This window comes from Xenopus tropicalis, chromosome 7 (genome assembly GCF_000004195.4).
Source record: "Xenopus tropicalis strain Nigerian chromosome 7, UCB_Xtro_10.0, whole genome shotgun sequence".
NCBI classification, from domain to species: domain Eukaryota; kingdom Metazoa; phylum Chordata; class Amphibia; order Anura; family Pipidae; genus Xenopus; species Xenopus tropicalis.
In genome coordinates, this window is record NC_030683.2 from 108,467,775 (window position 1) to 108,756,132 (window position 288,358).

The following is a 288,358-nucleotide window of genomic DNA, read 5'->3' on the forward strand; positions in this document are numbered from 1 at the left end:
TGATGGTTTTGCAGTATGAGCTCTGCAATATTCCGGGAATTGGCAGGGGCTGAAGCCATTATGTGCTAGATACAGGAGCCCTCGTGTAATCTCATTAGGTGTCTGCAGCTTAATATCAGCAGCCTGCTCACTCTCCCCAACGGCTACGCAGCAGATAAAAGGGTCACTATGGCCCAGAGGACACTCTGTAATCCGGTGCCATTTTATAGTGCTGGGTTCTTATCACTTCCCATTGGCAGCAATGTGGGGGCATCAGGAGGCAATTTTGAAAATACTTCATGTAAATCATGTTTTGTCATGTTTGTCAAGGAAAGCACACATTGGAATAAAATTTCACATAGTTAAAGAAAATGTAATTCTAAGAAATATTCATTAAGAGATGTCAGTGCCATTTGTAAAAGTAATTGAAGCAATTGCTCCAAAAATCAGAACTACCAGTACAGAGAATAGATAGGGACAGATACGGTGTTCAATACCAGATATAATTACTTTATCTTTAAAACTACATAAAACATGTTATGAATAAACATTGGACAGTTGATTGGAATTACAGTTTCTTTCCTTAGATATAACTTTGGGGTTTACACCATTTGTAATATTTTTTAATGGATTCTGCCTTCCGTCACTAGGTGGCGCATGCAGTCCTTGGGAAATGGCTTTATGCAAAGGCTTCAGGCCTAAATCAGCCTTCTTATCATTATCTCACCTTCTTATATAAACCTTGGAGAAGCCATAGGCTGCTTAAGGTCAGATACAGAGAGAGCTTGTGAATGTGGATTATAGAGGCCAAGGCAATTCCCCAGGCCTATGCTGTACTGTATGTTACTTTCTGGTGATCCCAGGTACCCCAACTGTACTTATGGGAATGGATAAAATGGATGTTTTCGTGTAATAAAAATCACAAAATCGTTTAGGTCCTCTGCTAGGGTTTTGACCCGAGCAGCCTGGTTTTCAGTAGGGCTGTCCGGGTTAAAACTACCTGCCCGGTTTTCCCAATTTGGCAAACTGGGAAGGATTCTCTAAGACTGACGTGGTGATTGGCCAGTCACTGATTGCAGCGTCATAGCCACACTCGTATGATGGTACAGCCTACCCCCGTAACATCACACCCCACCCCCATTATGACACACCCAGCCTCCCTGTCCGGGGTCCCTGGGCAGGAGAGTTGGCAACCCTATCCTCTGCTTAGGCACAGGTATTGGGCAGGCCCCATCCACATAACTGTTACAAGGCCTGAATTGTACACAATAAACACAGTTTGGTTCAAGTAAAAGTCTGTTTAATATTATAACCAGGATTGGTCCACCCCCATTTATACTGATTACTGTCCTCTAAACTGATGTTAAATCTACATTGCAGATGCAGAGATAAAAACACAGTACCCCCAGGCTTTGGCTTGTATATAGCCTATAAATATCTAGAGATATGACCTGCCCTACATCCACTGAGCTCAGTGTTTCTTAACCATGATACCCCAGAGGTGCTTATTACACACCACAGCATGATTTTGTTATTATTTTTTATTTGCACAGTAGAGTTTCCTTTGCTTTTATTCCTGTCACTATGCAAATTAATCCTGGATTCAGCATCTTGCACCAGTTTAACCAATAGATTTCAACTAGCTGGAACTCACCCACAGTTCATATGGTGCATGTAACATTTCCCCACTGGCAAATGACAGCAGCTGGCAGAGACATGCTTGATACCCCAGTGTGCAGCCTGACATACAGGTGAAGGGAAACCTTCTGGCAGCACTCCTGACAGCCAGTTTTAGGCAGTCGGCAGTTTTTATTCATCTGAATGACAGGCAGCACAGAGGGGAATTGAGCGTCTCTCCCCCGACTTTAATATACCATTGTATGAACATTACGCATGCTATAGGCCTAAAGCCTGACAATTACTGCTGCGCTGTGGAAGGAACGGGAATAAACTCTTTCATTATATTCCCTATCCAAACATAAAAGAAACTGTAACTTTTTATTTGTCCAACCCCCCTGTTTTACCTATCACTGCATATGCAGGAGAACTAAAGCTTAACAAAGAAGTAGGCTAGAAATGCTGCACATTATGTTTTGTGCTTCAGTACCAGCCCCAGGCAACCCCAGCCCTTTAGCAGGGAAGGTCTGTGCCCCCAAAGATACCCCCAGTAGCCCCCATCTTCTTTTCTGTTAATTCTCTACACATGCTCTGTGCTGCTGTCACTTACCTGAGCTTAGGGACCCACTCACACTATACTGTGTATATAGAATATACATATATAACAGTATAAGGCTGATTCATTCAGATTCACATTACATGGCAGCTCTGAAACCAGTGCAATTAGCATCACAACATAACCAGCCCTGTAGCATCAGCTTTTATGACAGACAAACCTAATTTTCCACTTTATAATTTGTTATGAACCCTAAGTTTAGCTTCTCAACAGCTCCCCAGAGATCTGGGCATGTGCAGTGCCACCGACAGTCCAGTGTATAAAATACTGCATTTATAGCCATATTTTGTGCTGGGGTTTAGTTCTCCTTTAAGACACATATACAAACTATAGTTGTTACAATTTAATCACTTTGATCACTGCATATAATGGCATGTGGCGCCCTATTGGAAAGTGTGCAGCCCTTGCAAGCACTCTGATTTGATTTGTTATGCTTTAATAATAAAATGGCATTTATTTACATTTTCATACATCAGCACGAGGAACACAGCAGCAGCATTATCATAAATATACAAGAAATCAAACCTTCTCATTGTTCCTGTTTAGGAAGTTCAGGCTTTTTTTGTGGACCTAAAAATTATGGTGCTTACCGAAAAAGGGGGTGTGGTTTAGGATTTAATGGGGGTGTGGTTGGGTGAATCAGAGGCCTACATTGTCCAGCACTGTTGGGAGGTATAAGAAATAAATACTCCACTTTCTGTCATTATTTCCATTTATTCAGATCAATGTTATCTTAGTGCAATGAAATTGAATGAATGTATTTATTGCTACTATCCTCGGCCTTGCGACTAAACCCATCAGTAGGTACGTGCCAGCATGTGTTTACTGGTTATTCTTGGCTATAATAAGGTGCACAGGCTTTTGGGGGGGGGGGGGGTTGTGCTGTTGGCTCCACTAGGAACAATGGCCCTGTGTTTAATGGAAATGCAGTTCCCGGTGTGTAAGAGAGAGGGCAGTGCTGTGCAACCCAATCACACACACACACAGCAGCACCATATAATAACTTGCCGGCAAGGAGGTCAAGCATTAAATTAAGGCAGGAGAGGGGGGGACCACGAGCAGGCAGCATTCATAAAGTGGTTGTGGTTGAGTGGCGTTGTCTGACAGTGACCAGTGATTCATTTACACCCCCTGATCTACAAAAACATCTGGACATAGGGAAACAATGTGGCAGCGCCCACTCATCTCTGTCTCTATATATACAGATATACAGAGTGGCATTGTTTGTACACACAATGAACCATGTTATCATGCTGTACCCTTTTAATGAAACAGTACATCACCTCCCACCAATATGCATTAATTACAGTTGCATTTGGTGAACAGTGAGCTATATCCTCATAATGGGATGCAATATGGCAACTCCCCCACACATGTATAATTACATATATACAGAGAAGGTAAGCTGAGTGTGCAAAAATCTGCATCCTCATACTGTACGGCATAAATTCAAACATGCAAAGAAGAAAGGTTCGGTGCCCACAGGGAGCTATAGCCACTGTACTGACTAAGGAAAATGGCAGCTCTCACTATTATAAATACATAGAAATACTGGGAGAAAGAAGGTGAATTATCAGTAGATAATTCAATACTGCCTGTTATAATAAATAACGGAGGTTCATGAACACAAATCATATATTGAGTGCACTGGAGTTATTTTGTTTTTTTATGTTTCCATTGTAGGGTTGCTATGAACTCCCACCATTAGCAGAGACGTCTCCCAGGGAGCTGTATATAAATAGCTACTGGATGATATTCAAGCCTCCAATACATTTGTCCCCATACTCCTATGGGCTCAGAAATCATTAGTGCAATAAAACATGAACATGTTGGATAGTGGCTAATGGTTGTGTTACATAATACTTACATTGTAATTCACATTAGTCATGCACATAACAGCCCATTATGTGATTTCTCTATGTTGTGCTACCCCATCACCCACCCGCCCCAGCCCACACATTGTTCCTCTATGGGAATGTTCCTCTATCTGCATAGATCATTCTAGTAGTGTGACAGTAGAATCATTCTGCAATGTGTTAGTATCCCTTCCGTCCCAGTCCAGGCATGTAAGAGCAAGCATTACGAGAGTATAGACTACAAATAAATAATAGGATCTGCTGTTATTTGGTAGGATTTGTGAAATACGTTTTACATAGAGTTTCTCAAAAAGTTCATTGAAGCTTCTTGACGTTTTTTTCTACAGGTCTGAAGAACCTTTAAAGAAAAAAAAAGGTTGGCGCATTCTCTTATGTTACGCCAAATTCATGAAATATGAGAGGTTGCTGGTTCTTTTGTTACTCTTTTTTCCTGGTCCTTTGATTTTTAGTGAGCTTTCTTCCTTTATATTAAATGAAATTCTCCAGAAATTCTGTTGGGAATACAAGACCAAACAATGGATATATTATACATTTGTAACCCAATCATAGCTCTTTTTCTAAATGGTTTAGAAATGGTATCCCAAAATATTTCTCTAACACAGTGATTGTCAATCTTTTCTACTTCAAGCGTCACTTGAATGTCCAGCCTATTCTTTTGTCGCCCGCGGCTATTATTTTGTTGCACGGCTATTCTTTTGGCGCCCAAGGCTATTATGTTGACGCCCGCGGCTATCATTTTGTCACGCGGCTATGCTTTTGACGCCCGCGACTATTCTTTTTTGACGCCGGCAACAATTTTTGGACGTGCGGCGAATTTTTCCGCTGTGAATTTTTTCATGCGTTTCGCAAAACAATCCGCTAATGGCGAAATGCGGAAATTCGCCGCAACTCCATGACTGGCGAAACATTTCGCCCATCACTAGTCATTTATCCATAGTTTGTGGAATATCTATGACAACTTCCATAGTCAACTAATTTTAATGGTTTGGATGTTTGGCAGAATCTTTTGTGAAATACAGGTATGGAATCTATTATCCAGAACCCCATTAGCCAGAAGCTCTGAATAGACTGCATTTTTAATCAAATAATTCAAATATTTTTAATGAATTTCCTTTTTCTTTGTAATAATAAAACAATACATTGTACTTAATTCCAAATAAGATATAATTACCCCTTATTGGGGGCAGAACAGCCCTATTGGGTTTATTTAATGGTTAAATGATTCCCTTTTCTCTGTAATAATAAAACAGTACCTGTACTTGATCCCAACTAAGATATAATTACCCCTTATTGGGGGCAGAACAGCCCTATTGGGTTTATTTAATGGTTAAATTATTCCCTTTTCTCTATAATAATAAAACAGTACCTTGTACTTAATTCCAACTAAGATATAATTAATCCTTATTGGAGGCAAAAGAATCCTATTGAGCTTACTTAATGTTTAAATTATTTTTTTAGCAGACTTAGGGGCAGATTTATCAAAATGTGAGTTTAGAGCTTAATAGATAAAACTCACGCATATTTATCAGTGGGTGAAAAATAGAACTCACCATTTAATACAGACACTTCTAAAAATCCCATAGGAATGAATAGAACGTGGGTGAGTTTTATGTATTAAACTCTAAACTCACATTTTGATAAATCTGCCCCTTAAGGTATGGAGATCCAAGTTACAGAAAGACCCCTGTCTGGAAAACCCCAGGTCCGAGCATTCTGAATAACAGATCATATACCTGTGTTTGGTATTCTGCCGAATCTGGAAAAAGTGGACATGGGTCATTTTTTTCTGCTGGAATATATTTACTTCAGCAAAGAAAACCCATGTGTCATTAGCTTTCTCATTTAATATAGGACATTTGTAACTAATACATATTTTATTTGTTGGTGCCTGATCAACAGATAAAGACTTTTATATAAGAAAAATTTAACCAGAGGTATCAAGGGACCCACACCTGAGAGACACTGCGAGATAGGGTGGTACCAAATCTGTCATTATTGGATTTGACCGTATACTGAATTTTCCAATTTCGATTTGGGTGAATAACAAGCCAAATCTAAAACTAATTTGCACTATTCAGATTTGACAAACATGTTTAAAAACTTGTCAGCTGTGAACAAAAAAGTTCATTGAGTTCTACAGAGTGTTAAAGTACACCTTAAGCAAGTCAGTTGGGTTTGTCTACCAATGGCCTTACCTTAGCATTATTCTCCTGTAGTTTACTGTCAGAGGACGGTAAGGGTATAAAATAAGAGTGCCCCCATAAGCAGACTAATAGACGATAACCCAAGAGGAGCAATGCCTAAAAAGAATAAGATTAAACAACAATAATTTTAAATGAGAATACTGTATGCCACATAATGCAATGTAGTCTGCATCTCAATGGTCATAGGATTACAGTGTTACGTTGATGACATTATTATGAACAGTTAGTAAGATTTAACTGCTATACATTGACTTTCTGTCAATAAATTTGATTTATCTTTGACTTCCTACACCTAATCCTCAAACACTTTTCATTCTCACTGGTCTCCTCACCTTAGCTTCGCTCACATGGATCCTTCATAGTTCTCTGAACGCAGTGCCAACAACTTTATTTTTATTATTGTTGGAACAAAGGACAAATTTCCTGCTACATTCAGGCAGTTCAATATTGCTGGAGACGCCCTCGCCTTGTTTTGCTGTCCCATAGATCTTTGCCACAACCACTGTGTACCACACATATACAGATATACAACTAACAAAATAACCAAAATACTAAAACCAACCAATGAAAACTACTCAAGCATACAAAGCCAATTATCTGTCAAATTAAAAAAAAATAAATGCTGAAATAATGATAGATACAAATTTCAATAGTGTTTTGAGCCTACAACTGGAATGCTTGTGTACCATTCTATGCCATATACATGCTGTAGATGATTTCACCAACAGGACTTCACCAACAGAATGGTATCGCAGTTGAGTATAGAGTATATGCTAGTATGTATTATTTTCTTTATTAGCCTCAATAAATTTGTATATTTAGTAATTTCCAATATAGATTCATGTACCTTATATTACTTATATTAGTCTACAACAGGAAGAAGTTTTACTATATTAAGGGAGATCAAGGTGATCCATCAATATCTGCAACTTTAAACTCTTCATCTTGGCACAATAGCAGAGTATAAGTTAATATGATTTGCATTTATGGGCTACAACATGCACCTACAACAAACTAGAATAGTGTTCTGTTTAATACTATTAAACAATACATTTAAATTGCACAATTGAGTTCTTTAAATCAAGGGTAACAATCAGGCTATAGATTATAGAAGCACAATACCAATGTTCATACATTGTGATTACAAATAAAATATTATCTTTGTTTCTATATACCATACCTACCTGTCGGGGTAATAGAAAGAGATGGAACATGTTGGCTGGGAGTAGTAGCATGTTCTAGAAAACAGGTATCACTACAGACATTAGCAGAATTTTTGATATTGAAACCTATGGATTAGTGTATTTTTAATTTTAAAATCAGCAGATAATTACCCAGCTTTTCCCTGGGGTTAGTTAGTGGGGAAAATGGGAAGGTAGGAAGAAGAAATGGAAAAGGCTCAGGGTGTATGTAGAAGAAACTAGAAGCAATATATGGAATATGCCTTTATAGCAAAGCCAAAGGAAGGAAACATGGGAGGTGGGAGGTAAACCAGGAGATTTTGGTAAAGAAGGATGCAGAAAAGGAGATGAAAATACAAGAGGGGTATGGAAAGGGTAAATGCAAATTGAAGGGTTGCAGAAAAAAAGTTGGAAAATGAGAATAGTAGTAAGGCAATAAAGGCAGAGAAAGTGATGTGTTAGATCCAGATGTGACTGCATCACCTACTAACCCTTCAGCTTCCCCCCTTGAACTGTGTAAAGAGTATGGAACAGCAAAGCACAGATGGAGCACCTATCATATACAGCCACACTGTTCTCCAGCTGAAATGAATAGTCTGCATCAGGTACATTCATATATATTATTTGAAGCAAATAGAGGGGAAAAAGTATAACTAAACACAAAGAGACACAAAGATGATTTGGAGATAAATAAGGGTAGAAGGTAAGAGGGTGTGACAAAAATATACCAAGAAAAGTAGGGAGGTGGCAGGCTGGACACATACAGCACATGGAGACAAATAGACATACATAATGGATGTTAAAACAGACACAATCACTATCAGGCATCTAGTACACATGCAAAAATAAAGTGTTATATGGAACACAAGGGTCCCTAAGGGTAATGATACACAGGCATTTTGAATCCCACAGTCCTTTCTGGGAGGGCTACCACTATCTAGATACCCTTTCCCACCAGCAGCTTCTTCCTATTGAATTAAGTGGAGATGGTTATTCTATGGCACAATGAATTTCATTGAAGTGGGTATCACTCCGGAACTGGAGGTTATTTCCCTACTTATCAGTGTGCCATAGTCTAGCCTTTCCCTACTCACCAGAAAAGAAAGTGGCTGCAGGCAGGAAAGGTGGATTATGATCCCTGCAGCTCTGCCCAAGAGGAGTGGGACAACAAAAACCATATGTGTGCCATTGGCCTTAGATTCTCCAAAAACTGTTTTTAGAACTCAAGAGTCCATATACAGAAATGATTTACGCACGACAGTTCGATCGTTAACGTCGCTGTACAGATTAGAAACAGCAATCAATTTGGCTTGCTAAGTTTAAGCCTACAACATCGAAGATCAGTCAAAAATAATCTTATCATCAAGTTTTTTTAAAAAAATGTTTTTGCATTGTTCTTATTGAGAATGTGGAAGATATAAATTGATAAGCCGTCATTTGTCTCCATTCTAAAGGGAAAATAATTATATTTAAATCAGTGGCATGCAAATCTTTGGCAAAACGTAAGTAGCAAACCACAATTGTTTAGAGTATAGAGACACTAGTCTTTATACTCACCTGCCACCTTGAAGATAAATCGCTACAACTCAAACTTATCGTTATACGTGAACATGCAAAGACTCTACATAATCTTTGTATTCTGAATACAATGATGAAAATCAGGGAATCATGCTTTTTTTTCTCTTATGTTTTACCTACCTGGTGGGGGATTGGTAAAAGATGTAAGGTTTTGATTGGGAGTAGTTGGTTTTTCTAGAAAACATGTATCACTAGAAATATTAGTAGATTTTCTGGTAGTTGAGAAGAAAAGACCCATACAGTGAGACCCATATACCAAGCTCCATATAACAAGAAGAGACAGTTGGGCATTAAAGGAAAATAATAGGATCTAAGCAGTTATCTTAACACCACAGACTTTGGAAACGCCACAGTATGGTCATTCTAAAAGTGTAAGAAGCATTTGAAAAGACATTGAGAAACAAGCATGGAAATGAAAGTACAATTCAAAGAAGAGATGGGCATTATAGCGGCGGGGGGGGGGGGGGGAGCATGTGGCAGGACTGAAGAAGAAGAAAAAGAATTGGTGCATCAAAAGGGAGTTTTTGGTGCACAAGCATTAACTCTACTCTACTGAGTATTTCTGTGTACATCAAAATACTTGTGTGGCTTATAATCTATATATAGAACTATTAAACAATGGACAGTCTAGATGATATTGGCAGTATATCCAAAAGGAAAATTCTAACACTCATTATGGAGAAATCTATAAACGAACATGTAATGGTTGTCATCAAAGGTGTAAGGGTTATACTGGATATAGGTGCAAGGGTTATACTGGATATAGGTGTAAGGGTTATACTGGATATAGGTGCAAAGGTTATACTGGATATAGGTGCAAAGGTTATACTGGATATAGGTGCAAGGGTCCAAAAAAATCTATGTAAACTATAAAAGATTGCACTTGTCAATAGTCTGCTCACGTGCAAAGTCCAAAAGGGCAAAAGTAGTCTTCTGGATTAGCACCCAACACAGTGTATGCTATTAAGTGCATTGAACCGTACACTGTACAGAATAATAATACACGTATATTGCTTTATACGGCAATTCATTTTTCCTTTATGACGGGAATATTAGTTTAGTTCACATTATATGATACACATTTAATGGATTGTTAGGGTTTTTTCTATTGTGCACAATCACTCTGTTATTGAAATCCGCTTCCCATGAGAATTTGGCCATCTGTTTGTTGTATAAAAGAGCACAGTTGGATTGATAATACTGTAAATTATATATATTTACACATTCTTACACCTTTTATATTAACATGTTATTATTATTTGCCCCAAAACTGATTTGATTTTAAACCTGGGGAAACCCTATAAATACATAATGGTGTGGATTAAGGTCGACTGATAATCACTTTTACTTATCCATGAATCTGCTAGGTTCCTGTAACAACTGTTTGCTAATATTTTATTCCCAGACTGAACCCTATTGTAAATACTCGCTATCTTTTAGCTCCTTAATATAAATAGACAGCTCGCTAGAAGAATATAATATTCAGTAATATTTTCAAGAAGTCTAGCAGCTAAAGGCGAGGACAGCACGAAAAAAAAAAAAAACGGAAACTACACTTCACTTTTTGTTTCCTCTTAGCATGCTAAGAAATAAAAATATAATTATGTCTCTCTTGGTTTCCCTATCTTCTCTAAAGGTGTTACTGACTGGCACTATCAGACTGGTATAAGCCTCCACTGCAGTTTCAGACTAGTGTACATCTCCATTGTTTACTGGCAATCTGGCCACAGCTTTCATTATTCCCCCCACAGCCTTTAATGTGCCAGAAGCCCCTTATAATAAACCAGCAGGGGACAGGGGACCCTACTGGTCATATGACATCACTGGCGATCTGGTCAGCCATACATTTTCAGCGATGGAATTATACAGGCAGCAGGAATAGCCACTAATACCCTCAAGCTATTTTTCTGTACTATACACAATATTACTATGCAGTGGTCTGTTCGCTGGAGTCCAGCATTCTCTGCTAACCATTATTTACTAGGTTCTATTGGAGTAAATCACTGACAGGCAGTATTAGGTGTTTCCAAACAATGTTATTTAAGGCTGGAGGGATGCTGTCTCAGTGCACCACAAGACCACTTAATTGTGTCAATATCACTTTAACAATGGCGAAGATGTCAACATTGACATGGAAATGATCCATATCATCTTACATGATCACTTACCGCTCATGGTTACTGATACTGATGCTTGCAGTGGGCTGTCTGCTTGTATCTGCACTGTGTAGACACCCTCAAATTTCTTCACAAAGTCTTTGATCAGAAGTGAGCCATTTGGCAGTCCTTCGGCTTGGGGGAAGTACATATGTCCTTTGGTCTGTGGTGGTTGAAGAGATGGGATATAGTTTAAGATTTGATTTGAAGCACTTGGGTTCGATCCATTGTACCAGCTGAAGCTTCTTATTATCCCAGAGACTCCTTTAACTTTGAGAGTAACATCTGAATTGGGAGTTGGAAGTTTAGGGATCACTTCAATGGTGATAGCTCTTGTGGTGTCCATCAGCAAGCTGAGGAGAGCTGAAAGAAACAAGTCAGCGTTGATACAGAATATACACTTAGAATGAAATAAAGCAACGGTATATTATAAGCAGTTTGAGAACATTGTGATTTTGTCGTTTACTCATAAACAAAATAAAGAATTTGATCTGGTGCTGAATTGTTCTAATCAGATAAAACCTGTAGAAAAGAACATTCATGGCTCATATTAATACTCATCTAATGAATAAAAAATATAAACATTGCCCACTGCCTACTATGGGATACAATAGTGCAAACTAGTCTGGGTCCCGGGAGTCCATGAAGGCAATGGACAATGATGAATACAGATTTTAATGGGGCAATATTCTCCCTTGTTATATGTGAGTGTAAAGGATAGGCCATTTACTGAACATATTTTGCCTATTAGTATTAGTAGTTGTATATATAGTTTATGTATGTGAGTGTATAGATTGGTAGGTGTGGGTTATGTGAGCTGGGTTTATTTGGAAGGGTTGAACTTGATGGACTCTGGTCTTTTTTCAACCCTATGTAACTAGTTACCCTATGTAACTATGTAACTTTTGTTTTAATCATCAATTTTTTTGCTATTTCTTCATCTTAACAGGGCAAACGAGAATTGAAGCCACTTTATGTTTGGTTTTTGTAATATAGATAAGTAGATTACTTGTATACAACCCACTCCCCTTGCCCTTTGTTGTGACTGCTTTGTAAGCAAGAGACTATAATGCAGAGGGATTATCTGGGCATTTTTTTAAATGTTCTGGAATGTGAAGGTGTCTCTGTCATTAATCCCTCTGGGATTAACACCTGTAATATGTATGTAAGGTTAGCATCCTTCTGAAACCATGTTACAGCTGTGATCCTTCTTGGGTATTGTCATAATACTCCCCTGTATATATTCCAAGTAATCTCACTGGCACTTGTGCATAGGGCTGACACTTGTCCACTTTGAAACCTAACAGTTCATTTTTTCATGGGCTGTTTGACTTTCTCTTCAGGTTTTAGCAATGGGAAAGCCGAACAAAAAAATTTCCTGTTTTGCCCTCAATGTCATCCGCCCCTTGTTCAGCTTTTGCTGAGGTCAAAGGTGGCAATACTACTTGTGCACGTATGCTTAGAGCAGAGATGTCCTACAAGGGGTTTATTTTGGGTATACAAACAGTGTATTGGAAGTTACATTGGAACAGTGTCTGACAAAAACTGCATATGAATTAACCCCATGGCTGTAAATTTGATCCAGTACAGTAATGATCTGCAACCAATCAGCAAAGAGCCTTGATCAGCCTATTGCACGTACAACAATAACACATTTATATTTAGCTCCCATTGTTAGTGAATGAGCTCCCTGTTAGCCACATGGTCTGTTAAGGCCAATGCTACTATGCCCGTATACACCCAATTAAAAATGAAGGAAGAAACAGCTAATTAAGCAGCAATGTATTGATAGTCTTAACATATAATTGGAGGCTTTACAAATAATTGTATGGTGCAACCCACTTAGAAATGTTAGATTCAGTAAGATTAGTATAATATTAGAAAAGGAAACATTTTCAGGTCCTTAATAGAGTAGGAGTTCAAGTATATCCCTGGGTTCTGAGGGAGTCTTAAGCAGCTTTGGCAGCAAATCATTTTAAAAGATGTTGCTGAGGGACTATAACATTGCTAATATACCCCTGCCATGTTATACAGACAGTTGCATATCACATATAATCTACAGAGCATGTCCTCCTCTATAAACAATGCAACAAACAAGAGCCTCCAGCATGATTACAGTCACTGCTGTCATTTTCCTGATACGGCTGAGCCTGTTGAGGCACTGGCGCCCAGCTATAGCGTATAGTAATATCACATGACATTAGATTCATTATACAATATGTTTAGAAGACACACATCACATGGTTTTTCCCTTTTCTCACCTGTGATAACAACCCCCCTAAGGAGGCAGTTGCCTGGTATCGAGGCCATCTTGGATTAATGACTTTTGTCAAACAGAGACCTGGGGGAAAACATAACTTTGTTAGCGCGTGAGCAGAGTTATTCTCCACTGATTTATGTACAATCACATGCAAATAAAACATAGGGGCTGTACTGCACAAGTGCAGTTGGCAACAGAACTAATCAGCGACTGGATAATAACCTGATTGAGTCTATTGGCACCTGTATTTGTGCATCTTGGAACCTACAGCATGTTATTAAATCAGCCCACAATAGTAATATAAAGGCAATGCCTAAATGCTTTACAGCAGTGATTCCCAACCATTGGCTCGTGAACAACATGTTACTCACCACCCCTTTGATGTCGCTCCCAGTGGCTTCCAATTAGGTGCCTACTTTTATATTTCTGGCTTGGAGACAAGTTTTGGAAACACAGAGACACAATTTTACCCCAAGCAGAGCCTCCTGCAGGCCACTTGGGACTACCCAATAGCCAATCACAGCCCTTCATTGCCATCACCAAACAAACTTTTTCATGCTTGTGTGGCTCCCCAACACCAATACATCTGAGTATGGCTCACGAGTAAAGGTGCCCATACACGTAAAGATCCGCTCGCTTGGCGAGGTCGCCAAGAGAACGGATCTTCTCCCGATCTACGGGTGGGCGAAATCGGGGAATATGTAGGCTAATTTGATCGTTTGGCCCTGGGGCCAAACAATTGAATTATGATGGTGGCAATGGGGCAGTCAGTTCAGACTAAATCTTTTAACCTGCCCGATCGATATCTGGCCAATTTCAGGCCAGATCTCGGTCGGACATGCCCCTCGTTTCTGCCCCTACACGGGCCGATAAGCTGCCAAATCGGGCAAGGGGCCGTTATCGGCAGCTACAATCAGCCCGTGTATGGCCATCTTAAGGAAGGTTGGGGACCCCTGCTTTACAGTATGTGACACTAATGGAAGACCAGAACTACAGATAAAGAGCATTTTTTTCTGTTTAAAGGGGTTTTTCACATTTAGGTTACCTTTTTGTATGATGTAGAGAGTAATATTCTGGGACAATTGGTCTTCCATTTTTATTATTTGTAGTTTTTTGTTTTTTTTAAATATTTCAGTTTTTGTTCAGCATCTTTCCAGTTTGGAGTTTTAGCAGCTATCTGGTTGCTAGGGTCCAAATTGCCTTAGCAACCAAGGAATAGCGCATTCTGTAAAATACTAAACGTTAACTTAAACGTGAACCACCCCTTTAATACTTCTATGTAAATCTGTTTAATAAATAAGTCCAAGAACCACTGGTGCCCATCATTATTGTGAGTTACAGTTGCACAACTCCCTGGCCTCGAACATACACGAGGGTTCACACCTGGGAGAAATAGTCTCATACTGGGCAAAGTGGTGTATGTTATGGTAGCACAGGTACTAATTTACCATAAGCGTACACTATAAAAAAAAATAATGAAGACCAATTGAAAAGTTGCTTAGCATTGGCTATTCTATAACATACTAAAAGTTAACTTAAAGGTGAACCACCCCTATAACATAAGTAAAGGAGATTTCAGCAAAGCTTCCCTTTTATTTAAGGAATGAAAGCAATTCTGAATTGGAATTCTTTCAAACAAGAAATGTGCATATGTCCTATACTCAGCCTTCAATTAAACCAGGGGAATCAAGGCCATTCTCTAGGCTACGCCTCACAATGAACAGAATGAAATATTATACAATCCAGCCTGCTTTAAAACATTGATTTCTTTGTAGGTTGTGAACAAAACATTGCATATTTGTCATGCGTTCCACTTGGTTTCTAATGCAGCAACACTTGCTCGAGTGTCAAAATAGATATTTAGGCGGGTGTAGGTTTATACATCAGACATACCCAGCAGAGCTTACAATCTAGTGAGAGCTTAGTCTCTCATTGCAGAACATTCACCTTGCCAGTCTTATGAATCCTTTACGTAGTGATACTATATAAAGGCTGCACATCAGGAAACCCTCAGGGATCTGCAGAACGTTGTTCTATTTCAATAATCCCTCTAAAAACAAACTGCTGACTTTGCAGCCCAGAGCAGCGCCCAAAATTGATTTATTTGGAACACATTCTCCTACAGAAGCAGCACTGTGTGACCTCTCCTTCCGCTCTTTCACTCGGTCGATATAAGTAATGATAAATGCTGGTACTTACTGTTCCTGTACCGAGTAGAAATAGATGCTATTATTCCTTTGCTTTGCCCTAGTAGTTACTGTACTGGTACCAGTCCGGAGTTTACAGACAAAGAGGAAAAAGCATAAGTAACCAGTATAAAAATGCTTTTCTCTTGCTTAATATCTGCTGAACCTGTACTGGCAACACCTCCATCTGAGATCACTTGTACATCACTTGTTCCTTATGGTGCAATAGCAATAAAGAGCCACTTACTGGGAAGGAATGTTAAGTGACTAAGCAATCAAATAAACTTCATATAATCTTATCGCACAAGAGGGCTATAACACATTCACACACATTTATCTTGAGGTTCCTGATACTTTATAATGACCAAAAGACCCAAACATTCTGTTTTTTAAAATTCTTGTGAATACATGGGGAGCAGTGAATTGTGGGGGGCTGCCAGGGATTAACATGGTACCCAACGTGAGGGTATATGGAAGTAGTTGGTGTTGGTATACTGTAGACTCTACCTGCATCCTACATTGGTGGAATTTGGTGATGGTCCGCTGAATAAGGATTGACTATTAAAGTCTGAAGACAGCAGCAACCTTAAGTGGGCAGCATGAATAAAATAATTTTATTATGATTGTTATATATCCAAGGAATAGATAGAAGAAGAGATATATATGTGGAGCTAGAAGTGTTGGTGGAAAATATTTGGACCACAACTTTCCTAAAATCTAGGGGGCGCCATCTTCCCCAATGCCATAGCGCTGCACAAACTATTGAAAAATTTACCCTCATCCCTACAATCTTCTGCTTTTTCATAACTGGTAATAACCATCACTGCAATTGGCATCCTTTTGGTTAGCAAATATAGTTTTCCACAGCTTAAAGCTGGTCTGGACTGGGATTTCAAATACACAGGGCCCCCCACCAGCCCACTAAATAGTGACTGTCTATGGCATCTTACAGCAGCCCCTCTGGCATTTGCCAGAATCTACAGATCCAGACCTGGCATAGAGATGGCTGTAGACCACATATTTTATAAATTAATTAAATGCAGCAGGTTCCATTAAATAATATACAGCAAATAAATGATCAGATCAGGAATATACAGTATCCACAAGTATATTAATGTACAGTATATATTATTATTTCTGTTTATAGAGTCTACAATATCCATTTTCTGAGAATATGTAGGGCAGATGCAAGTAGTAGGTCTCTGCTTTCCTTTATCGGCATTTAGATTGACAGTAAGAGAGAGGCAGGCTATATTAAATCACATTTTCATGCCAGCATAGATTATAGTAAATGCACCTTTTCTAACAGTCAATAGTGCTCCCCAACGCTTGGCATAGAAGGGGGTAAATATTATTCTCTGGAAAATGTTGTCTGCCTGCGAGTTCTACAAAAGGACATGATTATTACCTTATAATGTGGAGTGGAGTCTTATAAACTGATAAAGATGCCAGTGGGTGTATATGTATATGTGTGTGTGTGAGATACACTGCATTAGGAAGTGCATGAAGCTTATCACCTCCCTTTTATCTGAGATCTTCCTAAGAAATGACATTCATAAAAGGGAAACGCCTAGCAGAGAACAGTAAAATGATAAACACAGTATAAATCAAGTGAGTTGTTCCACAGAGGCACTCCCATGTGTAAATGATGTAATGTATTTTTAGGGTAATAACTATTCCTGCTGTCCTTGCCTTCCGGTGGAATATATTGAGATATTGAATGGCTATATAATAGCTTGTTCTTGCAAAAACAACCTTTTACACTTGCAGCAGTTTAATGTAAAGTTGGTAAGTGCCGTCTCCCACACAATTACAACCTAAGTGGGGCTTTTCCAAAAGCTAAGACTATGCCCCTCCACCAAATATTTGTTATTTGTATGGTATGGCTACCAGGCATGTGGCATCTCCCCAACTACATTATGAAGATAATTCATATATAATTTTATACCATATAATGTAAAAGTATGTTACTTTTAGATAATTAGTAATGAAATGTTCTCCAAATGTTCTCAAAACCATTTGTGTCAGGCAGAGGGAAATACAAAGCCAGTATTCACACAAGTCCGTGTATAACAACTCTCATATGACTCGGGCATGACTGACTAGCTCCCAGCCAAGAGCCAGAGACGATGCTATTGCACTTGTGTAAGCATAGTAGGTAAGTGCTGGCAAAGAAAGATGGCTCATGTAGTAGTGGCTTAACGATGTTTCTCTTGTCCAGTGATATATAGCAGCCAATGAGCAGGCAGGTTTTACTGGTCCAGAGGAATTATTTTTTAAAATTAGGCATCTGATTGGTCGGTATCAGTTACTGTACTGGGGCAAATGTTTCCCTTGTTACTATTAATGGTTCTTTGCTTCTGTCTTTATGTATTCAATAAACATGATGGACAAATAATAAATAAATAAATAGCCATTTGCAATGGGTCCTAAACACACAAATAAGAGGTTTTTAGCAGGTAAATGGCTAAAATAATGCACCATATACAGTATGTTTTATTATTAATGAGCCTTTGAAGGTTGACCTTACTCTGTGCTGCAGTGAATGTGAATGTATTGCTCATTATATATGTTTACCCTTGTGAAGCTCTTTCTAATATATATATAAATATTTCCATCTGTTACATTTTAAATGCCCTCTTTATTCTCCATATTTCATTCCTTGCACTGATTCAAGCCACACTAGTTGGGCTAGTAGCCTCTTGCATTTGTTTCCTAGGAGACTAAATTAAGAATGTAATAATTTAAAAATCAACCATTTCTGTTCCATATTATTAGTATCATCCCTATATATCATCTGGTTAGCAGGTTATCATAGTTGAACCCACACTCACATATTGAGGTCAGTTGCCTTGAGCCTATTTCTATTTTTTCCCTGCCTTTCTAATTTTATAGCATCTCCTTGGCGCTACCATAGAGGTTAATTTCTATATCAACATCATGGAGATCATGCACCATCACATTTACATACTATACTGTTACATTGTCAAACCTCCCTTTAAAATGGGATACCTCTATATACAAGTATAGGATCCCTTATCCGGAAACCCGTTATCCAGAAAGCTCCGAATTACGGAAAGCCTGTCTCCCATACACTCCATTTTAATCAAATAATTCAGAATTTTAAAACTGATTTCCTTTTTCTCTGTAGAAATAAAACAGAACCTTGTAATTGATTCCAACTAAGATATAATTAATCCTTATTGGATGCAAAACAATCCTATTGGGTTTAATTAATGTTTTATTGATTTTTTAGTAGACTTAAGGTATGGAGATCCAAATTAAGGAAACACTCCTTATCCGGAATACCCTTGGTCCCAAGCATTCTGGATAATGGGTCCTATACATGTACTATAATTGCATATATTTCAATAAAAACTGAGGGTCTGTAACATAATTTCAGACCTACTTACCCTGAAACCTACATAGATGAAATTTGTTCTTCTGTTTTGAATGATCTCATCTCTATCTTGCAAAATGTTTATTTTTAGTAAATGTGCATATCTAGACACAGAAAGCATAACCATAAGAACAAACAGCTAGTTTCATGTATAATTGTGTAATACTATACTGTACGTATGATGCAATACTAATGTTGCCACACCTTACTTACCCAGTCAGGCAGGTACGGCCAGGAAATCACATCAATGACTTCATTTTTCCCTATTGCCCTAGATGCAGCACCCTAGGAAGTTGCCTACTCTGCCTACTCCTCATTCTGGCTCTGTCATGAATTGACCTACTCTTATAGAATGGGACTTGTATGTATGAATTTACCATGTATGGTGGACACTACGTTTAGTTGGAGGGAAACAAATATGTTCACAAGAGTAGTTAGAAGGATTAGGGGATTTTTTTGGATAACAAACTGTGTAACTTTAAGAAGCATTAGCCAGTGGTTACTTTTGGGCTCCAGTCATTAAAAAGGATATTAATAAGCTGGAGAGAGTGCAGAGACTGCAACTAAACTGGTAAAGGGGATGGAAGGGTTAAACTATGAGGTTAGACTGTCGAGGTTGGGGTTGTTTTCTCTGGAAAAGAGGCGCTTGCGAGGGGACATGATTACTCTGTACAAGTACATTAGAGGGGATTATAGGCAGATAGGGGGGGTTCTTTTTTCCCATAAAAACAATCAGCGCACCAGAGGCCCCCCCTTTAGATTAGAGGAATGGAGCTTCCATTTGAAGCAGCGTAGGGGGTTCCTCACGGTGAGGGCAGTGAGGTTGGGGAATGCCCTTCCTAGTGATGTTGTGATGGCAGATTCTGTTAATGCCTTTAAGAGGGGCCTGGATGAGTTCTTGAACAAACATATTATTCAAGTCTATAGTTATCTTAATTAGTTAGTATAGATATGTATGTATAATTATATATAGTGATGAGCAAATTTTTTCGCCAGGCAAGGATTTGCAGCGAATTTCCACATTTTGCCATTGGCGAATTGTTTTGCGAAACTTCTGTGAAAAATTGCAGCGGATAAGTTCGCAGAATTTTTTTTTTGTCGCAGTTCAAATTGGGTGCGTACGACGTCAAATTGGGCACGGTCACAGCAAAAAAGGGCGCGGTCGCGTAAAAAAAACCCGCGGGTGGTAAAAAAATAGACGTTGGCAACTCAAAATAGACGCGGGCGACAAAAAAAAATCGTGCGACAAATGCGTTTCGCAAATTTTTCACTGTTTCGAAAATTTTCTTGCCGTATCGCAAATTTTATGGCGAAGCAAAAAAGGGCAGATTCGCTCATCACTAATTATATATATGTGAGTGATTATATATATGTAAGTATGTGTATATATTTGCATTTGGGTTCATTATGAGGGGTTGAACTTGATGGACTTTTGTACATTTTCAACTAAAATTTAGTAAAAAAAAAAAAAAATGTAACTATGAATAGTAAACTTTCTAGAATGAAATTGTCCAAAAACTACTAGTTTATAACTGCTCCGATCTTGCAGCGCTGGTGTCACAAACACACAGCAAGGGGACGTGTTTTTTTCGCTTCAGGTTATTTGTTTGAGATCAGAAGTGTCTGCACCCAATTTACCCTCTGCTGAAACCTTCACTAAAGCAAAGAGAATTTTGATTACATTCTCAATCAGCTGCTTCTTTGTTTGTTTGCAACTGAACAGTCTGAGATACCCGTTTATCTGTGTTGTTGATATAAATGATACCTACTCAGTGTTGGTTGCAGTGGCAGGATTAGTACAATCCTTGATATAAAAGGCAACAGGAATGCTGCTACTTCCAGTCATTACTTCTGTAGGGAAAATGAAAGCAAATTACATCTGTCAATTCTTTGCCATTGTCTCTGCTCCCTTGCTCTCGCCCACACTTTACATATAACCCTTAGGCACCCCTAGGGTAAGAACCCACAACCCGTACACTTGCCATATGCATTAGTTTGGTGGATATCCAGCGATATCCGCCAACTTACACAAGACTTGCCATTTCTTGGTGGATATTGGCTGAGTGCGCCAGCACCTGGGTGGATTCAATGCTTTCAGATGTAGGCACAATGAGAAGATTTTTTAAGTGTAAGGGTGGATTGTCAGCAAGACCCTGAGCCCTCACCAAGGAAATAGGGTTATATGCTTTTGAACTATAACACTATGAACACTTTAGTACTGTATAAAATGACTAGGCCCCAATGATTCTTAAGCAAATAGAGAAATACCTTTGAACTATTCAATAAATCTTCTGAGTACAGAAAGAGCTGGACCAAAATAGAGGATAAGTGGTATACACAGTATACAGTGGCTCTATCATGTAGCTAGAACATGTGAAGGCACAGTCTCAGGCAAGGAATGCCCTCCAGCCGAAGCCACTTGGGGATAACACCAGAGATGTTGATATTTGGCGCATGGAGCCAAAGTAGAAAGTGGGCTTGTCCTAATGTCACAATAGGCCACGCCTCCACATCATATCACAGATTGCTCACTGTACATGTGCACATTCTTTTTTCTCAAGTTGACTACTGCGTATCAGACTCAGAGGAGAGAAAACCAAGGGCATGGCCAGGGGACTGGCCTGTAATGCCGAAAGTGCGGGAGCTTGATCCCATTTCCAACTGTGGTCCCTACACTCAGTTGGGTCTCACCTTGAAGAACTAATTCCACACTACTCTCAGTGGAGTCCAATACTTCTCTTTCTAAGGTGGCCTGTCTAACTTACAACTCCTATCAGTGTGCAAGACAGTAGCTTTACATTCTTTGCCATAAAACTAGAGTTAGTGTTTCTGCTCAGTTTTTCTTTCAGCGCCAGCACCTGCAATAGGCAAACCATTCTCCTTTTACTGGGATGCTTGGACAGGCCAATAGCACTGAGTGCTGACTGAAATAGAAGCCCATTTGATGAATTCCTGTAATCTAATAAATTACTGCAAGATGACCAAGACCTAATGGGTGAGATGTAAGCAAAATAACCCTGGTAATTGTATGGTGTTCTGAAGCTTTTGCTTTGATTTTGGACCAGCAGTGGACCAGAAGCAAGTAGAATGGCTTTATATGGATTTGGATTGCTGTATATAATAAAGATGGATGAACTGGTTGCTGTTCAAGTGTAAATAAATGATCTGAATGATGCATGGTTTTATTTAGACATAAATATTGTTTAAAAAAAATAATTTAAAAAATAATCAGAAGATCAATGAAGTGTCTGCTCCAGAGTACATGGGAATATTACCCAGCTTGGCATGAAAAGGGTTAAAGCAGGCTCAAACTGGCAATCTGGATACAATGACAAATGTGGGAGGAGTTGCTGTAAGATGCCATAGACCTGTGCTTAAACCTGTAAGATCTGTTCTACACTAATATAAAGTAAAACAAGGATTTCTCTGTAGGTAGGAAAGGAACTCTATATCAACCTACATTAGCTAACTGGTTAATGGCAATCACATTGCACATTGCCTGACAGATACATCACTGTCTCCTTGGTGAAGTGCAAGACGGCCTACTCTATTGACGTCACACTTAAATATTCATCACTGTTACTTGGAGCTAGTTAGGAAAAGGCTTTAATGCTCCTACACTTCAGTGATCCAGATGATGGAGAAAATAAACTATTCAAAATCTTTGGGAAGGGTTAAATTGCATCTTCTTGGCTCCAGAACAGCAATCAGATCCGCCTTGTAGTAACAGTTATAGCAGTGATCCCCAACCAGTGCCTCAGGAGCACTATGTTGCTCACCACCCCCTCTGCTGTTGCCTCCAGTGGCCTCAAAGTAGGTGCCCATTTGTAAAATTCTGACTTGGAGGCAAGTTTTGGAAGCATAGAGACACCATTTTACTCCAAGCAGAGCCTCCTCCAGGCCCAGAGTCTACATGGGGCTACCAAATAGCCAATCACAGCCTTCCAAGGGAGCTTTTTTACACTTCTGCAGCTCGCCAACACTTTTTATCTGCACGTGGCTCACAAGTAACTTTTCAAGGAAATACCTATTGTATTAGCCAATAAAACCACTTGAGGGAGAACATTCTACAACTTCACAATTCTTACTGTAACAAAAATTCTTTGTGTTCCTTCAGATTTAAACCTTATTTCATCTAAAACTAAACAAACTTCATGTGTCTTCTGGAAAGATTTGCTAATGAAAAGGGAACAAAGATAAATAGTGACCATATCCTTCCAAGTGTCCTCTTTTTCTATTATTAACCCATTTTACTGGAGTGTACTGTATATCTATCTAGCTGCAAGATGCAAAGAAATAAGAAAAGAGAATAAGAGAAATAAGCCTAAAAATAATAAACAAGTATAATCTTCAAAAAAGTTACTAACGAATTTTAAAAGAGTAATACATATGGCTTAGCTCCCAAGAGAATGGGATTTTTCAAATGGTTATACACAGAGTAGTTCTAGGATAGTTATGTTTAGCTGGAATATTTCTAGTATAGTAGCGCCTCGAGAAGTCCCTTGTGAATGTCAAGTGATTCACTGCTTGGTCTCAAGTGCTTTTAATACTAGATGTTTATTCCTCACAGCCAGCACCGGCACAATCCTTTAGTTACACAAGCGCTCATTCCATGTGGAAAATGCAGAAGAAAGTCATAAAATGTAAATCACTTATTTTCCTTGGGGTTATTTAATGCCTCATTGTGTGTGTGTATTTATTATATGTTTGATGGCGGCTGCTTGTTGTATTTATATGTGGAACTGTCAGATAGTGGCTGTGTAAACTCCATACAGAAATATGAAGGTGACTTCAGTAACACCACAATGGCTATTCCAATTTATTTTTTTATTTCCAGTTATTTCTATAGCACTTTAAAGAGATTATTCATCATTGACATCTGTCCCTGCCCCTAGAGGAGCTTACACATTCACACACACTATGGTCAGTTTAGTCAGAGGACAATTAACCTGCCTGTATGTGTTTTTTTTGGAAGGTGGAAGGAAATTGGAGTACCTGGAGGAAACTCACACAGAAACAGGGAGACCATACAAACTCCTTGCAGACAGCGCCCCATTGCTGCAAGGCAGAAGTACTACTCACCGAGCCACCATGTTGCCCCCAGTAAGTTTCTTAGCTTTCCAAACTCAAATCCCATGAAGCAATCTCCTTTTGCCTGCAGAAATGTGCTTAATACAGGGAACATATCTATATCAAGGTGTTTCAGATCTTCAGGTCCTTCTCCTTGTAGGCCTGAAACATTGTGCATCACATATATCTAATAAACTCACAAAACTGAGCTGGAGAAGTTCTCTTGGTGGGCTGGGAGGGGTAGACCTGAGCACTGAAATTTGAGAAAATCAGTGGAATATTCTGTTTGAAGCTCTATATTGGGGACTGAATAAGCTGGCATATGATTATGGTATCTCTCTATATAGTATTTAGGGAAACCTAAGGAGATGCCAAAGCTAGGGAGTCCTTAGTCCTACCAAGGTGTTAGATGCAATAATATATGTCCCATGACTAAGCCATTGTTTCCTTATGGTTTCTTGTTAGAGAACACAATAGGGAGGATATAAAAGATAGTAATCAAGGTTGTAGCCATCAGGCCTAAAGGTGGCCATACACATTACAATAATGATCTTTCCTGCAACCATTGGGGGTGTAAAGCAAATAGTTCTTCCAGGATAGTGCTAAACAACTTATCACATGTAGCGGGCTGATTATTTTTCATATAGCATGGTCGTGGGCCAGATTTGGTTAAAATAATGATGTCATGCAGTGTCATATAAGTCTATGGTGCCTTACTGGAGACCATAAAAATTCTTTGAAGGGCCACATCTGGCCTACCAGCCTTCAGCTAGACAGCCCTTGGAAAACTTATTGTTGCCGGTGGAAAGGCATTTCAGGGCATTTCAGAGTGGTTAGACTAACTTGCTCCATCGGACATTAGCCTTTAGCAAAACCGTTGTGTATAAAATGAGCCCTAAAGCTGGAAGGGAAATACTTCTAGGCAAGGGCACTGAGATTACTGATTAGATAAACAGTTACTGAAATAACGTTTCTTGCCTTTCTGTAAAGATAAGGACATTGAGTAAATAACTGACTTTAGACATTATAGCAAAGAAACTATAATGGCTAGGGAGATAGGGGCTAAAAGAGCCCAAGAGCCCTTTTCAAATTCCAGACAGGCACCAAGAGCCTTCTTGAAACAGAAGATATTCATGTCTCACCCATAGCACTGCCTTAAAACCAATAATGAAAGGCTTTGACCTTCACTTATGTCATTATTGGCAGAGACAGGCAAATGACTCCTTGTCCATATGGCCAACTATGCCTCCAGAACCACTGGTTTAATAGCACAAATACAGCCCAATAGTTTAGAGCAATATATCCAAACTTGCAGACAGCCTGTTTTGATCATCTTAGATCTCATCATCTCATCAGTACAAGATACTGGAACATTCTGAGGGGGTGGGACTTGAAAAACAGCAAAGCGAAAGAACCATATTGGTTAGGGAGTGAGAGAGGCTAAAAAGGAGCTTTGTAACAGTAATACTAGAATGGTGCTAGGTTATGGCTGCCAGCACTTGCCTTCTTTTTTTTTTTTATTATTGGAAGTGAAAACTGTACATAATCATTGCAATACACTGCTGGTTCTGACTAATTGTACCACTGAAACAGTTTTGCCATTTATTCTATCAGCAGTAGGACATGTGATGTTTGAAGACCCCCATGCCCAGAATACTGCAAGGAGCAGCAGAAAGTAGGCAATGGCAGGTACAACGGTTTACACTTTCTGTGTATCTAACTAGATCAGCTAAAGATGAGATTCCTATGGGAAAACTCTTATCGACTGGTGCAAATATATCCAAATATAGCAGCCTCACTCTGTGCTGTGATAGGATAATTGGCAGAATCAATGTGCAGAAAGAAACAATCCTTTCACTTAAATGTGCAAAGTCTGCACTGACAAAGAAACATCTGAAAAGACTGGAAATACTGTAAGTGCTCTGATAACTTACTGCAGTGCTCTGCAAATATTATGGGGAAATGGCTATAACAGAGACAAAATGTTCTGGGCATGACATTTAGGTCCAGACTTAAAAATGGGACATTTTTTCATGTGTTTAGTGTTTAGAATGGCCCTTTTTCATCTGAAACGTTCTGGTGGCGCTATGAATGGTGGCAGTCGGATTAAAGGGGAACTGGGTGGTGTAACTGGACGGAGGGGCATACATGAGTGGCCCAAGGGTGGTGCTGGCAGCCCTATATGTGTTGTAAAGCTAGAACAGAATTTTCCCTGCAAAATGACTCAACCTTTAAAATGTTAAGGGTCATTTAGAGCGCAGTGGTACTAAAATTGAAACTCATATTGACATTATTAATTAGGGGCACTTGTGTCTAAACAAGCTCCTTGCATTCCCATAGAGCAGAGTCATGAGCACTTGTGGTTATAAATGACCCTTTTTAAAAGCAAGTTATTGGCATTATGTGCCTGTTTGTTATCAAATCTGCCACAACAAATTCTTTATGAATTATGAAAGGGCTATGTGCAGTTAGATCGAGACATTTAACCTGTATAAGGCCATATCTACATCAGCAGCTATGTCCTCAGGGAACCTGATTGCTTCCGGCTTATGGTTACTCTTAGGTAATTAGAGAGCCTCGTGTGCAGCCCAGTTGCCATGGAGTTTATTTTTATTTTTACCATCAAGTGTTTATAAAGTGGCAAGAGCACTAATTGGTAAAATGTTATTGCATTATTTTTGTAACCTAGGCCATTGTATGCAGGTTTAGTATCTTGGGAACAGGAAATCCTGGGAAAATAACAAAAGCATTAACTGTTGTCAGCTTCACTGACTCTGTAAATTAGCTCCACTGAGAAGCAAATGCAGTTAGTTACGAGAGAACCTTATATTCCTATATTCTTATATACCTCTATTACCATAGAACCTTATATTCCTATATACCTCTATTACCATAGAACCTTATATTCCTATATACCTCAATAACTATAGAACCGTATATTCCTATATACGTCTATTACCATAGAACCATATATTCCTATATACCTCTATTACAATAGAACCTTATATTCCTATATATTTCTATTACCATAGAACCTTATATTCCTATATACCTCTATTACCATAGAACCTTATATTCCTATATACTTCTATTACCATAGAACCTTATATTCCTATATACCTCTATTACCATAGAACCTTATATTCCTATATACCTCTATTACCATAGAACCATATATTCCTATATACCTCTAGTACCATAGAACCGTATATTCCTATATACCTCTAGTACCATTGAACCTTATATTCCTATATACCTCTATTACCATAGAACCTTATATTCCTATATACCTATATTACTATTAAACCTTATATTCTTAATGATTTTATTTTTCATGTACACATCATCCGTGCTACAGAAATGCACCAAAACCTGCACCACTGAAACCCCCTGTATATAAAGGAATTACAGGATGCAATTCAGCAATAAAGGATGGCTGAAGCATTCCTGCGCTAGGAATAATAGCTACCCATTTGCAACTCTACAATAAACTAGCTCTTGGCAGCCCTACAGACCCACCCATCACTGAAAGTACTGCATGATCTTCCCAGCTTGGATCTAAATACAGGAAAAGCACTGTGCTCAAAGATGATGATTAAAGGAGGAGCAGAAGCCAGAATACATGCCATAATAAAACTAGAAAAATCTTTTATGCGAAGCGTACATGTGCCTATACAGCAGATACATTAAAATGCCTTTACAGCAAAGCCCAGGCTGCTTAAGCAGCTTAATGATGCTAAAATGTCTAGCTAGAATATGTAGTGATTGGGGATTTAATGTTAATCCTAGTCCTATTGTGGGTCATGTAGTGCTGGCTTTTCAATGTGGGAGGAAGAGGATCCCTATGGGCACAGGGGTATTCTAGGTATTCTCTTTGTCTAGTGGTTCAAAACTGTGTGCTTGCCCTTCCTGGAGCCTGAAGACTGGGGGGGGTAGAGTCCCACCATAGGGGTCCCGCACCCCCTCCCCCAAGGAGACCCCGCCATGGTCCCCGCCGCCCTCCTGGGCACCCGCCGCCAACCCAACCCCCTCTCCCGTATACTTATGTGCGTCGGAGAGGGGGACCTGCGGGCCTGAGTGCACACCAGGGATCGGTTCTGGGCCAGCAAGGCCTACCGAGTTTTTTCCCGATGTCCCGCTGACCCAATCTGACCCCACTCAGAGCACACATTGGAACATAACCTTAGCCAATAAGAGCCTGCGGTGGAAAAAGACAAGTTTGGGAGACTGATGCAGAAGTAAAAACAGATGTAAATTACAAGAGGTGCACCGCCACCCACAATATGTTGTTATGGTTACATCTGAAAGGAAAAGCAGGTATTCTGGTTTATTACAAAGAATCTGAAGCCGCTACAGATTATAATCAAGAAGTTATTTCTACACAATACTAAGAGCTTCCCCAAATACATAAACATAATACAAAGAAGATTTTTACAGTTCAATGACCTGTATAAAAAGACTCAGCCTGTAGCTATTTTAATGGTCATGGGAGTTTTTGGTGACTTCAAATCTTATTATGATTTGCAGTAGGGGTGCCTTGTGCCTATATATTCTGTATATCTTATGCCTGTATAAGTTATAAAGGGTAATAATATTTGATTATAGGGAAAGATTTGGCAAAATGCATGGGATGCCGTCGTTTTGTGAAGCTTACTTGAGTGGACAGGTAGACAGCTCTGTTTACTAAAGGGGTCAATTACAACCAAATTCTTGGCTGCAGGTACAGATGTCATTTTGATGCTGACAGAAATTTTACAAATAAAAAAGCTAATAGAAAAAATTTACAGAAAAAGGTTGGCTAAGGATTTTTGATAAATCTGCCCCACAAGCACAACAGCGTGTTGCTTTAAGCAGCTGACACATGGAAGATTAGCCATATCATGTTGGAGGTGTTATCTTTGGGGAAAAGACGCAGTAGCACGGGCAGGTCTGGGAAGATAAATGAGGGAAGAAATTTGAGTGTTTAAAAGTCAAATAACAAAACAGATAGAGAGAGAGAGAGAGAGAGAGAGAGAGAGAGAGTAGAACTGCCTTTAAACTATGCTATAAGCTGCTTATCCTTTCAACTGTAGTCTGTCCAGCTGCAATGATGCGGGCGGGCCCCTGTACTGTATAGAAAGTAGGGCTGAGGCCTCCCTGCACATGTGCACATTGCTATTGAAAGCATTCTGTCTGTCCCTTGCTATTCTCTGCCCTGCTGCAGCAGTCTTTTCTTGCTGGAAGGAGAGCTGACTACTGCTCTATTTTTTTCATGAGTCAATACAAGCATTGCAGAAAAGAACAGACAAGTATTGCTTCCAACAGCAATAATATGTAGGGGATCAGAGGACTCTTTCTCTGTCTGTGACATCATCCAGCCCAGTTACAGACTGGAGAGAAATTGGGTTGGCTGGGAGCCCCACTTCTGGGAGAAAAGGAGGACCCAGGGAGTACCTGGCTTTTGAGTCAAAACCACAGATGGGGTCAGCAGGTTATAAAGGGGTCCCTGCTGCAGTGCCAGCCAGAGAGACCAGATCCTGTGAGTAACCCAGAGTGTGCTCTGCTTTGCATCAAGCTCCAGTCTATAAAGAGATATCTGCTAAGTTGCTGGTGGATGCCTTTATGTGTGAGTCTCCAGTGTGTGTCCCCTGTGTGAGGACAGGTGCTTGTGTGACTGCTACTTTGGGACAGGTAGCGCTACCTGGGGGAAGCTCTTGGGGAAGGGACAGAGAAGGAGTCTTTGTCTACCCAGATCAGAGTGTGGCACTGTGTGGGACCTTAAGAGACTGTGCTGGGAGTGGATAGACCACACGGGTTCCCCAGGGTAAGATTTCTATCTGTTATAACGTTTATTCATGCTTTATTCATCTTTTATATGAAGTTTAACTTTGCTGCAAAAAACTGTGTGTGATTATTTCCTAGTGGAACTCCCCTGAGGTGAGCTCCTTAGTGTTCACTAGGTGGAGGCACTGCGCTAAAACCCCAGGTCCCAGTACCTTTAAAATAAGCAAAGGGATTTTCAGGGCCTGTGACTGCAAAGGGAAGTGGGTGTAAGGAAATGTGCCAAGAAAGGGTTACAAACATTTAAAAATAATGAAAAACACTGACATTTTGATTAATTGGGGTTAGACCAAATCTGAAAAAATGGATTCAGTACATCCCTAGTTCTTTAGGGAACAGTTTCCCCTTGGGTTACATTCCCTTTCACTGTATTCATGTATGGGTGTAATAGTTTTCCAAAGCAGACTGGCAGCCCAGCATTCACACAAAATGCAAATACATTTAACCCCCAACCCTGGCACAGACATACATTTACTGACACAGTGCAGAGGCAAATAATCTATATACAGGTATGGGATCCCTTCTCCGGAAACCCTTTATCCAGAAAGCTCCGAATTACGGAAAGCCTGTCTCCCATAGACTCCATTTTAATCAAATAATTCAGAATTTTAAAACTGATTCCCTTTTTCTCTGTAGAAATAAAACAGAACCTTGTAATTGATCCCAACTAAGATATAAATAATACTTATTGGATGCAAAACAATCCTATTGGGTTTGATAAATGTTTTATTAATTTGTTGGTAGACTTAGGTTATGGAGATCCAAATTACGGAGAGACCCCTTATCCGGAATACCCTTGGTCCCAAGTATTCTGGATAACAGATCCTATACCTGTATTATTATTAACATTTATTTATAAAGCGCCAACATATTATATCAGACTTTCCCCAGTCTGTGCCCTCCTGTTTTACACAGAAGTCTGGAGCTGCATCTCCTTCTGCCCCATTGTTATCTGTCCCTGTACGTGCCATCTAGTCCCTGTTCCATTGTGGAAAGTCTTAGACTGTATTTTTAATTAAAAGAGAAAAATAGCATATACAGGATATATAGATAGATAGATAAATAATAGATAGATAGATTATAGATAGATAGATAGACAGACAGACAGATAGGCAGACAGACAGATAGATAGCCCGTTATATCAGCCACGTGACACAGTACTGCCATGTACAGAAGCCTTATGGATAGACAGTTCTTCCCCTTGGTGTCTGCACTTAAATAACCAGTTATAGTGGATGCCGCAGTTAAGGAAAGGAAGACATTTGCAGCAGGATAAAGGGCAGAGCCTGACCTACATTGCCTTTAGTCCTACACTGTGGCACGCCAATCACCTTTTAACCAATGCCCAGAACTGTCTGCAGCCTCAACCTTTATTGCCAACAATTGCTTAACAACATTACACAACAGGCTGTACAGATCCCATAGGATCTCTCTCTGTCAGACATAATTATGCCATAAAGTAACAGACATACAATTACACTGGCTCACAGTAACTGAGGAACAGACAAGGGGGCACGGATCCAAACCTACAGTAGGGCGAGTGTCAAAAGGGCGTTAATTGTCCCTGCAGGTAGTGACCATCAAATTGTCATCTAGTTTGTGGTTCTTTACTGCAAACCTATAACTAATTGCAGTAAAGCATGCACTTAAACATATTTACACTGGATAATGCTGGGTGACCTCAATTGCTTTCCATTAATGTCGATGTGAATCAACCCTGCGGCAAGTCACTGGCACTTAAAGGGACAGAAACTCAACTAATACAGGGATGTTGCTCTAACTATATCATGGGCAGAATTAGAAGTAGAGCTGCATTGTAAGACCCCTAGGTTGCCCGGGGGTTGCCCAGATGTCTTTATAAGCCATCGCCAGCCTGCAGACGCATTGTACATCATATTATTGCCCCAGTATATAGAAAAAGTTGGCCGCCACTGGTCACGCAAGGAACCATATGAGTCAGATAATGAAACCGACAGAGGTCAAACACTGGAGGTCAAACCGACAGCCCCTAGTACCTTGTGTTTCTGCCTGCAGGTAATGCGGTACATATAAAACAATGGGCAGACGATGACAAGGTCCTGCAGGCCAGAGATTTAAGACAATATGTTCCAAGAGACGGTGGGAAATAATAAGCAGAAATCCTCTATATGATATTGCTGCCTGATGCACACACCTGGGGGGTTCCAACATGGACGTAACAACTGAGACTGTACACCCTAACGCTGCATGGGGGGGTTATAGCATTATAAGGGCCCCTACTCTTGCACCATTAAAACAAATATACAAAATGGTTCATTTAACCAAAAGATGTTTGGGGTTCACCCCCCTTTGCTGTGAGGACCAGCAACCTATGCAAGCAGCTTATTATTATAATTATGAAGCTAGACTGGTCCACCCCTCCCCAGACTGTCTAGGTCAGCACTTGCTACAGTTAAATGCAACCTCCCTTACACAATAATAGGGGCATAGTATAATGCAACAATACACACAGACACGCATGCAGTGCCATGTTACATGCAAACACTACATAGGGACACATAACGGTACTCACTGTGCAAGTGGGCTCCTTCCTAAGCTTCTGTAGCAGTGCATAGAGAAAGGCAGAGAGACAGCAGAAAGGGAGGGGGGCACAGAGGGGGTGGAGCGTGGGATTATGCAGCAAAGCCAGTTATAGCCTGGGGAGACACAATGCATTCTACTGATACAAAACAAGAGGCAGCATTCAATGAGCTCTGGGAGAGGAGCATAAATAAATTGCTTTTTGTCCAGGACATACAGCAGCAGCAGCAGGATTATATCTCTTTGGTGATCAGATGAAAACAAAAAAAGCCATACGGCTGGCATCATCAGTTTAAATGTCCTATCGGGCAGCAGGGCATGCTGGGAGTTTTCATTCAACAAAGGCCTGAGGGTTGCAGGATGGATTTCTTGGCTTTTTGTTTATCAAAAGGGAATGTTTATAAAGTAATTTATGCTGACGTTCGACTCCTGGGATAATTGCACTCAGTAGATTATTGCTGTTTCTTATCGGAAATGAAAAAATAAAATCGGCATGAAATGTCCTACAAAACTGTGCTCAGTGCAAGGCTTTATATAATAAAGTTGTATATGCATTTATACATACATTTGGCTGGCATGGTTTTAGGGATTCGTTATCTGGAAACCCGATATCCAGAAAGGTGTGAATTATGGGAAGGTTGTCTCCTATAGACTCCATTTTAATTAAATGATTTGAAATTTTAAAACACATCATCTTTTTCCCAGTAAGATTAATAACAGTGCCTTGAACTAATATATAATTAATCCTTCTTGGAGTCAAAACAATCCTATTGGGTTTATTTAATGTTCAAATGATTTTTTAGTAGACTTAAAATATGGAGATGCTTATTACGGAAAGACCCCTTATCCAGAAAGCCCAAGGTCCCGAGCATCTGCATAATAGAGCCCATACTTGTACAAGCTACCTAGAATTCTAATATCTATCCCTTATTTATATAGTACTTACATATTACGCTGTGCTTTACAGGAACGATACATTATTCACACCAGTCCCCCAGTCCAATGAGTTGGAAAGTTCCATTTGACCCACTTCCACTTTAGAAGGCCACTTCCAGGCACCAGATCACAGGCCTTCTCTTCTATGCAGAATCCTTTTTAGATTATAACACAAAAGGAGGGCGATGGGAGGTCTAAATAAGAAACACATTGGGTTAATTTACACAGGGCATATTTGCAGCTGGAGCCTAGCTTATATCTGCTGAGTGTACTCCATATGATACTGTAGGGCAGGTTTATTTATATTTCATGCACAGCAAGGCTAATGATATCTGTAATAATCACATACAGTCATTTCTACTTGCTGCTTGTTAGATACAGCCTAGCCATGTTTTATAAAAGATTATTATTCTAATAATAATTATTATTTTATTGCATAGAATACAATCATGAAAGCCTTTCCAGGCATAATTTATGTAAGGAGTCAGACAAGGGTAATGTTTTCAGTACATGGGCATGATGGGAGCCTGTGGCTTATGTATAAGTTATGGGCCCCACAGAAATATCTTTTAGTTCCCCCACTCATCGTGTTTTATAATCGCTAATGCACTCATATAATTAAGTTGTATATGCATTTATACATAAATGTGGCCTTTGACTGAGACCTTTATAACCCTGTCCCTGCCCACCGAACAGTTGTCTTCAGTTCCTGTTATTATGCAATTGTCATGGGTGAATCAGGATAATGTCAGACGACTCATGTTTACTTTGACATTAAACCATGACAATAAGGGAGAAAAGGCCAGTTGCTGCCCTAGTTATAGGAAATGTTTTTGCCACAGTCAAGTTGCCATACCTCTGGAAAGTATCGAAAGCCTTTGACTTTAGCCATTTCTTCACATCCCTCTTCAACTATTATACAAGGCCCCCACAGCCTCAACTGCTCACTTACTGGCCAAAGGTGGCAACCATACATGGGCAGATTTAAGCTGCTGATTTGTGTCCTTAAGGCTGATTCAGCAGCTTATCTGCTGTGTATGGGGACCTCAACAGGCCTACCTGACTGATATCTGGTCTAAAATTGGCCAGATGTGGATCGGGCAGGTTTGATTGTCCTGTTGGATTGGGGTTTGCACCAACTCATTGATGTGGTCCTCACTCTGATGGGTCCTATTCCTGTTGTTGTAATTTGGGCAAAATGATGGGATTACTCTGATATCGCCCACCCATTCGATGAATTCTATGCAGATAAAAGTGCTCACTGAGATATGTATGTATGTATGTATGTATGTTTGTATAACTTTATTTATAAAGCGCCACAAGGGTACGCAGTGCTGTACAATCTTACTGAATACAAATTACACACAGAGAGTGTTATAATAAATACGATAAATAAGTATAAATACACAGGGAATAAATGCCATGTGGTATGAGACACAGTAGGAAGGAGGTCCCTGCCCCGTAGAGCTTACAGTCTAAGTGGTTGGGTAACATACAGGCACAAACTGGAAGGTAAGAGTGCATCAGGTATGGGCATTTGCCCTTAAGCGCAGGACTGGGCAAAATAATGTTTTAGTGCTCCAGAAGGTAACAGCTGAGTTTTTTCTTAAAGAGAGTGGGTGAGTTTTCCCTACGGAGGGATTCAGGGATAGAGTTCCAGAGGTAAGGAGCAGCGAGATAGAAAGGTTTAAGATGAGAGAGCGCAGTGGGTGTGGATGGTGTAAAAAGATGGAGGCTCTGAGAGGAGCAGAGGAGACGACCAGGAACATGCAGGGAGACCAGTGAAGAAATGTAGTGAGGCGCAAAGGCGTGAAGGGCTTTGAATGTCAGCAGAAGGATTTTGTAAGCTACCCTTTGCTTAACAGGCAGCCATGCTAGAGAGCTTAATTGAGGCTGAACAGGTTCCCTCTTAGGAGAGAGCAAGAGGATCCTGGCAGCAGAGTTTAAGATTGATTGCAGGGGAGAGAGGTGGGAGTCTGGGAGGCCGGTTAGTAGGAGATTGCAGTAATCTAAGCGGGAAAGGATAAGGGCATGTATTAGTGTTTTAGCTGTTACTTGTGAAATATTGTGGAGGAAAAAGCGGCAGGTTTTGGCAGTGTTATTAATATGGTTAGAGAAGGAGAGGGACTGGTCAAAGATAACCCCAAGGCAGCATGCTGAATTAACAGGGTTAATGGACATGCCATCAATAGTAATGGTGAAAGGAGGAGAAGGGCCGGGTTTGGGCGGGAAGACCATGAGCTCTGTTTTAGCTAGGTTAAGTTTGAGGTGGTGTTGGTTCATCCAGGAGGAGATAGCCAGGAGGCAGTTACCAATCTGGGTTTGAACATCAGAGGTTAGTGCAGGGGTGTCTAAATATATCTGGGTGTCATCTGCATATAAGTGATATTTAAGACCAAAAGAAGAAATAAGGTCTCCTAAAGAGAGAGTGTACAGGGAGAACAGCAAAGTGCCAAACACAGAGCCCTGAGGCACCCCCACACTAAGCGGAACCGGGGTAGAGGGTTTGTTAGCAAGAGCGACAGAGAAGGAGCAGTTAGAGAGATAGGAAGATATCCAAACAAATACTACAGCAGTGCCAAGCCTTTGCTAAAACCATCTTTATATTGTGATATTATTGTAATAATGTAATAATGAAACCTTGGAAGTGCTGTAATATTTAATGTTCATTCCTTATTCTTCATAAACAGCAGAGGAGCCCATTTTGGGGTCCAGACCAGTAGTAGAGAGGTGGGATAGTGTATACCTGGAGTGGTGCAGTAGAGTAGAGTTAGATGCAGAAATACTTGGACTAATGAACAAAGGATTAATGGATTAAAGGGCTTTATATATATATATATATAGAGAGAGAGAGAGAGAGAGAGAGAGAGAGTAATAAATATACAGTATTTAGTGCAATACATAAAAGTGAATTCACCAATTGCACAGATATTTATTACAGTATATCAAGTGATACTAAACAAATTAGGCTGGTGATTTCTAGTTAAGCAGCAAAATGGTTTACTTGCCTTCATTTATCTCTGTCGTCCCTATGTGATCTATAAAGCCTACTCCATTTTTTTCTTACCACATATTCAGTCTTTACAATGATATTACCCAAATCTGATCCTTAGCCTTTTTTATATTTCAAAATCTGCTCTCACATTTGTAAACTTTAGTTTCAAAATAGTTCCAACATCTCGCCAAAAAAAGTATGTCTTAAGGAGAGCAGGGGTGATAAATTGGATCTCATTTCAGACATTATAATATCATTATTCACTTTTATGATGGCAATGGAAACTGGGCAGAAATGCAGGGATAAGTGGTCATTGTGACCACATAGTGCAGTTTTTTATTAGAAAACAAGAGTTTAGGAGCAATTCACGTTTCCACCTCTCTGCTTTCATTTATCCATGCCTGAGTTAGGAAGAATATAAGAGTCAGGGCAGGCAGAAGATAAGTGCAATGCTGATCAATAAAAACAATCACGAGTTATCACATTATTATGATTAAGAGACACAATGAAATGTTCCAAGATGATAACTGGATTAGATTCAACAGGATGTTTTGCAGAAAGAGATGTCGCTGCAAATCTCTCAAATGAAATGGATGAAAAGTCCAATGAACAGGGAATTAAATTAACTGGAAATGTACTGTAAGTGGGGCCTGATGAGCAACATGCCATCTCCAATTCCCTGGCATTCCAATCCAGCTCTGCACAGAGGCAAATCATTGCATTTCATCTATTTAACTCCTTCAGTTCCTTAATTTAACTTCTGTGGGTCGAGTATGGAAGGGTCACTTATTACAGTGGAGATCAGAGCTGTCTGTAGGCGCCCTCACAGAGCAACACTTGCAGGTATGGTTGCCACCCGGCTGGTATTTCATTGGCCTAGCCCAGGGTTAGGGAACCTATGGCTCGGGAGCCAGATGTGGCTCTTTTAATGGCTGCATCTGGCTCGCTGCCAAATCTTTAATAAAAAAAATAACGGGGGGCGTGGCCTGCGCTCGGTGGATAGAAGACGTGTTCTAAGCCTTAAACACGTCTTCTATCCACCGAGCATCCGGCATCCTTGGCACCCACCCTACCTTGCCCCTGTGCTTGGCGGATAGAAGACATGTTCTAAGCCTTAGAACACGTCTTCCATCCGCTGAGCAAGGCCACTCCCTCCTCCGCATCGCATCCGGCATCCTTGGGACCCACCCTACCTTGCCCCGCAGCATCCATGGACAAACATATTGTATGGCTCTCACGGAATTACATTTTAAAAGATGTGGTGTTTATGGCTCTCTCAGCCAAAAAGGTTCCCGACCCCTGGCCTAGCCTGTAAAGTACTAGCCTGGGCTGGGACTGGTATTACAAATTCGTAATCCCTTATGTTCTGCCTCTGGCCTGTCCCAATTCTGCCCACTCTTCCCTCTATCCCACCCCCCACTCCACCTCCATCCCGCCCCTTTCACCCTGCAGCTCCCTCTTGTTTTCCCTCCCCTCAGTGTCTTAGCCCTGCCCATTTTTCCTTTCCTTGCCATAGCCTCCCATCATCGGCCATTAGGGTTTAAAGGATCAATTCCAGGAATTTTCATAACCTTACTCAGTGTTACCAATTGGTACAGAATGGAATAAGCTCTCAAAATGCCTGGACTGGACAACTGTCTCCATATGCCTGGTGCCACGGAGGTAAATAGATGAATATTATTGCTTTCACAATAATACAACAATGGAGACGGCATGGAAAACAAACTGATTTAGGGGCCTCGCCCAGGCCATATATTATATATGTGAGCCCAGTGGAAAGGAGTCATGTCAATCACTGGTTCAGACTGGACTAAAGCCTGAACTTCACTAGTGGATGAGCCATATTAATCTACTTTCTACAGGATTAGCCAAGGATTTCTTCTGCTCCAAGAGAAGACATTTAATTGCCGAAATCCTTATCATTTTGCCTTACTCCTATGTCTGACATGTTTAGTGAGACTGGCCCTTTAAGTGTAACGGAGACTAATGGATTGCAGAGCAGCGACGCAGTGTTCTTTCTTCCATTCTCACTCACATTCATCTCTTTCTGAATCCCTAAACTAGGTTTGTTTTCCTAGCTTCAATCCTTGACCCCATTTTTGGAAGAGCCCACAGCATCCCCAGCACCTACTGCATGGGGGAGGGAAGCAGAAAGTGCCACCTACTCCTGTGCTAGTCAGATCCTTGGAGCCAGTGACAGGAGGAGTCGGGGGGGGGGGGGGGGGGGGGGGGGGGGGGGGGGGGGGGGTGATTCACATATTCCTTCTCTGCGTTGTGCTCTCAGGAATATTTATCAGCACTGCCACCTTGTGGTTTAATAGGAGAGACATAAAGAAAATTCCTTAGCTCATTTCACACTGCTAAGATAACATAGTTACATAGTAAGGTTGAAAAAAGACACATGTCCATCAAGTTCAACCTTTTATGCCTATATATAACCTGCCTAACTGCTAGTTGATTCAAAGTAAACTAAATAAACCGCTTCTAAAGCCTCTTTAATTTGCTTCGGAGTGTAAAAAAAATTGGGTGACCTTGTGTCTGCTGGAAGGACCAAATGTTAAATAAAGCATTAGATAAATTATTATATGATCCCCTTATATATTTATACATAGTTATCATATCACCTCTTAAGCGCCTCTTCTCCTGTGTAAACAATCCCAACTTGGCCAGTCTTTCTTCATAACTGAGACTTTCCATACCTTTTACCAGCTTAGTTGCCCTTCTCTGGACCCTCTCTAACTCAATAATGTCCCGTTTGAGCACTGGAGACCAAAACTGAACAGCATATTCTAGATGAGGCCTTACCAGCGCTCTGTAAAGGGGAATAATTACCCCCTTCTGCAAATCTTTGCCCCTTTTAATATTGGCATTGCCTGGCATTGCTTGCTACAGCCAAGTTAATTATCTACAAGGACTCCAAGTGTCGGATTGGGACCTCAGGGGCCCACCAAAAAACCTTAGACCATAGGCCCACTATACTCCTTTCTTCGCCCAACCTCTTTATTCTCCTAGTCTCCTTTATTTACATGCTAACAGATCTTCCATCTATTTCTCCTCTTTGTTTCCATTCAGAAATTGGGAATGACCATGAAGCAGGCCAAATGGGGAGGAGCAGGAGGGCCCACTAACCCCTAGGCCCACGGGGAGTTTTCCTGGTATCCTGGTGGGCCAGTCCAACACTGCTCCAAGGTCCTTCTCCATTATGGATTTGCCTAGTGCAGTTCCATTAAGGGTATAAGTGGCTGCATATTTTTACGTCCCAGATGCATGACCTTACATTTATCCACATTAAATCTAACCTGCCACTTAGCCGCCCAGATTGCCAGTTGGTCAGGATCCTGCTGCAAGGATGCCACATCCTGGATAGAATTGACTGGTCTGCAGAGTTTTGTGTCATCTGCAAACACTGATACATTACTTACAGTACCTCCCCCTAAGTCATTAATGAACAAGTTAAATAAAAGTGGACCCAACAGAGAACACTGGGGGTACCTTACTCCAAGTATGTACTATTAACAACCACCCTCTGTACTGTAGCAAGTTTCCTATCCATGTGCAAATGACTTCACTAAGACAACACAGACTTTAGTTTAGAAAGCAGTCATTTGTGTATCACTGTATCAAAGGCTTATATAGATGATAACTAAGAAAATAACAAATGAATAGAGCAATGACTAAATATATATGTAATACTCATCATCAACTTATTCAGCTCTATTCCTAGGTCAAGGCATATGATTAAATAATTTAGTCACCAACAGAAAGGGACCTGGTTGACCCACCCCTGGTGGTGGCATATTGGTGTGATTCTACCCAACAGATTTTTGGACATTACTAGTTACAGTATAGAAAAGCGTTTCAGACACAACAAGTGGATACTTAAACATTGTTACTGCTGTTACTGCTGCTAACGTCTATGTAATGAAACCCTGGTTAGTCCTTATTCGTAAAGAAGATATTATTGTTTGCAGGACCAATCTTGGCTCACGTAGGTTAGCTGAAACACAGGCATGAATATGCCTAGATCTAACTGTAATACTGTACATCACTAACTAATTAGCACTCATTTATTAACAATAGCTAAAATTTGTATTGTACAGTGACCTACAGTAACCAGCAGCTAACTAATATTTGTCTACTGAAGGCAGAATAAACTGATATAGATTACTGTACTGATGAAAATGTACCCTTACATCTCGGGAACTGTTCCCAAGAGTTACATAAACATTTATAAAGAATGTGAACATTTGCCTCTCACAGTTCCTATACAATTCTCTGCTTCCATAGCAACATGATATAACTAGCTGTCAAAAAATGAATAGACATTGTCATGTGCATTACTGGAATGGCTTTGCTTATAATCTTACTAATAGGGTGTTTGTAATTTAGTTTTTATGTCAATAAAGGTGGCCTTTCACTGGAAGATTTGTTCGCTTGGCGACCTTGCAACCTTGGGCAATATCAGGCAAATTACAACGGGCGGACATAGGCGCCGCGAGATCGGGTCGACATTAACGAGCTGATGCAGTCCCCGATCCAATGGAAAATCAAACCTGCCCAATTGAGATCTGCCCAATTTTAGGCCAGGTATCAGTCTGGGAGGCCTGTCGGGGATGCCCATGCATGGGCAGATAAGCTGCTTGGTATAAAGGACACATACCATAGCCCACTGCCAGATAAATCCAACAGCAGAACTAAGGGTATAGAATATGGGTCAATTGCAGGTTTATCATCTTTGTTGTCCTTGACCTGGTCACATGGGCCATCTTCCTGCACAGACTCTTCTTCTTCACTGAAATGTTCTTGTTCAGCAACTTGAAAAAAAAAAAAAATCACATCAATAATCTATAGAAATGTTTTATTTAAGTTGTCCAATGATTTTGTATAAATAATCCCATAGTCTATTCATTGCATATGGCTTACATATTCTTTACTCATTCTTTATTACCTTCCGAGATATGAATGCTGCAAGTATCAACACTTGAATCTTCTGTTTGAAGACTGAATATGAAGCAAGCCTACACTTCATATTCTCTGTACTCTCTGTTGGAATTGAGTACTTCTCTCTGAGGGGTTCTGTGGTCTCTCTAAAGAAATGTGCCACATCCTGGCTACTGAATGGTTCCCTTACTCATGTTCCCTGCTTTACTGTTGCTGATGTGGTTTCTGCTTTTTTATACTTTTCTTTAGTATAACGCATTCAATCTAATATTAACTTTTCTTGTTTTTTTTACGTAGGGGACTTTGTACAGTGTGTGAAAATAAAAGGGGACATTACCATGTGACAAACTGTGTCAGTATTTGCCCTGATTCCTTATTTCTAAGATGGTAACTTCCAGTGCATTAAAGTAATGAAAACTTTGCTTACTAGCTTATAAAATCTCATCATTACAAAACAATGCATCTTTCTGTACCTTCTGATTTTTCTTCCTCTTTATTTTCAAAGTGTATGTAGGGACCCCAAGATTTGGGCCCCTTTGCCTGGGTTCCCCTTTAGGCAGGCATACCAGTGGGTGGCCTTGTGGGATATAGACACCTAAGGGTGGTCCTATAATTATTCTTTCCAGGTTAAAAGAGAGTTTCCTCTGCAATTCAGCAGTAACCACTAGGTGGTGGTGTTCTGCAATATAAAAGGGGAGGATTCACAAACCATGATGGGACTTCCCCTCTCTAAAGCTGGCCATACATGCACCGATAATATCATATGAAACCTCGTATGGCAAGTCGGCGAGGCGACCGATATCGCAGGAGGCTGCTGATATTGGTCGACTCGCGGATCAGGCGGGTTAGAAGATTTTGAACGGGCGCCATTGAATGCACCCGAGCAAAATCTGTATTCAGGGCTGAATCGTCAGGAGGAGGTAGAAATCCTATTGTTTCTACCTCCATATCTGATGATTGAGCCCTGAACGTCAGTGGAGGGTTGGAACAATCTTTCAATGGTCGCACGAAAGATCGAAAATCGCCACGTGTGTGGCCAGCTTAAGAGGTTAGCTACAGAAGCCAGTTTAGATAATTCAGTTAGATATTTTGTAGTCACTCTAGGAGTGAAAGGATAGATAGTGTTATTTAGTTGGGCAGCTTGAGGCCCCTTCGAGGAGATCAGTGAGGTTATCACCTCCCGGCATTACTGGCAGTAGTTCAGGTACATTCAGTGGCTAGCTCAGGTCACAGCATATTCCCAAAGAGGGGAGATTATCTGGAGAAAGAGAAGCTCCTGGTTTGGATATTGGAGAGAGATACCTGAATCTGCATATAATACCACTGAATGCTGTTTGGAATAAATAAAGAAGTTTGTTTGGTTAATCAGCAATCTCAAGTCTCCTGGTCAATTCCTCCCCAGGCGGATCATTAGCAACCGGGTAAGCACTTACCCAAAGGGCAGCAAGGTCCTGGGAGTTGCAGGGAGTTTGCCAAGTTGAGGCCCACACAGATCAATACAGCTCAAATAGCACACACGCTCAAGGATACTTACAGCCAACACCCAAAGGTGTGTTACATGTAGTTTGCGCTGGATTAGTGCTCTTTGCCTTTTAGATTGACTGCTTTGTATTCTCTCTAAAAGTCCTTTCATCATATAAAAAAACCAAAGCCCTTTATTATTTACCTTCACTATTTCCTTCATCCTCCCTCTCCTCATTGCTGGTATGGAGTACACAGTTTTTTGCGAGCAGGGGATTTGTATTCTCTCTAAAGTAAATGGTTAGGTCGGTGAATATGATAACATTTTTCAATTTCACTTATACAATTCAAATGTAAATTCGAATGGAAGCCTATATTAACATTTGTAGCCTTTCTGATCTAAATCCGTTTATTTTAGGATCTTAATCTCCACTACTCCTAAATAATAACAAGACATATGAAAAATCTTTTCCTTCTGTACCTTCGCTCTCCTCCTCATTTGAAGGAGCTCTGTATTGTTGTATTGGTGTATGTTGACTTTTTAGATGGGTTTTCCTTCCTTTTTCTATAATAGAATGGGAATTTATGGTTACTCAGTGCACAATAATTATAATTAGTGATGAGCAAATGGATTCCCTGCAAAATTCCGCATTTTGCCATTGGCCATTTTTTATTTTTGCAAAACTGCTGCAGCAATTCACTGTGACAAAAATTTGCAGCATGAGGAAAAAGTCACATCAAAAAATGCTGCAGTCGAGTTAAAGAAATTGCGACAAAAAAAGTAATGGAGTAGGCGCATTTTGTACATTATTTGCCGTTTTTTACATTTTTCGGCAAAACGAAACGGGAGAGGTCCACTCAGTTGTAGGTCTGTCCAGGTGCGTTGATGTCACATTGCATGTTGCAAATAATTTCAAAGGGGCGACCTACAAATAAACTGCCTATAGCTTCTGGAAAATAATGCTCTTTTATTTTTGTTTTTTTTTAGGGGGCAGATCTTTTACAAATGGATGTAACGGCTGCTTGGCGCTAGGCCTTCAGCTTGGCTCTTTCTCTAAGCAACTTTCTAAGAAGGAATAGGAATTGGTCGACCTGAAAAAAAGTATAAAAATCACAACTAGATTGGTTAACTTTATAAAATTAATACCCAGTATACCTCAAGATCCAAGATGTACCTTCTCATCATAACCTTCCTCATCACAACTGGATACCTCTGGAGCCTTCACATGAGGGGTTCCCAGGTCTTCATAGCACTTTCCTGTTTCTGCATCCAGTTTTCCACTGATACCGAAATCAACAAAAAGGATAAAGTAAACATAAAATATGTTATTTGATTTTTTTCAATGATATGTCAATATGTCTAATGTCCCATTATTATGGTTTTTAAATTAATATTAGAAAACAGATATTTGAATTCTAGAGGAAAGGAGCAGTGCTCTATTTTTTCATTAAAATATCTTCTGCATTCAGAAAAGGCGCACACCAACCATTTATCATTAGACATCAAACATTCACTTACCTATTTGCACTTTTGCCTCTTTGGTTAGGATGATGGTCGGACATTTTATAACTCTGTGCACAACACAATGTTTATGGAGATATCTAAGTGCTTGTGGATGATGCAGATTATTTATGAGACCAACAATTGGTAAAAATTAAGTTAAGAAAATAATGTGTTATAGCTGATGTTTTAGAGTAAATTAGTAGAAATAGGGAATTGAACTGCTCAAAATCCACTTGAATACAATCTAGACACATGGAACTTAGCCCAAAGCAAAATCACTTAGGGCTCCACCAAAACTTTAGATCACCTGTTTGACAAACACCAACTGGTATTGTGCATCAGCAGTGTCGGACTGGCCCACCAGGATACCAGGAAAATTCACGGTGGGCCCAGGTGCCAGTGGGCCCTTCTGCTCACCCAGCCATTTGCCTTGTATGCCTATACTATGACCATTACTCAGTTCTGTATGAGAAGAAACAGAAAAAATGGAGGAAAGGATAGATAATAGTATGTAAAAAGAAGTAATTAACAGACTAAAGAAAGTCAGTGAACAAGGGGAGTGAAGAGGAGAGTGGACCTAAGGTCTAAAGTTTTCTGGTGGGCCCTGGACACCCAGTCCGACACTGTGCATCAGTTAGTGAGCCACTAGCCCCCCCCCCTACAGTTGTGAGGCCTCCAGCAGATGCAGAGTTTGTTGTCCTTACTGATATAACCTGCATTTGTTTGCAACTTTTCTTGATATACAGAATTTTCATTATTATTGTTCTCAATAACCAGGTTTTCAACTGTAGAACCCTTGTAGGAAAGGGATGATACCTGCTATTATAAGCTGAGATACACAGACTACAATAAACTTAAGCCAAACAAGTGGTAACATATTTGACAAGTTCATAGAGTAAGAGATACAGGGTGATAGATGTACAGTATGTGAGTGTCATGGTGTTGGTTCCTGAACTAAGCATTTTGATAAAAGGATTTCCTATCCTCAAAGGAACTAGGACCATTCACAGCCAAACAATCATAACAGTGCTAGCTTCAGTGTGGAGGTGGTGTATCAGCATTAGAAAGGGACTATTGAGTTGAGCTTTCCACCACAGTGTATTATGGGGGTTATCACTAGAAGGGACTCTAGTGTAAGTGCAGTGGGCTCCAGGTTCTGGGGAATTAACAGTGTGCCAAAACCTGCACTAAATGACCAGCTATATTTTTTCTTTACTGTACAACTTTTTTACTCTTAAGGGTAAAGTGATTTTCAACTGTTTTGTCTCACAGACGTTTCTCAAGGAAAAGCAGCCAGTAGAGAATTAGAATTGTCTCTGAGAATTGTCAATGAGTAACAGTTGTGGTTATGGCAAACACAAGCAATTGCTGCCTTAAAAAGAGGACTTGTGTCTTTTGTGCAATTAACCTTTCTGAACCCAAAACCACCGATACTGTACAGGGTGAGGAAGAGAAGCTGGGGAAGAAAAATCTTTAGTTTCATTACTCTGAAGCAGATTCTGTCTAGCAAAGAATCAGTTGCACCTGAATAGGCTCAGTGCCTAGAAAATATGAAGTGGTTGAAACTGTTATAGAGGATCTGCTTGTGTGGCTTTGGCTCTTTGTTTCCTTTTGCCCAGCCTTGCCATAGTCTGACACGTCAGTACAACTAAAAGCTCCTTCTGGGCTGGACAGGTGGATCTGTATACAAATTGTGCTTTCCAGTGGGAACGCTGCAATAACACAGTCTGTACAGGGAATAAACCTGCAAACGGGGAGCAGCCATAAAGTAAAATATCCTATAACTAACCAACCAACATACAATGAGGATTTATGGGGGCTGGCTAATTATAATTTATTTGCTGTTTAACTTTCCTTTTAAAGAAGAAGGAAAGGCTAATTGTAATCATCTTTTGATCTCCCAGTGATTGTAACTTTCCTTCTCCTTTATGTAGACTTTATACTCTAGTACAATATTACCTGATGGAACATCGGTGTTAAAGATCAACTGATCCTTCTTTTCTGAAATAGACAAAATATGACATGACCTTTGTTCGTTAGGAAAATTTGTATATGGGGCAGCAGATAGAATATTCAACATGTTGTCCATATCTTGTTACTAAATGCTTCACATGGGCAGTAGTTCTGGGGTGGACTGGCCTTTGTTGGTTACAGTACCCGGTAAGCTTCCCACACGATTAATGACACACTCATGGCACAGCTTTATACTGTTGTTATTTCATAAATACATGTTCAACTGTTGGGATACTGGGACACTGAATGGGTGCCTGTAGATCTTCTATATCCAATCTCACTGTCTGCTCTGTGGCTCAGTGTGTATTAGCCATTGGGCAGATATAATCTATGTTTGAAGGCTCTAGTTCAGAGTCTATAATGTGTTTAATTTTAGGCCAACCCAGGCTGCTAGCTGCTTTGTCATACCAGCCCCCCAACTAGTGTAGTGTCTCATAACTCCCTACTCATCTTTTCTCTATGAAATGAATTACCAGAGGTCATTACCCATCCCCGCTCAAAAACAGTCAGAAATTATCTGTAGTTTAAACCAGATATATGGCAACAATCCTGATAACAGGTCAGAGGCTGATGCTCCATATTACATGACCAGAAGAATTCATCTGGAGTGGACATGAATTGAATAACATTATTTTTTATATTTAAAAAAAAAATCATATAACTATCATTCTATGTAACTTTTTTTTCTCTTGACTGAAGTTGCAGGGCAAGTTTTTGATGACTGGTTACTCTATCTACTGACCAATTCAATATTTTCTATTGTGCCGGACACACCTCTATAAGCAAATTAGGTTAACCAAAGGAAAATCCCCAGCAACATGGCAACTAAGCAATATTAAAAGAAACATAACAAAACACCCTAATGCAATGATGAGCTCTGCCAAATGTATGTTTGTTTCTTAAAGTGGAATCCACCTACTTGTAGACTTGGATGCAGTACTAAATTACTGTTATCTGTAAGATAGTCACCAGCATTCTGTCCTATAATGGATCTCACAAAGAAACAATGTCTGAGGTACTGAGCAGTTGTCTACTCTGTAAAAGGTAAAACGTTTGGTGTGGTCTAGTAACCCATGGCAACCATTTCACAGATCACCTGTTTGAAATCTAACATCTAATTAGCTGCTCTGGGTAACTAGACGTGCAAACTTTGTTCCATTTGCTACTCGATACAAATAATATACTTTTAACGAAACATGAGTACTGCAGAACTTGGTGATACCTTTTTTTATTGGGACTAACAAGTCATCTTTTTTATTAGCTTACAAGAGAGGAACACATGTCAGGTACATTGTCTGTACTGATTAAAAAATTATATCTTTCCTGTTCATTGTACCAGCACTTATATTGCAATGTCAACCTCTGTAACCTGTAGCACTTAATATCCTCCTGTGTCTGTAAGTTATCCTACCAAAAGATTGTAAGCTCTATCGGGCAGGGACTGCCACCCTCTTTAATGCTTAGCACTTAATCTTTAATGCAAATGTATGTTTATTTAGGATTGTAATGACCTATTCATTTATTGTTCTGCTTTACAGTGCTGCGTACATAGGTAGTAATATATAAGTAAAAATACACATACATACATTTGGTAAACCACATTCTGAGCTTACTTCATCTACGCAGGTTTTCATTACACAAGTTCACTTTTCCAGTTTGTGTCCTAGGATGAATAAACCCATGAAGAAAACTTTGATGTTTAAGCTTCCCCTGTATATACACTAGCTGAGAGAGCAGTCATTGTGTAGATTGTGGGGAGGCCCATGTACATATAAATCTCAACAGGCAGAACTAGGTGGTATAAAGTAATTATAAAGAAGAGACCAGTTTTCCTTTTGTATGGGTGGAAGTCTGCCAAAGCATTATTAAAAATAGATTTATTAAACCAGATAACTGTCTTTGCCATGCCATAACAGACCTTAAATTACCCAAATTCAAGCCCCTGCAGCCATGGTGGGCATGGAAAATGAATCATAATAACCTGTACCAAATGGCAAGGACATAATTAGATACCAGCCAGCTGCTGGGCCATACACTTAACAAACTGCAAATTTATCAAAACAAATAACAGAAATCACCAATTGCCAGTTATAGTACAAACTAAAACACAAGGCATGATAAGTGCAGAAACAGCATACAATACCCACAAGCAAGTGAAAAAGGCGCTCCCTATTCTTCAATATTAACCCATTCCCTGCTGTAGGTGGCAACAATGGATGCAGTCTCAGCACATAACTTTTTATCAAAACTGATTGAAACAAGGGGGAAAGACCAAGTCAGTGCTTAGGGTTTTTATGTGTTTTTTTTATTGAAAACTTCGGGGGGGGAAAGGCATTTGTGCTGGATCTTGAGCATCACAAAGGCCTCTCGTATAGAATGGTACAATTACATAGAACAAAGGAAATATGATATTGTGCTAAATTTAATATTAGTAAATACATTAAGGATGTCTAGCATTACAGGGACTGCTGATGGTAGCAAGGTGGCTGCTTTGAAGTTGGACTTATGTATTTCAGCTGAGGCTCCAGTTGTACCATTTTTCTGGGGACCCATTCGCCCCTGACTTTAGCCCTGAACATGCTGCTTTTCTCCATATCTAGACTTATTTTGATATTTCTACATGCGCAATACCCCAATTTACTACCTAAAAATGTAACTGGAATTTAAGTCAATAAGCTTTTTATAACAGTATCTTGTTTTCTTAAAGCATATGATATTGAACAGAACAATACATTGCTTTATAGAAATGGGAAATGAGGGATTGTGGGCACATAGGGCACTATAAGTAAATGGGACACTGGACTGGCATTATCTTTCTGTGTAATCCGTTAGCACACAGAAAATAGAGTTGATTGATTATATATAAATACTGGCTCCCATATATTGAAAAGGAAAAAATATATACTTTATAAAACTCTATGCTACTTTTTCATTTTCAGTTTGCACGGGATGATATTAACCCTATGAATAGCAATACTCTCTCTAATGATTCCTAAAGCTGTATCATAATTAGTCCCTGCAGAAAAATCAATTTAGGAGCTAAACTTTTTTGGAAATATGATATTTTATGCAAATGCTACACTTAAATTAGCCTTTGCTATTGTCATGTTGTTAGAGTTTGTTTGTATTGTTCTATATTTTTGATAATTAGGTAGAATTTGAAGTACAGTTTTAGCCAAAACCCTGAAAACCCTCCCACTGGTTGTGACATGAGAGAAAATAAAGGAGTTAACATGCAGAGTAAACAGAAACTAAATCAGATTTCCCCTTACTGTTAGAGAGAGAGAGAGACACCATGGCCAGAGAGAGAGTAACAGCCGCCCGGGCCCTTTGCATGAGGGGATATCTGCTCACAGGTACAGGCACTTACATTACATCTCTATACTCACTGTGGGGCGAATAATCATACAGACACTTTGTATGTTGTATATGGATCATGGAGAGCTGCCTGTCTGGGAGCACAATGTTCTGAGGGCTTTCTGTTCAACCTGCGCCAGTGTTCGAGTTACATAGCTATATGCAGGTAGATCATATGACATGCTTTCAAAAATGTCACCTTTGAATGTTAGCAATGAATAATAAGAATATCAATTTATAATTAACAGTATTGCTGTTCAGATTAAATACCCAATTTAAAATTAAAATCTTAATGCTGATTTACCTAAACATACTTGGCAATAGGATGCTCCTCATCAAACACTGACCACCACCAACGCCGCTACTGCAGGAAACCCATACTCAGAATATGCCATGTCTACTTCTGGCCTCAGTGGGTACACAGTGGCCAAGAGCTAAGCCAGGATCTTTCCCAGGAACCCATTATCTGTTCAAGACAGCCCATCTAAATTAATAAATGTCCTTTAAAATAGCACAGCTAGCTGCTTGGACCTCCACCTGCCCCTGTTGCCAAGAACCACACTGTAATAGTGTGATGAATTAACTCTAAATTACCGACCAAAGCCATTAAGAGCCGGAAGGTGGCACACTTCAATGCTAAAACGGTTCCCCTAGCAAACATATAGCTGCCCAAATGCCCTTCTGCATCCTGTAGGAACCAAAGCGCAACCTCCTAACCCCCAACCAATAGTCTCTGTTACTCCCAGGCTGTCATGAGTTCCATGTGTTTGATTTTTAATATGTCTCTCCCCTACAGTCTTTTTGCTTCTAAAGTCAGCAATGTTGTAGCCACTGAATAGCAGTTAACCTTTGGTATGTAACAGAAGATGATTTATGTTGAATATTACGATCTGTTCCCTCACAGCACTGAGCTGGGCTACCTGTGGGAACCCTCAAGGCCACTATTAGAAGCATTGGGGCCCACAGAAGTTATTTATATGGGGCCCCCATGAACAGAAGCGTACCAAAATTCTGTCCACGCCCCTGGTGTGTGCAATATAAACCAATAACCAGTCATTCCCCTACTGCAAAGTTTACATAGAAGACCCTGATATAATTCAGTAAATAGCTTCCAATATAAACAGCTGATGTTACTCTATAATAATCAGTTCATATAAATAGTTAAATAAATAATTATAATGTGTTAATAAATCAGTCAGTTCATTGGGGGCAGCAGAATTTACCTTAAGTTTTTTAATTCATTGGCCATCAGTGGAGTTTGTCCCTGCAAAGCTTCTCTGTATTGTTTTTTACTTGATACGTAAGCTATGTAAGTTTCTAGGCAAGTTATAACGTTTTCTAGGCAGTTTTTACAGAAGGTTACAGTATGTACATTTTGGTGTAACTTTATGCATAACTTTATGCGCACTTTACATAACTTTCGCAAAGTGACTGGGTCCCCTTTACGAAAGAAGATTTTTTGTGGGTCCGGAACAATTGTACCCCATCTCCCCCACTGCATTCTTTTCCCAATCAAGTTAAACCTGATCTGCCTTCGAAGTAAGCGTCACAGAAACCGGAACTGAAGAAAGGGACATCGCCTACTGATAATTTTACAGGAGTAAAGCAGATTTTACTTTTGTTCACCCTCCTGCATGTAAAGGGTGCCAATAGACTGCCTACACAGTCAGCACATGAAGGACATTCTGACTGAGTTCCAACCGCTTTGCAGGTATTCTACATATACCCATCGGTACCCGACCTGCTACCAGACTCTACTACACCATACAGTCAGTCTCCGAGTTGAAGGAACTATAATGTACAGTTAATCCCAGAGTTGCTTCTGTTACACACCATTTCTATAGTGGTTACCTGTATGTCAGTACTGATGCAGACTGTGTCGGACTGGTCCACAAGGATGCCAAGAAAATTCCCGGTGGGCCCAGGTGTCAGTGGGCTCCTGCTTCTTGCCATTTGGCCTAATTTATGGTCATTACTTATTTTTATGGGAATGAAACAACTAAATATATAGAAGAATAGATTATAGTATATAAAGATAAAACAAACTAGGAATATATAGAGACTGAGTAAGAAGTGAATGAAAAAAGAGATTTCTGTTGTCTCACACTCTGGCCTTTAGAATAAGGTTGTTCTGCCTCCCCATTCTAAGCATTGCAAGTGTGATCTCTATAACTTATCAAGTTGTCTTGAGACAGCAATAACTTACAACCTCAGTAGTGTTGGCAGACAGTTGACTCAATCAGAATGGCACTTTGTAGATCATTGAGAAGTTTGTTCCAAACTGTGAAGATCTTGGTAACAGTGAGCACATAGTTAACCACATAGACAGAAAATGAGGAAACTACAGGGGGAGAGATGGGAACAAATCAATAGAAAGGCAAAGAATTAATCAACAATGCATGTGGAACATGACAAAGGTTACCAGCTTTTCATGCACACCGGGCACCATGCACTTTTTCCACACCCCTTTAGCAACACCTAGCCAATAGCCAATGTTAACACACACCTGTTTATTTCCTCTTAACTTTTGATTTGTCCATATTTGAATAGAGAAAGAATATCATAAACCAGTAATTCAGTACAAGCAAGCAAAGTTTATTTCATGGTAACCATTTACAAATATATCTTATACTGCTGCTCTTTAGGGCCCATATATCCAAATCACATATACAGCAGTATAAATTGAGTGGCAACTTCATGCTTAATGCCCCCTGAACAAGGGGAGGCAGATTTATCAAAAATCGCCAATCTCAAAAAGTCAGTCACATAAACACTTGGAAAAAACCTTCAACACAGCAAAATCACATTCTATTCATCTTCTAAATCTTAAATTAGTCTCCAAAACTCAAATTGTAAAATAGCTTAAATTTTGCTTATACAACTCTCATTGTGTGCCACATGTACTTACCAGCGTTCGAGTTTTTAAGTTCTTGAAATATCTTGAACATTCAATTTTCAGAGAATTGAATTTGAATTTGTTATTCTTGCTGCTAAAAAAAATGCAAATTCAATTTGAATGTTAATAAATCTGCCCCACAGGATAACTAAAACAGAGCAGAGCTGCTATTGGCCTTTCCCCTGCTGTACTCAGGCAGCACAATGGATGAATGTTAGTATTGCCTGCCTGTACTTTGACACTGAAAATAACTTGTTTCCTCGGTGCCTCTGGATTGCAGTTCATTGATGTTTAACCCGTCCAGCATTACTGACCCTTCCTCTCCCAGCTGATGTGCTCTCTGTGTTACATTATCTACAGGACTGTAACCATGCATTGCTTCATGTAGGAACGTCAATATTGTATGCCCATTGTATACCAGGATAACTGATGTAGCATAAAAAAGCAAATGTGAACTGAGCAAAATAAAAAAAAGGTAGCCATAATTAGAACTGCATAAGCCAGACATGCCAGTAATATCACCATGCAAAAAATGGATTCAGAGTATTGCATTAACCCCAGGTATGGCAGTAAGATCATTGCAGAAAATGGAATTAAGGAATTGCACTAACCCAGGGCATAATGTAGTGTTTTACTACAACTCTCAGACACCCCTACAGATTGTGAGAGTTACAGTGGCAGGAACAAATGCACGCAGTGCTGATTTGAGCCTCACCCCCAGCTAGGTACCCGGCTCTGACTGATCATCTCCTGTCCTCTTTCCTCACAGATTCACTGTTCAGTATGTAAGCCCAGCCAATGTGAGTTGGCATTTTCCCCAAACCACTGGTTGCTACCAAGCCCTATTGCTGGTTACTTTATTTCCTCCCTTGCCTTTCCTCTTTCCACGTTTTTTCCAGTTTTTCTGCAGAGCACAGCCTTCTAGGAGCTAATGTGCCTTAATTTACATTTCTCTTAATACCCCTGCAGTTCACCTCATCACAGTAAAAGGTAAATCCACAGAAACAAGGCAGCAGTCTTATTTACACAAAGTTGCAGGACTATGTTTAGATTGAATCAAATTTCTTTCTGCTCTTTGTTTTCTCTTTCAGTTTCCCTCAGTGTTTGGATGGATGGAGCCCATGGAATTGGGGTTCAGCTGATCCCTCAGTATCCGGTGGTTAGTCAGTCTGTTACCCTGAGCGTCACTGGGGTCACTGGCACAATACGGCAGTTCGACTGGTATAAAGGTTCAAGTACAAATACCAATACCCAAATATTCACTGTTATTCCATCTACAAACTCAGTGACAAAAGGGCCTCAGTATTTCCCTCGTGCCAGTCAGTTCCCAAATGGCTCATTGCAGATATCAGGCCTTTTTCTTACAGACCAGGGGAGTTACACAGTGCAGATACAGACTGAGAGTACAGTACAAGCTACAGTTTCCCTGCCAGTTTATGGTGAGTAATTAAAGGCTTTAAAGGACATGTAAAGCCTACATTTGTCTACAATGTATATCAGTTGGGCATGCCTCCCCCACCCAAATGGCATTGTTTGTACTGCATATAACCCCTCCGTTTGCCAGCACCGTCACATTTTCTTACACCAAATAGACAACAAAAAGACAACAACCAAAAATCACTTGTATTTATTGTTGCTCCTGAAGGAGAGAGGTGTTATACTCGAGTATAAGCCGAGGTACCTAATTTTACCTAAGAAAACTGGAAAAACTTATTGGCTCGAGTATAAGCCTAGGGTGGGAAATGCAGCAGCTACTGCTAAGTTTCAATAATCAAATAAATTCCAATAAAATTAGGATCTATCAATCTTACTGAACAAATACGTGCAGGGAATGAGTAGGCAAAATGCCAGGCTCCCTACTGCCTCCTCTAGTAGGGTCACCTGAAGAAGTAGTCACTCATTAATGCCTTGCTCCTCAACCTGTCTATCAAAAGGAGCACATCATAAACTGAGAGGATTCAGCTTGAGGTTTACTTCAAGGAGCTCCCTCCCTCTCCCTCCCTCCTCACCTCAATAGCATGCAGGCTTGATGTTCCGTTGCCTGCCTGCTTCAAACAGTTCCATTCCTGCCTGCTTGTAAAGGCTCTCCCTCCCCCTCACCATTAGACACAGACACCGGAGCTGAAAGCAGGGAGCGTGTGATGTCACGCCGGGGGGCGGGGCAAGGAACCAGGAAGCAGCGGAGCACAGAAGAGCACACAGGGAATCAGGTAGCTGAGGGTGTTAGTTGGAGGGACTCGAGTATAAGTCGAGGGTTAATTTTTCAGCACATTTTGGGTGCTGAAAAACTCAGCTTATACCCGAGTATATACGGTATATGATTTATGCAGGTTCCCATGGTATTCAACTTGGTGGGGTTAATCAGAGAGCCAGCATTCCTAACTTGCAGAGTTAACTTCTTTTAATTCAGGTAAGGTTTGTGCATAACAATGTTACATAGTTACATAGTTACATAGGGTTGAAAAAAGACCATCGTCCATCAAGTTCAACCCATCCGAGTAAACCCAGCACACAACCTATACTTACCAATCTATACACTCACATACATAAACTATATATACAACCACTAATACTAACTGTAGATATTAGTATCACAATAGCCTTGGATATTCTGCTTGTTCAAAAACTCATCCAGGCCCCTCTTAAAGGCATTAACAGAGTCTGCCATTACCACATCACTAGGAAGGGCAATCCCCAACCTCACTGCCCTCACCGTGAGGAACCCCCTACGCTGCTTCAAATGGAAGCTCTGTTCCTCTAATCTAAAGGGGGGGCCTCTGGTGCGTTGATTGTTTTTATGGGAAAAAAGAACATCCCCCAACTGCCTATAATCCCCTCTAATGTACTTGTACAGAGTAATCATGTCCCCTCGCAAGCGCCTCTTTTCCAGAGAAAACAACCCCAACCCTGACAGTCTAACCTCATAATTTAACCCTTCCATCCCCTTTACCAGTTTAGTTGCACGTCTCTGCACTCTCTCCAGCTCATGTCACTAATAAAGTTCAATCTTACTTATTCGTGCTGCTGGACAACGCGCAAAATTACTACAGTCTCTAGCGGCCATTATATTTGCACAGATAATAGATGTTATTTAGGTGATCGTTCCTACCACCACCAATTCAAACTACTTCCAGCATACACCAGCGACTGATATGGGACATCCCCCAGTCGTTATATCCGTGTAGTGTAGAGTTTGTAATAAGATGAAAAAATAGAACAATCTCACCCAGCTCAAGCACGTTCTTAATTAAGTGTTCGTCTTCAACCTCCACACTTTCTCTTGCACCGATAACTGTCTCACTCCGCTCGCTTCTTCCCACCAGTACCGATGTTACTTGTTTGCACCTGCAACACCTCTCCTCCTCCTCTCTCCTTCACCCAAAATGGCGCCTCCTGTTAATATCCCATGCGTTCCGCAGTGGAACGAATTAGTGATTTCTCCTTCACACACAATGATTATAATGTGGAAAATGAGTCAGATTACTGCTACGCGTTTCGCTCAAATATGAGCTTCCTCAGGCTTTCTTCAATTAATTTACTTTGCAGTCTCTCTTTTACCACAACCTATATATCCTCCTCCCTTTTTCCTTATTGGTTAAACCTATCATTAGAGGTGGTAGATCTTGCTCTTGTGCACTTAACCCTTTATCTACACTTTAAAAAAAGGTGCCAATTCTATGGCTTCATTTTACCCATAGGGATAAGTAGTTTGCCACTCAAATATAATTTTTTTGTTCCAATCGAAGCAATAAATTGTTAATATCGCCCCCTAATTTCATAACTTTGTAAGAAATACCTTTGATCACAGTAATTTTAGTGCCATCAAATTTCCCCTTATGTACTTCTGCACAGTGTTTATATAGCATGGGAATTGGCTTATTATTTTGGAGCATACTTATTGATTTCTTTATAGCTCCTCTATGTTCACCCACCCTCACCGTAAAGGGTCTAACTGTTTTACCAATATAATATAAATTACATGGGCATTGCATCCCATACAAATAGCACAAAATACCGGCACAACAGGACAGACATGTCTGACGAAGGGGCGTGCCCCCGAAACGTTACATGGTTTGCTACTATTACAATCAGCAGGGGTTATCCCGCTAAAACAAATCCTGTCGTGCCGGTATTTTGTGCTATTTGGATCGTGGTGGAGAGTGCAGGCGTCTCTTTAAATACTGTGCACCAGGTGGAACAGAGTGGAAAGGCCAGGGTGTGCTGGTGAGTGTGGATTGGCATTGCATCCCATACACCACGTAACATGATTTACAGTTGTATAATTCATCGACATTATATTCCCCACCCCCAAATATAATTTTATTCCCTTTCTGTACATATTTACAATTTACGCATTTATAGCACTTACAAATCCCTAATAAGGGGGGCAACGTTTGTACAGTGTTTCTCTCTCTATAATTCTGTTTCTTCTCTCTTAACCTTGTTGGAGCTAACATTTCTTTTAAATTACCAACCCACTTTCCTTCCCCATATCAACCACTCTAAGACCCTTTTTCTGGAAGAGAATTGCACTCCAAGGAGAACCAAGGAAACCTCTACATTATGGGTGATAGAGACTGGGAAACCTGTTTGGAAAGAAATCAGTGTCAAAAATGATATGTATTATATGATATGACTGATATTGCTAAGCACCAATTATAACTGATATTACTAAGCTTGTAATAAGGAGATATTTTGGACTATTTTATTGCTCTTGGGTACAATGCAAAATGGTAATTGCTGCACATTTCAAATCTTATAATATTATATCATATTATTGTACCTGGTTTTTTTTTGTTTTGTGATTTATCTACAGTTCCACTGACTAAACCAGTGATCGGCACAAACAACCCCCGGCCTGAGAAATATGAAGAAGTCGTTCTTACATGTCCAGAAGCAAACGCAGAGAAAATCATCTGGAGCAGAATCGCTGGCAGCTTTCCTTCTGGAGTCACATTTAACCCAAGCAGTAGATCAATGACTATCCCGAGGGTTACAGAATCACATGCTGGGCAGTACCAGTGTGAAGTAGAGAATCCAGTCAGCAAGAATATTAGTGACCCCTACACACTGACCGTATATTGTGAGTAACATTTCATTGTTTCCAAGGAATTTATAGAGAACACAAGATTGCCATTATATAGCATATTATATTATATGACTCCCCACAGGGTCAAAAATGGCACAATATACACAATGGGTTACCAACAGCTTTCAGGAATCCTCTCCCAGGTGGAGCCCAGAGTCTGTATACTTGGTCCCTACTTCTGGGCAACAATACACAATCCCACTACAATCCTCATTGGAGACAAGAGCTGCTCAACTAACTAGCCCTAACTATCTGTCACACCTAGTGTGACCTATAACAGAATATATCCTGATCTACTGAGGCCAGGTTTCACTGTAATTCCCACCTGCCTGCTGAGGTGGGCTTCTATACAATATGGACACTGAGCACATCTCTGCTCTGCTTATATATTGTAGCACACTTGCCATCTAGTGGCCAAACTACAGATCTACATTGGTCATATTTGACCCAGGAAAAGGGACTTACTTCCCTTCTAGATTAAGGACTCCCTTAGGTGGCTAAAATACTAGGGTAATGCCAGGAAAAAGAACAACTATTTTACCAGTCCTTTACACATTAATGGCTTTTTTTCCACAAGTGGGATTTTTTCCCACAATTCATCCTTAAAAAGCAAAGCGATTGCAAGAACAGACAAGTGAGGTAAAAAAGTGAAGTATAGAACTGACTAGTGTTGTCTTACATCAATTTATCCAGACTCGGAGATCAATTCATAATCATTTGGCCTCTTAGGGTTTTCTTACACAGGCTTTTGAAGACAGTTTGATATTGGTTGATGACTCCCAAACAGAGTGCTGTAAACTAGAATAAGATGACTTTATGCACAGAGAAGGGAATAATTGCTTTTTATAAAATGTAAAGAGAAACATTTGAGGGATCACTGTTAAAAATAAAAAAATGCAAAATAAAGGAGGTGCAGGTAAAGACTGGGATGATAGATTACTGTGTAGAGAAATCTTACAATCAGTGGTGTAACTTGGTAATGCTGGGCCCCCCTGCAAACAAATGTTGGGCTTATATGAGCATCTAGAAGAGCACACTATAAAAAAACTCTAATAAACTATAACACACACTAAATACACACACTAGGCCCCTCAGCCACTGCTTTGGTCTCCCAAGGAGGAAAGCCACAGGTTGGAAATGACTGCTCTATGCAGCTTATGACACCAGGAAAAGCAACTCATTTTACACAGAAAAATTTTGTACAAACACACATCATTCATATTTCTACATTGGATCACAAGCTGATTCAATATGCAATGTTTTCAAACAAGAATAAAGCACCATTCAGTACTTGTCTGAATCAACCCAATAACTTGGCCATGCATTGACTTAAAAACTGCACCAAAACATTAATGAACACATTGGAAGAAACATTTGTGAGCAAATGAGTGCTACAACAATTTATTATATCTATCTATCTATCTATCTGTCTCTCTATCTCTGTGTCGTCAATATCTACTGTACATATGTTGGGTGGGAGGTGCGTACATATACTGTATAGTTTATATCTTACAGGTGTCTGTGCGGATCCAGCAGGCATTTTGGCTGGAATAATCTGTGGCTCCATTGTGGGAGCTGTACTGATCATCTGTGCAACATTTCTACTGTACACAAGATTTATCCTTCCAGTCAGACAAGTACAGAGAGGTAAGAGGACCTATTATGTAAAGCCAGCCATACAACAAAGATGCATCACTTATTTGGCAATTATTTTGACTTATTTTGGCCATAATTGCCACTAATTTGGCCACCAAAATGTGATCTGATACTTGATCAATGGCCTGATGCAGTTCTTGCTTTGTACGATATTTAAAACTAACTGATATATCATAATTGATATATTGGTCCACAAACACTTTCCAATAAGCTGCCAGCTTGGTCTGGAGTGGCCCTGTTGGGCTAATCAGATGTTTTTACCCCAGCCCAATAATCAGATCATAAAAGAGTCCTATGCAGATCCACCAGAAAAGGACTACCGTATATACTCGAGTATAAGCCGAGGTACCTAATTTTACCTAAGAAAACTGGAAAAACCTATTGACTCGAGTATAAGCCTAGGGTGGGAAATGACATTAGTTGCAAGTACACTAATGGTTTAAGACAAACACACTGGCTCCCATCTATAGCACCTGCATGTCATAACAGTGACTGAACCCCAGCATTTCATGAAAGCCACAGTATTTACCATCCCATGCTACATTTTGGCCCTGAACAGTTCTAATCTTTTAGTTTGAGATGGGATAAGTGCATAGCACATACCAGTACATACATAACCCACAATTATAAATGGAGGCTTATTAGCATATGGTTTTAAATGCTTACATGTATGAAACTTAGTGCTCGCCCAGGCAACCCCTCTGGGTGGAGGAGGGTGGCTGTTTAAATCATTTAGAGCATCACCAGCACCTCAGGGAGTTATGAAGTTTTACCTATAAAAAATGACCCCTTTTTGTCCATCTGTGCCACAGATTTTCAGCTCTGCTTAATTCACTAATAACTTTCAGCATTATGTATTCCCTATGCACTCCAACTCCCCCCCCCCAGCTTTCCAACTCGCCCACATCCATGATCAGTCCTTCGTCTGATGCTGCCATCCATTTTCAGTGTTTATGCCTTGACCCTCCACCTTCAACAAAGTGAATATAACTTCAAGCACATTTGTTCTCTGCCTTCAATTTTCTCCTGGCTCTGCCCCCTCCCCCGACCCGCATCTTCCCGGAGCTTCCACACCCGCCCCCCATCAGGGCAGCTACAATAACTCATGAACGTGCCACACTTGAAGAGGAGCGTTTACATTGAAGGTAAGGCAGAGGGGGAGGCAGAAACACTGGGGACGGCAGCACCACAAGAGGAATGCAAGGAAGACATAAAACTCACTGTTTTAAAGTTAACGGAGCAGTGCTGAATAGGTGTGGGCGTGTCTAATGCGATGAGGCGTGTGATGTCACGCCGGGGGCGGGGCAAGTAGCCCGGAAGGAGAGGCACGCAGACGAGCACACAGGGAATCAGGTAGCAGAGGGTGCAAGCTGTAGGGACTCGAGTATAAGCCGAGGGTTAATTGTTTTTGAAAAACTCGGCTTATACTCGAGTATATACGGTACATCAGTGACCCAATGCCAGGCATGACAACCACCAATAACCATGCAACCATTGGTTCTCGGACTCAACTACCCTGCCGTCAAAACTTCCATACCAACTCACCTGTGTAGGGAGGGAGGGTGGACGTTTTCATGTACTGCCTAAGATGGAAGTGAGCGGGAAAAACTCCAAACCCCCCTATTTATACCCCATGCCTGCCTCATTTAAAACCCACCAATCCCTTACCAGCTGGGCATGGCTATACCCCTACGGCTCTGTCATGCCCCACGTTCCCTACACTTCACTATGGGTCACTGGCCACTGTCTGGAGTGGTTAAGCAGACAGCTAATACAAGCCCCTGTATGGCCACCTTCAGGGTAAAAGAGTGATTTTTTTTATCCTAGACTTGGAAAATCTGACTAACCCATTAACCAAACTCACTTTAATATACATAAGGCTAATGCCACACGAGGCATAGGGCGGATATTTTCGCCAAGCGTAAAATCGCTTGCTGAAAATTCCGCCCTACGCCTCCTACATGTGCCTGCACCCGAATGAATGAGATACGCTTGGGTGCAAAAAACGCTAGATAATGCAAAGTCTTGCGTTTTCATGCATATATTGGCTACACGTGCCTGCACCTGAGCGTATCTCATTCATTCGGGTGCATGCACATATAGTAGGCGGAATTTTCAGCAATTGCTTTTATGCTTGCTGAAAATATCCGCCCTACGCCTCATGTAGCATTAGCCTTAAGAAGATAAAAAGTGGCAGTAATCAGTGTTTGCAGACAATGCTCCAGCTCTGTAGCCAGTGGTTACTGCCTCATGTTATTACCCCCTTTGATAGTATTGATTATTACTAGCACCAGTCTGGCTACACAAGAGACAGAAGCTGCCCAGTAGAGGAGAGGATGCCAGGAACATGTAGTTCTGATACTGCTGGATTGTCCATGAAGTTGTCCCCACAACTGTACCACTGTACCTTCCCATTACTGCCCTGTTTGCATTACCTGTTCAGAAAAAGCAGAGTAGTACAACAGGGTCGGTGGCTGCCAAATGACACCAGTTGATTTTCCAAGCGATTGCCTAGCAGGAACTCACCAAGAGAACATCAAGCAGCACAAAATGGTGCCCCCAACCCCACAGTACAACCCCGCTTTTCCTGAACAAAGAATGTACTTGGGGGGCCTGGCGTGTCAGCACACTCCAGCTACAGTAATGACAGAAGGTTTAAAAGGCAAAAGAGGAAGAAAATGACAGATAAAGAGAATTTGCAGTTGGATGGAGTGTTTGAAGCAATATGGAGCTGCACAAATAGATAATTAAATGGGTTGTTCACCCTTAAATTAACTTTTAGTATGATGTAGATCCTAATATAAGGAGACTGTTTGCAACGGGTCTCTATTTTTTATTTGTAGTTTTCAACTATTTCTGTTCAGCAGCTCCCCAGTTTGGAATTTTAGCAGCGATCTGGTTGCTAGGGTGCAACTTACCCTAGCAACCAGGGAGTGGTTTGAATAAAAGATTGGTATATGAATAAGAGAGGCCTGGATAGAAAGTTTAGTAATAAAACAAAAATGTTTCACACTGTTTCAGCCTCTACTAGGGAAACTGTAGTACGGCTCACTCTCAGGCACCCTGGTGTAGCCCTATTAGTGCCTCTGACTCTATACATTTAGGATGTAATCTTATATTTAGCATGTAACGGGGCATTTGACATCTTTTCACTTTTCTATTTTGTTTCTGTTTCACTTCCTATTTGGTTTTATTTCAGTGCTGAAAAGATAAAATTGTCTTTATTCAAACGACAGGACAAGCTAATTACACGAATGATTCAGCTGAAACATATGAAAATGTTATTTATGGAACAAAGGTGAGTGTCTGTGTATAGCTTCTTTGTACCTTCAGTTTTATTCTCATCTGTCTCAGTCTATATATTCCACTTGTTGTTTTAAGAAACTTCTCTATATGTATACATACATGTTTGAGCATGTGTATGAGTGTGCATGTATGTGTGTGTATATATATTATAGCACTATCTAGGAAAGTGAGACAGTCAGCTTTAGATAGAGAGAGCAGCTTTCTGGCTCCAACCAGGAGAGATAGCAGGGAATATTCCCCTGTAGTGACAAGGGTATCAGTTATAATCTTCTTTCTGATCTATGTCAGCTGTAGGGGATTTAGACCATTAAGGTAGAAACCCTAAGGACTTTGTTACTACCCAGGCTACTCTCCACAGTGGTGCCTTGCTGTTATAGTTGTCTCACCCTTCCAACTACATATGAATTGTGAGTGTTACTTCATATCCCTGTGAATCATTTGTCTAGGACAATAAAAAAGGTTCAGTTTGAATTTGCTGCAAGAACCTTCTGGCATCCTATTATTCAGTTACTTTGCACGCAGCCTAAGTGAGTTGTAGTCCCACTACATCCCCCTTGATATTTCCATGTAACGAAAGTCAGTCTTGTCTGTATTACAGCTCAAAAAGGGTTACATATACTGTATAATATAATGTGTGTATATTGTATGTCAAAACCCAAATACCGCTAGAAGAGATAACTGTATTAATGCTTTGCTGTGCTTGGTGATCACTAACCTTACTAATATAGTCCTGTTTATTCCTCCTTCCTTTTAGGGGGAACACAACGCAGTGGAAAAGTAATATATGGTAAGCTGTTTCCCTCAGATATCTCAGCGCAAACACAATATAACCATGTACTTCTTCAGATTATTTGTTGTGATGGGACTTTAGGCAGAAGAAAGGCCAACTCTGTTCACACAGAAACATCCCATTCCAGTTTAGATGGTCTTATAATATTATTATTGTTTGTCATGAAATATAACTCCCATGAATGACCTAAAACATGAAACAGAGAGCTTATCTGTTTCCTTATTACTTATTTACTTATATTCTCACTTTGCCCCAGAGCAGTAAGTAAATAAATAATAACAGTCAGATTCCTCAGACTGTTTTACAAAATATGAAACAAAATGACTGAAGTAGAAGGACTTCCAAGAGACAAGTCTCAAAGAGCTTCTGCCGCAATCCCTAATAGACCCAGAAGGCAATTCTGATTTATCTGCATCAGACCCTGTGGGCCTTGCACTATTTAACATATTTCATCAGGGCCAATCCCTATAAAACTAAACAAACCCCCTAATTAGTATGGTGTATGCCGTGGTATAAACTTCTTAAACCAGTATATCCTTATGGCCTTCAGATAACATACGATTACATTATAATAAACTGATAAAGACACTAATAAAGTAAAGTATATTTCTCTTTTGCAGGGGCTTCAGCATCAACAGGATCAATCCTACTGTGAGATTACAGGAGGGACCAGAAAGGGATAATGTAAATTAGTGATGTCTTCATTTCCTGACATCTTCTATAGCCGTATTATTTAAGTACCAATATACCTTTTCAATATATTTTAAACATACAATATTTAAAATAAAATTACTTTTGTACAATTTTAGTTTGATTTTAGTTTGTGACTTTCTACCCTCCCTTTGGATCTTTTGAAAAAAATATTAGGGCTCAACCACAAAGGCCAGGTGTAGCTGCGATCACACAAAGTTTAGTGTAGCTGTTGTGCAAAGTTACACCAATCATTAAAGGTACTTGTGCCATTTCTTGCACTTGCATGTGTTTGAGGCAAGAGCCAATGGGCCCTGGCACCTAGAAGGTGGAGGCAGTTCCAGGGTTCCCTCTGTGTTGGGACATGCAATGAAAATTCCTGAATCAGGTGCATTTGGGTAAATGGCAATATACATGAACTAAATATTTCCAGTGCTTATCCAATGCTTAAGAAGACTAAGGACAGTTTTATAAGTAAGTACCTGTTGAGGGGCTTCTACTCACCCCTGAACAGCACCAATGTAAAACTCCAATACCATTTTACCCATTTGCCCTACATGTTCTAACAGAGTAATGCAGGGGGGTTGGTGGGCACCACCTTGCAATGCTGAATCTTTTCTTACAAGCAGTTGTCAGTATGAAGTTCAGCCTCAACTGCACGTGCTACCAGACTTTTTATGGAATCTTTTTTGCAGGTCCATGGTCAACTAGAACTATAAAATATTCTGTTTGGCATCTAAACCTGAAATTTTACAGCAGCATCTGTTTTGTTTATATCAGTGGTTACAGATGTTACTGGGCCTCACAGCAAATTCATTTTAGGGCCCTCTTTATGTCCACAGGTTGTCCTGTTTTACCAATTTATATTGAATTTGTTCATTAATTTGCTCATAGGGCCCCCTATACCTCCTGGGCCCCCTTGAGGCTGCAGGGCCTACTTCCTCTCTATCTATGCCCCTGGTTTATACATTTGTTTTAATGTACGTATAGTATGTATCATCTATATGCAGTGATAATAGTATAAACAGTGCTGTACATTTTTATGCAGTTTTTATAATTTTTTTTTTAATGAGTCGTGAGCATTACATTTCCTGTTTCCCTAAAATTCCCCTGTCTTTTGTGAAACCACAGCTAGCTCAGTGCAACTAATGCCAACACATGACCCTTTGTGAACACTGCTTGGTGCCAGGGGACGTTTAGTTTAGTACACATATTTGCCTTTATTTATTCTACATCTCTAGTCTACTTTCCGTAGACTTCATTTTAATCAAATAATTCATATTTTTGAAAATGATTTCCCTTTTCTCTGCAATAATAAAACAGTACCTTGTACTTGATCCCATCTAAGATATAATGTATTATTATTGTAGGCGACAGAATCCTATTGGGTTTATTTAATGGAAAGACCCCTTATCTGGAAAACCCCAGGTCCCAAGCATTCTGATTAACAGGTCCCATATAGGATCTATTACCTGAAAAGCTTGAGAGATTCAGAATATGGATCCCCATACCTTATGTCTGGTAAAAATCATTTAAACATAAAATAAACCCAATAGAATTGATTTGCCACCAATATGCAGCTTAGTTCTCATCAATTACTATGTATTGTTTTATTATTACAGAGGAAAAAGAAATCAATTCAAAAATCAATTAAAACAGACTTATTTACTATTACTATTACTATTACTTATTTACTATTAAAACAAAAAAATACTGTATGAAATACTACTATAGCACCAAAATGTACCTAAAGCCATGTTATATGAACAATGTCCTGGCACGTCTATATCCTGAAAACCATTTCCAAACCTATTATAGACTTCTATTCAGAAAGTTAATAAAGTTAATAATCAATAAATAAATATAGCACACAATAAATATCATAACCAATATAATATATTGAATACACCAGATAGTTAAAAACACCCCTATCCATTATAAACACATAGACAAAAGCTGCGGGAGAAACCTGTGAAATATACCCAGGAACATACACAAGCAGGAAAGCAAAACCTCATAAAACTCATGCAACTAACATGAGAAAAAGTTCTGCTTCTTCTGCAGCCTCCTCTGCCCCCTTCTCTCCCCTAAGCTCTACTTCTTGATGGTCCTTATCCCACCACATTTCCCTTCTGCAGTTCTGGCCCCAAGAACTGTTGACACTCTACCTTGCATATGATGAGCACGGTGACAGGGATACACAGAGGGGCACAGCTGCCTCAACTGAGAGTAGTGGTGGCACAAATGGCAGGTTTGCAGAGTGCTTGGCCCCTTTAAGTATCCCACACACTTTGTTAGCAGGGGCAAGGTGTGTATGAGCAATGTGATTCCTATTCCGCTATTGCCCATGGCAGGGACAGCATGGAAAAGCAGGAGAAGGGAAATGATTTGAGACACCTCTTCTACATGGATGCTCATATGTGGAGCCCACTGAGCACCCTGTTAAACCCACTGTACATGGGAAAACTGGGGGAATCCTACCCAGCCAGACAGGAAGGTGGGTCATATAAAGAGAGTTCTGTGCTGAAAGTTGGTGGAGGCCTTTTCCCTGCCTACTAATTCTGAGGCCTCCACTACAATTCCACACATCCACCAGAGACATGAGCCAAACAGCACCAGCAGTACCGGTATAGGTGATAATCTAATGGGTGTGGGGAGTAATTTCTGTGTGTTTCACTAGGCAGCAGCAGGCCAGGGCAACCACAATGGCTATATACCATAGTGGCAGACTACTTGAGGTCTATTGGTGTGCAAGATCATCTGCACAGATGACCCCAAAGATATTTGGGTGTCTAGGCTCATCCAGCGGCCGGAACTGGCTGTTTTCTTGCCCCCTGCCAGTATCCTGTAGAATGGGTATTCAGTGCTGCAGCTGGGGGTTCACACTGAAAAGTAGATTGGATATGCTGGCATTCATTAAGATGAGGCTTGAATAAGTGGGGATTTCCAAGGGCCCATTGCAGACACCAAAGTGTAGCCTCCTCTCCTCAAATATATATCCTCATCTCCCCAGTGCCGCCACTGGGGACATGGAAAATGTTTTTCTTGTTGGGACCTGTCACCCAAGGGTTCTAATGCTGTCTGCATTTTGTATAAACTGGAGACACCTGCATTCATATCAATTACTGTCATGGGTGGCTTGTTTGGACTCTTAAGAGACACCAGCATTTATACCAAAAACTGCCTCAAAAGAAAGTGCCTAATCTTTGAACCGGGGGCCCCTCCAGCCAAGTTCTAAGTCCTGCTGCTTGTTTGAATTCTGAAGAGACAGCTGCATTCACTGCAATGCATACTGTACATGATGGAAAATAAAAAGAAGGCTTTGAACAGCAGATTTGGAAAACGTCTGGCCTCAGCAACTGTAAGAAATTCTGTCAATACAGGTATAGGACCCATTATCCAGAATGCTCGGGACCAAGGGTATTCCGGATAAGGGGTCTTTCTGTAATTTGGATCTCCATACTTTAAGTCTACTAAAAAAATCAATAAAACGTTAATTAAACCCAACAGGATTGTTTTGTATCCAATAAGGATTATTTATATCTTAGTTGGGATCAATTACAAGGTACTGTTTTATTATTACAGAGAAAAGGGAATCAGTTTTAATATTCTGAATTATTTGATTAAAATGGAGTCTATGGGAGATGGGTTTTCCGTAATTTGGAGCTTTCTGGATAACGGGTTTCCAGATAAGGGGTCCCATACCTGTATAGGAAACATATTTTTTAACACTGCAAATTCACTTATCACTAATTACTGGTCCTTTGACTCAAGACCTTTGCCATCATCCTCCTGCCCCCAGTTTATTTGTGTGATTCAGTGATTTCATAAATTCTGGAGAACAGTTTTACACAATATCCTGAAATTCCTCCCACTGGGTGCGAGAAAATGAAGGGGAGGAATATGTAGCAAAAACAAAAATGGAAGCAGATTTCCTCTTTCAGTATAAAAGAGACACCATGGCCAGAGAGAGAGTAACAGCCGCCCGGGCCCTTTGCATGAGGGGATATCTGCTCACAGGTACAGGCACTTACATTACATCTCTATACTCACTGTGGGACAAATAATCATACAGACACTTTGTATGGGGGACACAGTATGTCTGGAAGAAGGACATTCTTATTAAGATAGAACAGCTACTTTAGTTTCTTATAATCCATGTCTCCATGCTGAATTTCCCACAAAAGTCATTGCTTTATGGCATTAATTCACCAGCGTTAGTAACCATCACTGTATGAGGAAATGTGCGTATTCTCTACTTTAGCTATGCGTAATTACAATGCTCCCTGGCTGATACAGCAGTTGTCCTATGGTTGAAGCCATTTTAACCATTTGAGCAACACGCTGGCATAATAATATAGTGTATTTCTGCCATCTATATCTGGGCACATTATGTTGCAGTGGTGTAATTAATTAGAAAGTTAGTTAATATGCAAAGTGTTGCTGTAAAAATTTGTTTGATGTATAGAGGCAAGTAAAGCAGAGTTGGAGGAAGTGAGAATTCACACTTTGGTAAATCTGACCCAATGAGACAAGTAGACATTGCAATAGCAAACTTGCTCAGGGCATGAAAAGTTAGATAAATGGTCAGTGTATTATTATTATTATTATTATTACAAATATTTTTATTCTTAACACATATTTGTGTGTGCTACAATTCTCCCAATCTCTACTGATGTTTGTGTAACCTCTCTTTCAGTTTCCCTCAGTGTTTGGATGGATGGAGCCCATGGAATTGGGGTTCAGCTGATCCCTCAGTATCCGGTGGTTAGTCAGTCTGTTACCCTGAGCGTTACTGGGGTCACTGGCACCATACGGAAGTTCACATGGTACAAAGGTTCAAGTACACATGGTAGCCAAATATTCAGAGTTATTTCATCTCTAGACTCAGTGACAGAAGGGCCTCAGTATTTCTCCCATGTCAGTCAGTTCCCAAATGGCTCATTGCAGATCTCAGGCCTTGTTCCTTCAGACCAGGGGACTTACAGAGTGCAGATACAGGCTGGGAGTATAACACATTTATTACAAGTTTTTGTTACTGTTTATAGTGAGTAACATGCCTTTATGTCCATAATGTACTTTATCTCAATTGAAACCAATGCTGTTCTCACATTCTCAATGTGTGCCGCAGATAAGAATAATTTGTATGTAATATGCTCATGAGCCACTGGCTGGGGACCACTGCTCTATAGTTACACCACTGTCTTCTTTTTACCTGATCATTGTGGTGCTGCTTTAGATTTGTACTTACTGGTATTTGGTGCCTTAAACCTATCTTCGGCTGTGCAGCTTCACAAGAGAAGTGAATCTGTTTTTTTCTTTTTTTTTGCCAGATTGTTGGTTTGTAATTGCTACCACTGGGAACGAAGAAGCTCAAGGCCTGAGTGTATAAAAAGCATACAAACCAATCGGACAATGCACCAAAAACTGGCCAACATGATACATTGACAGATAACTTTTCCAACTGAAGAACAATCTGAACAGCACCGCCGTATTCTTTTAAAATGCCTTTATTGCACACTTCTTAGGGCATTAGAGCAATGTTTCAGGCCTTGTATGGCCTTTTTTCAAGCTTGATGTCCTACCTGTAGGTTGCTAATCGCTAATTGGTTGCTATGGGCAAATAAGCCCCACTGTTCTAGCTGTAAAACTGTGGTTTTCATTGATCCCTTTCCTTCAATGTTACATAACTTTGTGCTGTTTGTACCTACAGAGCCTGTCAGTTCCTCAGGGATCAGCACAGACAATAAGGAACCCCAGGAGAATCAGCCAGTCACCCTCACATGCAGTGCAAATAATGCAGAACAGATCCTTTGGGGCAAGAATGGCCTCCCTCTCCCTCCCGGGCTGAGTCTGTCTGCAGATAACAGGACTCTCACTTTCCCCAGGATCTCTCGCTCAGATACCAGACAATATCGATGTGAGGCTTCAAATGCCGTCAGTAAGATTATCAGTGATCCCTACTCATTAACTGTAAACTGTAAGTAACTGTATGATCTCAGAATGTTTAATTTGTCTCTGAATGTGCTGATTCTGTAATTAGATTACAGGCCCAGTACACACTGAGATGTCCCTGCTGAGCTGCGTTTCTATATGCAACAATAGAGGGAGCAGACCCCACAGTCCGGGCCCACTCAATGCCACGGGCTCTGCTTCCTCTACTGTTACACCACTGTTTGATTCACTACACCCAAGTACTGTCAGACCATGCTCCCTGTGCCATTAAGTCATATCCCCCAGCTTCTTAAGGGCTCTGGCACACGGGGAGATTAGTCGCCCGTGACAAAGACTCGCGAGGAAAAAGACTCGGGAAATCGCGCCGCCGTGTGTGCCATCCCGCCGGCGACTTACATGTTCGCCGGTGGGATAATGGGTCATGGCAACTCGGGGAGATTAGTCGCCCGCGAACAGGGAGTTTTGTCGCGGGCGACTAATCTCCCTGTGTGCCAGAGCCCTAAAAGGATGTTAAAACACTGAAGAAAGACTTTTATATGAGATAAGGAGATATAAATCAGTGCCTATAGCAACAGAGAAATCAGGAACTCTTATAGTGTAGTATTTCAAATACACTTACTGTAAGTTAACACCCAGTGTTATAGAAAATGCCAAAGTGTCTTTTCCTTTTCATATTCCGAACAGATGGGTTCTATGGGTTCATACTGTTACTGATAAGCCATAGCCATACACTTAATCCAAAAGCCTCCACCATTTAGTAGAAGTGCCTACTTACAAACCAATGGTTGGAGGTGTTGCCTGTAGTCATTAAATTAAGCAGATCTCTTCTTTTTCTTCAGATTCCAATAAAAGCCCAAATAGTATAATATCGATTAATATAAAATCACTAAAGCAAATTGCACACGCATTTAGTCTATTGAGATCAATCACATACAATGCACCAGAATCCTGCATATATACTCCCCTCATGGCTCTGCCTGCATCTGTTACGTCACTCTCACCTGACAATCAGCTTCCTCAGAGTCCTCTGGAAAAAGTATAGAGATCCAAATTACAGAAAGACCCCTTATCTAAAAACCCCAGGTCCCGAGTATTCTGGATAACAGGTCCCATACCTGTTTATAAAACTCTGTTGGTGTAAGTTGCAGAGTGAATTTCTGTAAGGTGCAAGAGAGCCCTGTATAGCAAATGGTAAGTACCACTGCTACTTTCTATACTGTGCATCTGAAGGATGCTCAAACTACAGTAAATTTTGGGGATACCTTTATTCTGCACCCCAGCTCCCCACTCTAGGTGCAGCACAGCCAAAAGCAGGAATTCTAGGAGAACAAAGAACTGCCCCTCAGTGTGAAACCTACAGGGCAAGGAGCAAAAAGAGCTTGCAGGGGCTCTGTAAATGTGGCAACTAAAGCAGCACTGAAGTCAATGGGACAAATTCAAATGGCAAAGAATTGCTGAGATCTGTTCTTTCCTCTCATACAGCTGTTAAATAGCTCATCCCTTGTACCAAGCCTGCTGACCCATCGTGCCAGTCCTGCTGATAATCCTATTTGCTTTCTAGCCTCTCACCAATTTTGTTGGTTTCTCCTGCCTGAAACATTTACATTGTATCCACAGAAAGTTATTTTTCAATAGTTTCAGTAGCACTCAATATATGCAACTCACAGTTCATACCTCTCTAACTAGAACACAATGGTTCATTGGCAGCCTGCCTGTATACGACTTGCTACCTGATAGGGTTTCAGCCATTCTAAAGGCAATTTGCTCCATACAAATTACAGATATTAAACTCACACTCTGAGTTGTGCTCAACTGTCTGATGCACAAGCAACTTCCCACTTCCTACTTCCTAGCAAGAGCTCCCTCACTCCAAGTGGTAACTCAGTAATTAGCACTGGCTCCCCAACACACTGGGGATACATAATAAAAGTTGTTAATGTAAAAATATGCCTAGTGCAAAGAATTATTTCTTTAGGCAAAAATTTTCCTTTGTACAAATACAAAATAGTTTTGGCAAACCCAGAGAGTATATAGCGACCCCACTGCCAGCTGAAGTAAAATTGTGAATTTTAGTCCTTAAAAGTAGCAATGAGCGATTTTTCAGGGCATGTATGGATTCGTGGCGAAATTCTGCATTTCACCATAGGTGAATATTTTTACAAAATTGCTGCAAAAATTTGCAGTGAAAATTCTCACCTTGAAAAAGTCACCCATAGACTCCAATATATTCTGCACAGAAAAGGTTGCTGCAGGAAAAGTTGCCATGAAAAAAAGTAGCAGTGAAAAAAACAGAGGAACCATGAAAAAATGACCATAGATTTAAACGTATTTTGCATGGAAAAAGTAGCTGTGAAAATAAAGTTGCCATGACAAAATTGCAGCAACAAACGTCCAGTGACTTCAATGCATTATGTGAACTTTTGCCCTTTCACAAATATCTCCATGAATTTTCCGGCAAAACGAAACAGGACAGATTCTACTCTGCTACAGCTATTAACTACTTTGATAGTCTGTATAGGTGTGTGGATAGACTTATAGAACTATACACTTATATATATATACAGTATATGCTATATGTTAAGATCACAATAGCCTTGGATATTATGCTTGTTCAAGAACTCATCCAGGCCCCTCTTAAAGGCATTAACAGAATCTGCCATTACCACATCACTAGGAAGGGCATTCCCCAACCTCACTGCCCTCACCGTGAAAAACCCCCTACGCTGCTTCAAATGGAAGCTCCGTTCCTGTAATCTAAAGGGGGGGCCTCTGGTGCGCTGATTGTTTTTATGGGAAAAAAGAACATCCCCCATCTGCCTATAATCCCCCCTAATATTCTTGTAGAGAGTAATCATGTCCCCTTGCAAGCGCTTTTTTTTCCAGAGAAAACAACCCCAACCTCGACAGTCTAATCTCATAGTTCACTAACCTGATAGTTTAATTTCTTTCATTTTTGTCACTCATAGTTTTATTCTTTCTTTCCTTATACTAGTTCCTCCTTGTTCTTTTAATACATTGAACTAATAAAACATAATTGTGGTATGACAGTCTTTTTAACCAAATTGTCTTTTTTATGAATCTTATTCAGACAACTCTGCAGCCATTACAGTCGCCATCATCTGTGGGTCCATCCTGGGGATTGTACTTATCAGCTGTATAATGGCGCTGCTGTACAGAAAATATCTTCTTCCCCTAAGAGGGGAGTCAGAAATAAACTAAAGTGAGTTTGTTGATAGCAGAGCAGGCAGAAAAGTAAGACGAGAGCTTAGAATGTGCAATAAGCAAAAATGGCAAATTCATGCATAGGGGCTCACTAATATATCCTGCCATGATTTGTAACCTTCCAGGTGCCTCTAGGCGCTCCTATAATGCTGTATATCCCTGGGCAATGGGGGCAAAACAGGGAATAGAAGTAGACGAATATACTTACTAGTAATATTTAGTTATCATAATATTTAACAAAAAGTTTTTATGCAGGATTATGATAAATCTCTGTAAAATATAATCCAGAGCCCAGTTGCTAGCCAATGACAGAACCAGTGGGTGGTATCTTGTCATATGAAAATATATACCTTTGATGCTCTGAGTACTTTATGAGTATTTTATCCACCATTTAGGACAATCAGGTGACAGAGGGGAGGATCCATCCCAAATATATTATAACATTCCCAACACTACAATCGGTAAGTGATCATTGTACATGTATTTCTCAATGTTTTTAGGCAGAACGCAATGGATTATGGGATGCCATTTGTCCCAAGTACATAATCTACAAAATGTATCTTCAGAAATACATTCTGTATATTAAATATCCTCAGTGCACAGAATGAATATCTCTCAGAGTACATGTAATTGTGCCCATATACACTGGTAAAAAATATACAAAATATTATTTGTAGTGAACAACAGACAAATGGCATCCCGTAATGGATACAGTCAAACAACCTGTTTCTTATTTCCCAATTGTGGTGTTTATGTGAGAGCAGTTACGTAGAATTCACTGGAATGTACCTATGGTCACTGACTCCTAGCATAAAATCCATGAAAAGCAATAATTCAAATCTGTGCATCTAAAATCTGACAAGGTCATGTAGAAGCCAATGGAGCTGCCCTAGAAAAATTGTACGGCATTGTACAAATATCTGCAGCTTCTGCACCTCATTTCAGAAAGCCGAGACCTGTAGAACGCGGCTTGAATCAAGAGTTGCCTGTTTTAGGAATCAGTGAATTCAAGAGGAGGAGGCACATACAGTAGGGTCCCCCCTCCCACCCCCTTATCTAGAGGCAGATGTTGGCGCATCAGGAGGCGGCCCTGAGGCAGTTGGAAAGGACAGGGCTGAGCTGCACCTTCTGACACTGCTCTCTGCATGAAGCACAGGATTTTTTTATTCGGAGCTCTGAGCAAAATGCATCATGCCCCTCTGCGCAAGGGTTCCATAGATGGGCAGTAAGGGTGCTCTTGAGCCCTTTAGTGCTATTGAATTTGAACCCAGGGTATTGTTAAATGACACTATAGGGTTGATTTGCTAAAGTGTGATAAGCGTTATTGCATGCTTTTTTGCAGTAAAATTGACGCGAAAAAACGCTAAATTCGCTAAATGTGCATTAAGTCACATATCGTATGCGCTACATAACGCTTGATCACAAGGCGTTAATTTTAACGGATTGTTCTAATTGTCGCGCAGAAATAATACTAACGCATGATTCACAAACACTTAGATGCGCTAAATATCGCATTAGTCTAGTTATATGTTTTATAAAATTGCGCAGGTATTATTCCATTCCCTGAAAATCAGAAGACACATGGGGCCCAGTGACTCTCCTCAAAAGGTTTACTGACAATGTATCTGTCCCGCTTCGCTTCACCATATAATATGTGAAACTTTGGAAAAACACGACTTCTTTGACGCGTGCAACGTTTTTGCTTTTGATGCACAAGATTTTTTAATGTGATTGCAAAATTTTGCAGTTGTTTCACACAAAGAAATTGCCAATACCGAAATGCGGAATTTCTTTGCAAATCCATGCCCGCCAAAAAATCCACTCATCACTAATAATGGGGTTTGAGGTAATTTTTTTGAGGTCTTTTTGTTAGAAATAATATAAATTACCTTAGAATTTAAAAAGTTTGTTTTGGTGATTGTACTGTATATGTGCCTAGCAGTGACCCTTTCAGAAATAAGTTCTCCACAAATCAGTAAAAATGATTTCTTTCCCTCTCATTTCCTTTTTTCAGGCTCATCCTGCAATAGAGGAGGGTCCATACATGGTACGTTCCCCATATCTCTGAAATCCCATTTAACCACAAGCCATAACCCTATAACTAACCCTTGCAGTTTCTTAGGCATTATTGTCATGCAATGTGAGGAGACACCTTCTCTTAAGGAACCATTTGTTGGTTCAGGAATAAAATTTTAAATGGTAATGTGAGTGAATTATTTGCTCTGCCCAAAAGAGCTTACAATCTACAAGGAGAAGGGGTTGAGACACAAGGTGTGGGAATGGGCATGACAGAGGTGGGGCACAGGGTATTGCTAAACTAGATTAGGGTAAGCCTCTCTAAATAAATGAGTTTTTAGAGATCTCTTGAAGGATTGGGAAAAAGTCTGATAGTTTGTGGGAGCGAATACTGCAGTTGGGCTCTACATTGGCCCCTTGGTAACACAGCCTCCCCTAGAAATAATGCAACTTACTTTCTTTGACAGTTAAGAATCTTATTGTTTCTTTGATGTAAGTTTTATCTGTGAAACCCCAATAAAATAATAAAAAGTTATAAAAAAAAAAAACCTACAAGACAAATAGAAATGATTCACAGCAAAATATTTATTTTATGTTTTTAGGGACTGCAGTACCCATCTCAGGATACATACAGTGAGCTGAAATGATAATGTGATACAGATAATTCATTGCCGATATTGGGTTGGAGAAGACTTCCAGTGGAACATTCAGTTATAGCAAATTACATTGTCTGAGCCCTGTTTAATCATCTCCTGACACCTCCTCCAGTGACCAAAGATTGCTGCAATGAGGGGATTCAGTATTTTATGTACTGGTTCACCAATCAGAAGCCTGATAGCATAGGACGCCATCCCTCCCAGTGCTGTCTGTTCCTTGCCCTGGCTCAGCTCATACCTGCAATGGATTAATGGATGTGGGGGGGGGGGGGCAGAGGAGTGGTCACAATTAGTGATGAGCGAATCAGTTGAATTTTTCACCATTTTGTCCGGCAAAGCGAAACAGCAAAAAATGCCACGCATGGCAAATTTTTCCACAGCGAATTTTGTGGCCCCTTTCTGAAAAAATCCGCCAATGGCAAAACTCTGAAATTCACCGCAAATCCATGCCTGCCGAATTATTTCGCCCATCACTAGTCACAATGAGGAGCGGTCCCAATACAGAGCTGGGCTCAGGGACGCTGCTTCATTCCCCCCAAAACCCAACTCTGTGAATCGTCAGTTGCTGGTAGTGAGTATTTTATGTACTTCACATTGGTGAAAATTCTCTCCGCATTGACATTAATTCAAATCTCTTCTTCGGGTGAAATTTCTCCAGTGAATATTCTCCAATTTTCTGAGAGCACAATATTGAATTTCTGCCAAGAGAAATTTTTCAAGTTGAGGCTGTTCATTATAAAGAGAGCGCAGCCACTTTGGCATCTCATTATCTACATTGCCTCCTCCATGTTAATATCATACATACGTCATTTCTATGTGGCAAATTTTCACAAAGAATTTATGTCAGGAGAAAAATTCACCACATTTCTCTTGCAACAATTGCACTAAATTGGATTCAGTATATTAATATCCTGTTCCCGATACATACAATGAAAAGGAAATGAGAAATTACACTTTATAAACTATGTATCCTGCTTTTCCAGTTTTCAGAAGGGATCTACGGCATGACTAGGGGCATGACCCATTGTTCACTCCTCCCTCCAACCGTTCTGAACAAACCACGCGTGACATCACCTTTGTTGGATGATATGGCCACAGCTTTTATTTGTACACAATCATTTAGCAATACTTTATTGTTTACATATCCGAAAACGTCATTAACAACATGGTACAAAACTTGTAACGATTTGTAACAATAATAATTGACAGCAATTGGTAACTATTGGTAACAATCAGTAGCCCTTGGTAAAGCCCTCTGCCAGTCTGCCCTTCCAAATGCCAGCAATGCTCACTAGCCGCTTGCCCCTAGCTCAGTGAGATTGCCTAGCGTTGTAATATCCACACCATAGCTGTTAAACAGAAACAACCCGCAAGGGACCAAGCCCTGGGGAAATTAACTGAACATATTCAACCCCACCGTGGGTACCCACCTTAGGGGTTGCCCCAACGGTCCAGTATTGTCCAAACAAACACATCATCATGCCCGGCAGACTGGCAAGGGACCCGCCAAAGCTGTGACTAAGACGCTACCATGGGTAGTACATCTAGCCTCCCTAAGTTGAGTACCGCTAGGGGTCCTACCGGCCCTAACCCTATCCCCTAGCTTGCCAGGCTTCCCCCTGCCGAATACATTGACCAATAGGGAGGGTGGGTGGGGATTCGCGCCGCTGCTGCCCTATCCTATTTCCAGCTGTCTTCCTGCGCAACTGCTTGGCGCCTCCTTCTGCACCCCTTTTTAACCCTTGCTACCCCGTGCCCGGGCTGACCAATCGGGGCTCCCATTGTCAGCCCCGTCATGTGGGCCCTCCTCCTACGTTGCGCCCGGGATCCAGGCCTTTCTTGATTTTCCATAGTCTGCTATTTATATTAAGGTCAGTCCCCTGAAATGGGTGTTGCACCTTATGTAAGGAAACCTAAATCAGCAACATGACTAGAAGTTCCTATTCTCACAGCAAATTATTTTAGGGGTCCAATATATCTATAAGGATGATCTTTTATGCAGAATATACTGACATTTCCCATCAGTCAGGGCCCCAATAAACACTCTACACTCCTGAGCCCTCACTATTCCCCTCCCCCATTGTTGCACCTCTGATTCCAGCTTTTGTCAAATGTTTTTCCGTTTCTTTAAATGAATCTATATGTTTATTAGATAGACTCCAAAGTATACTTTATGCCATTTCCTACAAACCCTCCCACTGGTTGTGAAATGAGAGAAAATAAAGGAGATAATATGCAGAGTAAACAGAAACTAAATCAGACTTCCCCTTACTGTTAGAGAGACAGAGAGACACCATGGCCAGAGAGAGAGTAACAGCTGCCCGGGCCCTTTGCATGAGGGGATATCTGCTCACAGGTACAGGCACTTACATTACTCCTCTATTTTCAGATTGTAAGCTCTTTTGGGCAGAGCCCTTTTCTCCTCTTGTATTGGTTGCTTTGCATGTATGTCTGTGTTCACTGTATAAACCCATTTATTGTACAGCGCTGCAGAATATGTTTGTTATATTTGTTATGGTGGAGACATCTGTAAAAATGCCATAGTAATGACTAGTTCTCCAAACAGATAGTACACAATAGCCACACCCACGTTTCAATGACATTTTGTTGAAAATTGTGGGTATAGGAGGAAAAATGATGGAAAATGGGTCTGTGAATAAGTCAGAGCAGAAATTACATTTTTATAGAACTTTTTACTTTACCAACATTTTTGTGAGTTCCCCCTTTGTATGTTGGAGATCTGTCTGTTTTGGAGCAGGACATTCTTGGGCATTCTCTTTCAGCCAAATATAGTGTTAATAAAAATAAAACGATAATGTTAAAATCAGCAAGAAATAATGTATTATATACAGAGTCTCAGCTCACTACACTACATAGCAAAAAATATCTGTGTCTCTGATTGTCTTCATTTGGTGGGTGGGTTTTCTAAATTTATAAAATATGTTCTAATAATGTTCCCTCACACTACTTACCCTGACCCCACTAAGCCCAGGCTTTAGGGTCTCTAAATTGTACCAAGTGTGTAAAAAATATACTTTGCTGGCAGAGGCACAGTCGAGCAGCAAACACACAAAAATGTTTCAAAAAAGGAAAATATAGTACCTGTAATGTACTTTTCAGTATTTACAAATGAAGTGGAGTCAATTCAATCCCTGGAGAGTGTGGCCTGTGATGCCAGCCTGGGATATAAATGGCTTCCTTCTGCGCACACAGGAAAGTCAGCTGCATTTCTCTTCATTACAGAAATTTGTAGAATGTAACCCTGGATATTTACTGTCAGTAAAGTGCAAACTTTTTTAAATTTTTACATACTTTTGCCAAAAAGACAATTTGGTATATTAACTTTTAGTGATGAGCAAATCTGTCCTGAAACTGCTGAAAATTTTGTGAAATATTTTTCCTCTCTGCAAATTTTAGTTGCAATAAATATTTGCAGGCATTTTGCGAAACAATGCACCAATGGCGAAATGCGCAATTTCGTAGCAAATTCATGCCTGGCACCAATTCATTATGAATTGATGAATATTTTTGTTCAGGCACCAGCTCAAAACATTAAAAAAATAAGGCAATCTTTGCAGATCACTAGCACAATGTTTTGCTACAAGTAATTTTGGTAGGTCCAGTCTGGTGAAATACCTTTATATAGATAGAACAGTAGTGCTGGGCGGTATACCGGTTTTTGAAAAAAAAAACGATATGATTTTTGAACATACCGCTATACCGGTATGCGCGCCTCCTGCAGTTTTTCTCCAATTACATCCGGGTTGCGCCCGTGGTACGTGATGTCGGCGCGCGTGTGACGTCATCGTGCATCGTGCTTATGCACTTACAGTAATGCTGCACTGAGTCCTCTATCAAAAGAAACACAGGATTTCTTGTCTCTTTTTTTGTTAGGATGATGTTCCAATGTCTGACTTCCTCTCTCAGAAACATGCTTAATTCCCGTGGCCAGAGTCTGCACAGCTCTCTCCACTCTCCCCTCTCCTGCTCCCCCTCCCACTAGAATGCTAGGATGCTAGGACCCCCTCCCTTAGGAATGTGTGATCTGAGCTATAACAGCTAGACTGCAGACAGGAAGCTACTTAAAATGGCAGCTGCAATCTTAAAGCCTACATTTGACTACAATATATATATCAGTTGGGCACATCTTCCCCACCCAAATGGCATAATTTGTACTGCATATATCCCCTTCACTTGCCAGCACCGTCACATTTTCCTAAACCAAATAGCAGCTTTCACCCGGTGGCCATTTTTCCTCTGATACATAATCAGATACATTTACATCTGCTAACAGCATACACACACAGACCCATATTCAGCATACATTTCATCAAGAATACAGGCTCACACAGGCAGAGTGTCTTTGATAAAAGTTCTGCTTTGTTTGAGCACTGTAATGGTAAGAAAAAAATTGAAGAAGACAGCTAGAGCTGAGTTTCTATGGGAACCAGCAATACCATCTCTTTACTGGCCGCTAGACTGGGGGGTGTGTTTAGTAACCTGATCAGAGAACAACTGAGCATGCCCACAAGCCAACAGCCAAAGCAAATTCCTGAGGGAGGGGACCGAGTGGGTTACAGGAAGAAAAGGAAATCTAAGTGACTAAGGGGACGCTGCAGCCTTAATATTAACCCCTGGACAACCAGTGTGGCAGGTATTGAAAGATTTCAAAGAGGCTGTTCACTGATTACATTTTTGTGTATGGGGTTTACATGTCCTTTAAGCAAACAGAGAAAGCATCTAAAGCTGTTTACTGAGGTATGTTAATGGTTTCTGCACTAATGTGGCCAATCTATTGGCAGTAAAATGCCAAAATGACTTTCCTTCTAATTTAAGTGCTAAAAGTTGCCGAAAAAAGCCCCTTCTGCTTCTAAACGGCTAAAAATCTGAATCTGATAATTCACCATCTAAAACTTGCCGAGTTTATGTAGAAGTCAATGGCAGATGTCCCTTCACTTTAAAGGAAGATCCTTCTTTTGTCTGGAAACTTTAGCATTTTTGGATTTTTGAAAAGTTGCGGTTTCAGAGCGAAAATTTTAAAATTCACATTTTTTTGCAGCTTTTTCTCACACAGACTTTTCCTTTTGGATTTTTTTAGTAAATGTCAGACATTCGAGGAAGTTAGTTGTGGTGTTTGAAAATTTAAAAAAAATAGAAATTATAGGGTTTTAGTAAATGTGCCCCTTAATGTGCCAGTTGATTTTTGCAATATTTTGTGCTTTTCCTTTGGGGCCTTTCTTAGGGGAAGGGAACTAACGGTGCCATTAACACAGGTAATCGAGTCGCTTCCAGTGCATAATGGTAAAAACAACATTGTGATTTTTTGGGGGCGCAAGTCTGCTGCACATAGTGACACAAGCCACTGTGGGAACCCTGGAATTAGCGTTATATTCATGGTAAATAGGCGCAGGAGACGTTGGACGGATGCAATAATACTTAGCGCAGCTAAATGGAAGTTCAAGGAGCAGGATCCCTCAGTGATGCCACAAAGAGATTTCATAATACTAGAGAATGCTATACCAGCAGCTACCCTGCAGCTAACTAGTAGCCTTTATTCACTCGCTTCACTAAGGTGTTTGGCCTAACTCCCATTAAACACACCTTGCTTAATAATGTTTGGGGAAAAGACATATTAGGGTTGGTTCACTAAAGTGCGATAACGCTTATCGCATGCTTTTTTGCGTTAAAATTGACACAAAAAAGTGTGATTCCCTAAAGTATTATCACATGCGTTAAGTTGCATAGAGCGTGTGTTAAATAGCGTGCAACCGAATGCGTTAATTTTACCGCATTGCGTTAATTCCCGCGCATGATTCACAAACACTTAGACGCGCTAAATATCACATTAGTCTGTGCGAAAATTAACCCCTACTTGGGGCAGGCGGTAATTATAGAAAAGTACAGTTAATGAGCTTTTGGCAACACAATATGGATGTTGCAGTGGGATTTATTCAAGTCTGTGTTTCCCCTAAAGTGACGCAGCCGCCAGTTTGCAGGGAAATGGGCATTTTCAAAAAAAGTAGTTTTACGAACGTAATGGCGTGTATGGCTAATATGGCGTGCGTGTGATAAATAGCGCACATGCGTTAATTAGCGCGTGCAACCTTGTGTCAAATACCGCACGAAAATAGTCTTCGCGACTTAAATAACGCAAACAGCATTGCGTGTAAATTAACTTTTAGTGAATCGTGCGTTAAGACACGAAAAATAAGACGCAATAAAAATTTTAATGCATGCTATAAATAGCGCTTGTTTTAACGCACTTTAGTGAATCAACCCTATTTTTTTTTCAATTATCCCTCTGCTCCTCAGTGTAACATTTTAAATCAAACAATTCAGATTTGATTAAATAGCACATTCCAGACTTTAATTTAAAATTATTTGCATATATTTCAGTGTCACCGTGTAGTAATTACATCACTTTTTATACACAGCCACCTCATTTCAGGGCACCATGATGTTTGGGACAATTGGCTTCACAGGTGTGTGATTACTCAGGTGTGTTGCATTGCTGCATTGCTGCATGAGTGGGATTAGTGGGATAAGATACCCAGGCTGCTTCTACCATTTGAAGTCTGTAGTTGCCATTGTTCAACATGAGGATAAAAGGCATCGGTCAAACCTTAGGATTACTGAAATTAACTGTCTGGAATATCATTAAGAAGAAAGAATGCCCCGGCGAGCTCTGTATTGGCCATGGGACTGGTAGGCCAAGGAAGACCTCCACTGTAGATGACAGAAGAATCCTCACTTTGGTAGAGATGTCATAACAGGATTCTGGGAAGAAATTCCTTAAGGCTCCTAGAAAAGTCCATTTACATGGGCTTTGTCCCATTTTCATGGGTTTATCCTTATCACTTTGGTAGAGAAAAATCGTCAAACGCCTGTCCAACAGATCAAAAACACTCTTCAGGAGGCAGGTATGTCTGGGTCAGAGACTACTATCCGCAGAAGCCTTCATGAGCAGAGATACAGAGGCTGCACTGCAACATGCAAACCACTAGTTACCCACAAAATGGTCAGATTACAGTTTGAGAAAAAGGACTTACAAACAAATAAAGTTGAGGAGCCTGCCTCATACAGACAAAAGCAAACAAAAGGAATTCTGGGAATGAGTCGCCTCAACCTTATTTATTTGTTTGTAGAACCACATGGTGGCTCTACCTAAGCTGATCAGAAACCCTGCGCTACACTGATGAGCCTCAAGAAAGGCAAAACCGATCTGTAGTTGGGAATCTTATCAGCTATTGTACTGGCTTCTGCTCACCCAGTGGGTGAGCTTTAGCCTATAGGATAAACCCATGTAATTGGGATTTTTTTTAAGAGGTTGGAATTCATTCCCAGAATACCTTTTGTTTGCTTTATAAAAAGGACTTGAATGAGTCGGCAGAATTTTGAAAAAAAGGTGTTAAGGACAGACAAGACCAAGATTAACCTGTATCAGAGTGATGGCAAGAGGAAAGTGTGGAGACAGAAAGGAACTGCCAGTTCTGGGCCAAGCTGGCCATGCGCCCTAGGCAACCTAGTCGGCTTGACCCGCCCACTGCCAACACCCCCCCTGTGAGCACCGGTGCATATGCACACAGGGCGGCGGGGGGGTTACAGAGACCGCTGCACAGTGGGGGAGAGGGTCCGGAACTGGTGGTCAGGCCCAGATTTGTGGCGAGGTCACAAAGGCCCAGGCCTAGGGAGGGGGGAGGAGGTGGGTGGGTGCCAAAAGGGGATGGCCTTGGGGCAGGTGCCTCTTCTGCATACCCCTAGTTCTGGCCCTAAGAACTTCCCTGCAAGATCCCAAGCATAGCAGCTCATCTGCTAAACATGGGGGTGGGGGTTATGGCCTGGGCATGTATGGCTGCCACAGGTACCGGCACACTTATCTGCACTGATGATGTAACTGCTGATGGCAGCTGCACAATGAATTCTGAGATGAATAGAAACATCTGCTCAAGGTCCAGTAAATGCCTCCAAACTCATTGCTAAGGAAACACGGGAGTTTCTCAAAGCTAGTCATCTGATTTAAATCCATTTGAGCTTGCCTTCCGTATGCTGAAGGGGTAACTTAAAGGGATAGGCCCCCAGAACTAGCAGGAGTTGAAGGAGGCTGCAGTAGAGGCCTGGCATTACCAGAGAAGATACTCAGCTCCTGGTGATGTCTATGAATTACAGACTTCAAGTCATTGCATGCAAGGGATATGCAACAAAGTACTAAACATGACTGCTTTAATATACCTGCCATTACTTTGTCCCCGACACTAGGGATGTAGCGAACTGTTCGCCGGGGAACTAATTCGTACGAACATCGGGTGTTCGCAAGTCCGCAAGTTCGCGAACTTTCGGTGTATGTTCGCAATTTGGGTTCGCCTTAGCTGGCACCAAATTTTGACCTCTCACCCCAGAGTCAGCAGATACAGGGCAGCCAATCAGGCAGCTCTCCCTCCTGGACCACCCTCCCCCAACCCTGGACCACTCCCTTCCATATATAAACCGAAGCCCAGCAGCCATTTTACATTCTGCCTGTGTGTGTTTGAAGAGATAGCATAGGGAGAGAGCTGTGCAGGGATTTGAGGGACAGTTTAGGTAGCTTTGCTCGGTCTGACTAGTGATCTGCTCTCTACTGCTCTGTATTAGCAGCACATAGGGAGAGAGCTGTCCAAGTGTGCAGGGATTTGAGGGAGAGTTTAGGTAGCTTTGCTGAGTCTGACTAGTGATCTGCTTTCTACTGCTCTGTATGTAGCTGCTGTGTGCAGGCAGCTGTCCTGTGCTGATAATCTGCTGTAACCCAATAGTCCTTGTAAGGACTGCTTTTATTTTCTGATTACTGTTACTCTAGTTTTCTTTTCATTGTGTACTGCAGCTCCGTCTGTGTGTGTTGGAGACAGGTGTGCTGCTCCGAGTAGTGCACTAAGCACTAACCACGGTTTAACACATAATTTTTTTTTATTTGTGTTTTTTTTACTTTGCTACTGTAATTTATAGAGCCCAGTGCTATTAGTCTAGCTGTGGGGGACTGGTGTGCTGCTCCTAGTAGTTCACCACCAGCACCAACCAGAGATCACTTTTGTTTTATTATTATTTATTTTTTTATTTATCTTATTAGATATTTTGATATTAGATATATATATTAGATATAGATATTTAGATATTTATTTAGACATTCTGTCTAAAAATAACAATAATAATTCCGTGTCCAGAAACATCACCTGAGTGACGTTTTTCCACCGGCAATACTACATCCACTACTGTATACGTTGCCATTGCAGGCCTTGTTGTTGCCAGTGTCTTTTTCAACCAAGTGCCACCTAGCTGTGTGAGCTTTTTCACATTCTGTCTAAAAATAACAATAGTAATTCCGTGTCCAGCAATATCACGCGAGTGACGTTTTTCCACCGGCAATACTACATCCACTACTGTATACTTTGCCATTGCAGGCCTTGTTGTTGCCTACTGTCTTTTTCAACCAAGTGCCACCTAGCTGTGTGAGCTTTTTCACATTCTGTCTAAATAACAATAATAATTCCGTGTCCAGAAACATCACCCAAGTTGTTGTTGTTTTGTAAAAATAAAAAAAATGCCAGGCAAAGGCAGGCCGCCACGCAGAGGCACTAGGGGCCGTGCTGCTATGATATCCTGTGGCCCTAGGAAATTGACCAGTGTGCCGAAGGCACTTACCCTGAACTCCAAAAATGCTGAAGAGGTAGTTGACTGGCTTACACAGCACACCCCATCCTCTACCGTTTCTAACTTTGCCACAACATCCTCATCTGCTATGGGCACCCCACTACCACTTCCTCCACCACCATCGCCCCTTCTTCACTGTCATAGGAGTTGTTTTCACATGAGTTTGTTGAACTGAGTGATGCGCAACCATTATTGCCAGAAGAAGATGAAGGAGATGAGGACATTACACCAGATATCATAATTCAGGCAGGCAACACAACAGAGATGGACATAGGGTGTGATGAGGTCCCCGCTGCTGCTGCCTTCTGTGCTTGGTACGCTATCTTAGTTTTTTAAAGGTTCCGCCTGGGGAATGGTTGTGATACCATTTATCTAACATATTTTTTCTGTCCTCTGGGCTTCAGTGGCTGCAACAACAAAAAAACTAACTTTTTCAACATTTATCTAACAAATTTTTTCTGTCCTCTGTGCTTCAGTGGCTGCGACAAAAAAAACATAATTTTTCAGGAATGTACACATTCCTGATTTTTCAGGGTTCTGCAACAGCGGCAAAATCGTATCTTTTATGGTCACCACAGGTGATCAATAAAGAAGAACAAAACTGGGCCCACACTGCAGAATCAGTGTTTTTTGGTTCACTTCACTGTACATTGAATTACCTCTGCCTGACTGCACGTGCGCACAAGCACGGTGACTGCTAAACACACCACTACAGAAATATTCCCACAGACAGGACAAACGTCCTGGAGGTGACAAGCAACTAGTAAAAACTATTATTCGCAAACTTGACGGTATCATTAAAGCTTTTTGCGTTTTTTTCCGTTGCAGTAAACGCAGCGTTTTGTCTTTGCGTGTGAACCGGCCGTAACCTTTACACGACTTGATTGGCATGTAGATGCCGGACACAACGCTGTGTCAACAACGTATTTTTCAGAGACATTTTTGCCCTTGATCCCCCTCCGGCATGTCACTGTCCAGGTCGTGGCACCCTTTAAACAAGTTTAAAATCAGTTTTCTGGGCAGAAATGGCTTTTCTGGGTTCGCCTTCCCATTGGAGTCTATGGGGTTCGCAAAGTTCGCGAACGTTCGCACTTTTTTTGTGAGGTTCGCTACATCTCTACCCAACACTATGGTGCCCTGAAATAATGGGGACTATGTATAAAAATGTTGTAATTTCTACATGGTCCATCCTCCAGCTCCCACCCCCCCAGCATCTTCCAGGTCCCCCCCCAGCATCTTCCCCAGCATCCTTTAGCTCCCCCCCCAGCATCCTCCAGCTCCCTCTTAGCTTCCTCCAGCTCCCTCCCTGCTCCCCGCCAGCATCCTCCAGCTCCCCCCAACATACTCCTGCTTCCTGTGGCACCCCCCAGCGACTGCCTGCTTCCTCCATTCTCCGGCTGCGTCCTCTGGAACTTTCCCTCGGCTCCCCGCTGCATCTGCACACTTTTATAAGGTTGCAGCCCATGCATACTGACATCACAGGCACGCACAGGGCTCAACCAATCGAATTACCAACTGACAACCAATGACAGGGCCCATAATTCTTTAAAGGGGGCCTGAGTTGAAAAGCTGTATCACGGCCGGGCCCCTTTTAAAGCGAGGATAGCCCTGGCCCAGGACAACTGTCCCCCCCTGATGGCGGCCCTACCCCCATACATATCTAGGCATAGGGTTCCCATACATAATAATTTAATAATTGACAGGCCAGCTTCTGTCATAGAACGCAGCAGAGTGACGTTGCACTGAGAATTACAGTTTCGCTACATGCTTTTCTCCATTGTTTTAAAAAGGGCTTAGCTGAGAAATCCTTGTATGTAACAACTGTGGTTTTTCTTTATCCCCCTTCCTTCAATGTTACAAAACTTTGTGCTGTTTGTACCTACAGGGCCTGTCACTGCCTCAGGGATCAGCACAGACAATAAGGAACCCCAGGAGAATCAGCCAGTCACCCTCACATGCAGTGCAAATAATGCAGAACAGATCCTCTGGGGCAAGAATGGTGTCCCTCTCCCTCCCGGGCTGACTCTGTCTGCAGATAACAGGACTCTCACTTTCCCCAGGATCTCTCGCTCAGATACCGGCCAATATCGATGTGAGGCTTCAAATGCCGTCAGTAAGATTATCAGTGATCCCTACACATTAACTGTAAACTGTAAGTAACTGTATGATCTCAGAATGTTTAATTTGTCTCTGAATGTGCTGATTCTGTAGTTAGGTTACAGGCCCAGTACACACTGAGATGTCCCTGCTGAGCTGAGCTTAGACATGAGTATACATGAGCTGCCATAGTTCCGTTATATGAGCTATGAGGTTTTTGACAGCTTCTAAAAAGGACATTAAACTGAAGGAAGCCTATTATATGTGAATATGAGAAGATTTTAGACAGACAGCACTGCATCATATTATGGCCATACACAAGCCAATTCTCATAGTCATCTGGCTCATCAGCATTTTGACCAAATGGACATTTATGGCCACCTTTCTATTATTTCATATGAACAGAAAATGATTAAATGGAGAAGCTGCAGATCCTCCTTGTTTCCTCATCTGCTGATGTACCATACACTGGCATATATGGCGCATAGGTAATAAGAATAAGGAATAAGAATTCCAACATGCCTGATTCCCAAACTGACAAATATTCATGTTATATGGTTCAGTTGGGATTGCAAGGCACATTTGTGCACCTTTGTAAATATTATCAATGCACATTCAGTTTTGCATCCAAACGAGCACTTTTAGTCCTAAATAAGGCCTGCTGTGTAAAACATTTTCATGAGACATTTCTAAACATTTATATTAGATAAACACATATTAAAACAAAGGATGGGAGGATCGCTGGATTGGAGAGATGGGGGACATAAAAATAATAAAAATATGTCCCCCATAAAATATATGGGGACATAAAGGCAAAGACTTAAATAACAGTGGGGCCACACATTTTCTGAAACTTGCTCATTGAATTCTGCTTCATGTCCATAATCTTAGTAACCAGCAGCTGCATAGTGTAGTTCCAAACTGAAAGAACATTAGAATAATAAATGTTTAAATAATAAGTAAATGAATGAAGCCTTTGCTGCTGCACCAGATTTAATGTTATTCCTGTGAATACCAAGCAGAGACTCCTGTGGGACACGTTACATTTACTAGTTCAGGGGTAAAGTGGGTAATGTTGGAAGGGTTAACACCTCCTGCTGGGTGTCTGAAGGGTTAAGATACTACTGAGAGACTTCACTGTTGAGCCCATCATTTAGCATTTGGGCTGTTGCTAATTGATGTTCCCAGTAGTTGTATTTTACCCATTTCACTTGTATTTTATGTCCATTTATGAAAATTGGGATCTTTGCCTCATTCTATTGATTTAGTGCTACTTTCCTCCCATGGTTTATGTTATGTGGGTCTCTTGTTATTTCAGATGGTCCAGAATATTTCAAAATTACAGGAACACTACAAGTGACTTCTGGCTACTCCACCTCATTAGAATGTTCTGCTGATTCTGTTCCTGCACCAACCTACCAGTGGAAATTCAATGGGACTAATTTGGAATCACAGACTAACCCACTGTACATCCAACAGGCCACACCTGAGAATGCAGGAAATTATACCTGTATAGGGACTAATTCAGTGACAAAGCTCTCGCGGGAAACCTCTGTGTATGTGTCTGTGAATGGTAAGTCTGATACCTGGCACTGCCCTTTAGCAAATACACAGCATGTATACAGAAAGGATACACAGGCACCAGTGAAGTGATTATTTACACACAGAGGCATTTTTTAAAAGGTGTGTAAAATATATTACACTGAAAATAGAGTTTGTATAAAAAAGTGTATCTATTCACCTGTTGGTGTAAATTGCATAGTGAGGTACTATAAGGTGCAAGAGAGCCCTGTATAGCAAATGGTAAGTACCACTGCTACTTTCTACACTGTGTATCTGAAGAATGCTCAAACTACAGTAAATTTTGGGGATACCCTTATTCCGCACCCCAGCTCCCCACTCTAGGTGCAGCACTGCCAAAAGCAGGAATTCTAGGAGTACAAAGAACTGCTCCTCAGTGTGAAACCTACAGGGCAAGGAGCAAAAAGAGCTTGCCAGGGGCTCTGTAAATGTGGCAACTAACGCAGCACTGAAGTCAATGGGAAAAATTCAAATGACAAAGAATTGCTGAAATCTGTTCTTTCCTCTCTCATACAGCTGTTAAATAGCTCATCCCTTGTACCAAGCCTGCTGATCCATCGTGCCAGTCCTGCTGATAATCTTATTTGTTTTCCAGCCTTGAAAAAGTCACCCGTAGACTCCAATGTATTCTGCACAGAAAAGGTTGCTGCAGAAAAGTTGCCATTAAAAAAAATGCCCATAGACTTAAATGTAATTTGCATGGAAAAAAGACCTGCGAAAAAAAGTTGTGTGACAAAGTTGCTGCAAAAAACAACTTCAGTGTATAACTAGGAAGGGCATTCCCCAACCTCACTGCCCTCACCGTGAAAAAACCCCTACGCTGCTTCAAATGAATGTTCTGTTTCTCCAAAATAAAGGGGGGGCCTCTGGTGCGTTGATTGTTTTTATGGAAAAAAAGAACATCCCCCATCTGCCTATAATCCCCAATAATGTACTTGTACAGAGTAATCATGTCCCCTCGCAAGCGCCTTTTCTCCAGAGAAAAAAACCCCAACCCTGACAGTCTAACCTCATAGCTTAAATCTTCCATCCCCTTTACCAGTTTAGTTTCTTCTATTGCAATGAATTAATAACTAATAAACATTATTATGGTATGACAGCCTTTTTAAAAACATTGTATTTTTCACAGATTATGATGCATCTCATTCAGGCAACTCTGCAGCCATTACAGTCGCCATCATCTGTGGGTCCATCCTGGGGATTGTACTTATCAGCGGTATAATGGCGCTGCTGTACAGAAAATATGTTCTTCCCCTAAGAGGTGAGGCAGAAATAAACTAAAGTGAGTTTGTTGATAGCAGAGCAGGCAGAAAAGTAAGACGAGAGCTTAGAATGTGCAATAAGCAAAAATGGCAAGTTCATGCATAGGGGCTCACTAATATATCCTGTAACCTTCCAGGTGCCTCTAGGCGCTCTCATAATGCTGTATATCCCTGGGCAATGGGGGCAAAACAGGGAATAGAAGTAGAAAAAAATACTTACTAGTAATATTTATTTATCATAATATGTAACAAAAAGTTTTTATGCAGGATTATGATAAATCTCTAAAAATATAATCCAGAGCCCAGTTGCTAGCCAATAACAGAACCAGCTCAGTGGGTGGCATCTTGGGGCCCAATGACCCGGAACATAGTGTAGAGAAGCAGGGCATGATGGGGCTAGGAGGGCAGCCTACCCCCCTTCCCCCCTCCTCTTTATGGGTTCCTGGTGGCTGACCACTGAGAGCCCTGGATATTTCCTGGGCTTAGCAGGGGGAGGGGCGCTCAAGGCAGTCCTACCTTCCATTTGGTTCCAGGCAGCAGGAGGATCAGCAGCTCACAACATCCCACCCTCCTTCCCTATAAAAGGAGGGTTGTTGTCGTCGCAGTTGGCGGAGGGTACCTTACTCCGTGCCCCCAGGGGGAAGTTTGAGGGGGGTACTTGTCAAGGAGAGTGTAGCCCGGTTAGCCTGGGGTCCTGAGCGGCAGTTAGCGTTACATTTAGGCGCAGGGCCAGCCCCTTGGAGGTAAGTAAGGATTGTTGTTACTGTAAATGTTTGTTATACAAACGGTTTTGTACAAGTTAATAATGTTACAAATGTTAACTGATGTTAAGTTTTATTGTTAATAAATAAATAATTGTGGCCTTCTCTTCCCAGCTACAGTGTCCAAATATGTTGTTTGGGAAAAGGTTAGGGGCAGGGGTTAAAACGGGGGAGGGGTAAGGGTTGCAGACTCGACGCTGCACCTGTCATGTCAGCTGATGGAAATATATACCTTTGCTGCTCTGAGTATTTTATGAGTATTTTATCCACCATTTAGGACAATCAGGTGACAGAGGGGAGGATCCATCCCAAATATATTATAACATTCCCAACACTGCAGCGGTAAGTGATCATTGTACTTGTATTTCTCCATGTTGTTAGGCAGCACGCAATGTATTATTGGATGCCATTTGTCCCAAGTACATAAACTACAAAATGTATCTTCAAAAATACATTCTATATATTAACTATCCTCAGTGCACAGAATGAATATCTCTCAGAGTACGGCATTGTACAAATATCTGCAGCTTCTGCACCTCATTTCAGAAAGCAAAGACCTGTAGAACGCGGCTTGAATCAAGAGTTGCCTGTTTTAGGAATCAGTGAATTCAAGAGGAGGAGGGTTCCCCCTCCCACCCGCTCATCTAGAGGCAGATTTTGGCGCATCAGGAGGCGGCCCTGAGGCAGTTGGAAAGGACAGGGCTGAGCTGCACCTTCTGACGCTGCTCTCGGCATGGAGCGCTGGATTTGTTTATTCGGAGCTCTGAGCGAAATGCATCATGTCCCTCTGCGCAAGGGTTCCATAGAGGGGCAGTAAGGGGGGTGCTCTTGAGCCCTTTAGTGCTATTGAATTTGAACCCAGGATATTGTTAAATGACACCATAGGGTTGATTCACTAAAGTGCGATAAATTTTATCGCACTTTTTTTGCGATAAAATAGACGCGACAATTAGCGCGCGATTCACTACAGTATTACCAATATAGAAAAGTACAGTAAATGAGCTTTTGGCAACACAATATGGACGTTGCAGTGGGATTTATTCAAGTCTGTGTTGGCCCTAGAGCAGTGTTTTTCAACCTTTTTTGGGCAAAGGCACACTTGTTTCATGAAAAAAATCACGAGGCACACCACCATTAAAAAATGTTAAAAAATTTAACTCTGTGCCTATATTGACTATGCCTCTCCTCTCTGGTTGCTTCGCCCTCCTGGATCCGATGCCGGATGACATCACAGGCAGTGACGATTTCTGGGCATCATGGAGCCAGGAAGTGGAAGGTGTCCCAGAGGGGACCGGGGGAGTCTTGTCTTCACCTACGGCACACCAGGCAACATCTCGCGGCACACTAGTGTGCCGCGTAACAGCGGTTGAAAAACGCTGCCCTAGAGTGATGCAGCCGCCAGTTTGCAGGGAAATGTATCATTTTTAATACAGTAATTTTACGAAAGTATTGGCATGTATGGCTAACATGGTGTGCGTTTATTCGCACGACTATTTATATGCGGCTACAATCGATGAAATGTTTCGCCAGACATGGATTTACGGTGAGTTTTTGGATGTGCGGCGAATTTTTCCGCTGCGAATTTTTCATGTGTTTCGCAAAACAATCCGCCAATGGCAAAACGCATGAAAAAATTTGCTGCACGTCCAAAAATTGTCGCAGGCGTCAAAAAATCAAAAGATAAACGGAACAGATTCGCTCATCACTAGCGGCTACTATTTATAAGCAGATACTAATTATATGCTACCATTTATATGCTATTATTTATATGCTACTATTTATATGTGGCGACAATTCATATGCGGCAACTATACGCGTGCGTTAATTAGCGCATGTACCGTCAAATACCGAATGAAAATAGTCTTCGCAAGTTAAATAACGCATGCAATATCGCGCGTAAATGAGCCCAAGTATGCTTATAGTGAATTGTGCGTTAAGTAGCGAAAATTTTGACGCGATAAAATTTTTTACTGCACACTATAAATAGCGCACGTTTTAACACACTTTAGTGAATCGCCCCTCATATGTTTTATAAAATTGTGCAGCTATTATTCCATTCCCCAAACACCAGAAGACACATGGGGCCCAGTGACTCCTCGAAAGGTTTAGTCTACAGTCCTGTCCCTTTGGCCATGCAGAGCCCTCAGTATGTCGGGTCACGGACAATAAAAATAATGGGTAGTGATGAGCGAATCTGTCCTGTTTTGCTTCGCCGGAAAATTTGTGAAACTTCTGAAAAACTAGTGAAACGCAACTTTTTTGACCCTTGCAACTTTTTTTTTTGGTTCCGTGAGATTTTTTTATGTGACTACAAATTTTCCGTAGCAAAATTTTGCGGTCATTTCACACAATGCTGACATGCGGAATTTCTCTGCGAATCCATGCCTGCAGAAAAAAATTTGCTCATCACTAATAAAGGGGTTTGAGGTAGTTTCTGGATTCCCATAAGTCTTTTGGTTAGAAGTTTTCTTAAAATTTACCTTAGAATTTAGAAAATTTGTTTTGGTGATTGTACTGTATATGTGCCTAGCAGTGACCCTTTCAGAAATACGTTCTCCACAAATCAGTAAACGTAATTTCTTTCCCTCTCATTTCCTTTTTTCAGGCTCATCCTGCAATAGAGGAGGGTCCATACATGGTACGTTCCCCATATCTCTGAAATCCCATTTAACCACAAGCCATAACCCTATAACTAACCCCTGCAGTTTCATAGACATTATTATCATGCAATGTGAGGAGACACCTACACTCAGGGCACCATGTTAAAGGAATACTGTCATGGGAATGTTTTTTCCAAAACACATCAGTTAATAGAGCTTCTCCAGCACAATCCTACATTGTTATCCGGTTTTCAAAGACACAATCAGATTTTATTATATTTGATTTTGACATTTCACATGGAATTAGCCATATTCTTAATTTCCCAGCATGCCACAACTATATGACCTGTGCTCTGATCAACTTCAGTCACACTTTACTGCTGCGCTACAAGTTGGAGTGATATCCCCCCCCCCCCCAGCAGCCGATCAGCAGAACAATGGGAAGGGAGCAAGATAGCAGCTCCCAGTAGATATCAGCATAGCACTCAATAGTAAGAAGTCCAAGTCCGGCTTGGGACTCCTCCAGTTACATGGGAGTAGGAGAAACAATAGGTTACCTGAAAGCAGTTCTAATGTGTAGCGCTGGCTCCTTCTGAAAGCTCAGACTCAGGCACAATGCACTGAGATGGCGCCTACACACCAATATTACAGCTAAAAAAATACATTTGTCGGTTCAGGAATAACATTTTAAATGGTAGAGTGAATTATTTGCTATGTAAACAGTGTAATTTAGAAATGAAAACTATACCATAAAAATCATGACAGAAAGGTAAAAACTAAGTAAGCTTTATCAGAAAGGTCTAAGTAAATACAGCCATAAACACTCACAGAAACGCTGCACTGAGTTCTCTATCAAAATATCCTTTTTTGTAAACATGTTCTTCGGTATCTGACTTCCTCTCTCAGAAAAATCCTTAATTCCCAGGGCCAGAGTCTGCACAGTTCTCTCCTCTCTTGCTCCCGCTCCCATAAGAATTTATTAAACTCACTCCCCCCACACTTAGGAATGTGTAATGTGAGCTATAACAGCTAGAGCTGCAGCAGGAAGCTATGAAGACCAAGCTAAAATGGCAGCTGCAATCTTAAACAAACAGAGGGAGATTCTAGGGCTCTTTACTCAGGTATAGTAAAGCTTTCTGCCGAATAAATATAGCGTTCTAGGTGGCACTAATGTGGCAAATCTATTGGCAGTAAAATGCCAAAATGATTTTCCTTTTTCTTTAAATACCCAACTTTGAGCATTGTAACTTTTATGGCATACAAAGTGTTTTGAGCACTACTAATTTTATTGACACTCTAAATGACATGACCTGCCACAAATTGCTTTGTTTTCACAAATATTTCACCAAAAATTACCTAATAGGTAGATCTTAGTGGTAAAGGTATATTATTGTAACCATGCTGGTATTTCACTAAGTATCTATTAGATGTACGATACAGTGGTAGGGAGAAGTAGCCCCTGAGCAACACGTGTGTTTTGCACCCTGGGCTTTTTGTTTAGGGACAGTAAGCAACTGCTTATTTCATATCCATTGGTACAAGTCATGTGATGTCTACCGATGACATAACTTAAAATTACAAGACAAAGTGCTTTATAGGGGGGTGAATACTGCAGTTGGGCTCTACATTGGCCCCTTGGCAAAACAGCCTCCCCTAGAAATAATGCAACTTACTTATCGTGTTGTTTCTTTTATGCTGTAAGTTTTACCTGTGAAACCACAATAAAATAGTAAAAAGGTATAAAAAAAAAAACTACAAGACAAATAGAAATGATTCACAGCAAAATATTTATTTTATGTTTTAGGGACTGCAGTACCCATCTCAGGATACATACAGTGAGCTGAAACCATAATGTGACACAGATAATTCATTGCTGATATTGGGGTGGAGAAGACTTCCAGTGGAACATTCAATTATAGCAAATTACATTGTCTGAGCCCTGTTTAATCATCTCCTGACACCTCCTCCAGTGACCAAAGATTGCTGCAATGAGGGGATTCAGTATTGTATGTACTGGTTCACCAATCAAAAGCCTGACAGCATAGGAAGCCACCCCTCCCAGTGCTGTCAGTTCCTTGCACTTAGCCCTTTTCTGTTATACACTGCAGTATTTGGTGCCTGTGCGCCAGTGTTTATAATATCAGAGAAGTGAAATACATGGCATCTACTAATACAAATATATTTATTTATTTATTTAGTTCTTTGTCTCTGACTTAGTTAGTTTGTGGGTCCCTAGAAGTTGCAGGGTCTGCTTTCTCTATAGTTACACTCCTGCTTTTCAGTTAAATGATTGGTGAGTTTGTATCATAGTAACTGTGGTTGAAAACAATACATCCATCAAGTTCAACCTTTTGTTCTAGCAAACCTACCTAACTGCTAGGTGATCAATTGTGTAGCGCACACACAAATAATTATGTAGGGGATCAGAGAACTCTTTCCCCTGTTTCTCAGTCTGTGACATCATCCGGCCTGGTTACAGACTGGGGAGAAATCCGATTGGCTGGATGCCCCAGTGCACTGTTGGGAGAGAGAAGTGTGCCTAGGTTTGTAGCCAAAAATTGGTTGCGGGCCCAGCAGCTTATAAAGGGAACCCCTGTTGTTTTTCCAGAGTTGAGACAGAGAGACCATCCTAGAAGCAGTGACTGCAAGACTGTGCCAGCCTGTAAAGAGAGATCTGCTAGACTGCTATTAGATGCCTTTACCCCCTGCGGATCCCCAGTGAGTGATCCATCTGAGGGAAAGGTATAGAGTCTCCTGTGTGTGTCCCCTGTGTGAGAACAGGTGTTACTCGTGTGCCTGCTACGTGGGAGCAACTGCCTTTTCCAAAGGGAGAGGTACTGGGAAAGGGTATTTCCTCCAGGAGTAGAGAGTGGAACTGTGTCCTGAGAGAGACTGAGCCAGTAGTGGCTAAAACCATCCAGGTTTCCAAAGCAGGGTTATTACTGTTGCATGTTGTAATTATATTACCTTTACACCCAGTTATATAAAGATGATATTTGATGCTAACTGTGTGTGATTATTTCCTAGTGGAAATCCCCTTGAGGTGTGCTCCTCAGTGTCCACTAGGTGGAGAAACTGCGCTAAAAACCCAGTACATTTTATCTGCAAAGAGAACCAAATTTCCAGTTTAAACAAGTATACCGCCCCAAATAAGTGAGTGCGCCAAGAAAGGGTTACATTAGCAATTTTTGCAAAGGATCACATACACTAAAACCAGAAAGAGGGAACTGAATAACCAACAGTCCTAAACCAAAATGATTGTTAAAAGTGTGGGAGTGAGTGTAAAAAACACTGACTTCTCTTAATTATGAAGTTTAGTGACAAGTGTTGCCTTCTTTTATGCTAAAGTGACATGTACTTTTGTGCATCCCTATCATTAACAGCCAGATTAATGGTCAGCTTGGGCCCTAGGTAAGGTGATGCTTTTGGTGACCAAAATGAAGAGCTACATATACAGGTTGTTTCTTTGTTCTTCAGCATCCCAGGGTACAGTGCTGCTCTATGGGAGATGGCTTCTATTTCATTATAAGCGCAGTCAGGAGTGGCCAAATGCTGTTGGTATTGAGCTTGGGAAAGGCCTACAGTATCTCAGGTAATAACATGGGAATGAAAACAATGAATGAAACAAGATGCTGCTGGAGAATGGTTACTACTGTAAAATAGGGACCAAAAGTTCTCCCAGTGGGTCCATCACTGCTAGATAAGTGATAATGATTCTGCCCTACACAAGTTACTGAGTGGTTTCAAACCCTTTGTGGGTAATGCAGTAAAAGCTACAGGTCTAATAACCAATCAGAAGGCAGCATTTGTTTGAAATTTAACATTTATAAGTGTAGGTTGGGCAATAAGAAAGTGAATGTATAAGGCCACTGGTGCACTGGGCAGAAATATTATCGTTTCACATAGTGGAACATACTATACTTTTCTCATTTTTTTCTTTTTAAAGATTCAAATAAACTCATTTCCACAAATGTCTGACATTTACTTAATTGTCAGAACTTAAAAAGTACGTGTGGGATTTGCAGAAATTTGCAGAAAAGTTCAGAAACTTTGACTTGAATTGACTGAATTGTTGCACCGAATCCTCTACTTTTTCATTTGTTGCACAAGAGCCAGTGTCAAAAGTCTGAAACCCTCTAAAGTTTTGAAGCAAAGAAAGAAGCGCAGCCACTTTGGCATCTCATTATCTACATTGCCTCCTCCATGTTAATATCATACATACGTCATTTCTATGTGGCAAATTCTCTAGAGGATTTTTAGTTGTATAGGGAAAAGAACACTGGCAAATTTTCACAAAGGTTTTATGCCAGGAGAAAAACTCACCACATTTCTCTTGCAACAGTGCAATTACAATTCTCAGTAAATATGAGATGTGTTGTGGTGAATTGAGGTGAATTGTGGTGGTTAGATGAGGAGCAAATTCGCTCTTTAGTAAATATGCCCCCATGTGTGTATGGAGAGGAGACGTGTGTGTGAGTATATGTACAGTATATGGGGGTGATATGACAGTCAGTGCAGGTGTTTGTTTACAGTGGAAAGTGCAGCTAATATACAATTAATTAACAAATATGATCCAAGGCAATAACCCATGGCAACAAATCAAACAACGCTATCATTGTTTTAATTGCAGCTGGCTTAACAAGGATTATCACTGATTAGTTACCATCGGTTACTGCCCAGATGCCAATTTGCCCAGTGTTAGTAAATGAGCCCAATGCACATTTCAGTGATGCCTTTGTCCTTTCAGTATAAAAAACCCCAGCATCACAGGGACAGCTGACAGTAAGTCAGGGGGGTGCTCCAGACTTCCATTATTGCCAAGTGTCCCGTCTAACCCAACTCCAGTTCAGTTTTCCCTATTACTGCTCACTCATGGGTAATTGCTTGGGAGCTCTATTTTTTTTAATTCAGCAGAATTTGTTGAGTAGAAAGGTAAGACCAGAGCACTGAGTCACAGAACCCCAGGGGTCATAGGATATGGGAAATGTAGGGGCAGCCTTTAGACTAGGCAGTTTATGCACCACACAGGGTACCACACTAGGCTGGCGAGTAAGCTTCTGGGTACTCACACGGAGCACACAGATTGCACTAAACTGGATTCAGTATATTAATATCCTGTTTCCCATACATACAATGAAAAGGAAATGAGAAATTACATTTTAAAAACTATGTATCCTGCTTTTCCAGTTTTCATAAAGGGATCAACGGCATGATTTTCCATAGTCTGCCATTTATATTAAGGTCAGTCCCCTGAAATGGGTGTTGCACCTTATGTAAGGAAACCTAAATCAGCAACATGTCTAGAAGTTCCTATTCTCACAGCAAATCCCACCAGCAGTTTCAATATTCTTGATTCCAGCATTTGTCAAATGTTTTTCAGTTTCTTCAAATGAATCTATTTGTTTATTAGATAGACTCCAAAGCATACTGTACTTCATGCAATATCCTACAAACCCTCCCACTGGTTGGGACATGAGAGAAAATAAAGGAGTTAACATGCAGAGTAAACAAAAACTAAATCAGACTTCCCCTTACTGTTAGAGAGACAGAGAGACACCATGGCCAGAGAGAGAGTAACAGCCGCCCGGGCCCTTTGCATGAGGGGATATCTGCTCACAGGTACAGGCACTTACATTACATCTCTATTTTCAGATTGTAAGCTCTTTGGGGCAGGGCCCTTTTCACCTCTTGTATTGGTTGCTTTGCATGTATGTCTGTGTTCACTGTATAAACCCATTTATTTTACAGCGCTGCAGAATATGTTTGTTATATTTGTTATGGTGGAGACATCTGTAAAAATGTCATAGTAACAACTAGTTCTCAAAAAGATAGTACACAATATCCACACCCACTATTTAATGACGTATTTAGTAAATTGTCGTTAGAGGAGGAAAATTGATGGAAAATGGGTTATATAACATTCTCTTTCAGCCAAATATTGTGCCAATAAAAATAAAAAGGTAATGTTAAAATCAGCAAGAAATAATGTATTATATACAGAGTCTCAGCTCACTACACTGCATAGCAAAAAATATCTTTGTCTCCGATTGTTTTCATTTGGTGGGTGGGTTTTCTAAATTTAAAAATATGTTCTAATAATGTTTCCCTCACACTACTTACCCTGACCCCACTAAGCCCAGGCTTTAGGGTCTATAAATTGTCCCAAATGTGTAAAAATATACTTTGCTGGCATAGCTTTAATGTAGGGGCATAAGAGGGACAGTAGAGCCAGTGACTAGGGTATTAAGAATTTTAGGGGGTCTTGTTGGGGCCCTTGCTGATGTGCTGTTCCAGTATATTGCAGGTTTGCAAAAATCATGATGTGGGGGCAACTTTAAACTGTCCCTACTTTACAAAGTGCTCAGTCTCCAGGAAACACACACAAATGTTTAAAAAAAGAAAAATATAGTACCTGTAATGTACTTTTCAGTATTTGCAAATGAAGTGGAGTCAATTCAATCCCTGGAGGGTGTGGCCTGTGATGCCAGCCTGGGATATAAATGGCATCCTTCTGCGCACATAGGAACTTCAGCTGCATTTCTCTCCATTACAGAAATTTGTAGAATTTAACCCTGGATATGTGAAGGGTTAAGAGACAGGCAGGTAGATAATGGGGCATATTTACTGTCAGTGAAGTGCAAACTGTCAACTTTTACCAAAAATAGTAAAATAGTAAGACAATTTTGGTGTATTAAAAATCTGTCTGGATTTAATTTGCCAAACAATTTGTGAAACTGCTGAAAAATTAGTGAAACGCGGCTATTTCGCAAAACAATTCACCAATGGTGAAAAACGGAATTTCACAGCAAATTTGTGCCTGGTGAAAAATTTTGCTCATCACCATTAACTTTGAAGTGAGGAATATTTTTGTCAGGCACCAGCTCAAAACATTAAAAAAATATGACAATCTTTGCAGACCACTACCACAATTTTTTGCTACCACTAATTTTGGTAGGTCCAAGTTGGCTGGCTACCTTTATATAGATAGAACAGCGACTAAATATTTAAACATTTTATTATCTACAGTAGTGTTATACAACTGGCAGCCGTGGGCCACATGCGGCCTGCAACCCCCCTCTGTGTGGCTCCCCATCTGTCTGGCTGCTGTGACTACTTACCTTTGTGTAAGCTTGAAATGGTATCAGTACTGAGATTAACTGTCCCCGGCATTGCTCACACCTTAGATTCAGGCCCCTGCACTGTTCACACCTGTAATCCTCTGTATTGTGTCTCTACTGTGCCTGTCCTGCTCTACCCTGCCTGTGTGTGCCCCACTCTTCCTGTCCTATGCTGCCTGTGTGTGCCATACTCTTCATGCCCTATGCTGCCTGTGTGTGCCATACTCTGCCTTCCCTATGCTGCCTGTGTGTGCCATACTCTGCCTGCCCTACCCTGCCTGTGTGTGCCATACTCTGCCTGCCCTATGATTCCTGTATGTGCCATACTCTGCCTGCCCTGCTCTATCCTGCCCATGTGTGCCCTACTCTTCCTGTCCTATGCTGCCCTTGTGTCATACTCTGCCTGCCCTATGCTGCCTGTGTGTGTCATACTTTGCCTGCCTAAGCTGACTGTGTGTGTCATACTCTGCCTGACCTATGCTGCCTGTGTGTGCCAAATTCTGCCTACCCTAAGCTGCTTGTGTGTGCTATACCCAGCCTTCCCTATGCCACCTGTGTGTACCATACTCAGCCTGCCCTATCCTGCCTGTGTGTACCATACTCTGCCTGCCCTATGCTGCCTGTGTGTGGCATACTCTGCCTGCCCTATGCTGCTTGTGTATGCCATACCCTGCCTGCCCTATGCTGCCTCTGGGAGGTTAAACTGGTAAAGGTTTGTTCTGGAAGTTTGTTAGCATTTGGAAACAGTTGTTAGGGGGTCTTTAAAGGTGGCCATATACGCTAAGATCCGCTCGCTTGGCGAGGTCGGCCAGTGAATGGATCTTCTCCCGATATCCCCACCTGCAGATGGGTGATATCAGGCTAATTCGGTCGTTTGGCCCTGGGGTCAATCAATCAAATTAGAAAGATGGTTTGGGGACCGTATCAATGAGCCAATGCTGTCCCCGATCCGACTTATTTTCAAACCTGCCCAATCGAGATCTGGCAGATTTCAGGCCAGGTGTCGTTTGGGCAGGCCTGTCGTTAGTTTCCATACAGGGGCAGATAAGCTGCCGAATCTGTCTAAGGTACCAAGATCGGCAGCTAGAATCGGGCTGTGTATGGCCTCCTTAAGGTGTTTAATTATGTGCTGGGGGTTGCTGTGCTCTCCACAGGGTAGAAGGAGCCATATGGATTTAAGGGTGTGGCTTAATATGACTTGATGAACTTTTTTCACATATGAGTGATGGGTGATATCCCTGCACTGAGCACAAGGGATGAGTGAAATGATTCGCAGAGCAAAAAATCTCACCGCATGACAGTACAATTCACAGTGTATCACGTAATTTGATGCAGGAGTCGGCTTCTATGACACGTGCGCGTATAAAAGAAAACTACGCATGTGTCTAAAGCCAACGCGCGCGTCATAGAAAACAATACCCACGTCAAATTATGTGAAGTGCGGTGAATCATTACCCCCATCCCTACTGAGCACCAACCATTTGTCATTTTGGTGTGCCATCATTAATGTCTTAAAGGAGAAGGAAAGTCTAAATCTATTAAGCACACTATTAAATAGTACTACTATTGCTGAGTAAAAACGCTATATTCCTGGCTTGCCTAATGAAAGATTTACAGAGATACACTTACTAGAACTTACATGCTTTTTCCAGTGAACAGTGCCGCCATCTTGTCCAGCATGTCTGTATGGGGTGAAAAGCACAAGCCAGCCCCCCCTCCGCTCCCCTCTCCTGCCACAAACCCCCCCGCTCCTGCCACAAACTCTCTGCTACTCGCCACACCTGCCCCCCCGCTCCCCCCACGTGCATATCACAGAGTTCTCCAACGCTGCGTCACCATGGCAACCGGACGCTCCTGCTGTGTGCGCATGCGCTGCCTACAGTAACAAGTTGCCAAGTCTGGAAGGAGCGATGCATTATGGGAATCTTCTCTACACAGCTCAGCAGTTTTTTTTCCTGTTTGGCTTCTGATCCTCTGAACGGGAGAAATATGGGGAGACTTAAGGGCACTATTGAGAGAACTGAAGGTATGCCTGCAGCTTGGGATTAACTCTTTATTAGCCTTTCCTTCTCCTTTAAAAATGTTTGTTTTAATATGGGTGTGGTTTAGAAAATGGGGTGGCCAGAACTGAATTCTATTATTAGCCTCCACCACATAGGCCAGAAAAATTCCGACCCTCGGTACCACAGAAGTTGGGCAGCACTGATCTACAGTATGCCATCTCCTACATGCTAATATCCCACATATTGTACATCATTGCTTTATTGTATAAATTCATCATCATTAGTGACCATTAATTATGGTTGCCACCTGTCTGGTTTTCAGAAGAGCCTGTCCTGGTCAAAACCTCCAGCTTGGTTTCCCAAATTAAAGGAAAAGGAAAGGCTAATAAAGAGATAATCCCAAGCTGCAGGCATACCTTCAGTTCCCTCAATAGTGCCCTTAAGTCTCCCCATATTTCACCCATTCAGATGATCAGAAGCCAAACAGGAAGAAAAAATGCTGAGCTGTGTAAATAAAGTTCCCATAATGTCTTACTCCTGCACCAAGAGCAAGACCAGTGTACATGCTCAGTTAGTTAGACTTTGAGGAAGCTTCCTGCTGATTGGCTCAGATCCACATTCCTAAGGGCGGGAGTGAGTTCTTAGAATTCTTGAGGGATGGGGGAGCAGGAGAGTGGAGATAGGAGAGAACTGTGTGTTTCTGGCCCAGGAAAACAGACAACAAATCTTTTGACAGAGAAGTCAGTGCAGCGTTTCTGTGAGAAAACCAGGCAGGACTCACTAACATTGACTGATGTTACAGCCCCACCTCTTCCCCACCACGCAATGTCACAGCTCCACCTTCCTCCCTACCCAGCTAAGAAAGCTGGCATAGGTGGCAACCCTACCATTGCTGCGTAAGGAAGTTCAGAGTCAGTTTGGGCTGGCGGGACACAGTGAAAAAACCTGGTGGGTCTGGGCCGACCCAATGAGAAAAATAGACAGAGCTCCCCTGTAAGACAGTGGGATTTCACACTGGTTTAGGCCATGAAAAGTTAGATAAATGGCTGGTGTATTATTATTATTATTATTAACATACATATTATTTACAGAAACAACCAATAACTGAATCTGAGATAGGAAGTAATGTTCAGGGAAAGGAACATTGTTTACTTATGTATAAATAAAATTAAAAAAAAAAAAAACCCAGTTCTTGCCCCTGTGCCTCAGTTCTCCCCTTCTCTACTGATCTGGCTTTATTCTCTCTTTCAGTTTCCCTCAGTGCTTGGATGGATGGAGTCCATGGAATTGGGGTTCAGCTGATCCCTCAGTACCCGGTGGTTAGTCAGTCTGTTACCCTGAGCGTCACTGGGGTCACTGGCGCCATACGGCAGTTCACATGGTATAAAGGTTCAAGTACAGATACCAATAACCAAATATTCAGTGTTATTCCATCTTACAGCTCAGTGACAGAAGGGCCTCAGTATTTCCCTCGTGCCAGTCAGTTCCCAAATGGCTCATTGCAGATCTCAGGCCTTGTTCCTACAGACCAGGGGAATTACACAGTGCTGATACAGACTGCTGGGAGTAGAGCACAACATACAGTTTCCCTGCCAGTTTATGGTGAGTAACACGTTGCTTTATGGCCGTACCGTACTCTACTGAAACCAATGTTACCCTACTGGTGCTGCCACTTTCACTTTCCCTTCTTGCTAGCAACTGTTTGTACATCAGGGTGTCTCAGTTGTTTTCTCGTTGTGACTGAGCCACCTATTAAAACCAAGAAATGCCCTTTCAGTGCCAGCTCATTTTCACACTTAGGGGCCCATTAACTAACCACTGGATTTTTTAAAGGATTTTAAGCACTAAAAGTCGCCAAAAAGGCCCCTTTTTTATAGATTTACTATGCATCTAAAATTGCTAAAAATCCAAATCTGATGATTCACCATCTAAAACTTGCCGAGTTTATGTAGAAGTCAATGGCGGTTAAGTAAATGTGCCCCTTTATGTGTCAGTTGATTTTTTAAAATATTTTGTGCTTTTACTTTAAGGGCCTTTCTTAGGGGAAGGGAACTAACGGTGCCATTAACACAGGTAATTGAGTCGCTTCCAGCATACAATGGTAAAAACAACATTAACGTGATTTTTTTTGGTGCAAGTCTGCTGCACATATCGGGGTTGGCACCAGTACACAGGCCCTCCTTAATGTTTTGGGCAAGAGTCTGAGAAAAAGGACTTAAAAGAGAAAAATTTTGGAAAAAGGTGTTATGGACAGACAAGACCAAGATTAACCTGTATCAGAGTGATGGCAAGAGGAAAGTATGGAGACAGAAAGGAACTGCCCAGGATCCCAAGCATTGCAGCCCATCTGTTATACATGGGGGTGGGGGTTATGGCTTGGGCATGTATGGCTGCCCCAGGTACCGGCACACTTATCTGCATTGATGATGTACTGTATATACTTGAGTATAAGCCTAGTTTTTCAGCACCCAAAATGTGCTGAAAAAGTCACCCTCGGCTTATACTCAAGTCGGGTGCCATGGGTCCCTCCAGACTAGCACCCTCTGTCCTTTGTGTGCAAATTAGGCCCCCCGCAACCAGACCCTCCAGTGCCCTGGCCTAGGCTCCCACTAGCAATACTTATTTCCCCTTACGTCCCTCCGGGACTGGGTCTGCTGCCAGTTTGCCAATGTGCAATGAGCGTGGGGTAGTACTCATATTGTTTTTGTTGACCCTCTTCTCCGCTTACAGAGCTAATTTACTGTTTTTCTTTGAAATAAATATTGAAAAACACATACCCTACTGATGCCTCAATTAATGTCATTTTATTGGTATTTATTGTGATTATTGAAATTTAGCAGTAGCTGCTGCATTTCCCACCCTAGGCTTATACTCGAGTCGATAAGTTTTTCCAGTTTTCTTAGGTAAATTAGGTATCTCGGCTTATATTCGGATCGGCTTATACTCGAGTATATACGGTAACTGCTTATGGCTAGTGATGGGCGAAATGTTTCGCCAGGTATGGATTCGCTGCTAATTTCCGTGTTTCGGGATTGGTGGATTGTTCTGTGCAACGGATGAAAAAATTTGCTGCGCGAAAATTCGCAGCACGTCCAAAAATTGTCTCCGGTATCAAAAAAGAAAAGTCGTTGGCGTCAAAAGAATATCCGCGCGATTAAATAATAGCCGCGGGCGACAAAATAATAGCCGGGCGACAAAACAATAGCTGTGTGACAAAATAATAGCTGCGGGCGACATTTTTTTGCTGCACGACATTTTCGGTGTTTTGCTAATTTTTCACCGTTTCGCCGAAAAATTCGTCAATCTTTCAAATGATCCACGGAACGGCGAAAGATAAGCGAAACGCCGAATAGATTTGCTCATGTCGTGCGGATTCACTCATCACTACTGATGGCAGCTGCACAATGAATTCTGAGGTGTATAGAAACATCTGCTCAAGGTCCAGTAAATGCCTCCAAACTCATTGGCATTCCGCAACAAGATAATGGTTCCAAACTTACTGCTAAGGCAACATGGGAGTTTCTCTAAGCTAGTCACCTGATTTATATCCATTTGAGCTTGCCTTCCATATGCTGAAGAGGAAACTTAAAGGGATAGGCACCCGGAACCAGCAGGAGTTGAAGGAGGCTGCAGGAGAGGCCTGGCATTACCACAGAAGATACTCAGCTCCTGGTGATGTCTATGAATTACAGACTTCAAGTCATTGCATGCAAGGGATATGCAACAAAGTACTAAACTAAACTGCTTTAATATACCTGCCATTACTTTGTCCCAAACACTATGGAGATTTACTATGCATCTAAACGGCTTAAAAATCCAAATCCAACAATTCACCATCTAAAACTTGCTGAATTCATGTAGAAGTCAATGACAGATGTCGCTTTACTTTTCCCGTTTCTCAGTTTGTGACATCTTCCTGCCCACCTACAGACTGGGGAGGAACCCGATTGGCCGGATGCCCCAGTGCACTTCTGGGAGGAGGCGTGCCTAGGTTTGGAGCCAAAAATCAGGGGCGGCCCCGCAGTTTATAAAGGGAGCCCTTGTTGTATTGCCAGCACTTGGGAGAGAGATAGAGACACCATAACTGGACGTGATTTCCCAGCAGCTATACTCTGACGGGAATTTGAGTTTCAGACCCTAAAGAGGGAGGTCGGCTAAGCTGCTGGTGACTGGTTATCTCTGTGTGTGTCCCCTGTGTGAGGACAGGTGTTTCTCGTGGCCCGCTACGTGAGAGCAACTGCCTATTCCAAAGGGAGCGGTACTTTGGGGCAGGTAGCGCTGCCTGGGGAAACTGAAAGAGCTCTGGGGAAGGGACATTGCCAGGACGGAACTGGGAAAGTAGCCCAATGACCCGTAGTAAAACGTAGGGAAGCAGGGGCATGACAGACACGTTGGACAGACTTAGCCACTCCCAGTTGCAGGTGATTGGTTAGTTTGTAAGGGGTATAAAATGCTGGTGTAGGGGATCAGAGAACCCTGTCCCCTGTTTCTCAGTCTGTGATCTCATCCAGCCTAGCTACAGCCTGGGGAGGGATCCGGTTGGCTGGCTGCCCCAGTGCACGTCTGGGAGAGGTGTGCTTAAGCTTTGGAGCCAAAAATCTAGGGGCGGGCCCAGCAGCTTATAAAGGGAGCCCCTGCTGTTGTTTGCCAGAGTTGAAAGAGATACAGTGTGAGCAGCCATATTGTGTGTTAGACTTGAAAGGAAAAAGTCTGCTGGGCTGCCAGGAAGGAATCAGTCCTCTGTGGTATCTCTTGTGTGTGTCCCCTGCTGTGAACAGGTATTGCTCGTTTGCCTGCTACGTGGGAGCAGCCACCTTTATACAGGGAAGGTACTCTGGGGCAGGTAGTGCTACCTGGGGGGACTAAAGAGCTCTTGGGGAAGGGACTGAACTAACCTAAGGGTTGTGGTTTATCCGGATCCAAGTGGGGATTGGGCATCTATAGAGACTGTCTGTGCCAGCTGTGGATAAACTACATGGGTTCCTCAGAGCAGGAGAATCAGTTATACATAAAGTGTTAACTTCCAACTCCAACAGTTATATAAAGTTTAACATTTCTGCAAAAGCTGTGTGTGATTATTTCCTAGTGGAAATCCCCTAGAGGTGTGTTCCTCAGTGTCCACTAGGTGGAGGCACTGCGCTGTTCCCAGTTCCCAGTATCAATATTCTTTGAAGAACACACATCTCCTGAAAATACAGCCCATATATAAGTGAATGTGCCAAGAAAGGGTTACATTTTGGAGGCACTGCTGAGATTCTATTGGGAAGCTGGGAATGTTGGATGAAAGCATGGCTGCACATGAAACCCCACAAACTGTTCGTCAGTGGTGCAATGCTTTGGGACTTAACCCCCGGAAGGTTGCTGTTGTGGGGCCCATGATGCCAAGAGTAAAGGAAGATTCTATTTATGAAATCCTTGATGGGGAGCCCATATTTTTCCGCCCAAGGGTGGCTGCGTCACGGCGAGATTCTGCCGGGGTTCTGCTGAATGTCCTTATAGACAGCCCCAGAGAGATAGAACGTGAGAGGGTTCCCCCTGATATTGATGCGGGAGATGAAGGGCCATGGAAGGTTGTTCTGCCAGATCTGTCTGATGACGCAGATGATTTAACTACCCATGTTGACACCCTTGTTTCCCAGTTTGCAGTTACAGCACCGGGAGGTGTGCTGCCCAGTAAGAGACTGTTTGATTCGCCAGCTGAACAGAGTCAAGTAAAGCAATGTCCATCCAGTGAGAGCGTGGTCTCCAAGGGGAGTCGACCCAGCTCGGGAGGCCAGCTGGATACCCCTGATATTGTGAGTGCGCTGGGACTACTGACTGACCAACTGACTCAGCTGGCCTGGAATGGTAATTTTAAAAGACTTAAAGTGTTTTTAGGTGCAGATCCGGTACCCTCGGGTGAGGACTCATTTGAGAGTTGGAGAGACTCCACTGTGGTGTCCGTGAGAGATTGGACCGGCCCTGAGGCAACCATGAGAAGGAAGATCATTGAGAGCCTTCGCTGCCCTGCTGTGGATGTGGTAAAATCCTACCTAGTTAGTCACCCTGATGCTACTTCAGGCGACCTGATAGAAGTCCTGGAGGTGACGTTTGGCCCTGTAGCAAGTACTACAGAGATGCTCCACAACTTCCACTCTACCTTCCAGAAAGAGAAGGAAGCCCTGTCTGCCTATCTGGTGCGGGTGGAGCAAGGCCTGAGATTGCTGGTGAGTCGTGGGGTAATCCAAAGCTCTGAAATGGATTCCCTGAGGATTCGCCAAATGAGGAGAGGGACTTTAAATAGTGACCCTGTTGCCGTGACAATTAGAGCTTACTACCAGGATACACTAACCCCTGGCTATGTTGCTCTGATGGAGAGAGTTTGGCGGGAGGAGGCTGATGCCTATGTGAGGGTGAGGAGGAGTTCCACCCTAGGGCATGCAGAGAAGTCCCCTGCTGATGCAAAGCTGCTGGAGGAAAATAAGAGACTTCGCAAAGAGTTGGAAGAGTTTAAAGCTCAACTGTCTGAGAGAGCCAAAACCCCAACTGAGACGAGGAAACCTCCAACGTGCTACCGGTGTGGCAGGATAGGCCACATACAGCCAAACTGCCCTGTTCCTGATGAGGTTCAGGTCAAGTCTGCACTGTGTAAAGTACGCCGGCGGCGTAAGAGACTTCCAGGGAAATGTTACAAGTGCCATGTGATGGGTCATCAGGCCCGGAACTGTAAGACTTACAAAGGCCCAACAGTACAGAAGTCCTACTATGAGCCTTCCATATCTGAAAGTGACTCCCCTGAAGGAGATGAGGGGTTGAGTCAAAGGGAGACTGCTGTGGAGAACCCTGTGGAGTGTTGTACTGTTTCTGAGGTACGGCAAGCGAGGCCGTTGCCGGTTTTTCCAAGGGGAGAATGTAGGGGATCAGAGAACCCTGTCCCCTGTTTCTCAGTCTGTGATCTCATCCAGCCTAGCTACAGCCTGGGGAGGGATCCGGTTGGCTGGCTGCCCCAGTGCACGTCTGGGAGAGGTGTGCCTAAGCTTTGGAGCCAAAAATCTAGGGGCGGGCCCAGCAGCTTATAAAGGGAGCCCCTGCTGTTGTTTGCCAGAGTTGAAAGAGATACAGTGTGAGCAGCCATATTGTGTGTTAGACTTGAAAGGAAAAAGTCTGCTGGGCTGCCAGGAAGGAATCAGTCCTCTGTGGTATCTCTTGTGTGTGTCCCCTGCTGTGAACAGGTATTGCTCGTTTGCCTGCTACGTGGGAGCAGCCACCCTTTTCAACAGGGAAGGTACTCTGGGGCAGGTAGCGCTACCTGGGGGGACTAACGAGCTCTTGGGGAAGGGACTGAACTAACCTAAGGGTTGTGGTTTATCCGGATCCAAGTGGGGATTGGGCATCTATAGAGACTGTCTGTGCCAGCTGTGGATAAACTACATGGGTTCCTCAGAGCAGGAAAATCAGTTATACATAAAGTGTTAACTTCCAACTCCAACAGTTATATAAAGTTTAACATTTCTGCAAAAGCTGTGTGTGATTATTTCCTAGTGGAAATCCCCTAGAGGTGTGTTCCTCAGTGTCCACTAGGTGGAGGCACTGCGCTGTTCCCAGTTCCCAGTATCAATATTCTTTGAAGAACACACATCTCCTGAAAATACAGCCCATATATATAAGTGAATGTGCCAAGAAAGGGTTACACTGGTAACTGTTCCCGCTTCTCACTCCATTTTAGTCAGCAGAGTAAAACGCCCACCCTCCCTCCCTATAGAGGTGGAGGTAGCGGAGTGTCGTTGGCGGGGTGATTAAGTTGGGGGAAAGCAATGGTTGGGTTAGGAGGGGAGTTTTATAGTTAAGTGGGGCTGGCATGCTTGGAACCTCAGGGGTAAGAAAGTGGATTAGGAGGTGAGTTTTGTTTGGTAGTTGGTTCCGGGCCAGAAGGGCAGCTGGCAGCGCCAGTTGCGCTGCGCAGTTATTGGATTGTTACAGTGTTTGGCTATTTAAAAGTTGATTTGTTTGTTATACAAACATTTGTGTTATGTTTGAGATGTTGTTTCACATTTGTTATTTATGTTATGTTTTAAATTAAAACTTCACTTGTTGTTAATAAATTTTCTGCGGCCATTTTTATCCCAAGAATTGGTGTCTGTGTGTTTATTGGGGATGGTAAGTAAAGAGGTAAAAGGGGGTTGTTGGTTGGGAGAAGGGCGGGTCAAGTTCCAACGTTACTCATGTCAAGGGTATTCCCTCCAGGAGGGGAGTGTGGGACTGTGTCCTCAGAGAGACTGAGCCAGTAGTTGGCTATAACCGCACAAAACAGTGTTATAGTATTTGCATCCTACAATTATTGCGTTATTTCAAACTGTTGTATAAAGTTTTTTTGCTGCAATACTGTGGGATTATTTTCCTAGTGGAATCCCCTCTGAGGGCTGCTCCTCAGTGTCCCCTAGGTGGAGGCACTGCACTGTAAATCCCAGTATCCTTATGCAGGAAAATTCAGACTGAACAAAGCAAGTAAATACAGCCCAGAGAAGTGAGTGTAACACTATTTATGAACACTGTGCCAAGAAAGGGTTACACTTTCATGGAAGATCCTTCTTTTGTCTTGAGTCTTTGGATGAGCAGAGGGGAAAATCAAAGAAAAATGTTCCTTTGTCCCAAATATTATGCAGGGCACTGTAATAACACTGTGTGCTACGCTGTAATTCTTTTGTGTAAACCATATACCCCCAGGGAAAGGGTTCCCATAAATAAGGATTTTAGTAACATAACAGCTTCTGTCATAGAACCCACCAGACAGTTGCACTGAGAATTACAGTTCTCTGTCATTTCAGAGAGGTCTTTGCTGAGTCAAATATAACTGTGTTCTAGTTGTAAAACAACTGTGGTTTCCCTTGACCCCCCTTTCCTTCAATGTTACATAGCTTTGTGCTGTTTGTACCTACAGAGCCTGTCACTGCCTCAGGGATCAGCACAGACAATAAGGAACCCCAGGAGAATCATCCAGTCACCCTCACATGCAGTGCAAATAATGCAGAACAGATCCTTTGGGGCAAGAATGGTGTCCCTCTCCCTCCCGGGCTGACTCTGTCTGCAGATAACAGGACTCTCACTTTCCCCAGGATCTCTCGCTCAGATACTGGACAATATCGATGTGAGGCTTCAAATGCCATCAGTAAGATTATCAGTGATCCCTACACATTAACTGTAAACTGTAAGTAACTGTATGATCTCAGAATGTTTCATTTGTCTCTGAATGCTCTGATTCTGTAGTTAGATTACAGGCCCAGTACACACTGAGATGTCCCTGCTGAGCTGAGCTTAGACATGAGTATACATGAGCTGCCATAGTTCCGTTATATAAGCTATGAGGTTTTTGACACTTCACACTAACATGTCAGACCATGCCCTCTGCACCATTAAGCCTATCCCCCAGCTTCTAAAAAAGGACATTAAACTGAAGGAAGCCTATTATATGTGAATATAAGAAGATTTTAGACAGGCAGCACTGAATCTTATCATGGCCATACACAAGCCAATTCTCATAGTTATCTGGCTCATCAGCATTTGAACCAAAGGGACAGATAATGTACTATGGACCATTAATGGCCACCTTTCTATATTTTCAAATGAACAGAAAATGGGGAAATGGAGAAGCTGCAGATCCTCCTTGTTTCCTCGTCTGCTGATGTACCATACACTGGCATTTATGTTGCATAGGTAAATAAGAATTCCAACATGCTTGATTCCCAAACTGACCAATATTCATGTTATATGGTTCAGTTGGGATTGGCAGGCTGTCATACATACCAAATATCATATGAAATATATGCATTGCTTCATAATGCTTCACTCTGGGAGAGTGAGTGCAGCATCAATAATGGCAATAGTATGTGATTTCATTGCTGCATGTCAGTTGCTGCTTAGGGAACCCTGGAACTGCTGGCTGGTTGTAGACCCATAGCATACTTGTTCACAATTGCACACAACTCATTAGAGCAGGGAGAGTAGGTGTAAGTAGCAGTAACTTGCTAGGCACAATTGTGCACCTTTGTAAATATTATCAATGCACATTCAGTTTTGCATCCAAACGAGCACTTTTAGTCCTAAATAAGACCTGCTGTGTAAAACATTTTCATGAGACATTTCTTAACATTTACATTTAGATAAACACATATTAAAACAAAGGATAGCATGATCGCTGCTTATGGACTGGAGAGATGGGGGATGTAAAAATAAATAAAAATATGTACCCCATAAAATATATGGGGACATAAAGGCAATTATTTAATTAACAGTGGGGCCACACATTTTCTTAAAGTAAATAGCAAACTTGCTCATTGAATTTTGCTTCATGTCAATAATCTTAGTAACCAGCAGCTGCATAGTGTAGTTCCAAACTGAAAAACCATTAGAATAATAAAGGTTTAAATAATAAGTAAATGAATGAAGCCTTTGCTGCTGCACCAGAGTTAATGTTATTCCTGTGAATACCAAGCAGAGACCCCTGTGGGACACGTTACATTTACTAGTTCAGGGGTAAAGTGGGTAATGTTGGAAGTGTTGACAGACACCTCCTGCTGGGTGTCTGGAAGGTTAAGATACTACTGAGAGACTTCACTGTTGAGCCTATCATTTAGCATTTGGGCTGTTGCTAATTGATGTCCCCAGTTTTCAAAAATCTCTAATTTGAATAAGTTGCATGTAGCTGTATTTTACCCATTTCACTTGTATTTTATGTCTATTTATGAATATTGGGATCTTTGCCTCATTCTATTGATTTAGTACTACTTTCCTCCCATGGTTTATGTTATGTGGGTCTCTTGTGATTGCAGATGGCCCAGAATATTTAAAAATTAAAGGAAAACTACAAGTGACTTCTGGGAACTCCATCTCATTAGAATGTTCTGCTGATTCTGTTCCTGCACCAACCTACCAGTGGAAATTCAATGGGACTAATTTGGAATCACAGACTAACCCACTGTACACCCAACAGGCCACACCTGAGAGTGCAGGAAATTATACCTGTATAGGGACTAATTCAGTGACAAAGCTCTCGCGGGAAACCTCTGTGTATGTGTCTGTGAATGGTAAGTCTGATACCTGCCACTGCCCTTTAGCAAATACACAGCATGTATACAGAAAGGATACACAGGCTCCAGTGAAGTGATTATTTACACACAGAGGCATTTTTTAAAAAGTGTGTAAAATATATTATACTGAAATTGAGTTTGTGTAAAAAAAAGTGTATCTATACACTTGTTGGTGTAAGTTGCATAGTTAGGTTTGTATGGTGCTGTATAGCAAACGGTACGTACCACTGCTACTTTCTATACTGTGTATCTGAAGGATGCTCAAACTACAGTAAATTTCGGGGATACCCTTATTCTGCACCCCAATTCCCCACTCTAGGTGCAGCACTGCCAAAAGCAGGAAGAGCTCCCTCACTCCATATTTTTCCAAGTGGTAACTCAGTAATTAGCATTGGCTCCCCAACAGTTGGTTTGGGGGTAAGTAACAAAAGTTGTTAAAATATGCCCCGTGAAAAGAATTATTTCTTTGGGCAAAAATTTTCCCTTTGCACAAATACAATATAGTTTTTGCAAACCCAGAGAGTATTTAGCAACCCCACTGCCAGTTGAAGTGAAATTTTGAACTTTAGTTTGCCCAAATGCACAGAGTAGATGATAAAGCTTCACACTGGAGTCCTTAAAAGTAGCAATGAGCAATTTTACTGGGTATGTATGGATTTGTGGCGAAATTCTGCATTTCACCATAAGTGAATTTTTTCATAAAATATTGTGATCATAGATTGTAATCATAGACTCCAATGTATTTTACACAGAAAACGTTGCTGCAGAAAAAGTTGCCATAAAAAAAGAGAAACCATAAAAAAATGGCCATAGACTTAAATGTATATTACATGGAAAATAGCTGTGAAAATAAAGTTGCCATGACAAAACTGCAGTGACTTCAATGCATTATGTGAATTTTTGCCCTTTCACAAATATCTCCATGAATTTTTCCGGCAAAGCGAAACAGGACAGATTCTACTCTGCTACAGCTATTAACTACTTTGATAGTCTGTATAGGTGTGTGGATAGACTTATAGAACTATTACACTTGCATATATACAGTACATATATATTCAGATACCTATACTAACTGTAAATGTTAAGATCACAATAGGCTTGGATATTATGCTTGTTCAAGAACTCATCCAGGCCCCTCTTATAGGCATTAACAGAATCTGCCATCACAACATCACTAGGAAGGGCATTCCCCAACCTCACTGCCCTCACCGTGAGGAACCCCCTACGCTGCTTCAAATGGAAGCTCTGTTCCTCTAATCTAATGGGGGGCCTCTGGTGCGCTGGTTGTTTTTATGGGAAAAAGAACCCCCCCCTATCTGCCTATAATCCCCTCTAATGTACTTGTACAGAGTAATCATGTCCCCTCGCAAGCGCCTCTTTTCCAGAGAAAACAACCCCAACCCTGACAGTCTAACCTCATAGTTCACTAACCTGACAGTTTCATTTCTTTCATTTTTGTCACTCATAGTTTTAGTTAATCTTTTTTCTTTCCTTATACTAGGTCAGTTTCCTCCTTGTTCTTTTAATACATTGAACTAATAAAAGATAATTGTGGTATGACAGTCTTTTTAAACTATTTGTCTTTTTTATGAATCTCATTCAGACAACTCTGCAGCCATTACAGTCGCCATCATCTGTGGGTCCATCCTGGGGATTGTACTTATCAGCGGTATAATGGCGCTGCTGTACAGAAAATGTCTTCTTCCCCTAAGAGGTGAGGCAGAAATAAACTAAAGTGAGTTTGTTGATAGCAGAGCAGGCAGAAAAGTAAGACGAGAGCTTAGAATGTGCAATAAGCAAAAATGGCAAGTTCATGCATAGGGGCTCACTAATATATCCTGCCATGATTTGTAACCTTCCAGGTGCCTCTAGGCGCTCTCATAATGCTGTATATCCCTGGGCAATGGGGCAAAACAGGGAATAGAATAGACAAAAATACTTACTAGTAATATTTATTTATCATAATTTTTAACAAAAAGTTTTTATGCAGGATTATGATAAAACTCTGTAAAATATAATCCAGAGCCCAGTTGCTAGCCAATGACAGAACCAGCTCAGTGGGCGGCATCTTGTCATCTGATGGAAATATATACCTTTTCTGCTCTGAGTATTTTATGATTATTTTATCCACCATTTAGGACAATCAGGTGACAGAGGGGAGGATCCATCCCAAATATATTATAACATTCCCAACACTGCAGCGGTAAGTGATCATTGTACTTGTGTATCTCCATGTTAGAAGGCAAAACGCAATGGATTATGGGATGCCATTTGTCACAAGTACATAAACTACAAAATGTATCTTCAGAAATACATTCTGTATATTAAAATATCCTCAGTGCACAGAATGAATATCTCTCAGAGTACGTATGTAATTGTGCCCATATACACTGGTAAAAATTATACAAAATACTATTTCTAGTGAAGAAGACAAATGGCATCCCGTAATGAATACAGTCAAACAACCCATTTCTTATTTCCCTATTGCTGTTGGACATAATTGGAAAGTAAAAAGTGGTGTTTATGTGAGAGCAGTTAGGTAGAATTCACTGGAATGTACCTATGGTCACTGACTCCTAGGGGCCCATTTACTAATGTTTGTATTTTGTTTGTGTTCACAAAAATATTTTTTTTGTGGATTAAACTAATTACTCGAAAACATGAAAACATTCATAATTTATTAAGCATAAAAACCACAAAAAGCACTAATTCAAAACTGTGCCATCTAAAATCTGACAAGGTAATGTAGAAGCCAATGTATATCGTACAAATATCTGCAGCTTCTGCACCACATTTCAGAAAGCCGAGACCTGTAGAACGCGGCTTGAATCAAGAGTTGCCTGTTTTAGGCAGCACTGAATTCAAGAGGAGGAGGAGGCACATACAGTAGGGTCCCCCCTCCCACCCCCTCATCTAGAGGCAGATTTTGGCGCATCAGGAGGCGGCCCTGAGGCAGTCAGAAAGGACAGGGCTGAGCTGCACCTTCTGACGCTGCTCTCGGCACAGAGCACTGGATTTTTTTTATTCAGAGATCTGCAAAATGCATCATGTCCCTCTGCGCAAGGGTTCCATAGAAGGGCAGTAAGGGGGGTGCTCTTGAGCCCTTTAGTGCTATTGAATTTGAACCCAGGGTATTGTTAAATGACACCATATGTTTTATAAAATTGTGCAGGTATTATTTCATTCCCCAAAAACCAGAAGACATATGGGGCCCAGTGACTCCTCGAAAGGTTTAGTCTGCAGTCGTGTCCCTTTGGCCATGCAGAGCCCTCAGTATGTCGGGTCACTGACAACATAAATAATGGGTAGTGATGAGCAAAATGCAACTTTTTTGACACGTGCAATTTATTTTGTTTTTGATGCACGCAATTTTTTTCGTGACCGCTAATTTTCACAGCAAATGTTTTTGGTCGTTTCAAGCCAAAAATTTGCCAATGCTGAAATGTAGAATTTCACTGCGAATCCATGCCCGCCAAAAAAATTCACTCATCACTAATAATGGGGTTTGAGGTAGTTTTCTGGATTCCCATAGGTCTTTTGGTTAGAAATAATATAAATTATCTTATAATTTACCTACGAATTTAGAAAGTTTGTTTTTGGTGATTGTACTGTATATGTGCCTAGCAGTGACCCTTTCAGAAATAAGTTCTCCACAAATCAGTAAAAATGATTTCTTTCCCTCTCATTTCCTTTTCTCAGGCTCATCCTGCAATAGAGGAGGGTCCATACATGGTAAGTTCCCCATATCTCTGAAATCCCATTTAACCACAATCCATAACCCTATAATTAATCCCTGCGGTTTCTTAGACATTATTGTCATGCAATGTGAGAAGACACCTTCACTCAAGGCACCATGTTAAAGGAATACTATCATGGGAAAACATGTTTTTTCAGTTAATAGAGCTTCTCCAGCAGAATCCTGCACTGAAAATACAAACAATTCTTTTTATATTTCATTTTGAAATTTCACATATTCTTTATTTCCCAGGGTGCCACAGCCATGTAACCTGTGCTCTGCTAAACTGGAGTGTTATCACCCCCCTCCTCAGCAGAACAATGGGAAGGGAGCAAGATAGCAGCTCCCAGCACTCAATAATAAAAATTCCAAGTCTGACTTGGGACTCCTCCAGTAGTAGGAGAAACAATAGGTTAGCTGAAAGCAGTTCTAATGTATAGCGCTGGCTCCTTCTGAAAGGTCAGACTCTACATTGGCCCCTTGGCAACACAGCCTCCCCTAGAAATAATGCAACTTACTTTCTTTGACAGTTAAGAATCTTGTTATTTCTTTTATGCTGTAAGTTTTACCTGTGAAACCACAATAAAATAGTAAAAAGTTATAAAAAAAAAAACTACAAGACAAATAGAAATGATTACAGAAATGAAACATATGTATTACAAGTATCTCACCCGTAGTATAGATGGGCCCAGGTGCTCATGCCCCAGACCTTCAGCCAAAGGGAGCCATCATGGATAATCACAAAACGTAGAAAAAGGGCAGGCATTCCGGTATTTTAGGTGAAAAAAGCGAATGTTCAAGAGAAGTTTGAAGTGAAATCACAAAATTTATTTAAGCTAACACATAATGCAACTAAGCCTAACGCATTTCGTACCTTACGGTATTTAATCATAGGCTCTGATTAAGCCTATGATTAAGTACCGTAAGGTACGAAACGCGTTAGGCTTAGTTGCATTTTGTATTAGCTTAAATAAATTTTGTGATTTTACTTCAAACTTCTCTTGAACAATCGCTTTTTTCACCTAAAATACCGGAGTGCCTGCCCTTTTTCTACGTTTTGCGATTATCCAAATAGAAATGATTCACAGCAAAATATTTATTTTATGTTTTTAGGGACTGCAGCACCCATCTCAGGATACATACAGTGAGCTGAAACGATAATGTGATTCAGTACAAATTCATTGCCGATATTGGGGTGGAGAAGACTTCCAGTGGAACATTCAATTATAGCAAAAAACGTTGTTATAGCCCTATTTAATCATCTGCTGACACCTCCTCCACTGACCAAAGATTGCTGCAATGAAGAAATATGTTGAATTTTTCACCGTGTTTTCCTGCGAAGCGAAACAGTGAAAATGCCACATTTTTTTTACGCAGTCAACAATTTTTTAACACACACCAAATTTTTCTGTTGCGAATTTTGTCGCCCGTTTCGTGAAAAAATAAATCCATGCCTGCCAAATTATTTTGTCCATCACTAGTCACAATTAGGAGTGGTCCCAATATGGAGCTGGGCTCAGGGGCGCTGCTTCATTCCCCAAAATCCAACTCTGTGAATTGTCAGTTGCTGGAAGTGAGTATTTTATGTACTGGTTCACCAATCAGAAGCCTGATAGCATAGGAAGCCATCCCTCACAGTACTGTCAGTTCCTTGCACTTAGCCCTTTTCTGTTATCCTCTGCAATCTTTTAATAAGGTATTATTCATTGTTTTATAATATCAGAAAAGAGAAATACATTGCATCTATTAATACAAATATATTTATTTATTTTGTTCTTTGTCTCTGACTTCAGCATTATAATAAGTTTTTATGAAAACAATAAAAGTTAGTTTTACATTTCTTTCCACTGTAATGATCATTGTCAGTACAAATATCATTATACTGTTCCAAGGGGAGACATTTGAATCCCAATAATTTATTTCTGCCTTATTACCATTTCACTTGCTAATGGACCTGCATTATTCTTACTTCCCATTTACTCCCATTCATCTGTACTTTACAGTCACCTCCTCCTGTACCAATCAGATCCGCAGAACCAATGACGGTAGGAGTCGTAGGGCGATTCTTGTCTGTGTAGTTTCTACAAAAATATTTATACACACTGCCACCTTCTGGGTAAAAGACAAAACCACACAAATGTATTTTTTCTACTATTTTTCATGACAATAAATTGTCGCTGCTTATCAGTCCCACTGGGCCCACTATAGTTCCTGGGTCCCCAGCAGTTGCAGGGTCTGCTTGCTCTATAGTTACACTCCCGCTTTTCAGTTAAATGATTAGTGAGTTTGTATCATAGTAGCTGTGGTTTAAAACAATACATCTAACAAGTTCAACCTTTTGTTCTAGCAAACCTACCTAACTGCTAGGAGATCAATTGTGTAGCACACACACAAATAATAGCAATGGTTGCTAAGGATCGCATACACTAAAACAGGAAAGAGAGAACTGTATAACCAACACTGGCTTCTCTTAATTGTGAATCTTAGTGACAAGTGTTGCCTTCTTTTATGCTAAAGTGACATGTATTTTTGTGCATCCCTATCATTAACAGACAGAGCCAGATTAATGGGCAGCTTGGGCCCTAGGTAAGGTGATGCTTTTGGTGATCAAAATGAAGAGCTACATATGTAGGTTGTTTCTTTGTTCTTCAGCATCCCGGGGTACAGTGCTGCTCAATGGGAGATGGCTTCTATTTCATTATAAGCGCAGTCAGGAGTGGCCAAATCTGGGCCTGTACCCACAGGAGCAGAAACAAATGATAAACCCAGGAAAAAAAAGATTTTGATCAATTTATGCTTATACCCTTGGTCTCTGTTTAATGGGTACATACCAAAAGCACTGATATGGATACTATGAGTACTTAGAATGGTTACTACTGTAAAATAGGGACCAAAAGTTCTCCCTGTGGGGTCACTAGATGCTAGATGAGTGGTAATTATTCTGCCCTACACATAGTTACTGAATGGTTTCAAACCCTTTGTGGGTAATGCAGTAAAAGCTACAGGTCTAATAACCAATCAGAAGGCAGCATTTGTTTGAAAACTAATATTTATATATTATATAGTTATAGGTCCAGGTTGGGCAATGAGAGAGTGAATGTATAAGGCCACTGGTGCACTGGGCAGAAATATTATCGTTTGACACAGTGGAACATACTATACATTTCTCATTTTTTTTCTTTTAAAAGATTCAAATAAACTCATTTCCACAAATGTCTGACATTTTACTAAAAGGTCAGAACTGAAAAAGTACATGTGGGAAAAAGTTGCACCGAAACCTCTACCAGTGTCAAAAGTCTGAAAACTAATAAAGTTTCGAAACAAAGAAGGATCCTCCAGGAAAGGGAAGGGACAACTGCCATTGACTTCTACATGATCCTGACAAGCTTCTGCTTGTGATTTGTTGGATTCAGATTTTAGCAATATTGTCGAGTAGTAAATCTCAGAAAAGTCACAACTTTTTTTCAGCATCTTTTAGTGCTAAACAATCTGAATCAGAATGGCCCCCTATATGTCTGGGGACATAAAGGCAGCACTTCTCAGTAAGAAGAGTTTTATGTTTATTTTTGTTGCAGTAAATTCAATTCTCAGAGAGGTTTTAGGTTTCTTCACCAATGAAGTCATTTTCAGCCCTAATGCAAATTCATCCTTTCAGCTTGGGGCTGGGGATAAATACACCTATGAAGATAAACTTTAGCGTTTAACCATCTTATCAGTGCATTGCTGAGCACTGCAGTTATTGTGCATGATTGTGTATGGTGGGAGATGGCAGTCTTTGGGGTACATTTACTAATGGGTATAAGGGAAAATTTGGAGTATTTTCACACAGGATGACAATTCCCCACAACATCAGCAATTTACTAGAAGGAGAGTATGATAAATTCTGGAGAATCACACAGGTGAAAATTCTCTCCGCATTGACATTAATTCAAATCTCTTCTTCAGGTGAAATTTCTCCAGTGAATATTCTCCAATTTACTGAGAGCACAATAATGAATTTCTGCCAAGAGAAATTTTTCAAGTTGAGGCTGGAAAACTGTCATTATAAAGAGAGCGCAGCCACTTTGGCATCTCATTATCTACATTGCCTCCTCCATTTTCCACATTTCAGTTGTATACGGAAAAGAACACTGGCGAATTTTCACAAAGAATTTATGTCAGGAGAAAAATTCACCACATTCCTCTTGCAAAACTTGCACTAAACTGGATTCAGTATATTAATATCCTGTTTCCCATACATACAATGAAAAGGAAAAGAGAAATTACACTTTATAAACTATGTATCCCGCTTTTCCAGAAGGGATCTACGGCATGATTTTCCATAGTCTGCTATTTATATTAAGGTCAGTCCCCTGAAATGGGTGTTGCACCTTATGTAAGGAAACCTAAATCAGCAACATGACTAGAAGTTCCTATCCTAACACCAAATCTATATGTCTATAAGTATACTTTATGCAATATCCTACAAACCCTCCCACTGGTTGTGAAATGAGAGAAAGTAAAGGAGATAATATGCAGAGTAAACAAAAACTTGATCAGACTTCCCCTTACTGTTAGAGAGAGAGAGACACCATGGCCAGAGAGAGAGTAACAGCCGCCCGGGCCCTTTGCATGAGGGGATATCTGCTCACAGGTACGGGCACTTACATTACATCTCTATTTTCAGATTGTAAGCTCTTTGGGGCAGGGCCCTTTTCACCTCTTGTATTGGTTGCTTTGCATGTATGTCTGTGTTCAATGTATAAACCCATTTATTGTACAGCGCTGCAGAACATGTTTGTTATATTTGTTATGGTGGAGAAATCTGTAAAAATGGAGCAACTAGTTCTCAAGAAGATAGTACACAATAGCCACGCCCACGTTTCAATGACATTTTTTTAAAATTGTGGGTATAGGAGGAAAAATGATGGAAAATTGGTCTGTGAATAAGTTGGAGCAATGACATTTTTATACAACATTTTCTTTTCTTTTGATTTACCGACATTTTTGTGAGTTCCCCCTTTGTATGTTGGACCCAATCACAGAGATCTGTCTGTTTTGGAGCAGGACGTTCTTAGGCATTCTCTTTCAGCCAAATGTTGTGTTAATAAAAATAAAAAGGCAATGTTAAAATCAGCAAGAAATAATAGGGCCGATTCACTAAAGTGCGTTAAAACGCACGCTATTTATAGCATGCGGCAAAATTTTTATTGCGTCTAAATTTTCGCGACAACGCACGATTCACTAAAAGCATACTTGCGTTGATTTACGCGCAATGCTGCATGCGAAGACTATTTTCATGCGGTACTTTTAAGAAGCCCACTGCTGTCAAAGCCAAGGCCTGGAGGGACAATGCGGAGCGCGTTAATAGCGTGGGTGTGTGTCTCCGCACTGTCCAACACTGCAAAAAAAGGTACCAGGACATAAAGAGGGTCCTGAAAAAAAAGCTGGCAGAGGACTCCAGATACAGGTAAATATCTTACATTCAGCTTTCTGTTTAACACTTGCTCATCTGCTTTTCTACTCAATCTGCTTTTCCTTTTGGCTTACTGTCTTTCCTTCCTTTTTGGCTTCTTTCCTACTTACTTTACTTGTATGTATGGCACGCCTATTATAATGTGTGCAACTTATGTCCTCAAGCTGTGTAGTACAACATCAAATTAGGCCAGTAAATGGGGGGGGGGGCATTTAAGAAATATTTTGCAAAATACTTAGGGGTCCGTTTACTAAAGTGGCTTAAATTTAGTGGCACAATTTATACACAGAATAAATGCCAAATATAAATATAAAAATAAAACAGTGCTTTGTATTTGATCCCAACTAACATATAATTAATCCTTACTGGATGCAAAATAATCCTATTGGGTTAAATTAATGTTTTATTGATTTTTTAGTAGACTTAAGGTATGAAGATCCAAATTACGGAAAGACCCCTTATTCAGAATACCCTTGGTCCCGAGCATTCTGGATAACGGGTCCTATACCTGTATTGCAATTATTCTGGCGCCAAAACATTTGATTGGCAGTTCTCACATTTGCCATACTCTACCTGCCCTATGCTGCCTGTGTGTGCCATACTCTGCCTGCCCTAAGCTGCCTGTGTGTGCCATACTCTGCCTGCCCTATGCTGCCTGTGTGTGCCATACTCTGCCTGCCCTATGCTGCCTGTGTGTGCCATACTCTGCCGGCTCTATGCTGCCTGTGTGTGCCATACTCTGCCTGCCCTATGCTGCCTGTGTGTGCCATACTCTGCCTGCCCTATGCTGCCTGTGTGTGCCATACTCTGCCTGCCCTATGCTGCCTGTGTGTGCCATACTCTGCCTGCCCTATGCTGCCTGTGTGTGCCATACTCTGCCTGCCCTATGCTGCCTGTGTGTGCCATACTCTGCCTGCCCTATGCTGCCTGTGTGTGCCATACTCTGCCTGCCCTATGCTGCCTGTGTGTGCCATACTCTGCCTGCCCTATGCTGCCTGTGTGTGCCATACTCTGCCTGCACTATGCTGTCCATGGGAGGTGAACCTGGTTGGGCTTTGTTCTGGAAGTTTGTTAGCATTTGGAAATAGTTGTTAGGGGGTCGCAAATGTGTGTAATTATGTGCTGGTGGTTGCTGTGCTATCCACAGGGGAGAAGGAGCCATATAGATATAAGGATGTGGTTTAATATGACTTAATGAGTTTTTTTCACTGATGGGTGATATCCCTGCACTGAGCACCAACCATTTATCTTTTTGGTGTGCCACCACCATTATGTGGATATTGTCTTAAAAACATTTGTGTTAAAATGCATGTGGTTTAAATTGGGCGTGGTTAAAAAACATGGTGGCCATCACTGAATTCTATTATTAGCCTCCACCACGTAGAACAGAAAAATCCTGACCGTCGGTACCACAGAAGTTGGACAGCACTGATCTACAGTATGCCATCTCCTACATGCTAATATCCCCTAATACAATTTTTTTTAAAAAAAACCCAGTTCTTGCCCCTGTGCCTCAGTTCTCCCCTTCTCTACTGATCTGGCTTTATTCTCTCTTTCAGTTTCCCTCAGTGCTTGGATGGATGGAGCCCATGGAATTGGGGATCAGCTGATCCCTCAGTATCCGGTGGTCAGTCAGTCTGTTACCCTGAGCGTCACTGGGGTCACTGGCACAGTAATCGCATTCGCATGGTATAAAGGTTCAAGTGCAGATACTAATAACCAAATATTCATTGTTATTCCACCTTTAAACTCAGTGACAAAAGGGCCTCAGTATTTCCCTCGTGCCAATTGGTTCCCAAATGGCTCATTGCAGATCTCAGGCCTTGTTCCTACAGACCAGGGGAGTTACACAGTGCTGATAGAGACTGCTGGGAGTAGAGCACAACATACAGTTTCCCTGCCAGTTTATGGTGAGTAACACGAGGCTTTATGGCCGTACCGTACTCTACTGAAACCAATGTTACCCTACTGGTGCTGCCACTTTCCCTTCTTGCTAGCAACTGTGTGTACATCAGGGTGTCTCAGTAGTTTTCTCATTGTGACTGAGTCACCTTTTAAAACCAAGTAATACTTGACCCTTTCAGTGCCAGCTAATTTTCACACTTAGGGGCAGATTTACTAATCCACAAATCCGAAAGGGAAAAAAAACGTATTGAAAATGAAAATTTTGCGACTTTTTCGTCGCTGTAGAGATTTTTTGTATTTGTCGCAACTTTTTAAGCGCCGTCGCGACTTTATCGTATTTTGCGCGACTATCTCGTCGCCGGTGCGATTTTTTCGTATTGAACAATAGTAAATGGCGGAAAAACCAATCTGATTTTTCCGCAACTGCGACAAAAAGGTTGCAGAAAATATACGAAAAAGTCGCGATGGCAACGAAAAAAATCGCGGGACATACGACAAAGTCGCAAAAATACCGATCATTACAAAAAAACGCATTCCGACACCTTCGGACCGTTCATGGATTAGTAAATCTCCCCCTTAGGGTCCTATTTACTAACCATGGGATTTTTTTTTTCCTCAATTTGGATTTTAAGTGCTAAAAGTCCCCCAAAAAAGTCTGTTTTTTAGACAGATTTACTATGCATCTAAACGGCTAAAAATCCGAATCTGATAATTCACCATCTAAAACTTGTTGAGTTATTGTAGACGTCAATGGCAGAAGTCCCTTCAGTTTCATGGAAGATCCTTCTTTTGTCTGGAAGCGTTTTCACAATTTCAAAAAGTCGCGGTTTCAGAGCGACAACTTGAAAAATTCATTTTTTTTGCAGCTTTTCCTATTGGATTTTTTTAGTAAATGTCAGACAATTCGAGTTTAGTGGTGTTTGATCATTTAAAAAAATTACAAATTATAGAGTTTTAGTAAATGTGCCCCTTAATGTGTCAGTTGATTTTTGCAATATTTTGTGCTTTTACTTTCGGGGCCTTTCTTAGGGGAAGGGAACTAACGGTGCCATTAACACAGGTAATCGAGTCGCTTCCAGCGCACAATAGTAAAAACAACATTAACATGTGATTTTTTTTTGGTGCAAGTCTGCTGCACATAGTGACACAAGCCACTGTGGGAACCCTGGAATTAGCGTTATATTCATGGTAAATAGGCGCAGGAGACATGGGACGGATGCAATAATACTTAGCGCAGCTAAATGGAAGTTCCAGGAGCAGGATCCCTCAGTGATGCCACAAAGAGATTTCATAATACTAGAGAGTGCAATACCAGCAGCTACCCTGCAGCTAACTAGTAGCCTTTATTCACCCGCTTCACTAAGGTGTTTGGCCTAACTCCCTTTAAGCACTTCTTCCTTAAAGGCATAATTTAAAGGTACCTGCCCTATACAAATTTTACAATATATTAAACAACTAATGTTTAAATCACTGGGGTTCGCACCAATATACAGGCCCTCCATAATGTTTGGGGCAAAACACATTTTTTTTTAATTTACCCCCCTGCACATATGCACATTTGCATATCAGTGTCACCGTGTAGTAATTACAGCACCTTTTATACACAGTTCCCCTCGTTTCAGGGCACCATGATGTTTGGGACAATCGGCTTCACAGGTGTGTGATTACTCAGGTGTGTTGCATTGCTGCATGAGTGGGATTAGTGGGATAAGATACCCAGGCTGCTTCTACCATTTGAAGTCTGTTATTGCCATTGTTCAACATGAGGAGAAAAGCTGTGCCAATGAAAGTCAAGGAAGCTATTATGAGGCTGAAAAACACAAGAATAAAACCATTAAAAGGCATCGGTCAAACCTTAGGATTACCGAAATCAACTGTGTGGAATATCATTAAGAAGAAAGAATGTCCCGATGAGCTCTGTATTGGCCACAGGACTGGTAGGCCAAGGAAGACCTCGACTGTCGATGACAGAAGAATCCTCACTATGGTAAACTATGGGGCACATTTACTAATCCACAAACGTCCGAAAAGCGCCCGAATGCATTTTTTTCGTAATGATCGGTATTTTGCGACTTTTCCGCGAATTATCGCGAATTTTTCGAGCGCTCAATACGAAAAAGTCATAATGGCTATGAAAAAGTCGCGACAATTCCCGAAAGTCATAACGGCTACGAAAAAGTCGCGCCGATGACGAAAAAATCGCAAAAAAATACGAAAAAGTCGCAAAATGTTCGTTTCCAATCCGATTTTTTCCCATTCGGGATTCAGATTTGTGGATTAGTAAATCAGCCCCTTAGTGTCAGAGACTACTATGCGCAAAAGCCTTCATGAGCAGAGATACAGAGGCTGCACTGCAACATGCAAACCACTAGTTACCCACAAAATGGTCAGATTACAGTTTGAGAAAAAGAACTTGAAAGAGTCGGCAGAATTTTGAAAAAAAGGTGTTATGGACAGACAGACCAAGATTAACCTGTATCAGAGTGATGGCAAGAGGAAAGTATGGAGACAAAAAGGAACTGCCCAGGATCCAAAGCAGCTCATCTGTTATACATGGGGGTGGGGGTTATGGCTTGGGCATGTATGGCTGCCCCAGGTACCGGCACACTTACCTGCACTGATGATGTAACTGCTGATGGCAGCTGCACAATGAATTCTGAGGTGTATAGAAACATCTGCTCAAGGTCCAGTAAATGCCTCCAAACTCATTGCAAAGTAAACACGGGAGTTTCTCAAAGCTAGTCACCTGAACTAGCAGGAGTTGAAGGAGGCTGCAGTAGAGGCCTGGCATTACCACAGAAGATACTCAGCTCCTGGTGATGTCTATGAATTACAGACTTCAAGTCATTGCATGCAAGGGATATGCAACAAAGTACTAAACATGACTGCTTTAATATACCTGCCATTACTTTGTCCCAAACACTATGGTGCCCTGAAATGCAGGGGGGACTATGTATACAGAGTGTGCCTTTGAATGCCTATTTACTAACCATCTGATTTTTTTTCTAAATTTGGATTTTTGTGCTGAAGGTCACCAAAAAGTTAAGATTTTTTTCAAGATTTACTATGCGTCTAAACAGCTAAAAATCTGAATCCAACAATTCACCATCTAAAACTTGCTGAGTTCATGTTGAAGTCAATGGCAGGTGTTCCTTCATTTTCATGGAAGATCCTTCTTTTGTCTCGAAACTTTAGGGCTGTGACACGGGGAGATTAGTCGCACCCCAACAATCTCCCATCTCCCATCTCCATTGTCACAGGCGACTAATCTCCCCTCAATGCCATCCCATCGGCTAGAATGTAAATCACCGGTGGGATGGCATACAGGGCGCCGCGATTTGCTAAAGTCGCCGATGTTGCCTTGAGAGACGCGACTAATCTCCCCGTGTATCACAGCCCTTAGAGGAGCAGGGGGGAAAATCAAAGAAAAATGGCTTTGTCCCAAACAGTATGGAGGGCACTGTAACAACACTGTGTGCAACGCTGCACTCCTTTTGTGTAACCCGACCAGTACATGGATATTAGTCAGGATCAGCAGGACCCTATACATACCCAGGTACAGGGTTTCCATAATCCTCCTCAGTGTGAAACCTACAGGGCAAGGAGCAAAAAGAGCTTGCCAGGGCTTTGTAAATGTGGCAACTAACGCAGCACTGAAGTCAATGGGACAAATTCAAATGGCAAAGAATTGCTGAGATCTGTTCTTTCCTCTCTCATACAGCTGTTAAATAGCTCATCCCTTGTACCAAGCCTGCTGATCCATCGTGCCAGTCCCGCTGATAATCTTATTTGCTTCCCAGCCTTGAAAAAGTCACCCATAGACTCCAATGTATTCTGCACAGAAAAGGTTGCTGCAGAAAAGTTGCCATTAAAAAAGTTGCAGTGAAATAAAAATGCCCATAGACTTAAATGTAATTTGCATGGAAAAAATAGCTGTGAAAAAAAAGTTGTGTTTCTCCAATATAAAGGGGGGGCCTCTGGTGCGCTGATTGTTTTGATGGGAAAAAAAAGAACACCCCCTATCTGCCTATAATCCCCTCTAATGTACTTGTACAGAGTAATCATGTCCCCTCGCAAGCGCCTTTTTTCCAGAGAAAACAACCCCAACCCTGACAGTCTAACCTCATAGTTTAACCCTTCCATCCCCTTTACCAGTTTAGTTTCTTCTAATGCAGTGAACTAATAACTAATAAACATTATTATGGTATGACAGCCTTTTTAACCAAAATGTCTTTTTCACAGATTATGATGAATCTTATTCAGACAACTCTGCAGCCATTACAGTCGCCATCATCTGTGGGTCCATCCTGGGGATTGTACTTATCAGCGGTATAATGGCGCTGCTGTACAGAAAATATGTTCTTCCCCTAAGAGGTGAGGCAGAAATAAACTAAAGTGAGTTTGTTGATAGCAGAGCAGGCAGAAAAGTAAGTTGAGCGCTTAGAATGTGCAATAAGCAAAAATGGCAAGTTCATGCATAGGGGCTCACTAATATATCCTGCCATGATTTGTAACCTTCCAGGTGCCTCTAGGTGCTCTCATAATGCTGTAAATCCCTGGGCAATGAGGGAAAACAGGGAATAGAAGTAGACAAATATACTTACTAGTAATATTTATTTATCATAATATTTAACAAGAAGTTTTTATGCAGGATTATGATATATCTCTAAAAATATAATCCAGAGCCCAGTTGCTAGCCAATGACAGAACCAACTCACTCAATAGGTGGCATCTTGGGGCCCAATGACCCGGAACATAGTGTAGAGAAGCAGGGCATGATGGGGCTAGGAGGGCAGCCTGCTTCCCTTCCCCCCTCCACTTTATGGGTTCCTGATGGCTGGCCACTGAGAGCCCTGAATATTTCCTGGGCTTAGCAGGGGGAGGGGCGCTCAAGGCAGTCCTACCTTCCATTCGGTTCCAGGCAGCAGGAGGATCAGTAGCTCACAACATCCCACCCTCCTTCCCTATAAAAGGGGGTTGTTGTCATCACAGTTGGCGGAGAGTACCTTACTCCGTTCCCCCAGGGGGAAGTTTGAGGGGGGTACTTGTCAAGGAGAGTGTAGCCCGGTTGGCCTGGGGTCCTGAGCGGCAGTTAGCCTTGGTTTAGGTTGGGGGAAAAGGAGGCAGGAACCAGGCGTTACATTTGGGCGCAGGGCCAGCCCCTTGGAGGTAAGTGAGGATTGTTGTTACTGTAAATGTTTGTTATACAAACGGTTTTGTACAAGTTAATAATGTTACAAATGTTAACTGATGTTAAGTATTATTGTTAATAAATAAATAACAGTGGCCTTCTTTTCCCAGCTACAATGTCCGAGTGTGTTGTTTGGGAAAAGGGTAGGGGCAGGGGTTAAAATGGGGGAGGGGTAAGGGTTGCAGACTCAACGCTGCACCTGTCATGTCAGCTGATGGAAATATATACCTTTGCTGCTCTGAGTATTTTATGAGTATTTTATCCATCATTTAGGACAATCAGGTGACAGAGGGGAGGATCCATCCCAAATATATTATAACATTCCAAACACTGCAGCGGTAAGTGATCATTGTACATGTATTTCTCAATGTTGTTAGAAGGCAGAACGCAGTGGATTATGGGATGCCATTTGTCCCAAGTACATAAACTACAAAATGTATCTTCAAAAATACATTCTGTATATTAACTATCCTCAGTGCACAGAATGAATATCTCTCAGAGTACCGCATTGTACAAATATCTGCAGCTTCTGCACCTCATTTCAGAAAGCAGAGACCTGTAGAACGCGGCTTGAATCAAGAATTGCCTGTTTAAGGAATCACTGAATTCAAGAGGAGGAGGAGGCACATACAGTAGGGTCCCCCCTCATCTAGAGGCAGATTTTGGCGCATCAGGAGGCGGCCCTGAGGTAGTCGGAAAGGACAGGGCTGAGCTGCACCTTCTGACGCTGCTCTCTGCATGGAGCACTGGATTTTTTTATCCGGAGCTTTGCAAAATGCATCATGTCCCTCTGCGCAAGGGTTCCATAGAGGGGCAGTAAGGGGTGTGCTCTTGAGCCCTTTAGTGCTATTGAATTTGAACCCAGGGTATTGTTAAATGACACCATGGGGCCGATTGACTAACGTGCGTTTTAATGTGTGCTATTTATAGCGCGCGTTAAAATTTTTATTGCGTCTTAATTTTTGCGACTTTTCGCACGATTCACTATTAGTGCATTTCATGCGATATTTTTGTTACGATAAATAGCGTGCACGGTATTTTTCGCATCCACGCTATTTATCGCAAGCAATAATTGTCGCGACATTACGCACGCAACAATCGGCAGCATAAAACTGGCGACATTTTGCCCTGGGAGAGCACAGAGTGCTAGAGAGGTGCTGTATAAATGTTGATTTGCAAGAAAACCCCCCAAAAACCAATAAAAATATAAGTAAGAAAAAAAAAGAAGTGCTAGAGATAATAAAATGGGGGGGGGGCATTTAAGAATATTTAGCCAAATACTTAGGGATCCGTTTGCTAAAGTGGCTTAAATTAAGTGGGAGATTTTAGACACAGAATAAATGGCAAATATGTTATGGGCACTTTATTAAACGGGAACAAATATAATATTGCAATTATTCTGGCAACAAAACATTGGATTGGCAGTTATCACACTCTCCAGAAAATACGCTACGTACTAATTAACGCAAGTTTTACTATTCAGCAAAATGGGCTAAAGACAACATTTAACCCATATAGCATATTGATGCTGTTACTGATAAATGTAAGAATGTAGGGGAAACTACATGAAAGTATAGAATACCATATCAAGGAAGGAAAAATAATTAGACATTACTCAGTTCAAAAGTAGAAAAATAAAAACCTTTAATTTCGGCCTCAGGGGCCACTGTAGCTGGGGCCTCTGGGGCCTCGGTGGCCTCTGGTTGTGGGGCCTTGGGGGCCTCTGGTTGTGGGGCCTCGGGGGCCTCTGGTTGTGGGGCCTCGGGGGCCTCTGGGGCCGCTGCTGCTGGGGCCTCTTCAGCCTCTGGGGCCGCTGGAGGTTGGGCCTCTGGGGCCGCTGGAGTTTGGGCCTCTGGGGCCTGGGTGGGTGCTGCTGCCTGGCCGGGTGCTGGGGCCTCGGGGGCCGCTTGAGCCTGGTGGGCCGCGGGGGCAACAGGAGCCTGGAGGGCCTGGGGTTGTGCCTGGGGATGAGGTGCCAGCTGAAGTTCTGTGAGATAGTATTGCAAGATGTTATTTTGTGTAATATATTATACATATATATATATACATTCATACACCATCATAAATAACGGGGCCCCTCACAACAACATTTTTTGGGCCCCCCTCCTCCCACGCCCCCAATGGCCCCTCCCCCTGTGAACCCTTACATCAATACAAAGGACACACAGACATTGTTAGCCAGGGCCCCCTAAAGCATTCGTGGTCCTTCCCCAAATGTCTCATACTATGGGCCGCTCCCTGCTGCTTCCCCCCTGCTTTAAACTCATTTATGCATATGTATTTGAAAATAGATGTGTATATATATATATACAATAGGAAGTGCTGGGAAGCTACACACCATAAGGAACAATAATACCTGGGTGCCTGTGGCAAAACAAAATCTAGACAGGCATGGGGTGACGGCACACACAGGATTTTCACAAGGATTTTCACAAAGATGTGAAATAATATTCAGAGGTTTATTGTGACCAACGTTTCAGTTCCTCACTGGCATTATGGTTGAACGTGATGGACGTATGTCTTTTTTCAACCCAACTTACTATGTTACTATGTTATTATGTTACTTTCATCATCCCTGACATTTCTTACATTTGTACTTTTAGTTCAAATTACTTGCTAAATCTTTTACTGAACGTATACTGTAAAAGCATAATAAAGTACAATAATTACCTTCCGCAATTTCAGCCACCAGGTCTGAATTCCTACGCTTCAGGTCAGACCATAGGCGCTGGAGCTGGCGGAGGTCCACATCAAGGGCAAACCCGGCGAGCAAACCATCTCTTAGCTCGCGCAGGATCACCCTCTTCCTCTCGTGGACCCCTAAGGGCCCATGCGGCGGGTCGTCATATCCTGAGCGTAGGAGAACGGTGACAATATAGCGCATCTCCCCTGGTAGCAGATATGAAACCCCAGGCATGATCCTCTCTGTAGTGTGACTGCAGGCTCAATGACACAAAATGGCCCCAAGTCGCACATATCACGAGATTACAAAATCACTACAAAATGTCCGCAAGTCGCAAGATTACAAAGTCGCGTCAAAAAAAATCGCCAAAATATACATAGTAATGTATTTTGTGCTACTAAATATTTACCGCTATAGTACTGTATATTATCGCGACTAAATATTTACCGCTATAGTACTGTATATTATCGCGACTAAATATTTACGCTATAGTACTGTATATTATCGCGACTAAATATTTACCGCTATAGTACTGTATATTAGTAGCGAAATTCCATACATGCCAAGACTTTAGTGAAATTGAGTAAAAAGACACAGACTTGAATAAATAACACTGTAAGTCCATATTTTATTGCCAAAAACTCATTTACTGTACTTTTCTATAATTTTTCGCCTGCCTGTAGTAGGTGTTAATTTTCGCATAGACCAATTTGATATTTAGCGCGCCTAAGTGTTTGTGAATCATGTGATCGTATTTTTTTCAGCACAAAAATTAACGCATGCGTTAAAACCAGCGTGAAAAATACCGCATGGGAAAATGGCGACTTAACGCAAGCGATAATACTGTTGTGAATCCCGCGCTAATTATCGCGACTAATTTTACGCAAAAAAACATGAAGAAGACACATGGGGCCCAGTGACTCCTGCGGTCGTGTCCCTTTGGCCATGCAGAGCCCTCAGTATGTTGGGTCACGGACAATAAAAATAATGGGTAGTGATGAGCGAATCTGTCCTGTTTTGCTTCGCCGGAAAATTTGTGAAACTTCTGAAAAACTAGTGAAACGCAACTTTTTTGACCCTTGCTACTTTTTTGTTTTTGATGCGTGAGATTTTTTCATGTGACTACAAATTTTCCGCAGCAAAATTTTGCGGTCATTTCACACAATGCTGACATGCGGAATTTCTCTGCGAATCCATGCCTGCACAAAAAAATCGCTCATCACTAATAATGGGGTTTGAGGTAGTTTTCTGGATTCCCATAAGTCTTTTGGTTAGAAATTATATAAATTTTGTTAAATTTTACCTTAGATTTTAGAAAATTTGTTTTTGGTGATTGTACTGTATATGTGCCTAGCAGTGACCCTTTCAGAAATACGTTCTCCACAAATCAGTAAACGTAATTTCTTTCCCTCTCATTTATTTTTTTCAGGCTCATCCTACAATAGAGGAGGGTCCATACATGGTACGTTCCCCATATCTCTGAAATCCCATTTAACCACAAGCCATAACCCTATAACTAACCCCTGCAGTTTCATAGACATTATTGTCATGCAATGTGAGGAGACACCTACCCTCAGGGCACCATGTTAAAGGAATACTGTCATGGGAATGTTTTTTCCAAAACACATCAGTTAATAGAGCTTCTCCAGCACAATCCTGCATTGTAATCTGTTTTTCAAAGACACAAGCAGATTTTTTTACATTTGATTTTGACATTTCACATGGAATTATCCATATTCTTTATTTCCCAGCATGCCAAAGCCATGTGACCTGTGCTCTGATAAACTTCAGTCACACTTTACTGCTGAGCTTCAAATTGGAGTAATATCCACCCCCCTCCCAGCAGCCAATCAGCAGAACAATGGGAAGGGAGCAAGATAGCGGCTCCCAGTAGGTATCAGAATAGCACTCAATAGTAAGAAATCCAAGTCCGGCTTGGGACTCTTCCAGTTACATGGGAGTAGGAGAAACAATAGGTTACCTGAAAGCAGTTCTAATGTGTAGTTCTGGCTCCTTCTGAAAGCTCAGACTCAGGCACAATGCACCGAGATGGCACCTACACACCAATATTACAGCTAAAAAATTACATTTGTTTGTTCAGGAATAACATTTGAAATGGTAGAGTGAATTATTTTCTTTGTAAACAGTGTAATTTAGAAATGAAAACTATACCATAAAAATCATGACAGAATACTTTAAAGAGAAGGAAAGGTAAAAACTAAGTAAGCTTTATCAGAAAGGTCTATGTAAATACAGTCATAAGCACTCACAGAAACGCTGCACTGAGTCCTCTATCAAAATAAACACAGGATTTCTTATCTCCTTTTTTGTAAACATGTTCTTCGGTATCTGACTTCCTCTCTCAGAAAAATCCTTCATTGCCAGGGCCAGAGTCTGCACAGTTCTCTCCTCTCTCCCCTCTCCTGCTCCCTCCTCCCTTAAGAATTCATAAAACTCACTCCCCCCACCCTTAGGAATGTGTAATCTGAGCTATTAGGGCTAGAGCTATAGCATGAAGCTATGAAGACCAAGCTAAAATGGCAGCTGCAATCTTAAACAAATGTAGAAAGCTTCTAGGGCTCTTTACTCAGGTATGGTAAAGCTTTCTGCAAAATAAATATAGCGTTCTAGGTGGCACTAATGTGGCAAATCTATTGGCAGTAAAATGACTTTCCTTCTTCATTAAATACCCAACTTTGAGCATTGTATCTTTTATGGCATACAAAGTGTTTTGAGCACTACTAATTTTGGTTACAATCTAAATAACATGACCTGCCACAAATTACCACTAAGGTAGATCATAGTGGTAAGGTTATATTATTGTAACCAGGGTTGGACTGGGGGGTGAAGGGCCCACCGGGGCTTCCGCCCCAGGGGTCCTGCAGGTGCCCCCGCCGGCTGTGTCCCCTAATTCCCTCCTCCTCCCCCCTTGCAGGGCCCCCCTGACCCCCCTCGCAGGGCCCCTCACCCGACATCCTCCCCTGAAAGCGTGTAATTTAACGCATAGGGGCAGGAGCGGTCAGGCAGGGGGAGCGCAGGTAAGGGTCGGGTCTGGGCCGCTGGGGGCCCACTAGAGCCGGGGCCCACCGCCCCTGATTGTAACCATACTGGTATTTCACTAAGTATCTATTAGATGTACGATATAGTGGTAGGGAGTAGCCCCTGAGCAACACGTGTGTTTTACACCTTTTTTGTGTATAGACAGTAAACAACTGCTTATTTCAAATCCATTGACATAAGTCATGTGATGTCTACTGATGACATAACTTAAAATGACAAGACAAAGTGCTTTATAGGGGGGTGAATACTGCAGTTGCGCTCTACATTGGCCCCTTGGTCAAATAGGCCTCCCCTAGAAATAATGCAACTTACTTTCTTTGACAGTTAAGGATTTTGTTGTTTCTTTTATGCTGTAAGTCTTATCTGTGAAACCATAATAAAATAGTAAAAAGTTATAAAAAAAAAAAACTACAAGACAAATAGAAATGATTCACAGCAAAATATTTATTTTATGTTTTTAGGGACTGCAGTACCCATCTCAGGATACATACAGTGAGCTGAAACGATAATGTGATACCGATAATTCATTGCCGATATTGGGGTGGAGAAGACTTCCAGTGGAACATTCAATTATAGCAAATTACATTGTCTGAGCCCTGTTTAATCATCTCCTGACACCTCCTCCAGTGACCAAAGATTGCTGCAATGAGGGGATTCAGTATTTTATGTACTGGTTCACCAATCAGAAGTCTGATAGCATAGGAAGCAATCCCTCACAGTGCTGTCATTTCTTTGCACTGGCTCAATTTATTAATGCACAGAGAATTTTGTCGCCCATTTCGTGAAAAAATCCACCAATGGCAAAACGCTGAAATTCACCACAAATCCATGCCTGCCGAATTATTTCACCCATCACTAGTCACAATGAGGAGAGGTCCCAATATGGAGCTGGGCTCAGGGACGCTGCTTCATTTCCCAAAACCCATCTTTGTGAATCAGAACCAATCAGAAGCCTGATAGCATAGGAAGCCGTACCTCACAGTGCTGTCAGTTCCTTGCACTTAGCCCTTTTCTGTTATCAACTGCAATCTTTGCCTAAGGTATAATTCATTGTTTTGTTTTGTTGCCTGTGCGCCAGTGTGAAGTGAAGTACATTGCATCTATTAATACAAATATGTTTATTTATTTTGTTCTTTGTCTCTGTCTTCAGCATTATAATTATAAGTTTTTATCAGAAACAATGTTAGTTTTACATTTCTTTCCACTGTAATGATCATTGTCAGTACAAATATCATTATACTGTTCCAAGGGGAGACATTTGAATCCCAAAAATGTATTTCTGCCTTATTACCATTTCACTTGCTAATGGACATGCATTATTCTTGCTTCCCATTTACTCCCATTCATCTGTACTATACAGCCACCTCCCCTGTACCAGTCAGATCCGCAGAACCAATGACGGTAGGAGTTGTAGGGCGATTCTTGTCTGTGTAGTTTCTACAAAAATATTTATACACACTGCCACCTTCTGGGTAAAAGCCAACACCACAAATGTATTATTTCTACTATTTTTCACAACAATATATTGCAACAGCTTATCAGTACCATTGGGCCCACTATAGTTTGTGGGTCCCCAGCAGTTGCAGGGTCTGATTCCTCTACACTTCCGATTTTCAGTTAAATGATTGGTGAGTTTGTATCATAGTAGCTGTGGTTGAAAACAAAACATTCAAAAACAATGTTTTGTTCTAGCAAACCTACCTAACTGCTAGTTGATCTATTGTATAGCACACACACAAATAATAGCAATGGTCGCTAAGGATCACATACACTAACACAAGAAAGAGGGAACTGAATAACCAACAGTCCTAAACCAAAATGATTGTGAAATGGTGTGGGAGTGAGTGTAAAAAATACTGGCTTCTCTTAAATGTGAAGCTTAGTGACAAGTGTTGCCTTCTTTTATGCTAAAGTGACATGTATTTTTGTGCATCCCTATCATTAACAGACAGAGCCAAATAAATGGGCAGCTTGGGCCCTAGGTAAGGTGATGCTTTTGGTGACCAAAATGAAGAGCTACATATGCAGGTTGTTTCTTTGTTCTTCAGCATCCCGGGGTACAGTGCTGCTCTATGGGAGATGGCTTCTATTTCATTATAAGCGCAGTCAGGAGTGGGCAAATCTGGGTCTGTACCCACAGGAGCAGAAACAAATGATAAACCCAGGAAAAAAAAGATTTTGATAAATTTATGCTTTTACCCTTGGTCTCTGTTTAATGGGTACATACCAAAAGCACTGATATGGATACTATGGGTACTTAGAATGGTTACTACTGTAAAATAGGGACCAAAAGTACTCCCTGTGGGGTCATCACTGCTAGATGAGTGGTAATTATTCTGCCCTACACATAGTTACTGAATGGTTTCAAACCCTTTGTGGGTAATGCAGTAAAAGCTACAGGTCTAATAACCAATCAGAAGGCAGCATTTGTTTGAAAACTAACATTTGATCAAGTTATAAGTCTAGGTTGGGCAATGAGAGAGTGAATGTATAAGGCCACTGGTGCACTGGACAGAAATATTATCGTTTGACATAGTGGAACATAGTATAATTTTCTCATTTTTTTCTTTTAAAAGATATTCAAATAAACTCATTTCCACAAATCTCTGACATTTACTAAAAGGTCAGAACTGAAAAAGTATGTGTGGGAAAAAGTTGCTGAAAAGTACCCCCAAAACTTTGACTTGAATTGGATCCACCAGGAAAGGGAAGGGACAACTGCCATTGACTTCTACATGATCCTGACAAGTTTCTGCTTGTGATTTGTTGGATTCAGATTTTTAGCAGTATTGTCGCGAAGTAAATCTCAGAAAAGTCACAACTTTTTTTCATCGTCTTTTAGTGCTACAAAATATGTATCAGAATGGCCCCCTATATGTCTGGGGAAATAAAGGCAGCACTTCTCAGTAAGAAGAGTTTTATGTTTATTTTTGTTGCAGTAAATTCAGTTCTCAGAGTGGTTTTAGGTTTCTTCACCAATGAAGTCATTTTCAGTCGTAATGCAAATTCATCCTTTCAGTTTGAGGTTGGGGATGAACACACCTATGAAGATAAACTTTAACGTTCAACCATCTTATCAGTGCATTGCTGAGCGCTGCAGGTATTGTGCATGATTGTGTATGGTGGGAGATGGCAGTCTATGGGGTACATTTACTAATGGGTATAAGGGAAAATTTGGAGTATTTGGGAGATGACAATTTCCCAAAACATCAGCACTTTACTAGATGGAGTGTATAATGAATTTTAGAAAATCAACTTCACATTGGTAAAAATCTCCAGTGAATATTCTCCAATTTACTGAGAGCACAATAATAAATTTTTTCAAGTTGAGGCTGAAAAACTGTCAATATAAAGAGAGCGCAGCCACTTTGGCATCTCATTATCTACAGTACATTGCCTCCTACATGTTAATATCATTCATACGTCATTTCTATGAGGCAAAAATTCTCTAGAGAATGTTATGCCTTTCAGTTGTATAGGGAAAAGAACATTGGCAAATTTTCACAAAGAATTTATGTCAGGAGAAAAATTCACCACATTTCTCTTGCAACAATTGCACTAAACTGGATTCAGTACATTAATATCCTGTTTCCCATACATACAATGAAAAGGAAATGAGAAATTACACTTTATAAACTATGTATCCTGCTTTTCCAGTTTCCAGAAGGGATCTACTGCATGATTTTCCATATGTTTATTGGGTACAATTCAAAGTATACTTTATGCAATATCCTACAAACCCTCCCACTGGTTGTGACATGAGAGAAAATAAAGGAGATAATATGCAGAGTAAACAGAAACTTGATCCGACTTCCCCTTACTGTTAGAGAGACAGAGAGAGACACCATGGCCAGAGAGAGAGTGACAGCCGCCCGGGCCCTTTGCATGAGGGGATATCTGCTCACAGGTACAGGCACTTACATTACATCTCTATTTCCAGATTGTAAGCTCTTTTGGTTAGGGCCCTTTTCACCTCTTGTATTGGTTGCTTTGCATGTATATCTGTGTTCACTGTATAAACCCATTTATTGTACAGCGCTGTAGAATTTGTTAGTTGTATTTGTTATGGTGGAGACTTATGACATCTGTAAAAATGTCATAGGAATGACTAGTTCTCAAGAAGATAGTACACAATAGTATACATTCACACCCACGTTTCAATGACATTTTTTGAAAATTGTGGGTATAGGAGGAAAAATGATGGAAAATGGGTCTGTGAATAAGTCGGAGCACAAATGACATTTTAATGCAACATTTTCCTTTGCTGACATTTTTGTGAGTTCCCCCTTTGTATGTTGGACCCAATCATGGAGATCTGTCTGTTTAGGAGCAGGACATTCTTAGACATTCTCTTTCAGCCAAATATTGTTTTAATAAAAATAAAAAGGTAATGTTAAAATCAGCAAGAAATAATGTATTACACATACAGAGTCTCAGCTCACTACACTACATAGCAAAAAATATCTGTGTCAAAAAGCGACAGTTGTCTTCATTTTTTAGGGTGGGTGGGTTTTCTAAATATGTTCTAATAATGTTCCCTCACACTACTTACCCTGACCCCACTAAGCCCAGGCTTTAGGGTCTATAAATTGTCCCAAATGTGTAAAAAATATACTTTGCTGGCATAGCTTTAATGTAGGGGCATAAGAAGGACAGTCGAGCCAGCGACTAGGGTGTTAAGAATTTTTGGGGGTCTTGTTGGGGCCCTTGCTGAGGTGCTGTTCCAGTATATCGCATGTTTGCAAAAATAATAATGTGGGGGCAGCTTTAACTGTCCTACTGCACAAAGTGCTCAGTCTCCAGCAAACACACAAAAATATTTCAAAAAAGGAAAATATAATACCTGTAATGTACTTTTCAGTATTTGCAAATGAAATACGGAATTTCATAGCAAATTCTTGCCCTATGCTGCCTGTGTGTGCCATACTCTGCCTGCCCTATGCTGCCTGTATGCCATATTCTGCCTGCCCTATGCTGCCTGTGTGTGCTATACTTTGCCTGCCCTATGCTGCTTGTGTGTGTCATACTCGGCCTGCCCTATGCTGCTTGTGTGTGTCATACTCTGCCTGCCCTATGCTGCCTGTATGCCATATTCTGCCTGCCCTATGCTGCCTGTGTGTGCTATACTTTGCCTGCCCTATGCTGCTTGTGTGTGTCATACTCGACCTGCCCTATGCTGCTTGTGTGTGCCATACTCTGCCTGCCCTATGCTGCATGTGTGTGCCATACTCAGCTTGCCCTATGCTGCCTGTGTGTGCCATACTCTGCCTGCCCTATGCTGCCTGTGTGCCATATTCTGCCTGCCCTATGCTGCCTGTGTGTGCCATACTCTGCCTGCCCTATGCTGCTTGTGTGTGCCATACTCTGCCTGCCCTATGCTGCATGTGTGTGCCATACTCAGCTTGCCCTATGCTGCCTGTGTGTGCCATACTCTGCCTGCCCTATGCTGCTGGTGTGTGTCATACTCGGCCTGCCCTATGCTGCTTATGTGTGCCATACTCTGCTTGCCCTATGCTGCCTGTGTTTGACATACCCTGCCCATACCTCCCAACTGTCCCACTTTCAGTGGGACAGTCCCAATATTTATGGCACTGCCCGCTGTCCCGGATTCATTGTTAGATGTCCCGCTTCTCAGCATTGCCATTTAATTGATTGCTGTGCCTGCTTTGCTCTGGGAAAAAAAGCCAGCCCCCTTAACTCTTGAATCTCCCCTGCTACCTCAAGCTCACAGGTTTACCTTGATGTTTTTAGGGGGTCTCTAAAGTGTTTAATTATGTGCTGGGGGTTGCTGTGCTCTCCACAGGGGAGAAGGAGCCATATGGATATAAGGGCGTGGCTTAATATGACTTAATGAACTTTTTTCACATACGAGTGATGGGTGATATCCCTGCACTGAGCACCAACCATTTGTCATTTTGGTGTGCCACCAGTAATGTGGATATGGTCTTAAAAATGTTTGAATGTAGGTGTGGTTTAAAGAGGGTGTGGTTTAAAAAAGGGAGTGGCCACCACGTATGCCAGAAAAATTCCGACCCTCTGTACCACAGAAGTTGGACAGCTCCGATCTACAGTATGCCATCTCCTACATACTAATATCCCACATATTGTTCATCATTGCTTTGTTGTATAAATTCATCATCATTTGTGTCAGGTGCAACCACAGGTGAGTGGCTGGCAGGTAGGAGCCTATGTGCAGGTAACCCAGAACACCCTTAAAGGGCCAGACAGCCAAGTTAGATGAGTGAAAGAGCTTTAATGAAAAACAAAACAGAATGGAAATAAAAGTACTGTACCAGCCTGTAATAAGATATAGAGTTCGGTAACAGGTGAATCCGGAGGCAGGCAGGGGTCAGTCCAGGCACTCTGATGTAGTGTTTAGCAGGGGGGTGGATCTTCCTCTTTGGCTGCATCTGCTGATCCAGGTGGAAGTTCCACTGAGCCTGGGATTAACTGGGCCCCAGTAAAACCTTCTACCCTAGAGTCTGCATCTAGCTCTAGTGAAGTCGGGCACAGGGACCCTGTGAATGAGGAGTAGTGAGTATCAGGATAATTTGTAAAGAGCACTTTCTAGGAAAGTAAGATAGTGAGATTAGTTAGAAAGAGCAGTTTTGGCTCCAACCAGGAGAGATTAGCTGGAAGTATTCATCCCTACAGGCATTGTTGCCTTAGAGCAGAACATGGTTAAGACGCAGGTATCAGGTCAGTTCCTATCCCTGATCCATAGTCGGCTGTGAGGGATCTTTGGCTGCTAAGGGACACCCTGAGGATACAGATACTTGGCCAGGCTACTCTCCACAGGGAGGCCGTGCTGGTTGGTGGTCCTTACTCTCCCCACCCTCGGCTGAGGTGGGCTATATGGGGGACACACCATATTTTTCTACCTTCTGTGCAATTACCTGATATCTCCTCTGTGTGAGTATATTGCAATGACCCTGCCTATTGATTGTCTCTGACAATAAACCGATACTATTGTTCAACTTCAAGAACCTTCTGGCACCCATTTGTTACTCTGCACTTCACACAGTTACAGTGGGTGTAGTTGCACTACACCATAGCTCCATTTGGTCACTTCCACTTCCACAGCGAAGGCCCATTCTGAAGGATTGAGTCACATGTACCCCATGCTCTAAACCTACACTAGCCGTGCTGTTGGCTTGGTTACAGCCAAGAAGTGGTTACAATTATTAACATACTTAGGTGTATACACTAAACATTCAGATTATGTACAGAAACAACCAATAATGGAATCTGAGATAGGAAATAATGTTCAGGGAAAGGAACATTGTTTACTTATGTATAAATAAAATTTTTTAAAAAAAACCCAGTTCTTGCCCCTGTGCCTCAGTTCTCCCCTTCTCTACTGATCTGGCTTTATTCTCTCTTTCAGTTTCCCTCAGTGCTTGGATGGATGGAGCCCATGGAATTGGGGATCAGCTGATCCCTCAGTACCCGGTGGTTAGTCAGTCTGTTACCCTGAGTGTCACTGGGGTCACTGGCACAATACGGCAGTTCACATGGTATAAAGGTTCAAGTGCAGATACCAATAACCAAATATTCAGTGTTATTCCATCAGCAAACTCAGTGACAGAAGGGCCTCAGTATTTCCCTCGTGCCAATTGGTTCCCAAATGGCTCATTGCAGATCTCAGGCCTTGTTCCTACAGACCAGGGGAATTACACAGTGCAGTTAGTGACTGCTGAGAGTAGAGCACAACATACAGTTTCCCTGCCAGTTTATGGTGAGTAACACGTGGCTTTATGGCCGTACCGTACTCTACTGAAACCAATGTTACCCTACTGGTGCTGCCACTTTCACTTTCCCTTCTTGCTAGCAACTGTTTGTACATCAGGGTGTCTCAGTAGTTTTCTCATTGTCACTGAGCCACTTATTAAAACCAAGAAATGCCCTTTCAGTGCCAGCTAATTTTCACACTTAGGGGCCCATTTACTAACCACTGGATTTTTTTAAGGATTTTAAGCACTAAGAGTAGCTGAAAAAAGCCTAATTTTTCTAGATTTACTATGAATCTAAATGGCTAAAAATTTTAATCTGATGATTCACCATCTAAAACTTGCCTACCCTGCAGCTAACTAGTAGTCTTTATTCACCAGCTTCACTAAGGTGTTTGGCCTAACTCCCTTTAAGTGCTCCTTCCTTAAAGGCATAATTTAAAGGTACATGCCCTATACAAATATATTAAAGGAGAACTAAAGTTTAAATCACTGGCATTGGCACCAATATACAGACCCTCCATAATGCTTGTGGCAAAGACACATTTTTTTTTATTTATCCCTCTGCTCCTTAGTGTAACATTTGAAATCAAACAATTCAGATGTGATTAAATAGCACATTCCAGACTTTAATTTACAGTTATTTGCGTATATTTCAGTGTCACTGTGTAGTAATTACAGCACCTTTTATACACAGCCCCCTCGTTTCAGGGCACCATGATGTTTGGGACAATTGGCTTCTCAGGAGGCAGGTATGTCTGGGTCAGAGACTACTATGCGCAGAAGCCTTCATGAGCAGACATACAGAGGCTACACTGCAACATGCAAACCACTAGTTACCCACAAAATGGTAAGATTACAGTTTGAGAAAAAGGACTTAAAAGAGTCTGAAGAGTTTTGGAAAAAAGTTTGGACAGACCAGACCAAGATTAACCTGTATCAGAGTGATGGAAAGAGGAAAGTATGGAGACAAAAAGGAACTGCCCAGGATCCCAAGCAGCTCATCTGTTATACATGGGGGTGGGGGTTATGGCTTGGGCATGTATGGCTGCCCCTGGTACCGGCACACTTATCTGCATTGATGATGTAACTGCTGATGGCAGCTGCACTATGAATTCTGAGGTGTATAGAAACATCTGCTCAAGGTCCAGTAAATGCCTCCAAACTCATTGCTAAGGAAACACGGGAGTTTCTCAAAGCTAGTCACCTGATTTATATCCAGTTGAGCTTGCCTTCCGTATGCTGAAGGGGAAACTTAAAGGGATAGGCACCCGGAACTAGCAGGAGTTGAAGGCATCTGCAGTAGAGGCCTGGCATTACCAGAGAAGATACTCAGCTCCTGGTGATGTCTATGAATTACAGACTTCAAGTCATTGCATGCAAGGGATATGCAACAAAGTACTAAACATGACTGCTTTAATATACCTGCCATTACTTTGTCCCAAACACTATGGTGCCCTGAAATGAGGGGAGCATTTACAGTACTAATCATGGGATTTTTTTTTCTCAATTTGGATTTTTAGCACATTTTTTTTAGATTTACAATGCATTTAAACAGCTAAAACTTGCCACGTTCATGTAGAAGTCAGTGACAAACGCTGCTTTACTTTCATGGAAGATCCTTCTTTTGTCTTTAAACTTTAGAGGAGCAGAGGGGAACATCAAAGAAAAATGTGTCTTTGTCCCAAACATTATGGAGGGCACTGTAACAACACTGTGTGCAACGCTGTAATTCTTTTGTGTAAACCGACCAGGGAAAGGGTTTCCATAAATAAGGATTTAATAAGTGACAGACCAGCTTCTGTTATAGAACACACACCAGACAGTTGCACTGAGAATAAAAGTTCCCTGTCATTTTAGAGAGGTCTTTATATAACTGTGTCCTAGTTGTAAAACAACTGTGGTTTTTCTTTATCCCCCTTCCTTCAATGTTACATAACTTTGTGCTGTTTGTACCTACAGAGCCTGTCACTGCCTCAGGGATCAGCACAGACAATAAGGAACCCCAGGAGAATCAGCCAGTCACCCTCACATGCAGTGCAAATAATGCAGAACAGATCCTTTGGGGCAAGAATGGTGTCCCTCTCCCTCCCGGGCTGAGTCTGTCTGCAGATAACAGGACTCTCACTTTCCCCAGGATCTCTCGCTCAGATACCGGACAATATCGATGTGAGGCTTCAAATGCCGTCAGTAAGATTATCAGTGATCCCTACACATTAACTGTAAACTGTAAGTAACTGTATGATCTCAGAATGTTTATTTTGGCTGTGAATGCACTGATTCTGTAGTTAGATTACAGGCCCAGTACACACTGAGATGTCCCTGCTGAGCTGAGCTTAGACATGAGTATACATGAGCTGCCATAGTTCTGTTATATGAGCTATGAGGTTTTTGACACGTCACACTCAAGTGATGTCAGACCATGCCCCCTGTGCCATTATGCCTATCCCCCAGCTTCTAAAAATGACATTAAACTGAAGGAAGCCTATTATATGTGAATATGAGACATACAGATAGCACTGAATCTTATCATGGCCATACACAAGCCAATTCTCATAGTTATCTGGCTGATCAGGATTTTAACCAAAGGGACAGATAATGTACTATGGACCATTTATGGACACCTTTCTATTATTTCAAATGAACAGAAAATGATTAAATGGAGAAGCTGCAGATCCTCCTTGTTTCCTCACCTGTTGATGTACCATACACTGGCATATATGGTGCATAGGTAAATAAGAATTCCAACATGCCCGATTCCCAAACTGACCAATATTCATGTTACATGGTTATCAGTTGGGGTTGGCATCATACATGTAATGAATATTATAGGAAATATAGGCATTGCTTCATAATGCTTCACTCTGGGAGAGTCAGTGCATGCAGTATCAATAAGGAAAAGCCCCAAAGCTATAAACACAGAGGCTGCATGACAAGAGATCCAAATTACCAGTGGCCAGATTACACTGGTTTATGTTTGATTGACAGAATCAGATGTAGCTGTGAATGGGTGAGAAGCAATGAGTCAAGGCGGGGGAAAGTTGGGCTGGGGGTGGAGGAGGATAGGGATGTGATGTCAAAAGAGAAGCAGTTCACTTCCTATCTTCTGAGCAGGTAAAAACTTCTCACCCTCCCCTTTTTTTTTTTACATATTTTGTGAAATACCAGGAGTTTCTCTTTTTTATGTTCTCATATTATCTATTAATAACAGAATGTGGATGGTTACATTGTGTTTTTGGTAACGTTATACATGTAGGGGATCAGAGAACCCTGCCCCCTGTTTCTCAGTCTGTGATATCATCCAGCCTAGCTGCAGACTGGGGGAGGACCCGATTGGCTGGATGCCCCAGTGCACGTCTGGGAGAGGTGTACTTAAGGTTTGGAGCCAAAAATCTAGGGGCGGGCCCAGCAGCTTATAAAGGGAGCCCCTGCTGTTGTTTGCCAGAGTTGAAAGAGATACAGAGTGAGCAGCCAGACAAAGTATTGTGTGTTAGACTTGAAAGGATAAAAGTCTGCTGGGCTGCCAGGAAGGAATCAGTCCTCTGTGGTACAGTATCTCTTGTGTGTGTCCCCTGCTGTGAACAGGTATTGCTTGTTTGCCTGCTACGTGGGAGCAGCCACCTTTATAAAGGGAAGGTACTCTGGGGCACGTAGCGCTACCTGGGGGGACTAAAGAGCTCTTGGGGAAGGGACTGAACTAACCTAAGGGTTGTGGTGATCCAAGTGGGGATTGGGCATCTATAGAGACTGTCTGTACCAGCTGTGGATAAACTACATGGGTTCCTCAGAGCAGGAAAATCAGTTATACATAAAGTGTAAACTTCCAACTCCAACAGTTATATAAAGTTTAACATTTCTGCAAAAGCTGTGTGTGATTATTTCCTAGTGGAAATCCCCTAGAGGTGTGTTCCTCAGTGTCCACTAGGTGGAGGCACTGCGCTGTTCCCAGTTCCCAGTATCAATATCACTTTGAGAACACAAATCTCCTGACATACAGTGCAATATTAAGTGAATGTGCCAAGAAAGGGTTACATACAGTATAAATGTCTGCATGGTATCATTCATGTTAAATGAATGTCAAATCCTTGGTCCTTGCGGAGAATTTTTCCCCTCTTGAGACATAATTGTATCAAAACAGCAGATTTATGATAATGTATCATAAGCTTTATTTGTTACAGCAGCAGTAGGACCTTGCCAGAGTACTGCACAGTATTGACGAGCGAATTTTTTCGCCAGGCATGGATTTGCAGCGAATTTCCGCATTTCGCCATTGGCAAATTGTTTCGCAAAAGTTCTGTGAAAATTCACCATGGAAAAATTTGTCACGCGGAATACTTTTTTTTTCTTGCGCACCAAATTGGCTGCGGTTTGCCTCATCCCCTTGGCTACGGTTTGCCTCACCAATGGTTAATTATATGATGACATGTGGGTCTTTTGTTGCAGATGGTCCAGAGAAGCTGAGAATTGCAGGTCCTCTACAAGTGACTTCTGGGAATCCCCTGTTGATAGAATGTTCTGCTGATTCTGTTCCTACACCAACCTACCAGTGGAAATTCAATGGGACTAATTTGGCAATCCAATCCAACATATTGTACATCCTACAGGCCACACCTGAGAGTGCAGGAAATTATACCTGTATAGGGACTAATTCAGTGACAAAGCTCTCGCGGGAAACCTCTGTATATGTGTCTGTGAATGGTAAGTTTGATATCTGGCACTGCCCTTCAGTTTGTATACAGAAAGGATACACAGGCAGCAGTAAAGTGCTTATTTGCTTATTTACACATAGGAGCATTTTTAGGAAAGCGTGTAAAATATTTTACACTAAAAAAAGAGTTTGTGTAAAAAAGTATATATATAAGACTCTGTTGGTGTCGCAGAGTGAGGTACTGTATGGTGTAAATGGTAAGTACCACTGCTACTTTCTATATTGTGCATCTGAAGGATGCTCAAACTACAGTAAATTATGGGTCATACCCCTGTTCTGCACCCCAGCTCCCCACTCTAGGTGCTGCACTGCCAAAAGGAGTGCATAGTACCTTGGTGTAGAGTTATATAGTTGAAGTTAAAGGGACTAATCCATATGGCTACAATTGCCAAGATCTGTTCTTTTCTCTCTCATACAGCTATAAAAAAGCTCTTCCATAGTACCAAGCCTTTGCCAGTGCAACCTGCTGATTTCATCTGCCTTTTACTGAATTTTATTGCTTTCTCCCGCTTAATTTATATTTTTCCCTCTGTAAAGAGCTCTTGCTCTGTGTCTGAATCCTACGTCTTGGACCTCTAGTCCTGTATTAGATTATTATTGTTATTAACATTTATTTATAAAGCGCCAACATATTCCGCAGCGCTGTACAATACGTGGGTTTCATACATTGGACATACAGAGTAACATATAAAGCAATCAATAACCGATACAAGAGGTGAAGAGAGCCCTGCCCAAAAGAGCTTACAATCTACAAGGAGAAAGTTTGAGACACAAGGTGTGGGAATGGGCATGCCCAGAGATTCTGCCTTTGCACTTCAATTTAATTTCAGCACAAAAATAGGGAAAAAAAAGAAAATGTATGCAACTTTATATTGTGGCAAGAAAGACAGTAACTCTCAGGGCTGCTTTAAACAGAAACTTGCCTGTTTTATTTGCACAGTTCATTCCTCCCTAACTAGAACACAATGGTTCATTGGCAGTCTGCCTATATATAGAACTTGCTACCTGATAGGGTTTCAGCCATTCTAAAGGGAATTTAATCCATGCAAATTACAGATATTAAACTCACACCTGTTGCCCTTAGCTTTCTCAAAACTTTCGGCAGGAGTAACCACAAGCTTCCTGCTTCCTACTGCCTAGCAAGAACTCCCTTACCGCCGCTCTGTTTTTTCTCAGGTTGTGACTCATGAGCATTGGCTGCCAACACATTATTATGCTGTGTGTATTTTGGTTGGGGGGTGTGTAATAAAAGATGTTAATGTAAAAATATGCTCAATGCAAAGAACTATTTCTTTGTGCAAACAATTTTTTCTTTACACAGACACAATAGAGTTTTTGCAAACTCAGAAGTATTTAGTGACCCCACTGTCAGTGTATGAGAGGGATTGTATAGGTTACACTAATGCAGTGTAGGTAATTAAACTTTTCATTGGAAAGTACTTATTCATCAAAAGAATATGACACCATAAGCAGGCCTGAGCATGAGCAAATGTATTCACCAGTAATGGATTTTCAGCAAAATTCCCCATTTTCTCATCAGTGAATATTTTCATGAAATTGCCACAAAACTTTACTGCAAAAAGTGTTTCCATAAAACAGTTGCCCATAGACTCTAGTGTATTCTGCATAGAAAAGTTTGCTGCAGAAAAAGTTGCCACGAAAAAAGTTGCAGCGAAAAAGAAAGTCACCACTAAAAAAAGTTGCCTCATAGACTCAAATGTATTCTGCATGGAAAAAGTAGCTGTGAAAAAAAGTCACCACAACAAAGTTGCCATGAAAAAAATGCCCATTTGCATCAACGTGTTTGTGAATTTTTGCTGTTTCACAAAACCTGCGGTTTTGCAAAGTGAATTGAGGCAGATTCTGCTCTACTACTAATATTCTACTCTTATAGTTTGTGTAAGCTTGTGGATGGACTTATAGAACTATGCACTTACATATATACAGTATATATATATATATATATATATATACACACAATACTTATACTAATCTAACTGTAAATATTAGTATTACAATAGCCTTGGATATTCTGCTTGTTCAAGAACTCATCCAGGCCCCTCTTAAAGGCACTAACAGAATCTGCCATTACAACATCACTAGGAAGGGCATTCCCCAACCTCACTGCCCTCACTGTGAAAAACCCCCTACATTGCTTCAAATGGAAGTTCTTTTCCTCAAATCTAAAATGGCTAGCCTCTGGTGCGCTGATCTACTGGAAAAAAGAACCCCCGCTATCTGCCTATAATCCCCTCTAATGTACTCGTACAGAGTAATCATGTCCCCTCACAAGCACTTTTTCATCTGAGAAAACAACCCCAACCCTGACAGTCTAACCTCATAGTTTAAATCTTCCATCCCCTTTACCAGTTTAGTTTCTTCTATTGCAGTGAATTAATAACTAATATACATTATTATGGTATGACAGCCTTTTTAACCAAATTGTCTTTTTCACAGATTATGAATCTCATTCAGGCAATCCTGCAGCCATTATAGTCGCCATCATCTGTGGGTCCATCCTGGGGATTGTACTTATCAGCGGTATAATGGCGCTGCTGTACAGAAAATATGTTCTTCCCCTAAGAGGTGAGTAGAGATGTAGCGAACTGTTCGCCGGCGAACTAATTCGTGCGAACATCGGGTGTTCGCGAACACGGAAATTCGCGAACTTTTGTCGATGTTCGCCACTTTGGGTTCGCCGCGTTTTTTTTTTTGCGCCGCGTTTTTTCGCCTCGGTTTTTTCCGCAGCGTTTTTTCCCTTCGGTTTTTCGCCTTTGCGTATACATAGGAATAGCTTGCGTTTTTTTTGGGGCGTTATTTTTTGGCGTTTTTTTTTTTGGCATTTTTTTTACAAAGTATTTTTCAGAGAAATTTTTGCTTGATCCCCCTCCTGCATGCCACTGTCCAGGTCGTGGCACCCTTTAAACAACTTTAAAATCAGTTTTCTGGTCAGAAATGGCTTTTCTAGGTTTTAAAGTTCGCCTTCCCATTGAAGTCTATGGGGTTCGCAAAGTTCGCGAATATTCGCGAGTTTTGCCGAAAGTCCGCGAACGGGTCCGCGAACATTTTTGGCGATGTTCGCTACATCCCTAGAGGTGAGGCAGAAATAAACGAAAGTCAGTTTGTTTATAGCAGAGCAGGCAGAAAAGGTAAAAAGAAAACTAAGACGAGAGCAAAGAATCTGCAATAAGCAAACATGGCAAGTTCATGCATAGGGGCTCAATAATATGTCCAAGATTTGCACCACCCAGGTGCCTCTAGATACTCTCCTATTGCTGTATATCCCTGTGCAGTATGGCACATTACTCAGCATTCAACAGTATAAAATCTGTAAACTTCACAGGAACAAAGTCCAGTTGCTAGCCAATGACAAGATTAACTCAGTGGGCAGGCATCTTGTTGCTTGATGAAAATGTATACCTTTCCTGCTCTGAGTATTTTATCCATCATTTAGGACAATCAGGTGACAGAGGGGAGGATCCATCCCGAATATATGATAACATTCCCAACACTGCAGCGGTAAGTGATACATACATTGTACATGTATTTATCCATAATCTTCACTCTTTATACTGTACCTCTCTAACACACACACACCCATAAAATGCGTTGATAAGTAGAGAATCGAACAGCTAATGACATACAGTTTGGCAAAAAAAAAAATATATATACACATACAAGTATAGATGAGGCAGCTGGCTATTGCTGCTGGTTGCCATTTCTGTAGGCGCTGAGAAGACAAAATTACCATTCCAATGAATGCCCCTTATATCTGTTTTTTCTATCTACTATTACAAATAAGCATTGCTGCTGGATAAATGAAATCAGAGCAGACAGTATCCCTTCTGTCACTCTGAGTCCATTGCTCCTATCCTAACCTTGTTCCCCTGTGGTATAATAGCAAATATCCAGAGAAGAAGCAGAATCTATTGGAATGTTATGATTTCTTATATTTTGGCATGTTCTGAAGCAAGACAAATACAATGCGACAAAATATCAACTGACACTGGACAAGTCACTTAATCTCCTGGTGTCCCAGCATACATAGTGCACCTATTATAGCTGCCTTGCTTGCTGCAAAATGCTTTAAGTCTCACGGAAGAAAAACACTATCAAAATGATTTTCTTTCCCTTTATGTTAGAACCGTTAGTTAGAATTTACTGGAATGTATCCATGGCCACTAACTCCAGTGTCCCTGCAAACACACAATATAAATGACCAAGGATTTATTTAAAGCTTTGGAGTCTTCTAAACTATGCTTTAAAGAACTGTGCAGGCATCATAGCATTTCCCAAAACCGTTATAAATATGGGGCCCAGTGAGCCTTCTCGAATTGTTTAGTGTGCAACCCTGTCCCTTTGGCCATGCAGAGCCCTCTGTATGTTGGGTCACTAACAAAATAAATACAGGGGTTTGAATTTGTGTTCTGTCCTCCCATTGGTCTGTTGGGTGGAAACAATATATTTTAACCTGCATGTAGAACGTTTATAAATATTTTCTTAATTTTGGTAATTGTAATGTATATACATTATGTCCGCCAGTGACCCTTTCTAAATTGTTCTCCATGAATCAGTAAAAGCAATTTATTTTTGCCTCTCATTTCCTTTTTTCAGGCTCATCCTGCAAAAGAGGAGGGTCCATACATGGTACGTTACCCATATCTCTAAAATCCCACAAAACATAACCCTATAATTAATCCCTGAAGTTCCTTTGACATTGTTGTCATGCAATGTGAGGAGACACCTACTTTCAGGGCACCATGTTAAATACCCAACTTTGAGCATTGTAACTGTTGTAGCATACAGTATTTTGATCTAATTTTGGTGACAATCTGAGTGACATGACCTGCCACAAACTGCTTTCTTTTAACAAACATTTCACCAAAGAAAACTGAGCCAAAAATGATTTAATCCGTAGATTTAAGTGGTAGGGATACATTATTGGAACCACACTGGTATTTTGTTAAGTATCTATTAGATTTATGAGTAGGTAGGGGGTGGTAGGCCCTCAGCAGTATACAGTAGGTACAATGAACAACTGCTTATTTCAAATCCATTCTTATAAGTCATGTCTACTGGTGACATAACTAAAAACTATAAAACAAATATAAATGATTTACAGAAAATATTTATTTTATGTTTAAGGGACTGCAGCGACCATCTCAGGATACATACAGTGAGCTGAAACTATAATGTGATACAGATAATTCATTGCCTTTACGGGGTGGAGAAGACTTCCAGTGGAACATTTCAACAACATTGTCCGAGCCCTGTTTAATCTTTTGATACCTCCAATGACCAAAGATTGTTGCAATGAATGGGCTCAGTAATTTATTTTATGTACTGGTTCACCAATCAGAAGCCTGATAGCATAGGAAGCCACCCCTCCCAGTGCTGTCAGTTCCTTGCACTGGCTCAGCTCATACCTGCAAAGGAGGTGGGGGGCACAGGAGTGGTTACAATGCAGAGCTGGGCTCAGGGATGCTGCTCCATTCCTTCAGAACCGAATGCTGTGAACTGCCAATTACTGGTAGTGAGGACTTTATATGTAGGAGGATTCTGATTGGAGATGCCTACTTCACAATTGAATAGCCTTTTTTAAAAAAAAAAAAAAAATGTTTTAGCATATTTATTTTCATTATCCACCAGTCTGTTATTCTTTGCAATCTTTGTCTATGATATTTTTCATTATTTTGTGATAGTGTATGTGTGCTAGTGTTTATAATATCAGAGGAGTAAAATGGTCTGGCAAAATGTCTGCACTGCCAAGGCTGCATTGCTGAGATTTTCCAATACTGTTTTGGTTTTCATGATAATGGTATCATTACATTTACATACTGTAAATAATTACTTCTATAGTAATACTAAAACTTGTGGCTAATGCAGCCAGTTTAGTATATAAAATATGGCAGTTCTAGCCATAATCATTTTTAGGGTTTAGATCTCCTTTAAATCTTCCCTAGAGCTGGGGGTGTACCATATCAAATGATACTTAAAAGGGTCCTGTCACCCTAAGAAATCATTCCAAATCCTATTTTATTGTGTTAGTTGATGAAAATAAACTTTACTTAAACTATATAAATTATTCAAATCCTGCTTCCTCCATTCTTTTGGAATCTACAATCAGAGCATACAGTAATGTGCCATTTAGTGAAAACGGTTATCAAGGCAAGCTGTGTATCATCCCAAACACCTAGGGGCACATTTACTAACCCACGAACAGGCCGAATGCGTCCGATTGCGTTTTTTTCGTAATGATCGGTAATTTTGCGATTTTTTCGTATTTTTTGCGATTTTTTCAGCGTCTTTACGATTTTTGCGTAAAAACGCGAGTTTTTCGTCGCCATTACGAAAGTTGCGCAAAGTCGCGATTTTTTCGTAGCGTTAAAACTTGCGCAAAACGTCGCGCCTTTTAAGTTTTAACGCTACGAAAAAGGCGCGACTTTACGCGCAAGTGTTAACGCTACGAAAAAATCGCGACTTTGCGCAACTTTCGTAATGGCTACGAAAAACTCGCGTTTTTACGCAAAAATCGTAAAGACGCCGAAAAAATCGCAAAAAATACGAAAAAATCGCAAAATTACCGAAAAAGTCGCAAAATGTTCGTTTCCAATCGGAATTTTTCCAATTCGGATTCGAAATCGTGTCTTAGTAAATCAGGATCACAGGATACATGTGATGAGATTAGTGACATCAAGGAAGTGCAGCAATGAAAGCGAAAGTGATTGCACAGTTGGGCAAAGCATGTATGATTGACAGCTAAGATTTTTAAATTAATTTATAGGTTTATATGTTTGAAAAGAAAATTGGGTTTCATGTTTAATTTGAAAAGGGCTTTTATTATACAGCTTTTTATGTCCGAAATCAGTGGCGTAACTTAAATTCCTGTCCTCCGCACAACTAAATCATTTTAGTTGTCCACATCATGTAAAAATATATTGAAATTGCTGACCAGTCAGGGTCCCTTTATCCTGAATCCCGCAGCAGTTTCAGAATTTGCTTCCCTACACCCTTAATTTAAATCAGCCTTTCCTATCATCAACATGCTCTTGTAGTTTTTATTTGTGTTCTATATTTTTGATGAATATTAGTTTATGGATAGATTTACACATTACCCAGAATACTCGCCCACTCAACCACAAACTGTACCAAAAAAAGATGAGCTTCTTCTTACTGTTAGAGACAGACACCATGGCCAGAGAGAGAGTAACAGCCGCCCGGGCCCTTTGCATGAGGGGATATCTGCTCACAGGTACAGGCACTTACATTACTCCCCTCTATACTCACTGTGGGACAAATATTCATACAGACTTTGCATGTTGTGAGGTAAAAAACAATACCAAAAAAGTCCTCAGCGCTAGCAAATGATAAAGTGTCCAGTCTTACTTGAATCGTGTAACCAAAATTAGATGTGTAAAAGTTTTCTTTACTGCAGCTCCGTCTTAAAACAACCCCTTTGACTGGGTTCCGAAGTAAACTCAACGAAATAAACAGATCCGGAGCGCATAGAATGGGGGAAAAAAGAAAAACAATAATAGTGTAGTAACGTTTAAAACTTAAAAAACCAAACGTATAGCTGGAGTGTATCATGCTCTAGAGTAGAAAGTGTGATGCTGAGACGTATAGTCCAAAAGGCCGTGGGGGCGCCAGTTCCCAGAGGTGCCTTCCTACTTACGTTCCAACCTAGGGGGTTTCTAGGTTGGAACGTAAGTAGGAAGGCACCTCTGGGAACTGGCGCCCCCACGGCCTTTTGGACTATACGTCTCAGCATCACACTTTCTACTCTAGAGCATGATACACTCCAGCTATACGTTTGGTTTTTTAAGTTCACATAGTAATTGCCGATTATAACAGCCACCACGATTCTTTCTAGGCTTACCTAAGTGTGCTATGTACTATATACCCCTGTTTCCTTACTAATATAGCTCATTACTATTAAGTTGCTATGAAAACATAAGGGTCATAGTGGATGACATCATAAACGTCAGACAAGAGGTCATAGTGGATGACGTCATAAACGTCAGACAAGAGGTCCACATGACACACAGAGGAGGAGTTTATTAGGGCTATATAAGTTGGGCTACTGAGAAAGAGACACCACTTGATTCTTGCTCCTGAGGAAGTGCACCGAGCAGTGCACGAAACGCGTTGGGCTTTTCGGGCTATTGAGTTCCTATATCTGACTACATACTGTAAGTTTTATTCTTTATATATTGTTTTATAATAAATCATATTGCACTAGTGGCGGTTTTTTCCTTTTTGTATGCCTCAATGAGGATATAGCCACAGTGCACATAAGGATAATCAGACGTGGAGGACACATCGATACAATTGATCCCAGGGATACAATATCCGTTCAAACAGCTACAAGTCTGCAATGAACACATGACGTTTATTTTACTTCAACAACACTGCCATCTGGTGAGCAGTTAGCGGTACCACACTTGGTGTTAATATTAATTTATTGAACACTGGGAACTCTAAACGGGGTTTAATACTGTCACAATATTTAAACGTTACTACACTATTATTGTTTTTCTTTTTTCCCCCATTCTATGCGCTCCGGATCTGTTTATTTCGTTGAGACTTTGCATGTTGTATATGGATCATGGAGACCTTTCTGGCTTGGATATTCTGTGGGCTTTCTCTTTCAATCTGCAAGAATGTTCTTAATAATAAAATAAGATCTAGTTAATATCCGTATAAGGTATCTTATCCAGAAACCCAACATTTAGAAAAACATTATCACCCATGGAGTACATATTAACCCAATAAATCAACATTTTCGTAATGATTTCCCTTTTCCTCTGTAGTAATAAAACAGTACCTTGTACTTGATTACAAATAAGATCCTACAAAGTCACAAATGCAACCCTTTACAAGGAGAACCTCCCTATGATCTGCAGTAACTGTCAAAAAGCCTCCGTATGTGTAGGTTTCCATATATGTAAATGAGCTGCATTTTTCCTTTTGTACACATAAACCATACTCATGGTGAGGTATAGGAGAGACAGACACAAACACACAAAACACACAAACAGGTGTTGAGAACACTTAAAGCAATAGACACAGCAGCCCCAGTGGCTGCATAGGACCACAAGAGAGGGTGGGACTTGGAGATGTTACTCCTCAATGGCCACAGCTGAAAATACTCCATCTAAACCCTGTTGAGATCATGTAGAAGTCAATAGCAAATGTTCCTTTTACAACTGGAAGATCTTTCTTTGCTTCGTAGTTTTAGAGGTTTTCGAGTTTTCTTGACACTGGCTTTTGTGCAACAACAAGTTGCAAAAGTTGTGTTTTTTGCAACTTTTCTATGATTTTTTTCATTCGCGCTTTTTCAATTCAGATCTTTTCACGAATGACGACTCCCATTCGTAGAAATTAGTTTTTTTGTGGTTTCAATACATGTAAATCCAAAAAAATAAGTTTTACTAAATCTGTCCCTTAATGTTTCAAATCAGTTTTTAATAACAGAACTGTATTATTTACCATTTTATACAGCGGGCTGCATTCATTCTTCTGGTGCTAAAAGATTACAAGTGTCCTGTACCTGGAATCCCATCTCCAGACCAGAAATATGAAATGGAAATTTAAAATTATAAGGTTTATTTAAGCCTGAACATTTGCTCCGTTACTGCAGCTCCTAAACTGTCTACTCTTTGTAGGACAGTATAATATAAGCTTGCTTTATTCTCTCTTTCAGTTTCCCTCAGTGTTTGGATGGATGGAGCCCATGGAATTGGGGTTCAGCTGATCCCTCAGTATCCGGTGGTTAATCAGTCTGTTACTCTGAGTGTCACTGGTGTCACTGTATGAAAGGTTCAAGTGTAGATACTAATAACCAGATATTAACTGCTATTGTATCTCTAAACACAGTGACAGCAGGGTGTGGGTATTTTTCTCGGATTGGTTGGTTCCCAAATGGCTCATTGCAGATCTCAGGCCTTGTTCCTACAGACCAGGGGAATTACACAGTGCTGATACAGACTGCTGAGAGTATATCACAAGAGACTGTTCTCCTAACAGTTTATGGTAAATAATTTGTCCATAATGTACTTTGTGAAACCAGAAATTGTCATTAAATTTTGTTTTTATATACCTTAATTTTCTCATGTAACTTGTACTTTTGGCCTACTTCTTCACATCATAAAACAGTTGTCCCTCTCAAAGAGGGAGATTTGCCTGTAAGTTCACTTTAGGGGCATATTTAATACAGTGTGATTAGAAAACAAAAGCATCGAATTGGTTGCTATGTTCAACTTTACTGGTGATGTTGGCTTACACACTATATTAAATATGCCGCTCTTTAGTATGTTACAAAATTCCATGTTCTTAGCAATTTTTCAGCTGGTATTTTTTTTTATAGTTTTATTTTTCAAAATATTTTCATTTCTTTTCTGCTTCTTTTAAGCTTTCAACTGGGGGCCACTGACCCTGGCACCCACACAACTGTTGCTCCTTGATCAAACTAATGGATTGTTGTTTCTTTTCATTATTTATCTTTCTGTTCCATCTCTCTCCCATTCATCTACCAGCATCTTTATTTTTCATAATATAGTAAAATATATAAGAATCTATTTGCAGAAATCAATATTCCCACAGCAATACAAAACCTAATTTACAAATCAAAGCACCAGAAATTAGATGACAAGGGAAAAATGGCCACTAACAGTAAGGTAATTCCAGAAACCATATGTTTTGTAAAATGCACATCCTGATGAAATTAAAATAAATAAATTTGTCACTAAAATATTTTTCTGAGCCCAGTTACTCCTAGGGGCAGATTTATCAAAAAACGAGTTCAAACTGGAATCGAAAATCGGATTGGAAACGAAAATTTCTGAAGATCGCAAATATCACGAAAATGCTTACGAAAACATTGTATTAGTCCCAATAATATCGTATTGGTGATCCGAAAGTCACAAAATTTTCGTACCGAACGGTTGTAAACAGCAGCAAAACCGATCAGATTTTTTCACATTAAAAATACGAAAAAGTTGAGCAAGCATCGAAAAAGTCACGCAAGTATCGAAAAAGTTGCGGAAAAAACGATTGGACCGATCGAACGAACGAACGCTCGGAGCATTTGTGGATAAGTAAATGTGCCCCCTAGAGATGGAATGTCCCACAGCTTTTTGAAAACAGTGTGATGTTTACTTTGGATAGGGCTGTCTTTGTAATGTCTTGAACAACATTTGTACAATGAATTTAATAAGAATTATTTGACATTAGGTTAAGTTTAATATGACTGTCCTTAGATATCGGAGAGCCTTTTCATACAGATTTTATCTAGGAGACACAATGGTGCTTGTATCTTGTTGCTGTGTTTTTATTTTGCAACATGTTTTTTAATGCATAGAACCAATAAGCAGTTCTGTAGATATTACAAGATTATCCTTTTTAGATGAATCATTTCTTTATTTAATCTCTCATAAAAAGAAGATTCTGAACCTCAGTCAGACAACTAAGTAGCCTTTTTAGCTGCCATCATTTGTGGGTCCATCTTGGAGACTGTACTCACCATCTGTACAACGTTCCACTATACAAGAAATATGTTCTTCCCCTAATAGGTGAGATGAGAATAAACAGGGTGGGTTTAATAACAGGGCTGTTGTTTAAAAAGTATGGAGATCTTAATTATATTTTGGGGAATAATTCCTTTTAAAAGAAGTTATAGAGACAACAGCAGAGGAAAGAGAACAGAGAATGTTGCTTATTTGAGATAAACATGGAATGGAGAATTTGCTAAATGGAAAGAGCAAGTCCAGGAGGATGAGATAACTGTAGTTTTGCTCTGGTATAATAAAAACCATTTACATTACATAACATTCCCCGTTTTGGAGGAGGTTGGAGGCAAAGGAGTTAATAGCAGTAGAATTCTAATTATTTTAAATTTTTTAGTATAATTTCCCAAACGTTTGCATAGGAAGATGTACAGGTATCGGACCCCTTATCCGGAAACCCGTTATCCAAAAAGCTCCGAATTATGGAAAGCCCGTCTCCCATAGACTCCATTTTAATCAAATAATTCAGAATTTTAAAATTGATTTCCTTTTTCTATGTAGAAATAAAACAGAACCTTGTAACTGATCCCAACTAAGATATAAATAATCCTTATTGGATGCAAAACAATCCTATTGGGTTTAATTAATGTTTTATTGATTTTTTAGTAGACTTAAGGTATTGAGATCCAAATTACGGAAAAACCCCTTATCCGGAATGCCCTTGGTCCCGAGCATTCTGGATAATGGGTCCTATACCTGTACTAGTTTGGGATGTAAGTAAGGATATAAAATGCATCATTCAGATTTCAATTACAGCTGCAAGTCAATAACACGATCAACACAGTTGGGCAGAAATGTTGCTACTTGCTGATATATATCTGCTAATTATTTTTATCCATCATTTAGGACAATCAGTTGATAGAGGGGAGGACCCATCCCGAATGTATTATAACATTCCCAGTACTTCAGGGGTAAGTACAAATTTCATGCACACAAAACAATGTGTTACCATTAGAAAAAAAAATAGAGGAACAAGCATGAGCATGAAAAATGTTTTTACAATATTGAAAAAATGAAGTCTAGACAAACATTTTGACAATTTATAGCTTTTAAAATGTTTGCCTATGTGCCTATATATTCTGTTATTGATTAGCATGCATACATATCAAGAGTGACTAGTAGACAGTAGTGCAAGTTACTGTTCTTACAACATTTATTTATAATTTATACAAAAGGCAAATTGTAGTTTTATGGGAATGTGCAAGTGGATGCCCTAAAGCAGGGCCGCCATAAGAAATCATGGGGCCCCACACACCAAAATTTTCTGGGTCCCCCTCCCACAGGGCCACTCCTCCAATAACCCCTCCCATCAGTACAAAGGACACACAGACATGAGACATCGGTAGCCAGCAGTGCCCCCCTAATACATTGGTAGCCAGCCCAGCAGTGCCCCCTAATACATTGGTAGCCAGCAGTGTCCCCCTAATACATTGGTAGCCAGCCCAGCAGTGCCCCTAATACATTGGTAGCCAACAGTGCCCCCCTAATACATTGGTAGCCAGCAGTGTCCCCCTAATATATTGGTAGCCAGCACAGCAGTGCCCCTAATACATTGGTAGCCAGCAGTGTCCCCCTAATACATTGGTAGCCAGCACAGCAGTGCCCCTAATACATTTTTAGCCAGCAGTGCCCCCTAATACATTGTTAGCCAGCAGTGTCCCCCTAATACATTGATAGCCAGCAGTGTCCCCCTAATACATTGGTAGCCAGCCCAGCAGTGCCCCTAATACATTGGTAGCCAACAGTGCCCCCCTAATACATTGATAGCCAGCAGTGTCCCCCTAATACATTGGTAGCCAGCCCAGCAGTGCCCCTAATACATTGTCAGCCAGCCCAGCAGAGTCCCTAATACATTGGTAGCCAGCAGTGTCCCCCTAATACATTGGTAGCCAGCAGTGTCCCCCTAATACATTGGTAGCCAGCCCAGCAGTGCCCCTAATACATTGTCAGCCAGCCCAGCAGAGTCCCTAATACATTGGTAGCCAGCAGTGTCCCCCTAATACATTGGTAGCCAGCCCAGCAGTGCCCCTAATACATTGGTAGCCAGCAGTGTCCCCCTAATACATTGGTAGCCAGCACAGCAGTGCCCCTAATTCATTGTTAGCCAGCAGTGTCCCCCTAATACATTGGTAGCCAGCAGTGTCCCCCGAAAATATTGGTAGCCAGTCCTACAGTGCCCCTAATACATTGGCAGCCAGCCCAGCAGAGTCCCTAATACATTCGTAGCCAGCAGTGCCCCCCTAATACATTGGTAGCCAGCCCAGCAGTGCCCCTAATACATTGGTAGCCAGCCCAGCAGTGCCCCCTAATACATTGGTAGCCAGCCCGGCAGTCAGCGCCGGATTTGTAGTGGGGACGCCCCGAGGCCGCCCCCATTTGGCGCCCCCTATCCCCCCCCGCCGCGCCAATACGCATGCGTGAACCCCCCCTTCCCCCGCCCGCCGAGCAAACGCGCATGCGCAAGCGCCAAAGTTGAATCTCCCATACGGAGCAGTGGAGAGAGTTCCCCATTGCTCCGTATGGGAGCAAAATGTTAAAATTTGCCTGCGGCGGGGCGGCATGCCGCCCCTATGCTTGTGCCGCCCTAGGCCCGGGCCTTTGTGGCCTCGCCACAAATCCGGGCCTGCCAGCAGTGTCCCTAATACATTGGTAGCCAGCCCGGCAGTGTCCCTAATACATTGGTAGCCAGCCCAGCAGTGTCCCTAATACATTGGTAGCCAGCCCGGCAGTGCCCCTAATACATTGGTAGCCAGCCCGGCAGTGCCCCTAATACATTGGTAGCCAGCCCGGCAGTGCCCCTAATACATTGGTAGCCAGCCCGGCAGTGCCCCTAATACATTGGTAGCCAGCCCGGCAGTGCCCCTAATACATTGGTAGCCAGCCCAGCAGTGCCCCTAATACATTGGTAGCCAGACCAGCAGTGCCCCTAATACATTGGTAGCCAGACCAGCAGTGCCCCTAATATATTGGAAGCCAGTCCAGCAGTGCCCCTAATACATTGGTAGCCAGCCCAGCAGTGCCCCTAATACATTGGTAGCCAGACCAGCAGTGCCCCTAATACATTGGTAGCCAGACCAGCAGTACCCCCTAATACATTGGTAGCCAGCCCAGCAGTGCCCCTAATACATTGGTAGCCAGCCCAGCAGTGCCCCTAATATATTGGAAGCCAGCCCAGCAGTGCCCCTAATATATTGGAAGCCAGCCCAGCAGTGCCCCTAATATATTGGAAGCCAGCCCAGCAGTGCCCCTAATATATTGGAAGCCAGCCCAGCAGTGCCCCTAATGCATTGGTAGCCAGCCCAGCAGTGCCCCTAATATATTGGAAGCCAGCCCAGCAGTGCCCCTAATGCATTGGTAGCCAGCCCAGCAGTGCCCCTAATATATTGGAAGCCAGCCCAGCAGTGCCCCTAATACATTGGTAGCCAGCCAAGCAGTGCCCCTAATACATTGGTAGCCAGCCTAACAGTGCTCCCCCCCCCCCCACCAACCCTGCTTTTGCTGCTCAAAAACAAGTGACATATGGCTTCTTTAATGTTTTTTGTTCATAAATAACCAATACAAAATGTTCTAGGTTTTCGTTTTTCATTATTCGTGAATGAGAGGGAAAGTGGACAATGTAAGGGGGAATTGGGTTGAATTTTTAGACCTTCTTCAAAGTCTTTTCCAGGTTTTCTATCAGATAGATGGGCAGGTGGGGGTGAACGTTAGATGCCAGTCAAGAATTACTGTACCACTCTGCTCAGAATACAATCTGCCTGTCAGAACTGAGCCAAGTTAAGTAGATTCCCATTCATGAAAGTTCCTCTTTAAGTTTATTGCAATTGTAGGGGGTCAGAGAACTCTTTCCCCTGTTTCTCAGTCTGTGACATCATCCATCCTGGCTACAGACTGGGGAGGAACCTGATTGGCCGGATGCCCCAGTGCATTTCTGGGAAAAGGCGTGCCTAGGTTTGGAGCCAAAAATCAGGGGTGGGCCCAGCAGCTTATAAAGGGAGCCCCTGTTGTTTTGCCAGTAGTTAAGACAGAGATCATCCAGGAAGCAGTGACAGTGTGAAGGCTGAGAGAGCTCTGCTTAGCATGTGAGTGCCGGCCTGTAAGGAGAGATCTGCTAGACTGCGGTCAGATGCCTTAACCCTGCGGATCCCAGTGAGTGATCCATCTGAGGGAAAGGTATTGACAGTCTCCTGTGTGTGTCCCCTGTGTGAGGACAGGTGTTTCTCATGGCCTGCTACGTGGGAGCAACTGCCTATTCCAAAGGGAGAGGTACTTTGGGGCAGGAAGCGCTGCCTGGGGAAACTGAAAGAGCTCTGGGGAAGGGACTTTGCCAGAACAGAACTGGGAAAGGGTATTTCCTCCAGGAGTAGAGTGTGGAACTGTGTCCTCAGAGAGACTGAGCCAGTAGTGGCTAAAACCATCCAGGTTTCCAAAGCAGAGTTTAATAATGTTTCGTTTTATAAGTATTTTATCTTCACACCATTATATAAAGTTGATATTTGCTGCAAACTGATTTCCTAGAGGAAATCCCCTTGAGGTATGCTCCTCAGTGTCCACGAGGCGGAGGCACTGCGCTAAAATCCCAGTACCTTTCACCTTTACATTTCACTGCAAAGGGGACCAAATTTCCTGTTTAAACAAGTATACAGCCCAAAGGAAGTGAGTGTGCCAAGAAAGGGTTACAAAGTGTTAAGTAAAAAAATATAAGTATATTTCTGTGTCTATATTATTAAGGCATCTTCAGTATCTACTGTTGAAAATCTTTCTTTAGAGAAAATAAAAGCAGAGCAGCCACTAACCCTTCCAGCACTTTAACTCAATCCATTGCTCCCATCCATACTTTTGCCATTTCACTTAAATCCCTACAGTTTAATGGTAAATTTGGCAGAGAGAAAGCAGACTCTGTGATTAACAATGATATTTAGGTTTTTTTCCAGAGCATGCCATATACTATTGGAACAATTCAAGCATTTACAAATGATGTTTTCTAACATCATTAATTGTGAAAAACTCTGCTTACCTTTGCAAATGGCCCATTATTACATATAGCAGGCAGCACTGGGTGCAGTTGCACCACCAGGTTTATATTTCCTATTTCTGTTGAGCCTAAATGGAGATTAGGTGTTTCAGCGGTAAAATGTGTTCTGTATGTGAGCAGAGTAGGAAGGAATTCACTGCATATTAGCCATTGCCACTAGCCTCTTATGTCACTGCAACTAGACCACTGCAAATATAAATGGCCAAGGTTATCCTTATAGCATATAGACTTTAAATTTGTATTAAACATGTGCAATGATCACTCAATCCCTCCCAAAGATATGCAGAACCCCAAGACTTTTACGTGTGTAGAGCTCTTGACTGGTCTGACAAAGTGAATAGTGTTGGGGGGTTACTGTGGTATTTTGGACTGTGAGTGGTCTCTTGCATTTGAAACAATATAATCTACTCATTCCTGTTGGTAATTTAAATTAGCAACTCCCAGTAGATATCAGAATAGCACCCAAAATATCTTAAAATATCTTGAAATCTTATAAATATCTCTGTACACAATGTATCTGCTATCTAAACTAAACTAAATGTCTGATCCCTGAGGAACTGGTTTTAATTCAGTAAACTTCTCTCTGGAGTAATTTATGATCACATTCACCACCTAAGCACAGAGACAATATATATTAACTTGGTTTCAAAATCCTGACTGATTAATCATTCTCCAATGTATGGTATGTTGGTAATACAAAGAGTACTGATATTTCTGTATTGTCATATCCCAAAGCATAGGGAGCAGAGAGAAGGGCAAACCATAAGGATGTGTACCTGCTTTATTTAAGCATGGGATTGAATGGATCAAAACATATTAGCAATAGACTGAGCTGCTTTTATTCAAAGATGAGAAAGACATAGGACTGTAGGGACCCATAGGGTTAAGCTCCCTATGGCTTTACACCCTACCTCTTCACATCTTTATTATTATTGGGCAGAAGCCCTTGTACTTAGTTTACAGTTGTAAAACTATCCCTTATAGGTTTAGCCTGGTTGTACACGCCCCCTGCAGACTGATAAAGTGTCTGGCAGGAGGGTATGGCTTCCTCTTTGGCTGCCGGTCTGCTACCTAGTGCACCTCTCCATTGAGCCTGGGTGCAGACACAGGCCCCAGTAAGCCATACCATCCAAATTAAAGTCGGGGAGAGGGCCCCGTGAACGAGGTAAAGCAAGAACAGGTTAATTAATATTATAGAACTCTCTGGGAGAGTAACACAGTCAGGAATGATATATATAAAGAGCAGCTCATTTGCTCCATCCAGGAGAGAGAGGAAAGGAGTAGTCTCCTAACAGGCTTACTTGCCTTAGATTAGGGACACAGAAGTGTTAGGGACATAGGCCAGCAATTAACCCTGCCCTTACCTCTACCAAGAGAAGGGATTAACCAGTGAGCTGCCTCCTACCACTCTGTTGGCTGTCTTACCCTGCCCATCCCTCTTTATGAGAAGGGATAAACCGGAAGGCACCATCCTTCCACTGATTAACTCTGCTTGAACATCACTTGTGCTATTGAATACCTGTTACCTCATCTGAGTGAGTATTGATATCCCTGCATTTACAATTTGGTCTTGGACAAATAAACCGTTCCTTTGTTTTTCAAGAGCTCCTGGCATCCATTATCTATTCTTAAACCTGCATTACCATCTAATACACTACACAGTGGCAGTGGGAGGTATAGTTCAACACCATCCTCCAGTAATTTCTCCCATATAGCGGAGACCCATCCTGATGTATTTGAGTCCAAAGTAACCCCTGCTCTACTACTAGCTTGGCTTTGGTCCAATATAGCCAAAATAGTGTTACAGGACTTTAAACTAAAAGAGAAAAAAAATAGAAATAATGAATTACAAAATATATTTTTCTATTTCAACACAGAATACATACAACAAGCTGAAACAATAATGGGATTCAGGAAATGCACCTGAACTACTGGTATGGAGGACACTTCCAGCATTCGGATTATTCAGTATTAAAGGGGTGTAAGGACTGGTATAAAAAGGGAATATGCAAATAGTTTTTGCTTTTTCAATTTTCTATTCTTAAATAAATTATTCTTATAAAATTATACTTATTTTTATGTCACTTCAGGGGTAGCGATGAGCAAATCTGTCTCATTTCAGTTTTTTTTTCACTGCATGGCACAAATGTTGCCATAAAAACAAAAATGGATGCAACTTTTGTGCATAATATTGCAATGCATTAAAAGTGCTTTTGCCACAACAAGCTCCTCTGAGTTTTGTATCATTTTGAAGCTGAGAGCAGGAAACAACACATTTTCAGCTCTGACAAGTTTCACCTCAACTGGGGGCCAGTTAATCAATATGCGCACTCGCAATTTTGCACTTTTTTATGCACCGAATGCTAATCCACAGTTGGTGGCAATTATGCTGCATTGTGGGTAAAAATCATAGCCAATTGCATCTGAATTTTGCACACTAAACTTGGTCATATTGAGATGTGTGTTAAATATGGATCAGAGACCCAAAGGCCAATGTGCAGATTTTCAGTTCTAGTTCTAGAATGCTGGGAGGTACAAAATGCAGCTAAGCCGGTACCACCTGAGCTGGTTATCACACAATCTGACTAGTATTTGAGTTGATCACACAAATTCTGTACATGGCCAAATTGCATTTTTCCAATTGTTAAGCCCCCTGGATCACACAAAGTAGTTCAGAAGGACCTATTCCTATGCAGCCATGGGCATCTGTAGAGAATTTTTCAGGACGAGGCATCAATCATCCAAATATCTTGTTTTTGTAGACCAAAATTATATGTATACAATAACTAGGTGCCAAGTTTGTAGAAAATCAATTTATTGCGCTCTCTGCACAGAGCTGAATTTTCATTTTAAAAAGTGAAAATTTGGCAGAGGTGACGTTTTGCTGCCCCTGGTAACTGGCCGCTCCCTGAGGCAAGGTTCTCGCCTTATCTCATAGCAGGAACAACCCTAACTGACTTATTTCTGCCAGTGATAAGGAATGGGTTTTTCTGGTGACATAGACACACAATTCCACTAACCGTGATAGGAACAAACAGTCATAATTATGGTGGGCAATTTGCTGCTTCCATAAATCATTAGCTGCTCTTTAAAAGACAGAGGATTCATGGGGAAATGTATATGTAGCACCTGAAAAAGTCAAAAAAATGTAAATGTATATAGTGCTTTTCTCTTGTCGGACTAATCACTTTACAGCTTGCCATTACATTTACACTTGGATACAGGGACTCCAGGAGGTTAAGTGATTTGTCCAGGTCACAAGGAGGGCTACAGGGAATCAAACCAGGGCCTGAAATTAAAGGCTGACCATTTAACCCCTAGGACAACTCCTCCTCCCAATTGTAGGTGATTCTTTTTGGGTAGCCAATCACAGCTCAGCTTTCATACAGGAGAGAGCAGACTGTGTGGGGGCTTGAGGGGCTTTGGTGAGTTTTTCAGAAAAGGAGTGAATAATATAATGGCAAAGTCTTGTTCTTGACACAAAATGCCCAGAGATATATATCTTGTCGATGTCCTATAATATTCCAATCTTAATACAAACTAAGAGCCACAAAAGCATCCTCAAGCTGGCAAAATGGAAGAGGACAGACCAATTAGAGGCGGCATAACTGGTAAATAAATAAATGGGATGTGTATAGCACCCATAAGCAATAAGAGTTACACGCTTTATGATAAGGGAAGTTATGTAGGGAGATGTGCATAGGCTTCTCAGGACCCAGATGTCACAGGGAAAGTTACAGGTATCAGGGATTACACGTAGATTTAGACAATAGAGATGACACTTGCAATATATGAAAGAAGCACTTCAAAATTGAGGTATTTCACATATATTCAATTTTATATTTGGCAAGGATGGGACATTGTGCTGAGAAAGGGATGGGGCAGTAGGAGGGGTTTTGTATGGCCATATCCTAGAGGGTGTGGGCAGCAAGGTGTCTGTGCTGGTTGACTTTGGCCAATACTGGTCTTCTTCCATCAAGACATTGATGCAGGTTGGTAACGGATGAGACAAATTCAACCATAGGGATATAGCAATCAACAAACACCAAAACCCTCATCAGCTGTTTTCTTACCACAAGTTCCATAATTTAGGATTTTTAAAGAGTGTTTCTTTTACAATCTATTTGGAAAAGAAACACAACCATTCATACCAAATAGGATATGTTTTGCTGCTAGGAAGGTTAATTGTTTTGTCTAAAAATGTTGACTGTATGACGAAAATAGTATTCAGTGAAACGTTGTAGTATAATTCACAGTCCATGTTCAGTCGGTTTCAGTTTTTTGAAAGCTATCAGGTAAATACAGCGACAAATAAGTTTTAATAATTGTGCAACTGAGTCTTAACCCTGTTTTTAGCTAATATCTAAACAAAATACACCCAATTCCCCTTAAATTAAGTGGTGCACTGGATTATTATGAAAGAAGAAAATCCTATACGTTTGGAGAAGGAAATAATACATACAAAATATGGAAAGGCCAAATATATTGCCTAGTACTGTCATACCTATAGTTTTTATTGCCTTTAGTTCCTTTATTCCAGGGAGCCAATGTGCACAGTTGAATCCACCCTGGGACTGGAATAAAAGAAGTGACAGAGACTCATATTCTAACAGATTATTTCAGCGAACCATTGAGTCACAGGACTAGAAATCATTGTGCACGAGAGAGCCGGGACCTTAACATGGAGAGATACTTGCTAACAGGTAATGAGATATATCCCCAAATAACAAATGATTACATCCCACCAAGAGCAGGGTGACCATCACTGCTTAAAAATGATTGGTACTCAGCAGCTCAAGGTGAAAATAGAATATTTGTTCAGCTTGTGTAAGGCTTTCCTACTGCTACCAACCACTATTTCTATAGGTGATATTAATGCACAGTAACCCTTTCAGGAATTTCCCCCCCATGTCTTCTTTGTTTCCACCCTCACTTTGTTTCTTTGATCAAAATTGTGGTCTATAATCATTCTGCCCTAGTTCCCCAACACCACCTTCCTTTGTCTTAGTCTTATAAAAGTACATGTGTATTCCAGAGTAGTATCTCATAGCACAGCAGTTTGATATTTAATGCCAGGTTTTCTTCCCGCAATATTTGCTCTTTGCTTTTAGAGAGTAAAAATTGTAGCTCTTACCCAGTACAGTACTTAAAAGGGGTGGTTCACCCTTTTAATCTAATATGTTATAGAATGTCCTATTCCCAACAACTTTGTAATTAAAGGACTTTGTAAGGACTTTGTATGGACTTAGTTTCAAGGTGTCTGCAATAAAATCATGGATGTGACTCAGGATTCCCCTGGCTATATAAGTTTCAAGGACAAACAACTACAGGCCTTGCTTAAATGTAAAACATATTCAGCATGAAAAGGATAAAGTACTCATCTGCTGAAATAATCTCACTCCTTTCTCCCTTTCAGCTCTCTTCAGTGTCTGGATAAATCTGATCTATGGAATCAATATTCAGCCGATTCCTGAACATCCAGTGATCGATCAGCCTGTCACCCTCAGTGTCAGTGGGGTCAGCGGGGCCATTCACTCTTTCTCCTGGTATAGAAGTTCAGGCATTTCGAATTCCTCTCTAATTTTATCATATAATCCAACTTCGAACCCCGCGGAGACCCAAGGGCCAAAGTACTTCCCTCGAGCCAGCAGCTTCTCAAATGGCTCATTACATATAGTGGAACTTTCAACAACAGACAGTGGATATTACACAGTGCAAGTACAGGCAGGAAGTTTAACATCACAATATATAAACCTGCCTGTATATGGTAAGTAACCTGCAGCAAATTCCTTAACTGGAATGAATTATGCAGCTTTGTGCTTTATTAATTGGGTCCTAAGCACCAAACCGTAAACATCTAATTTTGGGTCCCATTGGTTAAAGGGGCCGTTTACTAAGGATTGGATTTTTTTTTCTCAAGTTATAGTTTTAGTAAATATGCCCCTAAGACTCATTTTTGTATGGTAAAAGCAGAGATATCAGACAAGGCAGAGGTCATTTCAGATTTAACCTAGAGGGTTATGATGTTATTTTCTTGTACTATACTGCCCTCTTATGGAAGACGAACATCTCTGAGCTTTAAATAAAGGGGCATTTGCAAACTGTAATAAATTAGCCCCTATGGATTACGCTATCCTACGTTCATCACCTGTCACTACTTCTGATAAATGAGAAACGCCATATTGAATGCATGAGGAGCAGCGACGGGCGGAACTTGTTATCAAAATGCTTTAAAGAGAGCAGCTGAGCCAAACGCCTTGTATTGGGTGTCAAAACCTGCTAATATCTTAGGAACAACTACAAATTAAAAATTGTGGACTTTCAAAGTGCTCATTGCAACTCTATAGATATGTTTGTAACAATACAGCTGGGTCTATGTAGCATTATTGCAGGACTTTGCCATATATTTATGTATGTAGCTAAGCAAAAATAATATTATATTTATGCTGCTTAGCTACATATATATATGGCCCTAAAAGACACTAAAAATAAAGGTATGGCGTTACAGTCACAGCCAAACCCTGAAGTTAGGGTACCAAAGTACAAGCAGACCAGGAAATACAAATGAAAAAACAACAATATATAGGAATATTACAATCAGATTGTAATGAGGAAATAAGATAAAATCCATTCAAATGTCAGAAAAATGTGGTCCTGTTATAAATGCTGAAGCTTTAGATGTGCAGCCCCAGGCATGCATTTTGCAATTTATCCAAACCTTACAGCCAAACATTACAAACCTCAACATTTCAGTCCCTGTGGGGGACACAGCATAATAAATCTGCCCCTCAGTGTTTTATTACATAACCCTGATGTGCAATAACTCATAATTGTCTCTATGTTTGATCTACAGTCCCTGTGGTTAAACCAGTGATCAGGGCAAGCAGCCAGCGGCCTGTGGAATATGATGAGGTCGCCCTTACATGTACAGCAACCAATGCACAGAGGTTCTTATGGAGCAGAATTGGTGGCAAAATTCCTTCTGGAGTCAAATACAGTTCAAATAATAGTAGTATGACTATTTCCAGGATAACATTATCAGATGCTGGAAAGTACCAATGTGAAGGCATGAATCCAGTATTCAAGGATATCAGTGAGACCTACACTCTGTCCCTATACTGTGAGTAACGGTTCATTGCAACTGTAATGTACATACTATATAAACTGATTCCAATAAATGACATTAATGGATACAGCATGTACTGATCCTGGGAGAATCCCCATTTGCCATTTAGGGATCAGTGACTTACATAACCCCATATATTTCATGTAGTGATGATGGTAACTGACCTATTTCAGTCCATGGATAAACTTGTGAACTGGCAAAATGCATTGGATTCAATGAAAATTGTTTAAGATTTTTTTTTTTAAGATTTTTTTTCCAACAAAACAAATTCTGCTTTTTTTCATGCAATTGTTTGATCCAAGGGAGGGGTCACAAAACTTTAGCTATCACCCCACATTCTGTGCCAATGTGAATAACAGGTATGCGCCGGGTTCTGCCTGTGACAGGCTCGTTAACTCGAAAAAATACCTCAGTGAGCGTATTTAACACTTGCTACAAGCAGAACAGGTGGGTGATTTCTAGCATTTTGTCTCTCTGCCATGGAGAAATGTCCAACACTAGAAAATGCCTGGTGTGCCATGAGCCTGAAATTTGCCTGATTCTCTCAGTATTCTCACTTTGGTACCAGCAGCTGGTGATTCAGGGGTGTGGTGGTGTTCCAACTGGTGTTTCACAACAGCCGGGGCTCAAGCCTTCAGGCTGGGCTTCCAGGAGTGTCCAGGAAAGCAAATAAACACAAATGTAACCATAACTGGCCTTTAGCCTGCCCCCGCTTCCCCTAGCCACTGCATTGGGCCAACCTGGGGTGGCCAATTACACAGTTTGGGAATCACAACTCTATGCTGTGTTTGGGCACAGAGAATATTGTGTGTAAGCACATAAATTATTCCGAGCTGTTTATATCTTACAGGTGTCTGTGCAGATCCACCAGCAGGTGTCTTGGCCGGAATAATCTGTGGCACCATTGCAGGAATAGCATTGATCGCCTGTGCAACATTTCTGCTGTACAGGAGATTTATCCTTCCAGCCAGGCAAGTACAGACAGGTGAGAGATCCTACTGAGAAAAGCCAGACATACACTGACTGATCCATCCCGTTGCCAGCCTCTGCAGACCCATTAGGAGAGTACTACATTAATGCACCAGTGCAGTGCACTTCTGATGGGATTTTCAAACCTGCTTGATAGATATCTAGCCCAAGCACTTGTCATCCAACTTGGAATGGCCGACTCGGCAGCTAATATCAGACTGTATATGGCCACCTTAAAAATTTACTAAAACTGGGGACATTTCATCAGCCCATTAACCAGCCTTTACAGTTCAGTCTACCCCAGTTTCTAAAGGTGAGCCTATAAATATATATAAAGTTAAAAATTAGGCAGTGATCAATCAAGCTATGAAGCTAGTGGTTACTGCCTTCAGTGATTTCTTAGATACCATTTATAATCCAGTGGCACACAGGTCTGGTCGATTTGGTTTTTGAAGTGATAGCAACCCATAGCAACTACCTGCTCAGGGCTGGGACTAGGGGTAGGCAGAATAGGCACCTGCCTAGGGTGCAATAGAGTGGGGGGCGCTTGGCAGGTACCTCCACATCTACCTGCCTACCCGTAGCTCCGACCGGCTTAAAGAGCGGCAATACGATGCAATTCCCACTTGTCACAATCGTCAGTAATGTAGGGTGGGTGCCTAGGCCTCTCAGCCTGCAACCCTAACAAGCAGGTCCTGCCACAGGAATGGGGGATTGTTTGTGTGCTGGGTGGGGGGGGGGGTGTTATGGGTTATTACTGGGCCCCCTGTCACTTCAACCCCTTCCCCTTCCACCATGGGTTCTTCTGCCCATATAGTTACACCACTGCTGCAATTTAGCACCTATACTAGTAAACCATCCTTAATATTCAGTTATAATGTCGACTTTCAGGCACTCAGTATTAGCTCTAAGGGGGTCCCTGAGATCCCTATCTTTTCACTTTGCTTTCTATCTTCCTTTACTTCACTGCTGCAAAGATAAATGTGTTGTTGTTGAAATAACAGGACAAGTTAACAGTCAACAAAAGTCATCTGAAATATACGACAATGTGATTGATGGAACCAAGGTAAGTGTTTGTATAACTTTTCTAACCTACAGTTACAGCTTTCCAATTATTGACCCATTGGTCACATGGGGCCCTGGGCAAAATGCACTTCCAACAAGTAAAATGGGGCCCCGATAAAAAATAATGAGCTGTGGAAGCATGGTCATGCCATGATCTACCCAGTCACACACATTACATGAGAACCCCACTCATAATCTACCCCAAACCCTGAGCAGGTCTTTTGCAAGTCCTGCCTCCCTTGTGACCCACAAATCACACTACTGAGTATCCTGGGGCTCCCTCTGCCATGAGGCCTCTGACAGCAGTAACCCCTGTACCCCTTGATGGCTCCCCCAGAGCCCAAGCTCCCTACATGCAAGAGGGAGAAAGGTATTTTATATGACGTTGTAATATTTATGTATGACCACTAGATGGGGAAAGAAAAATACTATAAAATGTAGGTGTAAATACAACATGTTATACTAGCAGTGCTTTATTACATACATTTCACCAATGTTTGACCTTTAAGGTCAGACCTTTAAAAATGTCCAAGCAAATTTTTAGTTCAAAGTTTGCACCAGTTCTGTCAACGGATAGCAACCAATCAGGTGTGTAGCATTTATGGGTCTACACACAGGCAGATGATTACGTGGTCCATTTGGAAAATGACTAAATTACATGTAATCAGTGAATGTTTCATGATTTCCCTGGTGGTATTGGGTGCTACTAAATGCCCATTCTTGCTAGAGAATTGTGGTTTTGTAGCTCACATTCTATAAGCAAATGATAAACCATGTTTAGAAAAAAAAAAAAAAAAGCCCTGCTATGCTTGGTGAATGATATCCACAGCTGCAATTTTATATCATCTATTTATCCTTTTGTTCTTTTAGGGACAAAACCCCACAGTGGAATCTCCATACACAGTAAGCTCTTTCCCTCCAGATATTTCAGAGCAAACACAGCCTAACCATGTACTCATGGATCATAAAGAGTCATCAGATTATTTAGTGTGACGGGACTCTAGTTTGGGGAAGATATTGAAATATTCCATCCAATTCTAAGTGCCAGGCTTCAGCTACAGGGGTTGCACGGGCTGCATTTAATTGGCACCTACCTACTTACTGGAGTTCCTATAGTAACAGAGTGATTGGTGATGCTGATCTATAACTACTCACCAGGGGATATGTCTATGAATGAACCCCAAAACCTGTGTCGGTGGTGTACCTGTTGGCTTCCTCCCTGCAGTACAGGATGCTCACTTTGCCCCAGAAGGGGATAAAAAAGTTACAATAATGCCAGTGTCCAGATTCCTGCAATAATTTCACAAAAAATGAAGCAATCTTATTGCAGACCCTAACAGGCACTAATGCCAATTCAGAATGCTTTAGATAATAAACATCATCATGCTTTTAGCGATAAACAAAAAGAGGGCAGAAATGGTTCATAAAAGTGCATTCTTCTGTTGCAGGGGCTGCAGCATCAGCCGGATCACACCTACTGTGACCTTAACATGGGACAGATACAAAAGCGATAATGCCAATCAGTGATTGCCTTCATCTCTTGATGCCTTCAGTACCTATTCCATCTAAATACCAATTCACCTCTCAAATGTATATTAAAACATACACTTTTTTAAACTGTATTCTTTTTACACTATTTATTTTGATCAAATTGTGCTCAGAACAAATAATGGTGGTGCCTTAGTTTTATGCCTTATATTAACAGTGTAGAGCTGTCTCTGCCCTGCAGTGTTGCATTCATGGACCACAGCCCTGGCTCTCTTGTACCAGCATTGTAACACAACTGGAAAACGAGTCAGCATAAAGTCCATTTAAACCCCCCCCCAGTGATCACTGAGTTTGCAGTAACCCATAAGCAGCCAATTAGATCTTTTCTTTCAACACCAGCCCAGTTCTGCAGCTTGTCTCATTTTCCTCACATGCAAAAACCTAAACCTTTGTCATTGAGTTATATTTGAACTTTAGTCTTTTAAATATGTCTCTTTTTCAACTATTTTTAATTAACATTTTAACGATACAGTTTGACAAATAATATAGCAATAAAAAAATATAACAAATATAGCAATAAATCAGTTTGAAAGATACATTCAGAAATTTTAAATATGTCTATAAGGATATTCGCTTTGGACCTACTATTAAAGGAGTGGTTCAGCTTAACCTTTAGTATGTTATAGAATTCCTTATTCTTTAGTATTTTATAGAATGCCCTATGCCCAGCAACTTTGCTATTGGTCTTTTTTATTTATGTTTTCTGCTTTCAAATAGGGGTCACTGACCCCAACAGTCAAAAAAACTATTGCTCTGTTAGGCTACAAAATTTTTATTAGCAACCATTGATTGGTTGCTATGATAATTTGGACCCTAGCAACCAGATAACTACTCATATACCAAAGTTGAGTGCTGCTAAACAAAAAAAAAAAGACATGCATAAAAACATGCACAAACATTGTTATAGTGGGAACATAAAGATTAAAATGACACAGAAAGGACTTATTGCAACCATTTTCCACTGCATTTGTGTCTGATGGGAATAAATATGGGTGGTGGTTCCTCAAAAAAAATGGCAAGAAAAAATTATAAGAACACATAAGCAATTGTCACCTTAAAGCAGGCAGTGATAAGAACATGGATAAAGGTTTCCTTTGTATCAAGATTTAATAAGCAATTGAATAACATTACAGGCCTATTTTTACACTGTAACCAAATAAAAATGAAACCTTACAAAACATCTGCTAAAGTTGAACCTTGCCATAACAGCCATGCTTAACAGCAACATAATACTATAGTATTGGTGAGCTATAGAGATAAACTCACGCCTAATATATTAAATAGCAGCAAAGTGTGACATGGCAAATATAGTATGAATGTGCTCAATATCAGCTCCATAGCATAATTTTAACCGAGTTCCTTAAAAACGTAACTGTTAATATAATGAATAATGCAGGATCCAATTTAGGAACAAAACACTGAAGCAATACACAGTATTGAAAGAAGAACAATAGACATATATATAATTATGCCAGTAATAACATTGAATGATACTATAAACTATATTAAAGTAGTTGTACATTGCATTAATTTTGGGGGTATAGCTTTTTTAGTTTATCTAGTATAAATAAATGTAAAGCAACTGGACTTGTTTGGTAATCATTGAAGACGTTTCACTACTCATCCGAGCAGCTTCTTCAGTTCAACTGACTGGTATGGGAAGTCCTCAGCATATATACTCTTCCACTAATCCAATCTAACCATACTACACTAGAGAGGAGAGCTCTCACATCTCTTAGTAAGGACCCGAACATCACCATCCTGCCAGCAGATAAAGGGCGATGCACAGTTGTGCTAAACACAACTGACTATCACTGCAAAATGACCTCGCTACTCAGTGATAGCAATACATATGGACCTTTAAGGAAAGACCCAAGCAGCAGTTACAAGAAAAAGGTGATAGATTGCCTACAACAACTTTAAAATGAGGAAGCCATTGATCGAGCTTTATACCACCGCCTGTACCCCAGAGAAGCTACACCATGCTTATATGGACTCCCCAAGATACATAAAGATGGAGCACCACTATTGTCAGCAGCATCAATTCAGTGACTTACAGCATTGCAAAATACTTGGCCAACATCTTAGCCCCATTGGTAGGTAAAACAGTGCATCATATCCAAAATACCAAAGAGTTTGTCACCAAGATTCAAGGAGTTAAACTAGAGACAGAAGAAACTATGGTATCATATGATGTCACTTCACTGTTCACATGTATACCTACCGCAGAGGCTATAAGAAATCGACTGCAGAAAGATAACACCCTCAACAGCAGAACGAAACTCAGCCTGAACCAAGTATGTTTATTGTTAGATTTGTGCCTTAACACCACATACTTCAGATACAAGGACCAATTTTACAGGCAAAAACATGGCTGTACAATGGGTTCACCAGTTTCTCCCATTGTAGCAAACTTGTATATGGAGGAAGTGGAAAGAAAGGCCCTACTCACATTCAATGGAACTACACCAAGTCACTGGTTCAGGTATGTAGATGACACATGGGTTAAAATCAGATCCAACGAAGTGGCGGCCTTTTCACATTACACACATTAACTCAGTGGACAACAATATCAAGTTCACAAGGGAGGATGTCCATGAGAACAAACTTGCTTTTTTGGACTGTTTGATATCCATTCAAGAGGGGGGTATCTTGAAAACGGAAGTATGCAGAAAACCCACTCACACGGATCAATATCTGTTGTTCGATTCCCACCATCCGCTGGAACACAAACTGGGTGTCATTAGAACTCTACACCACAGGCCGGAAAGTGTAACAACTGATACAGAGTCCAAGGACAAGGAATGTAAACATCTCAGAGGAGTACTGAAAGCTTGTGGCTACCCAGACTGGGCCTTTGTCAAAACAAGAGCAACTAAGCCCAACAGGAACACCAAAAGGAATAACCGTCCTGAGGCAGAGAGAAGGCGCAATATAGTCATCCCATATGTAGCAGGAGTGTCGGAGAAACTCAGGAGAATTTTCAACAAACACCACATCCCTGTGTTTTTCAAACCTAGCAACACACTGAGACAAAAACTTGTACACCCAAAGGATCCAACACCAAAGGAAAAACAAAGCAGTGTTGTATTCGCAGTCCAGTGTAGTGAGGAGTGCACAGACCTTTACATTGGTGAGACAAAGCAACTGCTCTCCAAGCGAATGGCTCAGCATAGGAGGGCGAACACTACAGGCCAGGACTCTGCTGTATTTCTACACCTAAAAGACAAGGGACACTCCTTTGAAAATAGCAATGTCCAAATTTTGGACAAAGAAGACCGCTGGTTTGAAAGAGGTGTAAAAGAGGCTATTCATGTCAAAGTGGAGAAACCATCCCTAAACAGAGGCGGGGGACTTCGACACCATCTGTCTGCTACATACAATGCTGTTCTAACATCTGTACCCCGGCAGTTTCAGAACTCTTCACACATCCATTCATGCAACTCTAACAAGTAACACCTGCTTTGAAGAGTTGCATGATACTTTGATAATCCTTTCAAAGTAACTCCACAGCATTCACACCTCTGTGAGTTTCAGATGTCACCTTTCTGAAGAGTTACAAAGTGCCATTGTGATTGGATTAGTGGAAGAGTATATATGCTGAGGACTTCCCATACCAGTCAGTTGAACTGAAGAAGCTGCTCGGATGAGTAGTGAAACATCTTCAATGATTACCAAACAAGTTCAGTTGCTTTAGATTTATTTATACTAGATATACCATGACCTGGATGAATGAAAATCTTCATAGACATATTTTTTAGTTTAATTAGCAGCAACATAAGCAGGTACAGTGCAGGCATTTAGTGCAAACATAGCAAATGGAGCTTATGCCATAAAGCCACAGGAGAATGGCAGTCACACAGTCAGTTTCTTGCAACAACAAGGTGTTTAGTTGGCCTTTACAGGCTGGAACTAATTACTCTGCCATAGCCTCTTCAATTAGGAATTCTCTTCTCTTTTATGGATTTTTAAAATTCTTGAAATGTTTCCTAACACTGCACTTACCAATAGGGTTATCTATAACCTTAGTTTGGCAGCATTTTGGTGATTTTTAATATTTACTTTTACAGACAAGGATACCATACAATTCTCTCTCTCTCTCTCAGCCTAAGAACACAGTGCCAGGTCCCCCTATTAAAAAAAAGGGCCGGTGTGCAACTCCCCCCCCCCCCGCTTGAGCCTGGTAGGTAACAGAGTGGCTGGGGAGGGGAGATTTCTTACAGTTACAGCCGAAGAAGACCCCGCAGTCTGGGATGGGACCTCCCTGTCCCCCACCCCCATGAACAGGGTCTGCTTCCTTTATAGTTACACCACTGCTCTCTCCCCCATTTTCGATTTACCACATCTTGTATTCAACCCTCCAAATCCCCATTCCTTTTATAGGCCACTTTCTCCAGGGCCTCAATAAGCTGAGACAGTAACATGATACAGAATCACTTCCAAACACAGGTGCCATTCCTCATAACAGCAGTTATTACACAATGCATATGCATTATCTGTTGGTTAGAGGGATAATATTATACAGATATAAGATCTACTGTCCAGAAATCCATAATCCAAATAGCTCTGAGATATAATACAAGTCAAAGGCAGTAAATATGGGGGACTGCTGTGATGCACCAACCCAAGAGGCACCATTGTCGGGCCGTACCAGCTGAGATGTGGGGAAATGTTTCTTCCTAGAAAGAAAGAACTGAGAAATTGATTTCCTGAATTTTGTAACTTTGTAAATAACATTTCAGGACTGATCATAACTGAACTTTTTCAAAGTAAACACAGTGCATAAAATGAACTTTATACAGGTATAGGGACCTGGGGTTTTCTGGATAAGGTTTTTTTTGTTGTAATTTGGACCTACATATATTGTCTAATAAAAATTAATTTAAACATTAATCAAGCCCAATAGGATTGTTTTGCCTACAAAAACGATTTGTATATCTTACTTGGGATCAAGTACAAGGTACTGTTTTATTATTACAGAGAAAAGGGGATCATTTAACCATTAAATAAACCCAATAGGGCTGTTCTGCCCCCAATAAGGGGTAATTATATCTTAGTTGGGATCAAGTACAGGTACTGTTTTATTATTACAGAGAAAAGGGAATCATTTAACCATGAAATAAACCCAATAGGGCTGTTCTGCCCCCAATAAGGGGTAATTATATCTTAGTTGGGATCAAGTACAGGTACTGTTTTATTATTACAGAGAAAAGGGGATCATTTAACCATTAAATAAACCCAATAGGGCTGTTCTGCCCCCAATAAGGGGTAATTATATCTTAGTTGGGATCAAGTACAGGTACTGTTTTATTATTACAGAGAAAAGGGAATCATTTAACCATTAAATAAACCCAATAGGACTGTTCTGCCCCCAATAAGGGGTAATTATATCTTAGTTGGGATCAAGTACAGGTACTGTTTTATTATTACAGAGAAAAGGGAATCATTTAACCATTAAATAAACCCAATAGGGCTGTTCTGCCCCCAATAAGGATTAATTATATCTTAGTTGGGATCAAGTACAGGTACTGTTTTATTATTACAGAGAAAAGGGGAATCATTTAACCATTAAATAAACCCAATAGGGCTGTTCTGCCCCAATAAGGGGTAATTATATCTTACTTGGGATCAAGTACAAGGTACTGTTTTATTATTACAGAGAAAAGGGGAATCATTTTTAAAAAATGTAATAATTTGCTTATAATAGAGTCTATGGGAGATGGACTTCCTGTAAATTGGAGCTTTGTGGATAACAGATTTCCAGATAACAGATTCCATACCCATAATATGTGATATTAAAAATGATGGATATGCAGCTTTATAAATATGGGGTGGCATAAAAACCTTCTTATATGATGGCACAGTATAAGGATATATTGGTATTTCAATATCTAGAATAAGGTGTCCCACTTATAATACTTGGGATATGGAACCTTCCTGACAGTGTTGTGTGGCATGACTAAGTCACAGGCTCACATCAAAACCCCTCGCCTGAAGCTTCAGGCACAAGGCCACAACTTTTACTGGGAACTGTCCCTAGCCCCAACTATGGTGTGTGATAAGGGTAAAGTATTGCAGTATTGCACTTTAAATGCAGATGACTGTGGGCACAGTGAGGACAGGCCCAAACGGCAATCTGTGGGAGGGGCTGCTGTAAGATGCCATAGACAGTCAATATTTAGTGGGCTGGTGGGGGGGCTGTTTGGGCCTCTGTGTACTTGAAATGCCAAGGCCTAGTTTGGATCCCAGTCCAGGTATGAGTGAAGATGTAGCAGCAGCAGGTAAATGCTGCCCTGTACCAATACCAAATAATTACTTAACATCTTTTATACCCACCATGCAGCTATTTTCCTAAATTTCCATTCTAATTGTAAATAGCCTCTAATATCCACTGCAATTTGTACACAACGCACCAATAAGGGACCAAATTAGCAGCTCTGTTATGTGAGCTTCCAGCATTACCATGCACTCAGCATCAATAATGTTATTAGGGTACAATTCTCTTGGCAAAATTCTGTTTCTAGGGGCAGTTCCAGGGTTCCCTTGTGTCCATGCAATTCATTAGAGCAGGCTAAACACATGCCTCAGGTTTAGCACAAGTTGCTAGAAGCATGAACAGATGCAAATACCTTTATGAATAACATTGATTAGCCTTCAGTATTGTGCATTTTCTAGTATGGTAGTCTTTATTGCCTTGGCTCTGTCCAGTTAGTAGGGTGCTTGGAGCTGGTTTTGAATTTCCAGATACTTCTCGTACTGTGAACCCATATTTGCAATGTACCCCTGTGTCTTGTTTAAGTAATTTCACTGAATTTGGAGCCATTAAACCTGTTAGGCTCTTATGTTTCCCAGCTGCCTCTTTGCCTGTTCCCATGGTAAATCATGGCTTATAATCCAGACCCTTTACATGCTGGTTGGGCCCTTTGCTTATTTGCCTGGGCCCCCAACATTTTGGGCACAGTTTGATATATGGTTTTAATGAATGGGTATACTTGAGGGATAGATTCAGCCTTTGAGGTGCAAAGTTTTTTGGTCCTATGTATGCACTAAAAGGAAGATATCATCTGAACAAAAATGTAATGAAACTGTGCATTACTGGGTTCTCCAAACTCCAAATAATGTTCCACCCCCTGACAAACCTTCCATATGATCTTATACGTATGGGGTCTGTTATCCAGAATCCTTGGGACCTGGGGTGATCTGGATGGGGTTTTTCCCATGACTTTCGATCACCATACCTTAAGGCTACCAAAAACCATTTGAACATTAAATAAACCCAATAGGATTGTTTTGCCCCCAATGTGCATATGGATCATTGAAAATGTACTGTTTAATTATTACAGAGATGAAAGGAAATAATGAGAAACCAATATATTTGCTTAAAATAGGGTCTAAGGGAGATGGCCTTCCTGTAATTCTGAGCTTCCTGGATAATAGGCTCTGTACCTGTATATTTGCTGTATTGCACATTTCCTATTATTGGGTAGGTTACGGAGAACAGTTCTGCAAAATAACATAAACAAGTTCCCCTGGTTGTGACAGAAAAAATAAGATAATCCTGATGTTGAAATGCAGAATATCAAGACTGTTGGCTTCCTCTTAATGACAGAGAGAGAGACGCCATGGCCAGAGAGAGAGTAACAGCCGCCCGAGCCCTTTGCATGAGGGGATATCTGCTCACAGGTACAGGCACTTACATTACTCCTCTATGTGCTCTCTGTACAATATATAGGGGGCAATGGAACCCGAACTGTTATTTATAAGAGTTCTGTACCCACAGACTCAGGAGCACTGGCACAAATCTACCTGCAGTTGCTCTGTTTTCTCAGGGGCGCTTCTGCCATTAGGCGAGTTGAGAAACTCGCCTCAGGCGGCAGAAGCGCCCCAGTTACCAGGGGCGGCAAAAAGCCGCTCCTGGTAACTTTAAGAGCCGAATTTCCGGTTTTTAAACCGGAAATTCGGCTCTTCTAGTGCACTAGCGATCTCACCACCCCCGGACCCGCTCCTGCGCTCAGAAGGTAAGCGCTGGGGAGCGGGGGGGGGGGGGGGGGCAGCATCCAGGAGCCGCCTCAGGTGGCGATATGTCCAGAATCGCCCCTGTTTTTCTCTATAGTTACACCAATGATTATATTTTACAATAAGCGATACGTTAGTCATGATTTACTGAGTAATGTATGTCCCACCTTGTGCTGGGGTCTCGTGAATTAATCTAATTTCTTTCTCTTTCAGCTCTTTTCAGTGTCTGGATAAATCTGATCTATGGAATCAATATTCAGCTGATTCCTAAATATCCAGTGGTCAATCAGCCTGTCACCCTCAGTGTCAGTGGGATCAGTGAGACAATTCTCTCTTTCTCCTGGTATAGTAGTTCAGCCATTATGAATTCCTCACTAATTTTATCATATAATCCAACTTTGAAGCCCGCGGAGACCCAAGGGCCACAGTACTTCCCTCGAGCCAGCAGCTTCTCAAATGGCTCATTACATATAGTGGAACTTTCAACAACAGACAGAGGATATTACACAGTGCAAGTACAGGCAGAAAGTTTAACATCACAGACTATAGACCTGCCTGTATATGGTAAGTAACCTGCAGCAAATTCCTGAATTGGAATGAATTATGCACCTTTATTGTGCTTTATTAATTGGGTCCTAGGCACCAAACCCTAAACAGCATTGGGATCTAATTTTGGGTCCCATCGTTTATGGGCCATTTAATAATGGTTGGATAGTTATAGTTTTAGTAAATCTGTCCCTAAGAATCATTACTAAATGGTAAAAGCATAGATGTCAAACAAGGCAGAGGTAATTTCAGATTTTACCTAGAGGGGTATGATGTTATTTTCTTGTACTATACTGCCCTCTTATGGAAGATGAACATCTCTGCGCTATAAATAAAGGGGCTGATTTATTACATTTGACCATGAAAAAAAAGAATTGCATTTGCAAACAGTAATAAATTAGCCCCTATGGATTTCTGTTTGGTGGTGTGGCGCTACTGACACACAGGCATTTTGATAACCGCTACGTTCGTCACCTGTCACCACTTCTGATAAATGAGAAATGCCATATTGAATGCATGAGGAGCAGCGACAGGTGGAACTTGGCATCAAAATGCTTTAAAGAGAGCAGCTGAGCCAAAAGCCTGGTATTAGGTCAAAACCTGCTAATATCTCAGAAAAAAAAAACCGATGTGAACTGCCAAAGTGCTCAGGAGACCTCTCTAAACACTTGGGGCCTATTTATTATGTTGTGTGAAAATTAAATTTGCCTAAGAAAATACGTGTACAAAATGACAACGATTTTACCCAGTTTATTACGCGGCAAAGCCTGACGATGTGTGGTGAATTTTATTGCTTTTTTTTTTTACACGGGATAGTAAATCTGCCCCTAAGCACTTTTAATCTACATAAGTGTTGATCTCCTTTAAAAACAGGTTTAAAGGGGAAGGAAAGGCAAAGTCACTTGGGGGTGCCAAAATGTTAAGCACCCCCAAGTGACTTTAACCGCTTACCTTGTACCCCGGGCTGGTGCCCCTGTTAGGAGAAAATAGCACCAGCCCGGGGCACCTGGAGCGCAGCGCTTCCTCCTTCCGCCTTCCACTTCCTAAACTGCCGGTGGCCGGGCATGCACAGTAGAGCGAAAAAGCCGACTTAAATGTTTAAGTTCGGCTTTTCACTCTACTGCGCATGCGCGCGCAGCGAAGCCGGAAGGAGGAAGCGCCGGCAGCTACCCCGGGCTGGTGCTGTTTTCCCCTGACAGCGGCACCAGCCCGGGGTAAAAGGTAGGCGGTTAAAGTCACTTGGGGGTGCCTAACATTTTGGCACTCCCAAGTGACTTTACCTTTCTTTTTCCTTTAATGCAGGTCATTGCAACTCTATACTGGCTTTTTACCTTTGTATAGATAAGTTTGTAACAATACAGCTGGGTCTATGTAGCAATATTACAGGACTTAAGGCAGCTAAGCAATAATATATATATGTATATATGTAGAGACCCATAGGGACTAATTTACTAATCCACGAATCCGAATCCCGAATGGGAAAAAATCGGACTGGAAACAAACATTTTGCAACTTTTTTGTATTTTTTGCGTTTTTTTTCGTCGCCGCCGCGACTTTTCCGTGGATTGTCGCGACTTTTTCGTAGCCGTTACGACTTGCGCGAATTGTCGCAACTTTTTCGTAGCCGTTACGACTTGCGCGAATTGTTGCGGCTTTTTCGTAGCCGTTACGATTTGCGCGAATTGTCGTGACTTTTTCGTATTGAGCGCTAGTAAACGGCAGGCAAACCTTTCCGATTTTTTTGCGATGGCTCTGAAAAAGTCGCGACAATTTGCGCAAGTCGTAACGGCTACGAAAAAGTCGCGACAATTTACGAAAAAGTCGAAACGGCGACGGAAAAAATTGCAAAATACCGATCATTACGAAAAAAACGCATTTGGGCGCTTCCGATTCGTTCGTGGATTAGTAAATCGGCCTCATAGGGTTAAATGGCCCCTAAGGTTCAGTTCCCTTAGTTGCTGGGCAGAAGGGAATGTATCTAAGTGAGTTCATTAACATGTGTGCTATTGGCTAGCAGGTATGGTGACCACTTCCTGCCTCACTTTGGTATAGTGCTGGGAAAGGAGTGGCACCTTCCTGTTTGCTTCCACCTGAGGAACAGGGTGTATGGCTGCTGCGAGCCCAGGGCATGGGCCTAGTTATAGTCAGGGAACAGGGAATAGGGAATCAGGATAGAGAATTCCCTGAGGGGGATCCACTACGGGGTGTCACAGAGGTGAAGTGAGATTCCTGCCAAGTCTGTACTCAGGGGAGTGTCAGTCTGTATTACACTCTGTATGTGAGACTGTACCACTGGCCTCTGACTGTATTGTGAGTAAACCCTGTTGATGTCAAATAAACACTTATTACTTTGTTGTTTTTATTTTTCTGCATAGCAACAACAGAGGTGTAGTTTTACAACACTCTCACCTTTCTCTTCCACTTAGCGAAGGCCCATTCTGGGTGAAAGAGTACAGTGTAACCCATGTTCTACTGGTACCAGTCCGGGAAGGCAGCTATTGAGCTGAAATAGAGGTTATATATAATGTTGCTTAACTACATACATATATGGCAAAGTCCCTAAAAGACACTAAATATAATGGCGCTACTTACATTCACAAAGATGCCAAGCCCTAAACTTAGGGTACCAAAGTACAAGCAGAACAGAAAGTACAAAAGAAAAACAACAATGTATGCTGCGGGGGCCCATTGGGGGGTGCAGGGCCCCTGAAGCAGTAGCCCCGGTGGGCCCTGCACCCCCCAGTCCAACCCTGTTTGCTTCTAAACAGGTGACCAGTAAATGCTTCCTGCTGATTGGTGTTATGGGTTACTGCACCTGTTTATTATGCTGTGTAAAAATTAAATTGGCTGAAAACAGTGTAAAAAGCTTTTTTTACAGGGATATTTTACGTAAGTTCCGGCAGAAGAAAAAATGCATAAAAAAATTAAGCCAATTTTACCCGTTTTTACACAGCACAGCAGCTGCTAGGGCAAATAAGGTTTTGCGCTGTATTAAAAGGGGCATAGATTAATGGGAAGAGGGGGTTATTCTTCCCCTTTACAGAGCGCTGGTAAGGCCCCATCTAGAATATGCTGTTCAGTTTTGGTCTCCAGTGCTCAAACGGGACATTATTGAGTTAGAGAGGGTCCAGAGAAGGGCAACTAAGCCGGTAAGGGGTATAGAAAGTCTCAGTTATGAAGAAAGACTGGCCAAGTTGGGTTTGTTTACACTGGAGAAGAGGCGCTTAAGAGGTAACATGATAACTATGTATAAATATATAAGGGGATCATATAATAACCTCTCTAATGCTTTATTTATTGAAATATTCAGAAAATTATTTTTACAGGGAGAGCTGTGAAGTTGTGGAATTCCCTCCCTGAACCAGTCTGATACAGTATATAGCTTCAAGAAGGGGTTGGATGGCTTTTTAGCAAGTGAGGGAATACAGGGGTAGGGGAGATAGCTCTCAGTACAAGTGAGGGAATACAGGGGTATGGGAGATAGCTCTTAGTACAAGTGAGGGAATACAGGGGTAGGGGAGATAGCTCTCAGTACAAGTGAGGGAATACAGGGGTATGGGAGATAGCTCTCAGTACAAGTGAGGGAATACAGGGGTATGGGAGATAGCTCTCAGTACAAGTGAGGGAATACAGGGGTAGGGGAGATAGCTCTCAGTACAAGTGAGGGAATACAGGGGTATGGGAGATAGCTCTCAGTACAAGTGAGGGAATACAGGGGTAGGAGAGATAGCTCTCAGTACAAGTGAGGGAATACAGGGTTATGGGAGATAGCTCTCAGTACAAGTGAGGGAATACAGGGGTATGGGAGATAGCTCTCAGTACAAGTGAGGGAATACAGGGGTAGGGGAGATAGCTCTCAGTACAAGTGAGGGAATACAGGGGTAGGGGAGATAGCTCTCAGTACAAGTGAGGGAATACAGGGGTAGGGGAGATAGCTCTCAGTACAAGTGAGGGGAATACAGGGGTATGGGAGATAGCTCTCAGTACAAGTGAGGGAATACAGGGGTATGGGAGATAACTCTCAGTACAAGTGAGGGAATACAGGGGTAGGGGAGATAGCTCTCAGTACAAGTGAGGGAATACAGGGTTATGGGAGATAGCTCTCAGTACAAGTGAGGGTATACCAGGGGTAGGGGAGATAGCTCTCAGTACAAGTGAGGGAATACAGGGGTAGGGGAGATAGCTCTCAGTACAAGTGAGGGAATACAGGGGTAGGGGAGATAGCTCTCAGTACAAGTGAGGGAATACAGGGGTAGGGGAGATAGCTCTCAGTACAAGTGAGGGAATACAGGGGTATGGGAGATAGCTCTTAGTACAAGTGAGGGAATACAGGGGTAGGGGAGATAGCTCTCAGTACAAGTGAGGGAATACAGGGGTATGGGAGATAGCTCTCAGTACAAGTGAGGGAATACAGGGGTAGGGGAGATAGCTCTCAGTACAAGTGAGGGAATACAGGGGTAGGGGAGATAGCTCTCAGTACAAGTGAGGGAATACAGGGGTAGGGGAGATAGCTCTCAGTACAAGTGAGGGAATACAGGGGTATGGGAGATAGCTCTCAGTACAAGTGAGGGAATACAGGGGTAGGAGAGATAGCTCTCAGTACAAGTGAGGGAATACAGGGTTATGGGAGATAGCTCTCAGTACAAGTGAGGGAATACAGGGGTATGGGAGATAGCTCTCAGTACAAGTGAGGGAATACAGGGGTAGGGGAGATAGCTCTCAGTACAAGTGAGGGAATACAGGGGTAGGGGAGATAGCTCTCAGTACAAGTGAGGGAATACAGGGGTATGGGAGATAACTCTCAGTACAAGTGAGGGAATACAGGGGTAGGGGAGATAGCTCTCAGTACAAGTGAGGGAATACAGGGTTATGGGAGATAGCTCTCAGTACAAGTGAGGGTATACAGGGGTAGGGGAGATAGCTCTCAGTACAAGTGAGGGAATACAGGGGTAGGGGAGATAGCTCTCAGTACAAGTGAGGGAATACAGGGGTAGGGGAGATAGCTCTCAGTACAAGTGAGGGAATACAGGGGTATGGGAGATAGCCCTCAGTACAAGTGAGGGAATACAGGGGTATGGGAGATAGCTCTCAGTACAAGTGAGGGAATACAGGGGTAGGAGAGATAGCTCTCAGTACAAGTGAGGGAATACAGGGGTAGGGGAGATAGCTCTCAGTACAAGTGAGGGAATACAGGGGTAGGGGAGATAGCTCTCAGTACAAGTGAGGGAATACAGGGGTATGGGAGATAGCTCTCAGTACAAGTGAGGGAATACAGGGGTATGGGAGATAGCTCTCAGTACAAGTGAGGGAATACAGGGGTAGGAGAGATAGCTCTCAGTACAAGTGAGGGAATACAGGGTTATGGGAGATAGCTCTCAGTACAAGTGAGGGAATACAGGGGTATGGGAGATAGCTCTCAGTACAAGTGAGGGAATACAGGGGTAGGGGAGATAGCTCTCAGTACAAGTGAGGGAATACAGGGGTAGGGGAGATAACTCTCAGTACAAGTGAGGGAATACAGGGGTAGGGGGGATAGCTCTCAGTACAAGTGAGGGAATACAGGGGTATGGGAGATAACTCTCAGTACAAGTGAGGGAATACAGGGGTATGGGAGATAGCTCTCAGTACAAGTGAGGGAATACAGGGGTATGGGAGATAGCTCTCAGTACAAGTGAGGGAATACAGGGGTAGGGGGATAGCTCTCAGTACAAGTGAGGGAATACAGGGGTAGGGGAGATAGCTCTCTACAAGTGAGGGAATACAGGGGTATGGGAGATAGCTCTCAGTACAAGTGAGGGAATACAGGGGTAGGGGAGATAGCTCTCAGTACAAGTGAGGGAATACAGGGGTAGGGGAGATAGCTCTCAGTACAAGTGAGGGAATACAGGGGTAGGGGAGATAGCTCTCAGTACAAGTGAGGGAATACAGGGGTAGGGGGATAGCTCTCAGTACAAGTGAGGGAATACAGGGGTAGGGGGATAGCTCTCAGTACAAGTGAGGGAATACAGGGGTAGTGGAGATAGCTCTCTACAAGTGAGGGAATACAGGGGTAGGGGAGATAGCTCTCAGTACAAGTGAGGGAATACAGGGGTATGGGAGATAGCTCTCAGTACAAGTGAGGGAATACAGGGGTAGGGGAGATAGCTCTCAGTACAAGTGAGGGAATACAGGGGTAGGGGGATAGCTCTCAGTACAAGTGAGGGAATACAGGGGTAGGGGGATAGCTCTCAGTACAAGTGAGGGAATACAGGGGTAGTGGAGATAGCTCTCTACAAGTGAGGGAATACAGGGGTAGGGGAGATAGCTCTCAGTACAAGTGAGGGAATACAGGGGTATGGGAGATAGCTCTCAGTACAAGTGAGGGAATACAGGGGTAGGGGGATAGCTCTCAGTACAAGTGAGGGAATACAGGGGTAGGGGAGATAGCTCTCAGTACAAGTGAGGGAATACAGGGGTAGGGGGATAGCTCTCAGTACAAGTGAGGGAATACAGGGGTATGGGAGATAGCTCTCAGTACAAGTGAGGGAATACAGGGGTATGGGAGATAGCTCTCAGTACAAGTGAGGGAATACAGGGGTAGGGGAGATAGCTCTCAGTACAAGTGAGGGAATACAGGGGTAGGAGAGATAGCTCTCAGTACAAGTGAGGGAATACAGGGGTAGGGGAGATAACTCTCAGTACAAGTGAGGGAATACAGGGGTAGGGGGGATAGCTCTCAGTACAAGTGAGGGAATACAGGGTTATGGGAGATAGCTCTCAGTACAAGTGAGGGAATACAGGGGTATGGGAGATAGCTCTCAGTACAAGTGAGGGAATACAGGGGTATGGGAGATAGCTCTCAGTACAAGTGAGGGAATACAGGGGTAGGGGGATAGCTCTCAGTACAAGTGAGGGAATACAGGGGTAGGGGAGATAGCTCTCTACAAGTGAGGGAATACAGGGGTATGGGAGATAGCTCTCAGTACAAGTGAGGGAATACAGGGGTAGGGGGATAGCTCTCAGTACAAGTGAGGGAATACAGGGGTAGGGGAGATAGCTCTCAGTACAAGTGAGGGAATACAGGGGTAGGGGAGATAGCTCTCAGTACAAGTGAGGGAATACAGGGGTAGGGGAGATAGCTCTCAGTACAAGTGAGGGAATACAGGGGTAGGGGAGATAGCTCTCAGTACAAGTGAGGGAATACAGGGGTAGGGGAGATAGCTCTCAGTACAAGTGAGGGAATACAGGGGTAGGGGAGATAACTCTCAGTACAAGTGAGGGAATACAGGGGTAGGGGAGATAGCTCTCAGTACAAGTGAGGGAATACAGGGGTATGGGAGATAGCTCTCAGTACAAGTGAGGGAATACAGGGGTATGGGAGATAGCTCTCAGTACAAGTGAGGGAATACAGGGGTAGGGGGATAGCTCTCAGTACAAGTGAGGGAATACAGGGGTAGGGGAGATAGCTCTCAGTACAAGTGAGGGAATACAGGGGTAGGGGGATAGCTCTCAGTACAAGTGAGGGAATACAGGGGTATGGGAGATAGCTCTCAGTACAAGTGAGGGAATACAGGGGTAGGGGAGATAGCTCTCAGTACAAGTGAGGGAATACAGGGGTAGGAGAGATAGCTCTCAGTACAAGTGAGGGAATACAGGGGTATGGGAGATAGCTCTCAGTACAAGTGAGGGAATACAGGGGTAGGGGGATAGCTCTCAGTACAAGTGAGGGAATACAGGGGTAGGGGAGATAGCTCTCTACAAGTGAGGGAATACAGGGGTATGGGAGATAGCTCTCAGTACAAGTGAGGGAATACAGGGGTAGGGGGATAGCTCTCAGTACAAGTGAGGGAATACAGGGGTAGGGGAGATAGCTCTCAGTACAAGTGAGGGAATACAGGGGTATGGGAGATAGCTCTCAGTACAAGTGAGGGAATACAGGGGTATGGGAGATAGCTCTCAGTACAAGTGAGGGAATACAGGGGTATGGGGGATAGCTCTCAGTACAAGTGAGGGAATACAGGGGTAGGGGAGATAGCTCTCAGTACAAGTGAGGGAATACAGGGTTATGGGAGATAGCTCTCAGTACAAGTGAGGGAATACAGGGGTATGGGAGATAACTCTCAGTACAAGTGAGGGAATACAGGGGTAGGGGGATAGCTCTCAGTACAAGTGGGCAGATCTTGGAGTCACAAAGGAATTTTTTTACCCCTCTGTGGCGAATTAGAGAGGCTTCAGATGGGGTTTTTGCCTTCCTCTGGATCATCTAGTATGCAGGTTAAATGTAGGCATTATGGTTGAACTTGATGGACGTATCTCTTTTCAACCTAACTTACTATTTTACAATAAATCTGCCCCACAGTGTTTTACTACATAATCCTGATGTGCAATAACTTGTAACTGTCACTATGTTTTTGTTTGATCTACAGTCCCTGTGGTTAAACCAGTGATCAGGACAAGCAGCCAGCGGCCTGTGGAATATGAAGAGATCGCCCTTACATGTACAGCAGCCAATGCACAGAGGTTCTTATGGAGCAGAATTGGTGGCAAAATTCCTTCTGGAGTCAAATACAGTTCAAATAATGAAAGTATGATTATTTCCAGGATAACATTATCAGATGCTGGAAAGTACCAATGTGAAGGCATGAATCCAGCCAGCATGAATATCAGTGAGACCTACACTCTGTCCCTATACTGTGAGTAACGGTTCATTACATATGTACATATAAACTAATTCCAATGAATGATAATAATGGATACAGCATGTACTGATCCTGGGAGAATCCCCATTTGCCATTTAGCGTTTAGGAAGAAATGATGTATACTTTCTAGTCTAACTGATAAGAATTCAATTTCAGATGTTTGTGCAAACTGTGACTTTTGTTACATTACCCCATATATTTCATGTAGTGATGATTGAGACTGTCCACTCCATGGAAAAAATTGTGAACTGGCAAGATGCAATGAGAATTTTTAAAGCTTTTTTTTCCAACAAAACAAATTCAAATAATGAAAGAGTTTTTTCTGCTTTTTTTCATGCAATTTTTGATCCAATGGAGGGGAGGTCCTTCAGCCTGCCCCCCCATACCACTAAATTCAACAGAAAATATTATGTGTAAGCACATAAATGATTCCCAGCTGATATATATATAAATATACGTATATACTTTATGCAGGATAATCCATAACCCAGTAGTTGTGTGACTGAACCTAACAAGCTACCCACACACTCACTTAAAAGCTGCACAAAAGAAGTTGTTTGAAAATATTGGGAAAATATCATGCAGCTTGTCAAATTAAACTTCATACCTTAGGGCTTTCCAGCAACATTCCAGGCTCAACTTGGCCCAAGTGATACTATCTATGTTGTTTTTACTTGTGTTAGGTGCGTAGATATACTGTTTAGTTTATATCTTACAGGTGTTTGTGCAGATCCACTAACAGGTGTCTTGGCCGGAATAATCTGTGGCTCCATTGCAGGAATAGCATTAATTGCCTGTGCAACATTTCTGCTGTACAAGAGATTTATCCTTCCAGCCAGGCAAGTACAGACAGGTGAGAGATCCTACTGAGAAAAGCCAGACACAGACTGAATGATCCATCCCTTTGCCAGCCCCTGCAGACCCATTAGGAGAGTACTACATTAATGCTCCAGTGCAGTGCACATCTGATCTGATTTTCAAACCTGCTTGATAGATTTCTGTCCTGTGCACTTGGCAATAAGCTGCCAACTTGGTCTGAAACGGCCGACTCTGCAGCTAATATCAGACTGTATATGGCCACCTTAAGAATAAAAAAGTGAGACTAATTTACTAAAACTGGGAACATTTCAGCAGCTCATTAACCAGCCTTTACAGTTCCATCTCCCCCAGTTTCTAAAGGTGAGCCTACAAATATACATAAAGTTAAAAATTAGGCAGTGATCAATCAAACTATGTAGCTAGTGGTTACTGCCTTCAGTGATTACGGTTCTTTGATACTATTTATAATTCAGTGGCTCACAGGTCTGGCTTATTTGGTTTTTGAAGTGATAGCAACCCATAGCAACTACCTGCTCAGGGCTGGGACTAGGGGTAGGCAGAATAGGCACCTGCCTAGGGTGCAACAGAGTGGGGGACCTCCACAGCTACCTGCTTACCCCTAGCTCGGGCCGGCTGAAATAGATTTGCTTCCCACTTGTCACAATCGCCAGTTATGTAGGATGGGTGCCTAGGCCCCTTAGCCTGCAACCCTAACACTCAGGTCCTGGCACAGGAATGGGGGATCGTTTGTGTGCTGGGTGGGGGGTTATGGGTTTTTACTGGGCACCCTGTCACTTCAACCCCTTCCACCATGGGTTCTTTTCCCCATATAGTTATACCACTGCTGCAATTTAGCACCTATACTAGTAAACTATCCTCAATATTCAGCTATAATGTGATAATGCCGACTTTCAGGCACCCAGTATTAGCTCTCAGGGGGTCCCTGAGATCCCTATCTTTTCACTTTACTTTACGTCTTCCTTTACTTCATTGCTGCCAAGATACATGTGTTGTTATTGAAATTACAGGACAAGTTAACAGCCAACAAAAGTCATCTGAAATATATGATGATGTGATTGATGGAACAAAGGTAAGTGTTTTTATAACTTTTCACATGGGGCCCTGGGCAAAATGTACTTTCAACAAGTAAAATGGGGCCCCAAAATAATGAGCTGTGGAATCATAAAAATGATTAAATTGCATGTAATCAGTGGATGTTTTATGGCTTCTATGGTGGTACTGGGTGCTCATAAATGTCCATGGTATGTTTCCTTCTTGCTAAAGAATTGTGGTTTTGTAGAGCAGGTGGTTGTGTCATTTTTTATAAGTAAATGATCAACCATGTTTAGAAAAAAAAGGCATATGTACCAAAGCCCTGCTATACTTGGTGAATGATATCCACAGCACTAACTTAAATTTTATATCATCTGTTTATTCTTTTGTTCTTTTAGGGACAAAACCCCACAGTGGAATCTACATACACAGTAAGATCTTTCCCTCCAGATATCTCAGAGCAAACACAGCCTAACCATGTACTCATGGATCATAAAGAGTCATCAGATCATTTAGTGTGACTGGACTCTAGTTTTGGGGAAGATACTGAAATATCTCATCCAATTCTAAGTGGCAGGCTTCAGCTACAGGGGTTGCACGGGTTGTTTTTCAAACAATAAATCCATGCACCCTTAGTTGGACACCTACCTACTTACTGGAGTTCCTATAGTAACAGAGTGATTGGTTATGCTGATCTATAACTACTCACCAGGGGATATGTCCTCCATGCAGTACAGGATGCTCACTTTGCCCCAGAAGGGGATATAAAAGTTACAATGATGTCAGTGTCCAGATTCCTGCAACAATTTCAGAAAACATGAAGCAATCTTATTGACAAACGAAAACTTGCTTCTCGCAGACCCTAATAGGCACTAAGGCTAATTCTGAATGCTACAGATAGTGATAAACAAAAAAAGTGCATTCTTCTGTTGCAGGGGCTGCAGCATCGGCCGGATCACACCTACTGTGACCTTAACATGGGACAGACATAAAAGCGATAATGCCAATCAGTCAATGCCTTCATCTCTTGATGCCTTCAGTACCTATTCCATCTAAATACCAATTCACCTCTTAAATGTATATTAAAAAAATGTATATTGAATGTATATTAAAACAAAATGTATCAATTAATGTTTCATTCCAACACAGTTCATACCAATTACATACTCATAGGTTACGTAACATTTAGCTTCTGAAAGCTGCATTACATTATCTTACAGTACAACCTTTTTTTTTTAAACTAGAATTTATAATGTTCTGCACAACAACAATGATCTGAACAATAACATATATACCCTGTAGAAAGTATATAGTATGAATATACTAAATGCTACCTGGATAGCATATTGTAATAAAGTGCTGCAAATATACATGCAGTCTTGAGCATACCACATAACAGCAAAATAATGATCTATAGAGATAACCACACTTCTAATATATTAAATAGCAGCAATGTGTGACATGGCATAAACAGTATGAATGTGCTCAATATCAGCTCTATAGCATAATTTCAATTCAATTCCTTAAAAACGTAACTGCAGGATCCTATTTAGGAACAAAACACTGAAGCAATACACAGTATTGAAAGAAGAACAATAGACTAATAATAATAATGCCCTGCAGAGATATACAGTATTAATCTGTTAAATAACAATGTGTTATGATTCACAGAGGTTTTGATCCTCTTAGTAGCAGCCAGATGACATCCTGGTAATGATGAGCTACCAATACATACTGTATTAATATAAGTGAAATAACACACTATAACAACACAGTGTTGAGGAGGTTAAACTTCAACCCTCCCTATACGTAAACAGTGTATTGTAATGTATAATAAGAGATAATCAGCTGCAGTGATAATGAAGATTAAAAGGGGAAAAGACGTTACACTAATGTAAGAAAGATCACAGCAATTGTATATAGGACCATAAAATCTTTAGGCATATACACAATCTTAATTTGTTAAATTGTAATACCAAAAAGATTCATTGCAGCACTTTAGCCATAAAAAAATATATATAAAGACAATTATGACAGTAATACATTGAATAATACTATATACTACAGTAAAGTAGTGGTACATTGCAGCAATCAATATAATACTCAGAGTAACAAGTGTAGAAATACCTATAATACAACAGAGTTGGACTGGGGGGTGTAGGGCCCACCAGGGCTACCGCCCCCGGGACCCCACACTGCCTCAAGGTGCCTCCTCCGGCCACGTACCCCTAAACCCCGCCGTCCTCCCCTGAACGCGCATATGTGAAATGTGTCAGGGGAGGACATCAGTGGCCAATAGGGTAATAAAGTAATACAGCATAATAACAATGAGGAATTGATGCTGTATTTAACATTAAATATGAAAATGGCAGCAGTATAGTGTCACAGAAACCAGGAGCTGCAGCTTTTAATACACATAGTATTATACAGGTATGGGACCCGTTATCCAGAATGCTCAGGACCTGGGTTATTCCAGATAAGGGTTCTTTTTGTAATTTGGTTCTCCTACCTAAAGTCTGCTAAAAAAATAATTTAAACAGTAATTAAACCCAATAGGCTTGTTTGGGCTCCAACAAGGATTTATTATTACAGAGAAAAAGGAAACCATTTTGAAAAATATTAATTATTTGATTAAAATGGAGTCCATGGCAGATAACCTTTACGTAATTCGGGACTTTCTGGATAATGGGTTTCTGGATAAGGGGTCTGATACCTGTATTAAATAACTGACTGCAACATAGTGATAATAACCTGCGATAGAGAAGGGCAAAGTATTATACCATGTACCTGCAACGTTTTGATGATTAACCACCGTTGCATACAGTATATATACTGATTGCCTGCAACATAGTGATGCATTCAGCATTATATATTATATATATATATATACAGTGGTGTGAAAAACTATTTGCCCTCCTGATTTCTTATTCTTTTGCATGTTTGTCACACAAAATGTTTCTGATCATCAAACACATTTAACTATTAGTCAAAGATAACACAAGTAAACACAAAATGCAGTTTTTAAATGAGGGTTTTTATTATTTAGGGAGAAAAAAAATCCAAACCTACATGGCCCTGTGTGAAAAAGTAATTGCCCCCTGAACCTAATAACTGGTTGGGCCACCCTTAGCAGCAATAACTGCAATCAAGCGTTTGTGATAACTTGCAACGAGTCTTTTACAGCGCTCTGGAGGAATTTTGGCCCACTCATCTTTGCAGAATTGTTGTAATTCAGCTTTATTTGAGGGTTTTCTAGCATGAACCGCCTTTTTAAGGTCATGCCACAACATCTCAATAGGATTCAGGTCAGGACTTTGACTAGGCCACTCCAAAGTCTTCATTTTGTTTTTCTTCAGCCATTCAGAGGTGGATTTGCTGGTGTGTTTTGGGTCATTGTCCTGCTGCAGCACCCAAGATCGCTTCAGCTTGAGTTGACGAACAGATGGCCGGACATTCTCCTTCAGGATTTTTTGGTAGACCGTAGAATTCATGGTTCCATCTATCACAGCAAGCCTTCCAGGTCCTGAAGCAGAAAAACAACCCCAGACCATCACACTACCACCACCATATTTTACTGTTGGTATGATGTTCTTTTTCTGAAATGCTGTGTTACTTTTACCCAGATGTAACGGGACATGCACCTTCCAAAAAGTTCAACTTTTGTCTCGTCGGTCCACAAGGTATTTTCCCAAAAGTCTTGGCAATCATTGAGATGTTTTTTAGCAAAATTGAGACGAGCCATAATGTTCTTTTTGCTTAAAAGTGGTTTGCGCCTTGGAAATCTGCCATGCACGCCATTTTTGCCTAGTCTCTTTCTTATGGTGGAGTCGTGAACACTGACCTTAATTGAGGCAAGTGAGGCCTGCAGTTCTTTAGATGTTGTCCTGGGGTCTTTTGTGGCCTCTCGGATGAGTTGTCTCTGCGCTCTTGGGGTAATTTTGGTCGGCCGGCCGGCCACTCCTGGGAAGGTTCACCACTGTTCCATGTTTTTGCCATTTGTGGATTGTGGTTCGCTGGAGTCCCAAAGCTTTAGAAATGGCTTTATAACCTTTACCAGACTGATAGATCTCAATTACTTTTGTTCTCATTTGTTCCTGAATTTCTTTGGATCTTGGCATGATGTCTAGCTTTTGAGGTGCTTTTGGTCTACTTCTCTGTGTCAGGTAGCTCCTATTTAAGTGATTTCTTGATTGAAACAGGTGTGGCAGTAATCAGGCCTGGGGGTGACTACAGAAATTGAACTCAGGTGTGATAAACCACAGTTAAGTTATTTTTTAACAAGGGGGGCAATCACTTTTTCACACAGGGCCATGTAGATTTGGAGTTTTTTTTCTCCCTTAATAACGTAAACCTTCATTTAAAAACTGCATTTTGTGTTCAATTATGTTATCTTTGACTAATAGTTAACGGTTTTTGATGAGCAGAAACATTTAAGTGTGACAAACATGCAAAAGAATAAGAAATCAGGAAGGGGGCAAATAGTTTTTCACACCACTGTATATATATATATATATATATATACACAGTATATATATATATACAGTATACAGACACACTGCAACATTTGATGATGTTGCACACTGTATTATACTGACTGACTGCAACCTAGTGATAATGGTAAATGGTCAGAAAAAACTGTACAGTGTTAGTCTGATGTCCCATGGAGCGGTTTAGTCACCAAAGATAGATCTCTGCTATCGCAGGCGACTAATTGCTCTGAAAAGGCTTTTGACCGGCAACAATAGTAGTCGCTGGTGGAAAGCCCTTCACATTGCTTCGTTTTCCAATGTCATGCAAAGTTGCCTGCAGGAGGAAACTTTGTGCAACCTTGCATTACCTCCTATTGTTGCAGGTAGAAAGCCTTTGCGGAGAGGTTAGTCGCATGCAATACCAGAGATCTATCGTGTGTGTCTGAACCTCTCCGAGGAACATCAGTCTTAATATACTAAATAAATTCAACAGTGATTATTCACTGCAAAGTGCATATAGTATTAATATATCAGTTGAACAGACAAATGTGCATAGTATTACACCGAATAACTTCAACTTTGTGCAGGTATGGGACCCATTATCCAGAATGCTTGGGACCTGGGGTTTTCCGGATAAGGGGTCTTTACGTAATTTGGATCTCCTACATTAAGTCTGCTAAAATATCATTTTAACATTAAATAAACCCAGAAGGATTGTTTTGGCTCCAATAAGGATTAATTATATCTTATTTGGGGCCAAGTACAAGGTACTTTTTTATTATTACAGAGAAAAAGGAAACCATTTTTAAAAATGTAAATTATTAATTATTATTAAAATGGAGTCTATGGGAGATGGCCTTTCCATAATTTGGAACTTTCCGGATAATGGTTTTCCAGATAAGGGGTCCAATACCTGTATACTAATTGACTGCAACCTAGTAATAATGATAACCGATTGATGGCAGAATAGCAATAATGAACTGCCAAAGAATTATGCGCAGTGTTAATACACTAAAAACTGCAATATTGTAACAATGGGTAACTGCAGATTTATATAAAATATTCATACACCAAATGGCAGCAAGAATTTCCACCATAGTAGTGTGGTTGTTCCAAACACAAGCATGGTTATAACATTACATTATGTAGCAGCAACATAAGCAATTACAGCAGGGGCATTTAGTGCAAACGTATCAAATAGATGTAGGGACCCATAGGGTTAATATGCCCCTATGTCTTTAAACCCGATCATTTCCTTTTTTATCCTGTTACTGGGCAAAGACCCATGTATTTAGTTTGCCATTTGCATTTGTGCCTTATTGGTTCATAGGGAGACCACTCCCTTTGCACTCTAATATAGTGTTTAGCAAAGGGGTGGGTCCTCCTCTTTGGCTGCATCTTTTGACTCCACTGAGCCTGGGATCAACAGGGCCCCAGTAAGCCATTATACCCTAGAGAACTGTCTGTTGGGGAACAGGGACCCCGTGAACGAGGAATAGCTAGAATAGTAGAACATACTTAAGAGCACTTTCTAGGAAAGTGAGATCAGGCAGAAAGAGCAGTTTCTGGAAGTACCCTTCCTTACAGGCATTGTTGCCTTAGTGCAGGACTACGGTTAAGATGCAGGATTCAGGTTAGTTCCTATCCCTGATCCATAGTCGGCTGATTGGGATCCTTACAAGCTAAGGTCTACATCCTGAGGACCTGAGATACTTGTCCAGACTACGCTCCATAGTGGTGCCGTGCTGTTTGGCTGTCTTTACCCTGCCCAGACTCTGTAGAGGTGGGATAAACCAGTGGACACCATCTCTTTCTATCCTCAGAGCTTTTGACTGCTATCTCCTCTGTGAGGAAGTATCTGCCATAACCCTGTGGACTAATTGTCTTGGACAATCAACAAGTTAATTTTTGTTTCACCACAAATAACCTTCTGGCATCCATTCTTTTATATTACTTTGCACACAGCCTAAGTGAGTTGTAGTTGCACTACACCCCAAGGATATTTCTACATAGCGAAAGCCCATCTGGTGTGTAGAGTCCTTTGTACCCCATTCTCTAAAGCCAATCTAGCTGGTGTTGCCTGTTTTCACAGCCACATAGGGGTTACATAGAGCTTATGCCATAAAGCCACAGGAGAATGACACAGCTAGCTTGCAACAGCAGAGTTGTATGGCTGCTTTAACCTTGTAGGCTGCCAGAAAAAAAACAATAAGTCCAATACAGGCTGGAACTAATTACTCTGCCACAGCCTCTCCAATTAGGAATTCTCTTCTCTTTACTTAATTCTTCAAATCCCTGCACTCTTTTCTATCACCGCACTTAATAAAAAGGCTTATCTATAACCTTAGTTTGGCAGTATTTTCTGTGTTTCTCAGTATTAGGCTCACTAAGCAGAATGCACAGAAAGCATACTTATCCGCAAAAAACAGCTGTATAGAATGAAACATTACATAATAAACAGGAAAGATTAAAACAGAAATGCCAGACACCCAGCAACCCCATCAGATTTAACTTTAGTATGATGTAGAGAGTAATATCCTGAGACTATTTGCAATTGGTTTTCATTTTTTATTATTTGCAATTTTTTGAGTTATTTAGCTTTTTGTCTAGCAGCTCTTTATTTGGGAATTTAGCATCTGGTTGCTAGGGTCCAATTTAACCTAGCAACCAGGCAGTGTTTTGAAAGGCAGACAAATATAAATAGAGGAGGGCCTAAATAAAAAGTTAAGTGACAGTAGCAATAAAATTGTAGCCTTATAGAGCAATAGTTTTTTGGCTGCAACTTTAGTGATGTCAGTGACCCCCCCCCCTCCCATTTGAAAGCTTGAAATAGTCAGATGGAGAAGGCAAATAATTCAAAAACTATAACAAATTAAAAATGACCAACTGAAAATTTGCTAAGAATAAACAATTCTATAACATGCTAAAAGTTAACCTGGAAGTTAACCACCCCTTTCATTGCTAACAATTCTAATTCTCAGCCCAGCAAATAGAAATTGCCACTAGAGATTATGGAGTTAACACAAAAAAGAGTTTTTTTTTTACAGACAAGGATACCACACACTTTAAACAATTCTTTTGATGTTACTTGCTAGATTTGTTAGTATATATGTGTTGGTTATAAACTGATTTAATTAAATGCAGAATAGATGCAAGTTAACTCTACCCAATGATTTATTTGTGATAGAACTGGACACAAAATGATGTATACGGAATAACCTGTGAATTACAGAAAGGCCATCTCCCTTAGGGCTCTGGCACACGGGGAGATTAGTCGCCCGCGGCAAAACTCCCTGTTCGCGGGCGACTAATCTCCCGAGTTGCCTTCCCCCTGCCATCCCACCGGCGAACATGTAAGTCGCCGGCGGGATGGCAGATGCGGCGGCGCGATTTCGCGCAAATCGCCGAAAAAGACTTGCGAGTCTTTTTCGGCGATTTCCCGAAATCGCCTCGCGATTCAATCCCAGCAAGCAGGCAGCTGCCATTTTGTGGACACTGTTAGTAAGGCAAGCTTTGCGTCACACCAAAATCTTGTTAAAGGACCAGATGCCCATACCCATGCACTGACTACATAATTAGGTGATGGGGAGGGAGGATAAAAGTGTGAAATGCAGTGACATCTAGGAAGTGCTGATTAGAAAGCTAAAGGTATTGTCTGCCCCGCCTCTATGCCTAAGGCATAGAGGCGGGGCAGGCAATATATGATTGACAGCTGGGATTTTTAAATGTCTTTTTAAAGGGTATGGATGTGTTATTTAAAAAAAGGAATTTGGATTTCATATTTAACTTGAAAAGGACTTTTATTATTCAGCTTTTTATGTCTGGGTGACAGGTCCACTTTAAGCTACAGGACTATGTTGCTTGTATGGGTAAGGCATTGTAATCACTGGGGCCTTTCTGTGCACTCAGCAGCATTTTGTATAATGCAAAGAGACTTACACCATTAATCATTTTGATTGGATTTTGGGCAACTAATCTCTGTGTGGGGCATCAGCCTAACTTACTCTCTCCCAGAGACCTAAGAACACAGCACTGAATCCCTCTGTTAAAAAAAACTTTGGAAGGGCCGGTGCGCAACTACCCCCCACCCCGGCTGCTTGTGCCTGGTAGGTAACAGAGTGGCTGGGGAGGGGGGATTTCTTATAGTTACAGAGGAAGAAGACCCCGCAATCTGAGACCCCCCCCCCCACGAACAGGGTCTGCTATAGTTACACCACTGCTCTTTCACCCATTTTCTATTTACCACATCTTGTATTCAACCCACAAAGCCTTTTATAGGCCACTTTCTCCAGGGCCTCAATAAGCTGAGACAGTAACATGATACAGAATCATTTCCAAACACAGGTGCCATTCCTCAAACCAGCAGTTATTACTCAACAACTATCTTTATTCATTTCATATTCATTATCTGTTTGTTAAAGGAACAATATTATACAGATGTAGGATTTACTGTCCAGAAATCCAAAATCCAAATAGCTCTGAAATATAATACAAGTGAAAGGCAGTAAATATGGGGGACTGCTGTGATGCACCAACCCAAGAGGCACCATTGTCGGGCCGTACCAGCTGAGATGTGGGGAAATGTTTCTTCCTAGAAAGAAAGAACTGAGAAATCGATTTCCTGAATTTTGTAACTTTGTAAATAACATTTCAGGACTGATCATAACAGACCTTTTTCACAGCAAACACAGTGAATACAATGAACTTTATACAGGTATAGGGACCTGGGGTTTTCTGGATAAGGGTTTTTTTTTCTGTAATTTGGATCTACGTGTACATACATTGGGCCCGATTCACTAAAGTCCGAAATAAGGAGTGCTATTTATAGCATGCGTTAAAAATCTTATCACTTCTTATTTTTCGCTCGATTCACTAAAAGGACACTTGTCATAATTAAGAAGCGATGTTCTTGGCGTTATTTATCTTGCGTCGACATATTTTCAAGCAATATATTACGCAGCGCACAACATATTACGCAGCACGCGATATTTTACGCAGAGCGCAAAATTTTCAGAACGGTAGTCTTCAGAAAGTAATGGTTACATGGGTAATATATTGCGCTCTGCGTAAAATATTGCACGCTGCGTAATATGTTGTGCGCTGCGTAATATATTGCTTGAAAATATGTCGTCGCAAGATAAATAACGCCAAGAACATCGCTTCTTAATTATGACAAGTGTCCTTTTAGTGAATCGAGTGAAAAATAAGAAGTGATAAGATTTTTAACGCATGCTATAAATAGCACTCCTTATTTCGGACTTTAGTGAATCGGGCCCATTGTCTACTAAAATATAATGTAAACATTAATTAAGCCCAATAGGATTGTTTTGCCTCCAAAAAGGATTTGTATATCTTAGTTGGGATCAAGTACAAGGTACTGTTTTATTATTACAGAGAAAAAGGATTATTCGCTTATAATGGAGTCTGTGGGAGATGGCCTTCCTGTAAACTGGAGATTTGTGGATAACAGGTTTCCAGATAACAGATTCTATACCCATAATACGTGATATTAAAAATGATGGATATGCAGCTTAATAAATATGGGGTGGTATAAAAACCTCCTTATATGATAGTATAGTATAAGGATATATTGCTATTGGTATTTCAATACCTAGAATAAGGTGTTTCACTTATAATACTTAGCGATGGACAAAATAATTTGCCAGGCATGGATTCGCGGTGAATTTCCACATTTTGCCATTGGCAGATTGTTTTGTGAAACAGGTGACAAAATTCGCCATGGGAAAATTTGCTGCATTTTCACCATAGCGAAATGGCACAGATTCGCTCATCACTAATACTTAGGATATGGAACCTTCCTGACAGTAGGGTGCTTGGAGCTGGTTTTGAATTCCCAGAGACTCCTCTTCCCGTGAACCCCCATTTCCTTTGAATCCCTATTTGCAATGTACCCCTATATTTTGTCTAAGCAATTTCACTAAATTTTGAGCCATTAATCCTGTTGGACTCTTATGTCTCCCTGTTGCCTCTTTGCCTGTTCCCATGGTAAATCATGTTTTATAATCCAGACCCTTTACTGTTGGTTGGACCCTTTGCTTACTTGCCTGGGCCCCCAACTTTTTTAACTTAGTTTGATATATGCTTTTAGTGAATGGGTATACTGGAGGGGTAAATTCAGTCTATGAGGCGATAAGTTTTGTGGTCCTATGTATGCACTAAAAGAAGATCTTTATATAGGTATTCGGTCTATTATCCAGAATCCTTAGGGCCTGAAGTGTTCTGGATGGGGTTTTCCAAGAATTTGGATCACCATACCTTAAGACTACCAAAAACCATTTAAACATTAAATAAACCCAATAGGATTGTTTTGCCCCCAATGTGCATATTACAGAGATGAAAGGAAATAATGAAAAAAAAATATATTTTACTTAAAATAGGGTCTAAGGGAGATGGCCTTCCTGTAATTCTGAGCTTCCTGGATAATGGGCTCTGTACTTGTATATTTGCTGTATTGCACATTTCCTATTCAAGCTCCCTCTGGTTGCGACAGAAAAAAAAATATTATTCAGATGTTGAAATGCAGAATATCAAGACAGCTGGCTTCCTCTTAATGACAGAGAGAGAGACACCATGGCCAGAGAGAGAGTAACAGCCGCCCGGGCCCTTTGCATGAGGGGATATCTGCTCACAGGTACAGGCACTTACATTACTCCTCTATGTGCTCTCTATACAATATATAGGGGCAATGGAACCCCAACTGTCATTTATAAGAGGAGTTCTGGGACCTTATGAAACCACAGACTGAGCACTGGCACAAATCTACCTGCAGTTGCTATGCTTTCTCCATAGTTACACCACTGATTATATTTTACAATAAGCGATACTATGTCATAATGTATGTCCCACCTTGTGCTGGGGTCTCCTGAATTAATTTAATTTCTTTCTCTTTCAGCTCTCTTCAGTGTCTGGATAAATCTGATCTATGGAATCAATATTCAGCTGATTCCTAAAAATCCAGTGGTCAATCAGTCTGTCACCCTCAGAGTCAGTGGGGTCAGCGGGGCCATTCTCTCTTTCTCCTGGTATGGAGGTTTATCAGATGACGACAATATGTTCCTAATATTAACCTACAATTTATCTTCTTACCCTGTGGAGAAACGAGGGCCACTGTACATTCCAGGGGCCAGGGGCCTTCCAGATGGATCATTAAAGATCTCAAAACTTTCTACTGCATATAGAGGAATTTTCACAGTGGGAATACAAGCAGAAAGTTTCCCAACCAAAGGAAGTATTTACCTACCTGTATTTGGTAAGTGTTTGGTTCTCTGCAGCCCCAGTGACTTGCAGGAATAAGCAACCGGAGGCATTTGCTGTTTGCTTAGAATTTGTATTATCTATATGGAATGCAAACTGAATTTCCTATGCAGAATATGAATTTGTTTGATTCAAACCTTTAGTAATAATAATCCCTAGAGATGTTGAAAACATTTGTAACACTTGTTTGGCTTATAAATGGCAAAACCCCGGCTAGTGATAAGTATAGAGCATGTGTTACATGCGACCTTAATGCACAGGAGTGGGCCTCCGCTATATGGGAGGTACTAATGGAGCTGAGGGGGTAGTTGAACTACAACTAGATAGAGCTTGTGTGGTGCAGATAGAATAATGGACGCCAGAAAGGTTCTTCTGATGAACTATAGTACCATTTTATTGGACAAGGCACAACTTAATAGTGCAGCAGGGATTATACTCACAGACACAGCAGTATAGGAGTTGGTCACAATGGAATATAGCAGAGGTGACACTGAAGGAACAGAATATCCCACTTGGAGGATGCACAGAGGATTAGCTGATACCTGAGATGAAGCCCTTTCAGAAGGGAGTGTTCCGGCTGACTGTGGTCCAGGGGAGAGCTCCAAACACTGGTACCTGGCGTCTAATAAACCGGTCCCTAAAGAACGACAACAGAGCCGGGGTAGGCTAAACCCTTTTACAACTCCTGGTTGGGGCTATTAACTGCCCTTGCTAAATAGACTAACTGTACTCACCACTTCTAGAGGATGCTATTAATAGTACTGACTGTTCTGGCTTTACCTCGTTCACGGGGCCCTGTCCCCGACTTAATATAAAGATGGTTCTCTTTACTGGGGCCTTATGCCTCCAGGCTCAATGACGTGAAGCCTGAGACAACAGCAGCCAGAGAGGAAGACACTTCCTTGTGCAAGACACTATATAGTCTGCCAAGGGGAGTGGTCAACCTGAGCTAAACCTATTAGGAGCAGCTTCTGTAATCTGAGTGTAGAGGGCTCTGCCCTATAACAGCACAGATAAGGAAAAGATAAGGGATAACACCATAGGGAGCTTAACCCTATGGGTCCCTACACATTGCAGTGGTAATTTAAGGTTTCACCTCTAGTGATGAGCGAATATGTTCCGTTTTTGCTTCGCCATAAACTGTGGTGCTAAGGGAGGTCCATTTGGCAGACAGGGAGACTTAGAGTTATATGTATTTAGAGAGAGAACTACTGTATATAAGGAAATTAGTTGGTCCCAAACTTAAAATTTCCTGGAAGAAGCTTTAAAGGAACAGTTCAGTGTAAAAATGAAACTGGGTAAAATAGACTGTGCAAAATAAAAAATATCTGTAATATAGTTAGTTAGGCAAAAATGTAATCTATAAAGGCTGGAGTGGGCAGATGTCTAACATAATAGCCAGAACACTGCTTTCTGCTTTCAGCTCTTTAACCTCTTAGTTAGTCAGTGACTTTAGGGGGGGCATATGGGACATAACTGTTCAGTTCATGTCCCAATGTCACCGATTGGTTACTGACTGCTAACAGCTTAGAGAGCTGTAAAGCAGGAAGTAGTGTTCTGCCCATTCTGTTAGACATGTGCCCACTCCAGCCTTTTTGGCTAACTATATTGAAAACATTTTTGATTTTGCATAGTCTATCCATAGGTGGATTTTCAATAAGGCTAGGGCAAGCTAAGCCCCCCAAACCTGCTTGACACCTTAAGAGCACAGCTTTCTTGACAGACAGTAAAATGACCAATCAAGGCACAGATGCAGGCACTGCAGAAATGAAGACTGATAAGAGGGATCTGCAGGCTGTAAACTTTACCTAAGAACCTCACCAACTCTGAACTTTTGCTGCAGATTTCATCCCACAGGTACTTTACTTTAAATATTCTAAACGCCGAATCACTAGTACCCAGTGCCTTTCTCACTATAAAAACAAACACATTTAAGATAACTGATCCCAAACACAAATGGATGGAGAACCCCTCAAAGAAGTGCATGTATGAATACGTTTACATCCTAAGCATTTTAGGGTGAAAAAAAAGCCCTCCCACTCGCACTTTGGCGAAGTATCCCTGGGAGCCAGTGGGAACCGCAAGAGGTAGTTGGGAGGTTCATTTTTTATGCCAGCAAAGAATCCACTAAGGCTCACATAGACTGATTTAAAGTTTATGTATGGCCCATCTTTAGCCTTCCAAAACAAAAAAGTCACCCTCCGCATATGAGTCTATCAGTTTCCTTTTTACACTGAACTGTGTAACAATTGTAGTACTTTCAAGGAAGCTTATATGGGAAAATCGCTGGCAGGCAACATATTGGTAAACCTCCTCCATCTTTGTACACCTCCCCCAGAGCAAAGTGACAGCACGATTGTTTCAAAAGTCCTCACAATACCAAATACCCAAACTGATTATATGATAAATTTCAATGCATCAGGCGGCATCACAAAGTGCTAATTATAGCTGCCATAGTGATAAGTGTATAATTTAAAAGTTATTCTGTATTATTCTGACCACTGAATATACAGTATTGTACTTTATTTATTCCATTCATTTCTCTGTCTCTAATGTTCATGTCTAATACCTTGTAACTGTTACTGTGTTGTTGTTGTTTCACCTACAGAACTACTGACTAAACCAGTGATCAGCATAGCCAGCGGGCAGCCAGAGGAATATAAAGAAGTCACCCTTCTATGTTCTTTCAGGTCAGACACAGCAAGAGTCTTTTGGAGCAGACTTGATGGCATCATTCCTTCTGGAGTTATATATAGAGCAAACAGTAGAACTATGACTATTCCCAGGTTCTCACAATCAGATGCTGGGCAGTACCAGTGTGAAGCAGAGAATCCAATCAGCAAGAATATAAGTGAGCCCTACACACTGTCCCTATACTGTAAGTAACAGTTCATTGTGATTCCTATACACATACCTACAGTAACTATACACATACATACAATAACTACATACACACTGATTCCAGTACAATGATCAATAAGAATAGTAAGAATGTCCATTTAGGTAATGGGAATGGATGGCTTCTCTTCTACAATCAAGTTGGAAAGAGTTCATCTGCATCAGAAGTTAAAGAAGTGGTTTCTCTATTGGTCAGATTGATGGATACATTAATAATGATAAATTGTGTGCGGAGTATAAAGTCTGTATTGTGTTTTATTGATTGTATTTGGGAGAAATATATCATTATGCTTGTGCGATGACTATTTAAGGTTATATTTTCTCATAAGCATAAAATCGCAAGTTTACCTTGTTTGGGGAAACTTCATATGCAGTCTTCTTTAGAGGTCTGGTCACTAAGGGTTAGGGTGCTTGAAATTTAAGGCTGGTGGAGGAGTTAATACTAGTTCATTAGTTAATTGTAAACATTAATAAGAAAAGTTTTTGAAAGAGAAACAAAATCACTGGTTTCTTTGGTTATAAAAATTAGGAGAAATGTATTGAATTGTGGTGATAGCAAGAAAAAGGTGTGCGGAAAGACCTGACATAAGCTAAGGAGATAAAGTAGAAAGCAAAGTTGTGGTAGAAACATCAATAGCAGAAGAAACTTGAGCAGCTGGTGGTCAGGCTGTAATAAATTAATGTTCATTCTTTTTTGTGGAGTAATTTTGTTTTTAATAATACAGAATAATGTAAGAAACATGCTCCTATGTTCATCCCAAGCACTGACATCCTTTAACATTTAGCACTCATGCCCAGGATACTGAAGGGAAATTAATCTTTCAACTAAAGCATTCAGGAAAGCTTTAAAGGAGAAGGAAAAGGCAGGGGCGATTCTGGACATATCGCCGCCTGAGGCGGCTCCGGAAATTCGGCTCTTAAAGTTACCAGGAGCGGCTTTTTGCCGCCCCTGGTAACTGGGGCGCTTCTGCCACCTGAGGCGAGTTTCTCAACTTGCCTAATGGCAGAAGCGCCCCTGGGAAAAGGTAAAGGAGAAGGAAAGGTAAAAACTAAGTAAGCTTTATCAGAAAGGTCTATGTAAATACAGCCATAAGCACTCACAGGAAAGCTGCACTGAGTTGTCTATCAAAAGGATTCCTTGTTTCCTTTTTTTAAACATGTTCTTAGGGTAAATAAAAATCCTTAATTCCGAGGGCCAGAGTCTGTGCAGTTCTCTCCTGTCTCCTGTTCCCCCCTCCCACAAGAATGCTAAGAACTCCCTCCCCCTTCCTTAGGAATGTATAATCTGAGCTATAAGGGCTAGAGGAAGCTATAAAGACCAAGCTAAAATGGTTGCTGCAATCCTAAGCAAAAAAAAGAAAGCTTCTAGGGCTGTTTACTCGGGTATGATAAAGCTTTATGCAGAATAAATATAGTGTTCCAGGTGGCATTAATGTGGTGAATCTATTGGCAGTAAAATGCCTTTCCTTCTCCTTTAACTACTAACCCTTCAACCCCTTGGGGAAATCGTAGCCCATATCCACAACAGTTAAACCATTTAGATGAAGCATTAACTTACAGATTAAGAGAGAGTAGTGCAGTATGGGCTACTATTCAAGTAATAGAAAAATATTGTTTAGGGTTTCCTTAGAAGGTTTTATCATGCCAAAGACTAATCAAAGATGCTATCATAATGGGAATCAGTAAGAAAATGCACATTTTCCATTAAGTCTAGTGTAGCTTTTCTCAGCGGGGCTGTTCCTTTGGTTGAATAATGCCACCCTATAAACCAGGAGTCTTACAAATAAGCATAAGTCTGCTTACAGGGATTATAGTTACATAGTTGTATATTTAACTATTTTTGTGATATTTCTCAACATATTGCAAGAAAACATTATTGACCCAATTGCCCTATTTTGTGGTTGATTTCACAGATAATAGACCTCAATCAAACAACTGTACAGCCATTACAGTCACCATCATCTGTGGGTCCATCTTGGGGACTGTATTCATCATCTGTGCAACGTTCCTACTGTACAAAAAATATGTGACGGGAATAAACAGAGTGGAAGTAACAGCAGGTTGGACATTATAGGGATCTCCGCTACCTATGAGGGGCTAAGTCCTTCCATAGTAAGAGGGAGAGTATAGGGAGAGTAGCAGAGAAAAGAGAATCTCCTACACTATGGGGAGTTAGGTTAAGATTAAGGTTGTTTCTGGCATCACAGGCAGAAAAGGTTGGAAGAAAACCTTTATTTCAGATATACAGAGAATGAGAGACATGTATTCCAGCAGGTAGTGATGAGTGAATGTTTTTGGCAGGCATGGATTTACTTTGAAAAAATTGTGGTCATGTCAAAAAAGTTGCGATCACATGAAATACCTGGTGGTCATGTAAAAAACATCATGTAAAAAAAGTCATGCAATAGCCATGTTTTGCGAATTTTTTAGCAGTTTCACAAAGTTTTCGGAGAAGCGAAATGGGACAGATTAGCTCATCACTAGCAGCAGGGACTTGGAGGAGGGGTGACATCAACCAGTTACAACTATCAAAACAGTTGGTTTCCAGTTAGCGAGATAATTATTTTACCCATTATTTTAGGTAGGTAGCTGAATAGCATGGTTCTACACTTGCCCTCCCTAGCTTGGTGTTTTTGTTTTTTTTTCATTTATTGATTTGCTAGTAGTGCATGTAGCCTATGAGTGCTGAATTCCACTAGTTATTTGCCAGTTAGTTTGGGGTTTCAGATAAAATACTTAGGGGTGTATTTAATAACATTTGGAGACACAAATCACTGGTGATGTTGCCAATAGCAACCAATCAGCAATTAGATTTGCACGTTCACCTACAAGTTAGAAAACAAAAGCAAAAAACTGATTGGTTGCTATGGGCAACATAATTGATGATATTTGTCTCCTTAAGTCTGCCAGGGGGGCTTGATCAGATCTAAGGGTATCCTTGTATGATGGGTTGGGTGACTTGATTTGGACAGAGTTCAGGTAAAACTACTGCTAAAAGCCATGGTGGGGCCCAGGTAAATGGCTATGTGGCTCTATAGCAGGCAGCTAGTAGAGTTATTACTTCTGAGTATATCCTCTGGACCATGAATGCATACAGGATCCTAGGAAATTACTAGCCAATCATAGAATAAAGCAAGCATCTGGTTAATTGCTGAAATTATATCAATTTTTCTGTACTAAGTATTTTAATCCATCATTTAGGACAATCAGTTGATAGAGGGATGGACCCATCTCAAATATATGATAACATTCCCAATACTGCAGGGGTAAGTAATCAATGTACAGGCAAGTATCCCTGTAGTACCTAGTACTATGTATAATTGTCCTGAATCTATACCATTGACCCAAGACAGATTACATATAGAAATATTTATACTATAACTCTAACACACAGATTTAAAGTAGGAATAATTGGAGAGCGGGACTGGTCAGGACAATACGTTTTGTGAAATGTCTTCCAAAACAGAATGCCTCTTTAGTATTTCACTGGCAGTGGAACCTTTCAGAATAACAGTTTCAAGTTTTCAATGCATAACTAAAAGTCACTTTCTTTTCAATTCTTATTTCTATATTTTAGGTTCAGTTTGCAAAAAAGGAATCTGAATACACAGTAAGTTACCTGTAACTCTATGGGAAGTTACACACCCTGGTTAAATTAAATTGCCATGTTTTTCCAAGGTCCGAAGGACCTTGGAAAAAAAACCCAGTGGGCCCCAGCCCTCATGTCCCTGGTCACCTTTCTGACTTAAACATGCTCCCCTTTCACCTCCCCTCTAGATCTCTGCTGCATCTGAAATTGCAAGGTATGCACAATTGGGTGGGGGGGGGGGCTGTGGAGTTGCGTATTCTTTGGAGGACTTGGCGGTGACCTCACGACTAGGGCGGGGTGCTGAGGTTGCAGCCCTGGACCTCCCAGTCCAACTCTCAGGAAAAAAGACTCTGGCAAGCACCTTGCCCACATCTTATTCCATTCTCAGGCATTCCCTGGCTAGGATGGGGGCATTTTCAGTAGAGTAAATTTAATGTCAGATTATGCCTGGGAAAGATTAGTAAAATTGTAGCATGGCAGTCAGTTTTTTCCTGGAACCAGAGCATTTTTTCCTAAAAGGAGCACCAACCAAGGGAAAAACATACTGGGTAATACACAGAATACTGGTGGAGGAGATACCTCTTTTATAGCCAAAACCCAAAGCATAGAGAGCAGAGAGAAGGGTAGATCATGAGGATAGTGTCCTTTGCACCTGCTTATTAACTCAAATGGATTAAAACCTTAGTAGACATATAAGCAAAAGGTATAGCAGCTTTCTATTCAAATATGAGAAGCACGTGAGTTCAGGTGCATGGAACTGCATTTGTTCTGCGCTTGTTCATCTGGAACAGTGAACTGCCGCTTCATTCATTCATTCTTTTTTTTTTTTTTTGAAGGTTTTTATTTTGCATTTTCAAACAAACAAAAATAAACAAAGGAAAAACAGATAAAATAAAGTAAATTGGCACTTACATCATCATTAAGTACAATCATTTGCGTTATATACTTAGTGACAGTTTTGAGATAAAACTCCATGTGGTATCAACTTGTCAAGGTACACCAGGGGTTATGTGTGGATTAATCGGCCGGTAAAGATACTGTATACTGGGTTTGGCATCTAGCCAGGGTTTTTCTAATTCATTCTTACCAGTCCTATCTTTTACTTAATGATAGAAACTAAATTAAAAAAGACAAATATAAATAATTTATAAAAAAATATTTATTTCTCTTTTAGGGACTGCAGCACCCAACTCAGAATACATACAACGAGATGAAACGATAATGTGATACAGAGAATGCACATGTACTACTGGTGTGGGGAAAATGTGTATCTATGTTTATAGGCAGTCTGAGATGTACTCTATGTAATATAGGAAATGCTGCTGGCTGAATGATGTACAGTAGAAGGGGAGCAGATTGGATTAAGACTTAAAGAAGCAACACGTTACAAACATTACAAATATTTGTGTATATTAAATAACTCCATTAATAAAACCCTATACAAACAAGGGGGTGAGCATTTGTTACACTGTAAATCAGTAAGCAGTAACCATTTCCAACAGAACAGACACTTCCAGCATTCAATTCCACCAATATTAAGGGGCAAGTAAAGGCTGGTATAAAAGTTAAGTAAATATACAAAAAGTGCTGCTGACCACTTTTGCAATTTTTCATAATTAACTATTTTGATTACATGATGATCTTTTTCTTTGTTACTTGGTCTACAGAGGCCCAGCTGCATAGAAAGTCTTCTTCCCTGCTCAGTCAGTTCACTGTACTTTGAAAGCAGTTGAGTAGTTGTGTTTTCTTCCAGTTAAAGTCTGGCAAAAGCAGGTTCCCCATAACTTTTCAGGATGCTTTTCCCAAGTACTTCTGAACTTTACTTTTTTAATTCAAGCTATTAAGCTGTTTATTAACTACTAATACAATGAATAGTGTAACAGTGTCACCTTCTAGTCAGTTCCTGTAACTGTACCGTAAGGGAGAGATGCATTCAGAAGAGAGAAATGTTCTGATGTTGCTTTGCTCAGATAAAAAAAACATCTGAAGTTATGGCTAATTTTAGTTTCTTCACACCCCATGTGCAAAAGTTAAACACAGACACTTATAACAACTGGCACTTATATTGCAGTGTCAGCCACTATAAACTGCAGCATTAAATATCTGCCTACTTGTGTCTGAGAGTTAACTACCCACTTAGGTTGTAAGCTCTATGGGGCAGGGACCTCCTTCCTTCAGTCTCTTTGTACCAGGGGCTGGATGGATTCTTAGCAAGTGAGGGAATACAGGGGTAGGGGAGATAGCTCTCTGTACAAGTGAGGGAATACAGGGGTAGGGGAGATAGCTCTCAGTAAAAGTGAGGGAATACAGGGGTAGGGGGGATAGCTCTCAGTAAAAGTGAGGGAATACAGGGGTAGGGGGGATAGCTCTCAGTACAAGTGAGGGAATACAGGGGTAGGGGAGATAGCTCTCAGTACAAGTGAGGGAATACAGGGGTAGGGGAGATAGCTCTCAGTACAAGTGAGGGAATACAGGGGTAGGGGAGATAGCTCTCAGTACAAGTGAGGGAATACAGGGGTAGGGGAGATAGCTCTCAGTACAAGTGAGGGAATACAGGGGTAGGGGAGATAGCTCTCAGTACAAGTGAGGGAATACAGGGTTATGGGAGATAGCTCTCAGTACAAGTGAGGGAATACAGGGGTAGGGGAGATAGCTCTCAGCACAAGTGAGGGAATACAGGGGTATGGGAGATAGCTCTCAGTACAAGTGAGGGAATACAGGGGTAGGGGAGATAGCTCTCAGTACAAGTGAGGGAATACAGGGGTAGGGGAGATAGCTCTCAGTACAAGTGAGGGAATACAGGGTTATGGGAGATAGCTCTCAGTACAAGTGAGGGAATACAGGGGTAGGGGAGATAGCTCTCAGTACAAGTGAGGGAATACAGGATTATGGGAGATAGCTCTCAGTACAAGTGAGGGAATACAGGGGTAGGGGAGATAGCTCTCAGTACAAGTGAGGGAATACAGGGGTAGGGGAGATAGCTCTCAGTACAAGTGAGGGAATACAGGGGTATGGGGGATAGCTCTCAGTACAAGTGAGGGAATACAGGGGTAGGGGAGATAGCTCTCAGTACAAGTGAGGGAATACAGGGGTAGGGGAGATAGCTCTCAGTACAAGTGAGGGAATACAGGATTATGGGAGATAGCTCTCAGTACAAGTGAGGGAATACAGGGGTAGGGGGGATAGCTCTCAGTACAAGTGAGGGAATACAGGGGTAGGGGAGATAGCTCTCAGTACAAGTGAGGGAATACAGGGGTAGGGGAGATAGCTCTCAGTACAAGTGAGGGAATACAGGGGTATGGGAGATAGCTCTCAGTACAAGTGAGGGAATACAGGGGTATGGGGGATAGCTCTCAGTACAAGTGAGGGAATACAGGGGTAGGGGAGATAGCTCTCAGTACAAGTGAGGGAATACAGGGGTATGGGGGATAGCTCTCAGTACAAGTGAGGGAATACAGGGGTAGGGGGGATAGCTCTCAGTACAAGTGAGGGAATACAGGGGTATGGGGGATAGCTCTCAGTACAAGTGAGGGAATACAGGGGTAGGGGAGATAGCTCTCAGTACAAGTGAGGGAATACAGGATTATGGGAGATAGCTCTCAGTACAAGTGAGGGAATACAGGGGTATGGGAGATAGCTCTCAGTACAAGTGAGGGAATACAGGGGTAGGGGAGATAGCTCTCAGTACAAGTGAGGGAATACAGGGGTAGGGGAGATAGCTCTCAGTACAAGTGAGGGAATACAGGGGTAGGGGAGATAGCTCTCAGTACAAGTGAGGGAATACAGGGGTATGGGAGATAGCTCTCAGTACAAGTGAGGGAATACAGGGGTAGGGGAGATAGCTCTCAGTACAAGTGAGGGAATACAGGGGTAGGGGAGATAGCTCTCAGTACAAGTGAGGGAATACAGGGGTAGGGGAGATAGCTCTCAGTACAAGTGAGGGAATACAGGGGTAGGGGGGATAGCTCTCAGTACAAGTGAGGGAATACAGGGGTAGGGGAGATAGCTCTCAGTACAAGTGAGGGAATACAGGGGTATGGGAGATAGCTCTCTGTACAAGTGAGGGAATACAGGGGTAGGGGAGATAGCTCTCATACAAGTGAGGGAATACAGGGGTAGGGGGGATAGCTCTCAGTACAAGTGAGGGAATACAGGGGTAGGGGAGATAGCTCTCAGTACAAGTGAGGGAATACAGGGGTAGGGGAGATAGCTCTCAGTACAAGTGAGGGAATACAGGGGTAGGGGAGATAGCTCTCAGTACAAGTGAGGGAATACAGGGGTAGGGGAGATAGCTCTCAGTACAAGTGAGGGAATACAGGGGTAGGGGAGATAGCTCTCAGTACAAGTGAGGGAATACAGGATTATGGGAGATAGCTCTCAGTACAAGTGAGGGAATACAGGGGTAGGGGGGATAGCTCTCAGTACAAGTGAGGGAATACAGGGGTAGGGGAGATAGCTCTCAGTACAAGTGAGGGAATACAGGGGTAGGGGAGATAGCTCTCAGTACAAGTGAGGGAATACAGGGGTATGGGAGATAGCTCTCAGTACAAGTGAGGGAATACAGGGGTATGGGGGATAGCTCTCAGTACAAGTGAGGGAATACAGGGGTAGGGGAGATAGCTCTCAGTACAAGTGAGGGAATACAGGGGTATGGGGGATAGCTCTCAGTACAAGTGAGGGAATACAGGGGTAGGGGAGATAGCTCTCAGTACAAGTGAGGGAATACAGGGGTATGGGGGATAGCTCTCAGTACAAGTGAGGGAATACAGGGGTAGGGGGGATAGCTCTCAGTACAAGTGAGGGAATACAGGGGTATGGGGGATAGCTCTCAGTACAAGTGAGGGAATACAGGGGTAGGGGAGATAGCTCTCAGTACAAGTGAGGGAATACAGGATTATGGGAGATAGCTCTCAGTACAAGTGAGGGAATACAGGGGTATGGGAGATAGCTCTCAGTACAAGTGAGGGAATACAGGGGTATGGGAGATAGCTCTCAGTACAAGTGAGGGAATACAGGGGTAGGGGAGATAGCTCTCAGTACAAGTGAGGGAATACAGGGGTAGGGGAGATAGCTCTCAGTACAAGTGAGGGAATACAGGGGTATGGGAGATAGCTCTCAGTACAAGTGAGGGAATACAGGGGTAGGGGAGATAGCTCTCAGTACAAGTGAGGGAATACAGGGGTATGGGAGATAGCTCTCTGTACAAGTGAGGGAATACAGGGGTAGGGGAGATAGCTCTCAGTACAAGTGAGGGAATACAGGGGTAGGGGGGATAGCTCTCAGTACAAGTGAGGGAATACAGGGGTAGGGGGGATAGCTCTCAGTACAAGTGAGGGAATACAGGGGTAGGGGAGATAGCTCTCAGTACAAGTGAGGGAATACAGGGGTAGGGGGGATAGCTCTCAGTACAAGTGAGGGAATACAGGGGTAGGGGGGATAGCTCTCAGTACAAGTGAGGGAATACAGGGGTATGGGAGATAGCTCTCAGTACAAGTGAGGGAATACAGGGGTAGGGGAGATAGCTCTCAGTACAAGTGAGGGAATACAGGGGTATGGGAGATAGCTCTCTGTACAAGTGAGGGAATACAGGGGTAGGGGAGATAGCTCTCAGTACAAGTGAGGGAATACAGGGGTAGGGGAGATAGCTCTCAGTACAAGTGAGGGAATACAGGGGTAGGGGAGATAGCTCTCAGTACAAGTGAGGGAATACAGGGGTAGGGGGGATAGCTCTCAGTACAAGTGAGGGAATACAGGGGTAGGGGAGATAGCTCTCAGTACAAGTGAGGGAATACAGGGGTATGGGAGATAGCTCTCTGTACAAGTGAGGGAATACAGGGGTAGGGGAGATAGCTCTCAGTACAAGTGAGGGAATACAGGGTTAGGGGGGATAGCTCTCAGTACAAGTGAGGGAATACAGGGGTAGGGGAGATAGCTCTCAGTACAAGTGAGGGAATACAGGGTTAGGGGGGATAGCTCTCAGTACAAGTGAGGGAATACAGGGGTAGGGGAGATAGCTCTCAGTACAAGTGAGGGAATACAGGGGTAGGGGAGATAGCTCTCAGTACAAGTGAGGGAATACAGGGGTAGGGGAGATAGCTCTCAGTACAAGTGAGGGAATACAGGGTTATGGGAGATAGCTCTCAGTACAAGTGAGGGAATACAGGGGTAGGGGAGATAGCTCTCAGTACAAGTGAGGGAATACAGGGGTATGGGAGATAGCTCTCAGTACAAGTGAGGGAATACAGGGGTAGGGGAGATAGCTCTCAGTACAAGTGAGGGAATACAGGGGTAGGGGAGGTAGCTCTCAGTACAAGTGAGGGAATACAGGGGTAGGGGAGATAGCTCTCAGTACAAGTGAGGGAATACAGGGTTATGGGAGATAGCTCTCAGTACAAGTGAGGGAATACAGGGGTAGGGGAGATAGCTCTCAGTACAAGTGAGGGAATACAGGGGTAGGGGAGATAGCTCTCAGTACAAGTGAGGGAATACAGGGGTAGGGGAGATAGCTCTCAGTACAAGTGAGGGAATACAGGGTTATGGGAGATAGCTCTTAGTACAAGTTGATCCAGGGACTGGTCCGATTGCCATCTTGGAGTCAGGAAGGAATTTTTTCCCCTCTGCGGCAAATTAGAGAGGCTTCAGATGGGGTTTATTGCCTTCATCTGGATCAACTAGCAGTTAGGCAGGTTATATATAGGCATAAAAGGTAGACGTGTTTTTTTTTCAACCTAACTTACTATATTACTATGTTCATATTTCAATGGAGGATTCTGCTGGAGAAGCTTTATTAACTGATGCATTTTTTCTTTTTAACTAAACATGTTTTTTTATCACAGTATTCCTTTAAGAAATTCTGATATAAGGTCTAACAAGCCGTTAAAAATCTGATGCACACTTTATTCCAAATTCTAACATGCTCATGGATACAAATGAGCAAAATATACCAACACTTAACTTACTCAAGTAAAATACTATTAGTAACAATAAATTGATATTGTAGTGGGGGGGGGGGGCAAAACAAAATGAAGCCTTGTGGTTATAGAGGAAAGACAGATATAATAATCTGTTGCCATGACTGATACAATGAAACAACAATAATATAACATATATGGTATGGTGGGCAAATTATTGGGTGGGACTGGGCTGTCTTAAAATATATTAGTACTCATAATAAAATGAATGTTAAAAGAAGGGCCTTAAAGTTCAGGGTTCTAGGATTTTAATTATAATTAAAGGTGAGAGCTTTCAAAAAGAAAGTTTATATACAATCCTTATAGCTTGCACCACAAATAAAGGGGATCTGTAGTGCTGGGGGAAAGGATAGGTAAAAGTGTTTAAACTAGACAAGGTGGTTGAATGAGTTAAAGTATTATGCATGTGAGTGTAGTTTTAAATTATCCAGTCACTTACCTAATGAAAAGAAAAGTTAACATTCTAGATTGTCAGGATTATATGACAATGACAAATAACAAGTTTTACTGAAGGTAATTTAATGTTTCAAACTGAAAACAAAGGTAAACTCACAAAACACACAATTGTAAACTTTTTAATAATAACAACCAGGAATATTTGTATCAAAGTCCAATATACACGAGAGCGAAATGAGCAGTGAAAGGTAAAAAAAGAGCTGTGACTAAAAAGATAAGGTGTATGCTGACAGACACAGCAACAGCAGTAAATTCCTATGCAGAAAGCCAAGTCAAACTGACTTGAATGCTGTGAAAAGAATCATACAGTATGTATCTGAAGGGAACTATATACAGCAGGGCTGTCCAACTGGCGGCCCGCCACCCCCCTCTGTGAGGGCCCCCACCTGTCTGGCTGCTTTGATGGCTTACCTTTGTGTAAGATTTAAATGGTATCAGTACTGAGATTAACTGCCCCCCCCTGCATGGTTCTCACCTCAGATTCAGGCTGTAATCCTCCTGTATTGTTTAAATATGTAATCTCCTGTACTGTTCACACCTTTTAATCCCTGCATTGTTCACCCCCTGCAGTGTTCACACCTCAGGCTCAGGCTCTAATCACCCACATTGTTCACCTGTTCACACCTCAGTGCCAGCATTATGTCAGTGTATGCTGTCTGTGTGTGCCATACACACTGGCAGCATAGGGCAGGCAGAGTATGGCACACACAGGCAGGGTAGGGCAGGCAGAGTATGGCACACACAGGCAGTACAGGGCAGGCAGAGTATGGCACACACAGGCAGCACAGGGCAGGCAGAGTATGGCACACACAGGCAGGGTAGGGCAGAGAGAGTATGGCACACACAGGCAGGGTAGGGCAGGCAGAGTATGGGACACACAGGTAACATAGGTCAGACAGAGTATGGCACACACAGGCAGGGTAGGGCAGAGAGACTATGGCACACATAGGCAGGGTAGGGCAGGCAGAGTATGGCACACACAGGCAGGGTAGGGCAGGCAGCGTATGTGCCATACTCTGCCTGCCCTACCCTGCCTGTGTGTGCTATACTCTGCCTGCAATATGCTGCCTGTGTGTGCTATACTCTGCCTGCCCTACCCTGCCTGTGTGTGCTATACTCTGCCTGCCATATGCTGCCTGTGTGTGCTATACTCTGCCTGCCCTACCCTGCCTGTGTGTGCTATACTCTGCCTGCCAGATGCTGCCAGTGGGAGGTGAACCTGGCAGGGGTTTGTTCGCATTTGAAAATAGTCATTATATGGTTCCTAAGATGTGTAATTATGTGCTGGGGGTTGCTGTACTATCCACAGGGGAGAAGGCATATGAATTTAAGGTTGTGTCTTAATATGGCATAATATAATTCTTTCACATACGAATGAATGGTGATATCTCTACAGTGAGCACCAACCATTTGGGTTTTTGCTGCGCTACCACCATAAATGTGGATATAGTCTTAAAAGCTCTTGTGATAACATGGGTGTGGTTTTAAATTATCCAGTCACTTACCTAATGAAAAGAAAAGTTAACATTCTAGATTGTCAGGATTATATGACAATGACAAATAACAAGTTTTACTGAAGGTAATTTAATGTTTCAAACTGAAAACAAAGGTAAACTCACAAAACACACAAATGTAAACTTTTTAACAATAACAACCAGGGATATTTGTATCAAAGTCCAATATACACGAGAGCAAAACGAGCAGCGAAAGGTAAAAAAAGAGCTGTGACTAAAATGATAAGGTGTATGCTGACAGACACAGCAACAGCAGTAAATTCCTATGCAGAAAGCCAAGTCAAACTGACTTGAATGCTGTAAAAAGAATCATACAGTATGTATCTGAAGGGAACTATATACAGTATTTCAAACCAACAATTTCAGTTCTATATACAGACTGGGCTGAGGATTATTTGTTCTACTAAAGTACCCATAAACTGTACTAGTAGAAAACAACCAAACATAATACTTTCATCTACAGAAACAGAAAATTGTGCAAAAGTATAGGTAACAGATCCTACATATATCTTTAATAATAGTCTTTGCAAGTGGAACACTATCCATGGTTGAGTCAGCCCAAACACTAAACTCATTCACCTGACATATAATTTCCTAAGGCTAATGTCAGACGTGGCGTTTGGCGTATATTTTTGGCAAGCCGAAAATTGCTTGGCAAGAATATCGCCATACGCTCCTACCTGTTCTTGCACCCGAATGAATGAAATATGCTCGGGTGCAGGCACATGTAGCCGATATCCGCCGAAGATATGAAGTCTCACATTTTTTGGCGGATATTGGCTACATGTGCCTGCACCTGAGTGTATTCCATTCATTTGGGTGCAGGCACAGATATCTACATAAACAAGGACTTCTTGATTTACAATACTGTGCAGCTGAAGATATAATTACAGATATTTTCCCAAACCTCTATCTGCAGAAAGACAGCACAAGTTATCAAACTTTTACTGAAGGAACTTTACCAAAGAAGCAGTAGGCAGTGCTGTCTATTTATTTGTTAGTGTGTGCTTCCATTGTTCAGTATAAATGCATTATTTTTGCTCCTATGTCATTTTGTTGATGATGGTTGTATCCTCATTTATGACTGCAAGTGCAGTATACAAAGTGTAATTTTGAGTGCAATCATCATATTGGATTAGTGGAAGAGTACATATGCCGAAGAATTCCCATACCAGTCAGTTAAACTAAAGAAGCTGCTCGGATGAGTAGTGAAACGTCTTCAGTGATTACCAAACAAGTCCAGTTGCTTTAGACTTATTTATACTAGATATACCATGACCTGGATGAATGAAAATCTTCATGAGCATGACACAATACTGATACGCAATACATTTTTTTTTTTTATAAAGAAGTTTCAAATATTAAAATTTAAGAAAACCACCTCTCACCCAACCCCAGTTACATATCCTTATGACCAAAATTCATATCTGCTCAACAAAACACAAGTTTATATTTTGGTGTTTCCAATGTTGTTTGCAGTTTGTAAATCTTTCCTTCTCAATGTCCCATATTTGAAAAAGTTTAAAAGGTATTTTGCACACAACTACAACTTTTGACACTTCAATTAGCTACAGACCAATTTCATATCTCAAGTTCCACAAATAATATGTGATAACTGCTAATAGGAGAAACATCATCACTCATCCACCTTTACCATTAACCTAAGTCCTTAACGGGAACCTAAAGTATGTTGCTCAACAACACTACTACATTTCTTCTGGACTACTTAAGAATGCTTGAGCCTTCAGATACTAAAGCCATGCAAAAGTTTCCTAACTGCATGGTTTCTTCATCCAAAGAGCCCCTGAAGGCTCAAGCTTTCCTAAATCTGCCCCAAAATCTCAGCATACTTTAGCATATAATTAAGATTAAAAAATGAATTTGTAATTCAGATACATCACGAGAGTATTATTGTACCCAGCTTCTTATGTTCCAACAACATTATTTAAATGAAAGAGAATCCCACTTAATCTCTGTAATTTCAGCTTTATGGTTGTGGTTCCTGCAAATATTCTGTAGGGACCCATAGGGTTAAGCTCCCTATGGCTTTATCCCCTACCTCTTCACACCTCTATTGTTATTGGGTAAGAGCCCCTGTAGTTGAGTTACAGTCCTAACACTATTCCTTATAGGTTTAGTCAGGTTGACCACTCCCCTTGCAGACTGATATAGTGCCTAGCAAGGAGGAGTGGCTTCCTCTTTTGGCTGCATGCTGTTTCCCAAGCAGAGCTCCATCTGAGCCTGGGAGCAGACTGTAGGCCCCAGAAGCCATTGTACCCTAGAGGACATTATACCTCTAGTGAAAGTCGGGGACAGGGCCCAGTGAATGAGGATAAGCAAGCACAGCAGATTATTTAATAGCACTCTCTAGGAGAAGTGAGCATAGTCAGCTCTAGCTTGAAAGGGCAGCCATTAGCCCCACCAAAGGAGTGATTAGATCCAGGAGTAGTCTCCTATCCAGCAATGTTGCCTCAGTGCAGGGCCACAGAGTAGAGATAGTGACAGGCAGGATAACCCCTGATCCTACTCACCCGGAGGACTCATCCACTAGAGGTTATCAACCTGAAGGAGTCCCTATTATCTGGACTACCTCCCAAGGGGTACTGGTTGAAAGGTGTGTATCCCAGCCCAGACTGGGATATGGAGACCGACTCTACCCATCCATCCTTTGGGCTGGAGACAGCACAGGAATGAGCAGGGGAACAAATGGCAAATTAAGTTGGGAAGACTGTCATGCTTTTCAGCATCCCCCCAGGATGGAGAGAGTTCAGGACAGAGCAGTAGCACAAATGCCAAATGGGTTCAGTAGGAATTTATAATCTCTCCCCATACTGGAAAGGGTACAGGCCAGGACAGCAACACAAATGGCAAATGGTTTGGGCAAAGTGTGCACAACAGAGACCGTTTCCGCACACCCTGGCTCTCCAAACTTGAACGCCCGGTGCACACTGCTAGAGGGATCGGCACCCTCCCAAAACTGCAAGGCAACAAAAAGCAAAGGCACTCAGGGCTACAAGGGAACAACCCTTTAAAAATTTATTGCGGTTGCACCTCCGCAATAAATTTTTAAAGGGTTGTTCCCTTGTAGCCCTGAGTGCCTTTGCTTTTTGTTGCCTTGGGCAAAGTGTGGCAACAGGCTTGTAAGACTTATAAGGGTGCAAGACAGAGCAACAGCCCAAATAACAAAGGTAAGTTAACATTTTCTTGCTAATTTAAATGGTTTTGGATGTCTTATTATCTAGAGCTACAATCAGTTTTATAAATATATTCCCCAGTTTATGTAAATTAGCAGTAATATAGCAGTCAACTTTGTATCTTAAGATTGGAAGGAAAAATGGCCACCGGGTGAAAGCTGCTATTTGCTTAAGGAAAATGTGACGGTGCTGGCAAACGGAGTGGATATATGCAGTACAAGTGATGCCATGCCCAATTGATATATATTGTAGGCAAATGTAGATTTTACATGTCCTTTAATGGCTGGTCAAAGTACCAATATGCTGGATAGGGATGTAGCGAACCTCAAAAAAGAATTTCGCGAACTTACGCCAAAAAGCGCGAATATTCGCGAACTTTGCGAACCCCATAGACTTCAATAGGAAGGCGAACTTTAAAACCTAGAAAAGCCATTTCTGGCCAGAAAACTTATTTTTAAGTTGTTTAAAGGGTGCCACGACCTGGACAGTGGCATGCAGGAGGGGGATCAAGCAAAAATTTCTCTGAAAAATACTTTGTTGACACAGCGTTGTGTAAAAACGGGCAGACCTAGCGGAAATACGCTGCGTTTTTTGTTATTTCGCGCTATTAGCACCATGGAAACGGGATTTGCTTACACCAGTACTAGGCTGAAAAACGCCATGTGTGGTTGTGCGGCGTTTTTAGGCTGAGAAAAACGCAGAGAAAAAACGCAGCGAACCCAAATTGCGAACATACGCGGAAAGTTCGTGAACTTCCAAACTTGCGAACACCCGATGTTCGCGCGAATTAGTTCGCCGGCGAACAGTTCGCTACATCTCTAATGCTGGAGGACTAATGTAAACATTGCATGATTTCGAATAGTCAGGAACAGGCAAGGTCAATACAGGCAACAGACAAGAGAAGGTCAGGTACAGGCTAAGGTCAAACACGGCAGGAACAACAAGAGAAACACACCCAGGAACTCACAGGAAGCAGAACCTACGTTGGGCAAGGATTACAAGCAAGAAGCGCCTTAAATATTTGAATTTAGCGCCATGGTGACGTCATACGCGCACGCCGAACAGTGATGCGAGTGCGCATGTGTGCGCATAGACGCACTCCTGCACACATTAAGAGACAGCGTGCCTAGAAACAGATGGTGGGCGTCCCCGCAAAGGAGGAGGCGGCGGGCGTCCCCGCCGCCCCACTAGACCACCAGGTACCTTTACAAATAATATAACATATATGGTATGGTGGGCAAATTACTGGGTGGGGCTGGGCTGTCTTAAAATATATTAGTACTCATAATAAAATGAATGTTAAAAGAAGGGCCTTGAAGTTCAGGGTTCTAGGATTTTAATTATAATTAAAGGTGAGAGCTTTCAAAAAGAAAGTTTATATACAATCCTTATAGCTTGCACCGCAAATAAAGGGGATCTGTAGTGCTGGGGGAAAGGATAGGTAAAAGTGTTTAAACTAGACAAGGTGGTTGAATGAGTTAAAGTATTATGCATGTGAGTGTAGTTTTAAATTATCCAGTCACTTACCTAATGAAAAGAAAAGTTAACATTCTAGATTGTCGGGATTATATGACAATGACAAATAACAAGTTTTACTGAAGGTAATTTAATGTTTCAAACTGAAAACAAAGGTAAACTCACAAAACACACAAATGTAAACTGTTTAACAATAACAACCAGGGATATTTGTATCAAAGTCCAATATACACGAGAGCGAAATGAGCAGCGAAAGGTAAAAAAAGAGCTGTGACTAAAATGATAAGGTGTATGCTGACAGACACAGCAACAGCAGAGTAAATTCCTATGCAGAAAGCCAAGTAAAACTGACTTGAATGCTGTAAAAAGAATCATACAGTATGTATCTGAAGGGAACTATATACAGCAGGGCTGTCCAACTGGCGGCCCGCAATCCCCCTCTGTGTGGCCCCCCACCTGTCTGACTGCTTTGATGGCTTACCTTTGTGTAAACTTTAAATAGTATCAGTACAGAGATTAACTGCCCCCCTGCATGGTTCTCACCTCAGATTCAGGCTGTAATCCCCCTGTATTGTTTAAATATGTAATCCCCTGCACTGTTCACACCTTTTAATCCTTAAAGAGAAAGAAAGTTTGCCAGCGCTTAGTTTGCCTTTAAAAATATTTTTTTACAAAAAATGAGGTGTTAGTACCACACTTTGGCCAAAATATGTAAGCTCACGTGTCACGTCAAGGCCCCTCATTGTACGTGAGTCCTACACTGTCTAATGACATTGAGTCTGTGATGCAATTAAAATAAAGTCCCCCAGCAAACAATGTGACTGAGTAGTAAGACCCTGTTGTACCTACCTTTAGCTCAAAAAGGCAGGGTAGGGCAGGCAGAGTATGGCACACACAGGCAGCATAGGGCAGGCAGAGCATAGCACACACAGGCAGGGTAGGGCAGGCAGAGTATGGCACACACAGGCAGCAAAGGGCAGGCAGAGTATGGCACACACAGGCAGGGTAGGGCAGGCAGAGTATGGCACACACAGGCAGGGTAGGTCAGGCAAAGTATGGCACACACAGACAGCATAGGGCAAGCAGAGTATGGCACACACAGGCAGGGTAGGGCAGGCAGAGTATGGCACACACAGGCAGGGTAGGGCAGGCAGAGTATGGCACACACAGGCAGGGTAGGGCAGGCAGAGTATGGCACACACAGGCAGGGTAGGTCAGGCAAAGTATGGCACACACAGACAGCATAGGGCAGGCAGAGTATGGCACACACAGGCAGCAAAGGGCAGGCAGAGTATGGCACACACAGGCAGGGTAGGGCAGGCAGAGTATGGGACACGCAGGCAGAGTATGGGAGACACAGGCAGGGTAGGGCAGGCAGAGTATGGGACACACAGGTAACAGGTCAGACAGAGTATGGCACACATAGGCAGGGTAGGGCAGAGAGAGTATGGCACACACAGGCAGCATAGGGCAGGCAGAGTATGACATTGGTACCACAGAAGTTGGACAGCGCTGATATACAGTATTTCAAACCAACAATTTCAGTTCTATATACAGACTGGGCTGAGGATTATTTGTTCTACCAAAGTACCCATAAACTGTACTAGTAGAAAACAACCAAACATAATACTTTCATCTACAGAAACAGTCAAGGCCCCTCATTGTACGTGAGTCCTACACTGTCTAATGACATTGAGTCTGTGATGCAATTAAAATAAAGTCCCCCAGCAAACAATGTGACTGAGTAGTAAGACCCTGTTGTACCTACCTTTAGCTCAAAAAGGCAGGGTAGGGCAGGCAGAGTATGGCACACACAGGCAGCATAGGGCAGGCAGAGCATAGCACACACAGGCAGGGTAGGGCAGGCAGAGTATGGCACACACAGGCAGCAAAGGGCAGGCAGAGTATGGCACACACAGGCAGGGTAGGGCAGGCAGAGTATGGCACACACAGGCAGGGTAGGTCAGGCAAAGTATGGCACACACAGACAGCATAGGGCAAGCAGAGTATGGCACACACAGGCAGGGTAGGGCAGGCAGAGTATGGCACACACAGGCAGGGTAGGGCAGGCAGAGTATGGGACACGCAGGCAGAGTATGGGAGACACAGGCAGGGTAGGGCAGGCAGAGTATGGGACACACAGGTAACAGGTCAGACAGAGTATGGCACACATAGGCAGGGTAGGGCAGAGAGAGTATGGCACACACAGGCAGCATAGGGCAGGCAGAGTATGACATTGGTACCACAGAAGTTGGACAGCGCTGATATACAGTATTTCAAACCAACAATTTCAGTTCTATATACAGACTGGGCTGAGGATTATTTGTTCTACCAAAGTACCCATAAACTGTACTAGTAGAAAACAACCAAACATAATACTTTCATCTACAGAAACAGAAAATTGTGCAAAAGTATAGGTAACAGATCCTACATACTGTATATATATCTTTAATAATGTGCAAGTGGAACACTATCCATGGTTGAGTCAGCCCAAACACTAAACTCACTGACTTGACATATCATTTCCTAAGGCTAATGTCAGACGTGGCGTTTGGCGTATATTTTCAGCAAGCTGAAAATCACTTGGCAAGAATATTGCCATACGCTCCTACCTGTGCCTGCACCTGAATGAATGAAATATGCTCGTGTGCAGGCACATGTAGCCGATATCCACCGAAGATATGAAGTCTCACATTTTTTGGCGGATATCGGCTACATGTGCCTGCACCTGAGTGTATTCCATTCATTTGGGTGCAGGCACAGGTAGGAGCGTATGGTGATATTTTCGGCAAGCTATTTTCAGCTTGCTGAAAATATACACCAAACGCCACGTCTGACATTAGCTTAAGAGATCTACATGAACAAGTACTTCTTGATTTACAATACTGTGCAGCTGAAAATATAATTACAGATATTTTCCCAAACCTCTATCTGCAGAAAGACAGCACAAGTTATCAAACTTTTACTGAAGGAACTTTACCAAAGAAGCAGTAGGCAGTGCTGTCTATTTATTTGTTAGTGTGTGCTTCCATTGTTCAGTATAAATGCATTATTTTTGCTCATTTTGTTGATGATGGTTGTATCCTCATTTATGACTGCAAGTGCAGTATACAAAGTGTAATTTTGAGTGCAACCATCATATTGGATTAGTGGAAGAGTATATCTGCTGAGGACTTCCCATACCAGTCAGTTGAACTGAAGAAGCTGCTCGGATGAGTAGTGAAACGTCTTCAATGATTACTTAACAAGTCCAGTTGCTTTAGATTTATTTATAGTAGTTATTCCATGACCTGGATGAATGAAAATCTTCATGAGCATGATACAATACTGATACGCAATACATATTTTTTCAAATTTCAAGTTTCAAATATTAAAATTTAAGAAAACCACCTCTCACCCAACCCCAGTTACATACAGTATCCTTATGACCAAAATTCATATCTGCTCAACAAAACACAAGTTTATATTGGCACAAATGCCAAATGGGTTCAGTAGGAATTTCTAATCTCTCCCCATACTGGAAAGGGTACAGGCCAGGACAGCAACACAAATGGCAAATGGTTTGTGCAAAGTGTGGCAACAGGCTTGTAAGACTTAAAAGGGTGCAAGACAGAGCAACAGCCCAAATAACAAAGGTAAGTTAACATTTTGTTGCTAATTTAAATGGTTTTGGATGTCTTATTAGACAAAGGAAAATATCTAGAGCTACAATCAGTTTTATAAATATATTAGCAGTAATATAGCAGTCAACTTTGTATCTTAAGATTGGAAGGAAATATGGCCACCGGTTAAAAGCTGCTATTTGCTTAAGGAAAATGTGACGGTGCTGGCAAACGGAGGGGATATATGCAGTACAAACAATGCCATTTGGGTGGGGGAGACCTGCCCAACTGATATACATTGTAGGCAAATGTAGGCTTTACATGTCCTTTAATGGCTGGTCAAAGTACCAATATGCTGGAGGACAAATGTAAACATTGCATGATTTTATCAGTATTTTTCCTGCCCTTCAAATACAACTTCCCTATTGTTAAAGTGATACTGACACTAAAAAATGAGAGAGATTTTCTTTTGTAAGTAATTTTTACTTGAAGTTCCTAAACCTGACTGTTTTGCCAACCTGACTGTCCCTTCTCAGCCTGTCAGTTATAGCTTCTAATGCTAATGGACTCCTGCTGCACAAATATGGTAGCCCCCCCATAGAGGGACATGGGTTATCAACTAGGTAGTGTAAAATCACTGAGCAAATACTTTTATGGCAAAAATGAAGGTCATGCAAAGACAATGTTACGACGTAAAAAAGGTTTAATTTCTGGTGTCAGTATCTCTTTAAAGCTATGTACAGGTCAGTAACAGAGGACTAGGAGGAAAGCAGAGGGCACCTTTCAAATGTGGAATTAGTGCTGGGAATCTTTACATAGGCATAGTGACATAATCCTGTTAAAATGCTTGGCCAGTAGAAATTATCTGCTAATTAATTATAAAGCTGAGACAAAGTGCTTGTGCATAGCTATATAAAATATAAGTATAAAATGGATGCTGGTAAAATGTGCATACAAAATATACTACATTCTTGTGGCTTTTAAAACGAAAGTACAAAAGGTATATCTTTAATAACTGATGTTTTGGTTTCCAAAACATCAAGATCATATAAGTACCCATATACAGGTACGTTAAACTGTTAGAAATGCTAATTCATGAAAGAGGAAAGGTACAGTGGCAGGGCTAAAGATTGCCATGTTCTAATAACCCATACCATTCAACTCACTGTGTTTTACTTAAGTTTAAATACAATAATGAAAACCCAATCAGTTTGTTTGGGTTACTGAAAATAACTCCCATAGATTTACAATTTACAAACAGCAGTTGGCCTGTTATATTTCCTGCATTTAAAATGAACCCAAGCCCTTTAAAATCAACTATATTATATTATGATAAAGCTTGTTTCCACCCTTGGCTCAGTTACAATTAAGAAAATTTTATTAGGTAGTCACAGAAAAGATAATTTCCTTTTGAATTGCTTTGCATCCCACAGCACTTTCATGATTATCACTGAAGGCTCATTTACAAATGCAGTGCATCATGCAAAATGTACATAGATACAAATTGCCATGTTTCTGCTGGTCACAACTGCACACTATGTGATAAAATTAGTGGAACACTACCCCTGTTGCAGGTCAATGTGCCTTCTGTTACAAGGTGCAGAGTGCAGGGGACACTGGGTACCTACAGTTGCTTCCTAACTTGTGCTTCTAAATGGCACAAAAGTTAAAAGAGAAGGAATGTTATAATCCCTGTGGGGTGCCAAATGTTAGGCACCCCCAGTGATTGTAAGGCCAGTGCTCCAGAAAACTGCACCAGCCTGGGGGTTCATGCGACCAAGCGAACCCTCTTCCTTCACTTGTCTGTCTTCTGAATCCTAGGCCGGGGCATGTGCAGAAGAGTGAAAAGGCCGACATTATTTTTTAAGTTCAGCTTTTCATTCTATTATGCATGCACAAGTGGTGCAAAGGCAGAAAACGGAAGAAGATTGCCAGTACCCTGGGCTGGTGCAGTTTTCTGCTAAAAGGAACACTGGCCCAGAGGATCAGGTAAGTGATTAAAATCACTGGGGGTGCCTAACATTTTGGCACTCCGAGTGACTAGACCTTTCCTTCTCCTTTAAAGAGCTGAAGGGAAGGTGCCTATGTGCCTCACCCCTCCCACCTCATAAATACATCTCACACAGATCTTTGTACTACTTTGCATGCCCTGCAAACATTTTCTGGTAGTAAAATAAATTCCCTCTATTACCTTTTTACATTTTTTTCTGCTTCGTAGTCATAGGCAGCATGCTTTCCATTCATCTCTTTGAGATGATCAGTGTGATCAAAAATCGCATATGATATAGCCCTTCTTTCAGTATGACTACACTGCCCACCACCTTTAATTCAGTAAAGTATTCTGTTAAAATATGGAGTAGATATGTTGCTTTTCCCAAAACATATATATATATATATATATATTTTCCAAGCACCTTTTTCCTGAATATGTCTAACTTCTAGGCTCTGGTTACAGATTCAATTTAACACCATCAAATGCACTACTTGTAATGTTCTTATTTTGTTCTCAGTGATTTCCTTTCTGGTTATTTCAGTATTTTATGTGTAAACTATTTTGTTTTGTTTTCAACAATTACCGTATATACTCGAGTATAAGCCGATCCGAATATAAGCCGAGGTACCTAATTTTACCTAAGAAAACTGGAAAAACTTATTGACTCGAGTATAAGCCTAGGGTGGGAAATGCAGCAGCTACTGCTAAGTTTTAATAATCAAAATAAATACCAATACAATTGCATTAAATGAGGCATGAGTGGGGTATATGTTTTTAAATATTTATTTCAAAGAAAAACAGTAAATTAGCTCTGTAAGTGGAGAAGAGGGTCAACAAAAACAATATGGCATCAATAATGATACCTTAAGAGTACTACCCCCTTAGCTCAAGCTGCAACCCAGCTAAAACACAAAGAGTTAAAATCCTTCAAAACTATATATAGATTATATAGAATATAAAGTGCAATGTATAGTGCAGAATGGGACAGGTGAGGATGGTAGATGAAGATGAATTTGGGAGTGGGCCAGGGCACTGGAGGGTCTGGTTGCAGGTGGCCTAATTTGCACACAAAAGCAGAGGGTGCTAGTCTGGAGGGACCCATGGCACCCAACTCGAGTATAAACCGAGGGTGACTTTTTCAGCACATTTTGCGTGCTGAAAAACTAGGCTTATACTTGAGTATATACAGTATGTTTATTTAGAAATTACCTCTTCTTTTTTAGATACTTCCCAGGGCTGGCAGCTCTCCTACATTACAAATACAAGCAGCATTCTCCAGTAATTATCCTGTCTCTCTAAAGTAATGTCCAGATTCACATCACAAAAACACTTTTTTGTCTTTGAATTTATTTGAAATTCCTATAATGTAGTGATAGCATACATAACATATAAGATCATATTTTTAGAATTATTAGGGCACATCACAAAAACACCTCTTTGTCTTTCCTTGTATGAATTTATTCCAGATTGCCATAATGAAGTCACAGCATGCATAATATGTAACATCATATTTTTTCAGTCATCTATTATTTCGCACAAAATGAAAGAGAGCAAAAGGATATTGGCGTTGTCTATGATTATACTGATTCTTACAGCTATAATTGTTGTTGGCGCAACACACAGAAGCGGTGAGTTTGTATTATCATGTTATTACATTACTTTTCACTGGTGCTTTACAGTTTACCACAGGGGCAGGCCAAGCCAACAGGACGCCCTAGGCAACCCGGTCGGCCAACTTTTTTTTTTTGACACAAGAGAGGATCCGTAGTGTGGGACTCGGCTCGAACCTAGTAAACGGCGCGAAGCCGCAACTAGGAGCCCGAGCCTCCTATTGTTTAGTAAAAATGACACATTTTTGGCTCACCTAATCAAATATTTACTCAGTCACACTTACTTCACATTTTCTAGAACAGGCAGCCATCTCTAAAAAGGTATTCTCCCTTCCTTTTCCTCCTTGCTTCATACTGCACATGTGTTTCATTCCCTCCCCCTCTTCGCTCTGGCAGATCCGCTTCTGATTGGCTGGTGGGTATGTGTAGCTCAGAACAGGAGACAGGATCAAGTTACACACATGCTCAGAGAATAGGAAGGCTGCCGCTGGCACCTGCAGGAAGGGGAGAGAGATTTCAGTGATGTCACTGTAGGCTTCACACTGCTGTAGGCTGCCAGCACCATATCTCAGAGAAGCAAGCAGGGATCTGGGAATTTAGATATGCAGTAAGTACTTAAAAAGAATGCCTTTAGACTTACTTTTAATTTATATTAACCTTTCATTGTCCTTTAAAGCTATCTTCTCTCACTTATCTCTAAACTGAAACTGATGGTAGCTATTTGTATTAATCTGCTCCTTACATGCATGATTAACAGGTTCTTATGGAATCACATAAAGGGTGTTATAGACCCCAGTGGCTGAGTCACCAAAGAACAGGCTTCAGGGTGCTTACACTGAATACACCCCTGTAATGAGTACTACAGGCTAGAGAACTGTACAGGCACAGATAGGAGCAGTAACTCAGAAAGGCAGAACCTGTTCAGATGTTAGGGCCGTCTGTGGGGGAAAGTGACAATCAAGTCACGCAACAGAGCAGTTTGGAAGGCCTAGCCGGTTCATACACAGAAATAAGAGACACGCAGCTCCAAGGAACTAAGTGAATGGTCAGGAAACAAGGCAAAATCATACACAGGAATCAACAGCAACTCACTACCAGAGGATTAGGAATTAGCAGGGTCAGACAGGCAGATTTCACAACAGTATTTTCTAGATAAAGCTCAGGAAAAGGTGACGTACCATGTTAGCCAGTCAAAATGTTTACAGGGTAAACCTTTTGAAATAAAACATAACAAAAGTGGTATAAAGGTGACACCTTTATTGGCTAACAAAGATAACCATAGCAAGCTTTCAGAACATTTTAGTTCTTTTCAGCTTGAAGAAGGAACTAAAATGTTCTAAAAGCTTGCTATGGTTATCTTAGTAAGCCAATAAAGGTATCACCTTTATACCACTTTTGTTATTTTTTATTTCAAAAGGGTTACCTTGTAAACTAGATAAAGCTCAAATGCTAAAGTGCAGGTCTTTGAGACTGATTCACAGATAAGCTATAAGAAAGAGAGCATTAGTCGACAGATAATTGATGGTGAACCCCAGGGTACTCTTTGCCTTATCCAGGTGTCCCAGCATCCTTCAGACTTCAGACATACTGGCCAGCTGCAATTGTTACTAGCCAGTAATTGTGCCATAAAACATAGCTGCCAGGGATTGCAGGGGGACTGTAGGAATAAGGGGGTCATACAATGCATTATCAAACAAGAAGAAACAAATATGTACTAATTTATAATGCTGCATGTATGCCCTACAGGTTGTACAAATGGCCCTCAGTGGTAAAAATGGGGAAAAAGTTCAACAGACTGTGATGGCCAGTGACAAGGAAAATATAGCTTTATTCTATGTCAAAGCCAATAATGAATCATCCACTATTTTGTATGACTACAAACAAGTAAGTGTTGAAGATCACAGTTTTAACTTTTATTGGGTAAGGGAAAAGCCAAAAGGCACTGTCTACTCGAAATGCTCCCAAGTAGACCTGTATCCAGTTGTCTTAAGACAATAATTCCATCTGAAGTATCTGAGAACGGAAAGAAGCTTTATAGCAGCATACCTATAGTCAGTGATGTCAATTTTATAACTGAATTTTAAACCAAGTCATTCTTGGTGTCTAGTTTGCACATGAGTTGGTCCTTAGCTCTCCAATGTGATGTATGTGCTGTACCTGCTCAGTAATATCATCACTGTATGTCAGCAGTAATAAGTTGACAGATAAAGGGAAACATTGGCATTTCTGTCATTTAGCCATATGAAGGACAAGAAACAAACACGTCCTTTACTGACATTTATATTGAGCCCCAACAACCACTGCAACACATCTTCCTAGACAAACCAGCCATAAAGTTTAATATCCACTACTCCAAGGTTAAAGGACAAATAGATTTTAAAATACAGAAAATGACTATATTTTATCTCATATTATTGTAATTTTATCATCTAGTTACTTAAATTTACAAAAATGTGACAAGGCATACATGTTAGTAGATCTTCATTGGATACAATAAAGAAGTATTCTTGTCAGGATTTCTGTTTTTTGTTTTTTTTTTAACTGTATTTTTATTTATTTTTTCACATTTCAAATACAAACATAAAGCTGAGCATATACTGTGTAGGGATATAGAGTAGAGGTATGGAATCATGCCTTTATGCAAGTAAGAAAGGGTATATCCAAAAAAACCATAAAAACAAACTGAAAAGTATATATTTAAAAAAAACAACAAAAGTTTATCAGATCATTTAAAAAAAAGTGGTAACAATATGTGGTACAAAGTTGGTTATATATTTAAAATGCACTGTGGTATTACCTCCTGGAAGTAGTAGGTACTTAATTGCCTTTTCATTACGTCTCCCCTTAGCCTTTCTTTTGGCTTTCCCTTGGGATTTATCTACATTTACCCTTCCCCAGAAATATAGGAGCCAACCCAGGGAGATGCAGATACTGGGCGCATCCCTAATATTTCTATTATTTATGGCCCTGCAATTCAGCATAATAAATATTCACCATAAACCAATCTTCTTCTACTGTTAATGATGGACCAAGAGATAGGGCTGTCAAGTATTCCATCCTTCTTGCTTGTTCAGTTTAATTTGCTAGGTCTTGGAAAGAGGGGGGTAAAGGGTCTTTTAGACAACTAGTTGCTGTAAATATGCAGTTTAATATTCTTTGTGTTCTTTTCCCTACCCCTTTGACTGGATGCCCAAGTAAATGGGTCAGGGGATCATTCTGTAGGTCTAAACATAATATCTTTGCTATCAGTTGTCTTACTGTAGACCACAGAGAAATTATTTTCGGGCATGTCCAAAAAATATGATAGAGTGTTGCAGGGGCCACACCACACTGCCAACAGTTAGGTCAGGTACCCGGGTAAGAAGGGCAGGTGTGCGGTACCACCCATACAAAATCTTATAAATGTTTTCTTTTATGATTGTAGATATAGAGGTCCTTGCAATGTTAGACCAAATGCTCCATTGTAATGGAGGTAGATAAGACTTTCTCCCATCGGTGCATGTATGGGTGAGGTTTTTCCTCTATTGGATAAGAGTTAAGTATATTATATACTTGGGATATATGTCCTTACCTTTCTCCAACTCTGGAAGATAGTGTTTAAAATGTGGTAAGGTCTGGTGCTTTCATGGTTGTGCATAAGGATTTTGTATAATGTCTCAACTGGAAATACATATAGAAATACCCAATAGACATACCTCTCAACTAGTACTTGTTTCTCCAAAAAACCCTAAGTGTTGGATCAAATAAATGAATGAGTTTGAATGCTATTGTATGTTTTCAAAGCCAAATAAAGTGCGTCTCTAGACCAAGTGGAAGTACCTCATTGTACAAAAATAGGGTTAGTGGGGATGGTCTATCCGAGGGGGCTAATTTGTTTTTACATTCAGACCATATCTTTACAGTAAATTATATTGTGCAAGGAGCTATTTTCCCAGGTATTGTCATTTTCTGCAAACATAAAAGTGAATTTGGGTGTAAAGGTGCAAGGGCTTATTTCTCTATTTCCATCCACTTAGTATAAGCACATTTAAAAGACCATTGGATCACTTGTCTGATCTGGGTTGCTAAATAGTATGTATAAAAGACTGGTATCTTCAGACCTCCTTGTGATCGTTGCTGCTGTACTACCTGTCTATGCACCCTTTGCCTCTTTCCTCCCCATATACACCTATAGCACAGGTCACATGGCCGTGGCACCCTGGGAAATAAAGAATATGGCTAGCCTCATGTAAAATTTCAAAATTGAATACAAGTTTAGAAAAGTGGGCGGAGCTAACAACAGACAATCAGATTTTACCTATTGACTTTCAATAAGGAATTTCAACCTGCTGCCGTATTAATAGCAGGGTACCCCAACTCTTCACGGTTGGTCACTAGAGGACTGCACTTTTAGGTTTGAAAAAGTGGGTGGAGCCACCAACAGCCAATCAAATTTCACCTATTGATTTTTTTTTGTTTCAATTTAAAATGCTGCCATTCTTATACTATTTACACCAGGGTCCCCAAACTTTGAAGAGTTATTCACTGGGTGACAATAATTCAAGGTTTGAAAAAAGTGGATGGAGCCAATCCGATTTATTTAATGGATTTTAATGGGGAAATGTAAAGTTCTGCTATTCCCACAGGTTTAACTCCAGTTTCCCCAAACATTTCACAGTTGACCACTGGGGGACTAAGGTTAAAGGTTCGAAAAAGTTGGTAGAGCCACCAACAGCCAATTTCACCCATTGAATTTCATTGGTTTATATTTAAACTGCTGCCTTTCTCACATTATGACTACATATTAAAGGTTAGAAAAAGTGGGCAGAGCCACCAATGGTAATGGTGTGCATATATCCTGCCTTAATATATCAAAAAATAAAAAATGAAACAAAATTCAAATAATAATAAATTACGATTGTCCCACATTTTGAACCTCAGCCAGGTTCATAGGTAATAACCAATCAAATAACATATAAAGTGAGAGTGGCTCTATATGTCCTAATAAAATTATATTTTGTATTTTATAAATATTTCACTGTAGCTATGATTTTTTGATCCTTTTGCTTTTTCTGATTGTTCTCACTTTATATGTTATTTGACTAATTACAGGGTTGTTAAACAAAGTTTTATGTATCACCACGTGCTGTAATGTTAAATGCTCACCAGATAGTAATATTGAATAGGCAAATAGAAATTTCTGATTCAACTTGTAGCCGTCTCCTCGCATATAGGCACAAAATGGAAGAGAAAGCAGCAAATAGTGCAAATCATTTATTATAAGTAACAGAATAAAAAGGATCTACTTACAAAGTGTAGATAATGTACAGGCTTTCAGAAAACTCAACGCGTTTCACGTACTGGCGGTACGCTTTCTCTCTCTTGAAAGTTTTCTGAAAGTTGAATCAGAAATTTCTATTTGCCTATTAAATATTGCTATCTGGTGAGCATTTAACATTACAGCACGTGGTGATACATTAAGCAAATTAGCCTTTCACACACTTTTTTGGGATTCGGTAGTTATTCCTCCTGATCCCTGATTTGCATTACAATATTGCACTATTATTTGTTCTTTGTTCTTTACTTCCACATGCGCTCCTGCCATAATTCTTTGTATGCATTTGGGACCCAGTCAAACGGGGTGACTTGAGGAGGAGCAGCAGGATCACACAGAGTTTTCGTCACTTTATTCACTGACTCTATTTCATTGAATATAATTAACCACAAAGCGCTGAGGACACAGTATTGTATTTACCACACTAGACCTTGTTAAACAAAGTTAGCCACTGGGTATTTGCAGTTCAAAGTTAGGAAAAGTGGGCGGAGCCACCAACAGCCAATCACACTTCACCCACTTACTTTCAATGGTGAAATGTAAACTTCTGTCAGTCCCACAATTTTTATGCCTGAGTCCCCAAACTTGGTCAATGGGGAATGCAGTTCAAAATTAGGAAACATGGGTTGGGCCACTAACAGCCAATCAGATGTCATCCATTAAATTTCACTGCTTTAAATTTAAAATGCTGTCATTCTCGCACTATTTATTCCAGGGTGCCCACTGTTTGTCACTGGGTGACTTTGACTCAAGGTTAGAAAAAGGGGCACACCCACCAACCACCAATCACAATTCACCTATTGACTTTTATTGGTTTAAATTTAAACTGCTGCCGTTCTTCAAATATTAATCCTAGGGCCCCTAAACTTTGCAGAGTTAGTCACTGGGTAACTGCAGTTCCAGGTTAGAAAAAGTGGGTGGAGCCACCAACCACCAATCAGATGTCAACCAATCAGATGTCATTGACTTTCAGTGGGGAAATTTAATTTGCTGCCATTGAGACACTATTAAAACCAGGGTCCCCAAACATTGCACAGTGGTTTTTACTATATAACTGTGGTCCAAGGTTAGAAAAACTGGGTGGAGCCAACAACAGCCAATCAGATTTCATTCAGTGACTTCACATTTTTAAAACCAACATGAAGTTTGTTTTCAAACTTCCCTTTCTAGTTGGGAATCTTATTTAAAGGGTAAAATGGAGGATCGAATGACTTCCCTTCAAAAACCAGAGCTTCTGACCAGAAGAATAATGTTATATTAAGACTCCCTTTGTCAGCTGGGCCCTTGCAAATGTTTGGAAAATAGGGTTATTTTGCTACTAGTTTTCAGGGCATCTTTTCTTGGAATCATTTTAACCTCATTTCTAGCATTCACTAGCTCAAAGTGCCATCAGGTGTCACAAGTCAGGTGGTAGATTTTGGAAAAATGAAAATTAAACAAGCACAAGATAAAAAGAAAGTTCTGCTCCAGAGAGAATGTTATTGGATTTGGCTTTTGCAATCACAACATCCAAAAAGGTTAAATGACGACTTTAATATGTCTTGCTTTTTATAGCCTTAGGTTATTTATTAACACCTAGATTTTTATTATAGATAAATAATCTTCTTGACTATAGATCAGGGACAGATATTTTGTTTCCCTCTTTCCGCTCCATGTCGGGTAAGATACTTGGAATTCTTTTTATGAATTTTTTTATCTTATTGACAAATGTTTCTAACTGCAGCTTAGTATGTAACAATTTTAGTCTTTTTATTCTTATTAATGGGATAATATTGTTTTACAGCATAGTTTAGCCAAAAGAGTCTCTTTTTTGTCTCTGCATCCTTACCTTTTTCGTTTTTTAAAAATTTTGCGGATTGCGGATGGTAATTACATATGATGGACTTATATTCATTAAAGGAGAAGGAAAGGCTAATAAAGAGTTAATCTCAAGCTGCAGGCATGCCTTCAGTTCTCTCAATAGTGCCCTTAAGTCTCCCCATACTTCACCCGTTCAGAAGATCAGAAGCCAAACAGAGAAAAAAAATGCTGAGCTGTGTAGAGAAGATTCCCATAATGCATCACTCCTCCAAGACTTAGCGACTTGTTACTGTAGGCGGTGCATGCGCAGAGGGCAGAAGCGTCCGTTTGCCATGGAATCCCCGAGCTCTGTGACAAGCAGGAGGGGGAAGCGGGGGGGGGCGGGCAGGTGCTGCGAGCGGTGGAGGGTTCGTGGCAGGAGCAGGGGGGTTTGTGGAGCTTGGGGGGGTTTGTGGCAGGAGCGGGGGGGTGGTTTGTGGAGCTGCAGAATCTTTGTAACAGGACAAGATGGCGGCGCCGTTCACTGAAACAAGCATGTAAGTTCTAGTATGTGTATCTTTGTAATTCTTTCATTAGGCAAGCCAGGAATATAGCGTTTTTACACAGCAATAGTAGTACTATTTAATAGTGTGCTTAATAGGTTTTGCCTTTCCTTCTCCTTTAAGCCTAATCTTAATAGTTCTAGTAGTCTGTACAACATATGCCAATCCACAAGGGCACATAACACAGTAAATGACATCCTTACTATCACATGTAAGAAGCCACCCACTGCATGTTTAGTGCCATGTTGCGGATGTGCAATAAAATTACCCAGGATGATACAACTGCAGTGACCACAGTTTCTACATGGATATGCGCCCTTGGTTGCGGAGACTGCAGGGACTTGAGTGGAAACTGGTGTACGTTTAATAATTTCACCAATATTCCTGCCTTTCCTGTATGAAAAAACTGGTGGTAATTTAAATAAATGTCCAAATTTAGATAAGATAAAAAGAAAGTACTGTGTTGTTACATACTAAGCTGCAGTTAGAAACATTTGTCAATTAGATAAAAAATTTCTAAAAAGGATACCCTACATGGAGCGGAAAGAGGGAAACAAAATATCTGTCCCTGATCTATAGTAAAGAAGAAGATTTTTGGAAAAATCAAAATTAAACAAGCACAAGATAAAAAGAAAGTACTGCTCCAGAGAGAATGTTATTGGATTTGGCTTTTGCAATCACGACATCCAAAAGGGTTAAATGACGACTTTATTATGCCTTGCTTTTTATAGACTTAGGTTATTTATTAACACGTATATTTTTATTACAGATATATAATCTTCTTGACTATAGATCAGGCACATAAAATGTAAACGTAAATGACATCCTTACTATCACATGTAAGAAGCCACCCACTGCATGTTTAGTGCCATGTTGCGGATGTGTAACAAAATTACCCGGGATGATACAACTGCAGTGACCACAGTTTCTACATGGATATGCGCCCTTGGTTGCGGAGACTGCAGGGACTTGAGTGGAAACTGGTGTACGTTTAATAATTTCACCAATATTCCTGCCTTTTCTGTATGAAAAAACTGGTGGTAATTTAAACAAATGTCCAAATTTGGGGTCAGTTGCTAAGATTCCCCAGTGCTTCAAAATAATGTTTCTAAATGCCTTAGCATTTATATCATACGAGGTAATAAAGGGAATTCTTTTTGATTTTTCAGTTATTTTGCTTCTAGTTTTCAGGGCATCTTTTCTTGGAATCATTTTAACCTCATTTCTAGCATTCACTAGCTCAAAGTGCCATCAGGTGTCACAAGTCAGGTGGTAGATTTTGGAAAAATCTAAATTAAACAAGCACAAGATAAGAGAGAATGTTATTGGATTTGGCTTTTGCAATCACGACATCCAAAAGGGTTAAATTACGACTTAAATATGCCTTGCTTTTTTTAGACTTAGGTTATTTATTAACACCTATATTTTTATTACAGATATATAATCTTCTTGACTATAGATCAGGGACAGATATTTTTTTTCCCTCTTTCCGCTCCATGTAGGGTAAGATACTTGGAATTCTTTTTTGAAAACGTTTATCTAGTTGACAAATGTTTCTAACTGCAGCTTAGTATGTAACAATTTTAGTCTTTTTATTCTTATTAATGGGATAATATTGTTTTACAGCATAGTATCCTGCTGGGAATGAATTAACTTATGTTCTAATATATTAACAATATGTTTATGTTAAATTAATTATGGTAGTCATGTAAATATGTTAACTAATTAATTATGGTAATTAGTTATTAGTTATTAATTATGGTATTATTGTGTTTAAATTGGCGTCACTTCCACTGATCTGCATGCTTGATAAAGGGGTTGCTTTACCCAAAACATTGCAGCTCTTCAATTAAATTTGCAAGGACTTGCCCTGCTTGTAATTGCTCTGAGTGCCATTGCTTTTCAATTATCGAATTGTTTGGGAGGGTGCCGATCCCTCCAGCATTGTGCACTGAGCCTCTCATTTTTGGAGAGCTAGGGTGTGCGAGAAAGTGTTCCAATTTGATTCCTCATCAGGTTACAAGTTTCAAGTTTATTGTCATGTACAAATAACAATGAAGCATCATTACTGTAAAGAAATTTTTTTCGTGTTCCTCCCAACTTTACATAGACAAAAAAAAAAAAAAATACAAATATTAAATATAATAAAAATGTGCAATAAAGGTACAAGTATTTACAATAAAAAAAATGCAATGAAATATTTGAAATTGTGCATTGAGGATTTAAACTGGCTTTGCTTAAAGTGACACTGGGAAGAGTCCAGTAGTTATGGGGAGTGTGTGTTGGTTTGTGCAGAATGTCAGCAGTTCAGAAGCCTGATGGCAGAAACTGTCTCTGTATCTGCTGGTGCGGGTCTGGATGCTCCTGTACCGTCTGCCTGATGGTAGGAGCATGAAAAGACTGTGGCTGGGGTGGCTGGGGTCAGAGAGGATCCGCTGCATCTTCCTCCTACAGCGCTATCTGTACAGGTCCTGCATGGCTGGCAGTTCAGTCCTGGGGATGCGCTGTGCTGATCTCACCACCCTCTGCAGAGCTTTGCGGTCCAAAGCATTACAGCTGCCATACCAGGTGGTGATACAGCCAGACAGAATACTCTCAATGGTGCATCGATAGAAGTTTGTGAGTATTCTGGAGTCCATGCCGAACCTCCTCAGGCGCCGCAGAAAGAAGAGCCGCTGTCTTGCAGCTTTTGTGATCACACCAACGTGGGGAGACCAACTCAGATCCTCACTGATATTGATGCCCAGGAATCTGAAGCAGCTGACTCTCTCCACCTCTGCTCCCTCAATGTGAATGGGGGTATGGCCTCCTCCCTGCAGTCTCCTGTAATCCACAATGAGCTCCTTAGTTTTGCTGACGTTGAGCAGCAGGTTGTTGTTCCGGCACCATGATGTCAGGGCTCTCACCTCTGCCCTGTTTGCCGACTCATCTCCATTAGAAATGCAGCCGATGATGGTGGTGTCGTCTGCAAATTTGATGATAGTATTGGAGCTGTGTGTTGCTGTACAGTTGTGGGTGAACAGGGTGTACAGCAGGGGGCTGAGCACACATCCCTGGGGGGCACCGGTGCAAAGTGTCAGTGTGGATGAGGTGATGTTGCCGATCCGAACCAGCTGAGGTCTGTTTGTCAGGAAGTCCAGGATCCAGCTGCATAGGGAGGAACCGATGTTCAGGTCACGGAGTTTTATGACAAGTCTGGATGGTATGATGGTATTGAAAGTGGAGCTGTAGTCATATTGTAAACATATTGTTAATATATTAGAACATAAGGTAGAACATTGATAAAGATAGGGCTGGCACCCATGTTGTTTTGATCCAAAAATCCCAGTTTTTTAACGAGCTGTGAATAAATAACCTAAGACTATAAAAAGCAAAACATAATAAATTCATCATTTAACCCTTTTGGATGTTGTGATTGCAAAAGCCAAATCCATTCTCTCTGGAGCAGTGCTTTCTTTTTATCGTGTCCTTGTTTAATCTTGTGTACAAAAATGTGTACAAAAATATTTAGCCAAAAGAGTCTCTTTTTTTCTCTGCATCCTTACCGTTTTCGTTTTTAAAAAATTTCTGAGGGGATTGCGGATGGTAATTACGTATGGTGGACTTATGTTCATTAAGCCTAATCTTAATAGTTCTAGTGGTCTGTCCAATGTACGCCAATCCGCAAGGGCACATAACACAGTAAATGACATCCTTACTATCACATGTTAGAAGTCACCCACTGCATGTTTAGTGCCATGTTGCGGATGTGTAACAAAATTACCCGGGATGATACAACTGCAGTGACCACAGTTTCTACATGGATATGCGCCCTTGGTTGCGGAGACTGCAGGGACTTGAGTGGAAACTGGTGTACGTTTAATAATTTCACCAATATTCCTGCCTTTCCTGTATGAAAAAAGCCATCAGGTGTCACAAGTCAGGTGGTAGATTTTGGAAAAATCTAAATTAAAGAAGCACAAGATAAAAAGAAAGTACTGCTCCACAGAGAATGTTATTGGATTTGGCTTTTGCAATCACAACATCCAAAAAGCTTAAATGACGATTTTAATATGTCTTGCTTTTTTTAGACTTAGGTTATTTATTAACACGTATATTTTTTTACAGATATATAAACTTCTTGACTATAGATCAGGGACAGATATTTTGTTTCCCTCTTTCCGCTCCATGTAGGGTAAGATACTTGATATCCTTTTTTGAAAATTTTTATATAATTGACAAATGTTTCTAACTGCAGCTTAGTATGTAACAATTTTAGTCTTTTTATTCTTAATGGGATAATATTGTTTTACAGCATAGTATCCTGCCGGGAATGAATTAACTTATGTTAGTCATGTAAATATATTAACTAATTAATTATGGTAATTATGCAAATGTATTGTGTTTAAATTGGCATCACTTTCACTGATCTGCATGCTTGATAAAGGGGTTGCTTTACCCAAAACATTACAGCTCTTCAGTGAAATTTGCAAGTGCCATTGCTTTTCAATTATCAAATTGTTTGGGGGGTGCCGATCCCTCCAGCATTGTGCATTGATCCTGTCATTTTTGGAGAGCTAGGGTGTGCGAGAAAGGTTTCCAATTTGATTTCTCATCAGGTATTACATTGATAAAGATAGGGCTGGCACCCATGTTGGTTTGATCCAGAAATCCCAGTTTTTTAACGAGCTGTGAATAAATAACCTAAGACTATAAAAAGCAAAACATAATAAATTCATTATTTAACCCTTTTGGATGTTGTGATTGAAAAAGCCAAATCCAAAAAAATTCTCTCTGGAGCATTGCTTTCTTTATATCTTGTCCTTGTTTAATCTTCTGTACAAAAATATTTAGCCAAAAGAGTCTCTCTTTTTTCTCTGCATCCTTACCATTTTCGTTTTTAAAAAATTTCTGAGGGGATTGCTGATGGTAATTACGTATGGTGGACTTATGTTCATTAACCCTTTTAATGCCAGCTGTTTTGGTCAAAGCGTAACTTGTATTGCCAGATAGTTTTTGAACATTTTGCACTGTTTCACTTTAGGGGCCTTTCCTTGGGGGGACTTTTAGTTTACCCAGGAAAACAATATATCGTTTTTTTCAGAACAACCTAAGATTTCAAAATATGGTAGAATTTTTGTGTAATTCCAATTCTGTAACAAGATATAGGCTTCTAAATGTCTAAAAATGCAAAAAAAATCAAATTTTCCATAATATAATCACACATACTAGAAACAAAAATTTATTTATGCACGAATATACAACTGATTTGGAAAGTCCCATGTCTCCTGAACGTGCCAATACCAAATATATATAGTTTTATGGAGATTTCTCACTAGGTCAAAAACTCCCAGCAGTACACTACCAAATTTCCAAAGCACTGCTCCAGAAAGCTGCATACTTTAGATTTCAAGGCCAAAAATTCCACTAACAGAAGGTTTATCCCAGAAAATTGTACATTTTTGGAAAGAACAGATTCTGGGGAATACAGAATATGTACAACTGTCTGTCTACTCCAAACTATCAAGTCGCAATGCTTTCCTAAAGTTATTGGTTTTTATCAAAATTTGTGATTTTTTTAAAAAAATCGCTTCAAAGCTTCCAGTCTATAGTATCTTATCTCCTACAGGTCATAAAGTAGCCAAATAAAACACCCTAAATATGAATGCCAGGGGTCCACTGAACAGTTTGATGCCCAATATGTATAGGTTTACCTAAGGATGTGGCATGTAGGGGCCCCAATGTGAACATACCCCCATATGTACTGTCATTTCTGTCATTTCAGCTCCTGCAAAATCAACACATTTACATAATTATAAGTGGGATAAAGCTAGTAAAAAGTACGCTCACCCCAGAAAGTCATATATTTTTGGAAAGTACACATTCCCCCGAATCTAAAATGGGTACCCATGTCTTTCTATTCCAAAGTACCAAGCCACACAGCTTTTCTAAAATTAGCAATTTTGATGACATTTCCAAAAATCCCCTCAAAGCTTCCACTTTGCAGCATCTTACCTCCCACATAGCATTAGGTACCAAGATAAAACACCCTGAATTTGAACACCAGGGGTCCACTGAACAGTTTGATGCCCAATATGTATAGGTTTACCTAAGTATGTGGCATGTAGGGGCCCCAATGTGAACATACCCCATATGTACTGTCATTTCTGTCATTTCAGCTCCTGCAAAATCAACACATTTACATCATTATATGTGGGATAAAGCTAGTAAAAAGTATGCTCACCCCAGAAAGTCATATATTTTTGGAAAGTACACATTCCCCCGAATCTAAAATGGGTACCCATGTCTTTCTACTCCAAAGTACCAAGCCACACAGCTTTTCTAAAGTTAGCAATTTTGATGACATTTCCAAAAATCCCCTCAAAGCTTCCACTTTGCAGCATCTTATCTCCCACATAGCATTAGGTACCAAGATAAAACACCCCAAATTTGAATGCCAGGGGTCCACTGAACAGTTTGATGCCCAATATGTATAGGTTTACCTAAGTATGTGGCATATAGGGGCCCCAATGTGAACATACCCCATATGTACTGTCATTTCTGTCATTTCAGCTCCTGCAAAATCAACACATTTACATCATTATATGTGGGATAAAGCTAGTAAAAAGTATGCTCACCCCAGAAAGTCATATATTTTTGGAAAGTACACATTCCCCCGAATCTAAAATGGGTACCCATGTCTTTCTACTCCAAAGTACCAAGCCACACAGCTTTTCTAAAGTTAGCAATTTTGATGACATTTCCAAAAATCCCCTCAAAGCTTCCACTTTGCAGCATCTTATCTCCCACATAGCATTAGGTACCAAGATAAAACACCCTAAATTTGAATGCCAGGGGTCCACTGAACAGTTTGATGCCCAATATGTATAGGTTTACCTAAGTATGTGGCATGTAGGGGCCCCAATGTGAACATACCCCATATGTACTGTCATTTCTGTCATTTCAGCTCCTGCAAAATCAACACATTTACATCATTATATGTGGGATAAAGCTAGTAAAAAGTATGCTCACCCCAGAAAGTCATATATTTTTGGAAAGTACACATTCCCCCGAATCTAAAATGGGTACCTATGTCTTTCTACTCCAAAGTACCAAGCCACACAGCTTTTCTAAAGTTAGCAATTTTGATGACATTTCCAAAAATCCCCTCAAAGCTTCCACTTTGCAGCATCTTATCTCCCACATAGCATTAGGTACCAAGATAAAACACCCTAAATTTGAATGCCAGGGGTCCACTGAACAGTTTGATGCCCAATATGTATAGGTTTACCTAAGTATGTGGCATGTAGGGGCCCCAATGTGAACATACCCCATATGTACTGTCATTTCTGTCATTTCAGCTCCTGCAAAATCAACACATTTACATCATTATATGTGGGATAAAGCTAGTAAAAAGTATGCTCACCCCAGAAAGTCATATATTTTTGGAAAGTACACATTCCCCCGAATCTAAAATGGGTACCCATGTCTTTCTACTCCAAAGTACCAAGCCACACAGCTTTTCTAAAGTTAGCAATTTTGATGACATTTCCAAAAATCCCCTCAAAGCTTCCACTTTGCAGCATCTTATCTCCCACATAGCATTAGGTACCAAGATAAAACACCCTAAATTTGAATGCCAGGGGTCCACTGAACAGTTTGATGCCCAATATGTATAGGTTTACCTAAGTATGTGGCATGTAGGGGCCCCAATGTGAACATACCCCATATGTACTGTCATTTCTGTCATTTCAGCTCCTGCAAAATCAACACATTTACATCATTATATGTGGGATAAAGCTAGTAAAAAGTATGCTCACCCCAGAAAGTCATATATTTTTGGAAAGTACACATTCCCCCGAATCTAAAATGGGTACCCATGTCTTTCTACTCCAAAGTACCAAGCCACACAGCTTTTCTAAAGTTAGCAATTTTGATGACATTTCCAAAAATCCCCTCAAAGCTTCCACTTTGCAGCATCTTATCTCCCACATAGCATTAGGTACCAAGATAAAACACCCTAAATTTGAATGCCAGGGGTCCACTGAACAGTTTGATGCCCAATATGTATAGGTTTACCTAAGTATGTGGCATGTAGGGGCCCCAATGTGAACATACCCCATATGTACTGTCATTTCTGTCATTTCAGCTCCTGCAAAATCAACACATTTACATCATTATATGTGGGATAAAGCTAGTAAAAAGTATGCTCACCCCAGAAAGTCATATATTTTTGGAAAGTACACATTCCCCCGAATCTAAAATGGGTACCCATGTCTTTCTACTCCAAAGTACCAAGCCACACAGCTTTTCTAAAGTTAGCAATTTTGATGACATTTCCAAAAATCCCCTCAAAGCTTCCACTTTGCAGCATCTTATCTCCCACATAGCATTAGGTACCAAGATAAAACACCCTAAATTTGAATGCCAGGGGTCCACTGAACAGTTTGATGCCCAATATGTACAGGTTTACCTAAGTATGTGGCATGTAGGGGCCCCAATGTGAACATACACCATATGTACTGTAATTTCTGTCATTTCAGCTCCTGCAAAATCAACACATTTACATCATTATATGTGGGATAAAGCTACAAAAAAGTACGCTCACCCCAGAAAGTCATATATTTTTGGAAAGTACACATTCCTCCGAATCTAAAATGGGTACCCATGTCTTTCTACTCCAAAGTACCAAGCCGCACAGCTTTTCTAAAGTTAGCAATTTTGATGACATTTCCAAAAATCCCCTCAAAGCTTCCACTTTGCAGCATCTTATCTCCCACATAGCATTAGGTACCAAGATAAAACACATTAACACCCTAAATATGAATGCCAGGGGTCCACTGAACAGTTTGATGCCCAATATGTATAGGTTTACCTAAGTATGTGGCATGTAGGGGCCCCAATGGGAACATACCCCCATATGATCTATCATTTCAGCTCCTGCAAAATCAACACATTTACATCCTTTATGTGGTATAATGCTACAAAAAAGTATGCTCACCCCAGAAAGCCATATATTTTTGGAAAGTACACATCCCCCCGAATCTATGATGGGTAAACATTTCTTCTTGCTTCAAAGTACCAAGCTGTAAAGCTTTCCTAAGTTTGCAGATTTATATGACATTTCGAAAATCGCATAAAAATGTTGCAATTTGCCGCATTTATCTCTCACAATTTCTTGATAAAGATCAGATAAAGACAAATCACCCCAAACAGGAACACCTATGGTCTACTGAACAGTTTGATGCCCAATATGCATAGATATACCAAAGTCTGCGGTATGTACTGAACCCAAAATGAAAATAGCGCATAAGGATTTCTCGCCTGCCAGCTCAGCTTTTGCACACAAAGCCCCCTGTCAGTGTATTATGTGCCAAAACTTCCCCTAACTATACAGTGACCCCCACAAAACCATATATTTTTGGAAAGTACACATTCTGACAAATCCAACAAGGGTAAAGAGTCCTTTCTACACCAAAGTACCAATCTGCAGAGCTTTCCTAAAGTTATTGGTTTTTATGACATTTCAGAAAATCGCCTAAAAATTTTGCAATTTGCCGCATTTATCTCACAAAATTTCTTGCGTACAAAGGCAAGTCACCCCAAATAGGAACACCAGAGGTCTACTGAACAGTTTGATGCCCAATATGCATAGATATACCAAAGTCTGCGGTATGTAATGAACCCAAAACAAAAATAGCGCATAAGGATTTCTCGCCTGCCAACTCAGCTTTTGCACACAGAGCCCCCTGTCAGCGTATTATGTGCAGTAACCAGGGCCGCCATCAGGGTGGCACAGGGGGTACAGCCGTCCCGGGCCCGGACAATTTTAACCTTAAAAGGGGGCCCGGCTGTGCTCAAGTTTTCTTAATAGCTCGGGCCCCCTTAAATTAATTCTGGGCCCTGTCATTGGTGGTCAGCGGTTGATCCTATTGGTCGCGCCCCGTGCGTACATGCACGCCGGTACGCACGGGGCGCAACCTTATAAAAGGGCCTGTCTTCTGCCGGCACTCAGAAGTGCAGCGGTTTCGCCAAGGAACTACCTCACCGGAGGAACGCGAAGCTGCCGCTGAAGACGCCGGGGGCTGTGCTGTGCTGGGCTGTGCTGTTCCATGCTGGCTACCAATGTACTGGGGTGGGGGGCCCTGCTGGCTACCAATGTACTTGGGGTGGGGGGCCTGCTGGCTACCAATGTACTTGGGGGTGGGGGCCTGCTGGCTACCAATGTACTTGGGGGGGCCTGCTGGGGGGGGGCTGCTGGCTACCAATGTAATTGGGGGGTCCTGCTGGCTACCAATGTACTTGGGGGGGGCTGCTGGCTACCAATTTACTTGGGGGGGGGCCTGCTGGCTACCAATGTACTTGGGGAGGGGGCCCTGCTGGCTACCAATGTACTTGGGGGGGGCTGCTGGCTACCAATGTACTTGGGGAGGGGGCCCTGCTGGCTACCAATGTACTAGGGGGGGGCTGCTGGCTACCAATGTACTAGGGGGGGCACTGCTGGCTACCAATGTACTGGGGGGGCACTGCTGGCTACCATGTATTAGGGGGGGGCCTGCTGGCTGTGAGTCTTTTGTACTGGTGGGAGGGGGGCCCAGAAAATTTTCTTGTGAGGGGCCCCGTGATTTCTGATGGCGGCCCTGGCAGTAACCCCCCTAATTATACCGAGACCCCCAGAAAACCATATATTTTTGGAAAGTACACATTCTGATGAATTCAAAATAGGTAAAGTTATTTTTGTACACCAAAGTTACACCTGGCAAAGCTACGCTAAAATCAGATCAGGAACACTTATACAGGGATAAAATGTGATAAAACCACAAAAATTGTGCAAATCAGTGAAACAACAAAATAAGTCACATGACAGTGTAATTAGTGGTCAGAATATCTGATCCAATAGTCACGCTGTCAAAATAAACAGTTTTTAGGTAAAAGAAACTAAAAACAAAGTGGTAAAATTAAAAAAAAAAAAAAAAGTGTTCGTGTATCCATGTGTGTACATGTGTAAAAGTTGTGTGACAGTGTGTAAGTGTGTATATGAGTGTAAATAAGTGTATAAAAGTGTGAAAAATGAAAAAACAAACAAACAAAAAAAATGCTAAAATGTGTGCTGTAAGTGTGTGTAAATGTATGTAAGTGTGTGTGTAAGTGTATAAATGCAAAAAAAAAAAAACTCCTGACCTGTCCTGAAGACCCGATCGCCTCCTGTTCAGTGGCGCCGGCGCTGGGGGGGAAAGAGGAAGCAGAAAGCAGCAGACGCGTCTGCTGCTTCCTGGAGGGTCCTGCGAGCGATCGGCTCGCAGGACCCTCATGACAGCCCCCCTGGCATGTTGCCCAGGGGGGCTGTCATCAATAGAAACTCTGAAAACATGCCGCCGCTGCAGAGAGAAGACTTTAAACGCCAACGACGTATGGGACACGTCGTTGGCGTTTAAGGCCTTTTACTGCCAGCACGTATGCCATACGTGCTTGGCAGTAAAAGAGTTAAGCCTAATCTTAATAGTTCTAGTGGTCTGTCCAATGTACGCCAATCCGCAAAGGCACATAACACAGTAAATGACATCCTTACTATCACATGTAAGAAGCCACCCACTGCATGTTTAGTGCCATGTTGCGGATGTGTAACAAAATTACCCGGGATGATACAACTGCAGTGACCACAGTTTCTACATGGATATGTGCCCTTGGTTGCGGAGACTGCAGGGACTTGAGTGGAAACTGGTGTACGTTTAATAATTTCACCAATATTCCTGCCTTTCCTGTATGAAAAAAAGCCATCAGGTGTCACAAGTCAGGTAGTAGATTTTGGAAAAATCAAAATTAAAGAAGCACAAGATAAAAAGAAAGTACTGCTCCACAGAGAATGTTATTGGATTTGGCTTTTGCAATCACAACATCCAAAAAGGTTAAATGACGACTTTAATATGTCTTGCTTTTTTTAGACTTAGGTTATTTATTAACACGTATATTTTTTTACAGATATATAAACTTCTTGACTATCGATCAGGGACAGATATTTTGTTTCCCTCTTTCCGCTCCATGTAGGGTAAGATACTTGATATCCTTTTTTGAAAATTTTTATATAATTGACAAATGTTTCTAACTGCAGCTTAGTATGTAACAATTTTAGTCTTTTTATTCTTCTTAATGGGATAATATTGTTTTACAGCATAGTATCCTGCCGGGAATGAATTAACTTATGTTCTAATATATTAACAATATGTGTATGTTAAATGAATTATGGTAGTCATGTAAATATGTTAACTAATTAATTATGGTAATTATGCAAATGGATTTGTGTTTAAACTGGCGTCACTTCTAGTGATGAGCGAATCTGATCCGTTTCTCTTTGCAATAAAATTAGCGAAACGGCAAAAAATTCACGAAACACATTTGTTGCGCTTTATTTTTTTTTTGTTGCACGCGTCTATTTTGTTGCCAGCATCTTTTTTTTTTTGTTGTTGTCTGCACTTTTCCAAAGAGACTGTGCCCTTTTTGACCCGACCGCGCCTGATTTGATGCGACCATGCCCAATTTGACATGCAACAAAAAAAATTCCGCACGACGAAGTTTTCCACTGAGAATTTTCATGGAAGTTTCTCGAAACAATTCGCCGAATGCCGAATGCCGAAATGCAGAAATTCGCTGCGAATCCATGCCTGGCAAAAAAAATCCGCTCATCACTAGTCACTTCCACTTACCTGTATGCTTGATAAAGGGGTTGCTTTGCCCCGAAACATTGCACCTCCATAATAAAATTTGCAAGGGCTTGCCCTGCTTGTAATTGCTCTGAGTGCTGTTGCTTTTCAATTATTGAATTGTTTGGGAGGGTGCCGATCCCTCCAGCATTGTGCACTGAGCCTCTCATCTTTGGAGCACTAAGGTGTGCGAGGAAGGTTTCCAATTTGTTTACTCATCAGATATGGTTTAAAACATTGTTAAAACTAAACAGAAATACAGCCGATTCCATCTAAGTCAGGGAACCCTAAAGTTCTTTACTTGTGAGCCACACTCAGATGTAAAAAGTTTTGGTGAGCAACACAAATATAAAAAAGTTCTTTGGGGATGTCAAATAAGCACTATGATAAGCTTTTTGGTAGTCTCAAACTTGCCTCCAAGTCAGAAATATAAAAATGGGCACCTATTTTTGGCCACTGGGAGCAACATTAATGGGGGTGGTGAGCTTACGAGTCACTGATTAGGGAGCCACTGATTGGGGAGCACTGGTCTAAGTGATGCAATAACTCTGGCATCATAGCACCACCAACATAATTTTGCCCAATGTCATTGTGCCCAAAACCCAGGGCCACCATCATAAGGGCACAGGGGGGACAGTGATCCTGGGCCCAGGTGTTTTTAACTTTATAGGGGGCCCAAGTTTTCTTGGCTCGGGCCCCCTTTAATAAACTCGGGGCCCTGTCACTGGTTGCACCCCATGCGTACGTTTGATGTCAGTACGCATGGGGCGTAACCTTATAAGAGCTAGGATGTAGTGAGGAGCCACGGGACATAGCGGAGGACTCAGGGGAGGAGACGCACTTTAAGCCGGTGGACACAGGAGGAGCTGGACGACACTGGGGGGAAACTGAAGGATACTTGGGGGACCCTGGAGGAAGCAACAGAATGTTTGGGGGAAGCAGGAGGATGCTTGGGGGGCCCTGGAGGAAGCAGGAGGATGCTTTGGTGGAGCTAGAGGATGCTTGGGGGACCCTGGAGAAAGCAGCAGGATGCTGGGGGGAGCTGGAGGATGCTAGGGGGGTCCTGGAGGAAGCAGGAGGATGCTTGGGGGGAGCTAGAGGAGTTTGGGGGGCCCTGGAGAAAGCAGCAGGATGCTGGGGGCAGCTGGAGGAAGCTTGAGGGCCCTGGAGGAAGCAGCAGGATGCTGGGGGGGGGAGCTGGAGGATGCTTGAGGGCCCTGGAGGAAGTGGAGGATGCTGGGGAGGAGCTGGAGGATGCTTGGGGGGCCCTGGAGCAAGCTGGAGGCTGCTGGGGGTGAGCTGGAGGAAACAGGAGGATGCTGGGGGAGCTGAAGGATGCTTGGGGGGCCCTGAAGGATTCTGGGAGGATGCTGGAGAAGGAGCCAGAGGACGCTGGGTGGGGGGGACTGTAGGATGCTTGGGGGCCCTGGAGGAAGCAAGAGGATGCTTGGGGGGCCCTCGAGGAAGCAGCAGGATGCTGGGGGGAGCTGGAGGATGCTTGGGGGGAACTGGAGGATGCTGGAGGGGAGCTGGAGGATGTTGGAGGGCCCTGGAGGAAGCAGGAGGATGCTTGAGGTGGAGCTGGAGGATTCTTTGGGGGCCCTGGAGAATGCTGGGGGGAAGCTGGAGGATGCGGGAAGATGCGGGGGGAAGCAGGAGCAAGCAGTAAGGAAGCAACCAGCAAACGTGGCAACAATAATCCTTTTACTTATATATGCTAGTTGAAAGTGCAAATGGCAAACCCCTTAACACAGTGGGAGGAGCAGAACTACTAATGTTTCTAAGCAGACCAGTGGGATGTATTTGAGGATATATTGCTAGAAGATATCATTATCACATCCTCATTCACCTGCTACCTTGTCTTCATTAAGGAATGGTTCTTTACCTTTTAGACTCATGTTCTGAGACCTGCCTCCACCTCAGCCCTCTCTCAGATCCACCCTCTGCTATGATGAAGTGCAGAAAGGAAGGGCCATGTGCTCCCTCCCTTTACAGTATATAGCCAATTGACAGGAACGGGTCACAAAATCCTTAGCAGTAGGAAATGTAACCTTTTCTGTCAGTCTTTAAGTATTTTTTGCACCCCTGATTATTGTAACTGTAACTCTGCCTCTAAATAGTAAACACAATTTATATTATGTTTCTATGTTTATGATTTGTGTGTTTGCTTTTAAAGGAGAACTAAACACCCCCAGGTACAAAGGCCCCCGTAACTGCCCTCCATCTACCCCCCTCATCTCTCCCTTCACGCACAACATATTACACTGATTAGTGGCCCTATTTAAAAACCTTAAAAAAGCAGAGTACCTAGTTGCCATCGTCCATCCATTAGAAAAAAATGCTTTGGGTCACATCACCGACATGAACCCTGCGTGAGCATGTGCAGTTGAAGCTGATTACTGACCAGTCCTTCTGCTTTTGGCAGAGAGCTCAGAATTCTTAACCCTTAGCACTTAGCTACAATTGTAACTAATAAGATAACAGGTCTCTTGAGGGAACCGAGACTTGGATCTTAAAGGGCAGTTTCACCTTTCTTAGCAAAACTGTAATAACACATAAAACAAGAGCCCAAAACTCAATATAATGTGCCAAATTTTGTAAAATGCGAGTGGTATTAAGGGGGTATGGCCACAAAATGGGTGTGGTCAATAATTTTTCATGCGCAGCATTTCATTTTGTACCCTCTTACATAGTAGTTTCTACTTTGGTAGAAATAATATAAACGCAAACTATCTACTGAATGGTAGTGTGTTGGGGGTATCCTTAATGGAGAAGGATCTAGGGGTTTTTGTAGATCACAAGTTGTCTAATTCCAGGCAGTGTCATTCTGTGGCTACTACAGCAAATAAAGTGCTGTCTTGTATAAAAAAGGGCATTGACTCAAGGGATGAGAACATAATTTTGCCCCTTTATAGGTCCCTGGTAAGGCCTCACCTTGAGTATGCGGTGCAGTTTTGGGCTCCAGTCCTTAAAGGAACAGTAACATCAAAGAATTAAAGTGTTTTAAAGTAATTAAAATATAATGTGCTGTTGCTCTGCAAAAAAAATTGTGTTTTTGCTACAGAAAAGCTACTATATAAATAAGCTGCTGTGTAGCCATGGGGGCAGCCATTCAAAGGAGAAAAGGCACAGGTTACATAGCAGATAACTAGTAGATAAGACCCATATAATGGGGGTTTATCTGTTATCTGCTAAGTAACCTGTGCCTTTTCTCCTTTGAATGGCTGCCCCCATGGCTACACAGCAGCTTTGTTTATATAAACTATAGTAGTCTTTCTTAGGCAAACACACCAGTTGTAGCAATGCAGGGCAACAGTACATTATATTGTCATTACTTTTATACATTTCTCTGGAAAAGAGGCGCTTGCGAGGGGACATGATTACTCTGTACAAGTACATTAGAGGGGATTATAGGCTGTTGGGGGATGTTCTTTTTTCCCATAAAAACAATCAACGCACCAGAGGTCACCCCTTTAGATTAGAGGAACGGAGCTTCCATTTGAAGCAGCGTAGGGGGTTTTTCACGGTGAGGGCAGTGAGGTTGGGGAATGCCCTTCCTAGTGATGTGGTAATGGCAGATTCTGTTAATGCCTATAAGAGGGGCCTGGATGAGTTCTTTAACAAGCAGAATATCCAAGGCTATTGTGATACTAATATCTACAGTTAGTACTAGTGGTTGTATATATACAGTAGTTTATGTATGTGATAGTACAGATTGGTAAGTGTAGGTTGTGTGTGCTGGGTTTACTTGAAAGGGTTGAACTTGATGGACTCTGGTCTTTTTTCAACCCTATGTAACTATGAGTCAATGCCCTTTTTTATACAAGACAGCACTTTATTTGCTTTAGTAGCCACAGAATGACACTGCATGGAATTAGACAACTTGTGATCTACAAAAAACCCTAGATCCTTCTCCATTAAGGATACCCCCAACACACTACCATTCAGTAGATAGTTTGCGTTTATATTATTTCTACCAAAGTGCACAACTTTGCACTTATCAACATTGAACCTCATTTTCCAGTTTGCTGCCCAGGTTTCCAATTTTGTCAAATCGCTCTGCAAAGCGGCAGCATCCTGCATGGAACTTATAGTTTTGCACAATTTTGTGTCATCAGCAAAAATAGAAACAGTACTTTCTATGCCCACCTCCAGGTCATTAATAAACAAGTTAAAAAGCAAAGGACCAAGGACTGATCCCTTCGGTACTCCACTAACCACACTGGTCCAATTAGAAAATGTTCCATTTACCACCACTCTTTGTACTCTATCCTTCAGCCAGTTCTCTATCCAATTACAGATATTATGTTCTAGGCCAATATTCCTTAATTTGATTATGAACCTTCTGTGAGGTACTGTATCAAACGCTTTAGCAAAGTCCAAGTAGATGACATCAACTGCCATTCCAGCATCGAGGTTCCTACTCACCTCCTCATAAAAGGCGACTAAATTAGTCTGGCAAGATCTGTTACACATAGAACCATGCTGGCACAAACTCTTTGCATTTTTCAAATGTTGGGCAGCATTGATGTGGCCCTGAAAATCTCCTGAGACAGGAGTGTGAAGTCACGCAGAAAAGAGCTGGAGGGAAAGGGGCAAGTCTGGCAATGTGGGAAATTTAAACAAGAAACCGGGACAGCTGTGGGGTCAAATGTAACACTATAATTTGCCAATCTTTATACGGAACCATTTGGATGTTCCCACATTGCTCCTCAATTGTTACCAGTATATTTTTTACAAATGATCCATTGATGATTACCTTCTAAAATTGCCTGAATGCATTACAAGTTTATAATCATTACATTCAATTTACATTGTTTGTACCTCAATATTAACAAAAACGTAATTCTCTAGGCACCACCTTGTTTCAAGCCTAGAGATAAGAACACTAGTTTTCATGTTAGCGCCCTCCACTCGAGTTTTATTATCACAAGGAATAACTTCAAAAGGGAATCAGCCGAGTAGAAGATATTAGAATTTAGGAGAAATGAGCTTCAAACATGGTTGGATACATATGAGAAAAAGTGACTAAAAATGCAGTGGCATGTTACAGACTGGGACTTTTACTTATTTCCAAATGGGGCAGAAGTACAAAATATGCTTTTGGCTGACTTTTTGTGTAACTGAACTAGCATGGTGGCCCTGTGGTCTATCTTGTGCGGGGAAGATGTTCATGACCTACAATAATAATAATTGAACAGTCACTGCTTTGCAATATGTAAACTTTGGCCACATGAAAACCTGAACAGCCTTTAGCAAGACATTTTTTGCAACCCAAATTCTTATTGCCAAAATGTAGGCATATGATTAGAAACAATATTCATCTCCTCAGTAGAGGTGAGGATAGCATAGAATTGTTCAGGGAAGCAAGACAAGTTCATATTTTATACACTGTGACCCCAAGGGGCCTTAATGAACTTCTGTTTTTGTCCATTTTCTTTTAGGACTACCTTAGACTGTGAGGGTATTGTTGGTATGAGTATCATTGTGAATTTTTAAACATTTCTTTCTGTCTTACATGATTGCACCTACTGTGTCCTTTCTATCTGTGCATATTTGTGCATATGTTGTTGCAAAATTATAATACCACCCTTTAGTAGAGTTGCAAACAGCTAAATATTATTCCAGAATTTACTCTAAAGTAAAGCAAGGTCACCAAAAGGGGCCAAATTGGCAACTTAAATTTGCCCGTGTATGGCCATCTTAAGCTGTCCTTTGATTTATGGTACCTATTTTGACCTGATATGAATGTATACTGCATATTTATAACTTTCATTTTCCTGCCTGAATCAGCAGTATGTCAGGTATAACATGGTACCCATAGTTGTTGTTTTTGTCATTTTCTTATATTTCTTACCTCTTAAGAAACCTAACACAAGCAATTATCACAACCCCCACCCCACAAAATTGTTTCCACTTGAAACTGCTGTTGCTGCTATTACTATCATTACATCACCAGTCTTACAAGTATTACGTGTGGCTCCTAACTTGGCAGCAATCTGGGGAGCACACATTCTCCTACATATATACCTTAACATCTGGGTCTTACCCCTGCCCACACATCTGTCACACACACTTTCTCCTTGTCTCCATCTCCATAGTTCCCATTTTTTATTTTTCTGTCCTTTACAGGTATATATGATGTGAAGAACAGGGACACTGACAATGAAATACTTTCTGGGCCCACAAGATGTTTCTGCCAAGCAGAACTAAAAGTTTTGTATTTTTTTTTTTTGCTATTATCAGACTAGCCCTGAGCATCATTTTTTGTATGAAAATGTAAAGGGATTTAATCCATTATCTTAGGTAGTTGATTAAATTCATTTAAATTTGACAGCAGTAAATTTAAAATGTCATGAAGTGATCCTGCCAGTCTCTATTACCCCAGTAACCTGTTCTAAGGGTGTACAGTGAGCTGCTGTCTCAACAGATCATAGTACTTAAAATTGCCAAGACTTGGTCATTAGGAGATCATCGATCCTTATGACTTTTTCATGCTATTCAGGCAAAATACAACTTAATGAAACAATACTGACACAGGTTCTTCTGCTAAGATCATTTGGAAAAAGCTCTATTAATATCACAGCCATTCTCTGTAGTATGTAGGCTTAGAATATCTGTTTGAAGAGCAGAAGCAAGTTTGATGCATTAAAACTTTCATCCATCCAGTATTAAACCATCCATGATCAGGCATATGATTGATGAGTTTTTCAGCAATCAATTGCTCAGACAAACTGTTTATTAAAGTATTCAATTCAGTATTATTGTCTATTAATATTACAATTGAAAAAAGTATTAAAGAGTTTTTATATGATCACTCAAATGTGGCCTGTTTCATTGACAATACAAAGCTATATGAACAAGAACTGGAATTAGATTAGGAACATTTTGTAAAAAGCTGTGTGAAATAAATGTCATATTTAGAAAACCTTATTTTCTACATACCTAAACACCGTATTTTATGCCAACATTATGCTATTACTGTATATGGTGTAACCCATTCTAGTTAGGGTTACCCCTTCCCATGCCAGCATGGAATGGGGGCGAAACTCAGGACTGGGTGTTAAGGTTTAACGCAGGACAGTTATGCAAAACATAAGTGAGACCATCCAGAGGCCTTATTGACTGAAACTGTGCAAGTATAGATAATAAACTCCAGCGGGAAGAAGGAATTTGGTGAGGATTGGGGGGAGGCCAAGGGCAAAATGACAGACAGACACAAATTTACCAGCAAATACATTGCCCAGTGGCCCAGTCTTGGATGAAATTTTATTAGTATCTAGTAGAATTAAGTCTAAAACAGCTGGACTTTTCTGAGTTTTTCTTGAGTGGTTTTACCACTCATCCAAATGGCTTCTTCAGTTCAAATGTCTGGTAAGGAATTCCCCGGCATTTAAACCCTTGATGGTAGTACAGTCACAGACATCCAATCATCTGTATGTGAGTGGATAGATAGGTCAGTATGGGTCTGTATGTGAGTGTATGGATTGGTAAGTATGGGTCTGTATGTGAGTGTATAGATAGGTCAGTGTGGGTCTGTATGTGAGTGGATAGATAGGTCAGTATGGGTCTGTATGTGAGTGTATAGATAGGTCAGTGTGGGTCTGTATGTGAGTGTATAGATTGGTAAGTATGGGTCTGTATGTGAGTGTATAGATAGGTCAGTATGGGTCTGTATGTGAGTGTATAGATTGGTAAGTATGGGTCTGTATGTGAGTGTATAGATAGGTCAGTATGGGTCTGTATGTGAGTGTATAGATTGGTAAGTATGGGTCTGTATGTGAGTGTATAGATAGGTCAGTATGGGTCTGTATGTGAGTGTATAGATGGGTCAGTATGGGTCTGTATGTGAGTGGATAGATAGGTCAGTATGGGTCTGTATGTGAGTGGATAGATAGGTCAGTATGGGTCTGTATGTGAGTGGATAGATAGGTCAGTGTGGGTCTGTATGTGAGTGTATAGATAGGTCAGTATGGGTCTGTATGTGAGTGGATAGATAGGTCAGTATGGGTCTGAATGTGAGTGGATAGATAGGTCAGTATGGGTCTGTATGTGAGTGGATAGATAGGTCAGTATGGGTCTGTATGTGAGTGTATAGATAAGTCAGTATGGGTCTGTATGTGAGTGGATAGATAGGTCAGTATGGGTCTGTATGTAAGGGGATAGGTAGGTCAGTATGGGTCTGTATGTGAGTGTATAGATAGGTCAGTATGGGTCTGAATGTGAGTGGATAGATAGGTCAGTATGGGTCTGTATGTAAGGGGATAGGTAGGTCAGTATGGGTCTGTATGTGAGTGTATAGATAGGTCAGTATGGGTCTGTATGTGAGTGTATAGATAGGTCAGTATGGGTCTGAATGTGAGTGGATAGATAGGTCAGTATGGGTCTGTATGTGAGTGGATAGATAGGTCAGTGTGGGTCTGTATGTCAGTGGATAGATAGGTCAGTATGGGTCTGTATGTGAGTGTATAGATAGGTCAGTATGGGTCTGTATGTGAGTGTATAGATAGGTCAGTATGGGTCTGAATGTGAGTGGATAGATAGGTCAGTATGGGTCTGTATGTGAGTGGATAGATAGGTCAGTATGGGTCTGTATGTCAGTGGATAGATAGGTCAGTATGGGTCTGTATGTGAGTGGATAGATAGGTCAGTATGGGTCTGTATGTGAGTGTATATATAGGTCAGTATGGGTCTGTATGTGAGTGGATAGATAGGTCAGTATGGGTCTGTATGTAAGGGGATAGGTAGGTCAGTATGGGTCTGTATGTGAGTGTATAGATAGGTCAGTATGGGTCTGAATGTGAGTGGATAGATAGGTCAGTATGGGTCTGTATGTAAGGGGATAGGTAGGTCAGTATGGGTCTGTATGTGAGTGTATAGATAGGTCAGTATGGGTCTGTATGTGAGTGTATAGATAGGTCAGTATGGGTCTGAATGTGAGTGGATAGATAGGTCAGTATGGGTCTGTATGTGAGTGGATAGATAGGTCAGTGTGGGTCTGTATGTCAGTGGATAGATAGGTCAGTATGGGTCTGTATGTGAGTGTATAGATAGGTCAGTATGGGTCTGTATGTGAGTGTATAGATAGGTCAGTATGGGTCTGAATGTGAGTGGATAGATAGGTCAGTATGGGTCTGTATGTGAGTGGATAGATAGGTCAGTATGGGTCTGTATGTGAGTGGATAGATAGGTCAGTATGGGTCTGTATGTGAGTGGATAGATAGGTCAGTATGGGTCTGTATGTGAGTGTATAGATAGGTCAGTGTGGGTCTGTATGTGAGTGGATAGATAGGTCAGTGTGGGTCTGTATGTGAGTGTATAGATAGGTCAGTGTGGGTCTGTATGTGAGTGGATAGATAGGTCAGTATGGGTCTGTATGTGAGTGGATAGATAGGTCAGTATGGGTCTGTATGTGAGTGGATAGATAGGTCAGTATGGGTCTGTATGTGAGTGGATAGATAGGTCAGTATGGGTCTGTATGTGAGTGGATAGATAGGTCAGTATGGGTCTGTATGTGAGTGGATAGATAGGTCAGTATGGGTCTGTATGTGAGTGGATAGATAGGTCAGTATGGGTCTGTATGTGAGTGGATAGATAGGTCAGTATGGGTCAGTATGTGAGTGTATAGATAGGTCAGTGTGGGTCTGTATGTGAGTGGATAGATAGGTCAGTGTGGGTCTGTATGTGAGTGTATAGATAGGTCAGTATGGGTCTGTATGTGAGTGGATAGATAGGTCAGTATGGGTCTGTATGTGAGTGGATAGATAGGTCAGTATAGGTTTGTGTGTGCTGGGTTTACTTGTATGGGTTGAACCTGATGGTCTTTATCAACCCTATGTAACTATTTCATGTTTAAATGATTTTTACAGAAATGGGACCTGTTATCCAGAATGCTCAGGTCCCAGGCTTTCCCGTAATTTGGATACCTTAAATCTACTTAAAAATCATTTAAATATTGTTTAAACCCAACAGGATAGTTTTTCCACCAATAAGGAGTAATTATATCGAAGATGGGATTATGTACAATAATGCTATCGGGATTGAAAAGTATAAAAAATATATTTGTTGTAACATAATATTATTGCTTTGTGTTTTCAGAACCGTCAGAATGTCCAGGACTAAAGTCTGTAGTACCCTTTTGATTTTTGTAACAACTTTTATTATAAGCTTCACTCATTATCGCATATTATCCAAGGTACGTTCGCTATGTGCTACATAGATTACAACTGTTAAGTGATCTGATTAATTCAAATATTGTTGTTAACAGTATTATTGCTTTTTGATCAGTCTCTGACAGGTCAGTATCATGAAGTAAAAGAAGTAAAATACTCCAAGCAACCTGTTACACCTAGTGACCATGAACAAAGAATAAAAGACATTTTCAGTTCTATAAACAACAAAATCCCCGATGTTTCATTCATAAATATTAACAGTACAACCAGTGCTAAGAAAAGCAAAGCTTTCATTTTAGACCACCAGAAAGAGTACTGTGTCGGAGACTCTTTAACTATCCAGCTTGATATGTTTGATTATACTGGTAAAAAGAAGACCTATGGAGGAGATTACTTAAGAGCAAGAATTTTTTCACCAAAACTTGGAGCTGGAGCTTCTGGAATAATAAAAGATTTTAAAAATGGAACATACAATGTGCAGTTCAAACTGTTCTGGGAAGGAAACGTACAAATATCCATATTGCTGATGCATCCTAGTGAAGGAGTGGCAGCTTTATGGAGAGCACGGAATTCAGGTTATAAAAACATTCATTTCAATGGAAAATTTCTTAATAAGTCTAAGGAAGTACAGACAGAATGTGGATTTCATTTGGATTCACAAGAAGAAAAATGTGAATATGTTGCAGATGAAGAATACTTTTATTGCATCAAACCCTTTGGAGTACCATGTGAGGCATTCATTTCAATGAACAGCTACAACCAACGCCACTCTTATCTCACTGAATTGGAGAAAAGTCTGTTTATTAGGTAACTATTCCCTTGTGCTGTATTTCTTTTATTCATAATTAAGAGTACAGTATAAGGAGAGCCCAATTTTTAAAGCATTCAATTACAGTCTAGTATTAAAATTTAAAGTACAAGTATAGGACCCGTTATCCAGAATGCTCGGGACCAAGGGTATTCCGGATAAGGGGGTCTTTCCGTAATTTGTATCTCTATACCATAAGTCTACTAAAAAATCAATAAAACATTAATTAAACTCAATAGGATTGTTTTGCCTCCAATAAGGATTATTTATATCTTAGTTGGGATCAAGTACAGGTACTGTTTTATTATTACAGAGAAAAGGGAATCATTTAACCATTAAATAAACCCAATAGGGCTTTTCTGCCCCCAATAAGGGGTAATTATATCTAAGTTGGGATCAAGTACAGGTACTGTTTTATTATTACAGAGAAAAGGGAATCATTTAACCATTAAATAAACCCAATAGGGCTGTTCTGCCCCCAATAAGGGGTAATTATATCTTAGTTGGGATCAAGTACAAGGTACTGTTTTATTATTACAGAGAAAAGGGAATCATTTAACCATTAAATAAACCCAATAGGGCTGTTCTGCCCCCAATAAGGGGTAATTATATCTTAGTTGGGATCAAGTACAGGTACTGTTTTATTATTACAGAGAAAAGGAAATCATTTAACCATTAAATAAACCCAATAGGGCTGTTCTGCCCCAATAAGAATTATTTATATCTTAGTTGGGATCAAGTACAGGTACTGTTTTATTATTACAGAGAAAAGGGAATCATTTAACCATGAAATAAACCCAATAGGGCTGTTCTGCCCCAATAAGGAGTAATTATATCTTAGTTGGGATCAAGTACAGGTACTGTTTTATTATTACAGAGAAAAGGGAATCATTTAACCATTAAATAAACCCAATAGGGCTGTTCTGCCCCCAATAAGGGGTAATTATATCTTAGTTGGGATCAAGTACAGGTACTGTTTTATTATTACAGAGAAAAGGGAATCATTTAACCATTAAATAAACCCAATAGGGCTGTTCTGCCCCCAATAAGGGGTAATTATATCTTAGTTGGGATCAAGTACAGGTACTGTTTTATTATTACAGAGAAAAGGGAATCATTTAACCATTAAATAAACCCAATAGGGATGTTCTGCCCCCAATAAGGGGTAATTATATCTTAGTTGGGATCAAGTACAGGTACTGTTTTATTATTACAGAGAAAAGGGAAATCAGTTTTCAAATTCTGAATTATTTGATTAAAATGGAGTCTATGGGAGACAGGCTTTCCATAATTCAGAGCTTTCTGGATAAGGGATCCCATACCTGTACAGTGTAGTAAATGTTATGACTGATTCAAATACTACTTTTAAACTTTGACTATTTTTTTTAACCTCACCATATATATATATATATATATATATATATATATATATATATATATATAAAGAACTTCCATTCATAAAAAGACAATGTTTAAAATGTTTGGATTTTATCCCTGTATTTATAATTTTTCGTAGTATTTTTTTCTTAATTTTTTTCATAATTATATTTTCTTTTCTCAACATTATGAAATATTTCATGACTTTTCTAAATGCGTAACACAATAAAACTAAAATTGCTTAGTGATCATAGTTTAATATCTGTGCCTGGTAATGTCATTTGTATTCTAAAATAAAATTATATATATATGTAAATATAAAAAATGAGGATATAGAAGTTGCCTGCAGTCTTGTGCCTTCATATAGTCTAATTTCCTTTTATTTTACAATAGCGGTTAGAAAAGAATGTAAAAAGAAAGAACCTTTTTTTTCCAACCTGCCCATGACTATTACACATAAATGTTGCCAAATCTATGTATAATACAATATAGGGATAATATATTTATAACTTTAACCCTCAATAACCATTAAAATATACCTGTCAATCATGGGACAGCATATTTGATGCTAAAGCCTTGTGTGCTAAGGTCTTTGGTCAGAGTATTTCACATTTAATTAAAATTATCACCAAACCCCGATTCTCCATACATTATCCCTATGCTTGTCTTGGTGTAAAAACACAAGTTTGCGATTGTTCTGAGAGATTCTTATGATGGTCAGATTTTAACAGTAGTAAAGTAGTATGAGTATTGGAGGAGAGGAAGGCATCTAAGTGCAACTGTAAAGTTCTGAATAATAAATCTATTTGCATGCATACTTAAAACATGTCTATGATGCATTTTATTGTTGAAGTAGACAGAATAGGGTTAAAAAAGATGAAAATATGCACAACAGATAAGTATATTAGTTACAGTATAGTAGATATGTCAAATAATAAGAATTCTGAGCTTTAAAAAAAGGGTCACTTTGCTCAGATAGTAAAAGTCTTTCAATAAATATTTTGTAGGTAACACTACATTGTTACCAACACCCAAACATATAGGTAACTTTCAATGTGAACAATGTATTTGCTTATTCATGCATCTTGTACTGAAATATATATGTATATATTCATTTTTCTTTTCTATTAAAATGGTATGAAAGATCAAACATTGCTGCAGGAATTCCACAGAAAATTGGAAGCATTGATGTTTCAAGCTGTCAAAGTAAGTTATATTCTTTACTGGCTTTAACAAAGTACAGGTATGGGACCTATTATCCAGAATGCTTGGGACCTGGGGTCTTCCGGATAAGGGATCTTTCCGTAATTTTGATCTCCATTACTTAAGTCTGCTAAAAATTATTTATATATTGTATAAACCCAATAGGGTTGATTAATTATATCTTAGTTGGGATCAAGTACAGGTACTGTTTTATTATTACAGAGAAAAGGGAATTATTTAACCATTAAATAAACCCAATAGGGCTGTTCTGCCCCCAATAAGGGGTAATTATATCTTAGTTGGGATCAAGTACAGGTTCTGTTTTATTATTACAGAGAAAAGGGAATCATTTAACCATTAAATAAACCCAATAGGGCTGTTCTGCCCCCAATAAGGGGTAATTATATCTTAGTTGGGATCAAGTACAAGGTACTGTTTTATTATTACAGAGAAAAGGGAATCATTTAACCATTAAATAAACCCAATAGGGCTGTTCTGCCCCCAATAAGGGGTAATTATATCTTAGTTGGGATCAAGTACAGGTACTGTTTTATTATTACAGAGAAAAGGGAATCATTTAACCATTAAATAAACCCAATAGGACTGTTCTGCCCAAAAATCATTTTTAAAAATTAGAATTATTTGCTTATAATGGAGTCTATGGGAGATGGCCTTTCCATAATTCAGAACTTTCTGGATAACGGGTTTCCGTATAAGGAATCCCATACCTGTGTGCTGAAGAAATATTAAGTTTATACAAAATATATAATTTTTCGTTTAAACGAGAAGTAAAGGCATTTTGGCATTTTATTGCCAATAGATTAGTCACAATAGTGTAAGCTAGAATGCTATATTTATTCTGCGTAAAGCTTAACCATACATGATAAAAAAAAAAGCTCTTGGGGGACGTCATGTGATGCGTTTGTGAGCAGACGTGCAGACACATTGCTCCGGCCCGACCCGAGGATAAAGCACCCAGAACTCCCTCTATATATATATCTCTCTTCTGCACCAAACTGGTAGGCAAAATATTTGCTAAACGAATTAATACTTTTTTAGCTACTTTACTAGATCGAGACCAAGTAGGATTTGTACCTCTTAGAAAACCCACTGATAATATCCACAGAGTCATTGATATAATAACCTGGGTCAAGGAGAGAAATACCCCTGCAGTACTTATCTCTTTAGACATAGAAAAGGCATTTGATTCCGTAAAATGGGATTTTCTTAAATATGCCTTAGTCAAATATGGGTTCCCTCCAAGTTTCTTGTTTCATATACAGGCACTATATAAATTCCCAATCGCACAAGTTAAGTACAATGGATTACTTTCTAACCCCATCATCATAGAGAGGCACAAGGCAAGGGTGTCCCCTCTCACCAACACTCTTCGTCTTAGCGAATTTCTAGCACTGCTCATACGCAATAATATAGACATAGAGATAGCCGAACAAGAATATAAGTGCTGTTTATATGCAGATGATTTATAACTTACCCTCTCCAGACCACTGATCTCATTACCAAATCTGTTTAATGTATTGGATAAGTTTAGTTCTCTCTCCGGTTTAAAAATCAATGTACCAAAATGGAAGCATTACCGCGGAATATGACGCCACATGCGATAAAACGATTGGAGCTCAATTTTAATTTTCGCTGGTCCCATACCTTTATAAAATATTTAGGGGTTTGTATCACAGACTCATATAACATGCTCAATGACCTTAATTATAAGGTACTTATTAAGAAATTGATGGATGACTTAAATTTCTGGAAGACCTTTACAGTCTCATGGTTTGGTAGGATCAATATCATAAAAATGAGTATCCTCCCACAAATACTATACCTGTTCCGAGCCTTACCTCTATTTCCCCCACCTGAGCAATTAACTTGTTTACAGAACGCATGCCTTAAATTTGTGTGGGGGAAGCAACACCCACGCATAGCCTGCAAGGTTATATATAAACGTAGATCCTCAGGGGGACTGAGTGTCCCGAATTTCCGAGATTATTATTTTGCTGCCCAAGCTGCACAATTACTATACTGGTTCATCCGAGCATATCCCCCTAAGTGGGTCACAATTGAGCTCCTCTGGAACTGTCAGGCCCCACAAAAATATAATGTTTACCCCACAATATGGCATACCTTTACTATATGGTGCACAATTAGCACCAAACCAGGCTGGGTATCCAAACACCACCCCTTGGCACCTCTATTTCAAAACCCTGAATTCTTACCAATGGTGGATAGACAAGGGACTCACGCATATACACCATTATATATTACATGGCAAAATTATGAGCTGGACAGTTCTAAGGGACAGATATGATATATCTGACCGAGCGCTATACAAATACAACCAAATATGTCATTTCCTAATATCCCTGCAAAATAAATCTTCTTTCACATTATATAACTTTTTAGAAGCAATGTGTCTATATCGACCTCTCATGAAAGGATCACTAAGCTTTTTATATAGACAAAGTAAAAATACTCAACCTATAACCTCCTTAAAGTATGTAATAATTGGAGCACAGAATTATCACTTCCATTAAATGAACAAGACTGGCAAGAAATTGTTAAATAAGACAATTGACACAATCTCTAGAGCACAACATACTTTAATTACACATATATTTACAGCAACAAAACAAGTGATAGCAAATAGAGATGTAGCGAACTGTTCGCCGGCGAACTAATTCGCGCGAACATCGGGTGTTCGCGTTCGCGCAAATTCGCGGACTTTTGGCGATGTTCGCCATTTTGGGTTCGCCGCGGTTTTTTTTGGCTTTTTTTGGCGTTATTTTTTGGCGTTTTTTTTTTTTTTCCTTTCGTTATTTTTTGGCGTTTTTTTCCTTTCGTTATTTTTTGGCGTTTTTTTTACAAAGTATTTTTCAGAGAAATTTTTGCTTGATCCCCCTCCTGCATGCCACTGTCCAGGTCGTGGCACCCTTTAAACAACTTTAAAATCAGTTTTCTGGCCAGAAATGGCTTTTCTAGGTTTTAAAATTCGCCTTCCCATTGAAGTCTATGGGGTTCGCAAAGTTCGCGAATATTCGCGAGTTTTGCCGAAAGTCCGCGAACGGGTCCGCGAACATTTTTGGCGATGTTCGCTACATCCCTAATAGCAAAGGCTTGGCTATCCCCCCATTTATCCTTTGCAGAGGTGAGGACAAGAACAGAGACAGTCTTAATTATGTAAAAACTAACTAGTATACTATTAGATAGACAGAAACAATTTGTAAAGGTCTGGGACACATGGATCCAATATCGCTACCCGAATGGTTTTGGTAACCCAGCATTAACCTATTAAAATATTTTTAACCAAATATGCACCATTAAAGTGATACTGACACTAAAAAACGACTCCTCAAAATATGAATGTGCATAAAAAGTTGCCTATAGGTCATGTTGATTGATTTTCGCCGAGAGATTTGCTTTTGTAAATAATTGTTACTTGAAGTTCCTAAACCTGACTGTTTTGCCAACCTGACTGTCCCTTCCCAACCTGTGAGTTACAGCTTCTAATGCTAATGGCCTCCTGCTGCACAAATATGGCAGCCCCCTTATAGGAGAACATGGGGGATCAGACAGGTAATATAATTTGGGCAAATACTTTTATGACAAAAATGAAGGTCATGCAAGAACAATGTTATGATAGATGTAAAAAAAGGTTTAATTTCTGGTGTCAGTATCTCTTTAAGTGCACCAGATGAACAATATAAAAGGCATAAATACAATGCAGCAACTAGGCGGCATATTTAAAAATGTTCTCCCCTTAATTTTCCCAGTTATAAACTTCCCTACCCTTAGCCCTCAACCCTCTCTACCACTCCTACCCCGCCACCCTCACCTTCCCTTCCTCCCCCTTTTCCCCCCCATAACACCTATTTCCCTTAATCCTCATATGTTAACAGATGTATGGGAAAGATTTCATGGAATATGAACAAAATGAAAATGAACATAACAGGTAAATGTAACATTACATAATCTTGATGTTAATCCTGTATAAATGGAAATGTACAATTAACCATCCTTTCCCTTCTGTATATGTTTACAAAATGAAAAAACTCTTAATAAAATTTATTGAAAAATAAAAAAATTTAAAAAAAGCTCTTGAAGCTTCCTCTTTTTAAGATAGCAGCTGCCATGTTAGCTTGGTCTCAGTAGCTGCTGTACTGGAGCTCTGGTTGCTGGTTGCTCAGATTACACGGCAAAGTTGGGAGGAAAGAGAGTTGAGATGGGAGGGGGAGGAGGAGAGGAGTGGGTTGGGGGGAGAGGAGCGAACTTGTGTCTGTGCCCTGAAGGATATTTCTGAGAGTAGGACACAGAAGATCATTTATACAGAATAAAACAAAATAAATGTGGTGTTTCTTTTCACTGAGGACTCAGAGCAGCAGTTATGTAACTGCTTATGGCTATATTTACACAGACCTTTCTGATAAAGCTTACTTAGTATTTACCTTTCCTTCTCCTTTAATGTAAATTGAATGAATAAACAGTCAAAACAGCACTGGTCTTCCAAGATATATGCCAAAAAGATAGCCAATAGGACAAACAACGAATCAAGAAAATCTTAGCACTTAGAACCCTACATCTCTAATAAGAGTAAATGGGGCCCTTTCACCAACAATTCATATTTGTAATTGAACAAGAGAAGGTAGCCCCCTATCCCCACATTTATTTTTTTTTGTAATGGAAGTTTTGTTTCACATACTATATCTCATACAAATAATACAAGCCTATCCATTATGTGAACATAAACCCATAGCCTTTTCTGATGACCTCTTTCTAGTAATAACCAAACCACACATCTCCTTCATGGATCTTTTAATATAATTTGTTCAGGTCTCCACTTTTAAAATAAATGTTAACAAATCAGAAGCGTTAAATGTAACCCCATCCAACACAAAAAAAAAGAATTGGGGAAATTTCCCCTCTCAATAGGCTAAAAATACAAATAGATAGGCAAAAATATATCTAACATCCATAACATCATCTATAAATATGACTTTATCCCCATCTTAGATAAAGTAGAAAAATTATTAAATAATTGGGGCAAGTTATAACTAATCTTGTTTGGGAGAATCCAAATAGTTAGAATTATGATGGTATCCCCAAAAATAATATACTTGTTACAAATGCTACCTATCAGAATCCCCAACATTTTCTTAGGTAAGGTCAAATCAGCTATTTCCAGGTTCCTTTGGAACCTTAAAAAACCTAGACAGAAATACAGTAAGGTTATAGGCTTATCTTGACCAAAAAGAAGGTTTGGCTGTATTAGATTCTTACCATTACTATCTTGCATTACATCTCAGTTGCACCCTTCAATGAAATCTAGAAAAAGAAAATAAAAACTATGGTTTATTACAGAACAATACTTCTCTAAAGAGCCTCTGTACAGTACTATTTGTGCCTTCACATAGAATATCCCCAAAGAAACTATACAGCACCCCTGATAGGGGCTATACTACTATTAGTTTGTGCCAGCATGGTTTTATGCGTAACAGATCTTGCCAGACTAATTTAGTCGCCTTTTATGAGGAGGTGAGCAGGAACCTCGATGCTGGAATGGCAGTTGATGTCATCTACTTGGACTTTACTAAAGCGTTTGATACAGTACCTCACAGAAGGTTAATGATCAAATTAAGGAATATTGGCCTAGAACATAATATTTGTAATTGGATAGAGAACTGGCTGAAGGATAGATTACAAAGAGTGGTTGTAAATGGAACATTTTCTAATTGGACCAGTGTGGTTAGTGGAGTACCGCAGGGGTCAGTCCTTGGGCCTTTGCTTTTTAACTTGTTTATTAATGACCTGGAGGTGGGCATAGACAGTACTGTTTCTATTTTTGCTGATGACACTAAATTGTGCAAAACTATAAGTTCCATGCAGGATGCTGCTGCTTTGCAGAGCGATTTGACAAAATTAGATAACTGGGCAGCAAACTGGAAAATGAGGTTCAATGTTGATAAGTGCAAAGTTATGCACTTTGGTAGAAATAATATAAACGCAAACTATCTACTGAATGGTAGTGTGTTGGGGGTTTCCTTAATGGAGAAGGATCTAGGGGTTTTTGTTGATAACAAGTTGTCTAATGCCAGGCAGTGTCATTCTGTGGCTACTAAAGCAAATAAAGTGCTGTCTTGTATAAAAAAGGGCATTGACTCAAGGGATGAGAACATAATTTTGCCCCTTTATAGGTCCCTGGTAAGGCCTCACCTTGAGTATGCAGTGCAGTTTTGGGCTCCAGTCCTTAAGAAGGATATTAATGAGCTGGAGAGAGTGCAGAGACGTGCAACTAAACTGGTTAAGGGGATGGAAGATTTTAACTATGAGGTGAGACTGTCAAGGTTGGGGTTGTTTTCTCTGGAAAAGAGGTGCTTGCGAGGGGACATGATTACTCTGTACAAGTACATTAGAGGGGATTATAGGCAGTTGGGGGATGTTCTTTTTTCCCATAAAAACAATCAGCGCACCAGAGGTCACCCCTTTAGATTAGAGGAAAGGAGCTTCCATTTGAAGCAGCGTAGGTGGTTTTTCACGGTGAGGGCAGTGAGGTTATGGAATGCCCTTCCTAGTGATGTGGTAATGGCAGATTCTGTTAATGCCTTTAAGAGGGGCCTGGATGAGTTCTTGATCAATCAGAATATCCAAGGCTATTGTGATACTAATATCTACAGTTAGTATTAGTGGTTGTATTTATAGTTTATGTATGTGAGTGTATAGATTGGTAGGTGTGGGTTAGGTGTGCTGGGTTTACTTGGATGGGTTGAACTTGATGGACACTGGTCTTTTTTCAACCCTATGTAACTATGTAACTATGTAACTATGTAAGTATGAGCACATGGCATGTGTCCACACTGCCATCACCTATAACACCCATATTTTTAACCTAGTATTAACCCTTTTATTGCCAACAACATACGGCGTACGTCATTGCAGTAAAAGGCTTTATCTACCAACCACGTACGCCGTACGTTGTTTGGCAGATAAAGATACTCTCTGCAGAAGTGGCTTGTGGTGCAGAGAGTTCTTAGCGATTGCAGCCCCCTGGGCAATGAGCCAGGGGGGCTGTCATGTTGGCCCTGCGATGCGATCGTCGCAGGGCCGACCCCCAAGCAGCAGACATGATCGCATCTGCTGCTTGGTCCCACTTCCTGCTCCCCCCCCAGCGCCAGCCCACTGACTTCCTGCACATGGAGGGCAAGGACTGCAGCACCGAGGACCAGGCAAGCTTCAGGTAAGGTAAAATATTTTGCATTTATACACACTTACACTCACTTACACACACGCACATATACTTACATACATTTACACACACATAACACAATTTAGCAGTTTTTTGTTTTTCATTTTGCACACTAATATACACCTATATACACTTATATACACTCATATACATACTGTCACACAACTTTTACACATGTACACACATGTATACACAAACACTTTTTTTTTTTACCACTTTGTTTTTAGTTTCTTTTCCCTAAAAACTGTTTATTTTGACAGTGTGACTATTGGAGCAGATATTCTGACCACTAATTACACTGTCATGTGACTTATTTTGTCATTTCACAAATTTGCACAATTTTTGAGGTTTTATTGCATTTTTATCCATGTATTAGTATTCCTGATCTGTTTTTTGTAGCATTATCCCACATAAAGGATGTAAATGTGTTGATTTTGCAGGAGCTGAAATGACAGTACATATTGGGGTATGTTCCCATTGGGGCCCCTACATGCCACATATTTGGATAAACCTGTACACCTGGGCATCAAACTGTTCAGGTGTTTAGGGTGTTTTATCTTGGTACCTAATGCTATGTAGGAGATAAGATGCTGCAAAGTGGAAGCTTTGAGGGGATTTTTGGGAATGTCATCAAAATTGCTACATTTAGAAAAGCTTTGCAGCTTGGTACTTTAGAGTAGAAAGACATGGGTACTGATTTTAGATTCCGGAGAATGTGTACTTTCCAAAAATATATGACTTTCTAGGGTGAGCATACTTTTTACTAGCTTTATCCTATATATAATAATGTAAATGTGTTGATTTTGCTGGAGCTGAAATGATAGATCATATGGGGGTATGTTCCATTGGGGCCCCTACATGCCACATACTTGGGTAAACCTATACATATTGGGCATCAAATTGTTCAGTGGACCCCTGGCGTTCATATTTAGGGTGTTTTATTTGGTTACTTTATGACCTATAGGAGATAAGATACTATAGACTGGAAGCTTTGAAGTGATTTTTTTTTCTAAATTTCACAAATTTTGATAAAAACCAATAAGTTTAGGAAAGCATTGCAACTTGATAGTTTGGAGTAGACAGACAGTTGTACCTATTCTGGATTTCCCAGAATCTGTTCTTTCCAGAAATGTGTAATTTTCTGGGATAAACCTTCTGTTTGTGGAATTTTTGGCCTTGAAATCTAAAGTATGCCGCTTTCTGGAGCAGTGCTTTGGAAATTTGGTAGTGTACTGCTGGGAGTTTTTGACCTATATAAGTGAGAAATTTCCATAAAACTATATTTGGTGTATTTGGTATATATTTGGTATTGGCATGTTCAGGAGACATGGGACTTTCCAAATCAGTTGTATTTTTGTTTTTGGTATGTGTGTTTATATTATAGAAAAGCCTATATCTTGTTACAGAATTGGAATTACACCAAAATTCTACCATATTTTGAAAGCTTAGGTTGTCCTGAAAAAAACAATTTAATTTGTTTTCCTGGGTAAACTAAAAGTCCCCCGAGGAAAGGCCACTAAGTGCAAAATGTTCGAAAACTGTCTGGCAACAAGTTCCACTTTGACCAAAATGACTGGCAGTGAAAGGGTTAAAGAAAGAGCCTTTGCACACTGGTCAAAGAGTAGTAATAAACCACCACAATGTCTGATTTTTTATGGGATGGGAAAATTATATCTGTACAATTAATCTAGGCAACTAATTAGAGCCACCCAAGAGATATTTGGTGTTACAAACAAATACATCACAATATTTTCCTACTGAAGCATGACTCAATCAACAGTAAATTTACCTGATGGGAAAAACTGATATCCAGTAGAAATTATTTCAGCTGGCACAACAAGTAAAGTGCAAGTGGGGCAAGACCCCTGCGTGTTTATCCAAAAGGCAACGTTTCGGGGGCGTATCCCCTTCGTCAGGCAAACAGACACACTAGTGCACATGATTAAATAGTCACAACATTAGCATATATAATTGTATGATTGGTATATTAACCATGAAAACAAACACCATCAACCTTAATTAAAAACAATATCTTCCTTACACAATTTCTTATATCCTTAGCATTCATTGTTGTTACATAGTTTCACTTAACCTTATAACTTTAAAAAATATAACTCATAGTGAAAGACCTGAATTTTGTTTCCAAAGATAAAAAAAAGTTACCAAATCAAAACTCAGACTCACCCTGAAGTAAGAAAGGATTCCCTGTCTTGTAGCTCTGCATGTTTCCTCAAATGTATATTACATTATCTGCAGGGAAAAATATTTATATATATAATTCACGAAACGTGCTTTGCAAACTTTAAAAAATAATGCCTCCATTTATATCACAAAGGCGGACAAAGGTGGTGGTACAGTCATCTTAAATAGAATTGATTATGAAATGGAAGCGTACCGACAGTTGAATAATCCTTTACATTATGAAAAATTAAATGCTGATCCTACGATTAGATTTAAAACTGAGTTGAGTATATATTGAAATGCAGCAGTGATGGAGGGAATAATTTCAGAGGATCTGTGCAATTTACATTTGGTTGACTATCTTAATATTCCTGATATATATTTCCTCCCAAAAATTCACAAGAGTATTCTAAACCCCCCAGGGAGACCCATAGGGGCACATACACTAATCCACGAACGTCCGAAAAGAGTCCGAATGCGTTTTTTTCGTAATGATCGATATTTTGCGACTTTATCGCGAATTCTCGCGAATTTTTCGAGCGCTCAATACGAAAAAGTTGCGACAATTCATGAAAGTCGTAATGGCTATGAAAAAGTTGCGACAATTCACGAAAGTCGTAATGGCTATGAAAAAGTCGCGACAATTCACGAAAGTCGTAATGGCTATGAAAAAGTTGCGACAATTCGCGAAAGTCGTAATGGCTATGAAAAAGTTGCGACAATTCACAAAAGTCATAACGGCTATGAAAAAGTCGTGACAATTCATGAAAAAGTCGCGACGGTGACGAAAAAAATCGCAAAAAATACGAAAAAGTCGAAAAATGTTTGTTTCCAATCCGATTTTTTCCCATTCAGGATTCGGATTCGTGGATTAGTAAATCAGCCCCATAGTGTCCAATATAGGGTTCCTTTTCCAACCACTAGCTTGCTATGTGGATATGGCTTTACAGGAAGTAACACCACTTTTAACCCACTGTCAATGGGATACTACTCAATTTTTAAATGTAATTGGGGAGACTGTGCCACCTGTTGAAGATTTTTTGATGTGTTCACTTGATGTGAAGGATTTGTTCATGTCAATTGATTTGTGTACGGATGTACCTGTCCAGAACTAATTCACCTAATCATAAAATTAACTTTATTTGTGAACTTTTGGAAATGGTATTGGTTAAGAATTATTTTCAGTTTGATAATGAGTTTTATTTGCAGCGCCAAGGCTATATATATATATATAATATTATTGCAAATATACTGGAGATTCCACTTTTTACCACAAGCTGGTAAATTGAGACAACCACAGTTCTTTTTCCAGAGATGAAACAATTTATTTAGATTGTCCAGTCCAGAAACAGCAAATATTACCAAGGTCTTTCAGATGTGCTGAACAACCAGTTTACATTGAAATGCTAAAGACTCTCCATATGGCTTTCTGTGATATCTTAGTGTTGACCACCCACCTATAATAAATGAATTGATAATAAGTATTTATTAATAAATATAATAAATACCAAGGTAACCACCACAAAGGCACTTCAAAGCATTCCCAACTTAAGCAACTTAATTAACATCTGACTGACTGACTGCTTAAATCTATACAGATATTTTGTGCACTATGTACATTCATACAATTAAATGATATGAATATCATACAATTGTAGGTATGTATGCATAGTCCCCACACATAGTACTACAAGTTAAATAGAATAACAATGAAACAAGAAATGTAGGTCTATATGGAATCCATGAATTACTTATAACAAAATCCCCATTATATGTACTACATGTACATACAAAATGTATGTAATACTATTTTCTATGATGGCATGTCTTTAACAAATGCTGTATTCCTTTACTGTTTCCCCACACCCTCCCCTTTTTCTTTCTGTTAACCCCTCCCCTCTGCAGCAAACAGAAATAGTAAAATATAGCTTTATATGCAATGAAAAAAAATGGCGCTAGTAAAAACTTTTTATTAGATCATTTAAAACATATATATAACAAACTATTCTCCTCCAATAAAACCATCAGATTCTCTGTAGCAACTAGTGATGAGAGAATCTGTCCTGTTTCGCCAAAAAAATTTAACAAAATTTCAGAAACACTGCTACCACGTGACTTTTAGACGCATGCAACTTTTTTTTACATTACTTTTTTGAAGCAGCAGCAATGACTTTTACTTTAATCTGCAAATTTTTGTTGTGGCGGATTTTCCCTGGTCCTCTCTCTCTCAGCACTATCTGAGTTAGCTCCTCCCATTCCTCATTGAGAAGAACCCTCCCAACCAATAAATATCCATCCTGCCCCTTTACCTGTGTCTTTTGGTTCTTCTAATTCATTCATTTGGGAGGAGTAGGATTTTTATTTGGAGATAGCAGGACCTGCGCAAAGCGGTCTGGCCTGGGGTTTATGCATGTTCCTTTGGCAGGGGTTCCCCTTTGTGCAGGTCCTGCGGTTGCTTAGCAACGCTCACTCGGTAGGACCTGCACTGCCCGTCCGCCTGGCCAGTCCTCCCGGTCTGCGGTAATGCGACCGATGACAAAGACACCATCGCAGTGCTCTGGGTGTCAGCGGGGGCCAGGCAGGGAGGGTGGCAGCAGTGGAACGAAACTTCCGGTTCCGCGTTTCAAGCTCTGGCATGAGTAAGGCAGGCGGCGATTGGCTGCTGGATATTTAAAAGGACCGTCAGCTGGCACCGCGCGCTGTTCCTGAACCAAAGGAGATGCTGCCTACCCGAGTCCTTCAGCCAGTCTGCCTCTGTTTGCCCTGCTGCCCTGTAAGTGTGGTGCTGGAGACTGCCTAGGTAAGGGATTCCCTTATCTATTAAAAAATTTTTAAATTATTTTTTTCCAGGCATCTCCACCTTCGCTTATTGCTGCTGCCACCCTCACTCCAAGTCTATCTCCATTAATGTAAAAAAAAAAAAAAAAACCACGCAAGATGATATGCATGCTGAACAGCTGCACTCATCGTCATGATTATATTTTCATGTTTCTTGCAGATGAAACCTGCCAGAACCAAACAAAAGGAGAAGGTTCTTACAAATGATGCCCCGAGTGTGTCCACAGAAGATTCAGGATCCTGGGTGGCATGCTCAGAAATGCCTCTCCCAAATAAAAGACTATGCCAGTCTTGCCTGGTATCTGTAGCAGGGGGCCAAACCCTGGCTTCAGCAGATATTATATCCCTTATCAGGCAAACAGTGTCCCAGGAAGTCCAAGCTTTGGCAACCCCTAGGATAGAGCACTCTAGGGAAGACTACCTGAGTGACAGAGGAGACATTACAGGATATTCAGAGGTTTGAGTTTGCTATGGTGTCACCCCTAGTCAAAGCGGTTAGAGAAGCACTAGACCTTCAGGAGGAGGATCAGCCTGGGACTTCAGCATCATTCCTACCCAGGACCAAGAAGAAATCTCAGACATTTCCTTTCCATGAGGAAGTGAGATCTCTAATCAAGGGTGAGTGGAAGGTCTCCAGAAGATGTACTCTTGGCAGGGGATTCAGCAGGGTTCCTTTCGGCAGTTCAGCCACAAGTCTGCTGCCAGTTCCAACAGGAAAGCCTTCTGAAGGTGGTGGTCCCCAGGGACCCGGAGTTGGAGGGAAACTCAGCCAATTCAGGGGTGCCTGGGAAAGATCCATGGAGGACAACTGGGTCTTGGAAATCATCCAGGAGGGTTACAAGCTAGAGATCGCTTGGACGATACCCCCGAGAAAATTTCGCCTGTTGCCTGAGCCAGATTCTATGGACAAACTTCAAGCATTGGAAACTTGCAGTCCATGCTGTTCCAAGATGTGATAAGGCCAGTCCCATCCCAGGAGCAGGGAGAAGGGGTTCTTCCTGGTCAAAAACAGTCTGGATCCTGGCGTCCGATCCTGGATCTGAGATGGCTGAATCAGTTCCTGAAGGCCCAGAAATTCAGAATGGAGTCATTGGAATCAGTGAGGGCGAAGGTGGTTCCAGGAGACTGGATGTGCACCCTGGACATCCAGGATGCCTATCACCATGTTCCTATAGCGGAGTCTTACCGGAAGTTCCTGAGGTTAGCAATGGGGGAAATACATTTCCAGTTTACATGCCTACCATTTGGGCTCTCCACTGCACCAAGGGTATTTTCCAAAACCCTGGTCATGCTGGTTGCAAATCTAAGGTGGGAAAAGCTAAGGCTTTTTCATTACCTAGACAACCTCATTCTTCTCTCAAGACCAAGAAGCTAATCACTGATCCAAAAGGACAGGGTCATTCAGGTACTGGAGCAGCATGGCTGGTGCCTAAATTTTTTAAAAAGTCAGCTCGCGCCCAGTCAAGTCATCTTTCTTGGAGCTCGAATAAATTCGAAGAGTGGGATTGTGCTCTGTCAGAAGAAAAACAGCAAAATCTACAAGGTATCATTCAACATATTCTGTCCACAGACAGAATTCCAGCAGGCATACTATCCCAAGTAATTGGCATGATGGCCTCCTCAATCCGCCTAGTCAACTGGGCCCAGTGGCACATGAGACAACCACAAGTCACGTATGTCAGAGCAGGGGGAATTGCTGATCCTTCGTTCCAGATTTCGGTAGGCTCATCTCTCAGAAGAGCTCTAGGTTGGTGGTCACAACCAGGGCGCTTGTCCACAGGGGTCCCGCTGTTCCCAGGAAAATATTAACCAGGTCATATTAACAACAGGTGCATCAGGATCAGGATGGGGCGCAGTGCTGCAAGGTCGAGCAGCTCAAGGATTTTGGCTGCAGCCCTCCTTAAACGTGCCCTCAAACATCTTGGAGCTAAGAGGTATCTTGCAAGCTCTCCCAAGGCAAAAGGGTCAAGGTGAAATGTGACAACTGTACAGCAGTAGCCTATATAAGGAAACAAGGGGGCACTTGCTTCAGGAAGTGGAACGCATCTTTGAATGGGCAGAACAAAACCTGCAATACATAAGAGCAGTCTATCTTCCAGGTCCTCAATCATCAAGGCAGATTTCTTAAGCAGGAACAGTTTAAACCCCCACGAGCGGCAATTGAACCCCAGGATCTTCAGCCACCTGGTGGATCTGTGGGGGAGGCCGGGCACAGATCTCATGGCAACGGCGGCCAATTCGAAGTGCAGCCAGTTTTTTTTGCGGATACTGGATCCACGAGCACAAGCTACGGATGCAATAATCCAGTCTTGGCTGAAGAATTTGTGTTATATCTTTCCACCTCTTCCTCTGATTCAGAGGGTATTACACAAGCTGATAGAGGAGAAGGGAGAGATAATATGCAATTCCCCAGCATGGCCCAGATGGCTGTGGTTCCCAACTCTCCTGAGATTATCAGTCAGTCCTCCTTGGAAGTTGCCATGTCCCATAGACCTGTTAACCCAGGGGCCATTTGCCCACCCAAATCCAGGTCAGCTGGCCCTGATGGCATGGAGGTTGAGCGGCAAGGCCTAGAGGCACAAGGTTTACCTGAGGGTGTCATCCGCATCCTGATGAAGTCTAGGAAAGCCTCCACCAATACCAGATACTGTAAAGTATGGAAAGCCTTCATAGACTGGAAGTCCAAAAGATCGGGGGAAGTTTCAGTCACAGTTGCTGAATTATTGGAATTTCTTCAGACAGGTCTGGAAAAAGGGTTAAGATAACTCAAGTATCAGCTATTTCAGCCTTCTCAGAGATTAGATGGGCACTACATTCTCTGATAGTCAGGTTTTCATGGCGGCCATCCGGATCCTACCAGCAAAGAGACCCTCCTGCCCTCAGTGGGTCTTCCGTTGGTTTTAGAGTTTCTTTCCTCTTCACCATTTGAACCTATACAGGAGATTTCTGTCTGCCATCTAACATTAAAAACTGTATTCCTAGTGGCAGGAACTGCAGGCCCTCAAGAACGCTGAAGATAGTCCCATGTTCTTTCCTGACAAAGTAATCCTCCCATTTCCATTTTTCCCAAATGGGAGGAGCTAACCCGAATAGTGCTGATATGGAGAGGACCAGGAAAGGAAAATCACGGTAAGTATGAAACATTTTCCCCTCTTTGTGCCAGTTTCACAATTTTTTTTGGCAGGCAAATTCAGTAGTAGCAACAATTTGATCACCAGAACAGGGAAAAGATAATAAACAATGCTGAAAATCATACTTACAGAATTACATGTATGGGTATCTTCATCAGAAATAGTAAAATAGAAACCATATTTAAAACCCTCATGATATATTATTTTATTTCCATATACTGTAGCTGCTCTTCACATATTCACATATATGTATGGATGTATGTGGCTATGGTTTGCAATTATTATACATATGTAGAATACATAGACATAGGCATCTCATTTAAACCTTGAAGTATTAATACCCCCACTGCTATATCTCGTGCAACATTCTTCTATTTAAAGGGATTCTGTCATGATTTTTATGGTGTACTTTTTATTACCAAATTACCTATTGTTTCTCCTATTCCATATAACTGGAGGAATCATGGCCAGACTTGTATTTTTTACTACTGAGCGCTATTCTGATATCTACCACTTTTAGCAATACAGGTGTCAGGGAGCTGCTCTCTTGCTCCTTTTCCATTGTTCTGCTGATCGCCTGCTGGGGGGGGGTGATATCACTCCAACTTGCAGTGCAGCAGTCACATGGCTGTAGCACCTGGGAAATGAAGACTATGGCTAGCCCCATGGGATATTTTAAAATTAAATATTAAAAAATCTATTTGCACTTTTGAAAAATGGATATTCAGATTCCGCTGAAGACGCTTTATTAACTGATGCATTTTGAAAGAGAGTAAGAGTATTATGAGAATTTTACTTGTGGTTTTCATCACCACAGATGATTTTTTTTCATAATTAATTGAGCGTCTGTTCTGTACTTACAATTTTATCAAGTCAGCCATTCTCTAATTATTTAAATAATATAAATCCCCATTGGTGATAGTGGGTTTAATATACAGATGATGCGTCAGGTATCCCAAAAGGTGTCTGGTTACAACCAGTTGCGATATTACAAGATAACTAATTTAGTTAACCCAAACTGCAATGAAAGGTCCCCACTAGATGCTCCTAGTGAGCTTAGTCACTCAGTACACAGTGTAAAACCCAAGACAGGCACCTTTGTGAGCATGCTTGCTGGAATGCCTTTGATCTTCGTTAGTGTCACATTTGGCTTCTATGCTAATGAAGTGTTAGCTCTGGAGACTAGAACAATGTACAGACAGTCATAGATTATTTAAATGTGCAAAAGTGTAATGATCTATTTATATGGATGCAGCCTTTGAATTACTGGTGAAAATGATCATTATCTACTTAAAAGCTATAGGAGAAACACCAGTATGTCTTCTCTGGTTCCTCATATTGTGCATATATAAATATCAGTATGCAGCGTTAAAGATTAAAATAAAACCCATACCATACGTGTGCTCTTGTAGCTCAGTGAGTAAGTGAAGAGGTACAATGGGGTGTATGAATGTATTTATTTATATAGTACCAAAATTGTATGTAGTGCTTTACAAGGTGTGAACACAAACAGGGATATAGTTATAATAAGTAGAGGGGTTCAAACCAGTATCATTTTTTATTTTTTAGATCACAATATTGTTTATTACTCTACTGCTAGATCTGTATATATATTATTTGCTGTGCAGGAGTAAACTGACACTACAGCTCCTTGGACCTTAATAAATGCTATTGTCAGGCACAATATTTGTGGCTGAACCTTGCACAGGTATGGGATCCCTTATCCGGAAACCCATTATCCAGAAAGCTCCGAATTACGGAAAGCCTGTCTCCCATAGACTCCATTTTAATCAAATAATTTAGAATTTTAAAACTGATTTCCCTTTTCTCTGTAATAATAAAACAGAACCTTGTAATTGGTCCCAACTAAGATCCTTATTGGATGCAAAATAATCATATTGGGTTTAATTAATGGTTTATTGATTTTTTAGTAGACTTAAGGTATGGAGATCTAAATTACGGAAAGACCCTTTATCCGGAATACCCTTGGTCCTGAGCATTCTAGATAATGGGTCCTATACTTGTATATGTATCAGTTTCTTAAACTTGTTTGACAGTCTTGCTCTGGACTACAACTCTAAGAAACTTGATAATCAGTAATGCCCTGTGAGGATTTCTGAACATTATTTCTCATTTCACTTTCTTTGTGCATTCAGTATTGTGTTATAACCCTTAGAAGGCCCAGACTGGCAATCTGTGGATTCTGGCAAATGAGAAAGGGGCTGCTATAAGATGCCGTAGTAGACAGTTGGGATTTATTGGGCCTGTGGATGTTATTAGGGTTACCATGTGGCTGCTTAAAATGATGCTTGCTCCCCATGTTATTAATAGGGAAGAAACTGTATAAAGTCCGGTATTTTTTCCCAGAAACGGTGGCAGCCCTACCTAGTATACTACATTGTCAGGGATGCTAAATCAGTTGCCGCTGTTTAAGACAGTAACCACAATGCCATTTTAATTACCCTGAGCATTATGTCCTAGTAAAATAGTTTTCCATGTTCCAAACAAATTTTTTTATGCTATTGTTTTCCTAATTTTTGACCATTTTGGCCCAATGAGGATACTGGGACTTGTGATCTTAGTCCCAGCTGAATCAGGTTGCCAGGGTAGTCACTATGGGAAACAGGAGTGATAAACAAATTTACAATTGAATGGTGGAACAGAAAGACCAGCACAAACTACAGTTCGTTCCCAACACCCACACTGTAATTTGACTCCATGTCATAGTCTGTTCTATCAGACCTATGGAACCTATTTACCTAACCAGTGTGTTGTATATCTATGTACAGTATATCTGTGTCTATTTCTCTAAAGCTGTGGCATCTCATATCTGGAAAACAGTTATCCAGAGACCATCTCCCATAGACTCTATTTTAATCAGATAATTCAAATTTGTAAAAATAATTACCCTTTTCTCTGTAATAATAAAACAGTACCTGTACTTGATCCTAACTAAGATATAATTACCCCTTATTGGGGGCAGAACAGCCCTATTGGGTTTATTTAATGGTTAAATGATTCCCTTTTCTCTGTAATAATAAAACAGTACCTGTACTTGATCCCAACTAAGATATAATTACCCCTTATTGGGGGCAGAACAGCCCTATTGGGTTTATTTAATGGTTAAATGATTCCCTTTTCTCTGTAATAATAAAACAGTACCTGTACTTGATCCCAACTAAGATATAATTACCCCTTATTGGGGGCAGAACAGCCCTATTGGGTTTATTTAATGGTTAAATGATTCCTTTTTCTCTATAATAATAAAACAGTACCTGTACTTGAATCCAACTAAGATATAATTAATTCTTATTGAAGGGAAAACAATCCTTTTGGGTTTATTTGATATTTAAATTATTTTTTAGTAGACAAAGTAAAGTGATCAAAATTATGGAAATATCCCTTATCTGGAAACCCTAAGGTACTCAGCATTCTGGATATCAGATCCCATACCTGTAGCTATATTTAGATATGTAGCCCACTTTTGCAGTTGTACTGCTACCTGCTGAGATCTTATGGCGCGAACAGGGATCCTGAGCCCCGCTTACTTTGGGGGAACAGATTGTTACTTTACTTAATGGCGTGCCTCCATCCAGATTAGGGACAGACTGAACTGCAACTCCCCTCCTGAGAACTTGATATTGTACTTATACTTGGGGAATCCCAGCACTCCTGGCACCTTGCCCCCTCCCTTTGGACCAGCTCGTGATGTTATTGCTTCAATCAGATGCTTCAATTAAGCCTGCATTATATGTTCTCCTTATAATATCATAAAATGTCACCCTTTGTTTAGAAGTATAGAAAATACAGCTACTTTACTGACATTTAAAAATGTATTTAAAGTGTTATAATGAGTTTATTTCATGCTATAATTAAATATTCTTTCAGGAAACAGTGGAGAAGTGAAGCCAAAATGTTCAATTGGAATGTCTCCACCATTCCCAGGTGGTTATTTTTTCAACAATGTCTGGCATCCTGTGTTCTGCAACCTTTCCATATATGAACCTCGGTCTCTTGTGGACAAATGTTTGTCTGATAAATTCATTTATCTTATGGGAGATTCAACCATTCGACAGTGGATAGAATATTTGCCAAGCATTATGAAAGGCAAGTGTTATAAGTTGCTTTGATTGAGATTCAGTTTCATTTACTGATAGTAACTCAAACTTAGAGTTAACACAAATAGTTACCTATCAGATGGTTTATTTAAATTCATTATCAATCTATATTCTCATAGATTTGAATAGACAACTGTTTTGATGATACCAGCACTAGTACTATCAGTCTCAACTCTGTTGAATGCAACCACATATGTAATAAAAGGCACTACATTTGCCCAGGTGCAGAAAATCATTGAAACCAAGATGTTTGAAGTGATCACTAAACGTTACCTGCTTATTGGTTGCTGTAGGTAACTAGACAAATTATTATGTAAAGCCAAAGTGTTGTATAACCAGAACATAGCAAAAAAAGGATACTGTAGTCAGATATCACACCCTTGATGTAAATAAAATCTCTCTTTTTACAGGTCTGAAACTTTTCAATCTTCATGGAATAGGCTGGCATAAGACACATTTAGCTCTGGACTTGAAATTAAATACTTATATTCAATGGAAAAAGCATGGACACCCATTTGTAACTATGAGCTTCTTTACAGTAAAAGATTATACTTCTGTCCCTCAAGAAATTGACCGACTTGCAGGAGGCCCATACACAGTTATTGTCATTGCTCTTGGACAACACTTCAGACCTTTTCCTATTACCCTGTTTATCAGAAGACTTCTTAATGTGCGCAAAGCCATAGAACGACTTTTTGTTCGTAGTCCTGATACAAAGGTCATAATCAAATCTGAAAACACCAGAGAATTAAACACAGATGTGGAGAGATTCAGTGACTTTCATGGCTACATTCAATATCTGTTGGCAAAGGACATCTTCCAAGGACTGAATGTAGGAATCATTGATGCCTGGGACATG

General features: G+C 41.0%; 7 protein-coding genes and 3 long non-coding RNA genes across 20 annotated transcripts; 8 read left to right on the forward strand and 2 right to left on the reverse strand.

Moving 5' to 3' along the window:
* Positions 1–2,626: 2,626 nt before the first annotated feature.
* On the reverse strand, positions 2,627–33,609 carry LOC101730343 (carcinoembryonic antigen-related cell adhesion molecule 19). Of its 7 annotated transcripts, XM_012957909.2 has the most exons (8): positions 32,496–32,668; positions 20,824–20,905; positions 13,470–13,549; positions 11,221–11,571; positions 9,173–9,226; positions 7,478–7,531; positions 6,285–6,389; positions 2,627–4,580 (listed from the first exon to the last, which is right to left on the reverse strand). In XM_012957909.2, the coding sequence occupies exons 3-7, from the start codon at positions 13,516–13,518 to the stop codon at positions 6,313–6,315; spliced, it is 585 nt and encodes a 194-aa protein (XP_012813363.1). In that variant the 5' UTR covers positions 13,519–13,549; positions 20,824–20,905; positions 32,496–32,668; the 3' UTR covers positions 2,627–4,580; positions 6,285–6,312. The 7 variants fall into 7 exon arrangements, 5 of the variants coding, with proteins under 5 accessions (XP_012813363.1, XP_031762560.1, XP_004912054.1 ...); XM_031906700.1 differs by lacking the exons at positions 20,824–20,905; positions 32,496–32,668 and adding an exon at positions 33,450–33,609; XM_004911997.4 differs by lacking the exon at positions 20,824–20,905 and having other exon boundaries at positions 32,496–32,667.
* A 7,383-nt stretch (positions 33,610–40,992) lies between these two features.
* Positions 40,993–43,476, reverse strand: LOC101730519. Its single transcript, XR_001170030.2, has 3 exons — positions 43,318–43,476; positions 43,042–43,124; positions 40,993–41,248 (listed from the first exon to the last, which is right to left on the reverse strand). It is a non-coding gene; the product is annotated as an uncharacterized LOC101730519 (long non-coding RNA).
* Positions 43,477–44,056: 580 nt separating this feature from the next.
* Positions 44,057–96,750, forward strand: LOC100493418 (carcinoembryonic antigen-related cell adhesion molecule 8-like). Of its 2 annotated transcripts, none has more exons than XM_031906694.1 (8): positions 44,057–44,146; positions 53,698–54,045; positions 87,550–87,816; positions 89,080–89,334; positions 90,472–90,603; positions 91,643–91,707; positions 93,971–94,003; positions 95,770–96,750. In XM_031906694.1, exons 2-8 carry the CDS (start codon positions 53,715–53,717, stop codon positions 95,815–95,817), a joined length of 1,131 nt encoding a protein of 376 aa, XP_031762554.1. In that variant the 5' UTR covers positions 44,057–44,146; positions 53,698–53,714; the 3' UTR covers positions 95,818–96,750. The 2 variants fall into 2 exon arrangements, with proteins under 2 accessions (XP_031762554.1, XP_031762553.1); XM_031906693.1 differs by lacking the exon at positions 44,057–44,146 and adding an exon at positions 48,124–49,709.
* On the forward strand, positions 75,208–76,153 carry LOC116412456. The gene is made up of 2 exons (XR_004223708.1): positions 75,208–75,361; positions 75,933–76,153. It is a non-coding gene; the product is annotated as an uncharacterized LOC116412456 (long non-coding RNA).
* A 2,427-nt stretch (positions 96,751–99,177) lies between the features above and the next one.
* LOC100498521 (carcinoembryonic antigen-related cell adhesion molecule 1) lies at positions 99,178–139,089 on the forward strand. 2 transcript variants are annotated; one of them, XM_031906695.1, is made up of 8 exons: positions 99,178–99,584; positions 104,338–104,688; positions 112,004–112,270; positions 113,892–114,146; positions 115,753–115,863; positions 116,288–116,352; positions 117,849–117,881; positions 136,641–139,089. In XM_031906695.1, the coding sequence occupies exons 1-8, from the start codon at positions 99,524–99,526 to the stop codon at positions 136,686–136,688; spliced, it is 1,191 nt and encodes a 396-aa protein (XP_031762555.1). In that variant the 5' UTR covers positions 99,178–99,523; the 3' UTR covers positions 136,689–139,089. The 2 variants fall into 2 exon arrangements, with proteins under 2 accessions (XP_031762555.1, XP_031762556.1); XM_031906696.1 differs by lacking the exon at positions 136,641–139,089 and adding an exon at positions 118,999–119,726.
* ceacam8 (carcinoembryonic antigen-related cell adhesion molecule 8) lies at positions 122,332–154,667 on the forward strand. 2 transcript variants are annotated; one of them, XM_031906692.1, is made up of 8 exons: positions 122,332–122,518; positions 124,900–125,250; positions 145,872–146,138; positions 148,353–148,607; positions 151,075–151,203; positions 152,072–152,136; positions 153,232–153,264; positions 153,763–154,667. In XM_031906692.1, the coding sequence occupies exons 1-8, from the start codon at positions 122,458–122,460 to the stop codon at positions 153,808–153,810; spliced, it is 1,209 nt and encodes a 402-aa protein (XP_031762552.1). In that variant the 5' UTR covers positions 122,332–122,457; the 3' UTR covers positions 153,811–154,667. The 2 variants fall into 2 exon arrangements, with proteins under 2 accessions (XP_031762552.1, XP_031762551.1); XM_031906691.1 differs by lacking the exons at positions 122,332–122,518; positions 124,900–125,250 and adding exons at positions 139,927–140,086; positions 143,567–143,917 and having other exon boundaries at positions 153,763–154,663.
* On the forward strand, positions 129,632–134,575 carry LOC116412455. Its single transcript, XR_004223707.1, has 3 exons — positions 129,632–130,414; positions 130,710–130,774; positions 134,549–134,575. It is a non-coding gene; the product is annotated as an uncharacterized LOC116412455 (long non-coding RNA).
* An 888-nt stretch (positions 154,668–155,555) lies between the features above and the next one.
* On the forward strand, positions 155,556–175,998 carry LOC100493247 (carcinoembryonic antigen-related cell adhesion molecule 2). 2 transcript variants are annotated; one of them, XM_031906697.1, is made up of 7 exons: positions 155,556–155,869; positions 170,633–170,983; positions 172,070–172,336; positions 173,193–173,327; positions 174,316–174,377; positions 175,247–175,279; positions 175,825–175,998. In XM_031906697.1, exons 1-7 carry the CDS (start codon positions 155,698–155,700, stop codon positions 175,888–175,890), a joined length of 1,086 nt encoding a protein of 361 aa, XP_031762557.1. In that variant the 5' UTR covers positions 155,556–155,697; the 3' UTR covers positions 175,891–175,998. The 2 variants fall into 2 exon arrangements, with proteins under 2 accessions (XP_031762557.1, XP_031762558.1); XM_031906698.1 differs by lacking the exon at positions 155,556–155,869 and adding an exon at positions 169,310–169,919.
* A 7,542-nt stretch (positions 175,999–183,540) lies between these two features.
* LOC101730594 (carcinoembryonic antigen-related cell adhesion molecule 6) lies at positions 183,541–196,393 on the forward strand. Its single transcript, XM_018095730.2, has 6 exons — positions 183,541–183,607; positions 184,154–184,504; positions 192,892–193,158; positions 195,012–195,073; positions 195,435–195,467; positions 195,972–196,393. Coding segments are annotated over exons 1-4 (681 nt in total). The 5' UTR covers positions 183,541–183,546; the 3' UTR covers positions 195,014–195,073; positions 195,435–195,467; positions 195,972–196,393.
* Positions 196,394–206,059: 9,666 nt separating this feature from the next.
* Positions 206,060–214,715, forward strand: ceacam19lm (carcinoembryonic antigen-related cell adhesion molecule 19 like gene M). Its single transcript, XM_031906702.1, has 7 exons — positions 206,060–206,157; positions 206,419–206,775; positions 209,389–209,658; positions 211,592–211,738; positions 212,880–212,944; positions 213,256–213,288; positions 214,442–214,715. Exons 1-7 carry the CDS (start codon positions 206,097–206,099, stop codon positions 214,487–214,489), a joined length of 981 nt encoding a protein of 326 aa, XP_031762562.1. The 5' UTR covers positions 206,060–206,096; the 3' UTR covers positions 214,490–214,715.
* Positions 214,716–288,358: the final 73,643 nt, after the last annotated feature.

What these genes read in the sequence shown, in the direction of transcription:
- LOC101730343 (XM_031906700.1), bottom strand. Translation starts at nt 13,518, where the DNA reads ATGGCCTCGATACCAGGCAACTGCCTCCTTAGGGGGGTTGTTATCACA. An exon ending in TTTTACCAATCCCCCACCAG is followed by an intron (nt 7,532 to 9,172) that starts GTAGGTAAAACA and finishes CCTGTTTTCTAG; the next exon opens with AACATGCTACTACTCCCAGC. An exon ending in TCTTTCTATTACCCCGACAG is followed by an intron (nt 6,390 to 7,477) that starts GTAGGTATGGTA and finishes TATTCTTTTTAG; the next exon opens with GCATTGCTCCTCTTGGGTTA.
- LOC100493418 (XM_031906693.1), top strand. Translation starts at nt 49,649, where the DNA reads ATGGCCAGAGAGAGAGTAACAGCCGCCCGGGCCCTTTGCATGAGGGGA. An exon ending in GAGGGGATATCTGCTCACAG is followed by an intron (nt 49,710 to 53,697) that starts GTACAGGCACTT and finishes TTTCTCTTTCAG; the next exon opens with TTTCCCTCAGTGTTTGGATG. An exon ending in ATATGTTCTTCCCCTAAGAG is followed by an intron (nt 90,604 to 91,642) that starts GTGAGGCAGAAA and finishes TCCACCATTTAG; the next exon opens with GACAATCAGGTGACAGAGGG.
- LOC100498521 (XM_031906695.1), top strand. Translation starts at nt 99,524, where the DNA reads ATGGCCAGAGAGAGAGTAACAGCCGCCCGGGCCCTTTGCATGAGGGGA. An exon ending in TGTGTATGTGTCTGTGAATG is followed by an intron (nt 114,147 to 115,752) that starts GTAAGTCTGATA and finishes AATCTCATTCAG; the next exon opens with ACAACTCTGCAGCCATTACA. An exon ending in ATGTCTTCTTCCCCTAAGAG is followed by an intron (nt 115,864 to 116,287) that starts GTGAGGCAGAAA and finishes TCCACCATTTAG; the next exon opens with GACAATCAGGTGACAGAGGG.
- ceacam8 (XM_031906692.1), top strand. Translation starts at nt 122,458, where the DNA reads ATGGCCAGAGAGAGAGTAACAGCCGCCCGGGCCCTTTGCATGAGGGGA. An exon ending in GAGGGGATATCTGCTCACAG is followed by an intron (nt 122,519 to 124,899) that starts GTACGGGCACTT and finishes TCTCTCTTTCAG; the next exon opens with TTTCCCTCAGTGCTTGGATG. An exon ending in TGTATATGTGTCTGTGAATG is followed by an intron (nt 148,608 to 151,074) that starts GTAAGTTTGATA and finishes TCTTTTTCACAG; the next exon opens with ATTATGAATCTCATTCAGGC.
- LOC100493247 (XM_031906697.1), top strand. Translation starts at nt 155,698, where the DNA reads ATGAATATTAGTTTATGGATAGATTTACACATTACCCAGAATACTCGC. An exon ending in TATAAACCTGCCTGTATATG is followed by an intron (nt 170,984 to 172,069) that starts GTAAGTAACCTG and finishes TTTGATCTACAG; the next exon opens with TCCCTGTGGTTAAACCAGTG. An exon ending in CAGTGGAATCTCCATACACA is followed by an intron (nt 175,280 to 175,824) that starts GTAAGCTCTTTC and finishes CTTCTGTTGCAG; the next exon opens with GGGCTGCAGCATCAGCCGGA.
- LOC101730594 (XM_018095730.2), top strand. Translation starts at nt 183,547, where the DNA reads ATGGCCAGAGAGAGAGTAACAGCCGCCCGAGCCCTTTGCATGAGGGGA. An exon ending in GAGGGGATATCTGCTCACAG is followed by an intron (nt 183,608 to 184,153) that starts GTACAGGCACTT and finishes TTTCTCTTTCAG; the next exon opens with CTCTTTTCAGTGTCTGGATA. An exon ending in TATAGACCTGCCTGTATATG is followed by an intron (nt 184,505 to 192,891) that starts GTAAGTAACCTG and finishes TTTGATCTACAG; the next exon opens with TCCCTGTGGTTAAACCAGTG.
- ceacam19lm (XM_031906702.1), top strand. Translation starts at nt 206,097, where the DNA reads ATGGCCAGAGAGAGAGTAACAGCCGCCCGGGCCCTTTGCATGAGGGGA. An exon ending in TATTTACCTACCTGTATTTG is followed by an intron (nt 206,776 to 209,388) that starts GTAAGTGTTTGG and finishes TTTCACCTACAG; the next exon opens with AACTACTGACTAAACCAGTG. An exon ending in CAGAGTGGAAGTAACAGCAG is followed by an intron (nt 211,739 to 212,879) that starts GTTGGACATTAT and finishes TCCATCATTTAG; the next exon opens with GACAATCAGTTGATAGAGGG.